The sequence below is a fragment of the Symphalangus syndactylus genome, chromosome 12 (genome assembly GCF_028878055.3).
Source record: "Symphalangus syndactylus isolate Jambi chromosome 12, NHGRI_mSymSyn1-v2.1_pri, whole genome shotgun sequence".
NCBI lineage: Eukaryota > Metazoa > Chordata > Mammalia > Primates > Hylobatidae > Symphalangus > Symphalangus syndactylus.
This window is the reverse complement of record NC_072441.2, coordinates 144,230,207-144,492,071: the sequence shown is the minus strand read 5'-3', so window position 1 is coordinate 144,492,071 and position 261,865 is coordinate 144,230,207. Positions and strand designations below refer to the sequence as shown.

The following is a 261,865-nucleotide window of genomic DNA, read 5'->3' as shown; positions in this document are numbered from 1 at the left end:
GAGACCATCCTGGTTAACACGGTGAAACCCCGTCTCTACTAAAAATACAAGAAGTTAGCCGGGCGCAGTGGTGGGTGCCTGTAGTCCCAGCTACTCGGAGAGGCTGAGGCAGGAGAATGGCGTGAACCCGGGAGGCGGAGCTTGCAGTGAGCCGAGATGGCGCCACTGCACTCCAGCCTAGGTGACAAAGTGAGACTCCATCTCAAAAAAAAAAAAAAAGACACAAAGTGTAAGATCTAGTCAATACACTTTGAAGTGTAATGAATCACAAGTCTTTTTTTTTTTTTTTGAGACAGAGCCGCACTCTGTCACCCAGGCTGGAGTGCAGTGGTGCAATCTCTGCTCACCGCAACCTCCGCCTCCTGGGTTCAAGAGATTCTCCTGCCTCAGCCTCCTGAATAGCTGGGATTACAGGCGCCCCTACCACCGCGCCCGGCTAACTTCTTGTATTTTCAGTAGAGATGGGGTTTCACCATGTTGGCCAGGCTGGTCTCAAATTCCTGACCTCCGGTGATCCGCCCGTCTCGGGCCTCCCAAAGTGCTGGGATTACAGGAGTGAGCCACCGTGTCCGGCCAATTCCTTTTAAAATTCATTTTCTCTTCTCCTTTCTTCCTGCTCCCACTTCTGATTTAATCCTCTAGAAATTCAAATTTCTTTGAATTTCTAAAGAAGAAATTTTACCAGCTTCTTCACCAGACACTCCCTTCAAGGCAAGTTCATCTAATTCTTGGAAAGTTAACAGAGCAAAGCATGCCCGCTAGGGAACTTTCACCTTGGAACTTCTACCCCCTGGGGGATTGCTTCGAACTCATACCCACCAAGAGGGAATGTGGAAAGCATGTCCACTTGGCCACTTTTATAACTGACTTCTGCCCAGGAAGGCACTAACTCAACTGCCCAGCAGATAAGCCACCAGAGCTAACGGAGACCCCCTCCGCCTGCTCACTTCCTCGCACCACCTTATAAAAGGCCCGCTTTCTGCTCCAAAAGGGAAGTGGCACATTTAAGGCAGGATGCTTTGTGCCCCTTCCCCAAGCTAGCTTCAAAATAAATTCATTTTTTTGTCCCAGATCTTGCTCTTTTTAACTGGACTCTGAATGTTGTGAGCAACTAACCTGCTTTTCAGTTGCAGAATGCTGATAGCCTCTGAAGTCAGAAAAGGCAAGGAAATGGGTTCTCCCCTAGAGCCCCCACAGGAACACGACCCTGAAGATATTTTGATTTTAGCCACATACGACCTATTTTGAACTTCTGACCTCCAAAACTTTAAGGTAATAAATTTCCATTGTTATAGACCACCAAGTTTGTGGTGATTGGAAACTAGCAGCCATAGGAAACTAGTACATATTCTTTGGATACAAGCAATAGAAACAGACTCTAGCTACATCAAGCAAAAACAAAACTCGCTGAGAGGATTCAGTTGTACAACCACAGGCCTTGGAAGTGATAGGAGCCAGGGCTGCGTTGGGTAATCTAGATATAAGGAATAAGTAGGCCAGGTGTGGTGGCTCATGCCTGTAACACTTTGGGAGGCCGAGGCGGGCGGATCACCTGAAGTCAGGAGTTCGAGATGAGCCTGGCCAACATGGCGAAACCCTGTCTCTACTAAAATACAAAACTTAGCTGGGCATGGTGGCACATGCCTGTAATCCCAGCTACTCAGGAGGCTGAGGCAGGAGAATTGCTTGAACCAGGACCTGGGAGGCGGAGGTTGTAGTGAGCCAAGATTGTGCCACTGCACTCCAGCCTGGGCTACAGAGCGAGACTCCGTATCAAAAAAAAAAAAGAAAGAAAGAAAGAAAGAAAATTCCACACTAACAGGTGGTGTGGTGGCTCTCACCTGTAATCCCAGCGCTTTGGGAGGCTGAGGTGGGAGAATTGCCTGAGGCCAGGAGTTTGAGACAAGCCTGGACAATCTAGTGAGACTTGGTCTCTACTACTAATAAAATTAGCCAGGCATGATGGTGCACTCCAGTAGTCCCAGCTACTTGGGAGGTTGAGGTGGAAAGATTGCTTGAGCCCAGGAGTTCGAGGCTGCAGCCAGCTATGATTGTGCCACTGTGGTTGAGGTGGAAGGATTGCATGAGTCCAGGAGTTCAAGGCTACAGCCAGGTATGACGGTGTCACTGCACTCCAGCCTGAGTGACAGAGCAACCTTGTCTCTGAAAGAAAAAAAAAGAAAAAAGACAAAAATCCACACCTGACCTCACGTGACAGGTCGCAGTCAAAACACAGACATACAACACAGTTTTTTCAGCATCTCCAGGTATTATTTTGATGATGCTACTATGCTGCTTATTTACACTGAACACATTATTTTTTCACTGTATTAATGGTCTTTTTTTTTTACTGATAAATATGAATAAATGTAAGAAAAATGATACAGCATATAAATTCAGAGTCATGAATGATGGTGACACCAAACAACCACAGATTTTCCAGATGGATGTCTAAGTGACACTTTTGTTTTCCCATGATTCAGTATACACAAACTTGGTTTTGTGCACAGAATTATTAAAAATATTGTATAAAATTACCTTCAGGTTATGTGTGTAAGGTCTATATAAAACATAAATGAATTTTTTTTTTTTTTTTTGAGACGGAGTCTCGCTCTGGCGCCCAGGCTGGAGTGCAGTGGCGCGATCTCGGCTCACTGCAAGCTCCACCTCCCGGGTTCACGCCATTCTCCTGCCTCAGCCTCTCCGAGTAGCTGGGACTACAGGCGCCCGCCACCACGCCCGGCTAATTTTTTGTATTTTTAGTAGAGACGGGGTTTCACCGTGGTCTCGATCTCCTGACCTCGTGATCTGCCCGCCTCGGACTCCCAAAGTGCTGGGATTACAAGTGTGAGCCACCGTGCCTGGCCAACATAAATGAATTTATATTTAGACTTGGGTCCCATCCCCAGGATATCTCATTAAGTATATGCAAATATTCCAAAATCTGAAAATGATCCAAAATCTGAAATACTGCTGGTCCCAAGCACTTTGGATTAGGGATACTCAACTTGTATCTCATTAGTGAGTATGGGGAGAATGAACTGAGCACAACTCAGCTCTTCCTCCTTTTTTCTCTTTCAAATGTGCCTGCCCTTAAGAAGCACGATTTTTTGCCCTCTTCCTCCATATTCTATTAATACATTTCCCATAGTCTAGCCCTCCCAGAGAGGGCTATGATTTGGTCAGGCACAGTGGCTCACGCCTGTAATCCCAGCACTTTGGGAGACTGAGGTGGGCAGATCATTTGAGGTCAGGAGTTCAAGACCAGCCTAGCCAACAAGGTGAAACCCCGTCTCTATTTAAAATACAAAAATTAGCTGGATGTGGTGGTGGACACCTGTAGTCTCAGCTTCTTGAGAAGCTGAGGCAGCAGAATCTCTTGAATCAGGGAGGTGGAGGTTACAATGAGCTGAGATTGTGCCACTTGCACTCCAGCCTGGGTGGCAGAGCGAGACTCCGTCTGAAAAAAAAGAAGAGGCCGGGCACGGTGGCTCACACCTATAATCCCAGCACTTTGGGAGGCTGAGGTGGGTGGTTCACCTAAGGTCAGGAGTTCGAGACCAGCCTGGCCAACATGGTGAATGCCCATCTCTACTAAAAATACAAAAAATTAGCTGGGCGTGGTGGCGGGCACCTGTAATCCCAGCTACTCGGGAGGCTGACGTAGGAGAATCATTTGAACTCAGGAGGCGGAGGTTGCAGTGAGCCGAGACTGTGCCATTGCACTCCAGCCTGGGCAACAAGAGTGAAATTCTGTCTCAAAAAAAAAAAAAAAAAAGAAAAGAAAAGAAAAAGAAAGGAGGGCTACGATGATTTTCTAGCACTGCCTGGGACCAGGTGGAAAAGTTTAACTTGGGGGTCCAGAATTCATAACCCCACTGTTCTCTCAGTAAATGCATATGTCAAGCAGCTTTATCAGTAAAAAGAGTGATATTCTGATCTCCCTCTGCCTTACTTCTGTGGTTATCCCCTCATTTGGGTTTAAATATGGGTGAGACCACCCCAAAACCCAACAGACAATTTCTTATGGATGCTATGATTTAAATGACTCAGTTCCAACCAATTTCTATATCTGTGTCATTCTGCTCAAGACTTTAATTTCTGGCTTGGCTTGGATCTCCTGTTCATCCCTTGGCAATGGTGTAGAGGATCTTAATTGACAGTTCCCTCCAGACTACAGAGAATGGAAGAAGTAGTTTCCCAGAAGCAAATTGTAGCGGTTTCCAAAATAAGAGGAAAGAGATACTGAGCAGGCAGAAACAACAGATGTCCTCTGCAGGGAACTATTACCAAGGCCCAGGAGAAAGAAAATGAGGGCCTAGACTTTGGAGGTAGAATTAATGGGACTTGCCACCAGACCAGATGGGGATAAGAATGACTGAGTTGGGGGGCCAAGTGACTGGGGGGGATGATGGTGCCATTAGTATTCATCTCATTCATTCATTAGCTGATTCATTCAACATACATTTAATGAGCATTTATTATGTGTCTAGTATTGTGCTAGATGCTAAGGATCCAATGGTGAATAATGAGGGCAGGGTTGGTCCAGGCACAGTGGCTCATGCCTGTAATCTCAACACTTTGGGAGGCCGAGGTGGGAGAATTGCTTGAGGCCAGGAGTTTGAGATCAGCCTGGGCAACATGGCCTGGGCTTGAGCAGTGGGATGTCCTGCCTGGGACTTTGACCCCTAAGGGACAGAAAGGAAGGGGCAGGGTCTGTTCTTGGTGGGCAGGTGAGAGTCCAGCAGCAGTGGGTGGACAATGACCAGTCATGTCTCTCCAAGTAGGCTTTTCCTGTGCCATGTCTTTGGCTGTGTTCTTAGCCTAATTGCTTTTGGTTTCTACTCATGTTTGAAATTTGTGAGAACCCCAGAAAAAATTTAAAAAATTAGCCTGGTGTGATGGTCTGCACCTTTGGTTCTAGCTGATAGAGCAGGAGTATCACCATCTTGGACAAGCACTGCCATTTTAAAATTCAGGGCCGGGCGCGGTGGCTCACGCCTGTAATCCCAGCACTTTGGGAGGCCGAGGTGGGCGGATCACGAGGTCAGGAGATCGAGACCATCCTGGCTAACACGGTGAAACCCCGTCTCTACTAAAAATACAAAAAATTAGCCGGGCGAGGTGGCAGGCGCCTGTAGTCCCAGCTACGCGGGAGGCTGAGGCAGGAGAATGGCGTGAACCCCGGGGGACGGAGCCTGCAGTGAGCCAAGATCGCGCCACTGCACTCCAGCCTGGGTGAAAGAGCGAGACTCCTTCTCAAAAAAATAAATAAATAAATAAAATAAAATAAAATAAAATTCAGCTTAGTCAAAAACTGCCTAAATCCAAAGGGCATCAGCCTAATGGCTTAGGTCAGCATGACCATAAACCACAAATAACATCTCCAACCAGAAACATTCCAAACTCCTCCTCAACCAGAGACATGCTAGCCCCGAAATAACCCCCCTCCAGCTGGGAAGATGCCATCCCTGAATATAACCCCACACCTGCTGAAAAGATGTCAGCCTCAAGATAACCTCCCCTCTACCCAGAACATTCCAATCCCGCCATAAACTTCTCCCCCACACATAAACATTGCAAGCTTGTAATAAGCCCCTCACCCTAAAACCAATATATACTCTTAATCTGTAAGAGAAAGTGCTCCTGACCGAAATTGGCCAGAAGCCCCTCTCAGGTTTTTTCTCTAAATAAGCTTGTCTTTAAGGGGTTAAGTCATGTTTCGTTTTTCCTTCCTCTTTCGTAACTCTTACTTGGGAGGCTGAAGTGTGGGAATCACTTGCGGCCAGGAGGGAGGTTGAGGCTCCCGTAAACTATAATTAACCCATTGTACTCCAGCCCAGGTGACAGAGCGAGACCCTGTCTCTAAAAACAAAACAAAAGCAAGGTTTCCACCTTTAGAAAACTCTCCACTTCAGGCTGGGCGCAGTGGCTCACGCCTGTAATCCCAGCACTTTGGGAGGCCGAGGCAGGTGGATCACCTGAGGTCAGGAGTTTGAGACCAGCGTGGCCAACATGGTGAAACCCTGTCTCTACTAAAAATACCAAAATTAGCCAGGTATGGTGGCACGTGCCTGTAATCCCAGCTACTCAGGAGGCTGAGGCAGGAGAATCACTTGAACCTAGGAGGCAGAGATTGTAGTGGGCTGAGATTGTGCCACTGCACTCTAGCCTGGGTGACAGAGCGAGACCCCATCTCAAAAAAAAAAAGAAAAGAAAAGAAAAGAAAACTCTCCACTTCTACAGAACTTGCAGTCAAGTGGGGGAAAAAAACAAAAAAAACAACAAATAAGACATTGATGGAGGCTGTGCTGGGAAAGGTACAGGCTTCAGTAATAGCACAATAGAGGAGCCCCTAGCTCAGATTTGAGGGGAAATGACGTGAAAGTGAGATGAAACCTTAAGAACAAGGAGGATTTGCTTAGAGAAGAGGGAGAAGAAGGGTATTCTAGACACAGAGAATGGCATGTGCAAAGGCCTGGGGTCAAGAAAGATTATGACAAGAGACTGGGCGTGGTGGCTCACGCCTGTAATCTCAACACTTTGGGAGGCCGAGGCAGGCAGATGACCTGAGGTCAGGAGTTCAGGACCAGCCTGGCCAACATGGTGAAACTCCATCTCTACTAAAAATACAAAAATTAGCCAGGTATGGTGGCGGGCATCTGTAATCCCAGCTACTCGGGAGGCTGAGGCATGAGAATCACTTGAACCTGGGAGGTGGAGGTTGCAGTGAGCCAAGACCGTGCCACTGCACTCCAACCTGAGGGAAAGACCCTGTCTCCAAAAAAAAAAAAAAAGAAAGATTATAGAAAATGGAGAGGAACCGTGATATTCAGCAGAGGAACACCCCTCTTGTGTTGTGGAAATCCTTCACTGTAAGGAACTTGGGGGAAAACAGAGCCACCCTGCAGAAGCTGAAAGGGCAGACTCTTGCCTGCCTTCTTGGCAACAGGGGAGTGAGCACGTGACCAGGCTTAGCCGGTGGGATGTCCTGCCTAGGACTTCGACTCTTGAGGGAGAGAGAGGAAGGGGCAGGGCCTGTTCTTGGTGGGGAGGTGAGAGTCCAGCCGCAGTGGGTGGACCGTGGCCAGTGGTGGCTGTCCAGGTAGGCTTTTCCTGTGCCATGTCTTTGGCTGTGTTCTTAGCCTAATTACTTTTGGTTCCTACTCATATTTGGAATTGGCGAAAACCTCACAGTATTCAATAAATTCCTTCACTGCTCAGGTTAGCCACCAAGACTTCTGTTTGGTACAGAGTTGAAAGAGGGTCAGTCTGGCTGGAATTACAACTTAAGAGGGTAAGGAAAGAAAAAAGGGGGAGAGGAGACAGGGTCCTATGGGAAATTCTCTCGGGGGATTTTGTGGGAGGCTTTGCTTTCCAGGAAAAAGAGATGCACAAGAAGAAAAACTCCATGCCTGCCTGCCTCAGGGATGATGCAGTGCTTGAAATGTAACAGCTATCTTGGTACCGGGAGGGGAGAGCTGCAAGACTCAGAGGAAAGCTGACCTAGGGTCTGACATCACTGAGCTGCTGAATTAAGCAACTCAGATGTCACCTTCTTCCACACTTCTTGTGATGACAGATAAACCCCTAATGTTCAAGCCGCATCTATGTCGGTATTCTGATACCCGCTGCCCAAAGCACCTTATGTGACACGGCAAGTAACTTAACCCTGCTGGGCCTCAATTTCTCTTTGCAAAATCAGGATGCAGATACCCACTTCACAGGATCACAGTGAGCATCAGATTAGATAACGGATGTAAAGTACTTAGCATGGTGCCCTACTCATGGTAAGCACTCAGTAAATGTTAACTATTACTACCTGCGTCAAAGACATAAAGGAGATGAGTTTGTTTTGTGGGAGGGTAGAGAGAAGAGGAGAATGACGACTAAAAGCTGGGAAGCCAACACTTGAGGGGAAAGGAGTCAGAGAATGACTAGAGACTAAAGAAAAAAACCAGAAATTTCATTCTACACACCACATCCTTCTTTTTTTTGAGACGGAATCTCACTGTTTTCCAGGCTGGGGTGCAGTGGTGTGACCTCGGTTCACTGCAACCTCTGCCTCCCGGGTTCAAGCAATTCTCCTGCCTCAGCCTCCTGAATAGCTGGGATTACAGGTGCCTGCTACCATGCCTGGCTAATTTTTGTATTTTTAGTAGAGGTGGGATTTCGCCATGTTGGCCAGGTTGATCTTGAACTCCTGACCTCAGATGATCCCTCACCTTAGCCTCCCAAAGTGCTGGGATTATAGGCGTGAGCCACCGTGCACGGCCACCACATTCTTTTTCTTTTTCTTTTCCCTTTTTTTTTTTTGAGACGGAGTTTCACTCTGTTGCCCAGGCTGGAGTGCAGTGGCTCGATCTCAGCTCACTGCAACCTCCGCCTCCTGGGTTCAAGCGATTCTCCTGCCTTAGTCTCCCAAGTAGTTAGGATTACAGGCGCCCACCAACAGACTCGGCTAATTTTTATGTTTTTAGTAGAGACAGGGTTTCACCATGTTGGCCAGGCTGGTCTTGAACTCCTGACTCAAGTGATCCACCCACCTTGGCCTCCCAAAGCGCTGGGATTACAAGCATGAGCCAATGCGCTCGGCCCATTCTATCAATTTTTAAATGCCCTGTAAGGCCTTTGTTGATCTTTCCTTCCTTCTCAAGCCTGGCCTTTGTCCCATCTCTTCACTTAACTGTGTTAAATGTGGGGTTCATGATATCAGCTTGACAATCCCAGATTCTTTCATTCAGGAATTCTCTGGACATGTATCAAATATATCTGTTGGAGACACCCTCATTTCCAGGAGTTCCCAGTTGATATGCAAATTAGGCCTCTATAGTTACTTCCAGACACTTGGAAACTGTGAGTAAAGCTTCTCCAGTCTGCCTCTCCAGTCTATACTATTAACCACTATGCTATGTTGTCTCTCATATGTAGTGGGACACTGATTAGTGTTTATTGATTGAAATGATGAAGAAGGAGTGTTACCAAAGCCAAATAAAAAGTTTCCGGGAGTGTATTAGTCAGCTTCAGCTAAGTTATATTGCAGTGACAAATAACCCCAAAATATCAGCTTACAGAAAGGGTTACATGTTAGCTGCAGGTCAGCTATGGCTCTGCTATACGCTGGGGATGCAGGCTGAAGGTTCTGTGCTTGGAAGAGAGGGAAAAGGTACACTGGTGTGCTGGTATAACTTGCATTAGAGAAAGCTGATAGTGTATATCTCTTCCCAACTTTGTGCTCAGTGATGTCACATTGGTAGCTTGAAATCAGTTATGGTGGAAGTACTTATAATACAGAATGTGGCAAATATTTTCCCCCTAGAAGAGCTGGTTGTTAAATGTTTACCAGCACAGGACTGGAAAAAAGGAAAATGATGGGATCTCTTGTTGGCCCTTAAACCTTCTGCCTAGAAATGGCACAGGCCATGGAAATGCTACAGGTCACATGCACTTACATTGTACTTGTCAAAGCAAGTCTCAGGGACAAGCTGCAGTCAGTGGGGCCAGGAATGTACTTCTTCCACTGAGAGGGACTCAGTAGGGGAGGCAGGGAATATTCATGAACAGTAGCACAATCTTCCTTCTTGGAGGAGTCAAAGGTGAGGACTGAGAAAAGTCTCTTGGAATTGGCCTCAAGGAGTTTGCCCGTGACCTTTAACATGAGAGCAGTTTCAGCTGAAGGAAGTGACGTTTATTTTACTCTTGCCTGTGGTGATCAGAGTTCTCCACAGATTAATTTTTAAAAGTTACCATTTATTGAGCAAGGATTGGTACCAAGCCCTGTGATCAGATCTCTACATACAATCTCACCGAGTCATCACAATACACTTGCTATGTCAAAACTACTTTTTTTTTTTTTTTTGAGATGGAGTCTTGCTCTGTATCCAGGCTGGAATGCAGTGGTGCGATCTTGGCTCACTGCCATCTCTGCCTCCCAGGTTCAAGTGATTCCCCTGCCTCAGCCTGCTGAGTAGGTGGGGCTACAGGCGCATGCCACCACACCTGGCTAATTTGTCAGAACTATTATATCCCTACTTGATGCATGGGGAAACTGAGGCTTAACTCAGCATGGTTAATTGGCTTGCTTGAAATCACACAGCTGGTGAAATCTCCCACCACCCAGCATTTTCTTTTGTGGCAGACTGTACTGTTAAATATTTGATGTCTCTCCCTGTGAAAGGATTATTTGTTTCTGTTCTGTTGAACTTGGGTGATGGCATATGACTTGCACTGGCCAGTGAAATGCGAACAGAAGTAGTGTGCATGACAATTCAAGGGAGAAGCTTTTGAGAGCCAGGGCAGGATTCACATGTTCTTTTGACCTCAGCAGTCATGGCAGACTGTGTTGAGATGGAACCTCCACTAGACTAGGTCCCTGAGAGACAAACAACCTGCATCAGAGCCCCCTAGTCAATTCAAATGAGCACGTAGTATGAGCAAGGGTTTTGTTTATTTTAATTTTTTATTTTTTTGAGATGGAGTCTCACTCTGTCGCCCAGGCTGGAGTGTAGTGGCACTATCTCAGCTCACTGCAACCTCCGCCTCCCGGGTTAAAGCAATTCTCCTGCCTCAGCCTCCCGAGTAGCTGGGACTGCAGGCACGCGCCACCATGCCTGGCTAATTTTTGTGTTTTTAGTAGAGACGAGGTTTTGCCATGTCGGCGAGGCTGGTCTCAAACTGCTGACCTCAGGTGATCCACCCACCTTGGCCTCCCAAAGTGCTAGGATTACAGGCATGAGCCACTGTGCCCAGGCTTATTTTGTTATTTTTAAGCTACAGAGGCCCAGTAGCTTAAGTTTTCCCCAATTGTTTCTTCTGCTGTAAAACTTCACCCATCCTAACTGTTCTATCCCTCATGAGAGCCAAAGAGGCTGGACAGGAAGCTCTTGCTGAGTATGCCAAGACCTACTTACCTTGGTCAGTAGAGATGTAGACTGAGTTCCAGGGGATTTTTGGACTTTAAGTTCCAGTTACCTACACAGACCAACTCCCCCACACCTGGCAGAGTGCATCTCTCCTGCGTCTTTTTTGGGCTTCACAAGCCCACTTAACCTAGGACCCCTTCCCAATCTCTGTAACATGCTTCCTGTTCCTTTGTCACCCAAACTACAGCCATGAGATATGGTTTTCTACAGAATTGGCTAAGTCCAAGAAACCTGAACAAGCAAAGCCTTTCTACTATTGTTTTGAGGTCACTGTGGCCAAATTCTGATTTCCATAAAAGTCGCCAGCTTCCAAGAAAAGGCGTATGATATTAACAGCAACAAAAACACCCTCAGCTGGGAAGTGCTACACGTTAGACACCGCCTGTGAGGAAATCCTTGTGGAGGGAATCAAAGTGCTGGGATTACAGGTGTGAGCCACCATGGCCGGCCTAACATTTAATTTATAAATTAGGGCCAGGCATAGTGGCTTGCACCTGTAATACCAGCACTTTGGGAGGTTGAGGAGGGAGGATCGCTTGAGGTCAAGAGTTTGAGACTAGCCTGGGCAACATGGTGAGACCACATCTCTACAAAAAACACAAAAATTAGCCAGGCATGGTGGTGTGGACCTGTAGTGCTGGCTATTCGGGAGGCTTAAGTGGCAGGATTGCTTGAGCCTAGGAGGTTGAGGCTGCAGTGAGCTGTGACTGTGCCACTGCCCTCCATCCTGGGCGACAGAGAGACCTTGCCTCAAAAAGAAAAAAAAATTATAAATTGGCACAGCAAGAGATTAATAACAATAACTAATAATAAAACAATTACAGCAATACACTATAATTATGTGAATGTAATCCCTTTCTCTCGCTCTGAAAATATCTTATCGTGCTCTGCTCACCCTTCTTGTGCTCTGCTCACCCGTCTTGTGATCTGTTGATCTGATAACTAGGACAGCTACTAAGCTACTAGCTGGTGGGTGGTGTAAACAGCATGGATACGCTGGACAAAGGGATGATTCACATCCTGGGTGAGATGGCTCCAGATTTCATCATGCTGCTCATAAAAGCATGCAATTTACAACTTATGAATTGTTTATTTCTGGGATTTTCCCATGTAATATTTTTGGATCACATTTGTCCTTGGGTAAGTGAAACTGCAGAAAGGGAAACTGGATAATAGGAAATTACTGTGGTTAGGAAACAGGCTCAGCTACTATAACAGACTCCAAAATAACAATGACTTAGACAAGATAGGCGCTTACTTCTTGCTTATGTCAAAACCCTGGCAGGCAAGGGAGAGTGGATATGGTGACTCTACCGTCAGGGAACCCTGGCTTTTTCTGTCTCCTTGGTTTAATGTCAACATGCGGCTTCCTTCCTGTGGTCCAAAAGGGCCGCTCCAGCTCCTACCATCACTTCTGCATTTCAGCCAGCAGGAAGGAGTAATGGGGCAGTGGGGGATGCCCCCCTTCCCTCTAAAGGCATAACCTGGAATTGCACCTGTTACTTTCACTCTCATTGCACTGGCCGGAACTTAGTTACAATGCCACAACTAGCGGCCGGGATACTGGGAATTGTAGCTTTTATTCTGGACAGACATGTACCTAGCCAACAGGTAGAGGCTCTATTACTAAAGGAAGAATAGATGCTGGGGAACAATTAGATGTGTGCAACAGAGTTTACCTTTTGGAAAGATCTCTTGGTGGAAGGGTGGAGAAAGGGCTGGATGGTAAGAGATCAGAGCCAAGGAAATAACCTGAACCAAGGCAGAGACATCCGGGATGGAGAGAAGTGGCAGAAGGCTTATGAGATATAGAAGTTGAATGGACAGGATGTGTGACTAATTGGCTATGCTTCTAATTAACTGTACTTATCATAGCCTGTATTTGTGCGATTAGCTATTTAATATCTCCGTTTCAGGCCGGGCTCACACCTGTAATCCCAGCACTTTGGGAGGCCGAGGCGGGCAGATCACGAGGTCAGGAGATAGAGACCATTCTGGCCAACATGGTGAAACCCCGTTTCCACTAAAAATACAAAAATTAGCTGGGTATGTTGGTGTGTGCCTGTAATCCCAGCTATTCGGGAGGCTGAGGCCCAAGAATCACTTGAACCCAGGAGGCGGAGGTTGCAGTGAGCCGAGATCATGCTACCATACTCCAGCCTGGCGATAGAGTGAGACTCCATCTCAAAAAAAAAAAAAAAAAAAAAAAAAAAAAAAAGGCCAGGCGCGGTGGCTCACGCCTGTAATCCCAACATTTTGGGAGGCCGAGACGGGCGGATCACAAGGTCAGGAGTTTGAAATCAGCCTGGCCACCATAGTGAAACCTCGTTTCTACTAAAAAAAATACAGAAATATTAGCTGGATGTGGTGGCGGGTGCCTTTAATCGCAGCTACTTGGGAGACTGAGGCAAGGAGAATCACTTGAACCTGGGAGGTGGAGGTTGCAGTGAGCCAAGATTGCACCACTGCACTCCAGCCCAAGCGACAGTGCAAGACTCTGTCTCAAAAAAAGAAAAAAACTCTCTCTCCAAGAGGATTATAAGCTCCGTGAAGACAGAGATTGAGTCTGTTTTGCTTATCACAGAATCCCAGGGCCGGTGCCAAGCACAGTACCTGGCATACAATAAGTGCTTATGTGTGAGCAAATGAATGAGGTAAAAGGAGCAGCCAAGGACAATAATAACAATAACTCTGGGGACAAGTTTGATTGAGAAAAATCAAAATCTTAAAGTAAACATCAAACAAAAAAAAATTTTTTTTTATTTGAGACAGGGTGTTACTCTGTTGATTGGGCTAGAGTGCAGTGGCGTGATCACAGCTCACTTCAGCCCCGACCTCTCCAAGTAGCTGGGACTATACTACAGGTGGGTGCCACCACCTCTAGCTGATTTTTATATTTTTCCTTTTCTTTTTTTTTGAGACGGAGTCTGGCTCTGTCACCAGGCTGGAGTGCAGTGGCGGGATCTCGGCTCACTGCAACCTCCGCCTCCTGGTTTCAAGCGATTCTCCTGCCTCAGCCTCCCGAGTAGCTGGATTACAGGTGCGTGCCACCACACCCAGCTAATTTTTGTATTTTTAGTAGAGATGGGGTTTTCCCATGTTGGCCAGGCTGGTCTTCAACTCCTGACCTCAGGTGATCCACCCACCTCAGCCTCCCAAAGTGTTGGGATTACAGGCATAAACCACAGCACCTGGCCTAACAGTTATTTTTAAAAATAATTTCTACCAACTGTAACCTGTCATCCTCTTTCCTGATGGACATTTGGCCCCCTTGATGACATCTCCAGCTGGTTCCAAAACTTTTCAGTAGTTTTTAGTTATTAATGCAGTCTCTTGTTTCAGCCATTAACTTGGTCTTTCCATTTTCGAAGGTCAGTCTCCTTTGGGACTCACAGTCCAGCAGGCAGGCCCTGTGGCATGGAGGGCAGATGGGTCTGCTCTCTCTTCTCTGCCCTCTGGTGGGGAGAAACAAGAAGGAAAAAAGGGACTTGTTTCCTTGGGTGTCCCCTGCTGGCCCTTGGCTGACCTGTTCTTCGCTTCTTTTTTTTTTTTTTTTTTTGAGACGGAGTCTCGCTCTGTCGCCCAGGCTGGAGTGCAGTGGCACCATCTCGGCTCACTGCAAGCTCCGCCTCCCGGGTTCACGCCATTCTCCTGCCTCAGCCTCTGTTCTTCGCTTCTTGTGAGGTGTCTGTGTTCCTGTCCTCTCGGACATCACAGCTGCTCAGCTCCTTATCTGTAGACACGGGATGATGGAGTAGCACGCTGCGAAAGGGCTTGGTGCCAAGTAGCTCTCCTCTGCTGGTGGCCTCTGGCTCACCTTTCACAGTGCACCTCTTTGCCCCCCGCAGGCCTGCTGCCCCATCACATCTACCCTCTGCAGCCCCAGCCTGGGGCCTGTGGACACAGGCCTGTCTCAGAAAAAATCTCAGAATCCATCTTTCGCCACTCCTTGCCACCTGATCACATCCTTGGCCTTCCCTCTCCATGCTCTTTCCCCTATTTCCATAGCACCAGGACAGGTTGGCAAGTGTAGTCGCTCAGCAAACGTCATCAGGGAAGGAGAAGTCAGACACCGTCTGGTGGCACCCCACACCTGCTGAATGATTCTTTTGGCTCTGTTCCAGTTAGCTACTGTCCTAGTTAGCTCTGTTCCAGTTAGCTTGTGTAACTGTAACGGATCAGCCTCTTCTTCGAGGTATAACACAATCACCATTTCATCATGGTCATGGGATCTGTGGGTCAGGAGTTTCACAAGGCACAGCAGGGATGACTGGTCTTTGCTTATGGTAGGTGGCCTCCAAGATGGCTCCCAAAGACCCCTCCCCCCGGTATTCACCCCGTTGTGTAGTCGCCTTCCACACCATATCAGGTTGGTCTGTGTGACCAATAGAATATGGCAGAAGTGATAGTATGTCGCTTTTGAAGCTAGGTTGTGGAAGATATTGTGAGACTGGGCGTGGTGTCTTATGCTTATAATCCCAGCACTTGGGGATGCCAACGTAGAAGAATCGCTTGAAGCCAGGAGTTTGAGACCAGCCTGGGCAACATAGGGAGACCCCGTCTCTACAAAAAATTTTTAAAAAATTAGCCGGTGCAGGCCGGGCGCGGTGGCTCACGCTTGTAATCCCAGCACTTTGGGAGGCCAAGGCGAGCGGATCACGAGGTCAGGAGATCGAGGCCACGGTGAAACCCCGTCTCTACTAAAAAAAATACAAAAAAATTAGCCGGGCGTGGTGGCGGGCGCCTGTAGTCCCAGCTACTCAGAGAGGCTGAGGCAGGAGAATGGCGTGAACCCAGGAGGCGGAGCTAGCAGTGAGCCGAGATCGCGCCACTGCACTCCAGCCTGGGTGACAGAGCAAGACTCCGTCTCAAAAAAAAAAAAAAAAAAAAAAAAAAAAAAAAAAAAAAAAAAATTAGCCGGTGCAGAACGAGACTCAAAAAAAAAAAATTAGCCAGTGCAATGACTCACACCTGTAGTCCCATCTAGTTGGGAGGCTGAGGCAGGAGGATTGCTTGAGCACAGGAGGTAGAGGCTGTAGTGATCTGTGATTGTGCCACTCTGCACTCTAGCCTGGGTGACAGAGCAAGACCCTGTCTCAGACAAAAAAAAAAAAAAGAAGATATTGTGGCTTCTGCCTCTCTGTCTCTTGGATCACTCCCTTGGGGAAGCCAGGTGCTGGGTTGTGAGGCCAGCTGCCTCTATGGAGAGGCCAGAGGCCCACCTGGAGAGGAACTGAGGCTTCCTGCCAATGGCCACATGAATGAGCTTGGAAATGGATCCTCTGGCCCCAGAGAAAGATGACTGCAGCCCTGGCCAACAGTTTAACTGCAATTTCATGAGAGACCTGGAATCAGAATCACCCAGATATGCTGCTTTTGGATTCCTGACTATCAGAAACTGTGTGAGATGATAAATATTTGTTGTTTTAAGCTGTTGCATTCTGGAGGTAACTTGCCGTGTAACAGTACATAACTAATACACTTGGCCATGATGTCTGGGACCTTAGCTGGGAAGACTCAAATGGCTGGGGGCTGGAATCACCTGGAGGTTGCTTCACTCACATGACCAGTGCCTGAGCTGGGACTGTCACCTGGAGAACCTAAACGTGGCCTCCCCATGTGGCTTGGCTTCTCACAGCATAACACCTGGGTACCAAAAAGAAGTGCCTGTAGACTGAGCTTTCTAAGAGACCAAGGAAGAAGTTACAAGGTTTCTTTTGGCCTAGCCTGAGAAATCTTTCATTGTAACTTCTGCTGCATTCTCTGGGTTAGCAGCAGTCACCAAGGCCAGCCCATATTCAAGAGGAGGAGAATTTGACTGGTCCCCTTGACAAAGTAATAAGGTCATATTGCAGAACCTGTCTTGGGGGAATTGCCTGCTCTACCCTGAGGGAGACAGGGACAGGTGGCTTCTTTTCACAAGCCCTGCATAGCTCCAGCACTGTACATAGTGCTAGTTCTGCTGAAATAGCACTTCCTATCAACCCTTGAGGGGAGCTTCTGAGCTTGGAAGATGGAGCATTTCTCAGCTTTTGTTCTCAGTTGCAGACTCTGGGGCTAATTCTTTTTTTTTTTTTTTTTTTGAAATGGAGTCTCGCTCTGTCACCCAGGCTAGAGTGCAGTGGCGGTGTGACCTTGGCTCACTGCAGCCCCCACTTCCCAGGTTCTAGCGATTCTCCTGCCTCAGCCTCCCAGGTAGCTGGGATTGCAGGCACGCATCACCATGCCCAGCTAATTTTTGTATTTTTAGTAGAGACGGGGCTTCGCCATGTTGGTCAGGGTGGTCTCGAACTCCTGACCTCAGGTGATCCGCCCCCCCTGGCCTCCCAAAGTGCTGGGATTCCAGGCATAAGCCACCGCGCCTGGCCCTCTGGTGCTAATTCTACCTTTCTGGAAAAATAGGGAAGGTCTCACAGGCTCCTCCCACCACGAAGTCACCCCATCCTTTCTCTGCCAGCCGCTGCACTTAGCCCTCTACTTCTGTCAGGTAAGTAGCCCTTTACCTACCCTGCTAGCTGGAATTATGGTCCCATTTTACAGAGGAGGAAGTAATCTGGCCAAGGCCACACAGCCAGAGGGTGGTAGAGCAGGAACTCAGTGCCAGCTTTGACCCCCAGGTCCATGCTTTAGGGCTTCTGGAATTCCAGAAAGCCTGTAGGTGTTGGAGCCTCGACCCTCATCTCCTCATAGCCCTGCTGAGCGTAGGGCCAGTGTGAGCAGCATGAGAGGGTGGGGCTGGAGGAGGCGGGGGCTTCAAACTCTGCCAGAGGGTTGGGTCTAGTTGTCAGGTGCACTCTCTGGGTGAAAGGGGAAGAGAAGCAAGTGAGAGAAAATCAATTTTTACTTTCTTTTCAGGCCCGTCCCCAGTTGGTGAGTTTTCCAGTGGCCGGAAGACTGAGCCCTAGAGTAACAGCTGTGGACTCACTGCCCACTCTGTGTTTACTGGGCTGGAAGCCCCTCTCCGCCCTGGAATTTCTCCTTGGAGAGCCCTCTGAGCTCATGGGGCCTGTGGATGGTGGGTCTTGGAGTGATTTCCAGCCCCAGTGATCAGGTCTCCTGTCAGTGCCCCTCAACTCCCTGCGGTCCCTTACTTCCCATCAAGCCAACTCCCGAGTTCCAGGATGTGACAGTTCCCAGGTCTACTGCCTTCCAGGCACTGAGCTCATGTTGGGGACCCAGAAATAAATGAGATACATACAACCTCTGTCCTTGAGTGGGTCACAGTCTAGTAGAAGTAGAAATGAAGAGTTAACTGCCAGATGTCACGTTACAGGACACATTTAATAAGGGTGAGAACCACACAAAGGTGGGAGTACCTAACTCAACAATCAAAAGAAATGAACCATTGATACACAACAACGTAGATGAATCTCAAATCATTATGCAGAACAAAAGAAGCTGGACACAAAAGAGTACATACTCTATGATTCCAACGTTATCACATTCTAGACCAGGCAAAACTGTGGATTATATAGAGATGGAAATAAGGTCAGTAGTTACTTGGGGTGAGGGGGGATTGACTGGGAAGGGGATGAGAGAACGTTCTGACATAATGAAAATGTTCATTTCATAACCTTGATAGGAGTGTGGGTTATATTAGAACATTCGATTGTTGGGCTGGGCGCGGTGGCTCATGCCTGTAATTTCAGCACTTTGGGAGGCTGAGGTGGGCAGATCACGAGGTCAAGAGTTTGAAACCAGCCTGGCCAACATGGTGAAACCCTGTCTCTACTAAGAATACAAAATTTAGCCAGATGAGGTGGCGCACTCCTGTAATCCCAGCTACTCAGGAGGCTGAGGCAGGAAAATTGCTTGAACCTGGGAGGGGGAGGTTGTAGTGAACCAAGATCAAGCCACTGCACTCCAGCCTGGTGACAGAGCAAGACTCCATCTCGAAAAAAACAAAAATTCAATTGTTAAAACTGATAAAACTATACGCCTAGGATCTGTGAATTTCATCATATGTGAATTATGTCCATGGCAGGTGGCATTCAAAAGATTCCCCGGGTGGGCATGGTGGTTCACACCTATAATCCCAGCACTTTGGGAGGCCAGCATGCGCAGATCACTTGAGGTCAGGAGTTTGAGACCAGCCTGGCCAACATAGTGAAACCCTGTCTCTACTAAAAATCCAAAAAAGTTAGCTGGGCATGATGGTGCGTGCCTGTAGTCCCAGCTACTCGGGAGGCTGAGGCAGGAGAATCACTTGAACCTGGAAGGTTGCAGTGAGCCGGCCGAGATCACATCAGTGCACTCTAGGCTGGGTGACAAAGTGAGACTCTGTCTCAAAACAAAGAAACAAAAAACCTCAAAGAGCCCCCAAAGACTCTTGCCTACTGCTGTGCATGCCCTTGTATTATCCCCTCCCACACTGTATCAGGTTGGTCTATTTGGCAGAAGTAATGGGGTGTCACTTCTGAGATTATTTATAAAAGACACTGCAGGCCAGGCGCGGTGGCTCACGCCTGTAATCACAGCACTTTGGGAGGCTGAGGAGGGTGGATCACCTGAGGTCAGGAGTTCAAGACCAGCCTGGCCAACATGGCGAAACCCCATCTCTACTAAACATACAAAAAAAATTAGCCAGGTGTAGTGGCAGGTGCCTGTAATCCCAGCTACTCAGGAGGCTGAGGCAGGAGAATTGCTTGAACCTAGGAGGTGGAGGTTGCCGTGAGCTGAGATGGCACCACTGCACTCTAGCCTGGGAGACAAGAGTGAAACTCCATTTAAAAAAAAAAAAAAAAAAAAAAAAAAAAAGACACTGCAGTTCTGTCTTGGTCTCAATCTCTCTTTCCCTCAGGTCACTTATTCTGGAGAACCCATGTGTTGGGCATCCCTATGAAAAAATCCAAGGGGCAAGAAACTAAAGCCTCCTGCCAACAGCTATATAAGTGAACTTGCAAGTGGATTCTTCAGCCACAGTTAAAGCCTTCAGATGTTGGCAGCCCTCGCTGTCTGCTTGACCACAAACTCATGGGAGACCCTGAGCCAGGCCACATGGCTAAGCTGCCTCCTGATTCCTGACCTTCAGAAACTGGGTGAGGTAATCAATGTTTGTCGTTTTAAGCTACTAAGTTTTGAGTTGTTATGCAGCAATAAATGATGAATATAATATTTCAATAAAAGAAACATGTAGGGAAAAATATTCTAAGTGCTCCTGGTCCAGATGGCTTTCCCAGGGACTTTCAAGTGCTTTCTGTGACTCAGACTTCTGGGCTCAGCCTCTATGCTGGGGAGATGATGGCCTTAGGGAACTCTGTCTAGACAATAGGAACTGGTGTCTCCAAAATAGCCACAGACACCGCCCACCAAACCAGCCCCACAGCAGCTGCACACAGGGCTCAGGCCCACACTTGCTATGCAGAGAGGACTCCAGAAGTGCTCGCTGACCATGTGGCCACAGCTGCAGCAGGAATCCACTCAGGGCTCAGATGCTGCCATGGTTTGAATGTTTGTCCCCTCCAAAACTCGTGTTGAAGGTTAATCCCCAGTGTGGCAGTATTGAGAGGTGGGACCTTTGACAGGTGATTGGGTCATGAGGCCTCTGCCCTAATGAATGGATTAATTCATTCATGGATTAATGGATTGATGGAGTAATGGGTTATCAGGAAATGGAACTGGTGGCTTCATAAGAAAAGGAAGAGAGTCGGCCGGGCGCGGTGGCTCACGCTTGTAATCCCAGCACTTTGGGAGGCCGAGGCGGGCGGATCACGAGGTCAGGAGATCGAGACCACGGTGAAACCCCGTCTCTACTAAAAATACAAAAAATTAGCCGGGCGTGGTGGTGGGCGCCTGTAGTCCCAGCTACTCCGAGAGGCTGAGGCAGGAGAATGGCGTGAACCCAGGAGGCGGAGCTTGCAGTGAGCCGAGATTGCGCCACTGCACTCCAGCCTGGGCGACAGAGTGAGACTCTGTCTCAAAAAAAAAAAAAAAAAAAAAGAAAAGGAAGAGAGACCTGAGCTGGCTTGCTCAGCCCCCTCCTCATGTGATGCCCTGTACCACATTGAGACCCGGCAGAGAGTCCCACCAGCAGAAAGGTCCTCATCAGATGCAGCTCCTCCACCTTGGACTTAACAGCCTCTATAACGCTAAGAAATAAATTCCTTTTCTTTATAAATTACCCAGGTTCAGGGATTCTGTTATAAGCAACAGAAAATGGATTAAGACAGGTGCTAATAACAGCTGCTATTTTTGGAAATTTCTGTGTCCCAGGTAATAGGCAACATGCTTTGCATGCGTCTTTTTATTTAGTCCTTCCAACAACTCTCTGGAGAAGATATTATTAAACCTATTTTACAGTGGAGAAAACTGAGACTCAGAAAGCTGAAGCAAGTTGGCAGGGTCATAGAACTACTAAGTGATGTGGCAGCTTTGGATAGAAATCCAGATTTGTCTAGTTCTCAAACCCAGAGGCAGGGAAGCAGTAACCATAGACTTGAAAACACTCTTTTCATCTATTCCCTGTGATGCTTTTCATGGGAGAATGAGCCACACATTCTGCTATCAGGGAAAAGTCCGCAAATCTCAACCCAGACTCCCTAGGTCAATGTATAAAGAGATTAGATTGGCAGATGCTATCAGCGTCACCAAGAGTCTCAGAGATCATGAGAATCTCAGAGTGGGGAACTGAGACCCAAAGAGGGAAGCGGGTCCTTTCTAAGAACTCCCTGCCCAGTGTCTTTGCACCACTTTGCCCTGCCCCTTGCCACATGAGATGGAAATAGTTGCCATGTGGGAGAAACATTAGGGTAAAGAGTGGTTTTGGAGTGGGGAAAGCAATGAAAAAGGGACATCAGGCTGGGAGCAGTGGCTCATGCCTGTAATCCCAGCACTTTGGGAGGCCGAGGCAGGCAGATCACAAGGTCAGGGGTTTAAGAGCAGCCTGGCCAAAGTGATGAAACCCCATCTCTACTAAAAAAATACAAAAATTATTAGCCAGGCGTGGTGGCATATGCCTGTAATCTCAGCTACTCGGGAGGCTGAGGTAGGAGAATAAGCAAATCCATTGGCATTTTTTTCCTGGCTAGAATTCATCCCCCCTTTTCATGTTACAACACCCCATTTTTCTACTGGAGAACCATACCTTCCCCACTCTCATTCCATATGGTAAGAATGGGGCTGATCTCATCTTGGGCAAGGGGCTCAAGCTCCAGGTCTGGCCAATCAGAGATGTGTACATCAAGGAACCTGGCCTAGGAGGCAGTGGCTGGGGTCCAGGGTGGAGTGGAGGATAAGGGTGTGTGTGGGGGGGTTGCTGAGAGCCACTTGAACCTGGGAGGCGGAGGTTTTGGTGAGCCAAGTTGCGCCATTGCACTCCAGCCTGGGCAACAAGAGCGAAACTCCGTCTCAAAAAAAAAAAAATACCCAAAAAACAAACATTAGCTGAGAATGGTGGCATGTGCCTGTAACCCCAGCTACTCAGGAGGGATATATCAGTAAACAAAAAGTTCAAAGATTTCTGTCCTTAGGGAGCTTAAATTACATACAGATTTTACCTGTAAATTTTAAAGTGTCCTAGAAAGTGAAAGGTATTGTTGAAGAAGAAAAAGTAGAAGGCCGGGCGCGGTGGCTCACGCTTGTAATCCCAGCACTTTGGGAGGCTGAGGCGGGCGGATCACGAGGTCAGGAGATCGAGACCACAGTGAAACCCTGTCTCTACTAAAAATACAAAAAATTGGCCGGGCGTGGTGGCGGGCGCCTGTAGTCCCAGCTACTTGGAGAGGCTGAGGCAGGAGAATTGCGTGAACCCGGGAGGCGGAGCTTGCAGTGAGCCGAGATCACGCCACTGCACTCCAGCCTGGGTGACAGAGCGAGACTCCGTCTCAAAAAAAAAAAAAAAAGAAAAAGAAAAAGTAGAGAGTGGTAAGAGGATTGAGAGTGACAACAGTGCACAGAAAGGCAGGCTTAAATTTTAAAGGGGTGATTGGGTAGGCCTCCTTGAGAGGGTGACATTGACATTTGAACAAAGACTTGCAGGAAGTAAGGGTGTGCTGTGTGCAGAGTGAACCATGGGAATATCTGCAGGAAACGTGAGGAAAAGAAAGAGAGATCAGACTGTTACTGTGTCTATGCGGAAAGAAGTAGACATAACAGACTCCATTTTGCTCTGTACTGAGAAAAATTCTTCTGCCTGGAGATGCTGTTAATCTGTAACCCTACCCCCAACCCTGTGCTCGCAAAGACCTGTGCTATGTTGACTCAAGGTTTAATGGATTTAGGGCTATGCAGGATGTGCTTTGTTAAACAAGTGCTTGAAGGCAGCATGCTTGTTCAAAGTCATCACCACTCTCTAATCTCAAGTACCCAAGGACACAATACACTGCAGAAGGCCGCAAGGACCTCTGCCTAGGAAAGCCAGGCGTTGTCCAAGGTTTCTCCCCATATGATAGTCTAAGATATGGCCTCGTAGGAAGGGAAAGACCCGACTGTCCCCCAGCCCGACACCCGTAAAAGGTCTGTGCTGAGGAGGATGAGTAAAAGAGGAAGGCCTCTTTGCAGTTGAGATAAGAGGAAGGCATCTGTCTCCTGCTCGTCCCTGGACAATGGAATGTCTCGGTGTAAAACCCGATTGTATGTTCCATCTCCTGAAACAGGAGAAAACCTCCTTAAGGCTGGATGGAGACATGCTGGCGGCAATACTGCTCTTTAATGCACCAGATATGTTTATGTATGTGCACATCAAAGCACAGCACCTTTTCTAACCTTGTTTCTGACATAGAGACATTTGTTCACATGTTTTCCTGCTGACCCTCTCCCCACTATTATCCTATTGTCCTGCCACACCCCCCTCTCCGAGATGGTAGAGATAATGATCAATAAATACTGAGGGAACCCAGAGACTGGTGCTGGCACGGGTCCTCCGTATGCTGAGCGCCAGTCCCCTGGGCCCACTTTTCTTTCTCTATGCTTTGTCTCTGTGTCTCTTTCTTTTCTAAGTCTCTCATCCCACCTGACGAGAAACACCCACAGGTGTGGAAGGGCAGGCCACCCCTTCAGAAACACATTCTAGACAAAATACACATGGACATATTTAGGTGGAAAGTGGCATTATGTCTGCAACTTACTCTCCAACAGTTTAGAAAAAATAAATAATTTATATCTCTATCTGTCTATCCATATCTGTCCATCCATGTATTCACACACACACAAATATATATATATATATATATATATGAATGGAAAGCAAAATTGTCAACATGTTAACATTTGAGGAATCTGGGTGAAAGATATGTACTATTTTTGGAAAGTTTCTGTATGAATTTCAAGATAAAACTGTTTTTAAAAAAAGGATTTATAGGCCGGGTGCAGTGGCTCATGCCTGTAATCCCAGCACTTTGGGAGACTGAGGCAGGCAGATCACTTGAGGTCAGGAGTTCAAGACCAGCCTGGACAACATGGTGAAACCCCATCTACTAAAAATACAAAAAACTAGCTGGGCATGGTGATGTGAACCTGTAATCCTAACTACTCAGGAGGCTGAGGCATGAGAATCACTTGAACCCGAAAGACAGTGAGCCGAGATCGTGCCACTGCATTCCAGCCTGGGCGACAGAGCGAGACTCCATCTCAACAACAACAAAAAAAAGCAAAAAGGATTTATATTATTATATTTTTAAAAAAGCATTTCAGGCAGAAGGGGTAGCCTGTGCAAAGATCCTAAGGCAAAAGAGTGTTCTGGGGCTGGGTGCAGCGGTAGGGGGATTACTTAAGCCTGGGAGTCCAAGACTAGCCTGGGTAACATAGGGAGACCCTCTTCTCTACAAAAAATTTTGAAAACTAGCTAGGCATGGTGATGCATGCCTGTAGTCCCAGCTACTCAAGAGGCTAAGGTGGGAGGATCATTAGAGCCTGGGAGATCGAGGGTGCAGTGAGCCGTGATTGTGTCACTGCACTTCGGCCTGGGGGACAGAGCAAGACCCTGTCTCAAACAAAAACGAAAAGAAAAAACAACCCCCAAACAACAACAACAACAACAAAATAAACAAACAATAATAAAAGACGAAAAGAGTGTCCCAGCACGTAAGGGCAACACTCAGGGTGCTGACAAACAGAATAAGCAAATCCATCGGCATTTTTTTCCTGGCTAGAATTCATCCCCCCCTTTCACGTTACAACACCCCATTTTTCTACTGGAGAACCATACCTTCCCCACTCTCATTCCATATGGTAAGACTGGGGCTGATCTCATCTTGGGCAAGGGGCTCAAGCCCCAGGTCTGGACAATCAGAGATGTGTACATCAAGGAACCTGGCCTAGGAGGCAGTGGCTGGGGTCCAGGGTGGAGTGGAGGATAAGGGGGTGTGTGTGGGGGGGTGCTGAGAGCCTGCCTGAGGTAGAAGCCCACTCCAAGGAAGGCAGCACTGAGACTTGAAGCAGAACAGATCCCCAATGACATTTTTGAGCTCTTGGATTTAGTCTTTGTGTCAACTTTTATCCCTCAGTGACTTTGTCACATAAGGCAATGAATGCTCTTTTTGCTTGAGACAGTTTGAGTTGGGTTTTCCCCTACTCAAAAGGAAGAAATGCGTTGAGTGATCCAAAGCATCAGGGGCAGCCTCTCTGAGGAAAGGACATTTCAGCCAAGACCTAAAGGATGAGCAGCAGTTGGTCAGGTGAAGAGGTGGAAAAAATGTCCCAGAGGAATAGCAAGTGCAGAGGTCCCAAGAAAGGAAGAAGCATGGCAGGTTCAATAAATTGGAAATGCTGGGTGCGGTGGCTCACGCCTGTAGTCCCAGCTACTTGGGAGGCTGAGAGGGGAGGATCACTGGAGCCCAGGAGTTCGAGACCATCCTGGGCAACATAGTTAGACCCTCATCACTAAAAAAAATTAGCCAGGCATGGTGGCACATGCCTGTAGTCCCAGCTACTTGGAGGCTGAGGTAGAAGGACCCTTGAGCCCAGGAGTCTGAGGCTGCAATGAGTTGTGATTGTTCCACTGCCCTCCAGCTTATGTGTAGGTGAGAGAGAGAGGCCTATCTCAAAGAAGAAGAAGGAGAAAGAAGAAGAAGAGAGGTAGCAGCAGCAAGAAGAAGAAGAGGAGGAAGAAGAGAAAGAAGAGGAGGAAGAAGAGGAAGAGGAGGAAGAAGAAGAGAAGGAGGAAGAAGAAGTGGAAGAACAAGAGGAAGAAGAAGAGGAAGAAGAAAGAAAAGAGGAAGAAGAAAGAAGGAGGAGGAAGAGGAAGAAGGAAGAGGAAGAAGAAAGAAGGAAGAGGAAGAGGAAGAAAAGGAAGAAAAGAAGAAGAAGCAGAAAGAAGAAAGAAGCAGCAGCAGCAGCAGAAGAAGAAGCAGCAGCAGCAGCAGCTGGAGGAAGGCTGGGAAAATGGTGGCCAGGAGAGTGTCCGGTAGAGGTGAGGCTGGGGCAGGGTCCCAGATGAAGGGCCTTGTAGGCTTTGTTAAAGATCTGAGACTTTGCCCCAAGAGCAAAGGGAGGTCATTGCAGGGTTTTTAATAGACAAAATCTTTACTTAATTTGCATTTTGATATCATCTTCATAAGAACACCCTGGCTGCAGTGTTTGGGCTAGATTTGTGGAAGGTTAAGAGCAGTACAGGGAGATTATTTAGAAAATTATTGCAGACACCCAGGCTAGGGATGATGACTTTGACAAGGTAGGGACAGTGGACACATAGATATTGGATGGATTTTATGGCAGCTAGTCTCCAAAAATGAACCACGCCTCCCAATATATGTGCCTTGTGTAGTCCCATCTCACATTGAATCTGGGACAACTCTCTGACCCACTTTAACCAGTAGAATGCAGAGAAAGTGATGCTGTGCCAGTTCTGAACCCGAGATTTTCAGGAGACCTGGCAAGCTCTGCCTTTGAGCTCTTAGGAGTCCTGTTCCACCAGGTAAGAGGTCCAGCTCCCCTGCTGTGAGACCAAGTGAAAACCCCATAGTGGGGCCCTGACATACACAAAGAGGGAGAAAGGCCCAGCTATCCCAGTGTCCCAGTTGAGCCTCTGGGTGACTCTAGTTCAGGCTGCCATCTGATTACAACCACATAAGAGTCCTGTCTTAGTCCATTTGTGCTGCTATAACAAAATGCCTGAGGCTGGGTCATTTATTTATTTGTTTGTTTGTTTATTTTTGAGACGGAGTCTTGCTCTGTCGCCCAGGCTGGAGTGCAGTGGCGCGATCTCGGCTCACTGCAAGCTCTGCCTCCCAGGTTCACGCCATTCTCCTGCCTCAGCCTCTCTGAGTAGCTGGGACTACAGGCGCCCACCACCACTCCCGGCTAATTTTTTTGTATTTTTAGTAGAGATGGGGTTTCACCGTGGTCTCGATCTCCTGACCTCGTGATCCAAGTCTGGGTCATTTATAAACAACAGAAATGTATTGCTCACGGCTCTGGAGGATGGGAAGTCCAAGATCAACATGCCAGGGGATTTTTTTTTTTTTTTTTTTTTGAGGCAGGGTCTCGCTCAGTTGCCCAGGCTGGAGTGCAGTGGCACAATCATGGCTCACTGCAGCCTTGACTTCTGGGCTCAGATGATCCTCCCACCTCAGCCTCCCAAGTAGCTGGGACTACAGGCACATGCCACCACCGCCAGCTTATTATTATTATTTTTTTTTTGTATTTTTTTGTAGAGACAGGGTTTTGCCATGTTGCCCAGGATGGTCTTGAACTCCTGGGCTCAAGTGATCCAACCTGCCTCTGCCTCCCAAAGTGCTGGGATTACAGGTGTGAGCCTCCATGCTCAGCCCGTGCCAGCAGATTTGATGTCTGGTGAGAACTCGCTCTCTACTTCAAAGATGACACTTTCTGCTGTATCCTCACATGGTGAAAGACTCAAGGGCCTCCCTTAATGATTTAATCACCTCTCAATGGCTCCACCCTTAATACTATCAAATTGGGTATTAGATTCCAACATATGAATTTTGGGAGGACACCAACATTCAAACTAGAGCACATGGTTACCTCTTTGCTTACCATATCAACCCTATGAAGTAGGCAGTTTTATGATCTCCATCCTACAGATGAGGACAATGAGGCACAGAGAGGCTACGTAACTTCTCCAGGGTCACACTATTGGATAAATGGTGGAGCCTGGGTTGAAGAGTAGGAAGCATGACTCCTTGTGTCCTTGTGGTTGAGGACTCTGCTGTGCTGCCTCTGTGAGGGAGGCTTGCTGAAAGGACTCAGAATCTCTCAGGGACACCAGGCATGGCTGGAAGCCTCAGAGACAGAGGCAAACTCTGGCTCTCTCTCAGGTGGACTCCACTGACCCCAGATCTCGCTCTATCACCCGGCTCCAGTCGCTGGGTCTCTGATTGGTCAGCTAACTGGAGGCATAGGGATGTGGTGCCCAATTATGAGTCCATCAGCAGTGGGGGAGGGGAGCAGAGCATCCTGAGGTGTAGATACGGCTGCCTGGGTCCGCTCTTTCTTGGCGTGAGTGAACAGCTTTCTGAGAGAACATGACTTCTACAGCAATTTAGAAAGAGGTTCAGCTTGGGTCGGGCTTGCATGACTCAATGCTCTGCACATCAGCCTCTGCCCCTGTGAAAACCCAAGGGGAAATGGAATTCTACCCCCGCCCCCCCATACTGTGCTGCCCCACTTCCCGAGCATCTGTTTCTCAGCTCACCTCCTAAACTATCGGGGGACCTGCCCCGATAATCACGTAGGTTCTTTTCTATTTTCCTAAGCGTCGGCTGGCTTGAGAAATAAAAGGACAGAGTACAAAGAGAGAGATTTTAAAGCTGGGCATCCGGGGGAGACATCACACATTGGTAGGATCCGTGATGCCCCACAAGCCACAAAAACCAGCAAGTTTTTATTAGGGATTTTCAAAAGGGGAGGGAGTGTGCGAATAGGTGTGGGTGACAGACATCAAGTACTTAACAGGGTAATAGAATATCACAAGGCAAGTGGAGGCAGTGCGAGATCACAGGACCACAGGACCGAGGCGAAATTAAAATTGCTAATGAAGTTTTGGGCACCACTCTCATTGATAACATCTTATCAAGAGACAGGGTTTTGAGACCAACCGGTCTGACCAAAATTTATTAGGTGGGAATTTCCTCTTCCTAATAAGCCTGGGAGCGCTATGGGAGACTGGAGTTTATTTCACCTCTGCAGTCTCGACCATAAGAGACAGGTACGCCCCAGGGAGGCCAGTTCAGAGACCTACCCCTAGGTGCGCATTCTCTTTCTCAGGGACATTCCATGCTGAGAAAAGGAATTCAGTGATATTTCTCCCATTTGCTTTTGAAAGAAGAGAAATATGGCTCTGTTCTGCCTGGCTCACCAGTGGTCAGAGTTTAAAGTTATCTCTCTTATTCCCTGAACAATTGCTGTTATCCTGTTGTTTTTTCAGGGTGCCCATATTTCATATTGCTCAAACACACATGCTGTACAATTTTGTAGATAACACAATTATTACAGGTCCTGGAACGATATACATCCTTCTCGGCTGACAGGATTAAGAGATTAAAGTAAAGACAGGCATAGGAAATCACAAGGGTATTGACTGGGGAAGTGGTAAGTGTCCATGAAATCTTTACAATTTATGTTTAGAGATTGCAGTAAAGACAGGCATAAGAAATTAGAAAAGTATTAATTTGGGGAACTAATAAATGTCCATAAAATCTTCACAATCCACGTTCTTCTGCCATGGCTTCAGCTGGTCCCTCCATTTGGGGGTCCCTGACTTCCCGCAAGACTAAACCTCCCTGTGGGGCTGCTGCTCTCATCCTGCCCCAGCTGTATCCTCTGAAACCATTCTGAATTTTCTTCTCTGGCCCCACGCACTCTGGCTTAGGCTAATAATGCAAATAGCTACTGTTTTGAATGCATTTGCTAGGAAGCCAAGGTGAGTGGATCACTTGAGGACACGAGTTTGAGACCAGCCTGGCCAACATGGCAAAACCCCATCTCTACTAAAAATACAAAAATTAGCCAGGTGTGGTGGTGCACCTGTAATCCTGGCTACTCGGGAGGCTAAGGCATGAGAATTGCTTGAACCTGGGAGGCAGAGGCTGCAGTGAGCCGAGATTGTGCCACTACACTCCAGCCTGGGTGACTGAGCCAGACTCTGTCTAAAAAAAAAAAAAAATGGAATGCATTTGTGAATGTATATGCCAGGCATTAGGCAGGAGATTTTACATGTTCACAGCCCTGGGAAGCAGGCAGTCTTATTATGCTCATTCTACAGATGAATAAAGTGATGCTCAGAGAAGCTAAGTAACTTTGCCAAGGTCACACAGTGAATGAGGGTTGCCCCAGGAGATGGATTCAAGCTTATATACCCCTGAAGTGTGTACTTCTATTTAAAACAATTTTTTTTGTTTTAAATCTCTGTGGGTACATAGTAGATGTGTATATTTATGGATGTGCTCCTATTGTCTAGAGATAGTATAGCCTTCCAGCCCAGGTTGGTTTTTGGCCCACCAGACCTCCTTGCCAGAGAAGAGTTGGGGCAAGGACTTGATGCTTTCTTTCAAAGGTACACAGCTTTGATCGCTTTGCCTGCTGTGCTTCAGGTCTGTTTAGGTTAGGGGCTCTCAAAATGTAGTTCCTGGACTGGTACTATCAGCTTCACCCGGGAACTCGTCAGAACTATATATTCTTGGCTAGGCGCAGTGGCTCACACCTGTAATCCCAGCACTTTGGGAGGCTGAGGCTGGTGGGTCACCTGAGGTCAGGAGTTCGAGACCAGCCTGGCCGAGATAGTGAAACCCCTGTCTCTACTAAAAATACAACAATTAGCTGGGCGTGGTGGCGGGTGCCTGTAATCCCCAGCTACTTGGGAGGCTGAGGCAGGAGAATCACTTGAACCCGGGAGGCGGAGGTTGCAGTGAACCGAGACCACACCATTGCACTCCAACCTGGGCAACAAGAACAAAAACTTCATCTCAAAAAAAAAAAGAAATACATATTCTCAGGGCCACCCCAAACCTATTGAATCAGAAACTCTAGAAAAGGGCCTGGCAATGTATGTTTTCACAAGCCCTCCAGGTGATTCTGACGCAGGTGGAAGCCTGAGAACCACCAGAGAATGTGGAACAGCGCTTAGTCAACAGCCTTGTTTATTCCCCTCCCAGGTGGCTCTGAAGACAGCAGCTGGAGAAAGTGAGAATTTTCAGCTGAGTATTGTTTTTTTAAATAGTTGTTGTTTTCTCATCACATTTGTTAGAAACGAGTCAGGTCTGGCTTCAGAGAAACCGTATGAATTCCTTAATTGTTACACACTATTATTATTTTTTCACATTTGTGTGTAGCCTAAAAGAGAATGAACATAAACACAAAGAAATCCAAATTACCACATTCGGCCTCTTAGCATCTTGTCTGTCTAGGGAAGAGTTGTGAGTATAATCCCCAATTCACTCAACACACTTGGGCTTTGTCTTCTGAGTGCTGGATCCTAGGCTGGGTTCCGAGGTACAGGCAGGGCCTCTGCCTGCCTGCTCCTGTATCAAGGGGACACAGACAGCTCTAACAATCAGAATTCAGAGTTTGAAGAGCTGGGGCCCCAGGGTTTGCTCTAACATGATGCTGGGCCTCTCCATTTCAAATTTCTCACTGGGGCACAGCCCTGAGTTTGAGTCCAGGCTCTGCCACTTACCTGCTGTGTGATCTTAGGCAAATCACTTGGCTTCCCTGGGCCTCAGATTCCTCCACTGTGGAATGAGATAATAGTTCCCACCTTGCAGGCTTGTTGTGAAGATGGGGAGAGTGGATATAGTGCAGAGGTACCCCTTATTTTCTGTGTGACCTTGAGCAAGTTAGTTAGCCTCTCTATGAGTGTTTCCTCCCTTGCAGCATAGGGTTACTAAACAGCACATACCTCTTAGGGTTATTGAGTTAAAAATTATATAAATCTTTCTTTCTTTTTTTTTTTTTTTTTGAGATGTATCACTCTGTCACCCAGTCTGGAGTGCAGTGGCACAATCGTAGCTCACTGCAGCCTCCGCTTCCAGGGTTCAAACAATTCTCCTGCCTCAGTCTCCCAAGTAGCTGGGATTACAGGCATGTGCCACAAAACCTAGCTAATTCTTTTTGTATTTTTAGTAGAGATGGGGTTTCACCACGTTGGCCAGGCTTGTCTTGAACTCCTGACCTCAAGTAGTCTGCCTGCCTCTGCCTCCCAAAGTGCTGGGATTACAGGCATGAGCCACTGCACCCAGTCAAAGTTATATATATATATATTTTTGAGATGGAGTCTCACTCTGTCACCAGGCTGGAGTGCAGTGGCTCAATCTCGGCTCACTGCAACCTCCACCTCCCAGGTTCAAGTGATTCCCCTGCCTCAGCCTCCCCAGTAGCTGGGATTACAGGCACCCACCATTTTTTTGTATTTTAGTAGAGACAGGGTTTCATCATGTTGGCCAGGATGGTCTCAGCCTCGTGACCTCAGGTGATCTGCCTGCCTCAGCCTCTCAAAGTGCTGGGATTACAAGCGTGAGCCACCACACCTGGCCCAGAGTTATATAAATCTTAATACAAGGCCGCATGATAGTAACCTCTCTAGGGTTCTTAGCTGTTAGTGCCTAGAGCATAGTAGATGCACAATAGATTGTGGCCACTGTTATGATTCATTTCCATCCTTAATTTGCAAGTAGCTCTGACCTTGCAAAGTCCCGAGGCTGCTTTTCTGTTTCTGGTTTCTAGTTACTTCAGGGTCTCCATTTCACTGATGCCTTCAAAGAGTTTGCAGCGGTGACTTTGGGTTGGTGCCCTTTCTGCCAATTTATCTGGTGTCTGAACCTGGGTTCCAGCCACTGCTCAGGTCTCCCACTGTTTGCTCTTGGCCTGGTGTTGGCATTCTTTGTTCTGAGCTTCATGCCTTATTCTCAGAGCCCATCTCACTGGCATAGTCAGACAGACCAGAGTGAAGTTTCCACTCTGATACTCACTAGCTGGGTAACCTTAGACAAAGGATTTAATCCCAATTTTCTCACCTGTAAAATGGGGCTAATAATGCCTGTCTTACAGGGTTATCTAAAGATTAAATGCAATCATGTGTTTGTAAACATTCAGTATGATGTCTGTCACACAATAGGTGCTCAAATGTTTGTTTACTTCTCTGTCTACTTCTCCCTATGGAATAAATTCCATAATCATTCTGAACTGGTGTCTTAGTCCATTTTGTGCTGCTGAAACAGAATACCTGAGTCTGCGTAAGTTATAATGAACAGAAAATTGGCTCATGGCTCTGGAGGCTGGGAAGTCCAAGACTGAGGGGCTGCATCTAGTGGAGGCCTTCTTGCTGCATAAGTTCATGGTGGAAGGTGGTGGAGAGGGCAAGAGAGAGCAAGAGGTTGAATTCACAGCCTTGAGCCCTTTTATAATTGGCATTAATCCATTTATGGTGGTGGAGCCCTCATGACTTAAACATTTCCCGTTAGGCCCTACCTCCCAACACTGTTGCATTGGGTATTAAATTACAACCCAAGGTTTTTGAGAGACACATTCAAACCATAGCAGCTGATATGCTGATCTTTATTTTTTTATTTTTATATTTTTCTAGAGATGGAGTCTTGCTCTGTTGCCCAGACTGGGGTGCAGTGGTGCAATCTTGGCTCACTGCAACCTCTGCCTCCTGGGTTCAAGCGATTCTGTCTCATTCTGTTGCCCAGACTGGAGTGCAGTGGTGCAATCTTGGCTCACTGCAACATCTGCCTCCTGGGTTCAAGCGATTCTGTCTCGTTCTGTTGCCCAGACTGGAGTGCAGTGGTGCAATCTTGGCTCACTGCAACATCTGCCTCCTGGGTTCAATTGATTCTCCCACCTCAGCTGCCCCAGTACCTGGGATTATAGGTGCTCACCACCATGCCCGGCTGCTTTTTTGTATTTTTAGTAAAGATGGAGTTTCACTATATTGGCCAGGCTGGTCTTGAACTCCTGACCTCAAGTGATCCACCTGCCTCAGCCTCCCAAAGTGCTGGGATTACAGGCATGAGCTGCTGCACCCAGTGGTATACTGATCTTTAAAAGGGAGAAATAATCTTCCCTACTAGTTACCACAAAATGTCTTCTTTCCTTGTCTTCATTAGTATTTTTATTTTATTGGGGGGTAGGAGGAACAGCAATATACCCAACTAAAGACTATGTCTTCCCACCTCCCTCACAACTAGGTGTCATCATGGATCTATATTTTGGTCAATTATGAAAAAAGAAGTGTTTGGTGGTGTTATGGGTTGAATTGTGTCCTTGTAAAAAGTTATTTTTAAGTCCTAACCTCCAGTGCCACAGAATGTGACCTTATTTGGAAACAGGACTTTGCAGAGGTAATCAAGTTTAAATGGGGTCATTAGGGTGGACCCTAATCCCATGTGATAAGCATCCTTATTAAAAGGGGAAATTTGGACCCAGAGACAAACCCATATAGAGGGAAGATCATATGAAGACACACAGGGAGAAGACGGCCATGTGACTGGAGTGATGCATTATGAGCCAAGGAACGCCAAGGATTGCCAGCTAACAGCACAGGCTAGAAGAAGCAAGGAAAGATTCTCTCCTAGAGCCATCAGAGAGAGCATGGCCCTGCCAACTCCTTGACTCCAGACTCCTAGCCTCCATAACTGGAGACAATACATTTCTGTTATTTTAAGCCACTGGTTTTTGGTACTTTGTTATGGCATCCCTAAGAAATTAATACTGGTGGAATTTTGGGAAGCCTGAATAAAATGATGAACAGGAAAGTATTTTTCAAACTCTCCAGTTCTATGTACTAATAAGGCATTTTTATTATTGCAACATTTGTGACTGTGATTACTCTTGGTTTATGAAGAATAGATTGACTTGGCTGACATGATTCTGACTAGAGATCAGAAGATTTTTATCCTGCTTCCACTCTACATTCTTGAGGGCTCAGCACAGCAATCATAGATGCTAAGACAGCAGTAGCATGAGAGACAAGCAGAAGAGAAGCTACCAGCTTTTGGGTTGGATGCTGGCAGGATGAGTGTGTAAATTTTGTTTAGCTGGGGCCAGAATTCTCAGCCACTGATTGGCAGTCAAGCATAAAGGTTAAAGGTCAGGATTGGCTTGTATTTAAATCCAGCCTTTACCTTTACTTGCTGTGTGATCCTGGGCAAGTTACTGAACTTTTCTGAGCTTTATATTTCTCATCTGTAAAATGAGAACAAATGTGGCTCCTGTGACATAGGGTTGTCATGGAGTTTCAATGACATCACATAACAAGCAAGGAAAAAGGGAAAAGTCACAGCCTATCTGTACTCAGTCCAGGGTGCAGATTTTTCTGCTCTGATTACTTACTCTTGATAGATTCCAAATGGACAGACTGGATTCTGGTTTGTTTCTTCTTCTTCTTTTTTTTTTTTTTTTGAGGCAGAGTCTCGCTCTGTGGCCCAGGATGGAGTGCAGTGGTGCAATCTTGGCTCACTGCAAACTCTGCCTCCTGGGTTCACGCCATTCTCCTGCCTCAGCCTCCCGAATAGCTGGGACTACAGGCGCCTGCCACCACGCCCGGCTATTTTTTTGTATTTTTAGTGGAGACAGGGTTTCACCGTGTTATCCAGGATGGTCTCTATCTCCTGACCTTGTAATCCGCCCGCCTTGGCCTCCCAAAGTGCTGGGATTACAGGCGTGAGCCACCGCACCTGGCCTGTTTCTTCTTACCTCTATTGATTCATTCAGTAAACATATTGAATGTACCTATTATGTGCCTACTAGGTGATGAAAAAAGCTGGTAGGGCAGACCCAGACCATGACATCCAAATGCAGACAGCTCAGAGAATGGTTTAACTAAAAGTAGAGCCAAAGTTATTTGGGTGCTCCTCTCCTCTCAGTCTAATTTTTTTTTTTTTTTTTTTGAGACAGAGTCTCGCTCTGTCACCCAGGCTGGAGTGTGGTGGCATGATCTCGGCTCACCGCAAGCTCCACATCCCAGGTTCACGCCATTCTCTTGCCCCAGCCTCCCGAGTAGCTGGGACTACAGGCACCCGCCACCGCGCCTGGCTAATTTTTTTTTTTGCATTTTTAGTAGAGATGGGGGTATCACCATGTTAGCCAGGATGGTCTCGATCTCCTGACCTCGTGATCCTCCCGCCTCGGCTGGGATTACAGGCGTGAGCCACCGCGCCCGGCCCTCTCAGTCTAATCTTTTAAGGTTTCTGCCATGGCCGTCCTAATCTGCCCTTCCTGATTGGTAGATACTTGTTCTCATACTATGTTGCAAATGACTACTAATCTCGAAGAAAGGGCCTGAAAATGACTGTCCTATAAAGCTGCCTCCTGAAATGCTACTTCTATGCATAGAAAACAAGACGGTTCCAGGCAGAAGGGCCCAGAGAAATCAGTCTGAAACCTTTCAGTTCACAGGGGGAAATCAAGCCAGGCAGAAGTGACCCAGATCCAGTTAGGATGACTCAGCCAAGGACACCCAGCAATTATATGTCCCAGCTGGGTAGGGTGCAGAAAATGGCTCTCTCTGCCTCTGGTCCCTGCCCTGCACCATCTGTGTACTGAGCATGTTCTAACTAGGTTGTGCAGTGTCCTAGGGAGATACTAAGGCAGGACAAGAAGTGCCTCTGATTTTAAAAAAAGTCTACAGCCCACTGGGCACAGTGGCTCACACCTGTAATCCCAGCACTTTGGGAGGCTGAGGCGGGCAGATTGCTTGAGCTCAGGAGTTTGAGACCAGCCTGGGCAACAGGGCGAAACCCTGTCTCTACAAAAAATGCAAAAATCAGCAAGGCATGGTGGCGTGCACCTGTAGTCCCAGCTACTTGGGAGGCCAAGGTTGGAGGATCACTCGAGCCTGGGAGGTGGAGATTGCAGTGAGCTGAGGTCATGTCACTGCACTTCAGCCTGGGTGACAGAGCAAGACCTTGTCTCAAAAGAGAAAAAAAAAAAAAAAAGCCCACAGCCTAGCAGGGGACATGAAGACATATGGTAGACCAAAAGCCCTTTGGCTTTATTGACTTGAAATGCTGCCTTCATTGTGTACCAATCTCCAATGTATATGGGACTGTGGTAGACTCTGTTCTGTTTTACCACTGTCTCTTCCTGCTCCAGCACCACACTGTTTTAAAGACTGTAGTTTTGGCCGGGCGCGGTGGCTCACGCCTATAATCCCAGCACTTTGGGAGGCCGAGGCGGGTAGATTACTGGAGGTCAGGAGTTCAAGACCACCCTGGCCAACATGGTGAAACCCCATCTCTACTGAAAATACAAAATTAGCTGTGCGTGGTGGCATGCACCTATAATCCCAGTTACTTGGGAGGCTGAGGCAGGAGAATCGCTTGAACCCAGGAGGCAGAGTTTGCAGTGAGCTGAGATCGCGCCATTGCACTCCAGCTTGGGCAAAAAGAGTGTCTTGACTGTTTTTGTACACTTACTTTTCCAGATGAACTTTTGAATCAGCTTTTGAGTAACACAGCCATTGAATCTTCTTCAGCATTCTTGTCTATGCTAGGCATCAGGCACTTGAGCAGGGTATTCAGTCCTTGCCCTTGGGAAATCACAAACTAGATGCAAAGTGTAACCAAACAAGAAGTGTAAAATAACAACAGGAATCTCACTCTATGGGTAACAAGAACCAAATGAATGAGGGGTCCAGACAGACTAAATGCTGTATTCCTCGGGGCCAGGCTAGTCATGGAAGGTTCAACAGAAGTGACACTATACAGGACTTTGATGGGTGAGCAGCAGCTTTCGGTATATAAGAAATGCTTTGAGTTGAGGAAGTCCGGGAAAGCTTCTTGGAGAAGGAGATACATTTCTCTTGAGAGGTGAGTAAGAGTTTGCCGGGTTCAGAGGATGGGATAAAGGGAGGGATTGCCCTGAACTGGGAAAGTCACAAAAGGTTCTCTGAAGACATTTTAGATGCGTTTTGAGTTGGAGTCGGGGAAGATGCCTGGAAGAAGCAATTAAATAAAAAGAATTTTATTACAAAAGCAATACAAGGACACGTCATTGGAACTGGGTTTCAAGAGATGAGTGAGCAGTTCCTGCGGCAGACAAGAGCGGGACCACGAAGTAAGTTGAGGCAGAGGCAGAGGCAGAAAAGGCTTCCCGGTCCTGCCCACTCTCTAAGACCTAAGATGCAGGGTCTAAGTGTCCCACCCGCGTGGCGGCGGCCCTGTAGTTCTGATTTCCCAGCGTGAGGTAGCCACCACCAGGCCTCCGGGGGAGAAGACTGCGGCACGGACGAGCAGAGCTGAGCGCTTTATGTCGGAATCGACCAATGGGATGGCGGCACCCGGTTGCCAGGGCTACGGCCAAGCGGAGGCAGGGCCTCGGCACTATGGGCGGGGCCTGGGCGGGGTTATATAAGGGAACGGCGGGCGGAAGGCGGGGCGTGGGGGGGGCGGGGTCAGTGGCTGCTGGGCGGGCGGGGCGCAGGCCGCGGGACCGAGCCCGGGGGAACGAGACAGCGGAGGCGCCGAGGATCCGATTCACTCGCTGGGGAGACCTATGGGCCGAAGCCGTGTAAATGCGTTTTAAGGCGAGTGCGGAAAGTGGCCTGGGGAGCCTCGGGGAGCGGACGCCCTCAGCCCTGGTGCTGACCTGCCCCCCTGCCCCTTCTGCCTCCTGTCAGCAGGGGCCTCGGCTCCGCAACTGCCACTCCTCCTCGGGGTGTTGCACAAGTTTCGAGGTCACCGGCGACCCCTCCTAGCAGCGCGCCTGGCTCTGGCCCCCGCGAAGGAAGACGGAGCTTGGTAAGGGGCCCTGGGGGATGGGGGGACCTCGGCCCTGCACTCGGTAGGAGTCACTCGGACAGAAAAAACCTCGGCCTTCCGTTCTCTCCCGGGAGCTTGAGGCCCCCACCCACCGCGTGGCGCCCCCAGGCACGCCTAGAATTCTAGCACGTCAGGATCAGTCCAGCCCCCATTTACAATTGGGGAAACTGCGGCTCCGAAAGGGTCAGAGGGTACCCGAGGTCAAGCAGTAGAGAGCGGACTCGAACTTAAGCTCTTGCTCTTAGGCTGAGACTCCTTGGCGTGGCCACCGGCTACCCTCTAGGTGGGCGTGGTCAAGACTGGGGGCGCCCTGGAAACTTCCCCACCCAAGTTTCTCAGATTTTCTGTTCCATCTCTCTCTCTTTCCTGAAATCCAGAATTTCAGAACTGGGAAGGCTCTCCAAAACAATTCATCCATTTTACAGATGGGGCAACTGACTCGGAGAGGCAGTGACATTTGGGCATACGGTGCCTTGTCTCCGTCTGAAATCCGGGATTCTTGACTTTCTCCACCCTTGCCTAGTGAACCCCGGGCTTGTGCTGGGGGCGGGTTGTGACGGGATTGGGATCCCTGGCCTCGGGAGGCGAGTGGGGCAGCGGAGCCGGCCCCCAGCGGTTCCCTTCGTCTCCCTCCGCCCTGCAGTGTGTTGCATACTTTCTAAGACGGCGGCTGCAGCAGCGGCTCCATCCAGCCCGTCAGCTCCTCCTGCAAGGCATGGCTGGCTACCTGAGTGAATCGGACTTTGTGATGGTGGAGGAGGGCTTCAGAACCCGAGACCTGCTGAAGGAACTCACTCTGGGGGCCTCACAGGCCACCACGGTGAGGGGCTGGGAATGGGGGTGGGTCCCCGGTCCCCTGTACAGATCAGCTGCCTCCTCAGGAAGGGTCCCTAGGGCCCTCATCTTATCCTTTCGCTTATTTGGTACGCAATCCTTGCTATTTGCAAGAGAGGGGCTCGATTTATCCCGAATTTCTTGGTCCTTGCCCCCAAACCTGCCCCTCCTATGTTGCCTTTCTACCCAGCCCTCCAAGGTCAGAAACGGGGGATTCCTCTCCTGCTGCCCCCTCTCCCTCACCGCCCACATCTAGGCATTACCAAGCTCTGTGAATTCTGACTCCTTAAATAACCCTCTAGTGTGCTTATGTGGAACCTCACTTTCTAGTTCAGTCTTCCTCTCTCCAAAGGCCCCCTGAGCTCCCTGTCTCATGCCACCCCCTCCAAAGGTATCATAGTCCTGTTCGAAATCAGAATTTGGCAATTCCCCACTGCCTACAGGATCAAGTCGGAGCTTCCCTGCCTCCATAGCCCCATTCCCAGCTTTCCCCACAGTATATATTGTGCTCCTTCGGAGCTAAGTGACTCAATTTGCATTTCCCAGTGATGCCGGGTGCCCTATTACCATGCCTTTGCCCAGGCTGTTCCTTCTGCCTGCAGCATCCTTCTCTCAGCCTCTCCCCTCTTTACCCCTTTCTAGTCATTCCTTGATTCTCATCAGTGTTGCCTTTTCCTGATCGCCCCAGGCAGATTTTGTATTTTCTTTCTCCATGCCCCCGCATTGCACCTTGTAGAAACTGCCATCTAACTTCTGCTGAATGGACTTGTAAGTACTTAAGGGGTTCCTGTTCTTCCAGACCCAAGCTCCTTCAGAGCAACAGTACTGTTTGGTCATCTCTGTCCCTTAGCATAACGTTTGGCACCAAGTGGGCATGAGTAAAAAAGTGTTGCATGAAAGGGAAACTGAGTCCCAGGGAAGGAACTCTGGAAGGGTCCCTTCCACATTTAAGTAATGTGGTCTCACCCATAGCCTCATACATGTTTGGCCTTTAGCACATCTGCAATGAACAGTTGTCCATAGGGATAGGTTGCAGTGTCAGTGAGACTAGCTTAAGGCTTCATCGAGCGCCTGTGTTTGGAAGGCAGTGAGCTGTAGGTCATAACTTCTGCCTTTAGGGAGTTTACCCTTTTTTTTTTTGGATGGAGTCTTGCTCTGTACCCCAGGCTGGAGTGCAGTGGCACAATCTCGGCTCACTGCAAGCTCTGCCTCCTGGGTTCACGCCATTCTCCTGCCTCAGCCTCCCGAGTAGCTGGGACTACAGGCGCCCGCCACCACGCCCGGCTCATTTTTTGTACTTTTAGTAGAAATGGGGTTTCACCGTGTTAGTCAGGATGGTCTCTATCTCCTGACCTCATGATCCGCCCGCCTCGGCCTCCGAAAGTGCTAGGATTACAGGCGTGAGCCACCGCGCCCGGCCTGGAGTTTACCCTTTTCTAGAATAGAGGGATGCATATGCAGTTCTGATACCTTGGAAGCAAATGCAAATGCAGTGGGAGCATTTAAAAGCTGAGTTGCCTTATTGGTTTGGGGAAGGTGGCATTTGAGTGAAACTTTAAGGATTTTGCCAGACACAGGAGTGGGGAGGGTATTCTGCAGGGCATGGTGGGAACAAAGGTTTGAAGGTGGGAAAATGATCCAGCCTACAGCTGGAGTTTTAGCCCCATTGAGGGGAGGGGTTGGGGCTAGATCAGAGCCTTGAATGCCAGGCTGAGGAGTTTGCCTTCTGTCCTGTAGGCTTGGGGAGGCCCAGAAAACTTAACAGCAGGGTAGCTCTGTGGCCAGAACTGAACCTGGGTCAGGTACTCGGAAGGATCATGGATGGCATGCACAGGGTGGGAGCTGGATGGGGTCTCACATTCATCCACTTCTTGTCATTCAGGACGAGGTAGCTGCCTTCTTCGTGGCTGACCTGGGTGCCATCGTGAGGAAGCACTTTTGCTTTCTGAAGTGCCTGCCACGAGTCCGGCCCTTTTACGCTGTCAAGTGCAACAGCAGCCCAGGTGTGCTGAAGGTTCTGGCCCAGCTGGGGCTGGGCTTTAGCTGTGCCAACAAGGTAAGCCCTGCCCCCATGGCGCACTGACCCTCCATGCCCACTGAACACACACATGGCCAGGCTAGTGCAGGTGGGCTCTGGGGAGCAAGAGGTACCTGCAGTTGGTCCTTGCCCTCTGGGAAGACCACCCACTCAGGAGGGGTCTCAAGGGATGAGGGAGGGAGAAACGGCATGGAATTTGTCAGCCTTGAAGTTTCAGATTGGAATCTTCTATGTCCCTGGTAGAAAGCTCATCTTTTTAATGGAGATTTGCAAATTTGTTTGGCACAGAGCTATACACGATGTTCTTCTAATTAAAACAAAACAAAAGCATCTCCATATTTTGTTGGTTTCTTTTCTTTTTTTTTTTTTTTTTTTTGAGACGGAGTCTCGCTCTGTTGCCCAGGCTGGAGTGCAGTGGCGCAATCTCGGCTCACTGCAAGCTCCGCCTCCCGAGTTCACGCCATTCTCCTGCCTCAGCCTCTCCGAGTAGCTGGGACTACAGGCGCCCGCCACCACGCCCGGCTAATTTTTTGTATTTTTAGTGGAGACGGGGTTTCCCCGTGGTCTCGATCTCCTGACCTCGTGATCCGTCCGCCTTGGCCTCCCAAAGTGCTGGGATTACAAGCGTGAGGCACCGCACCCGGCCGCCACCAATTCTTTCTGATTTGATTTCTGCTGTTGTCTTCATTCCCTCCTGCTCTCTTTAGATTTATTTATTTATTTTTTTTCATTTTTTGAGATGGTGTCTTGCTCTGTCACCCAGGCTGGAGTGCAGTGGTGCCATCTTGGCTCACTGCAACCTTTGCCTCCCGGGTTTAAGTGATTCTCCTGCCCTCAGCCTCCTGAGTAGATGGGATTACACGTGCACATCACCATACCCAGCTGATTTTTTTGTATTTTCAGTAGAGACAGGCTTTCAGCATGTTGGCCAGGCTGATCTCAAACTCGCGACCTCAGGTGATCCACCCACCTCAGCCTCCCAAAGTGCTGGGTTTACAGGCGTGAGCCACCTCGCCACTTTAGATTAACTTTGCTTATCTACTGTCATTCAGTATCTACTGAACTCCTACAATGCGGTAGTCACTGTGCTAGGCAGGGCTGGCAATACGGAATTGGTAGGTTTTCTGCTTCCTTGAGTTGAATGCTTAGTTTATTTCCATTCTGTCCTTGCTAGATAAAAGCATTTAAGCTATAAAGTTTCAATTAAGTCAAGCTTTGAAAGTATCTCATTTATTGATTCAGCAAATATTAATTGGGCATCTCTTCTGAGGCCAAGCGTTATTCTAGGTGGGGATTTGGCAGTGAACAAAAGAAAACAACAAAAGCCCTTCCTTCATGGAGCTTGTTTACAAAAAAAAAAACAGATGAAATAATGAAAATATTTAGTATTTTAGATGGAAAATGCTGTAGAGAGAAAGCAGGAAAGGGAACTAAGGAATGTTGGGAGAGAGGATTGTACTTTTATTTTTTTTTATTTTTATTTTTATTTTTATTTATTTATTTTTTTTGAGACGGAGTCTTGCTCTGTCCCCCAGGCTGGAGTGCAGTGGCGCAATCTCGGCTCACTGCAAGCTCTGCCTCTCAGGTTCACGCCATTCTCCTGCCTCAGCCTCCTGAGTAGCTGGGACTACAGGCGCCCGCCAACACGCCCGGCTAATTTTTTTTTTTTGTATTTTTAGTAGAGACGGGGTTTCACCGTGTTAGCCAGGATGGTCTCGATCTCCTGACCTCGTGATCCGCCCACCTCGGCCTCCCAAAGTGCTGGGATTACAGGCTTGAGCCACCGCGCCCGGCCGGATTGTACTTTTAGATAGTTTGGCCCGGGAATGGTACGCTAAGATTTGAATACAGACCCAAAAGAGCCAAGGGATCGAGCCAGGTGGATAACCAGGGAAAGGGCATTTCAGGCAGCAGGAACAGCAAGTGCAAAGGCCCTGAGGTGGGAGCAAGTCCAGTGGGCACTGCTTTGTGATATTGTCATTAGCACTAATTTCTTGGTGGTTAGTAATGGTTGCGTAATATGGCTGGATGTTACGAGGAGAGTTCTAGAAGGGACTCCTGGAGTCCTGGGCAGGATGACAGAGCTGGAGCGACTCCAGGCTGGGGAGAGGTGTGCACTTGACTGGGATGGTCAGAACGAACAGGTTAACCTGTAGCAGGGACCGAATGTTAACGCCTTTCATGGTAGATGAGGTGCTTCCTCTTGTCTTTGGGTTAGTTCATGCTTTGCACACCTCGTTTTGTGCATGTCTTCCATGAAGCTCTGTGAGGCACACGGGGGAGGGACTGCCATTCTACAGTTGGGGAAACCAGGGGGTCAGCCATCTGTGGGTAGCAGAGCCAGGACGTCCTCGTTTCCCACTTCTTCCTGCAGTGCCCTGGGCCTCCACGTGGGATGAGAAGGAGCAGGACCCTTTCAGTCCCTGAGGTCTAGGGTGAAGAACAGGAACAAACCCCACTGCCTAGAGTTTTCTGCTTCAGGAACCCCAAGGGGAGGCACTTGGTTCTCCAGAAGAAAGGGCAGAGTGGGTGTTAAGGCTGAGAGAGACCTTGATGACAGCGGGGACTGGAGAAGCATCTGCCCTTTGCCGAGTGCGTCTGTTGTGTCAGGCACTTTGCCAAGTGTTTTCTGTACATAATCTCATTTTATTCTCGCAACAGCCCTGTGAGGTAATTTTTTTTTTTTTTTTTATGGGGATTCTGACCGTAGCCTGGTGAGGACACATTTAACGTATAAGGAAATGAGAGATGGAGGTTCCGCACCAGGGTGGTGGCAGCTTGAGTCCTGTTGAGTTGCCTTGGACTCTGTTTTTTCCGAGGTTGCTGGGGAGAGGATAGCTGAGCTGGGATTCAGCCAGTGATGGATGTCCTCAGCCAACTGCAGGGGCGAGGAGAGACTTAAGCCCCCTCCCTGTGATGGGATCACGCAGACCCTTTGGTGCACTTCTGGAGAGGTGGCTGCGGACTTACAGCTTTTCTTGGAAGGCCAAGGCTGCCCTCTTCTGGTCGTCTGTAGTGGGTGGCCACGCTTAACGGCATTGTGCCTTAGTGGGTGGACACTGACCAAGAGCCTGGTGTGAGCTAGGGCTGGATGTGCAGACAGACACGCATTGGACAGGGGCCAGGGCCACGGCTTGCTCGGGGACTCTGTTCTACCCAGCCACCTGCCCGAGGGCCACTGTGTCATCTCTCCTGTCCCAATCGCTTGCTCTCTCTGTCTCCCTCAGCATCCTGCCATCTTAAAAAGCCTTTGCTGGGCACCACATCCTCTTCCAGCCCAATCCCTTGCTCCCTTTTCGTGACCAAACTCAGCTTAGTTGTCTGCATTCGCCTGTCCGCCCCCATTTTTTCTTTCCTGCAGCACTCCTTCCTTAAGCCATTGCTTCCCAGCCTCCACTTTCACTATTCCAAAGAATTTTCTCTTACCAACATCCCCAGTGATCTGCAGGGTCCAGTGAGCACTTTACTTTCAACATGGATTGTGAGCTAATAATACATGCAACTAAAACATTGATTCATTCACCCCAAAAGAAACTAGGACATCAGCTTTATGTCTCCATAGATGATCACCAGGATGGTTTTGGTGGATATATAGCATTTTTTTTTTTTTTTTTTTGAGACGGAGTTTTGCTCTTGTTGCCCCAGGCTGGAGTGCAGTGGCACAATCTCGGCTCACCGCAACCTCTGCCTCCCGGGTTCAAGTGATTCTCCTGCCTCAGCCTTCCGAGTAGCTGGTATTACAGGCATGCGCCACAATGCCCGGCTAATTTTGTATTTTTAGTAGAGATGGGGTTTCTCCATGTCGGTCAGGATGATCTCAAACTCTCGACCTCAGGTGATCCACCTGCCTCGGCCTCCCAAAATGCTGGGAATACAGGCATGAGCCACTGTGCCCAGCCATATATATGTATATTTTTTGAGACGGAGTCTTGCTCTGTTGCCCAGGCTGGAGTGCAGTGGCATGATCTCAGTTCACTGCAACCTCTGCCTCCCAGGTTCAAGCGATTCTCCTGCCTCAGCCTCCTGAGCAGCTGGGATTACAGGTGCCTACCACCATGCCTGGCTAATTTTTTGTTTCCTTAGTAGAGACAGGGTTTTACCATGTTGGCCAGGCTGGTCTTGAACTCCTGGCCTCATGATCCACCTGCGTCGGCCTCCCAAAGTGCTGGGACTACAGGCATGAGCCACCGCGCCCGGCCGGCAGTGCATTCTTTAAAAAAAAAAAAAAAAAGACTCAACAGTAACATATAGTCCTACTTCTAAAGGCTTCAGAAGCGCATAAGATGAAAGAGAACATCGCTTTGACTCCACCTCATCAGGTACTTCTTACAGCTGAGACAGCTCCTTCCCGTCCAGACACATGTCTCGCTGTGAGACGAGATTTGCCTTTACGGGAATAGGTTTCTAATCTGCATATTGTTCTCCATCCCCTGGAAACGTTCTCCATCCTCACCTCTGCAGGTCCCGGGTGCCGTCTCTCTCCATCTTCTGCCACTCTCCAAACGGTAGCATTCTTCTGAATTCCTAGGCCTCCCTGTCTTGTAAACCCTCCTTCTTCTCAGAAGGGTTATCTCCTCCCATGGCTTTAAATACCATCAATAAGCCACTGCTTCCTACATTTGAATCTCCAGCTCAGACCTATATATCCAGTTGACTTGATACGAGGAGATGCCTGGAACCCGGCATGTTCAAATGCGCTCCTGATGTCCCCCTTCCGCCTCATGAAGGGCCCCCTCAGTCTGCTGGGTGTGGGAGTTCCCTCTGACGTCCTCCTCCTCATCACCACACGCAATCTATCACCCAACTTGCCAGTCCCGCCTCCAGAACACATCTCCCCACTTTTCTGGAGCTGGCTCAGTCATCTCCCCCCCAGGGTGATGGTGATAGCCACTGACTACCACAGTCTATTCCCCCAGAATCCCCTTGAGCCCTCCCTCAGGTAGCCAGATAGGCATGTAGACCTTGTATTTAAAATGCAAATCTGACCATGTCATTTCCCTTCCTAACCGTTTAGACTCTTTCCCATCACATGCAGGGTAAAACATGTTTCCTCGGCAGCTCTGCCCCCCTCCCTCTGACCTCACTGGCCTCGCTGTCCTCACTGTCCTCACTTGCTCTCTTGAGCCACTCCAGCATTCTCTGTTCCTTGATCAGGCTGAAGTGCTCAGCACTGCTTGCCTCGGAACCTCTGCACAGACCACTTCCTCTACTGGAAACATTCTTCGATTCTTTCCTTCCCTCTTGGCCTGGCTGAGGCCTCCTGCAGGGCTCAGTTTAAATATCTGACCCTGAGGCTGTCCTTTGCCCCTCACACCCAGGTCTCTTGCAGCATGTACCTTCTTTCCAGCTCTTAACCACTTGTAATTCCGTCATTATTCAGCGCTCATTTGGGACTGCCCTGCCTGTCTTCCCCACCAACTCGAAAGCTCCATGGTCTCAGAGATCCTATGTGCTTTAGTCACCACTTGTTTTATTAACACCTATCACAGAGCCTGGCAACTCAATAGATGCTCAAAAATACCCGTCAGTGCAGCATTGAGGTTGCATTCCCCGTTACAGCAGTGAGGTTAAGAGCTGGTGTGCTAAGGTCTGACAGTTAGAATCCCATCTGTGCCACTTAGAAGCTGTGTGACTTTGGACAAATCACTTAGCCTCCCTGAGCCTCTGTTCCCTACCTTATAAGATTATTAGTAAGATTAAATGAGAATGTATATAAAATACTTAATGCAGTGACTGGCATAGGATATGCCTTCAATGAATGACAACACTTATTTAAATATTTATAATTAGGCTGAGTGCCATGGCTCACAGCTGTAATCCCAGCACTCTGGGAGGCCAAGGCAGGAGGACTGCTTAAGCCCAGGAGTTCGAAACCAGCCTGGGCAATGTAGTGAGACCCTGTCTCTATTTAAAAAAATAAAAAAATTATAATCAAAACTCAATCACAGGTCCCCAAAGTGCTAACACTGTTTCTTCCTCTCACCTCATGTGGTGAGGCAGGGAACAAAAACACAGGTCCACATCTACTCAGATTCAGGGTAGGCCACATCTGCCCCTGGGAAGCAAGCTGTGGTGGCAGCAAGCCCAGCTCTGGAGCTTGACCTTTGTGTCCCATTCTGCTACCGGTTGGCTGTGTCACCACAGACAAGTGGACCTCACTGAACTCAATTTTGTCCTCCATAAAATGTAGCCAGTAAATATTTCATAGCACAGTCATTGGGATTAAATGAAATAATGCTTATAAATATCTAGTGCTGAAAAGTTGCTAAATTAAAATCAGACTCATTACAAAATCAGGATGGCTAAAAATGACTCTTATGCCTCTCACCATGTTTCAAAACTGGCTCTCTCTTCTCTTGTTTATTTGTGGAGAGTCAGACTTGAGTTCGAAAGTTCGTTCTGCCACCTATTTGCTGCGTAGCCCTTCTGAGCATCAGTTTCCTTCTCTGTAGATTGGAGCTAATACCCATCTGAATGGGTTATTGGCAAGGACTGAATAAAAGGGTGAATCCAAAGTAGGGGTTGGCAAACTACGGACGGAAGGCCAAATCCAGCCCACCACCTAATTTTATGAAGTTTTATTGACCCACAGCCACATTCATTCAATTATGCTTTGGCTGTGGCTGTTCTGGTGCTACAAAGGCAGTTGAGAAGTTGTGACAGAGACTGTGTGGCTCGCAAAGCCTAAAATATTTACTGGTTCTTTATAGAAGAAAGTACGCTAACACCCAATGTAAACCATCTAATTCCGGGCCTGCCTGTGGCAGGTGCTGAATGAACACAGTTGCTGTCATCATCATCATGATCTATCATCATCATTTGTTCATATCATTAATGCAGCAATCAGGTGCCCACATGTTCTAGAGTAAAGGGGATGAGGAGGAGGCCCCAAGAGGAGCAGGGCTAAGCCAGCACAGCCAGCACACCCAGCACAGCCTGCACAGGGCCGTGCACAGGGTAGGCCTTTGGAGTGGGGTGATCTCTGTCCAAAAGACCTTTGGTCTGGTGGACTTTCTAATACACCAGCAGTATTTTTGTTATTTATTAAGTTGACAAAAATTGTATATATTTATGGTGTACAACATGATATTTTGATATAGGTATACGTTGTGGAATGGTTAACAAGCTAATTAGCCATTAACTCACATACTTACCTTTTTTTTGTGGTGAGAACCCCTAAGGTCTATTCTCTTAGCAATTTCCAAGTGTACCGTATATTGTTATTAACTATAGTCACCATGATTTATATTAGATCTCTTGAACTTAATTCTCCTGACTAAAATTTTGTAACCTTTGACCGACTTCTTTCCACTGCCCCCCTCGCCATTGGCCCCAGCCCTTGGCAACCACCATTCTATGCTGCTTCTCTGAGTTTGACATTTTTAGATTCCACATATAAGTGAGATCATGCATGTTTGTCTTTCTGTGCCTGGCTTATTTCACTTAACCTTCAGGCTCATCCATGTTGCTGTAAATGACAGGATTTCTTGCACTTTTAAGGTTGAATAATATTCCATTGTGTATGTGGACCACATTTTCTTTATCTGTTCATCTGTGATGGACACTTAGGTGGCTTGCATATCTTGGCGATTGTGGATAATGCACTGAACATGGGAGTGCAGCTATCTCTTCTACATATTGATTTCCTTTCCTTGGGATGTATACCCAGTATGGATTGCTGGATCATATGGTAGTTGGTAGTTCTATTTTTTTGAGATGGAGTGTGGCTCTGTCACCTAGGCTAGAGTGCAGTGGTGCGATCTCGGCTCACTCCAGCCTCCGCCTCCTGGGTTCAAGTGATTCTCCTGCCTCAGCCTCCTGAGTAGCTGGAACTACAGGCATGCACTACCAAGCCTGGCTAATTTTTGTATTTTTAGTAGAGATGGGGTTTTGCCATGTTTCCCAGGCTGATCTCAAGCTCCTGGCCTCAAGTGATCTGCCCACCTCAGCCTCCCAAAGTGTTGGGGTTACAGGCGTGAGCCACTGCGCCCTGTCCTATTTTTAGGTTTTTTTTGAAGAACCTCCATACTGTTTTCCAAGTAATATTTAAACATTTAAATTTGCCAGGAAAATGTGTCAGAAGCCTGTTGTCAGGGCTACCATGAGTCCATATAATGCCTTTGTGTATATTAGAAAATGTACCCTTTCCTTAAGACACTTAATTGTTATAATAAGTATACTGATTTTCTTAGAATGAGATGCTTTACTGCCAGGAAGTTGTAATAAATATACACATCTACTCTGTATTCATTCTGAATGGGAACTCCCCACCCCCCATGATTGTTCAGTGCACCACCTGCATGGCTGTACATGGCAGCCCTGCTTATCAAAAATGGTGAATCCATGTAAGTCCTGGTTTCTATGTATCTGTTGTCTTAGAGCAAGGCCCACTGTTATGGGCCTCCCTATGCATAGCTATGACTTTGCCCTCATCTGTGCTTCCTTGGGCTCCATGGGCCAGCAGGCCCTGGTGCCTCCTTACCACCACCTCTGGGGCCCTATAGGCAGAGATGGAGTTGGTCCAGCAAATTGGAGTCCCTGCCAGTAAGATCATCTGCGCCAACCCCTGTAAGCAAATTGCACAGATCAAATATGCTGCCAAGCACGGGATCCGGCTGCTGAGCTTTGACAATGAGATGGAGCTGGCAAAGGTGGTAAAGAGCCACCCCAGTGCCAAGTAAGCTGAGAACCACTCATGGGGAGGCTGGGCTGAGGGGAGGCTGGGCTGTGGGGAGGCTGGGCTGAGGGGAGGCTGGGCTGAGGGGAGGCTGGGCTGAGGGGAGGCTGGGCTGTGGGGAGGCTGGGCTGAGGGGAGGCTGGGCTGAGGGGAGGCTGGGCTGTGGGGAGGCTGGGCTGAGGGGAGGCTGGGCTGAGGGGAGGCTGGGCTGAGGGGAGGCTGGGTTGTGGGAGCCTGGCCTTCAGAGTGAAGGTGGGGGTGGGGTGAGGGGGTGGAGCTGGGGCAGGTCACCCTGTCCTGGACCCAGCCACGGTTGCAGGAGGCTGGGGCAGGTACTCCTAGACTGAACCCAGGATGCTAGGGTCTAGCTAGAACAAAGGCAGAAATAACTGGTTAAAACCCTAGACAGAGTGAGGCCCATGTGTTATGGAGGCCAAAGTCACAGGCTTGAGAGGGTCGAGAGAGTGGTCAGGGAGGCTCCACGGAGGAAGTGGCATTTGAAGCAGGCCTTGAGGAATGAATATGATTTGGAGAGGGCATAAATAGTGGACTGTGTAAGCAAATGCACTGAGGTTGGAAACAGCACGGGGCATTCAAGCGTGAGCAGAAACTTAGTGTGGCTGCCGCATGCTATGTGCAGGGGGTGAAGGAGATCCTGGTTGGGGGTGGGGACCCGGTGCAAATGGACTTTGGAAGGGGTCAGGGCTGGACGTTTTGCTCTGTCTGTGCCTTTTACACGATTGCTGGACACCTTGGACTTCCCAGGAGGGGCCTTGGGGTGAAGGGGGTGCCAGGCGATGGGTCTCTCTGCTCCATCCAAAGCAGCTTCCATCGTATTAATGGGTTCTCCTTAAGGCTTTGTTTAAAAATGGTTCCTCTCATACATGACAAGTTTGAAAGCTCTGACTGCTGTGGAGACTGATCTGGAGGGACTGGAGCTGCCCCAGGAGAGTCGGTGAGGTCTGGACCAGGGCAGGGGCTGCAGGAATGGGTCCAGGGACATTTAGGGAATGGATCGGACAGGACTTGAAGGTTGATTGGCTGTGTAGGGAGAGGGAGGGGTCAGGGAGCCTGTGGGGTTGGGTGGCTCTAAGCCATGTAGCTCACAGACCTTGATTGAGAGATGTGGCTGGGGTGGGGCGACAGGGTTTGTCCAGCAGAGGGGCACTGCGTGTCTCATCAGGATGGTTCTGTGCATTGCTACCGATGACTCCCACTCCCTGAGCCGCCTAAGCCTAAAGTTTGGAGTGCCACTGAAATCCTGCAGACACCTGCTTGAAAATGCGAAGAAGAGCCATGTGGAGGTGGTGGGTGTGAGGTGAGCACTGGGAACCCCTGCCATCCCCTCCCACACCAGGCTCCCTGCCTCTTTCCCAGGAATTAATTCTATATGAGACCTTCCCCAGGACCTCCCAGTAGGGCCTGTCCCTGGGCCTGGAATTCTGCCATTTGAGAATTTCCTCTGCTTGAAAAGCAAGTTTGGAAGGGCCCCTTCCCCAACCCCAGGGTCCCCAGAAGGTCTTGTCCCAGGAAGTTCCATCCAGGGACCGGGCTTTGAGGGAGTTTTACCAGCCTGTAGGACAAAGGTTTTGCAGCTACACTCTCGAGGGGACTCTTTTCTTTTCTTTCTTTCTTTCTTTTTTTTTTTTTTTTTTTTTTTTTGAGATAGGCTCTCACTCTGTCACCTAGGCTGGAGTGCAGTGGCATGATCATGGCTTTCTGCAGCCTGGAGCTCCCAGGCTCAAGCAATTCTCTCTCCCGCCTCAGCCTCCCAAGTAGCTGTAACCACAGGCGTGTGTTACCACACCTAATTTTTATTTGTTGTAGAGATGGGGTCTCACTTTATTTCTCAGGCTGATCTCAAACTCTTGGGCTCAAGCAATCCTTTTGCCTTGGCCTCCCAAAGTGCTAGGATTACAGGTGTGAGCCACTGCACCCAGCTGTGTGCCTCTTTTCTTACAGGGATATGGAAGGAGTAATAATGAACTACTTAATGAACAATGAACTGCCTAATATAGGGCTTCGTTTATTCTGTACTTAGGATGTGCCAGGTGCCGTGCTAAGTGCTTTGTGCACATTTTCTCAGCCTTGTGTGGTGTGGGTCTTGTCCCCGCATTATAGGTGGGGAAACTAAAACAAAGCTGAGTAAGCTGCCAAGGCCACCCTGCTGACTGGGAGGCACAGCCAGATCTGGTTGACTTGGGGGTCCTGGTTCTCATTCCAGAAGGAAGGATGGGAGGAGCACCAAGTGCCAGGAGACCTTGGATCACGCCTCCTTTGCCATATGGCCCTCGGCAACCCATTTAACATTTCAGGCCCTCAGTCGCTGCATCTGTAAAATGGGCACAGTGTCTCATGTGCCCACCCAACGTCACACTTGGCTGGGGCTCAGGTGGTGGCACTTGGAGCCCTGCATGTCAGCCGAGGCTCTTCCTCTCTTCCCAGTTTTCACATTGGCAGTGGCTGTCCTGACCCTCAGGCCTACGCTCAGTCCATCGCAGATGCCCGGCTCGTGTTTGAAATGGGCACTGAGCTGGGTCACAAGATGCACGTTCTGGACCTTGGTGGCGGCTTCCCTGGCACAAAAGGGGCCAAAGTGAGATTTGAAGAGGTAACCCCGGAGCTGGGAATGTCGTGCTGGGCTCTGCCGGGGGGAGGATAGGGAGGGATTAGATGATCGGAGGGAGACCACTCTGCGTGGGTCCTATGCACTGCATGCAGCGCTTGGTGCTTACCTGGGTGATCTCACTGCTTATTAACCCTGTACTACAGCTGAGCAAACCGAGGCTCACAGAGGTTACATCACTTCCTGAGCCCAAAGCAGAACCTTGTTCTGCCTGCCACGCACTTCACCAGCCAATTGGAGGCATAACCAGGACACATTTACATAAGTCATAAGGCTCATTAAGGGGCGGGATAGGCCTTTTCACCCTCAGGTGGGCTGATGAGAAATGGGTGGGAAGGCAGGGAAAGGAAAACCAACCTTTGGTCTGCTCCCTGTCCATTCTCCTCCTCCATTCCCTTTTCCTTGTAACACTGTGAGGTGAAGTCAAGAAAAATGTGTCCTAGCAGTTCCCACTCCAACCACTAGAGGTCGCCTCTTCTTGGAAGGCGCCTCCTTCGGGAATACTGCTGTCTAGGAATTGACCTTACAGAAATAATTTGGGATAGTCTCAAAGAATTTGCCTGAAAGATGACTGTTCTAGCTTTCTTCATAACAGAAGTCCAGTGGACTCCCCTGGTCCATCTAATACTCAGGATTGGTTAAATTATGGTACATTCTTTTGATGAAAACACTTACTTAATGGGGGGAGGTCATTCACAGTCTATTAAGTAAAACAGGTTCCAAAAACATATACAGAGACCTATCATGGTTATAATAAAAAATAGTGTTTTTTTATTATTATTAATAGTGTCTTAATTAAAGACACTACTCCAAAAGATTAACAATAATTAGATTCATCTAGGTGATAGAATTAGGAGTGACTTTTATCTTCTTTTTCCTTTTCTGTATTTTCTGAATTTTCTGTAATCAAATGTATTAGAGTTGACCCTTGAACAACGCAGGGCTCAGGAGTACCGACCCCCTACACACTCAAAAATCTGCATATAACTTTTGATTCCCCCAAAACGTAGCTACTATAGCCTACGGTTGACAAGAAGCCTTACTGATAACATAAACAGCCGATTAACAGGTATTTTATGTGTGATATGTATTATATACTGTATTCTTACAATAAAGTAAGCTAGAGGAAATAATTTTTTTATTTGAGACAGAGTCTCACTCTATCACCCAGGCGGGAGTGCAGTGGCACGATCTTGGCTCACTGCAACCTCCGCCTCCTGGGTTCAAGTGATTCTCACGTCTCAGCCTCCCAAGTAGCTAGGATTACAGGTGCAAGCCACCATGCTCAGCTGTTTTTTGTATTTTTAGTAGAGATGGGGTTTCACCATGTTGGCCAGGCTGGTCTCGAACTCCTGACCTCAAGTGATCTGCCCACCTCAGCCTCCCAAAGTTCTGGGATTACAGGCATGAGCCACCATGCCTGGCCAGAAATAAAATATTATTAAGAAAATTATAAGGAAGGGAAAATGTATTTACTATTCATTAAGTGGAAGTAGATCATCATAAAGGTCTTTGTCCTCATTGTCTTCAAGTTGAGAAAGCTGTGGAGGAGGAGGAGGAAGAGGAGGGCTTGGTCTTGCTGTCTCAGGGTGGCAGAGGCAGAAGAAAATCCATGCATAAGTGGACCCACACAGTTCAAACCTGTGTTGTTCAAGGGTCGACTGTATTTAACAAACTGGTTATTTATGAAAGAAAGATTCACATCGGGCTTCTGGAATCTGAGTACCAAGTGTGATATGAAGAGGACTTCCTTCCCATTGTGGGGCCATGGAGGAGGGTGATTTACACAAGCACGAGGCTCTCTACCCAGCTCTGTCCCCTCCTACCTTCTTGGCCAGCTGTCCACAGTTACCAGCTGGGGCCTTAGCAGCTGCCAAATCCTTCTTCCGGAAATCAAAGCAGCTTTCAAGAAATAGACTTGGAGCTGTAGCAAGTCTTCAGCATAAAGCCCACATTTCAAACACATAATTGTCTACCCATTCTCCTCCTACCAGATTGCTTCCGTGATCAACTCAGCCTTGGACCTGTACTTCCCAGAGGGCTGTGGCGTGGACATCTTTGCTGAGCTGGGGCGCTACTACGTGACCTCGGCCTTCACTGTGGCAGTCAGCATCATTGCCAAGAAGGAGGTTCTGCTGGACCAGCCTGGCAGGGAGGGTAGGTGCCAGGTGGGCAGCGGAGCCCTGTTCTCCCCTGAAGCTGGAGATAGTGGTTGGCTGAGCAGGATCTAGTTTTAGACCTAGTGGCAGAGGATGGGGGAATGTGGAGAATGAATGGGTTCTTGCTTTAGGGAAACTTTCAATCAAGTCGCCCCACCCCAAGACATTTATTTAGCATCTTTTTTCCTAGGCGTGTTCATATTTTGTGAATTGAGAGGAAAACAACCTTAGAGAGAATAGATACTCTGTTGACCCCATTTTACAGATGAGGAAACCGAGAGCCAAAGAGAATACAAGTGAACTGCTTAGTAGCTAGTAAGAGCCTGCATTTGACCCCATGTCTGTCTCCTCTCCAAAATGCAGGCTGCTACTCACCCTACTGCTTCTCATAATATAATGAAAATAATTAATGACAGCTTACACTTGTTTGAGTCCACTTTACAGATGACAACATAGACAGGGGGAGGCTGAGTCAGTAGCCCAAGGTCACATGGCTGATAAGGGGCAGTGCAGGGATTCAAGTTCAGGTTAGGCTGACTCAGAGCTTCTGGGCCCACATCACCAACATCAGTGCTCTTCCCTGTCCTTCCAGATAGGTCAGGGATAGCAGCCTGTGAGTGACAGGTGTCAGGGACTCTGATCTTGAGGCTTTGCCCTCTGCTCTGGGACCCTCATGCAGGGGAGCCTCAGGACTGTGCGCTCTTCCCCGGAGAGAATTCATGTGAAGGGTGGTGGGCTCCAGGTAGAATGTCCTGTGTTCGTGTGTGGCATTCTTCTGGCTTCCTTTATAGACCTGGGGGATTGTCCCATCTGATCCAATCAAGAGACCTGGCTTCTCATTCTGGCTCATCCACTGCCCTAACATGTGCCTCTGAGCAAGTGGTTTAACCTTTTGGGGTCTTGAGTTTGGGTGGGCTGCTCTTCTGCCTTTGCTGGGGCACCTAGGGGCTCAGATGCAAGCAGGGGAGTGCGTCCTGGGCAGGTTGCTTGGCTGCAAGAGTGAGTGTTCCCAACACGGCAGTGAACCCACGTCATTGGAAGGATGGCTGCTGATGGCTTTTGTTGTAGGCCTCGCCTCATGGTTGAGGAATGGGCAGCCATTTTGCTTCCTTGCTGAGCCCACTGTTGTGTCAGCCCCACTACCACTCCCTCACACTGCTACTTGTGCTGCCCCTGACCCCTTCCCTTCTGCAGAGGAAAATGGTTCCACCTCCAAGACCATCGTGTACCACCTTGATGAGGGCGTGTATGGGATCTTCAACTCAGTCCTGTTCGACAACATCTGCCCTACCCCCATCCTGCAGAAGGTGAGCTTACCCCACGTGGGCCTGTTTTCAATTGTGTGTGTGTATTTCACTAACATTTGTTGTGTTTTTATCTAATTTTTAAAAAGTCAAACATATTTATTGTCGATAATAGCCAACAAGGATGACGAAGGTTATCACCCACAATCCCACCACACAGAGAAAGACTCCGAGCATTACACATTTTAAAAAATGCCTTATACTTTTTTCATGATATTGGAATCATATTGTTTTGTAACCTGCTTTTTCCATTTACATGGGGTGTAGCTCTTTCCATGCCATTAACTGATCTTTGACAACATGCTTTTGTATTTTAACTAATCTAACTCTAGTGGTTGGCTATTTGGTTTCCTCTTTTTGAGCATTGTGAATGTATGTTGAGGTTACAGCTCTGTGGTAAGTTCCTGGAAGTAGAAACAGTTCATACACAGTGGGTTTTTCTGTAATAACAGGGGAACAGGGATACATAAAACGTTCCTCCTAGCCTGTGGAACCCAGCCCAGGGCCTCCAGCACTTTTAATGGGCATCTTTGAGAGGATAAAGAAAACTGGACGTCACTGTATCTTCCCCTCTCCATTGTGTGTTCCCATCTCTCTCTCTCTGTCTTTTTTTTTTTTTTTTTTTGAGATGGAGTCTTACTCTGTCACCCAGGCTGGAGTGCAGTGGTGCGATCTCGGCTCACTGCAACCTCCACCTCCTGGGTTCAAGTGATTCTCCTGCCTCAGCCTCCCAAGTAGGTGGGACTATAGGCACCCGCCACCATGGCTGGCTAATTTTTGTATTTTTAGTAGAGGCGGGGTTTCAACCATGTTGTCCAGGCTGGTCTCTAACTCTTGACCTCAAATCATCCACTCACCTTGGCCTCCCAAAGTGCTGGGATTACAGGCGTGAGCCACCACGTCCGGCCTCTTGCCATCTCTTGACCTTTGTGCAGCCCCTCTTCCTGGAAAGAAACTTTCCTTACATGCCTTGAAGTGTCTAACTAGCACTCATTATGTTTTTCTTTCCCTTCCCGTCCTATCCAGTTTTTCAAAAGTCAGTCAGAGGGGTCTTGAAAATCAACTCCACTTTGTGGCTCTTCCTGCCCCTTATCCCTGTGCCGGCCTAGGGAACCCCTCTCTCCCTCCCTCCCTCCTCCAGGTGCCCAGGCACCCTGGATGTGCTTGATGGAGCCTTACTGCATGGTTAAATGTGGTTACATCTGCTGGTCGGAGTAGGCCTCCCCAAGGTGCTGAGGAATGCTGAGCTCTCTACTCTGATGCACTAGCATTGCCTGCATTCCTGTGGTGGCCCACATCCTACTGCACTGAGAAGGGACCAGGCCGGCCAGGTTACAGAGCGGACAGCTGCTGAGTCCCCGTTACTCTGCCCCTCCAGTCCTCGTCCTCCTGTTGCGCGCTGGCTCTCAGCCACTCCACTCCCTTCGTCGGCTCCTCAGAAGAGGAGATGACGGTGCCAGCCCACGGCCACGTCCCCCACCGGGATCTCTGCTTCGGCTGATCTCTAGTTGGCATTCCTGACTTGGGCACTGGGATGTTTGACTCTCTTTGCGGTCTGTGCTGTTTCTCCTCTGGACGATGCTGCGGTTTCTTCCTTTAGGCTCTTAACTGCTTTCCAAGTCTGGCCACGTGAGGGCCTCCAGAGTGGGGCCCACAGCCTGGTAGTGGAATCAGACATTGCATAGATGACAATACACATAATAAGTTAACTCCTGTGGTGCTGGGAGTGTGTGTCAGAGGGATTCATCCTGGCTGGGGGTATCTGCACCTTCTTTCCCCCTTACAAGTATAATAGTTTTGGCACCTTTCTTTGCATACCTGCCCTTCCTTCCCAGGGACTTTGTGTTTAGACCTCAGTATACAAAGTTGTATGAGGCCGGGCGTGGTGGCTCAAGCCTGTAATCTCAGCACTTTGAGAGGCAGAGGCGGTTGGATGACCTGAGGTCAGGAGTTATGAGACCAGTCTAGCCAACACGGTGAAACTCTGCCTCTACTAAAAATACAAAAATTAGCTGGGCATGATGGCACATGCCTGTGATCCCAGCTACTTGGGAGGCTGAGGTAGGAGAGTAATCTGAGCCCGGGAGGCGGAGGTTGCAGTGAGCCGAGATTGCACCACTGCACTCCAGCCTGGGCGACAGAGTAAGACTCTGTCTCAAAAAAAAAAGTTGTATGAAACGTAATCCTTGGCTCAAGGTATACTTCTTATCATTGCACCGTGCTTGGCCCTTTTTTTTTTTTTTTTTTTGAGACGGAGTCTCGCTCTGTCGCCCAGGCTGGAGTGCAGTGGCGCAATCTCGGCTCACTGCAAGCTCCGCGTCCCGGGTTCACGCCATCCTCCTGCCTCAGCCTCCCGAGTAGCTGGGACTACAGGCGCCCGCCACCGCGCCCGGCTAATTTCTTGTATTTTTAGTAGAGACGGGGTTTCACCGTGGTCTCGATCTCTTGACCTCGTGATCCGCCCGCCTCGGCCTCCCAAAGTGCTGGGATTACAAGCATGAGCCACTGCGCCCGGCCTGCTTGGCCCTTTTTTGTGTGTTTCTTTTTGTTTTTTATTTTTATACATTCAGCAAATAATGCAGTACTCTCAAAGCAGTACTCTCAATATTCAAAGCACTGTGCTGAGGTCTGCAGAGGAATTGTCTGTGCTTTGGAAGTATAGTCCTGTTGGATAGAAACGTGTGCATGTGTGTGTGGGGGGGGTTAGTATACAAGCTACAACCATGTATGAGAAAAGTACAGAGCAAATATTGTTGGAGCTTTTAAAAAATATTTTAGTACTGTACGTTTCTAAAAGATAAGGAACTTAAAAAATCACAATTCCATTATTAAATTAAAAAATGAATAATTCCATAGTATCCCCCATCGTCAGTGTTGACTATCCCCAACTGTCTCGTAATGGTTTTTATATTGATTTGCTGAAATCAGGAGGCAAAGAAGTTCTGCATGGTGCATTTGGTTGCCATGTCTCTCTCTCCCCTTTTTTTTTTTTTGGAGACAGAGTCTCGCTCTTGTTGCCCAGGCTGGAGTTCAGTGGTGCGATCTCGGCTTACTACAACCTCTGACTCCTAGGTTCAAGCTTTTCTCCTGCCTCAGCCTCCCGAGTAGCTGGGATTACAGGTGCATGCCACCATGCCTGGCTAATTTTTGTATTTTTAGTAGAGATGGGGTTTTGCCATGTTGGCCAGGCTGGTCTCGAACTCCTGACCTCAAGTGATCCACCTGCCTCGGCCTCCCAAAGTGCTGGGATTACAGGTGTGAACCACTGTACCTGGCTCCCACCCTCTTTTTAAATCTGTTTTTTTTTTTTTTTTTGGTAATTTTAAACTGAGTTGTTTTTCCTGTGGAGTTTCCTGCATTCTTGATTTTACTGATTGGTGAATTTCCTGAATTTCCCTTTGGTGCTTTTGAACATGTTTCTCTGCCTGGTATTTTTTTTGAAATTAGGTAGATTTAGTGGTTTGAATAGTGTCTGAATCAGCTTTGGAATAAAAATGCTCCATGGGGGAACTTGTCTTTGTTCTCCTTTTAGAGTAATAAGCATCCTTATCATTTAACCCACGTTGCCTTCCAGGCAAAATCGTCACTATCTTAACTCATGCATTGTCATCCTCTGGCTTTCTTTTTCAGTATAGGTTTATCACATCTGAATCTATTCCTCGAGTGTATTTATAATTTATTGTATTTGTTTTTTTGCTTTATAAAAAGGTATTTTGATGCATGTAACCTGTTTGGGCTTTTTCTCCCTTCATATCACAGTCTAAGAACCACTCACCCTGCTGCATGTTTCTAGAGTCCATTCATTTCATTGCTGTGTAGTGCTCTTTTGGTGAGTATGCTGCAGTTTATTTGTCCATTCTCCTCTCAAGGCATTTGAACTGTCTTTGGGTTTTTGCTACTGTGAATACTGCCGCTGTGAATTCTTGTTCCCCTCTCTCTGATGAGTGAGCAAGGAGTGGAATGGCTGGGTATAGGGCATGTGAATGTTTGGCTTCATGCGACAATGCCAAACAATTTTCTGAAGTGTTGTACTGACAATCCCACCAGCAGTGTGTAAGGACTCGGTGGCTCTGCACTTTCCCCAGCACAGGGTATTGCCAGACTGAAAACATTTTTCCAGTGGAGTGGATGTAAAATGGTATCTCATTGTGTCTTGATTTGCATTTCCCTCATCACTAGCAAAGCTGGACGTCTCTGTATATTTACTGGCCAAACGTTGTTTCCAGGAACTTCTTCCAGAGACTTTGTAAGTTGGTGTTGCCCTTCATGTCTGAATTTCCACACCGAGTGATCTGTACCCACTGCCCCTGCTCACTCAGCTCCCTTAGCCCTTCCAGCCTCTCCAGTTGGGTACCTGTTCCATGATGCCACGGAAGATGCTCTTGAAAGTCTCTTCCACGCTGCTGGCTCTTCCATGTGGCTCTTCTGTCCCAGCAGCTGGTCCTCCTCTGTTTTCAGGCTCCCCTCTCCTGGCTTCTGTGGCAACATCCTGGGCCTTGGCTACTCTTCTGCTGTTCTCACCTTGTCTCCTTAGCACTTCTCCTGCTCACCCTTTAAGTGTTGACTGCCTTGGGCCTCAGTCCTTGATCTTCTCTGTCTATATGCACTTCCTAGGTACATGCTTCCAGACTGAGGCTCTTTGTATCTTCCATACTATCATCACTCCCAAATTTCTATCTCTATCCTGGATCACACCCCTGAGCTCCACACTTGCACATCCAACTACCCGCTTGACATTCCTACTGGGATTTCACAGACATCTCAAATTTAACTTGTTCAGAACTGAACTCTTGATTTCCAACTCCAAACTTCTCTTGGTAAATAGCACTGCCACTAGCCAACTGCTGAAGCTAAAAAAGTTGGCATTATTCTTGATTCTTGCTTTCCCTCTCCTTCCACATGCAGTCCACCTGCAATTCTTGAGTGTAGCTCCAAAATACATTTTGGTTTCAGTTAATTCTTTCTCTGTCGCCACCCTAATGCAAGCCACCATTGCCTCCTGCTTGAGCTACTGCAGTAACTGTTAACTGGTTTTCCACCCCATACTACTACCTGCTTACCACCCATTTTCCACGCTGCAGACAGAAGATTATGCCCCTCCTCTGCTTAACACCATCTGTGGCTTCCCATTGCTCTCAGAATAAAACCTAGACTCTTTACCACAAGCAGCAAGGCTCCTGCCATCTTCCCAGCCACCTCTGCCCTCACTCCTGTCCCTGTTTTCAGCTCCACTTACCTGCTCCAGCCCCATTCCCCTCCTTTCTGTTTTTGTAACACCTAAGTTGTTTCTGCTCTCAGGGCCTTTGCATTCGCTCTCCCAGAATGCTCTTCCACTCACCCCTGAGACAGCTGCTGTATTCTCTTTCTTATGTCTCAGCTCAGATGTCACCTCGTCAGGGAGGCCTTTCCTGACTGCCCTCTCTAAAGTAGGCTCACCTACCCTAGTCAGATAATTTTGATACCCTGCTTATTTTCTTCACAAGCCATCATAATCTGTTAATTATCTTGTTTTTGTTTACTTGCCTATAGTCTGTCTTTTCCATTAGCAGGTAGGCTCTATGAGGGCAGCCACGTTGTCCAATTAGTTTCCTCTGAGTTCCCAGCACCAGACACAGTGCCTGGCACATAGTAGGTGCTCACTAAATATCTGTTGAATGAAATGTGAATGGATAAATCAATCATTCAATAAACTGTGAGACCCTTGAGGGTCTCACATATGTTCATATTTGTTTCCCTAGCACAGAACTTGGCATACAGTAAGTTCAGTATATGTTGGAATTAAATAGATTTTTTTTTTTTTTTGAGATGGAGTCTCACTCTGTCACCCAGGCTGGAGTGCAGTGCTGCAGTCTTGGCTCACTGCAACCTCTGCCTCCCGGGTTCAAGTGATTCTGCTGCCTCAGCTTCCCAAGTAGCTGGGATTACAGGCGCCCGCCACTATGCCTGGCTAATTTCTGTATTTTTAGTAGAGACAGCATTTCACCATGTTGGTCAGGTTGGTCTTGAACTCCTGACCTCAAGTGATCCACCCGCCTCGGCCTCCCAAAGTGCTTTGATTACAGGCATGAGCCACTGTACCCGGCCATTGTTTCTTTCATTTCTATGTCTCTGACAAGGATAAAGCATTGTGTTTTTGTTTATTGTTTTATTTCTTTTGATGTCAATGTCTTTTTATATCCTCTGTTTACTTAATTTGGGAGGTCTTGAAGTTTTTTCTTGCACATAGAAATGAGCTTGCATATGCATGTGTGCATGTATTTAATATGATGTTTGATACAAATATTTTTTCACTCTAGTCGTTTATTTTTTTTTGTAATTCTTTGTTATTCTTTCATAGAAGTTTTGACACACTATTGTGTTTTAACTAAGTTTGTTGTAATTAATAGGAAGGAAATCTGTTACTTTCTTTTGTGCTCTGTTGTTATAGATTATCTTTATTATATATATATATAGTCTTATAGAAATAGAATGTTTATTAGAAAAAATTTAACACAAATAGTAAAATAAAATGATTCACTAATCCCACCATTCAGAGATGACTATTGTTAAACATACTTTGATTTCTACTTTTTTTGGGTTTAATGACTATTTTATTTTGTTTTATTTTATTTAAGACAGGGTCACACTCTGTCACCCTGGCCAGAGTGCAGTGGCACAATCATGCTCACTGTAGCCTCCACCTCCGAGGCTCAAGCCATCCTTCCCACTCCAGCTTCTGAATAGCTGGGACTACTGGCACATGCCACTATGCCTGGCTAATTTTTGTATTTCTTGTAGGGATGGGGTTTTGCCATGTTGCCCAGGCTGGTCTTGAGCTCCTTGTTTTGTTGAAGCAATCCTCCCACCTTGAGATTACAGACGTGAGTCACCACGCCTGACCTGATAATTTTGTTTTAAAAGGTTGTCTAGTCTTTTTTTTTTTTTTTTTTTTTTTTGAGACAGAGTCTCACTGTCACCCAGGCTGGAGTGCAGTGGCGCGATCTCGGCTCACTACAGGCTCCGCCCCCTGGGGTTCACGCCATTCTCCTACCTCAGCCTCCCGAGTAGCTGGGACTACAGGCACCCGCCACCTCACCCGGCTAATTTTTTGTATTTTTAGTAGAGATGGGGTTTCACTGTGTTAGCCAGGATGGTCTCGATCTCCTGACCTCGTGATCCGCCCGCCTCGGCCTCCCAAAGTGCTGGGATTACAGGCGTGAGCCACCGCGCCTGGCCTAAAGGTTGTCTAGTCTTGCTAAGAACAAGCAAGACTTTTTGTTTACTAATGTCACGATTTAACCACTTTTAGCTGCTCTGATATTAAAAGGTGTTTTCGTTAATATACTTCTAAAATATTGGAAATAATCAGAGCTGGGTGGGGGGGAGAGAACTAAGCCCAAAAGCTCTAATTTACAATGCTGTAACATTTTGAAAGACCAATCTTGTTTTTGATTTCTACTTTTTAAAAAAGTGCCATAGTGCACTTTGTTTTTCACTTTAAAATTTTATATATTGTGAGCATATGGTTTTCTTTAAATACTGATGTGTTAGGTGGACTTTTAAATATAGAAACATTTTAAATGTTCATTGAGTGCTCTAAAATGATACATATTTAGTGTGTGCATTAGTTTGTTCTCACACTGCCAAAAAGGAATACCCGAGAGTGGGTAATTTATAAAGGAAAGAGGTTTAATTGACACAGTTCTGCATGGCTAGGGAGGCCTCAGGAGACCTACAATCATAGCAGAAGGGGAAGCAGGCACATCTTACATGGCCACAGGAGAGAAAAGTGTGAAGGGGGAACTTCCAAACACTTTTAAAACCATCAGCTCTTGTGAGAACTCCCTCACTATCATAAGAACAGCATGGGAGGAACTGCCCCCCATGATCCAATCACCTCCCAACAGATCCCTCCCTCAATATCTGGGGATTACAATTCAAGATGAGATTTGGGTGGGGACACAAAGCCAAACCATATCAGTGTGTAAAGATGCAATTCAACAAATGTGTATGAGCACTTCACAATTGCAAGATACAATCTGGTATAGGGTGGAACTGAGAGGAGGCAAGTATCACGCGAGTTTTATGAGAATCTTGGTGGACAAAATTCAGGACGGTTACCCCAGTCCATGCAGAGAGATCCTCCTTTTATTGCCAAGATGGGGCTTTCTTACTTGCTGTTCCATTTTATTCTAGTTTGTTATGCTTTCAAAAGTGTGAATCTGTCTGGAATGTATTGCAATAGCACTTACCAAGTGTGTCCCTAGACTAAGAAGAGAGAAGACTCAAATAAAATTATAAATGAAAGAGGAGACATTACAAGATACCACAGAAATTCAAAGGATCATAAGAGACTACTACTAGCATGAATAATTATACACCAACAAATTGGATAACGTAGGCAAATGGATAAATTCCTAGACACATATTACCTACAAAGCCTCAATCATGAAGAAACAGAAAATCTGAATAGACCAAGAGTGAGTTAGGAGATTGAATCAGTAATCAAAAACCTTCCAATAAAGAAAAGCCCAGGACCTGATGGCTTTACTGGTGAATTCTACCAAACATGTAAAAAAGAATTAATACCAATACTTCTCAAACTCTTCCACAAAACTGAAGCAGAGGAAACACTTCCAAACTCATTTTACAAGACCACAATTACCTTAACATCAAAGCCAAATACACCATAAGAAAAGAAAATTACAAGCCATGTTCACATCGATGCAAAAATCCTCAACAAAATACTAGCAATCCAAATTAAATAGCACATTAAAAGGACCATACACCATGATCAAGTGGAATTTATCCCTGGGATGCAAAGATATTTTAACATATCTGAATTTATCAATGTGATATACAATAATATTACCACAATGAAGGGTAAAAATCATATGATCATCTCAGTACACGGGGAACAAGCATTTGACAAAATTCAGCATCGTTTCATGATAAAAACTTTCAACAAATTGGGTGTGGAAGGAATGTACCTCAACATGATAAGGGCCATATATGACAAGCTCACAGCTAATGTTATATTCAACAAGGATCCTAAGGTCAGGAGCAAGACTAAGATGCTCACTCTCACCACTTCTATTTAGTGTAGTACTAGAAGTCCTAGCCAGAGCAATTAGAGAACAGGAAGAAATAAAAGATATCCAAATGGGAAAGGGAGATGTAAAATTTTCTCTGTTTGCAGATGACATTATCTTATATATAGAAAACTCTAAGGCTGGGCGTGGTGGCTCATGCCTGTAATCCCAGCACTTTGGGAGGCCAAGGCTGGCGGATCACTTGAGGTCAGGAGTTCAAGACCACCCTGGCCAATGTGGTGAACCCCTGTCTCTATTAAAAATACAAAATTAGCCAGGCATAAAGGTGTGTGCCTGTAATCCTAGCTACTCAGGAGGCTGAGGCATGAGAATTGCTTGAACCTGGGAGGTGGAGGTTGCAGTGAGCTGAGATCATGCCACTACACTCCAGCCTGGGCAACAGAGTGAGACTCCATCTCACACACACACAAAAAGGCTGGCACAGTGGCTCACGCCTGTAATCCCAGCACTTTGGGAGGCCGAGGCAGGCAGATCACTTGAGGTCAGGAGTTTGAGACCAGCCTGGACAACATGGTGAAACCCTGTCTCTACTAAAAATGTAAAAATTAGCCGGGCATGGTGGTGGGTGCTTGTAATCTCAGCTACTCAGGAGGCTGAGGCACAAGAATCATTTGAGCCTGGGAGGTGGAGGCTGCAGTGAACCGAGATGGCGCCACTGCACTCCAGCCTGGTGACAGAGCCAGACTCCATCTCAAAAAAAAGAACAAAAAACTCTAAAGATTTCACCAAAAAACTATTAGACTTAATAAGTTCAGAAAAGTTAGAAGACACAAAATTAACATACAATGTTTCTATATGCTAACTATCTGAAAAAGAAATCAAGAAAACTATCCCATTTGCAATTCCATCAAAAAATTACTTAGGAAATGTAAGGAGGTAAGAGATCTGTACACTGAAAACTAGAAAACACTGATGAAGGAAATAAAAAAGGACATAAATAAATGGAAAGATATCCCATGTTTGTGAATTGGAAGAATTAATACTGTTAAAAGGTCCATACTACCCAAAGCGATCCATAGATTCAATGCAGTCCCTATCAAAATTCCAATGATCTTTTTCCCAGAAGTATAAAAAAATCCTCAGATTTGTATAAAACCACAAAAGATACTAAATAGCCAAAGTATCTTGGGCAAAAAGAAGAAAGCTGGAGGCATCACATTATCTGATTTCAAAATATATACTAGAAAGCTATAAAGTAAGCAAAACAGCATGGTACTGGCATAAAAACGAACATATAGACCAGTGGAATGGAATGGAGAGCCCAGAAATAAATCCATGCATTTACGGTCAATTGATCTTCAACAAACGTGCCAAGGACACACAATGGGAAAGGACAGTCTCTTCAATAAATGGTGTTAGGAAAACTAGATATCCACATATAGAAGAATAAAATCGGACGCTATCTCACACCATGTACAAAATGGATTAAAGACTTTCAGATTGACTTTTTTTTTTTTTTTTTTTGAGACAGAGTCTCACTCTGTTGCCCAGGCTGGAGTGCAGTGGTGTGATCTTGGCTCACTGCAGCCTCTGCCTCCTGGGTTCAAGTGATTCTGCTGCCTCAGCCTCCCGAGTAGCTGGGATTACAGACGTGCCACCATGCCCAGCTACTTTTTGTATTTTTAGTAGAGATGGGGTTTCACCATGTTGGCCAAGCTGGTCTCGAACACCTGAACTCAAGTGATTCGCCCACCTTGGCCTCCCAAAGTGCTGGGATTACAGGCGTGAACCACCGTGGCCCAGATTGACTTCTTTCACTTAGTAATATGCACTTAAGTTTCCTTCATGTCCTTTCATGGCTTGATAGCTCATTTCTTTTTAGCGTGGAATAATATTCCATTATCTGGGTGTACAGCAGTTTATCCATTCACCTACTGAAGGACATCTTGGTTGCTTCCAAGTTTTGGCAATTATGAATAAAGCTATTATAAACATCTATGTGTAAGTTTTTGTGTGACAAGCATTTTTAACTCCTTTGGGTAAATACCAAGGAGTACAATTGCTGGATCATATGGTAAGAATATGTTTAGTTTTTTTTTTTTTTTTGAGACGGAGTCTCGCGCTCTCACCCAGGCTGGAGTGCAGTGGCGCAATCTCGGCTCACTGCAAGCTCCGCCTCCCGGGTTCACGCCATTCTCCTGCCTCAGCCTCCTGAGTAGCTGGGACTACAGGCGCCCGCGCGGTGGCTCACGCTTGTAATCCCAGCACTTTGGGAGGCCGAGGCGGGCGGATCACGAGGTCAGGAAATCGAGACCACGGTGAAACCCCGTCTCTACTAAAAATACGAAGAATATGTTTAGTTTTGTAGAAAATTGCCAAACGGTATTTCAAAGCGGCTGTACCATTTTGCATTCCCACCAGCAATGAATGGGAGTTCTTGTTGCTCCACATCCACACCAGCATTTGGTGTTACCAGTGTTCTGAATTTTGGCCATTTGAGCAAGTGTGCAGTAGTATTTGTTGTTTTAATTTATATTTCCCTGATGACATATGTTTATTTGCCATCTGTATATATTCTTTGGCGAACTATCTGTTAAAGTCCTTTGACCATTATAAACAGAGTTTTAGTTGTTTTCTCATTTTTGAGTTTTAAGAGTTCTTCATATATTTTAGATAACAGCCCTTTATCAGATGTGTCTTTTGCAACTATTTTCTCCCAGTCTGTGGCTTGTCTTCTCTTAACATTTTCTTTCTTTCTTTCTTTCTTTCTTTCTTTCTTTCTTTCTTCTTTTTTTTTTTTTTTTTTTGTCTTGCTCTGTCACCCAGGCTGGAGTGCAGTGGTGAGATCTTGGCTCACTGCAACCTTCGCCTCCCAGGCTCAAGCGATTCTCCCGCCGCAGCCTCCTGAGTGGCTGGGATTACAGGTATGCACTACCAAGCCTGGCTGATTTTTGTATTTTTAGTAGAGACGGGGTTTCACCATGTTGTCCAGGCTGGTCTCGAACTCCTGGCCTCAAGTGATCCGCCTGCCTCGACCTCCCAAAGTGCTGGGGATTACAGGTGTGAGCCACCAGGCCTGGTGAATATTGTCTTTTGCAGTGCAGAAATTTTTAATTTTAATAAAGTCCAGTTTATCAATTCTTTCTTTTATGGATTGTGCCTTTGGTGTTGTGTGTTCTTTTTTTTTTTCTGTAGTTCTTATTACCTTCTAACATACTATATAATTTACTTGTTTGCCTTCGCCCTGCTAGACTGTAAACCCCATGAGGACAAGGACCTTTGTGTATTTTGTTTATTAGTGTGTCCCAAGCATACAAAACAGTGATTATCCAAATGTGTATTAAATGGCAACCTAATTCTGAAACTGGATTTTTGTTTTGGAGTGTGTGCTGAATCATGGTAGCATTGACCTTCAGTTTTGATATCTGTGTGGGTTCCTAGGGCCTAGTCAAGATGGAGAATCCAATAGGATGCCCTTACATAGAGCTGAGAACCCAAAAGAAGTATATCCTTAGTGTAAGAGTCAGCTAGAGAAAAAAGCCCATTCTACAGAGAAGGGCAGCAAGAAAACTTCCGTGTTTTGATCTTGGTAGTGATTGGAAGAGAGCAAAAGATTGAGATTTTTGTAACCACAAGCCAGCCTTCTTTTGGGCTTGTGGCCCAAATTCATATTAACTATGGTCAGAAAAGCCTTAAGTCTCAAAACAATTTCATCTGGTGGAAGCAAACAAATTCTCTCTGGAGGAGGAATCTTCAGTTTAGGCTTCTCACAGATAAGGTTTCAAAGTACATGAGCTCACAGTCAAAAATCACAACATACAAAGAAACAAGTCATTGTGAGGAAGAACCACGAAAGCAATAGATAGCAGATCAGACCGGCATTTACTTCATATATTGGAAGTATCAGGTGCTAACATTCTTTTACAATGTTTGAAGAAATAAGAAATTGAAAATATGACCAAAGAATAAGTGAATATAAAAATATGTTTTAGCAGATTTTGAAAAGGATTAAATAGAACTAGAAATGAAAAATATGAAAATTGAAATTATGGCCAAGGTAAGCAGCATATTAGAGACAACAGGAGAGAGAATGAGAAGATAGAGTTGAACAAAGTATCCAAATGTAGCACAGAGACAAAAAGATATAAAACAGGAAGGGCTAAGGAAATGGTGCATAGAGTGAGAAGGTGTAATGTCCAATCATAATTTCAGGAAGAGACCGTATCAGGATACAGATGCCACACTAGTAATTTGAACAGGGAAATTTTAACATAAAGAATCGTTAACTCTAAAGGTGGTTAATTACAATTACTAAAAGGGGTAAAATCAGCTACCACCCCTGGTCCTGAGGGAGAGTGAACAAGGGAGGAACTTAGAAACACAGAGGAGGGCTCCTCCCTCCAAGGCTGATATTGCAACCTTTGAGGAGAGGCTGCAGTGTCACAGAAACAGCAGTCTACCAGTGGCAAAATTGTCAGAGGGTGACTACTGCAACAATCCATGCAGCACAGAAGCAGCCTGCTGCTGAGTGGGGGAGAATCTTGCTGGAAGGTGCAGGCCAGGGCTGAGCTGTGAAGGCCACTAAGGTGAATGCTACCATGTACTTGCTGGGTAATCTTAGGCAAGTTACTTAATCTCTCTGAGTCTTATTTCTCTAGCTTCTCCAGTTGGAAAATGAGGGGACTGAACTTTAATTACCAATGTTGCTTCTTGTTTTGAAGTGAGGCCATTCCAGTGTATTTCCACGAAGTTAGAGTTGGTTCCTTGTTGAAATGGTCTGTCTTCATTGTGGAGTTTTGTTTTGATTTTTCTGTAGTTTTGGTCAAGAATAGATGGTACAGCTATTGAATGCCATGTTGAGATGTTAAAATGTAAATATCTAGAGTAACCACTATAAGAATAGAAATAAGATAATATAACTTCTAACAGAGGGTAATTAAAATAGTTTAGTTTTGATCCTAGCATAAGAAATAGACCAGCTGAGGCAAACTGGGAAGAATATTGAAACACATATATAATTGATAAGAGATTAGTAGACAAAATATATGAAGAATTCTTTTTTTTTTTTTTTCCTGAGACGGAGTCTTTTTCTGTCGCCCAGGCTAGAGTGCAGTGGCTCGGCTCACTGCAACCTCCACCTCCCAGGTCCAAGCAGTTCTCCCACCTCAGCCTCCCGAGTAGCTGGGATTACAGGCACAAGCCACTGTGCCCAGCTAATTTATATATATATATTTTTAGTAGAGATGGGGTTTCACCATGTTGGCCAGGCTGGTCTCGAACTCCTGATCTTGTGATCCTCCCGCCTCGGCCTCCCAAAGTGCTGAGATTACAGGCGTGAACCACCGCGCCTGGCCTGAAGAATTCTTAAGTAAGAAATAGAGACAAACAAGAATCTCAAGAAAATAAGGAACAAAGCAACCCAATAGAAATACAGGCAAGAGACTTTACTAGGCAATTCACAGAAGAGAAAATGAAAAGGTGCTCAGTGGTATCAAGGAAATGCAAATACAAGTGAAAATGAGATAACATTTCATACCAACTAGATTAGAAAAACATTAAAAGCATGATAATGCCAACTGGTGGTGAGGATATGGCGTAGCTGGGTCCTTAGGCACTGCTAGGTGGGAGTGGTGTATCACTACTTTGGGAAACAAGTAGGCATTATTCAGATAAATTTAAACATACGTATGTCCTACCTTACAGCAAGTTCCTAGGCCTATATTGTAAAGAAACTCTTGGCATGTGTGTTCGAGGAGATATATCAGAATGTATACATCTTTATAATATAAACCACTGGAAATGACCTTAATGTTTGTTGGCAGGGTAGCAGATACAGAAATTATGGTGTATTCTGTACAGTGAATTCTATGCAGTGTATTGTGAACTTGTAGAGATTACATACTCTATAATTTCATTTATATAAATTTCAAAAGTGTGCAGAACTAAACAATACATTGTTTAGGGTTAGGAAAACAAAGTAAGAAAATGATGAACACGAAAGTGAGGATGGTGATTACCTCTGAAGAGGTTAGGAAAGAGGGGACGTCATTGGAGTGGGCACATAGGGAGTTTCAAAGATATTGGAAATTTTATCTTTCTTCAGCTGGGTGGTAAGTACACAGATATTCATTTTATTGTCATTTGTTATGTCTTAGACATGATATAAAGGTTCTTCTGTATAAATTATTTAGCAAAAACTGAGTTTGTCATTTGCTTTATTATTATTCTTTGATAGGCTCACATTTATTCTTTTATCACATTCTAATGTTTAGAAAAACATCCTGGGGATTTCAATTAGTAATAGTTTATTTTTTTATTTATTTTTTATTTTTATTTTTTATTTTTGAGATGGAGTCTCACTCTGTTGCCCAGGCTGGAGTGCAGTGGCAGGATCTCGGCTCACTGCAAGCTCCACCTCCCGGGTTCACGCCATTCTCCTAACTCAGCCTCCCCAGTAGCTGGGAATACAGGCGCCGGCCGCTATGCCTGGCTAATTTTTTGTATATTTAGTAGAGACGGAGTTTCACCGTGTTAGCCAGGTTGGTCTCAATCTCCTGACCTCGTGATCCACCCTCCTCGGCCTCCCAAAGTGCTGGGATTACAGGCGTGAGCCATGGCGCCCGGCCAGTAATAGTTTATTTAATCTAGTTATTAAATTAGGGAGAATTCTTTTTTTTTTGCTTTACTAAGTTTTTCTAGCTAGGCCAGTGTAAACTTCGTATCTTTTATTTCTTCCATGAAGATTTTATTTATTTACTTTTTTGAGACGGAGTCTCGCTCTGTCACCTAGGCTGGAGTGCAGTGGTGCAATATTGGCTCACTGCAACCTCCACTTCCCGGGCTCAATCAATTCTCTTGGGAGCCCTCAGCCTCCCAAGTAGCTGGGACTGCAGGTGCACGCCACCACGCCCGGCTAATTTTTTGTATTTTTAGTAGAGATGGGGTTTCACCGTGTTAGCCAGGACAGTCTCGATCTCCTGACCTCGTGATCCACCTGCCTCGGCCTCCCAAAGTGTTGGGATTAAAGGCGTGAGCCACCGCGCCCGGCTGGTTTTATTATTTTATTTGAATAAGTATTACTGTGGCCCAAGTACATCCAAGAATGTAATAGCTTAATGCTTTCACTACTATTGTGAGCGAAAACTTTTCCCTGTGTTTTTGAGCTGAGATGATGGCTTGCATTCTAAAATTCATTGATTTCCTCTAGTAACCACACCCACCCCCTTAAGATTTCCTAGGTGGTCAAATGCATTATCTGCAGTGTAATATTTTACTTCTTCATCTTCTATGTATTATGCGTTTTTGTTTCTTTTTTTTGATAGCTATTGCTAGCATTTCTCATGATATATAAAATAGGAATGATGACAGAAAGCTTCAGACTTGGAATCAGAAGACATGGGTTCGAGACCTGGCTCTGCCATAGACCAGCTGAGTAACCTTAGGCAAAGCAAGCTACTTAATCTCTCTGAACCTTACTTCTCTAGTTTCTGCACTTGGAAAATGATGGGGCTGAACTTTAGTGTATCTCAATGAAGTCAGAGTTGGATCCTTATTTAAAATAGTCTCTCTTCATTGTGGGGTTTTGTTTTGTCTGTAGTTTTAATAAAGAATAGATGTTACAGGCTACTGAATGGTATGTTGACATGTATTGGGAAAATTAAACTTGAACCGTAGATCTATATTTTCCGTGTTCTGAGGCCAGTGATTGACTTCTCTCCTGTTGTCTGCACCTTTCATTTTAGAGGTAAATTATTTAACTGTTGAAGTTGATTCTTTGAATATGACTGTGAATTTGGTTAGCTAAGATTTCGTGTCAGGTTTTTGCCTGTATATTCATAAGTGAGATTTTGGCCATAGAGTTTTTTTTTCTTTTTATGTGTTGCCCTTGTTTATCTCATTTTTGTCTTTCAAAATATTTTTGTACGAATTATTGCTTTATTCTTTTTTTTTTTTTTTTTTGAGATGGAGTCCTGCTCTGTCACCCAGGCTGGAGTGCAGTGGTGCGATCTCAGCTCACTGCAACCTCCGCCTCCAGGTTCAAATGATTCGCCTGTCTCAGCCTCCCGAGTAGCTGAGATTACAGGCACCTGCTGCCATGCCCAGCTAGGTTTTTTGTATTTTTAGTAGAGATGTTGGCCAGGCTGGATGATTTTCTTTTCTTTTCTTTTTTTTTTCTTTTTCTTTTTTTTTATTTGAGAAAGAGTCTCACTCTGTCGCCAGGCTGGAGTGCAGTGGCGTGATCTCGGCTCACCACAAGCTCCGCCTCCCGGATTCACGCCATTCTCCTGCCTCAGCCTCCCGAGTAGCTGGGACTACAGGTGCCCACCACCACACCCAGCTAATTTTTGTATTTTTAGTAGAGACAGAGTTTCGCCATGTTGGCCAGGCTGGTCTCGAACTCCTGACCTCAAGTGATGCGCCCTCATCCACTTCCTAAAGTGCTGGGATTACAGGCGTGAGCCACCACGCCCAGCCTATTGATTTATTCTTTAAAAGTTGAAGAATTATTTAGGGATTCCATCAAGGCCATGCACCTTTTTCAATGTCTGACCTTGTTTTTTCTGTGGCTCTGTCAGACTTGTGCCTTTGAAGAGGGCAGCTAGGTGCAGCCAGGAGGCTCCTTGTCTGGGACTGCCCAGAGTTCTACTAACTCCCCCTAGAGCCTGGGGCAGGTCATCTGCCCTCTCTGAGTTTTCTCATCTGTAAAATGGGAATGCAATCATGCCACCTGCCTCCCAGATAAGGTATGAAGTGGTGGTGGTATGCTTTGTAAATGAGGAACCTCCTGCCCTCTCTCACAGAGGGGGCCTAGTGGCTGGCAGACTGGGCATCTTGGATTTTTGCAGATGCTTGTCCATTTCCACTCAATTATCAGACTTGTAAAAATAGCTGAGATTTACAAGCTTGTTGCCATGGCTTTTAGAATATTTATTTCACAGATTCCTTAAAAAAAAAAAAAGGGCTGGGCACGATGGCTCACACCTGCAGTCTCAGTACTTTGGGAGGCCAAGGTGGCAGATCACCTGAGGTCAGGAGTTTGAGACCAGCCTGGCCAACATGGCAAACTCCTGTATCTACTAAAGATATAAAAATTAGCTGGGCATGGTGGTGGGCACCTGTAATCTCAGCTACTCAGGAGGCTGAGACAGGAGAATCGCTTGAACCCAGGAGGCAGAGGTTGCAGTGGGCTGAGATCACACCACTGCACTCCAGCCTGGATGACAGAGTGAGACTCTGTCTCAAAAAAAAGTTAAATAGATACATAAATAGTAAAAGCGTAGCTTTGCATTACGTCATGTAAAGTTTTAAAATCTTTTTTTCACCTATTTTTTTTTTAAATTTACACCACTAATAACAAGTGAGGGAATGCTAACTTCTTATAATCCAGGGGTGCCTTTTCTCTTTACCACGGAAGAATCTTTAAAATTTATTTTCTCAAAGATCCTTGTAGATTCATTTATACAGCATCCCCTCCACTCATCTTTAAACATTACCTTAATGTTTTTCAATGAGTGGGGCTAAGGGAAATAATTCAGAGCACTTGAGGTTAATTTTATTCATCAACAAAAAGTTTATAAACAAGAATGTTCAGTTATATGAACAAGGATATACAGTATTCCTTTGTCTCCCCTTCTTAGAATGCGAGCTTCATGACCACAGGAATTTTATTTTGTGTGTGTGTTTACTGCTGCATCTCCAGCTCCTAGATTACAGCCTGGTGATTAGTAGGTGCTCAATAAGTACTTGTTGAATGAATGAATTCCTGAAGATTGGATAGCTATCATTCTTAACTTACATAATGTACATATTTTTCTTTATTAATGGGACTAATAGCTTATTAACTTTTTATCAAATATATGAGCATTATTTCTGCTTATGGAAACTGCGACTTTTCTTTCTCAATTTTACTCATTGTCTCAATTTTATGTCATTGGTAGTTGTGTCTTTGGGCAAGTCATTTAAGCTGTCAGATCCTCAGTTTTTCTGAAATGGGAGTAATTGTGTCTACTTTGTGGGGTCCTCTGTGACCTCTGCCAGGTCCCCCTGTGATTGTTGTTGGAAGTCCATCTTTCTCATTGGACTGAGGGCCTGAGGGAGGGTGAGTCTAGCCTGGTATACTGCTGGCTCCTGTTGCTGGGCCTGGCATGGAGTGAAGACATCTGGGAGTGCTTCATAGACGAGGGAGCCCCAGGGCTGGGCTCAGAAGACAGGCTAGATTTGAGGGTCGGGGAAGGCTGTGGAGGTGAGGCTAGATTTGAGGGTCGGGGAAGGCTGTGGAGGTGAGGCTAGATTTGAGGGTCGGGGAAGGCTGTGGAGGTGAGGCTAGATTTGAGGGTCGGGGAAGGCTGTGGAGGTGAGGCTAGATTTGAGGGTCGGGGAAGGCTGTGGAGGTGAGGCTAGATTTGAGGGTCGGGGAAGGCTGTGGACTTTCCGCGCACCCTCGCCGTGTGCCGGCCACTGTTCTACATGCTCTCCATGCACTAACTCATTGATCCCTGCAGCAACCTTACGAGGCAGGTACTGTTGTTATCTCCATTTTACAAATGAGCAAACTGAGACATGGAGAGATTAAGCATTTGGCCCAAGGTCACACAGCTAACAACTGCTGGAACCTGGATTTAAGACCAGGCATTCGTGACTTCAGAGTGTAAGAGGCAACGAATGCAGAGAAGTGGGAATAGCCTTAAATGCTAAGCTAGGAGGCCCATCTAGACTTGATCCTGTTGGCTGTGGGCGCCATAGAAGGCTTTGGAGGGAGGGAGTGGCAAGGCTGTTGTATGCCCAGGAGAGCTGGCATGGCCATCCCCTCTTCCTACAGAAACCATCCACGGAGCAGCCCGTGTACAGCAGCAGCCTGTGGGGCCCGGCGGTTGATGGCTGTGACTGCGTGGCTGAGGGCCTGTGGCTGCCGCAACTACACGTAGGGGACTGGCTGGTCTTTGACAACATGGGCGCCTACACTGTGGGCATGAGTTCCCCCTTTGGGGGGACCCAGGCCTGCCACATCACCTATGCCATGTCCCGGGTGGCCTGGTAAGAGGGCCCTGCTGGAAAATGGGGGTATGGGGAGGAACTGGGCAGAAACGAGGGAAATCTGAGATTTGAGATTCTGCTTCTGTGTAATCCAACTTGACAAGTAGCTGTTGGCTGCTGGTCCCACGTGAGGCTTGTGCTTGGCACCTGGCTGTGGCCGTAAGTGAGGCTGGGCTTTCCTAGAGGAGCTCACAGCCCTGAGGGAGGCACAGAGAAGCAGACAGGCGCTTGTGATAATACTGCGCCTGGTGGAAGTGCAGAGCCCTCCATGAGGTCTGGGCCTCCCTGAGGAAGTGGGAGGCAACTACAGGAGGGGGTGGTAGGACTCCCCAGAAGAAAGGAACGGAGAGCAAGTGTGGTGCACTCAAGGCTTTCATACAGAGTGGCTGTGACTGGAGAGGGAGGCAGGGCTAGATCTGGGAAGGGCTTGAAGGCCAAGTGACACGCTTTGAGAGCAGTGGGAGGCATGGACCAGTTTGAAGCAGGGGCATAACACGGTCTGATTTGCACTTTGGAAAGACCACCCTAGTTCCTGTGTAGACCGAGGACAAGGGCAGATGCAGGAAGAGCTGACCAGTTGGGTGGCTGCTGCGTGACACAGGAAAGACTTGGTCTGCCTGCTTGCTAAGCCTTGGTCTTTCCATCTAGAAAACAGGCGTGACAGTAGCCCTGCCTGCCCCACCAGCCTAGTGCTGGGATCCAGTGAGGCAAGAGGCATGCAAGATGGGGGAGTCACATCCAGTGAACCCTGACATCAGGCCTTATGTTAGGCGTTGTATGACTATTTCACCCACACAAAACTCTGTGGGGGTCAGCATTATCACAGAGAGGTCATTCTTCTGAGGTCACACAGCTAGTCAGTGGTGAAGGGTCCCTCTTTGGGGGTAGGGAGAGGGCTACAGAAAGCAGGAGCAGTTTGCCCAGGCACATTCAATTCCTCTGCTGTGTCCAGTCTCAGGACTGTCACCAAAGCTGAGACCTGAAGGCTAAGGAGGAATTAGGTGAGGGTTGATGATGCAGGCAGAGAGACAAGGATGGGTCCAGGCTGGGGAGAGGACATGTGTAAGCGCGGAGAAGATGGCCATAGTGGATGGCCCAGGTGTGTGGGCTGGTGTGGCCAGGAGTGTGGCGGAAGAGGCGGGCAGGGCCGGATCTTGCAGGGCCTGAGAGCAAAGGGAAACGGCTGGCAGCTCAAGGGCAGGGATTTGCTTTTTGGAAAGATGAACCTGGGCCCTGGCTGAGAACTGTCTGGAGAGGGCACGAGCAGATCAGGGAGACTGAAATGGTGTTACCCGTGGGGATGGAGACCACGGGGCACATGAGGATGTTCAGAAGCTGGGCTCAGCAGGGCTCGATTGGGTGTGGGAACAAGATTGCCAACTGTTTCCAACTCTGATGGTGGAGCCATTGATCAACATGGGTATGTAGGAGGAGAAGCAGTTTGTGGGATTGTTTGAGAAAATGGGATGTGATTTTGTTTGAAGTCCCAAGCCTGGGGTGGATGAATGTGGGCTTTGGAGTGAGAGCTGGGTTCAGTCCTAGTTCTACTTCCTACTAGGGATGTGAGCTTAGGTAGGTCACTTCTCTCTCTGGGGAACTGATTGATTACATCATCAATGCACTAGGGATGGTAATGCCTCCCTCATGGGGTTTTTGGGAAGACAAATAGATAAGTGTCTGGCATGTCTGACACGTAGTAAATGCTCGATACATGTGGCTTTCTTTCCCTTGTTGAGGGGTGGGGACTACACGGGAGTAGGAAGCAGTTGGGGAGGGGTCAGCACCTGTCCCTGCCCCTGCCCTCAGCTGAGCTTAGGCTGAGGTGAGAGCCCTCTGCCCAATGGGGCTGCGTCTCCAGGTACAGGGGCCTGCCAGCCCCATGCTGGCTACTTGCAGCACCCCTCTCTCACCCCTAGGGAAGCACTGCGAAGGCAGCTGATGGCTGCAGAACAGGAGGATGACGTGGAGGGTGTGTGCAAGCCTCTGTCCTGCGGCTGGGAGATCACAGACACCCTGTGTGGGGGCCCTGTCTTCACCCCGGCGAGCATCATGTGAGCAGGCCTCGTTCCCCCTGGAGAACCCCAGCGGGGCCTCAGAGATGCGTCTGGGAGAGGCGGGGAAGATGGCAGGCAAGGGTACCCTTGGCCAGGACTCTGGTGCCCACCCTGCCATCCCCGCGCTCCACCTGTAATGTTTCTGCCCTGTAAATAGGACCAGTCTTACACTCGCTGTAGTTCAAGTATGCAACATAAATCCTGTCCCTTCCAGCCGTGTCTGCCTCCTCTGCAGTGCAAGGGGCCTGGTCAGCCAGGTGTGGGGGCGTTCTTGGGGTCTCCTTTGGTCTCCTTCCCACCTTTGTAAATATAATGCAAATAAATAAATATTTAGGTTTTTTAAAACTGCAGCGGAATCTGGCAGTTCGATTCACAAAGCAGCCTGGGCTAGGCCTGGGACAGGATTTCCCCACCACGCACTGATGAGCCCACACCCTCTGCCTGGGTCCTGAGCCCTGGCTGCAGCGTGTGCCTCCCCCACTAGCACTCACCTTCTCTGACTCACGTCTTTCCTCCTCACGGGCCTCCAGGCCTGGTGCCATAAGGAAGGGGCTGCTGTCAGGGACTGAGATGGGCAGTTATGTAGCTCAGAACTGGTGAATGGCCTTTGTGTCAGCCCAACACCCAGCCTAAGGCCTGGCCCAGAGTAGGGGTAATGGAGTATTTAACACAGCTGTGGAAATTCATACCGAAGATACAGAGCCAAGAAATGGGTGTGCCGGAGGTTGTGAGTGGACCCTGACCCCTTGCTCTCCCTGCAGGTTGGCAAGGCAGTCAGAGTAAAGCAAACACCTGGGGGTCGCTTTCGCTTCTTTGGGCAGTGCCTGTTAGAACAGAGCTGGCCACGGAGTATTGCTGTGTCCAGTGCCGACAGCCCTGGCATCCCCCGAGACTGGCAGTGCTTATCAGGTCAAAGGCTCCTTCACACTGCCGGGTTCCCAAATTATGCCCCTGTGGTGTGTGAGCTGTTGAGCAAAGGAGTTCAGATTTTAGAGTCCCCCTCAGTGGCTGCAAGGGGGACTCTAAATATATTTCTGCTGCAGTTAAAAGATTTGAGATATAATTCATATGCAATCATCAAATTCACCCTTTTAAATGCAGAAGCCTGGGTGCGGTGGCTCACACCTGTAATTCCAGCACTTTGGGAGGCTGAGGCAGGTGATCACCTGAGGTCAGGAGCTCGAGACCAGCCTGGCCAACACGGCAAAACCCCATCTCTACTAAAAATACAAAAATTAGCCGGGTGTGGGGTGGTATGTGTCTGTAATTCCAGCTACTCAGGAGGCTGAGGCAGGAGAATCGCTTGAACAGGGAGGTGGAGGTTGCAGTGAGCCGAGGTTGCAGTGAGCTGAGATCACACCACTGCACTCCAGCCTGGGCGACTGAGCAAGACCCCGTCTCAAATAAAGAAATAAATAAATAAAGTGGAGAAGTTAGTGGTTTCTGGTGTGTTCAGAGTTGTGTAACCATCACCACTGTTAATTCTAGAACATATTTCTATGAAAGAAATCCCATACCCATTAGCAGTCACTCTCCATTTTCCCCATTCCCCAGTCCCTGATGACACAAATCTACCTTCCATCTCTATGGATTTGCTTATTCTGGACATTGTATTGTGATGGATTTTCTGTCTTCACTTGAGCTTCTCTCTGGGTAAGCCGGGCCATCCTGCTTCAGTATCTCAGCCTGTCCTGAGAACTGCATGTGGCTTTGAGGTCATCTCATGAGCCAATGTGGCATGGGTTTGGAGTGAACCAGGTGTTCTCAAGGGGTGTCTCCCTTTTCCAGGTGGGATCTAGTTTTTGGTATCTTGACAATAAACAGGCTGAAAGCTTGGGATATCAAGAGACTCAGGGCAATCAGAAAGGGTTACTCTACTATCCCGTGATCTACCAAAGCCACGATTTACAGGTATTAACATGCCTGTAATCATCTATCAGACTCTGAGACTGCTTCCATCTCAGATCTCCAAGCACTCACACTTCTTTTGGGGGGAGGGACGTAGGTTTTCTGCTGGAACCAGGCATCTGCTGTGAAAAGCGCAGGAATCCTGGGGAGAGCTCATGGCTGGCTGCAGTGAGACCCAGGTGGAGCTGATTCCCTCTTCTGAGCAGGTCCACTCAGGGGGCATTCTGTGGCTTTGGAAATGACAGTGGCCGTCATGGAGTTTGAACAGATTTCTCACTGGAGCCTTTCTAGTGCTTCATGTTCCATTTGCAGCAAGGATGTGAAATTTACTTTTCCAAGAAAGATATACACAGAACTTGATGTGGCTTACTTGAGGGTAATAGTTAATAGTCATTTTTTCCCAGTTATTTGTTTTTGTTTCTTATTTCAATCCTTTTCTAAAGAGAAGAAAAAAGCCTGAAATGTGGAGAATGGTGAGGGGCTTCAGCCTGTGCAGGCGAATCTAAGCAGGGGTCTCCCGGGCCCCTGGCTGCATGGGCACTGCCTCCTCCAAGCTCCCTGCTGAGTAACCCACCGGCAGTGGCTCCTCATGCCTCCTGGCCGCCTTGGAAGCCAGATGTTCCTGTTGGCCACTCACAGACCCATCCTTCCCTGGGGCATCACCTGAGGAACATCCTCTTCCCAATGCCTCCCTACAACCCACCTGTGCCTCCTGAAGCCCCTCCTGTGCGCACACTCTCTCTCATTCTCTCCCTCAAGGAGTTAACAGATCTGAGCTTCCGTCTTCTCATATTCAGGTCTGGCCCCTTCTTACCCTTTCCCCTCCACAGTCCATCCTCCACTCAGCAGCCAGATGCCGTACCTCCTGGGATTCCATTTCACCAAGAATGAAATTTAAAGTCCTTGGCCAGCTGGCCCTCTGACTCCCACACTTCCCTCTCACACACTGGGTCCTGGCCACACTGGCCTCCTCTCTGTTCCTCAAACACTCCACTACTGGGCATGCATTTACTGTCCCCTCTAGAATGATCTTCCTGGGTTATCTGTGGGCCTCACTCACTTCATTCAGGTTCTGTGCCAATGTTTTCTTTAGGTGAAGCCTTCTGGATCACCCTTTAGGAAATAGCATGTCCCAGTCTCTTTTCTCTTAACTAGTTTTCTTTTTCTTCATAGCACCTACCACCACTCAACATACTCTATAACGTAACTCCATAATGTGTTCCATTACACAAGGGCAATTGTCAGCCCTTTGAGAACATGAGCTCCAGTCTCTTGGAATAAACCTGATTTATTTTCACTGCTGTGTCCTTATCACCTAGAATGGAGTAGGTGTTCAAAAAGTATATGCTGGATGGGCAAATGAATAAACATGTCTGAATCCGTCTGAATAAACATGCCCTTAACCTGTCTGAACCTGTTTACTCATTTGTACAATGTGGCTGATAACTCTATTTCCCTCAGAGGGTTATTGTGAAGATTAAATAAGAAAATGGGTATAAGGCCGGGTGTGGTGGCTCATGCCTGTAATCCTAGCACTTTGGGAGGCCGAGGCTGGTGGATCACGAGGTCAGGAGTTTGAGACCACCCTGGCCAACATGGTGAAACCCCATCTCTACTAAAGATACAAGAAATTGGCCAGGAGCAGTGGCTCACGCCTGTAATTCTAGCACTTTGGGAGGCCAAGACGGGTGGATCACGAGGTCAGGAATTTGAGACCAGCCTGGCCAAAACAGTGAAACCCTGTCTCTACTAAAAATACAAAAAATTAGCTGAGTGTGGTGGTGGGCACCTGTAATCCTGGCTACTTGGGAGGCTGAAGCAGGAGAATCGCTTGAACTGGGAGGTGGAGGTTGTAGTGAGCTGAGATCACACCACTGCACTCCAGCCCAGATGACAGTGCGAGACTCCGTCTCAAAAAAAAAAAAAAAAAAAAGATACAAAAAATTAGCCGGGCATGGTGGCACACACCTGTAATCTCAGCTACTTGTGAGGCTGAGACAGGAGACTCGCTTGAACCTGGGAGGCGGAGGTTGCATTGAGCCGAGATCCTGCCACTGCACTCCGGCCTAGGCAACAAGGCAAGTCTCCATCTCAAAAAAAAAAAAAAAAAAAAAAAGAAAATGGGTATAAAGTACTTAGTCCAGGACTTACCATGTCATTAGGTGCTCAGTAAGTGAGATTGAAAGGTACTTCCTGAGCATTTAGTGAGCACTTACTGTGGCTAGAGCCCGTGGTAGATGTTGGTGATGCAGAGGTGAGTCCCTCTGATTCTCAGGGAGCTCACAGTGCAGCGTGGTCACAGAGGACCTTGAATTACAAAGCCAGGAGTCCGAACTTAATTCTGTAGGCAGCAGGGAGCCCTCTATGCTCCTGGAACAGAAGCACGTCAGGATCTTTGGGAAGATTAATTGAAAGTGTATTCAAAATAAAAAACAAAAGAAAAAAAGTATATTCAAAAGGGGTGGAGGGAGGAGACCTTCAGGGCTGGCAGTGGCGTGTGCTTCCTTCACCTCTGCCCACAGTCGGAAAGGCAGACCCAGCCAGGAAACTTTTTTTTAAATTTTATTTAAGTTCTAGGGTACATGTGCACAACGTGCAGGTTTGTTACATATGTATACATGTGCCATGTTGGTGTGCTGCACCCGTTAACTCATCATTTACATTAGGTATATCTCCTAATGCTGTCCCTCCCTCCTCCCCCCACCCCACGACAGGCCCTGGTGTGTGATGTTCCCCACCCCGTGTCCAAGTGTTCTCATTGTTCAATTCCCACCTATGAGTGAGAACACGAGGTGTTTGGTTTTCTGTTCTTGCGATAATTTGCTCAGAATGATGGTTTCCAGCTTCATCCATGTTCCTACAAAGGACATGAACTCATCCTTTTTTACGGCTGCATAGTATTCCATGGTGTATATGTGCCACATTTTCTTAATCCAGTCTATCACTGATGGACATTTGGGTTGGTTCCAAGTCTTGCTATTGTGAATAGTGCCACAATAAACATACGTGTGCAGGTATCTTTATAACAGCATGATTTATAATCCTTTGGGTATATACCCAGTAATGGGATCCAACCAGGAAACTTTGAGGAGGTCAGAGAGACACAAGTTGTCAACTCTGTTCACCCTGGCTCAGAGGGAGATGGTGGCTCTCTGGATGGGAGTCATCCCTCACCCAGGAAACCCACCTGCCCAAGCCATCTCATTCCAGCTGTAAGGGGAACAAAGGGGAGGCAAGAGGATGGGGGTTCCACTTATCCCTTTGCTCCATTTTAAACCCTCTTCCTGGCACCTTTGGGATAAAGAGCTAAGCCTGTGTAAATTCAACCAGTAAAATGATCTGATTGTCAGTCCTCTGCTGAAAGCCCTTCAGTTGATTCCCACTGCAATGCCAATAAAAGCTAAATTGCCCGAGACGCCTGCCCACCTCTCCCACCTCATCTCATGCCACTCTTTTCTCACATTTCAGTTTCTCACATTTACTGACTTCTTTCTTGTCTCCAAGTCTTCGCCTTTGCTGTCCCCTTAGCTACTCTCGCCTTGGCTCATTCTCATCTTAAAGGCCTCAGCTTGAATGTTGCCATCTCAAGAAGGCCTTTTCCAAACATCCTGTTCAAAGTAGCCCCCACCAACTTAAGTGGTCATATTTTACAGGGATTAGGTTCTAAAGACCATATTTAAGGTGAGAAACATATGGTCAAAATTATCATTGAAAATCCCTTAGAAAGCTATCATATTGGAATCTTGTTCATCACATCCCCTTTCCTTTCCTTTTCTGTAACATGCCAGACACACTTATAACCCCAAATCTCTGCATAGATCTCTCTCCCTCATCCCTTCAGGTCTTTGCTCAAATGTAATGTTCTAAGTGAGGCCTTACTGACTACCCACTTCAGGCTGGGAGTGACGGCTCATTCCTGTAATCCCAGCACTTTGGGAGTCTGAGGCAGGAGGATCACTTGAGCCCAGGAGTTTGAGGCCAGCCTGGGCAACATTGTGAGACCCCATCTGTAAATCAAACAAACAAAAAAACTGTAACATTTCCATTCCTGCCCCAGCATTCTATAATCCCCTTCAGAGCCTTACTTTTTCCTCCACAGATCACCCTCTAACATATTATACATTTCACTTAGAATTAAGTTCTGAGGGCAAAGATTTGTTTATTTTGTTCACTGCTGGGTCCACAGTGCCTAGAATACTGCCCTTCATGTAGATGTTCAAGAAATAATTACTGAATGAAGGAATGAATCTTTCAGGCCTCAGCCTGGGTGTCTCTTTCCTTTCTCTTACTTTCTATCCCTTGATCAGGGGTTCCATCGCTGGGCTTTCATGCATCCTGTATTTATCTCTATTAAAGAACTACTGATCACAACGTACTGTAGTTTTCCTCTCTACATACTTGTCTTCCTGAGTATCTAATCCTGTCGATTCCACAAAGACAGGGAGGGTTTCTCCTACTTGCTAGTGTCATCTGGAACCTAAGACTGTGCTTACCACAGATACTTAGTGTCTTTTGAATAAACTAGTCTGGGTGGTGGTGGTGTGGCACCCCTGAATGGGAGTGGAGGATGTGGCTCCTCGTCAGCTCCTGAATAGGTCTAGATCCTGCAGTAGGAAGACCATCGACTGGAACGAGCTGGGGGCCTTTAAAATAACCTCAGAATAACACTTGGGAATAAGCCAGCTCCATACACTGGTGAGCCCCAGGCAGGGAGGCATGTAGGACCCCCCAATAGCGCTTTCTGCTTCTCCACTCAATTAGGTGACCTTGGGGTAGGATCGCCAGATAAAATACAGGACATCCAGACAAATTTGAATTCAGAAAAGCAATAAGTAATTTTTTAGCATACGTGTCTCATTGCAATATTTGGGATAGTCTTATACTAAAGCATTACTCGTTGTGTACTTGAAATTCAACTTCGACCGGGCATCCTGCATTTTATTTGCTAAATCTAGTAACCCTACTCTGGCAAGTCCCTGTACGCTGCATTTCCCTCTCCGGGTTTCGCTTTCTCCATCTGTGGAATGGGCACAGTTCTGAGACTTGCCTCAGGGATTCCTCAGGCCGAGAGCAAATACCCTCAAGGATCGTCCCTTTGTCCTGGTGAGTCGTATGGGAAGCGCGCTTGTCTGAGGAGTTTTTCGCTGTGTAAATACGACAAGCTCCTTCCTCCCAAAGCCTCCGTTTTCTCATCTGAGCATATGAGACGCTCAGAAGTGGAAACGATTGCCTGGCGGAACCATGACTGCTCAGCTTCCAGCCACCGGAACCCCCGGCTCACGGCCCCCGTCCCTTGAGGCCACGGTCTTCCGGTTGCGTAAAGTCACTTCCGTATTCAAGAGCCCTCTAGGCTTCGAGCCACGCGATGTCGCGCCCTCTGGCGGCTGGGAGGAGGGACCGACTTTACCAAACGGAACAGGGAAGTCCATTGGTTGAAAGACGGAGAGGTGCAGCTCCGTCTTCCAACCTCCACCAGTGTTAAACCGAACCTTCGCCGAGGGCGGGGCTCTCACGGGAAAGGGGTCAACGCGGGACTGAGGCGGCGTGGGAAGAGGGCGACCTTGTCTCTGCTCAGCTGGAAAAAGGCCCGGGGTAACACCGGAAGTGGGCTCATTTGCTCATCAGCTACTTCCGCTTCTACTTAAAAAGGAGGATCTGGATAAAAGAACCGAAAGGCTGTACGAACCTAAGACTTGTCTCTGATGTCCTTCTCAACCATCCATTTCATATGCGAGGGAAAAGACCTGTTGGGTTCACGCAGAATGTAAAGGACTTTGAAATAATTCTTGATCTCTAGGCCAAGGAGTTTTACATTTTAAAATAATCAAGCGTGCCTACTGCTTGCCAGGCTCTGCTCTCGCCTTCACTCGCATTATTCAACTAATCGACCCAGGCCTGTGCAGTGCGTCTTATGACAAGGACTCCTACCCTTCACTGCCTGTGTTGGAATCCTGGTTCTGCCAGTTATTAGCTGGGTATCCTGGCCTAAGTTACTCTCTGCCACAGTTTCTGACTCTGTAAAATAGGATAATAGTATCTACCTTATACTGTTATTCTAAAGATAAATAAATTTAACATATTTAGGCTGGGCACGGTAGCTCACACCTGTAATCCCAGCACCTTGAGAAACCAAGGGTGGAAGGATTGTTTGAGCCCAGGAGTTGAAGACCAGCCTGGGTAAAATAGTGAAACTCCCCGCCTCTCCAAAAAAAAAAAAAAAAAAAAAAAAAAAAAAAAAAAAAAAAAAAAAAAAAAAAGAGCCAGGCGTGGTGGCAAGCACCTGCGGTCCCAGCTACTCCGGAGGCTGAGGTGGGAGGAGGATTGCTTGAGCCTGGGAGGTCGAGGCTTCAGTGAGCCGTGACTGTGGCACTGCACTCCAGTTTGGGCAACAGAGTGAGACCTCGTCTCCAAAAGAACAAAAAATTTAACATATTTAAAGCACTCAGAACAGCACCTGACACATGGTAACCACAGTAACCAGGTAAGTTATTTTCATTTACAAATTGAGAAATGAGGCTTACACATGAAGTAACTTGTCTAGAACAGCAACTAGTGGAGGCAGGTTGGGAAAGTCTCTGCCTAATCTGAATCTCAATCACTATACCTGCCCCACCCTCTTCCTGTGTCTACAGGAAGCCTGTGATGATCCTAATTGCCTTTAAAGCATCAGATGTATTTATTTGGTAGCATCCTATTACCAAGTGGCTGCTCTCTGGGCATTTTTGTAATTTTAATGAAGTTGATGAGGTTCTACAACTTGTCTCTCAAACCAGGGGCAAGGCTCCTGGGAGAAGTCAGAAAGGATGGCTTCAAGATCCACCTCCTACTAAATCCTACTTATGGAAAAATCAGTAGAAATGAACATCTGAACATGTTAAATTTGAGATCTTTTCAGATATCCAAGTGGAGATAATCGTGATTTGGTGTGGTTAAGTGCTGTGTTAGTGGAAAGCACAGGGCACCAAGGGAGGTCTAATTGGGGATAGATAAAGCTGCCGGCCAGGATTAGGACAGGCGTGGCAAAAGCAAAAGTCTTGGTCAATGAGTAGGAGTTGGCCAGGTAGAAAAGTCTGGGGAAGTTGAGGGGGAGCATTCCAGACCAGGGCACTGGCGTGTACAAGGGAATGGTAGTTTGATGATTCAGAGCCCTTTCTGGGAACTGGAGTATAGGATGGAAGGTAAGAATGGAATGGAGATTGGGGGCATATTACGAAGAAGTGATCTAAAAAGCCCCCTTATCAACTAAGACAGACCGTAAGATTAAGGAAACAAAAGTTAAAGTTACCTATGGGTTGGGGATTCATCATATCCCTCCTAACTCTGATTTACAACCCAAGACCACTACAACTCTGATTGGACAGAGGACCGGCCTTACAAACATTCTCTTCTGATAAGCAACTGCAGACCCTAAGCCAGTTTCACTAGCCGACAGAGGCAGTACACAAACTGTCTTTGGGTCCTGTGGTTCATCTTTTGATATAAAGAGTCAAATTCTACCTCATTTTAATGCTAAAATTCTGCCCCAAAGTGAGCATGGGATGAGTGTTACATATATGTTTACGCATTGTGCATGCACTCAGCTCCCCTCATAAGTATGTATAGTTTTCCCCCACAATCTGCTAAATATGTATGACTCTGTTGTGTAAATATGGACCTTGTGAGGCATAAAACCCAACCTGTTCCTTCCCTCCTCGAAGAGAAAACACATTTGGTCCACACTGGAGATTCTCTCTTCCTGGTTTGCAAACTAATATCACCGATAAAGCTCTGCTTTTCTACTATTTACCGATTCTGGCGATCTTTTGGACAATAAAGGGTGATGTTCTGAAGTATCAGCAAGTCATCAGAATTTCTGATCAGGGGAGAGAGGAGGTCAGCTTTGCACATTATTTATTTATTTATTTTGAGACGGAGCTTTGCTTTTGTTGCTCAGGCTGGAGTGCAGTGGGGCGATCTCGGCTTACTGCAGCCTCTGCCTCCCGGGTTCAAGCGATTCTCCTGTCTCAGCCTCCCGAATAGTTGGGATTACAGGCATAAGCCACCATGCCTGGCTAATTTTGTATTTTTAGTAGAGATGGGGTTTCACCATGTTGGTCAGGCTGGTCTCAAACTCCTGACCTCAGGTGATCCACCCGCCTTGGCCTCCCAAAGTGCTGGGATTATAGGTATGAACCACTGCACCTGGCTGTAGCTTTGCACTTTAGATGGTGCGCTAGGAGGCAAGGAAGAGGTTGTGGTAGGCAGTCTCTGAGTTGTCCTTAATGATTTCACATCCCAGTATTCACACCCTGGTGTGATTTCCTCCCCTTGCGTATGGATGGAATTTATTGATTCCATTCTAATGAATAGAATATGTTAGAAGTGACGGGTTGTCATTTCTGAGATTCAATTAGAAAAACTCTCTGTGGCTTCTGTTTTGAACATCTTCTCTTGCTCTCGTGCTCACTCGCTCTTAGGGAACACAGCAGCCGTCTTGTGAACTGCCCTGTGGATAGGTCTATGTGTCAAAGAACAGATGACTAATCAATGGCCAGCAAGGACTTGAGGCCTTTTAACAGCTGTGAGTGAGCTTGAAAGTAGATCCTCCCCCAAGCAAGCCTCAGAATGACTGCAGCCCCAGCCAACACCTGATTGCAGCCCTGTGAGTGGCCCTAAGCCAGAGGACCCAGTTAAGCCATACCCAGATTCTTGACCCTCAGAAAGGGAGATAAGTAATATTTGTGGTTTTAAGTTTTACCTAATTTTAAGGTAATTTGTTATGCAGCAATAGATAATGAATACAGAGGGATTAGAAGCAAGGACAGAAGTAGAGAAAGTAGGAGAGGGTGGTGGTTGTAGGCCATCTCTGTAATAATGAGAACCTGAATTGTGCAGTGGCTGTGCGGGTGAAGAGCAGAAGATGAATTTGAGATATGTCTGGAAAAAGAATAGAAGACATTTGGCAATGGCGTTGAATGTGGGAAGGAGGGAGAAGGCAGAGGAGAGAGCAGTGCCAGTGTTTGGTAATGTGGGGGATGGTATTTGCTAGAGCTGCCAGCATGCAGGTCACTGGGGATGAGTTTTAAAAGTGGCTCCTTGAGATTTCTGGCAACAACAAGATAGATCAACAAAGCAGACTCAAGGTTGGTCAAAGAAAACAGCCACTGTGGGCTGGGGAAGAAATAATGCAGGAAAATAGAATCAAGGAAGAGCTGGAGGGAATTCTCTTTCCTGAGTTTGATTTACTTGTCAAAGTGTATGGTATACCATCCTGCTCTTCATCTAGCCATTCTCTCCACAAATGTTTACTAAGTGCTTTCTCTGTGCTAGGCACTGGGGACAAACAAGTAAACACACAAGTCCCTGCCTTCATAGTGTTCATAACTTGGTTGCAGAGAGACAGTAAGATTGAGGCTAGGACTTTTTAGCCACTCCTGCAGGGCTCTGAGGGTCTAAATCTGTGCTGTCTGCTGTGTTAGCCACCGGCCTCCTGTGGCTATGAGACACTTGAAATGTGGCTAGTCCAAATTGAATGTGTTATAAGTGTAAAATACACCCTAGATTTCAAAGATGTAGTTCAAAAGAAAAGATTGTAAACCTTTTCAATAATTTTTAAATATTGAATATTGATTTTAGTATTATCACTGGATAACATTTTGTATGTTTAAAATAAATAAAATAATTAAATTAATTTCACACATTTCTTTTTAAATTAGTGAAATTAATTTAAATAATATATTTTACTTATTTTGGCTATCAGAAAATTTAACAGTGAAAATATGGCTATTAGAAAATTTAAAATTATATATTAAATATACCTCACATTATATTTATGTTGGACCTCACTGACTAAATCTGTATTCCCTACCAGCTTTATCTCTCTCAGTGACTTTTAGTTAATGAAAGTTTTTTTTTTTTTCATTGAAAGTAACAGAAACTTTGAGGGGAAATGAAAATTAAATGTTAGAGGAATTGATTGCAAGGGCCTTCTGAGTCAAAGGCATAGTTGACTGAGCAGTCTGGGCAAGCAGCAGGCTCGAGGGGGCCCCGCAGCAGAGCTTCACAGGCGTTAATGTGACTGGGCTCCATTTTTGAATTTGACATCCCACATTCCAATTTCTGAGAAGACAGACTGATCAGCTCGGTTTAAATCAGGTGTATCTACTCTGGATCCAGCTACTATGGCTACGGGAAGAACGCACAGTGAGCTGCCTACTACTTTTTTCCCACCCTTACCCTCCAAGCCACTATGTTCCCTAAAAGGCAGCATGAGCTCTCCAATCTCTAGGGGTCAGCAAACCTTTTCTGTCAAGGGCCAGATAGTCAATACTTCTTTTGCTTTGTAATTCTTAGTGTTTCTTTTGCAACTACTTCATTCTGCCCTGCAGAGCAAAAGCTGCCAGAGACAATACATAAGTGATTGGACATGGCTGTGTTTCAGTGAAACTTCATTTCCAAAACCGAGAGGTGGGCCATAGTTTGTTGACCCCTAAACTGTACTTGCTGTTCCCTCTGCCTGGACTATCCTTTCACTCCTTCCAGCAAGTGCCCAGTCATCCTTCTGGTCTCAGTTCAGATGCCACTTCTTGGAGGCTCCCCCAAACCTTCCTCTCCTGACTGGTTAGTTGCTCCTTCTCTATGCTCCCACAGACCCCTGTATCCCATCCAGGCACTTCTCATACTCTGTTGTCACTGTTCTTTTCTAACCACTGGCTTACTAGTTCTGGGTCTCATTTGTTATAAACTCACCACCTGGCACTCCTGGCACGTGGCACGCACTTGAGTGTCATTGGATGAGTGGAAGAAACCATGAACGTCGTGGTTGACACATAGTCAGACTAGATGTCCTGAGATCTTGGGTAGTGGTGAAAATTCTGGGCTTTTAAAATTAGCGGCATGAGAGGCAGCTCCTGTAACTCCAATACTTCAGGAAAGCATGGGGAAATGTTTTAAGATAGGAGAATTGGAAAATTCTAAGGGCTGCAAGCCCTGGATAATGTGATAAGCCACACCTCAGCTGGGGTGAAACCAGGAGTGCACTCCTTGGAGGAGGCTTTGTGCTCCTTGGTAAGGTTCCCCGTGGAGGCCCCATCAGGCCCACTGGGTCAGGAGAGAGACACTGTGGGGTCAAGGGCAGCCTTGGCCCATAGTCACTTACAGTTACAGTTACAGGGCAGCAGAATGGACCTTCCTTGACCCAAAGGCTTGGTGAGTAACATCAGACAGATCCTAGACAAGAGCAAGGGAGGCTGTGAGGCCAAAGACAGCGCTCATGGTGTCTGCGAGGCTTTATCCAGCTAAGCACATTGTCCCTGTTGCCTCAAGAGAGGAAGGAGAGTTTCTCCTTTTAATGTCACTCTTAAATGTCACACCTTGGGGCAATGCAGACCTGATAGGGCCTTACCTGGGTGTTTTGCACAACAAGACCAAGAGTAAAAGAGCAGTGGATCTTCCGTGTCATCGTGGACCTTGAATGGCTTACCTGGGCCCCTCATGGGGATGGTGGGCTGGGGCAGGTGACCCGGGACCACTGGCGGCACGTTTTCCATATGATACAGCTGATGACCAGCAGAGTGGATGAGGAGAGCAGGGCCGGGGTGATGATCACTGCAGCTTGCAAGCCACCCATGCCTGGCTGAAGGGATGGGGCATCAGGGCACTGCAGCTTGTAAGCCACCCACGTCTGGCCAAAGAGATGGGGTGTCAGGGCAGGGGCAGTGGACTGCTCCCCCAGGGCAGGCTGTGTTCCTGGCCCTCAGCAGCCTTGGCCCACACAACATTGGGCTCCCATGACATGGAGGAGGCATGGTGCAGAGCAAAGGCAGGCTGGGAGGCAAAGATTGAGTGACCTTGGGCAAGTGGCCAATTGTTCTTCCCCTAGTGTTTGGCACTTAGAAGGTGCTGGGTACCTGCTTGTGGACCCAAAGAGAGAGATGTGATCCTAATACCACCAGATGCTTTACATGCCTGATCTTACTCAACCTGGCGAGCTGCCTCTGCTGTTACCACTTACCAGCTTGTGAAGCTGTGATGCAGAGGCTGGCTTCTCTGAGGCCAAAACATTTATAAGGGGCAGAGGCAGGATTTGAACCCAGGTCCGCATGTTGCCAGGCCTTCATGCTATCCATGTGCTTCCCCACAAGCATGCTCTGAACACTTACCACGGGCCGGGCATGTGGCCCAGCCCCGTAAGACACCACCTGGCACGTGGCAGTCCCTCAATAAATTCTAGCTGTCATTAGGCATTACTATTATTTCGACTCATTTGGTCCTTACAGCAACCCAGCAAGGGTAGGTATTTTTGTTCCTATTTTCCAGATGGGAAATCTGAGGCTATTGCGGTGAAGTGTCTGGCCTAAGGTCACACAGCTGGTTAAGTGGCAGGGCCAAGAATTAAATGCAGGTGGACTCCTCTTTTCCCGTGTCAGCTAAGGCGCTTAGGTAGCAGAAGAATCCAATACTACTGCCTCTGTTTATTTAGTTGAAGAATGGGAAGGAGTCTTTGGAAAACGAGTAAGTGGAGGGCCTTTAAAGGACTATCCTGTGGAAAGGAGGGGGTCAGAAGATAGAGCTAGGACCACCATAGACACAAGGGGACCCATGGAAAGAAAGACCTCCTAATCCAGTAGTAGGATGGGCTGCTGCACAGAGAGTGAGCTCCCTGGCACCAGACATGCTTACCCAGGGAAGCTGTGGCATGGGAGACTGCAGGAATCAAACTCTAGTTTCTCTTGGTGCTAGGAGTACATGCGGGTCTCTGGGTTCTTGGCCCACAGCAGCTGCCAGCTTGCTGCGCCTGCCCTCTCTGGGGCTCTGCGAAATAGGGGAGTGAGGATGAGTTGTCAGCTCTGAAACAGCCCCGTGCTCCCAGGAGAAATCCCTGGCTCCTCATTTCTTCCATCTGCTTCCTCTTCCATCCCACCCCCGGCCTCAGCCTCCCCAGCCTTGCTGCTTTCTCGCTGAGCTCCCTCCCTGCCTCCAGCTGTGTTCACTCTACATAAATATGACCACCCTCCTTCCCTGCTTAAAACCCTTCATGGGTCTGGGCGCCGTGGCTCATGCCTGTAATCCCAGCACTTTGGGAGCCAGTGTGGGCGGATCACCTGAGTCAGGAGTTTAAGACCAGCCTGGCCAACGTGGTGAAACCCCGTCTCTACTAAAAATACAAAAAAAATTTAGCCGGGCATGGTGGCACGTGACTGTAATCCCAGCTACTTGGGAGGCTGAGACAGGAGAATCACTTGAACCTTGAAGCGAGGTTGCAGTAAGCTGAGATGGTGCCACTGCACTCCTGCCTGGGTGACAGAGTGAGACTCTGTCTCAAAAACAAACAAACAACAACAACAAAAAAACCAAACCGAAACAGCCCAGGTCCGCATGCTGCCAGGCCTTCACGCTATCCATGTTCTTCCCCACAAGCAGGCTCTGAACACTTACCATGAGCCAGACATATGGCCCACCCCAGTAAGAGACCACCGGGCACGTGGCAGTCCCTCAATAAATACTAGCTGTCCTTAGGCATTACTATTATTTCGACTCATTTCATTCTTCTCTATTGCCCTCCGGATGGCCCACGGCATGGCATGACTTGGTCCTGCTTTCCTCCCCATTGCTCTGCCCTTGGTCTCACATTGGACCCTCAGCCACACAGCCTCATTGCCAGCCTCCTGTCCCTCACACATGCTGTTCCTCCTTCCTGGACCACTTTGCCCAGCGCTTACTCCGCATGCAGGGCTCAGCTTCAGCAGAACCTCCTCCAGGAGGAACCTCTTCTCTGAGTTCCTGAGAGCCCCTCTTGTTCTCCTGAGTCCTCAACCTATGTGCTGTGTTTGCCTGGTCACCATCAGCTCTTTAATATAGACCTGGGATGCGGCTGTTGTTGCCTATCTCGGTGCCTAGCAAGCTGTAGGAATTGTTGGGTAAGCGATTGAATGAGGGAGTGAGGGAGTGAAGAGCACAGTGAGGGGTCCCCAGGCCCAGACCTCCCTCCCCACCCTGCAGGTAATGTATTTCTTTCTTTGGGACTTGCCCAAAGCCAATACTTGTCTAGACTGAGCTGGGGAAGGTGAACCCAAGCTTGGCTGAACAAACACGGCCTTCTCTTCCTGACTACCCCCATCCCTGTTCAGTTCTGGGTATTTGACTCCAGCCCAGGGGCCAGCGCTTGCTTCCTTCCTTCCTTCCTTCCTTCCTTCCTTCCTTCCTTCCTTCCTTCCTTCCTTCCTTCTCTCCCTCCCTCCATCCTCCCTTTCTCCCTTCCTTCCCTCCTTTCTTTCTCTTTCTTTTCCTTTCTCTCTCTCTTTCTTTCTCTCTCTTCCTTTCCTGTCTTTCTTTCTTTTTTCTTTCTTTCTTTCTTTTTCTTTCTTTCTTTCTTTCTTTTCTTTTCTTTTTCTTTCTTTCTTTCTTTTTCCTTCCTCCCTTCCTTCCTTCCTTCCTTCCTTCCTTCCTTCCTTCCTTCCTTCCTTCCTTCTTTCTCTCTCTCTCTCTGTCTTTCTTTCTTTCTTCCTTTCTTTCTTTTTAGTGCCTTGCTCCATCACCCGGGCTGGAGTGCAGTGGCACAATCTTGGCTCACTGCAATCTCTGCCTCCCAGGCTCAAGCAATTCTCATGCCTCAGCCTACCGAGTAGCTGGGACTATAGGTGCACACAACCACACCTAGCTAATTTTTTGTATTTTTAGTAGAGACAGGGTTTCGCCATGTTGGGCAGGCCGGTCTTGAACTCCTGGCCTCAAGTGATCCTCCTGCTTTGGCCTCCCAAAGTGCTGGGATTACAGGCCTGAGCCACTGCGCCTGGCCCCAGGGGCTGTTTCTGGTTCCCCAACAACTGTCTATGAAAATCAGCCAGGCTGGGCACAGTGGCTCACGCCTGTAATCCCAGCACTTTGGGAGGCCGAGGCAGGTGGATCAGAGGTCAGGAGTCCGAGACCAGCCTGGCCAATATGGTGAAACCCTGTCTCTACTAAAAATACAAAAATTAGCTGGGCGTGGTTGTGCGTGCTTGTAGTCCCAGCTGCTTGGGAGGCTGAGGCAGGATAATTGCTTGAACCCAGGAGGCAGAGGTTGCAGTGAGCCGAAATCGCATCACTGCACTCCAGCCTGGGTGACAGAGCAAGACTCAGTCTCCAAAAAAGAAAAAAAAAAAAAAGAAAGAAAATCAGCCAGTGCTCACTGGGAATGGGGGAGTGACGGTTGGCCGGGAGACACAGAGCCTGGATTCACCCAGCTGTGCCATGAACTTGCTATGTGACCCTGAGGAAAACATCTCCTCTGTCTGGCCTCAGTTTCCTTAACTGTAGCAAGGGAAGAATGATCCTTACACCCATCACAGGGTAGTATGGGGACACTGGAGGCTAATAAGGAACACAGGTTTGGGAGTCATGCAGCCCTGGGTTCAAATCCGTGCTCTGCCACATAAGCGGAAAGTCATCTTAACTCTCTGGACCTTGTGTTCTTATCAGTAAAAAGAGGATAAAAATGGTATCTCCTCTTACGATTGTTGTGAGGATTAAATGAGAGGACAGCCCATAATAATTATTATGTTAATGGTATTTCAAACCAGACCTGGTCTATAATTGGATTCAACTAATCATGAGGCATACAGGGACTTTGAGAGAAAACAGAGCATTTGAAAACATGGATTCCAGTTGGGTTTTAGAGTTTCAGAGCTGGGAAGGTGGCTTAGAAACCACCTGGCTATATTTCCCCTTGTATAATTGGTAAGAAGACTGAGATCCCCAGAGGGGGGATCTTGCCCAACATCACACTTAACCACACTATTTGGCTAGTAAATTCCTTGGGCAGAGTGTGGGCTTGGGCTGGGAAGCTGGGTATTTGCTTTGGGAACCAGAAAACTTTCAAGTGGCTCAGCACCCTCCTTGGCCCACCTCTGATATCTACCTGCCCCTGCCCTTCCTCAGTCTCATCATTCTGAGGGAAAGCTGGCCATGGTACAAGGGCAAGTGGCACTGTCCCTTGCCCAGCTTGAGTCCAGAGTCCTTCCCGTGCCTCACAGTCAGGGCCACCGAGGCCCCCACCTCCATCCTCCCCACTCTGGGTCTTGGGTTGGCAGCAGAGCTGAGGAGCCGAGGGTCCAGGGAGGTAACGGGAAAGGGGCGGGCTTCTACTTACTGCACCGGTAGGGGGCGCTGGAGAAGTTGCAGGGGGACTGCATAACCATCAGTGGGGTGCTGGGATTTCAGCTCAGGGGAGGTGGAGGAGGCAGGTGCTCAGGGACTTCTCAGGGCATTTTATTCCTGAAAGGGAGCCAGTACGCAGAGGTTACACCCTGGAGCAAGAGCGTTCTGGGCATCTGCTGCAGCGGGTTCCCTACTCAGAATGGGGGTCAGGAAAAGTAGGCTTCTAAGGGGGCCCTGAGGTCACACAGCATACTAAACTGATGCTGTAGACTAACATGGAATAACAATCTTTTATTAAGTGGAAAAAAACAGGTTATGGAACAATAGGTAAAGTGTTTTGATTTATGTAGAATACAATCACATAGAAAAAAGGCTGGGCTAAGTGCAGTGGTTCATGCCTGTAATCCCAACACTTTTTTTTTTTTTTGTTATTTATTTTTTTTTTTTAATTTTTTTTGCATACAAAAACAATAAACATTTTCTAAAAATACATCAAACAAAAAGATGCGTATCAAACACCCCCAAATGGGGGTGGGAGTTAAAATAAATGAGAGAGGGACTTTATATGGATCAGTGACAATAACTCAATCCTCTATTTGAAAAAGAAGAGGGAGAAGGAAGAGGAAGAAAAAGAAAGTGGGATAAAGGATCAGAAAGGGAGGAAAATAGAAAAAATTAGAGTATGACTCCAGGGTAGACCTGTTTTGTTGTCATTGAGTTGGTTGGTTGGTTTGTCTGTTGTATTCTTCATGTTTCGCCAAGTTGGCCAGACTGGTCTCGAACTCCTAGCCCAAAGTGATCAACCCGCCTCGCCCCCCAGAGTGCCGGGACCACAGGCGTGAGCCACCACGTCCAGCCCCCACATTGCTTCTGGCCTCCGTGGTAGACCTCCCAGACGGAGCGGCCAGGCAGAGGAGCTCCTCACTTCTACCCAGACACGGGGCGGCCGGGCAGAGGGGCTCCTCACTTCCCAGACGGGGCGGCCAGGCAGAGACGCTCCTCACTTCTTCCCAGACGATAGGTGGCCGGGCAGAGGCGCTCCTCACTTCCCAGACGATGGGTGGTCGGGCAGAGGCGCTCCCCACTTCCCAGACAATGGGTGGCCGGGCAGAGGCGCTCCTCACTTCCCAGACGATGGGCGGCCGGGCAGAGGCGCTCCTCTCCTCCCAGACGATGGGTGGCCGGGCAGAGGCACTCCTCACTTCCCAGATGGGGCAGCCGGGCAGAGGCGCTCCTCACTTTCCAGACGATGGGTGGCCGGGCAGAGGCGCTCCTCACCTCCCAGACGATGGGTGGCCGGGCAGAGGCGCTCCTCACCTCCCAGACGGGGCGGCCGGGCAGAGGCGCTCCTCACTTCTTCCCGGACGGGGCGGCCGGGCAGAGGAGCTCCTCACTTCTTCCCGGACGGGGCGGCCGGGCAGAGGCGCTCCTCACTTCTTCCCGGACGGGGCGGCCGGGCAGAGGCGCTCCTCACTTCTTCCCGGACGGGGCGGCCGGGCAGAGGCGCTCCTCACTTCCAAGACGGTGGGTGGCCAGGCAGAGGCGCTCCTCACTTCCCAGACGATGGGTGGCCGGGCAGAGGCGCTCCTCACTTCTTCCCGGATGGGGCGGCCGGGCAGAGGCGCTCCTCACTTCTTCTCGGACGGGGCGGCCGGGCAGAGGCGCTCCTCACTTCCTCCCGGACGGGGCGGCCGGGCAGAGGCGCTCCTCACTTCCTCCCGGACGGGGCGGCCGGGCAGAGGCGCTCCTCACCTCCCAGACGATGGGAGGCCGGGCAGAGGCGCTCCTCACTTCCCAGACGATGGGTGGCCGGGCAGAGGCGCTCCTCATTTCCCAGACGGGGCGGCCGGGTAGAGGCGCTCCTCACTTCCCAGACGATGGGTGGCCGGGCAGAGGCGCTCCTCACTTCCCAGACGGTGGGTGGCCGGGCAGAGGCGCTCCTCACTTCCCAGACGGTGGGTGGCCGGGCAGAGGCGCTCCTCACTTCCCAGACGGTGGGTGGCCGGGCAGAGGCGCTCCTCACTTCCCAGACGGTGGGTGGCCGGGCAGAGGCGCTCCTCACTTCCCAGACGGTGGGTGGCCGGGCAGAGGCGCTCCTCACTTCCCAGACGGTGGGTGGCCAGGCAGAGGCGCTCCTCACTTCCCAGATGGGGCGGCCGGGCAGAGGCGCTCCTCACTTCCCAGACGGTGGGTGGCCGGGCAGAGGCGCTCCTCACTTCCCAGACAATGGGTGGCTGGGCAGAGGCGCTCCTCACTTCTTCCCGGATGGGGCGGCCGGGCAGAGGCACTCCTCACTTCTTCCCGGGTGGATCCCAACACTTTTAAGAAGCCGAGTGGGGAGGTCGCTTGAGACCGGGAGTTCAAGATGAGCCTAGGCAACATAGGAAGACCCTGTCTCTGCAAAATTTCTTTTTAAATTAGCACGTCCAATAATAGTCCTAGCTACTTGGGAGGCTGAGGCACTGTGATCATGCCACTACACTCCTCCAGTCTGGGTGACAGAGCAAGATCCTGTCTCAAAAAAAAAAAAAAAAAAGAAAAGGAAAGAAAGACTGTAAACCTTATCATCAAAATCATCAAAATGCTAGCAGCAGTTGTCTGTGGACAGTGGCTGATGGATGATTTTTTACTTTGTGTCTTGACTGTATTTTCCAAATTTTCCATAATGAGCATGTTACAAGAAAATAAAATGACCCAGGGAAGCAACACATTTTAAATGTGAAAATCTTTTGACCAATAATTTCGTTTGTAGGAGCCTGAGGAGCCCGGGATCCAGGGAGGTGGCAGGGGAAAGGGGTGGGCTTCTCCTTACACCACAGAACACATAGAAAGATGGACAGTATGTGAAGGATGATCATATTTTTGTAAAAGAAAATGACATTTGTTTATGTGTAAGCAAAAATGCCTGCAGGACTCGCACTGACTGTTAATAGCTGCTGACTTCTGGGACTGAGGAAGAAGGAGAATGAGAATTTCTACTTTCTACTCTGTTTAATTTTTTAAAATGAGCACAAGTTATGTTATAATTCGTTGAAAAAGCAAACAAATAACTTTCCTAGTCTCTGCCTCTTTTCCCTGGCCCTCCCTGCACAAAATCTAGATGTTGGGGGGTGGTCAGTGAGGGTCGCTCTGGGGGCTCAGCATCATCAGGGAGGGGTTATCTCTGGTCTGTAAGTTCCCTCCCATCTCGGAGATGGGGTAGTTTCACAATTACAGCTTGACATTAGCCAGTTGCAGCCAGAAAACATTTTCTGACATTCTCCCTGTACCCAGCATGCCAAACCATAGGACAGGATCCCCAACTTGAGATGCTCATGCCTAGTGGCAGTGGGACACCCAGAGTCCTTCTTGGAAAGCCCAGGATCAGTGAATCTCCTGGACCTGGATGACTGACACAGCCTACCTTGAGTGGGACATGAAGGAGGAGTAGGATTTCAACAGTAAGGAAAAGGAGGGCATCAGGTAGGGGGAAGAGTATTCCAAAAGCAGATTCATTAAAGCCAAAAATATGCTTATCATTCTCCACTTGGGATCATAAAGGTCCACATGTCTGATTCTAACATTATATGCATAGATTGTTTTCCCCCTGCAGAGGAAGCCGCTGCAAACAGAAAGGCTGTGGTGCGTGGCCATTAGCCTGTACTGGGCTGCTGGTGGGGAGGGCTGAGTGCTGAGGATGGGGGCAAGAGTGGGACAGATCAGCTGGAAAGACAGGAGTCACCAGCAGCTGCTGTAGTGCTGCCATATGGTGTCACAAGAAGTCCCCTATCTCTTTCTGTCCACCCCATAATCTTTCCCCTGCCTCCTGTCAGGGTTTCTGATATCCCACCATCAGCTCCTCTTCTGGGAGTGATTCCTATTATGAATGCGCATAGGTTGTGGACAGGGAGACATCTTAAACAGTAAGCCAGTTACCCTAAGGAACACACGAGGGTACATTTTGATGGAGGAATGAAAGAAGTGGGGAAGGACTTTCCAGGAGTGTGGCAGAGAGGGGTCCCTAAGAGGAAAGGGGGGTGAGAGGGGTACCATTGGACAAACTCCAGGAAGCTGCCCCAGGCTAGAACCTTTGCCTGTCCCTCTAGAACCTTTGCCTGTCCCTCTTGTTCAGCCGATGAAGAACAGGGATGCTTACGGTGGCGATGAAGGAGCTGTCCAGAGTCATTGGTGAGTCAGAGACGGAGCTGGGGTTTACCCAGGTCTCGACCCACGGCCCCACCCTGGTGAGAGGCACAAACCTCCAGCCTGTCTGCTTTTTTTGATGACCTCTCGGGTCCCATATCTGCTTCTCCCTTCTCCCAGTGGCAAGAACAGTGCTGCTGGGCCTCAGGACCTTGCTTCTGATTGGTAGATCTGGCAGCTTGGTCAGGGAGGGCCTTTGGCCTGGGGTATGCGGTGAGCAGAGGAAGCAGGCACAGGGGCTCAGCCTGCAGGGAGTGAGGGGGCAAGAGCCCCTTTTCTGGGGAAAAAGACTTCAAAACATTCAAACCACCTGATATCCCAGGGCTTTCTCTAGCGCCATGAAATCAGGGAACCCCCTTGGGCCATCAGTCCCAGTGCTTTCACTTACATGGGACTCCCTGCAGCTCCAGCAGCTGCCTGGGCTGGGCTTTGTCCTTGCCGTGGCTGGTGCTAGCTCTGAACTCTGTTGCCAGCAACGGAGGACCAGGTGTGGGCAGGTATGAAGTGGCTCTGCCCTGGAGGTCCAGGCCAGCTCTCTCTTATCCTTGGAGAGGGCGACAGAGGAAGGCACCCTGCTCCTGGTGCCTGGGGTTATTGGAACCCTCCTCTCTCCCCTTCTCCTTCTGCTCAGGCTCCAGGTTCCCAGGGGGTAGGAGGAGGCACCAGAATCCACAAGAGGGAGACTGAAGTTTGCATAAAAAGAGCCTGATGGCAGGGAGTCAGGAGACTTGGATCTGGCCCTGACTGTGCCCTGCAGGCTGCTGTCTTTACACCTATGTCTCAGTTTTCTTCTATGTAAATGGCAGGGCTGAGATCAGGGGTCTCTCATCAGCCATGTTGGGGCCTGTGATGCTGACTGGCTGCTCACCCCAGGGAGGACTTCCTGATTTGATCACCCTTTTGCCTCCTCCTTCTCCTCTCGGAGGAGCTGCAGTCCCCAACTCTGATAGGCACTCTTGTACCCTCGCAGACCTTCTTAGATGTGGGACCCTTCTCCTCTGAGCACCTCCCTCCTAAGCTCTGGCCCTTCCAGCCTGGCCTCTGTTCCCTTTCTTTGCCTGGGCTGGGGCCCTCTCAGTTGGTCAATCTCCTTCCCCTATGTGCTGACTGGGAACCAGGACACTTGAGTTCTGATCTCAGCTCTCCCATATGCTGTGTGATGTGGAGCTAGAAACTAACCCTGTCTGGGCTTCAGGTTAGACTGGAGGATCACTCAGACCCTTCCAGCATTCAGATTTGATCACATCTAGTCCCACAGTTTTGGGAAGCTCACCAGGACCTGAAGCTTTGTGCCTCCGATGCCAGCTTCCTGAAAGCCCTTCCCCAGCCCTTGTCATGACATCAGGGCAGGAAGTCCCTGGGTCTCTGGTCCACAGTGTCAACCCTTCCCCCTCTTCATCTAATTTCAAGGGAGGGGGGAGCATTTTGTAATAGAAATGTGATAGAACTGTCGAAATTTTGAAAGCAGATAGAAAACTGTTCTGATAGGTTGATAGGTGCAGCAAACCAGCGTAGCACACATTTACCTATGTAACAAACCTGCACGTCCTGCACATGTATCCTGGAACTTAAAAAAAATAGAAAACTGGGCTATTTTGTATTTAGGGTTAAAAATACATTCTTTTCAACAAGATAGAAAATAAAACAAAGGAAAATGAACACATTTCAAAATAAAAGTACTTCCCCCCTCCCCTCTCCTACATTTTTTTGGAGGCTGTGCCTCCTTTTTGTGGTTCAGGATTATAGGAAGATTGTGTAGAATCTTTGGTGTCCCAGAGTAAGGGGAAATAACCATGTCCTGATGGGCAGTGATAATTCAGCACCTTGGTTAGTACTCTACCCTCCTCTCCCACCTCCCACCTCCCTCCTAGCCCTCTATATTTAAGACTGTGATACCGGGGCCTTTGCAACTGACCTTGTGGTGCTGTGCTTTGGGGTGGTGAACAGAGCTGGGACCCAGGCAGGAGGGGAGGACACAAAGAGTGCTGCCCAGGTGTGAGCAGTCAGCCTCTCGAGATGGCCTCCCTGGCAGGAGGGAAGGCCCTATCCCCAGAGCCCTTGAACCAAGTTCTGTGCTGCCAAGAGAACTTATCTGTGTTGTTTTCTGTCCCTGCTGCCACCCCAGAGAGAAGGAGCCAGAGCTAATGGCCTTATTAGGTGCTGAGCAGGGCAAGCCGTGGGACCTAACGTCAGACTTACAGAATCCTGGACCATCAGAGCTCAGGCCCTGGCAATTAACCAACTAGAATAGATACCCAACCCTTCCCCAACAGAGATGGAGAAACTGAGGACCAGGGAAGGAGAGAGACTTGCTCAGGGTCACACGAGGCCTTTCTAACTCCACCTCTGACCCTGGGGGAAGCTTGGCTCACAATTGAGACTTGACTTACAATTGCACAATTCCGCAGTGGCGTGGAGCCTGGTTTAACCTCCCACTTGAAATCCCAGGGGGATCACAGTCCTGGTGGCTGCTGCCCGTCACTGGAGCCATCATCAAAGTTGAGAAGCATTTCCAGAGAGGTCCAGTAAAGAGACCTCTGGCTTTAGCTTCGGATGGACCTGGTTTGATTTCCAGCTCTGCCGAGTACTGGCTGTGGGTCCTCTGGGAAGTGACGTTTCCCTGCTCAAACACTGAGATAATGATACCAGCCTCAGGGGCGTGTCTCGATGGTTAGATAAGGTGTAAAAAGGACCAGTACTTTGCTCGCTGACTACAAATGGGGGCTCCAAATGGGGTTACTGCCATTCTATCGTTTTCATCTGTCCTGGGTAAGGCCTTTGTTGATCCCTCCTTCCTTCCCAAGCCTGGCCTTTGTCCCCTCTCTTCACTTAATGTGTTAAATGTGGGGTTCATGATATCAGCCTGACAACCCCAGATTCTTTCCTTCAGGAATTCTCTGGATGTGTATCAAATATATCTCTTGGAGACACCCCCATTTCCAGGAGTCCCCAGTTGATAATGCAAATTCGGCCTCTATAGTTACTTCCACACACTTGGAAACTGGGAGTAAAGCCTGGGAAGTGGCCAGCATTTCTAGGAGCTGCTGCTGAGGCTGAGTGGGGAGAAGGTGGAACGCGCCATGGAGGGGGTGCGCCGACCCCAGAGGGAGAAGGCTGAGCAAAGACAGATCCACTGAGCCAAAATGAGAGGGCGTGGTTTTAGAGCAGTCACAGGGATCTGAGAGGATGGGGGAGGGCTTAGGATACTCCAGTCTAAGAATCACCCCAGTCACTTCCCTGTGAACTGGGCTGCTCTCCATCAGCCAATCAGAGACCCCTCCACCCACCCCTGCCAACAGCCCCTCCCCCATCCTGGTTCTCATTCTTCTTCCTAGAAACCCAGGCAAGTCAGTGACTGGGGTGGTTCCCTCTCCCCAGCTCCAGGCTGTAGATGAAGATCCACCTGTGGCCTGCAGCCTAACCTCCTTCATTCTGCGGGTGAGGAGGCCGAGGATGGCTTAGGTGAAAATGACTTAACAGAAAGCCAGCACCAGCCCAGCGCTCCCAGGGCTGCTGTACTCCCTTCCCTGCACACTGCAGAGAGCACCCAGTGGCCTGGGAGACACAGTAGCAAACGGAAGAAGCTGCTTCCCTCATTTCTGCTTGCCAGCATAATTTCACAAGCCTCTGACTCTGTGACCAGTGCGGCTCTCTGGAGGGATACTTTGGAGACAAGACAGAATAGTGGGCATGGCCCCCCATGTCTCTTGCCTGAGTCACTATATTCCTTAAAAGATAGATAAACCTAGTCCTTGCCTTTTCCTGTACAGAAGATAGCATCTGATGGCATTCATGATTATGCCTCTGTAATCTATAGCCCAGACACATTCTTACATGCAAATGTTGATATGATTCCGCTTTAATGTTAACTTCTTTTTTTTTTTTTTTTTTTGAGACGGAGTTTTGCTCTTGTTGCCCAGGCTGGAGTGCAATGGCACGATCTCTGGCTCACTGCAACCTCTGCCTCCCAGGTTCAAGCAATTCTCCTACCTCAGCCTCTCGAGCAGCTGGGATTACAGGCATGTGCCACCACACCCGGCTAATTTTGTATTTTTAGTAGAGACGGGGTTTCTCCATGTTGGTCAGGGTGGTCTCAAACTCCCAACCTCAGGTGATCCACCCACCTTGGCCTCCCAAAGTGTTGGGATTACAGGGGTGAGCCACCGCGCGCGGCCGCTTTCATGTTACTTCTGAGCAAGTGTGATGTGATTTTGTGTGTACTAACCCTCCGCCACCTGTATCTAAGCAGTGGGCTAAAATACTGTCCTGGGCCCGACTGATAGAACCTCTCTAAAGGGCCGCTGCTGGGCTCTAGGCCTGTCTATAGTACTCAGTAAGACTTCCAAGTAAAGTGAACTTTAATTCTTTAAAAGCTTGATATTTCTTCTTTAGTCGGCAGTCTTTTCCACTTAAGTGTGCACAGCCTGTGTGTCCACATGCAGAGCCGGTCCTAACTCCCAGCCAGGATGCTTCCTCATCAGTCAGAGGTGGGATGGACCTCAGGATGGTCCTGGTCTAGGTGGTCGCATACCCGTCACAGGCCATAAGGAGAAAGAGAGACTTCTTGGGTCAGAGCCAGCCCAGAGGTTCAGGAAGCCCATACAGCTCCAGGCACTGACTCTGGGAGGCAGCTGGGGGGATAGGGTAGGGCTTCCTTAAGTGCACTGCACTTTACAGCTTACCAATAAATCATGTGAAATTGGTGTTATTATCCTCATCTTCCATGTGGGAAAACTGAGTCCCAGAGAGGGTGGTCATTTTTCTAAAGTCACACAGTGATGGAGCCTGGATTTTAGCTGAGGTCTGTGTGGTTCCCGAGACCAGGCTCTTGCCACTGCCCCATGGGCTGCCTGCTGCCCGCTCCCAAGACTACCACCACCTCTCCTCCAGGTAAGGACTGACAGCCTTCCCTGGCTGGTAAGTTTTTGGACAGGTTTGTGGTGTGGCACTTGCCAGCGTGGAATATGAGACTCCAGATAAGTCTTGGCTTCTCTCTGAACCTCATTTTTCCTCCTCCGTAAAATGAGCATAATACCATTTACCCAGCCGGGCTGCTTTGTGGATTAGCTATGCTCATGTGTGTGCACTGCCTGGGACAGAGCTGGGTGGGCCTGTGTGTTTGTCAAAATGAATGGAACTGGCTACTGACATCTGTAACTTTAATTTAATACAAATTGATCATAACTCATAAAATGGGCAACATTTTAAATAAAAATACTGCTGGGGTGGCCCAGATTCTGGTAGTTGAAGGGTTGGGGTAGGGCTGACAATTCCTTTTGCCCAAGGGAGGCCCGGGTGGGGGGGCAGCCATTGTAAGAACCTCCTATGTTTAGCTCTTCTGGCTTCTTTGGGATGGTGTGTTGTGTCAGAGACCCCAAGTGCAGAATCTAGGCCCCAGGACTAGAAAGAAAAGTCAAGGCTGGGGAGATATTTCGGCTCAGTCTTGCAGCCCACTCCTCCAGTTCCCACCTCTGGACAGGAATAGAGCCAAGGGGCAGGACAACCCTAGATGTGGACTCCACCCTCTCCCGAGTTCTTCACGATTGGATGCTGTGGCAAAAAAACGCAGGTGGGGCTTGCTCCACCCACCCTAACTTCCTTCTGGTGAGCCTTCTTGTATGACTAAAGTTGGAAAGAGGAAAACGACATTTCCTAAAGTTGGAAAGAGGAAAACGACATTTCCCAGACTCCCTTGCACCCAAAGTTCTGGATCTGACTTAAGTTCCCCCAAACAGAATCTCTTGTAAAAATTTAGATTTGGGAACTGAGTGAAGTGGGAGAGGGGCAGGCCTCAGGACATCTATTGGCTGGCACGGACCGTGGCAGAGGGAGCCTAGTTCTGCAGTCAGCAGCTTTCTGGCGCAGTGGCTTCCTGCAGATGGGGGCAGCTTTCCTGGTCACAACAGACATGATGAATCTAGCGCTGGGAGTTGTTCCTGGAAATTCAGCAGAGTCTGCTTCTCCAGCTCTTCCAACAATTTTGCAAACCACCAGGGGCCAGGTAGTAAATCCTTGTCTAATTAAACCAGCTACAAGTGGCTCTTGTTTTCTGCAGCAGGATCCTAACTGAGATAGATGCCAAGTCTGACAAGGGGTCCAGCCAACAGCCCCTCCCAGTGCTTGGGTCCTAATTACAACACCTGCTTCTGGAAGCCTCCTGCACCCTAGCAGGTCACAGAGGCCTGGCTGAAGAGGGTTGGCTGGACTCTTGTTCAGAGCTCCTGGGGACCTCGATCATCCAGGGAGGCTTGTCCTGCAGTTGCTTTTAGGCTAATGGGCTCTGCATCAGCTTTGGCTATACCCTGACCCTGTCCCTGGGCCTGTGGGCAGGAAGGTGGTGGCACATGACTATAACGCGTGGACTCAACTAGCAGGTGCCTTCCACAGGCCACAGCATCATCACTGACCAGCAGATCAGTGGGAAAAGCAGGAACCATATAGTTCTTGGTGTGGGGGTGGCAGGAGAGGTTGGCTCTCAGGCAACCCTAGGACCAGGTACTACCTGTGTCCACTGTGGACTGGGGTGAAGGGTAAATGGCCCATCACTAGCTTGGTCAGGGGCAAGTCTTAGGCCATGGGACATAAGAGGGTGCTGTGTGTCTTTCGGGCTGCCAACTACTGGCCATGCTCTGACACTTCCTGAGGCCAGGGCTGGGCTGGAGGGAGACACTAGTAGGTAGTCCCCTGCCCCTGAGAGAATGGGGATGAGGGTTGGGCAGGGGTTGCCCTGAGGAGAAGCCATGTCACATCCTTGGATCAAAGCTGTATCCCCATCAAGGTCAGAGCTACAGAACATTGATGCTGGAAGAGGGTTTAGGAAGTAGGGAATGCAACCTCCATTTTACAGACTGGAGGCTGGAGGGTAAACAACTGGCCTGAGGTCTCCAGTGGCCACGGTGGGCCGGAGTCCAGGTCGTCTATCTCCTGGGCAGGGCTCTTGCAGGTGGCAGTGGTCCCAGGAGGCTGTGGTCTCCTTCGGCCTGGACTAGATGCGGACGGTGTTGATCCGCAGCGGCTGAACGTTCTTGCCATTGGCGTGGCTCTGGCCAGGGCTGAAGTAAGAGCAGAGCTTGCCAGGGAACTTCTCGCGGAAGGTGTAAAGCCAGGACATGTCATCAGCATTGTAGAAGATGAGCAAGCCTTGGTCGTAGTCCAGGAAGACGCCCACCTTGTCAAGCTTGTCCCGGACGTTGAGCCGTGTCCAGGGCTCCGTGCAGGCGCTGTACTGGTTGCCATCGTGCATCACGATGCAGTAGAAGCCGCGGCTGGGCTGGATCTGGATGCTGCCCTTGCGGCTTGCGGCTTCGTGCGCCAGCCCGATCACCCACTGGGTCTTCTCCGCCACCACCACCTCCCAGTAGTGGACGCCGCTACTGAAGGCTTCAGAACCCAGCACCGACACCTCCACATCGAAGCGCTTTGGCGAGTCCTGCAGCGGCTGTGGGTGCAAGTTGCCGTAAGCCACAATGGTGCAGTCGTCCGATAGGATCAGGCGCTGGTGGGCTGTGCCCGGGTCCAGGGTTAGGGCGGCTGGCACTGTGGGGGTTGGAGGAGGGAGAGAAGATGAGTGGGGAGAAGGCTGTGGACCCACCATGCAGTGCTTTTCTGAGGGCAGAGTTCTGGTTTGTACGCAGGAGGCCTCTGACCTGCTGTGTGACCTTGAATACAAGTCTGCCCTCTCTGGGCCTCATCTTCCTCCTCTGTAAAATGGAAGGGTGGTGGTTAAGGTCCTTCCAGATATTGCCTGCAGGGGAGCAGGGGCTACAGCTGCTTGTTCACTGCCTGATGCCCAGGGCGAAGCACGTAGTGGGCACTGGCAAATGTTTGTTGAATTAACCAGAATGAGGCCTAGAATTGGGGAATTTTAGAGCTGGAAGGGAGCTTCCAGATGATCCAGTTGCTACTGCCCCCTAGGGGGAATGGGGAAATTGGTGAGTGTGTTCAGGTTGTCTTAACAACAGCTGGGATCCAGGGATGCTAAAGACCACGAAACGGACAGGACAGTTCTGCAAAGGGAAGTTCTGCCCCACACCTTCCCCCACTCCCAGTGATTTTCACGTGTCCCAGCAGACATTCACGTGGATGAAAAATCTTTTGTATACGGATCAGAAACTATAACCTAACTCCATTTCACATATAAACATGAAATAATTTTTTGCAGTTTTAATATACGCTGAATATTTCAGAATGCAACCACCGTGTAAATGAAGGGAAGGCTGCATTTGTTTTGTTTGGAACTTCCCTAAGAACTGTTTGTTTTGTTGGAAAATACATCCCTAAGGGCAACACCACTGACTGAGACAACCTACCTGTATAGGCACTTGAGGCAGGATGGTGTTTTACCTATGACAAGAGGACCTGGCCGCTTTGCTAGGTTTTCTATTGTGATTGTGGGTGAGCGTCTACATGTTGACATACGAAATATTTTATTATTAATAGTTTCCTTCTATTTTCCTTTATATTAATAGTCAGAGTATGTATCTATTTACATACATATACACACAGCACACTTGAAATCATGAAAAGGTTACACATTATCTTTGAGATATTACACATGATTTGTTATGAAAAGTAGACAATGGGTCTGAAAAGATTGAAAACCATGAATTCTAGGCCAACTCTTCCATTTGACAGATGAGGAAACTGAGACCCAGAGGGGAGACATGACAAACTTAGGTCATCCTGCAAATATTGGCAGAGCCAGGACTAACCAAGGCTGTCTGCAATCTAGCTCCAGTCCTTTCTCCCAGCCAACCTCTCACTTCTGCCCCCTACCCCACTCAGGTCCAAAGCCTCTGCTTACACACTTCCCTCCACCTCCTCCTCTCTGCTTGTTGCAACCACCCCCAGAGGCTCAATTCAGAAGGTCCTCCCTCTGGGAAGCCTTCCTGGTTGCCCAGCAGATGTGCTCATTCTGTCCTCTGAAATTCCTTTTGCTTCTTCTTTTTCTTATTTATTTATTTATTTATTGGAGACAGAGTCTTGCTCTATCCCCCAGGCAGGAATGCAGTGGCATGATCTTGGCCCACTGCAACCTCCACCTCCCAGGTTCAAGTGATTCTCATGCCTCAGCCTCTCGAGTAGTTGGGATTACAGGCACACGCCACCACACCTGGCTAATTTTTTGTATTTTTTGTAGAGACAGGGTTTCGTCATGTTGGCCAGGCTGGTCTTGAACTCCTGACCTCAGGTGATCTGCCCACCTCAGCCTCCCAAAGTTCTGGGATTACAGGCATGAGCCACTGGGCTGGCTGCTTCTTTTTTTAAAAAAAAATAGAGACAGGGTCTCACTCTGCCACCCAGGCTGGAGTGCAGTATTGTCATCATAGCTCACTGGAGCCTCCAACTCCTGGGCTTAAGTGATCCTCTTGCTTCAGCCTCTTGAGTAGCTGAGACTATAGACATGCATCACTATGCTCAGCTAATTTTTAAATTTTTCGTAGAGATGAGGTTTTGCTATGTTGGCCAGGCTGGTCTCGAACTCCTGGCCTCAAGTGATCCTGCTGCCTCAGCCTCTCGCAGTGCTGGGATTATAGGTGTGAGCCACCACACCTGGCCTGAAATTCTTTAGCTTTATTTGTGCCCTGCTACCGGCGTGGGGTATTATCTTCTGTGATCACATTTTGCCCTATTTCCCCATTTGCACCAAGAGGGCAAGGACCGTGCACTTTCTAATGGGGCTCTCCCTTGTGTGTCCAGAGCCCAGCCCGGGGCCTGGCATGTGGCACGTTTCCCGAAAGACTCACCAAATTAAACCGGCCATGTTTGTGCTGAGCGGGTGGCATGGGCTGGCCACACTGGCTTAGCAGGTCTGACTAAAAATTTCATGAACCCTTGTTAAGACCTCTGTTTACTCTCTGCTCCCTGAGGGAGCTGATAACTGGCCAGAGGAGAAGGAGGAAACTGGGATTGGCTTTCCTTAGCCTGAATGACCATTTCCAGGCAACAGCAAGACAGAGGTGAGGAAAAGTGGGGAAAAGGAATCGCCTCCGTTCCTTGGGGTCTTGGACATCCAGCTCTCTGGCTCTTTCCTTTACTGGCGAAGTGGGGACATGGTTATGCTTGGCTGGAACATTCCCCCTACTTCAGTTGCCTCTGTTGGCTGCATTCTTGCACAGAAATAAGATGCCTCAATGATGGGGACTGTCCCCAACAGGGAGCCACAGCCAGTCCCTGAACTGTGCCTCTGTTCATATACCCACTGGACCGCTGACCTATATCAAGTTCCTTTCATGATCTTTGCCAGGAGTAAGTTTAGTTTTGCATTTTACCCTCTTTGTTTCTGTCCTTTGGACTTAGAGGGCTGTATGGAAGTAATTAGCCCTGCGAATAGAAGGGTCAATGGAAACACAGTCCTCTGTCCAGGGACATAGAAGACGGGGAGCCAAGAGAAGACGGACACTGAGTTGGTGGCTGGATGTTTCACCCTGTGGTCTGACTGGCCACAGGCAGCTTGTCAGAACCAGGGGGCCCCTGCCTGGTGGAATGTGGGGAATTCCCACAGTGGGGTCGGGAGGTGGGAGTGGGAGGGAGCTGTAGGAGGAGTGTGTGGTAGGGGGAAGAGCTAGATTGAGAAGAGGAAACTAATCAGACATAGGTGGGCCACCCCTATGACAGTGGCATGTGGATCACACTCAGGTGTGACAGTGGAGGGGCAGAAGAGCGATGCACAGTGCCCAGGCATGAACAGCAGCAGTTCAGAGTGCTGGGGGAACTTAGGCATGGTAGCTAAGGCGCCTGGGTGATTTCAGACCAGCAACAGAGGCTCAGGGCAGAAGGACCGGTGCGGGGTGGGGGTATCCTTGAGCAGGCATGAGGGCTCAGCCTCAGACTTGTAGCTTATGTAGGACAATGTGAGCCACTTGTGGTGCCACTGATGAGTGCGACGGCACCCTAGGAGGGAGACAAGGGGGCTCTCAGTGGGTCTGAGACCAGTAGACAAAGATAAGCCTGCAGATGGGAGGAAATCCTGATCCGCCGAATGCCAGCCCTGGCGAGTGGACCTGCACTGCTTGAAGCCCAGGGGACAGGATGGGTACAGGGCCTGCCACTCACTGGGCCGGCCTAGGGGCAGGGCCTGCCACTCTCTTAGGCAGGGGGTGTGGTCTGACTCTTAGGAGGTTTCTATACCCCAAGGGGTGAGGCTGGGGCAGGGCCTGGCACCCTGGCTGGAGCCACCTCCAAGGCCTTGCACGCATCATTAACACAGGGTCTTGGCTCCTGGGGCTCCCTCCCCGAGGCCAGGGCTAACAGAAGTAACAACCTTCAGACCAGAGAGCGACCTGGAAGGGGCATGGCAACACCCCTTCCCCCTCTGAGAAGTCAGTCCCTCCATCTGTCCCTCATCTCCAGGAGGTGACAGGCCCAGCAAAACAAGCGCAGTCCCCGGGGGCTCACCATTCTACAGGTCAGAGCTCATTTCTAAGTCCCGGGACCCAAGATTTATAAAAACAAAAAGCCAGACACTGAGGCAGCCCGTCTGGTCTCCAGGTGTGTTCTCCATTTAAGCCTCTCTGAGACCTTGAGGTCAAAGGCATTCAGGAAGGATCATGGACTCTGGAGGTCCCAGGAGATGTTTCCTGGCCACCACTGAGCAATCACATTCTGCCCAAGCAGTGGAGAAAGCCCTCCCGGGGCATAGCCCAGCACAGCTGCTTGGCAGTGAGTGGATTGTATTTCTTTGTTCTCAAGAACAGAGGCTTCGAGCATGCAGGGGCCTGACAGAACATGAAAGGCTGGCTGTCAGCGTTTTCCTCTGGCCAGGCCTTTAAAAAACCTGGTTCCTCAATCCCTCAGATGTACAGGGCAGGCATGTGCAAAAACATTCTCACACTCACTAGCTCATGGGAGCACCACGACAGACCCAGGGGCACGAATTGTTCTAGCCATTTTTCAGAAGAGGAGACTGAGGCTACAAGGAGACGACGCTGAGGTAAGTGGCTTGCTCAAGCTGCCACCTGGGGAGGAAGCAGAGTTGGAACTTCAGCTGAGGTCTTTTCACATCATGTTCTTCCCAGCATGTGGCCCCAGAAAGCCTGTTCAGCAAGACTGGGGAGGCCGGGCTCAGTGGCTCACACCTGTAATCCCAGCACTTTGGGAGGCCGAGGCAGGCGGATCACCTGAGGTCGGGAGTTCGAGATCAGCCTGACCAACATGTAGAAACCCCGTCTCTACTAAAAATACAAAAAATTAGCGGGGCATGGTGGCACATGCCTGTAATCTCAGCTACTCGGGAGGCTGAGGCAAGAGAATCGCTTGAATCCGGGAGGCGGAGGTTGCAGTGAGCCGAGATCCCGCCATTGCACTCCAGCCTGGGCAACAAGAGTGAAACTCCGTCTCAAAAAGAAAAAGAAAAACAAAAAAAGACTGGGGAACCATCTGTCGATTCATGATGATAGTAACAATAAACAGACAGGAATAAAGTACTTACTAAGTGTTACAGGATCATTATTACAAACAAATAATTTAATTTAATCTGCATAGCTACTCCGGGAGAGAAATGCAACTATCCTTGTTTTACAGATGAGGAAACTGGGGCTCAGAGAGGGGAGTGCATTGCTCTGGGTCACACAGCTAGGCAGGGAATGTGCTGGGACTCAAAATGACTGGATTCAGATTAGCAGGGGGTGGGGAGAGAGCAGCCCAGGATGGGGAGGAGGCAGGAGCCAGGCAGGCTGCTCCTGGTGTCCTTGGGACAATGGGCTGCCTGGCCTGGCTGGGAGGCAGTTTGTGCCTGGGAGTTGGAGGACTTAGACCAGGTAGGTAGGAAGGTCACAGTTGGAGGAGAGCTTCCTAATGTTAGGCTGGGGGTGGGACAGAGGGGTGGCAGGTAGAGGAGAGTGAAAGTGCCAGAGCAGGGGAGTGACAGGTGCTGGATGGGATTCTCAGGTGACCCAATAGGAAGCCTGAGCCGGAGGGGAGGGCAGGCAGGAAGCTGCTAGAATCCATGGGCTAGGTCCCTGGGGGCACCCCTCCCATCTGGACATAAAGGGCTTTGGTGCTGGCAGAGGAGCCAGAGTGACTTCACAGGCCCCGTAGACAAAGGAAGGGGCCCAGCCAACCAGGCTGCTGCTCTCTGAACTCCCCAGGGGCCTCTGCTCTGGGCAGGATGTTGGAGCACAGGCTGTTCCTCCCTCAGCCCCTCTCTGGCAGGCAGCTTTCTCTGGAGCAGTGGTTCTCAACTGGGCCAATTTTGCTTCCCAGGGACATCTGGCAAAGTCCGGAGACATTTTTGGTTGTTACAACTGAGTGGGGTGGCTACTGGCTACTGGCATCTAGTGGATAGAGGCCAGGGATGCCACTAAACATCCTGCAGAGCACAGAGCGGGGCCCTGCAACAAGGAATGGTCCAGCCTCCAGTGTCAATGGGGCTGCGGTTGAGAAACCCTGCACTGGGGTGATGGCAAGTTCCACATCCCTTTGCTCACTTGTGAGGGAGTTGAGAAGGGAACACTAGCATCCCTATTTCAGAGGAAGAAACTGAAGTTCAGAGGAGGCAGTGACTTGTTCAAGGCTGTGCAGCAAGTTTCTTCAGTCAACAAAGACTTACTAAGCACCTATTTTATATGAGGCACTATTCTAGAAACAGAACTGAGACTAGGATCCATTCTTTTTTTATGCATTCATCGAAAAACATTTGCTGTGCTGGCTGCTGGGATTGAATCAGACCTGGCCCCTGACCCTCAGAGTTCACAGTCTAGTGAGTGAGACAGCCACACAGAAAATGACAAAACAGTGAGACCATGTAAGCCCAGGTTGCCTTGAGAAATCCAGGAAGGCTTCTCAGAGGAAGGGTTTATAAACTAAGATGCCAAGGAGAGTAACAGTTGGCCATCAAAGACTAAGGATTGTGTAGAGGGCTCCAGCCAAAGGGAACGGCATGTGCAAACGTGTAGATGAGGGAGAATACAAAACGTGTAGATGAGGGAGAATATGGCTCATTTAAGATCTAAAGATGGGCCGGGTGTGGTGGCCCACGCCTGTAATCCCAGCACTTTGGGAGGCCAAGACGGGCAGAACACAAGGTCAGGAGATCGAGACCATCCTGGCTAACACGGTGAAACCCCGTCTCTACTAAAAATACAAAAAATTAGCCAGGCAAAGATCTCACTCTGTCGCCCAGGCTGGAGTGCAGTGGCGTGATCTCGGCTCACTGCAGCCTCCACCGCCTGGGTTCACGCCATTCTCCCACCTCAGCCTCCCGAGTAATTGGGATTACAGGCGCATACCACCATGCCTGGCTAATTTTTGTATTTTTAGTAGAGACAGGGTTTCACCATGTTGGCCAGGCTGGTCTTGAACTCCTGACCTCAAGTGATCCGCCTGCCTTGGCCTCCCAAAGTGCTGGGATTACAGGCATGTGCCACCACGCCTGGCCTCCCATGACTCTTGAACGTGCCTTGAGGGACTTTTGATGTTTGTGGAACAGAAGAATGAATCCAGCCAGATGGAAGGAACTCTGACCCCTGTGTGACCTGAGGGAGTCAGTGAGCCTCCCTGAGCCTTGGTCTCCCCAGCCTCCTTCCTGGTGTGTGTGAGGTTGGAGAACGGCCAGTGAGCTTAGTAGGTAAGGAAGGGCACAGGCTCTGGGGCCTGATGTTGGGGTTTAAGTCCTGGCTGTAGCATTTCCAAATCGTGACCATGGACAAGTTCCTAACAGCTCTGTGCCTCCATTTCTTATTCTGAAAAAATGAGGATAATAACAGTTCCCACTTCTTAGGGAGAATTCACTTCTCTATTCAGGTCTCTTCTCTAAAGGACATCGTGCCTGACTCAGGGACACACAGGGTTCTCTGCTGCCAGTCAGTTTGAATCTGCCCTTGGGGGGGGATCTGTGATTTTGGGAAGGCACTGATTTCCCAGTCCCAACACCTGATAAGTCTACTAGAAACCTGTTTCAGACCTTCTCCTCTCTCCGCAAACCTCTCATCCCCTGCTCCCATCTCCGCTGATGATCTTGCTTCCTGCTTCACTGAGAAAGGTGAAGCCATCAAAAGAGAATCCCCCAAGTGCCCACCAGTGCCCCACTGGCTTTGGTGCCTACTTACTCTACTTTCTCTGGGCTCCTGGAGATGAACTGTCTGGGCTCCTAGCAGAAGCTGGCTCTCAGCCATGCAGCAGATCGCAGTCAAGGCTGGGCGGCAGTCAAGGCTGTCACTCCTGCAACTTCCTCTCCTGCATCCTTAATTCTGTCCCCTCTACTGGATCTTTCCAATCATCTCACAGATATGCTGTATTTCTTCACTCTCTCTCCTTCGCTTGAGTAAAACTTTAAAGCATTGCCTCCACCTCTCTTGGACCAGCTCCAACCAGGCTTTGGCCCCTACTGCTCCATCCAATCAGCTCTCATCAAGGCCACCAATGACTTCCCTGTTGCTAAATCTGGAGAATAGTCTCTTCTGGGTTCTCCCATGCTTGGCTCAGCAGCCTTTGTCACCGTTAGCCACTCTCTCCTGGAAACGCTTCCTCCCGGCTTCCAGGACATACCTGGCTTGCCCTCCTATCCCTCTGACTGCTCCTTCTCGGTCTCCTTGGCTGGGTCTCCCTCTTGTCCCTGACTTCTCGGAGTGTCCCGGGGCTCCTGATGTTAGGGCAGCTCTCTGCCTTTTCTATCCACCCCCACTTCCTAGGTGATCTTGTCCGGGCTCATTAAATGCTGTCCATATGCTAATGATGCCAGTGCTGACCTTCCTCTTGTATTGCTGGCTTGTCATCCCTGCTGCCTTTTCGACATCAGTGCTGAGATATCTAATTGGCATCACAAACTTTACAGGCTTACAACTTCATCCTTTTAGTCACTTTGGCCGAAATAATTGCTATCTCCCTCGTCGTCTTTCTTTCACGCCTGGATTTGCTAATCCACTAGCAGATCCTGTTGGCTGCCCTTACAAAATATGTCCTAAATCCCACCCCTTCCCACCCCCTCCACTACCACCACCCTGCTTCACACCCACATCACCTCTTGCCTGGATTATGCAATGGTTTCCTAACCCATTTCCCAGCCCCCATCCTTCACCCCCTTCAGTCTATTCTCAACCCACCAGCCAGAAGGATCCTTAAAAAACTTAAACCAGCTCACGTCACTTCATGGCTCCAAGCCCTCCACTGGCTCTCACCTCACTCAGCATAAAATCCAAAGTTCTCACAATGGCCTACAGACCCTCATGGTCTGGCCACTGCTACCTTCTCAATCTCTTCACCTTGACCCTCCTTCTCACTCATCTCCCCAGCCACGTTAACCTCCTTGCTCTTCCTGCCTGGGAACCAGAGGGAGACTGGTGAGAGTGAGATGTGCTCCTGCCTCAGGGCCTTTGCACTTGCTGTTCCCATGCTGGGAACACTCTTCCTCCAGATACCTACGTGGCTCACTCTCCTTCAGCCCTCGACTCTAATGCTTCCTTCTCAGTGCGGGCTGGTTCCTGGACCACCTGTCTAAAATCTCCATCCTGTGTCACCTTTCCCAGCCCCCTTCCTTATTCTTTGTCAGGATCTAATATGCTCTGTATTTTTCTGATTTACTTTTGTCTACTTTCTCTCTCACACCCTGGGATGTAAGATGCGTGAGGGCAGGGATTTTTGCCTGTTTTGCTCACTGTGGTATCTCTAGCACCTAGAACAGTTCCTAATGTGAACTGTTATATACCCCGTTGTAGAGAAGGAGTCTATGAAGTGTCCAGGCCTCAGTCATTTCTTCTGGAGAATGGGTTTGCTAATGGAACCTATCTCATGTTTTTTTTTTTTTTTTTTTTCTTTTTTCCGAGATGGAGTCTTGCTCTGTTGCCCAGGCTGGAGTGCAGTGGCTCCGTCTCGGCTCACTGCAACCTCTGCCTCCTGGGTTCAAGCAATTCTCCTGCCTCAGCCTCTCGAGTAGCTGGGATTACAGGTGCGTGCCACCGTGCCCAACTAATTTTTGTATTTTTAATAGAGACAGGGTTTCACCATGTTAACCAGGCTGGTCTCGAACTCCTGACCTCATGATCTACCCACTTCAGCCTCCCAAAGTGCTGGGATTACAGGTATGAGCCACCACGCCCAGCCATCTCATGGGGTTTTATGAAGGTTCACTGAGCTGAGTGATTGTGTAGCTGCCCAGGACAGGTCCTGGAACATACTAGGTGCTCAGCAAGGCACTCTGCTCATTCACCCCAACTGCCCCATGCTGTGTTTAGGACAGGGGGCTGGGCTGTGCTGGGACATGCCCCACCTAGCTCTGGACCATGATAACCCACGCCTTACCTGGGTGGATGTCCTGGAACAGGGACTTCCAGATGGTGTACTGCAGGGGGCCTGTGTACTTGGAAGTCGGGAAGTCTTCATATGTGAGGTTAGTCTCGTGGATTTTTCCCTTGAGCCTGGAAGGAGAGCAGGAAAGGGGGCTGCAGCAGGGACTGGATTCCTGCCCCAATGCCAGGGGCCCCACAGCTACCTTCAGGGCAGCTGGCACAGGACGTGGTCATGAGTGAGAAGTTTGTGGGACTCAGATTCAAGTGCCTGCTCGTGCTGCTTCTGGCCTCTCTAACCATCCCCTCCGTCTTCTCATCTTTAAAATGGGTGTTATGCTAGCATCAGCCTTCTAGGCTTTTTGTGAGAATTACATGGCATAACATATACAGATGCTCAGCACAGTGCTCGGCTCATGGTCAACGCCAAATTCATGATCTTAGCAATCAGTATTGATCACCAACAAACCAATGACTAAGTGTTATTACTACTAAGGGAAGATTTGGGGTCACAGAGAACTAGGCTTGAATCCTGGCTTACCAGTTACCAGGTGGGGAGCCTTGGCCAACTGATGTAGCTTTTCGGAGCCTCAGTTTTTTTCTTTTTTTCTTTTTTTGAGATGGAGTTTCACTCTTGTTGCCCAGGCTGAAGTGCAATGGCGCGATCTTGGCTCACTGCAACCTCTGCCTCCTGGGTTCAAGCAATTCTCCTGCCTCAGCCTCCCGAGTAGCTGGGACTAAAGGCGCCTGCCACCACGCCGGCTAATTTTTGTATTTTTTTTTTTTTTTAGTAGAGATGGGGTTTCACCACGTTGGTCAGGCTGGTCCTGAACTCCTGACCTCAGGTAATCGACCCGCCTCGGCCTCCCAAAGTGCTGGAATTACAGGCGTGAGCCACCAGGCCCAGCAGGAACCTCAGTTTCTACATGCAGGAAATGATGATGACAGTGGTAACTACTTTCAAAGGGACTGAGAGGGTGACAGTAATATAAGGCCTTTATATAATAACACGTAATGCCAACACTATCATAAATAAAATAATATGTAATATAATATATGATTGTAAACACTATTAAATGTTACCTACTATCTATAATGTATACAGAATATATTACATATATAATGAGGTAAATACATGAAGTCTTTACTCCCAGATCCGTTCTCTCCTGCACCCCTAGAGCCAACACAGCAGGGCCGAAGTGGCTGCCTTCTAGATGGTTTTCAAACTGTGTTCCTCACCACTGCTGCTGCTTCTCTAGTTCAAGCCTCGTTGGCTTCATACTCAAGGCTTCACGGTCCTACCCATAGCACGTGTCCCATAAACGTTTGATGAAGATTTGAATGAAAGAATTCTCTGCTAAGGATCCCATCTGCCTCCACTCCCACTGCCCAGCATGGGTCGAGGAGGGGATGGTCAGCTGGGGAGGGCCCCTGGCAGGTGGCACTTACCGCTCGGACAGTGAGGCCACCCCAGCCAGGAAGGTGTGCCTGTCGGTTTCGGCCAGGCGCTCCTGCAGGATCTGGGTTCCCTCCTGCACCTTACGCAGCTGCTGGCTGTAGCGCTGGACTTTCTGCTCGATGTCGGTCAGCGTGCGGGCCGTGTCCGCCTCCAGCTCCTCTAGCATGGCCTTCTGGCGCTCGCGCAGCAGCCGGTGCAGCCGCTCGAAGGCCTCGCCGATAGTGGTCCGCAGGCTCTTGGTGGAAGACTGTGGGGGACAGTCGTCAGGGGTTATGGCTGGGGGAGCAGATGGGGTGATCTCTGGGTGAGAGGAGGAAATCGAGAGCCTTGACACACAGAGAGGAAAGGGTGGGAAAGGTCATGCTTGGTGGGGGGATGTCACATGCAAAGGCATGGTGGGAGGAAAGGATGGGCTTGTTCTATGTGGTCCATTAGATAGCTAATGAAATGGCCCAGGTGAGAAAATGAGGCCTGAACTAGAGGAGCAGCAGCAATGGTGAGGAACACAGTTTGAGAAACATCTAGAGGGCAGCCTCTTTGACCCTGCTGTGTTGGCTAGAGGGGTACAGAAGAGAAAGGAGCTGGGGATAATGCCCAGGTTTCTGGCTTGGGGGTAGGAGGGATGAGGGAGCTGGAGTGAGGGCTAGGGGACAGGGTGAAGATGTTCTCTCAGGGACAGAGTGAGTCTTTATTTTTTTTTTTTTTACTTTTATTATTATTTTTTTTTGAGATGGAGTTTTGCTCCTGTCACCCAGGCTGGAGTGTAATGGCATGATCTCGGCTCACCGCAACCTCTGCCTCCTGGGTTCAGGCGATTCTCCAGCCTCAGCCTCCCTAGTAGCTGGGATTACAGGAGCCCGCCACTATGCCCGGATAATTTTTGTATTTTTCGTAGAGATGGGGTTTCACCATGTTGGCCAGGCTGGTCTCAAACACCTGACCTTAGGTGATCTGCCCACCCTGGCCTCCCAAAGTGCTGGGATTACGGGCGTGAGCCATCGTGCCCGGCTGAAGTCTTTATTTTAAAAAAATCATTCATGGGGCTCATTCAGGGGGCTCAAGGAAAGATGACAAGGTCACAGACATCAAAGAGCTTTGTAAATTGCAACATGCTGAGAAAACCTTGGTGGTTACTCGCTGTGTCCTGTTACCTCAAGGACCCTCTGGCTAAGGAACAAGAACTGGTGTTTATGGACAGGATCAGGGAGGTAAGCATGAACTTTCATGGTTTTCTCTGCCCCCAAGGGCACTGTGAAGCTCAGGAAGGGTGAAGTAGTGAAGGGCACAGGTTTGGTACCCGACAGCCTGCGTAAGGATTCTAGCTCTGGGTCTCTAGCTATGGCAACGTCAGCTGCCTAAGAGCTGTGAACCTTAGTTTTCTTATCTGTGAAAGGGGTAACAAAAACTGCATTGTAGGATTGTGGTGAAGATGAAATGAGGGGGTGTTGTTGTGCACACTCCAAGGCGCAGAGAAAAAGCCTGCTTATTGAAGACTGCAATTCTAATAAGCGTTTCCTGGAAGTCTTCATTGACAGACAGGTTCTGAGCCGGGGCCTGAGGGATGGGCAGGATGTCAGTTGGGGGTGTCGGGGGAACAGGCAGAGGGAGCCGCATGAGGAAGGGCTTAACGTCAGGATGACACAGGCTACAGAAGTGGGGCCAGGCTGCAGCAGCATGTGGGGCCTGCCTCTGCAATTTTACTTTGTGGGATTCTGGCTGGGAGTTCATGGAGTCAGAAACCCCACTGTGTTCAGCGCTCAGGGCTCTGTGGGAGGCTCTACAAAGGCTCAATTAGGGCCTGTTCCCTCCCCGACGCGCGGCTGCTGGCCTGCAGGAAGAACCGCTGGCAGCGGGCCAGCCTTGCTGCGCATGCCCACCCAGAACACCAGGCAGACAAAGGGGGGCGGACGAGAGGCTGGGGATGCACAGCCAGGCTGCCGTGGCCTTCCTGAGCCCCCTCACCCGGGGAGGGTGGAGGCCTCTGCAGCGGCATGTTGCTGATGGGGAAGATGGGGTCCGTCATCCCTGCACCACCTGGAGCTGCCCTCCACAGGTGCCCACACGCCACAGCTGCTCCTCTGGCTCCTCCTAGACCACTCTGCAGCACTTAGCCCACTGGCCACCCTCTCCTAGTTGAGAGTTCTGCTTTGCCTCCCATCTCTGTGACTGCTGCCGCTCTGCCTCCCATGTTCCTCGGGGCTCATCCAGGTCAGCGCCTTCCATCCTCACCCTCTACACCTGCCCCCATTTTCAACTCAAACTGCTCTAAGGATGGTTCCCAAGTCCGTATGGATGGCCTTGCCTGTCTCCTGAGTGCCACACCCATTTTTCCAACAGTCTCCCCAACACATCCCCCTGGGGTCCCACAGGTCTTTCCAACTCACTTGGTCTACAAGTCAACTCTTGTCTTTGCCAGCAAACTCACTGTCAGAGTGATCCTTCTAAAGTGCCAACTGAATCACAGACGATCCTGAGTTTAGGAAACCTCTTTAGCTTCTTGACACGTAGTAAAATGCCGAACTCTTTAGTCTGGCATTCAAGGACCTTCTCAATTTAACCCTAGCTGACCTCCCTAGTGCCACTGCATTGCAACTCCACCTGCCTAGAATGACCCTACCAAAACCCTGTATTCAACTGGCAAACTCCTACTCATCCTGCAAGACCTAGCTTGAAAGTGACCTCTTCAGAGATAACTTTCCTCTCTTTCAGGCGGATGGATGTTCCCAGAGCCTTTTGTCAACAGTCTCAATACATTGTCCCACATTTTCTGTCTCCCTGGCTAGTAAGTGAGCCCCTGCTGGGTAGGAATAACATCTCCTTTGGCTCTGCACCCCTGTGCCCATCCCAGGGCCTGGTACAAGGCTGGCAATCAGGAGTAGCTTGAGGGGTGAAGGAGGGAAGAGTCTTGTCCGAAATTGCTCTGCAGAGCTGGGTGCAGGCTCCAACTTCTTTCCAGGCTGGGGTTTCAATGTCACAAGGATGAGAGAGGATGGGAGGGGAAGGGGGGAAGGCAGGGACAGGGCAGCCAGCAGTGGAACATCAGAGTGACAGCCACCCCTGGAGCCCCAAGTACACTCCCGATAAGTCCTACTGACCTACCTGGCTTGCTGACTACAAAGCCATAGCTCTTCCAGGACACCCCAGGAGACATCCCAGCTGGAATATGCACTGGGCTCTGACAGGACTGGATGGTAAGCTCCCAAGTTGCCATTTTCTAGCTGTGGGACTTCAGGGTGGTCCCTCAACCTCTCTGTGCCTCAGTTTCCTCACTGATAAAATTGAGATAACAACAGTTCCTACCTGGGACGATTTTTTTCTTTCCTGTTTTTTTGTTTTTGGTTTTGGTTTTTGTTGTTTTTTATTTTTTTGAGATGGAGTTTCACTCTTGTTGCCCAGGCTGGAGTGCAGTGGCTCGATACTGGCTCACTGCAACCTCCACCTCCTGGGTTCAAGCAATTCTCCTGCCTCAGCCTCTCAAGTAGGTGGGATTACAGGCACCCACCACCACGTCCAGCTAGTTTTTGTATTTTTAGTAGAGACGGGGTTTCACCATATCGGCCAGGCTGGTCTTAAACTCCTGACCTCAGGTGATCCTCCCGCCTCAGCCTCTGAAAGTGCTAGGATTACAGGCGTGAGCCACTGTGCCCGGCCGATTTTTTTTTCTTTTCAGTCACTTTTTTTATAACTACTTATTGTGTGCCGGACACTGTGCTAGGTTTTAGGGAATCCTGCTCTCGTGGAGGTGACATTCTGTGAGGTTGGCAGGATAATGAAGGGGAACACGATTCTCAGCACAGAGAAAAGTTCTGCTAAACTGGTGCACCCCATTTATTCTAGTTCTTTCTAGGGCAGGGTCACCCTTTCCCCAACCCCCTCCCTTCAGCTCTGTGGCTGGGGAAACAGCCCCCACCCCAACCCACCACATCCCTTGGAACACCCTGGGGCCTGGAGGCGCTGGGGCCCTTTCAGAAAAACACCCTGCCAAGAATGCATCACCCCGCCAGGGCGCCGACCAAGGAAAACAGAGGGCCTGAGGAGGGAGATCAGACAGGCCCTCAGGCTGGGCCATTGGAGGGGCAGGCGCAGCAGGATAGCCGAGTCAGGCACCAGGTGAAATATGACCTCCAAAGCATCCATAGGCATTTCTTGTATAAACACCCCAGTCCAGACAGGAAGTGGGGCTGGGGGAACTCGAGGGGGATGTGGCCCCACAGGACCCCCCAGAGGCAGACAGATGGACAGGAAAGCGGGGGAGGAAGAGGTCAGTGGAGAAAAACAAAGAGGGTGTGGGACGTGGAGAGGAGAGAAGAGAGTGCTGCTGGGGAGAAGGAACAGCCCATAATACTCCGCTCTCATCCAGAGAGAGGCTTCCATTTGCTTCTCATCATCCAAGAGGTACAGAATCACCAGACAGATGGGGAAACTGAGGCTGTGAGAAGCAATGAGGCCAGCATCCTGTGACTGTTTATCATCTGTTGCCCCCTGAGGGTCCTGCCCAGAGGCACTCTGGAATGTTCTGTGAAGAATTGTTTGTCATGACCTTCCTGAGACCCCATAGTGGGTTGGTGGCCAAGCTGGGGCATAGATCTGGGTTTCCAATGGTGTCTCCAGGCCCCAGGATGACCTCCAGAGGCCCAGCGCATTCCTAAGGCTCTGCTGCAGCTCCTGCTGACAGAGCCGGACAGCCTGAAATCACCCCAGGCCTCACGACACAGAGTCACTCTGTACAGTGGGGACTCCACCCAGCACCTTCCAGTCCCAGAGTGCTGGACTGAGCCTGGCAGTCCCCACTGGACAGATGGGAAGGCTGGGGGCCCAGAAAAGCATGCAATTTACCCAAAGTCACACAGTGAGTTAGTGGTGGGATCAGAACCCATGTCCTTCTCAGGTCAGTGGAAAGGTTTGTTTGTTTGTTTGTTTCCCAAACCACAGTAGCCAGAGACTGCAGAGTTTGGCCCTACCTTTCAGAGTCCATATCCCATGGCCTGAGCTTACGGGGAGATGATACCAGGGCTGGGCCACCTCTGGAGGGCTTCGAGGGGACATGCTGAGGATTGACTCCTAGGCAATGGGCTTATTCATTCATTCATTCATTCATTTTAGAGATAGGGTATCACTCTGTCTACACAGGCTGGAGTGCAGTGGCATGATCATGGCCTATTGCAGCCTCAAACTTCTGGGCTCAGGCGATCTTCCCATCTGTCTCAGTCTCCAGAGTAGCTGGGACTACAGGCATGTGCCACCACGCCTGGTTATATTCAATTTTTTTTTTTTTTTTTTGTAGAGAAGGCATCTCGCTATATTGGCCAGGCTGGTCTCAAACTCCTGGGCTCAAGCCATCATCTCGCCTCAGCCTCCGAAGAGACTGGGATTACAAGTGTGTGTCACAACACCAGGGTTGGGCGTTTTTAATAAGGGGAGAGGAAAAAGAGACTGAGCACATTCCCCGGCCCTTCAGGAGGCAGGGGGTTTCTCGAGGGTCCCTGGACCCGCCTCAACTTCCACCCAAAGTGGGAAGGGAGAAATGGCCCCATCCTTAACCAGGGGACCAGCCCACATCCTTGCAGCCTGTCATGATGGGGTGGGTCCCCCCCCATTTAACTTCATGGACGCCCTACCCTCTTCCCCACCTTGCCCTTCTCACTCCAGGTTTGGCTCCTTGAAGCCAGGTTTCCACCGCACACCCGAGGTCCCGCCCCTCTTCCTCAGTTGGCCCCGCCCCCCGAAGCCCTGCCCTCATCTCTGCCGGCCCCACCCCCGCGCCCCGGCCAGGCTCACCTTGGTCTCCGCCAGTTGTCGCTTGAGCAGCTGCAGCGCTTCAGTGTGCTCCCGCTCGCTGTCTTGAAGGGCCTGAAGTTGCTCCTTCAGCTCCCTCTGAAACACACACAGGGCCGGGATGGGGGTGGGGGCCACGCCTGGCCCAGGCATTCAGCCCTGACCGCTGCCAGGCGCTGGGGGTTAGCCTGGCCTCTGTCCCCAACCTCCAACACTTTCCTCCCATCACAGTTCAACCACCAGCAAGTCCTGTAGAGTCTGTCTCCTAAATACCTCCAGAATCCATCCGTATCTTTCACCAGCATCTTTGCAACAGCCTCCTCCTCTTTGGCCACCCTAGAGGCTTCTGTGACAATCAACCTCCACATACACACTCTCCGGCTCCCCACACTTGGCCGTGGATCCCCACTTAGAATTAAGGCAGGGGTCTCCAACCCCCAGGCCACAGATGGGTATTAGTCCCTAGCTTGTTAGGAACCTGGCCGCACAGCAGGAGATGAACGGTGGTAGGGAGGGGCAAACCATCTGTATTTACAGCCACTCCTCATCGCTGGCATTACCACCTGACTCCACCTCCTGCTGGATCAGTGGTGGCATTAGATTCTCACAGGAGCGTGAACTGCACATGGGAGGGATCTAGGTTGCCTGCTCCTCATGAGAATCTAATGCCTGATGATCACTCACTGTCTTCCGTCACCCCCAGATGGGACTGTCTAGCTGCGGAAAAACAAGCTCAGGGCTGCCACTGATTCTACATCATGTTGAGTTGTGTAATTATTTCATTATATATTACAATGAAATAATAATAGAAATAAAGTGCACAATAAATGTAATGCTCTTGAATCATCCTGAAACCATCACCCCACCCCCACCCCCCACGGTTTGTGGAAAAATTGTCTTCCACGAAGCTGGTCCCTGGTGCTAAAAAGGTTGGGGACTGCTGCTCTAAGGAACCAAAGCTGTACCAGTCCAATGCTACAGACTAGCTGCCAACGTTCTCCGAGGGCTACAGTGGGCTGGGCACTGTTCTGAGCTCTTTGCTTGTATTCAATCACTTGGGCCTATCAGTAACCCTAAGGGAGGCACAATTATTATCTCCATCTTCTGATGGAGAAAGAGATACAGAGAGGTCAAGAAACTGGCCCCACAGCATACAGATAAGCATATAACAGTAAAGAAGGAATTGGAACCCAGACAGCCTGGTTGTGGAGACCATGATCTTGATGCCAGGTGACACGTTTCCTACCATGATGACTCCCATGATGAATAACAATAAATCCACGACACAAAAGATATCAAAATTTTACATAAAAACATGATGAGCATCACTGATTTTTCCTTTGTCTCAGGTTCCAGTGTGGCTCAGCAGAGCGTTGTTAGTGATCCTAGCCTTGTTTGAAATGTTGAATTTTGTTCATCATGGGTTTTTTGCATTAATTTTGATTTAAGAAATATTGCATTAAATATTATTCATCTTGATTGCTGAGTTTGGGGCACCCTCTGATCCCACCTCTGTCTCCAACACCCTCCCCCATCACTCCCATCCAGCCAGTGGCCTTCTTCCTGTGCCTCCACCATCTTGAGCTCGTTCCAACCTTCAGACTATGCCCTGGCTATTTCCTCTGGCTGGTGGCCTCCACTCTCAGAGTTTCTCATGGTGACTCCTTTGTACCATTAACTTAACTCAGATGCCACCTCCTTGAAGAGTCTTGCCTGACCACCCCACGCACAGTGGCACCTCCTCATACCCTGTCACGCATCTGGATTCACGGTCTTCCTTGCACCTTCTGCTGTCTGAATATATTTGACTGTGTGTTTATTGCTTGTGTCCTCACTAGAATGTGCATTTCATGAGAGTAGTAGGAATCTTGTCTGGCTTGTTCCCTGCCTTATGCTCAGGGACTCAGTGCTTATTTGTCAAGTGATAAATGGGGTATGGAGGTGAGGACTCCCTAGCACAGGGTCCAGCTGTCTGCAGGCATTGGGAATCTAGCCCGTTGTATTATTGCCAGTTGTTCTCCTGTCTGTCTCTCCGTTGTCCCCGTATTGGCCCATGAGTCCTCCAGGGTGGCTCCTACTGCACCCTCTCCGCATACCTCACACCCAGCAACAGCCTGGCACTGAGACGGGACTCAATGACGCTTGCTGCATGAATGAAGTTCCTGGAAATGGCCTCTGAGTTCCCCAGTCAGCCTGGGCTGTGAGCAGTGCCAGGAAGGCTGACTTACCTGTTCACATCCACCTCCCTCCCACTCATTCAGCTTGTCAGACCAGGGAGGGCCTCAGTAAATGTCTAGTTCAATTAATTTTACAGACTAGGCAGCAACATGGGAAAACGTTCATGATGACATGCTGATGGAAGAATGCAGGAAACAGAATTCTCTTTGATTACCATCAATTATTCATTTAACAAGTATTTCTTGGGCAACTATTATGTACCAGGCACGGTTGAGGCACTGGGATTACGGTGAACGACAAGACAGACACAGTCCCTGACCATAGGGACTAGTCTGGTGGGGAAGACAGACAACAAACAAGGAAAATAATAAAGGAGTGAGGTTACCAATATGGTGTGTCCTGCAGAGAAAATAAAGCAGTGTGAGATGGAGGGGACTTTAGGTAGGGTGGCCAGGGAAGGCTTCTCTGAGGAGGTGACAGCAGAAGGATGAGGAGGAGCCAGCCATGAAAATGGGGGTAAGATAGAAAAATACAAGCTGCTTGTTTTGAGAGCCCATGCTGATGCAATGGTTGGAACTCTGGCAGCCATCTCAGGCCATGAGGCAACTGTAAAGACCAAAGTCACAAGCTGAAACCAGAAGAGTAGAAGGAAGAAGGAGCCCAAGTCCCTAATGACTGTGGGGCTGCCACACCATCGGTTTACTCAGTGACATGCTAGGAAGCTGGCTGTCTGAGAAAAACTTTTTTTTTTTTTTTTTTTTTTTTGAGACGGAGTCTCGCTCTGTCACCCAGGCTGGAGTGCAATGGCGCGATCTCAGCTCACTGCAAGCTCCGCCTCCCGGGTTCACGCCATTCTCCTGCCTCAGCCTCTCCGAGTAGCTGGGAGTACGGGCGCCCGCCACCACGCCCGGCTAATTTTTTGTGTTTTTAGTAGAGACGGGGTTTCACCGTGGTCTCGATCTCCTGACCTCGTGATCCGCCCGCCTCGGCCTCCCAAAGTGCTGGGATTACAAGCGTGAGCCACCGCGCCCGGCCTAACTTTTTTTTTTTTTTTTAAAGCCCCAACAGTGCCAATTTCCATGGCGTAAATGTTTCCGCTCAGTGGATTTCAAGCTATCCATGTGAAGTAGTAGTTGACTTGGCACTGGGATGAGATGCGCACAATCAGCTCTCAGGAGCCAGTGCGACCTGCTGCAGCACACCCCACCTGGAGTCCTTTCCTAGAGCCTTGTCTCACATGAGAGAGAAACGCACCCCATCTGACTGCAGCTACTTCAGCCAGGGCTCTGTTACTAAGAGCTGAAAGTCATTCCTAGCATTCGTGTGCAGCTTGAGCGGACACAGTCCTCAGGGCAGAGGAATCTCGTTTGCCTAAGAGAGTAGAAAGACCGCTCCTCAGGTGCCTCTGCCAGCCTTGGGCTATCCGACCTGGGACACAGTGGCTGAGAGGCAGATGTTGAGGAGATGGGCTGAGTGCTACAGTTCTCCCCCTGGTGGTCCCCATGGGTCCACAGAAGACCCAGCACCCAGGCAGCTCTTTGGGATTTCTGAGAAATTGCCTTGGAGTCTGTGCTCCTCACATTGCCCAGGGCGCTCGAGAAACCTGGACGTTTCCTCCCTGATTCTGGAGTCAGGGAATAAGGACGGCGGGTTGCTCCTTCCTCCTGGATCCTGGGAGAATCGGAACACTCATTTGCCCATTCCACAAACGTGTGGTGAGACCTTGGGCCTCACATGGTGCTGGTCAGGGATGGGGAGAGATGAGGGGTGAGTCCTCAACATGATGCCACGAGGTGTGCATGTGTTGGGGTGACAGTCAGGGACACAGACACTTACAGGGAATGCTGTGATCGTGTTCGGAGATCCCCAACTTGCTCCTCTCCCCATATTCCCCATCTCAGTGAAGGGCACCCCTCCCCCAACTCCATCCCAGCCAGAAACCTCGGAGTGAGAGTCATCCTTGATTCCTACTGCCTCCAAACCAATCTAGTCCCAGGTTTGGTCTGGAATTTGTTCTCTCCTCTCTATGCGTGCTGCCTCTGGTTCGGTTTTCATCACTTCTTTTCTGGGCTGTGGCCCCAGGCTCCTCCCTGCCTCTAGCTCTCCTGCTGCTCCAAGTGCCCTGCACAGCAGCTGCAGTGATTGTTCTAAAGGGCAGATCTATAAATGCTTCCCCTTCTCACTCTCCCCATTGTGCCAGTCCGCAGATTTCCACATTGTCTGAGAAGAAAGGCACAAAGCCTTAGGGTAACATTCAAGGCTCTTCACTGCTGGCCCCAACCTTTTTGTCTCCAGTCCTAGCTCTTGGTCCAGACGTGTGCTGTTCAATACGACACACGTGGCTATTTAAATTGCAATTAATTAAAATGAAATAAAATGGAAAATTCAGCTCCTTGGTTGCACTGGCCACATTTTGAGTGCTTGCCAGCCACCTGGGCTGCTGTATCAGACAGTGCGGACACAGAACTGCCTGTTCTCCCAGAGAGTTCTAGTGGACAGTAGTGCTCCAGGCACACTGAGCAGCTCACAGAGCTCTCCAGGCCTTTACACATCTCTCAAGACTCAGATCAAATGTCACCTCCCCTGGGAGTCCATGTCTCAAACTCTGCATGCACAGTGTCCCACACTTGTACCCAGATGGCACACACTGCATTTTAATTGCAAGGTTACCTGTCAATCTCCCCTACTAGGCCGGGCGCAGTGGCTCACACCTGTAATCCAAACCCTTTGGGAGGCTGAGGCAGGTGCATCACCTGAGGTCAGAAGTTCAAAACCAGCCTGGCCAACATGGCAAAACCCCATCTCTACTAAAAATACAAAAATTAGCTGGGCATGGTGGCGGGTGCCTGTAATCCTAGCTACTTGGGAGGCTGAGGCGCGAGAATTGCTTTAACCCAGGAGGTTGCAGTGAGCCAAGATCGTGTCACTGCACTCCAGCCTGGGTGACACAGTCCAGTCTCTTTAAAAAAAAAATCTTCCCTACTAGATTGTACATTCCAGCTTGGGTGACAGAGCGAGACCCCATCTTTAAAAAAAAAAAAAAAACTCCCCTACTAGATTGTGGATCTTGAGGGCAAGGACTGTGGAAAGGGGAGATTTTCACAATCTCAGTACCCGGGACAGGGTCACACACCCTGGCCTTGCTGAGTCTTCAGGATGTCCCTGCCCAGGGATGAGGCTAGGCTGGGTCAGAGTTCACCTCTGAAAGGGTGGGAGGGGAGAGAAGGCCCCCAGCAGGCAGAGTTCCCTGGGTGGGCTTGGTGCAGAGCCCAAAGGAACAGCTAACTTAGGAAAACCAAACCCTAGAGTCCAGAAGGTAGGACTTAGAAGGCTGCCTGAGCTGTGTCACCCCTCCCCGTCCAACATGTTGGAGATTAGTTAGAAGACTGGCTCTACCTTGGTTAGAAGACTGGCTCTACCGGCCGGGCGCGGTGGCTCACGCTTGTAATCCCAGCACTTTGGGAGGCCGAGGCGGGCGGATCACGAGGTCAGGAGATCGAGACCACGGTGAAACCCCGTCTCTACTAAAAATACAAAAAATTAGCCGGGCGTGGTGGCGGGCGCCTGTAGTCCCAGCTACTTGGAGAGGCTGAGGCAGGAGAATGGCGTGAACCCGGGAGGCGGAGCTTGCAGTGAGCCGAGATCGCGCCACCGCACTCCAGCCTGGGCGACAGAGCGAGACTCCGTCTCAAAAAAAAAAAAAAGAAGACTGGCTCTACCACCCATCGGGCTGTGTGACCCTAGGATGTCACCTAACCTCTCTGTGCCCCAGTGCCTTGTCTGAAAAATGGGGATAATCATATCTCCTAGGGTTGGGAGGGTAAAATGAGACAATGGTAAGAAGTGTTCGGCCTCACAGGGCACAGAGCCTGGCACACCCTGGGTGCTCAGGAGACAAAGTGGTCACTGTGTCCCGTATGCGGCTTCCCAGTCACTTCTTTGTGTCTTCATCCCTCACTGTGTCCAGGTGGCCCCTCCTTCCGTTCTCAGATGGCCAGAGCAGGAAGAGGCTGCAGGGACCATCTGGTCCAACCCCTTGGATTGCCAGGACAGGAAACACAGGCCCAAGGGAAGGGACCGACTGGCCCACGGCCACACAGCTTGACAGAGGAGAACAAACTGGAAATTTTACTCCAGCAGAGAGGTCACACAGGAAACTGGAGCCTGATAAACTCCCAAGTGATACAGCTTAACCCTGAGGAAGGACACGTAAAGGCAGAGACCCAGAACCAGAGGGGCTGGAGGCGGGTGTGGTTTGGGTTTGAATTTCACAGGCATCTTGTCACCTAATTCTCACAACAATCCACAAGGCTAGTGGTGTCTTTATGGCGTCCATCTCACAGAGGGGGAAACTGAGGCTGAGGTTAGGCAGCCTGCTGACAGCTAGTAAGAGGCAGAGGGGAGGGTCTCAGTGGCTCCGAAAATCCATGTTCAGAATCTCTTGGCCTCCCTACCTCCCATGCAAATCAATACAGCAAAGATTTCTGAGTACCCAGTGAGTGTCAGGCTTTGTGCTGGCCGCTCCAGGGGTGGGCCTATACATGGTCCTTGAAGAATCTGCAGTTAGTCGAGGAGGAAGAAACTTGAATAGGTAAAATACAAAGAAGAACAGGATAAACATGGAGGGCCTGCTAGGATCCAGTACAGCTGACAACACCTGGCTGTGCTCACAGCGCCCTCCCTTTGGAAACCTTGGTTTCCAAATCTGTAAAGTAAGGTCTTATTTTTATTTTTATTTTTTTTGAGACAGAATCTCGCTCTGTAACCCAGGCTGGGGTGTAGTGGTGCGATCTTGGCTCACTACAACCTCTGCCTCCCAGGTTCAAGTGATTCTCCTGCCTCAGCATCCCGAGTAGCTGGGATTATAGGCGCCCGCCACCACGCCTGGCTAATTTTTGTATTTTTAGTAGAGATGGGGTTTCACCATGTTGGCCAGGCTGGTCTTGAACTCCTGACCTCAAGTGATCCGCCTACCTTGGCCTCCCAAAGTGCTGGGATCACAGGCATCAGCCATGGCGCCGGCCTCAAATCTACTAACTAAGGCCTAAGAGCACCTGCTCCATAGGCTTTGCTCTGGGAATGAAATGACTTAATTCGTGACCTGACGTGACGCACAGGGTGAGCTCAATCAATCTGGGTTGTCATTATCATCATAGTAACTATATGTAAAGTTGGGACTCAGAACTGGGGGAGCTTCAAGGAAGGCGTTTGTTTCTGATGGAAGGACAAAGGAAGATGGATGGCCAGGGTTCCTTCAAGTCTCCAGGATGGGCCAGGGCATTGCAGGTGGGGAGAACAGGTTGGGTAGGGGCCCACCCTCACGTGTGCAGGAAGTAGGGGTGGTTGGGGATGGCTGTAGCCAGGCATGTGACAGGTGGGTGGAGTCCCAAGCTGGAAAGGCCAGTTGGAGCTAGCTAGGGTAGGGGTGGGCACTGGAGGAGGCCTTGAATGTCAGCTTGGGAGAGTTGGATTCCACAGGGCCCCATCGGAGTGGGGGTGGGCAGGGCAGGATGAGGTGAGTGGGGAGGAGACACCTCAGCGGGTGGGGCTGTGGAGTCTGCACAGCCCTGAGCACACAGTTATACAAATAGGCCAGCTTTCAGGCTCTGGGGTTCTTTATTGGTATGAGGAAGCCAGGACTAGGGCAGCAGAGGAATTGGGGGACACAGAGAGGCAGGGCTCAAATGTCCCCAAGGCCAGATCTCTCTTGCTGTGAGGCCATCCCTCCTTCTGGCCGGGGGGACAAAGCAGCTGTGGAAAGCCATCTCAGCTCTGGCTTCAGGGACTCTTCATCAGAAAAGCCTGTGTTCAAATCCTGACCGTATGACCTGCGCTCAGGGCTGACCTCCACAAGCTTTCACAGTGTTGTGATGAAGGCTAAGTGAGATGGCACCGATGACATGGCCCAGCACGGTGCTGCACACAGTAGGTGCTCAAGCCTCTCCTCTTCTCCATGCCTGGATACTGCTGTCTCTTTCCCTCTCTGACCCGAGGATGCCAGAAACCTGACCGTGACAAACTTGAACTCGCCTCTCCCTTTCCTCCCCCAGCCCCAATCCTTCATCTACACCTAGAACCGGATGCTCCTGGTCCTCCCAACAGACCAGAGTTCTTCTATATCTTCGAGCCCCAACCCTCCTTGTGCACTTCCGAACCACACAATCTCTGGCAACATCTGGCCACTCCCTGCTTCTAGGGTCTCCCACCAGCTCCCCTGGCACACTGCTCCAGAGCGCTTGGTCCATCATGCAGACCTGGCCGGGCTACACTTGCCCGCTCACATCTGTTTCTGGCTTCCTAGCATGTTAAGGATCAAGCTCAGTGGGTGCATGCATGTGTGTGTGTGTGTTTGTATGTGCATGCATGTGTATGTGTGTACATGTGTGTGTGCATGTGTGTGCACATTCAAGCATTCAAAGCCCTTCCTGAGCTGGTCAAGCCTTGCTTTTCCATTCTTACCTCCTCCTGCCACACCGTCCCCTCCAGCCACAACGAACCACCTGAATGTGTGCTCACCTCCATGCCTGTCCCTGGTCACACTCAGATAACCTGAGTTCAAGTTTCAGCTTCAGAGACACATAGTGGTTTTCTGACCTTAAGCACAGTTTCTTTCTTTTCTTTCTTCCCCTAATTAAAAAAAATTTTTTTAGAGACAAGGGCTGACTCTGTCACCTAGGCTGAAGTGCAGTGGTGCAATCATAGCTCACTATAGCCTCAAACTCCTGGGGCTCAAGTAATCCTCCTGCCTCAACCTCCCAAGTATCTAGCACTACAGGCATGCACCATGCCTGGATAATTTTTAAAAATTTATTGTAGAGATGGGGTCCCTCTGTGTTGCCCAGGATGGTCTCGAACTCCTAGCTTCTGGCCTCAAATGATCCTCCTGCCTTGGCCTCCCAAGAGCTGGGATTAGAAGCGTAAGCCGCTGTGCTCAGCCTCTTTTTTAAAAAAAATTTATTGAGGTAAAATATACGTATATAACTTATCATCTTTACCATTTTTAAGTGTACAATTCAGAGGTAGTAAATACATTTATATTCTTTTCCCCCCTTTCTTCCTCCCCCTTCTTCTCCCTTCTCCCTTTCCAGGCCCTTAGGCACAGTTTCTGTTTTTCCTTTTTGGTTTTTTGAGACAGGGTCTCACTCTGTTGCCCGGGCTGGCTGGAGTGCAGTGGCACCATCACAGCCCACTGCAGTTTCAACCTCCTGGGCTCAAGTGATCCTTCCACCTCAGCCTCCCAAATAGCTGGGACTACAGGTGCATGAAACCATGCCTGGCTAATTTTTTTGTATTTTTTGTAGAGATAGGGTTTTGCCATGTTGCCCAGACTGGTCTCGAACTTCTGGGCTCAAGCAGTCCTCCTGCCTTGACCTCTCAAAGTACTGGAATTACAGGTGTGAGCTACTGTGCCCAGCCAGGCACAGTTTCTGAGCCTCAGTTTCTCCACTTATAAAATGGGGCAATGAGATCCATCTCATAGGGTTACTGTTAGAATTAAATGAGAGGCAGGCTGGGGGAGAGAGAGAGAAGGAGAGCGTGCCTGCCTGTCAAAGCCTTGAACCCGGTCCTTGGAACAATCTGCACCAGGCTATGCATGTTTTTATTCCCTCTCTCCATAACATCTTTCTTTCTGCTCCCAGGCCTGAAGCACTCAGCATATCTTTTAGGATTCAGCTCAACAGAGCAAGCTTCAGTTACAGCAACCTACCAGTTTATGGGCCTATCTCTCGGGACCACACAGGGCCAGGTCTTGTGTAGTTCTCTCCTGGGCCCAACACAGGGCTGGCCCTCTGTAGCCATGGCACAGATACTGACTAAAGGAATTATGTGTTTGTGTACATATATATATGTACACACACTATATATATATGTACATATATATGTACACACACTATATATGTACACACACACGTATATGTGTATGTATATGATGTATATGTATATGTATATGTATTTTTTTTAAGATGGAGTCTTGCTCTGTCACCCAGGCTGGAGTGTAGTGGAATGATCTCGGCTCACTGCAACCTCTGCCTCCCGGGTTCAAGCGATTCTCATGCCTCAGCCTCCCGAGTAGCTGGGATTACAGGCGCGTGCCACGAATGGCCAGCTAATTTTTTTTTTGTATTTTTAGTAGAGACGGGGGTTTCATCATGTTGGCCAGGCTGATCTCAAACTCAGGTGATCCGCCTGCCTTGGCCTCCTGAAGTGCTGGGATTACAGGCGTGGGCCACTGTGCCCAGCCCAGAAATTATTAAATGAATCCCTGAATCCAAGACAGCACTCACCTCCAAATCCTTGTCATCCACTCTGAGTGTTCAAGCAGAGATGGGGGTCAGGAAGGTAAATGGTACTGGGAAAACAACACTGGACTGAGAGTCGGGAGAACTGAGCTCTGATCTCACCCTGGGCAAGGAGGTCTCCCCATCTGCGAAGTGGGGAGCCTGTCAACTAGATGGTTTCTCAGGTTCCTCCCCATCTGGGTGCTCCCTGGAACAGTTGGCGTGTTGGGAAGGAGGGTGAATTCTGAGTCAGAAAGACCAGTTTGAATCTCAGCTCTTCCTCCTACTTGAAGTGCGATCTTGGGAAGGTTACTGAGTCCCTCAGCCTCATTTTCTTCATCTGTGACATGGTACTGATCTCAGTCCCACTCAGGGAGTAGGGAACGAAAAAATCCTAGTGAGGATCAAATGCCCATAACACAGCACCTGGCACACAGTAAGTACCCCATAACTTAGTGTCCCCAAAACTTGGGCTATAACTTTTTAGAGTCGTTGTTTCATCATTGTTAGTCCCTACCAGGTCTCTTTTCTTTCTATAAAATAAACATCTTGGGGTCCCCAATGTCGGCCTTAAGTTTCTACACTGTGGCCCGTGCTCAGCCAGGGTATCCTGGCTGCCCAGACACCTGTGCAGAGGGATGTGGAGATGCCAGCGGCCAGCTCTGAGTTTGACCCACAGCCAGCTTTGCCCTCACAGAGGCTGCTGTTGGCATAGAAATCCTGCCCTCTCCTTGGAAAAGTAACAGCAGAGCCACTTCCCCACAACACAGACAACCCAGCTGCGTTCCTGTCTATGCTACAAAATAAAGTGCCTCTGAATCTCTCATTTCTTTGGATATTTAGCAACTCATTCTCTCTCTTTATACATAAAGCAGGAGGGCTAGTTTTTACTTCCATTTCTCAGATTGGGTAAGAGGGTGTCACCCCCTCTCCTGGAAGAAACCAGAGCTGGGATTTGAACCTAGCCCCCAGCCCCGCTCCCTCCTTGGGTGGCTGCCTTGGTGTCACTGGATCACCATACCCCGGCTGCCAGGGCTTGTGTCCGAGGCCGATCCACTGCTGTCTTCTCTGGCATGAAGGAAGCCTTGGGAAGGGCTCCAATGGTCACATGAGGCCTGGAGGGGGCGGCTGAGACTGAATCGGATCCCTTCTCTGGGGGTTAGGAACCTGAGATGGCCAGAGAGCCGGATGCCACGCCTGCTCTGACCAAGATGACGTCCCAACCACCTGCCCTCGGGGCGTCAGCTGGCACAGATGGCCTAGCCCTGTCAATACAGGACAGGCAGGGTGGCTGGGAGACAATTACCCAGCCCTCAGAGGTAGCTCAGGGACGATATGTGGCCTAGTCAGACTGGCTTCAAATGCTAGGCCTGCCATTTACCAGCTGGGTGACCAAAGGAGTCACTTAATTCCTCTGAGTCTGTTTCTTCATCAGTAAAAGAAATAGATAACAGTATCATCCCACAGGGTGCTATGAAGATTAAATGAGGTAATGCAAGAAAAGCTCTCAGTGCAGTCCCAGGCATTCAGACTGGGCTCAGTGAGTATTGGCTGAGAAGCCCTGAACTCTGGGAATGGGCTCCGTCCCTCCACTTTGCTCAGTGGTCCAGGTGCTCAGCAGTGGAGGTGGGGAGGAAGACACCAACACACATACACATGCACACACACACACACGCACACACATGCACACACACATGCACACACACATGTACGCGCACACACACACACGCACACACATGCACACACACGTACGCACACACACACATGCACATGCACATCCACAGTTACATAAAAATCCTTAGAACTATATAGTAGCTTCTGCCATGTTTCATGGGGTATGATTATGGGGGGGACTTTAACTTTTACATTATACAGCTCTGCTTCTTATGTTAATTTTATAATCAGAATAAAGATATTTAAAAAGAGTTTTGGGTGCCCACTGTGCCAGGCACAGTACTAGGCACTTCTGATAAAGGATCCCTAACCCTCACAACATCCTTCCCTGGAATGTCATATCCTCATGTTATAGATGAACCTTAGAGAAGGAGCCTTAGAGAAGCAAAGTGATGTGACCAAGGACACACAGCATGTCAGGATCTGACCCCTGTGATGGAATCTGGAGTACAAAGCAATTGTGCTTAATAGGTCAGGGAAGGCTTCACAGAGGAGGTGATATTTGACCTGAAGTTTTAAAGTTGAGTAGGACTTCTCTAGGTCAGGTTTCTCAACTAGAGGTGATTTTGACTCTAGGAGACATGTGTTAATGCTTGGAGATGGTTTTGATTGTCACAACTTGGGGGGTGGGTGGAGTTTGCTACTGGCATCTAGTGGGTAGAGGCCAGGGATGCTGCCAGACTTCCTGTAACACACAAGATGGCCCAGCACAACAGTTATCTAGCCCCAAATGTCAATAGTGCTGAGCAGGATGTAACCTACTATAGCTGTCATTCATTGAGTGCAGTTAGGTGCCGAGTGCAGTACTAAGTTTTTATAAACATCATCTTGTTTAATCCTAATATAATTACTTCCATGCTGTCCATGAAGGACCCGAGGCTCAGAGATGGTAACTAATCTTCCCGAAGTCACACAGTAAATGGTAGAGCCAGGATTGAGATTACCTGAGTACAAAGCAGGGCTCTTAATTTCTCTGCTCTGATGCCTCAAGGATTTATAATAAATGTAAAAGCTCCAGGCCAACTGCTAGGTAGGGTGTTGGGAGACTCCAGGTGAGTATAGGCCCAGCGTCCTCTGGCTTTGAGGCCTTGGGCACATCCCCTTCCTCCTTCTCCCTCTCCTGTTTCCCTATCTGTCAAGTGGATGTGGCACCAGATGATCTGCATGGCTCTGAGTCTGTAATTCTGCAGGAGAAGGGCCCCAGCTCCATCAGCTGCTGGGAGAGAAGGGGATATGAGGGTGGGTTCAGCCTTATTTCTGCTGCATAAATAGCCAATAAGCCTTGCCTTCCCCATGTGGAGGGAGAGGCAGGTGGGGTGAAGGGTGCCTTGAATCTCGCCCAGCAGCGCATCCTCTCTGGATGGGAGGCAGATTTCTCTGCCACCAAATTGCCAGGCCCAGAGGACATACTATAAAGCAAGGCCTCCTTCTCGGGCCAGAGAGGAGAGTCTGGGCATTCACTCAGCTGGGCACATGAGCTCTCACAGGCAGAAACAGAAAAGGTGGGCTGTATGTTATTCCAGCCCGTACTGTGTGCCTTCGAACCTCAAATAGCAGGTTAATCCCAGGTCAGTCTCACAAAAGTCCTGGTAGGAAGGAAGCATCCCGACCCCATTGTACAGACAGGGCATCAACGTTTACATGAAGTGACTCACCAAGGTGCACACAGTGCCCACAGCAGGTTGAGAACCCAAGTGTGTCCAACCCCAGGACAGTGCACTAGAGGGTAAGCAAGTGGCAATCCTGTTTTACTTTTCACCCAATAATGAAGCATTTCAATAATATTTGTAGGTAATACATGTTCAATTTCTCCTGCGTCCCCCAGGTCGTGGGATAAAGTACAGAAGCCCAACATACAGTAATTTGGATTTCCTGGTTTGCAGACAGGAGAACCAAGGCTCTGACGCAGAGGCTAGAAGGTCAGACAAGGAGGGGAGAGATCAGAGAAGAGGGATCTGGGTCAGGCTGTGCCCTATAGCCCTGGCTCTCTCACTGTCTGGAAGTGTGGCCTTGGGCAAGTCACATCACTTCTCCAGGCCTCACTTTCCACCCCTACATGATGAAGAGGTTGGACAGATGGTTTCAGACAGAGTCCCTTCAAACCCTTCCTGCTTATGTGACTCCATAGACGGGGAGATGGACAGCAGCATCACCTAGCACGACGGCTCTGGGGGTGGAGGGCCAAGCCTTGTGCAGGCTCCCAGAGGCCCAGGCCCTTGCTCACCCTCTGATGGGGTCTTCATCCTCAGACAGCTAGACTGGAAGGGAATCAGTTGTAGTTTCGAGATAAAAGGGACAGGGAAGGGGCGATGGTGAACAGGGGCCATTTCTCCTGAGGCCCATGGGCATCTGCTGGGTGCAGGCCTACTCAAAGACTAGTGTGTGGAGGGGTTGGGAGCCCCTACAATACAGGGGAAAGTAGTTATTTAGTTTCTGTTTGAGTATCTCGAGGCCAGAGAGCTCATTACCTCCCAAGTTAGCCCACTCCATTTTCATAAAATGTTTGAGGCAAAGACCTTCTGCTTCCAAACACTCCACAGTCTGGTCCAGCTTAGGCCAGGGTTGGTCATTCATTCATTCATTCAGCCTTATACTGGTGTGTACTGTGGGCCAGGCCTTGCACCAGGCCTTGGGGCCATAGATAGGAGAAATAAGATTCTGTCTCTGGCCTTAGAGAACTACGTGCTTGACTAGTATCCCAAAGCCAGGAACATGGGACTGCTGGATTTAAGTGACTTAGCTTGAAAAAAGGATTCCAGGCCCAAATAAGCTTGGGAACCATTTTATTAAACACAGTAAAATAGATTTATTTGCAACAAGATTTCTCTAAGCTTTTAATATGCAAATGCACACTGAAAATTCTCCAAGGGGGTGGGTATAAAAAATATATTACATGTCCCATACTTATTAATAGACAGCATTTGGGGAAATGCAGTTCTAGTGCTTTTTTTTTTTTTTTTTTTTTTTTGACCAGTGGAGCTTGGAGAAGGCTTCATAGAGAGGACATTTGAGCAAGGCCTTAAAAGTTGAGTAGGAGTTTGTCAGTGAAGACAGGAAGTCTTAAGGGAGACCGATTAGAGTTCTGTGCCAACTATACTCAGGTCACTCTGCATGTACCGTTTCACTTAGTCTTCAAAAGTCCTGATGTGGGGGACAGAGCCGAAGAAGTCATCAAAAACCCCTAGAGACTCCTAGAGGTCTAGCCCCTCCCTTCTTGAATCACCTTACATCTGGGCCTTATTCTCCAAATCTTTACCTTTAAGTCCTGGCCCCACTCAACCTGGCCTCTACTCTGGCTTAAACCTAAACTTGTTGTAGAATATCTGGACCTGATCTCAGTCTTAACCCCTCATACACCTTGGCCTAACCCTCGGCACTCAAACCTGCCCTCTCAGCAGTTTGGCACCCTAACTTATACCCCTCTATTAGGTTTCACCCTTACCTGTCCAGCACATTCGGCCCCCGTACTCCCCTTAGTCCTGATGCACATCTGATCCAGTCTCCGCCCCCACAGAACCCACAGCCTGCCAGAGCTCAGCTACCCGGTTTAATACAGACCCATCCTGGCGGCCTCGCCCTCAGTCTGACAGTGGCCCTGCCTTTGCCCAACTCTGATTCCGCTTCGTCCACAACCCTGCCCCAGCCCAGTATCTGGTCCAGTTCTGATCTCACTTGTTTCCGCCGTCCCAACCGCATCCCCGACTTCTCCCTAACCGCGGACCAGCCCGTACTCCAGGTCTGTCTGAGATCCCTCCGGGTCCGGACTGCCCAAGGTCCCGCCCCCAAGGCCCCGCCCCGCGGCGGCCCCGCCCTTCCCTGCCCCGCGTTACTCCTGATAGGGCCCTGACCCTGCCGGCGGCCCCGCCCCGGGACCATTCTGACTGGGTCCGGCCCGCGGTCCAGCCCTGACCCCACCCCCGGCCCGGCCCCACCTCCAGCCCGGCCCCGCCCCTGCCCCAGGCCGGCCCGGCAGCGCACCTGCAGCTCCTCGAAGGCGTCGTCGATGCCAGTGACCTGATGCTGCTCGTGCAGCGCAGGCTCGTCGCAGAAGAAGCAGAGCAGCGCGCGGTCCGTGAGGCAGAAGAGCTTGACCTTGTCGTGCGCCTGGCAGGGTCGCGCGGCGCGGCGCGCGTTGAGGATGGCGTCCAGCGGGAAGGCGCTGTAGCGCTCCACGATGTTGGCCAGCTTGAGGCTGGGCGCCAGCGCGGGCTCGGCGAACGTGCGCCGGCACTCCGGGCAGTCGCGGGCGCCCTGCGCCTCCTGCCGCACCCAGTGCTCGGTGATGCAGCGGCGGCAGAAGTAGTGCTCGCAACCCAGGCTCACCGGGTCCTGGTAGATGCTCAGGCAGATGGAGCACAGCAGCTCGTCCTTGAGGCTGCACGCCATGGCGCCGGGGGCAGCAGAGAGGGGGGCCCGAGGGGCAGGGGGGCGGCTGAGAGAGCGCGGCGCTGTCGGAGGCAGCACCGAGGGCTGGGCGCGGGGACGAGGCCCGCACAGGCAGGGGTAGGAGCTACCGGAGAAGGGAGGGGGTGGTGTCCGGAAGGAGGGTAACGCGAGGAAGGGGTGCGCGGCTGAGACTCCCTGGGACGCCAGCCCGGGAGGGCGGTCTAGAGGTAGTGGGAAGCTCAAGGCGATGGGCGCTGGGAGGAGGCTGTGAGCGGCTGAGGGACCGAGATCCTGGCGGGGAGGTTCTAGGGGGCGGGGCAGTCCTAAGGGATAGGAGCTGGGAGAAGGGGATCCCGGAGCGGGGTGGAGCCCTTGAGGGGGTCGAAATCCCGGAGTGGGGGCGGTGCGGGGAGGGCGAGAAGCTGGGGATGGGGAATCCTGAGGGAGGGGGCAGCCAGGCCGAGCCGTACATTGGCTGTGACCGGCACAGAAGAGGAGGGGTGCCGGCCCGCTCAGCTGCCGGATCCTGGCCCCAAACCCTGGCCCAGCGCGACCCCTTACCCCTGCGGGCTTATCAGCCACCGCTTCGGTCCAGCGCAGCCTCTCAACCCGGAACCAGCCGAATCGGAGCTGCCGGTGGCCGCGGCTGCCTCCCCGCCCCCGTGGGCGGGACCCAAGCAACTCCGCCCCCGCAGCGGGCGGGGGAGGGGCGGGGCCACCAGCCGGTTGACCCCCCCCCGCCCCGCCCCGCCCCCACCATCCTCCAGCTCCCGGGGAAGCGAAGCCCAGCTGTTCCTTCGGGGTGTGTACTTGGAACTGCATCCAGGTCTCGCTTAGGGTCCCCGCGGCGAGGCGGAGCTGCTAATTTGAGAGCACAACAGAGAAGCAAGGAGCATCCTTCTGGATCATCGATTTGAAGATGTAGAAAAAATCATATTTTGTATTAAAACGAACAAGAGTATGTTTGGAATACAACTTCTGCATAAAATATAAAGATAAAACTCTTGAAATGCCCTGCTTGCTTAGAGCAAGTTCAAGGCCCTCACACTCCTAAGCCCTGGGGTCCCATTTCCTCTTCACTTTCTTAAGGAGTGCTTGGGGAGAAGTTTGGAAAGCCCTGGCTAACATCTGGCCCGGGAGGCTGCCTCCATTGGCAAACAGTTCTGGAGTGTTGTATTTGTGTGTGTGTGTGTGTGTGTGTGTGTGTGTGTGTTTAAGGGGGTGAGGGGTGGAGCAGGAGAGAGGGAGAAAAAGTAATGGGAGAACTTGTCTTGTGTGCCAGATGGAGAGGGGATAAGGGATTTCTAGGCAGAGGAGACAGCCTGTCCAAAAGCACAGAGGCGTGAAAGGGGAGGGCGCAGTGAAGGAAGTGCTAGTAATTCTGTACTGTTGGGGGTGGGGTGGAGAAGGAGCCTGGGTGGGCTGGAGGGCATTGTGGGTCATGGTAAAGAATTTCTTGAAGGCATGGGGCTTTCAGGCAAGGGAATGACCTGGTCCGATTGGGTTTCAGGAAGTCTCGGAGATAATCATTTTATCATCTGCAAGGTGAAGAAGACAGGGAACTTTTCCAATGTGTCTGCGCATGCAGAGCACTCAGCACACAGTAAAGGTGTGTAGCTGAATAACCGCATCAACGCCATGGGTTGCAGGAGGAAGGAAAGACTGGGCACCTCTAAGGTGCTCTTGTCATAGTGCCTGCAGGAGGCGAGACCCAAACTGGGGCCCCAGCAGTGGGTAAGGAGAGAAGACTAGGGTATTGCAAGTACAGACACGGTGACATTTGGTGATGGTTGGATACGGGGGTGTGGGAAATGAGCCATAGAGGGTGGCTACCAGTTTCTGCCTCCTCCAGAAATATATTCATTGGTGTTAAACTTCATTGAGGTACAGTTTATGAAAAAGCTCTCAGTTTAGTTCTCTATTGTTAACACTTTCTCTATCACACCCTCATCTGGCCCAGAATCTCCATCATTGCCAGAAAAATAGTTCGTTGCTCATGCAACAGCAATTTCTTGACTTTTTCTTATGGGCAGAGCCCTGATTTTGTTCAGGTGGCCCCCTTCCCCAAGTGACCCAAGGAAGGCTGACCCCAGCCCATTTCCAGGAGTGAGTCTTGTTTGGTCCAAGTCCGTTATGGTGGTCTCATTCCTCTTGCCCGTGATGGTTTGGGCAGGTCCAGCCTGAAAAACTAAAGGGGAAGCCTATGGCAGACAGGCGAATTCAGGAAATGGTCTCTTTACTTTTCAAAACAGTCTGCCCCCTTTGCTGGGATATGTTTGGTGGCAATGCTTGGAATTGCAGCAGCCATCTTGCTCCCAGTCTGAGGATGCAGCAAATACAGAAGGGAGGGCAAGGCCAAGAGAGTGCTAGGGAAGAGAAGCTTTTATTCTGATGCAGAGTCTGGACTTCAGGATATGTGAGATGGTCCATCTTATTGCATAAGCCAGTTTAATAGTAGTGCATTGTCACTTTGCAACCCAGAGAATCCCAACTGATAATACTGACGTGCACCACTAATGAGGGGGTGGGGAAGGTGAACAGGGCAGAGTCTAAATTATTGAAGCATTTGAAATGAAATGAAAAAAAAAAAGGCTTGATGATGGATGAAACAGTGACTTCATTATTCGACATGTATTTACTGATGCTGACTCCAAGCAGGTCTTTGTGAGGAGGTGGAATAAACTATGCTCCTTGCTCCCAAGGAGCTGGCAGTCTAGAGGGCAAAATCAATGAGAAATTCTTATCAGGCACAGTAGGGCTTGCTAAGCGTTCTCACATATATTATTGGATTTGAGTCCCAAAGCAGCCTTAACTAGTTTATATTATTATCCCCGTTTTATAGAGGAAGATACCAAGGCTCAAATAAAGGAGATGTGATGGAAATTGCTAGCTGTCCACTATACTTCATCCTCCTGTTCTTCTATGTAATAGGGTAGCAGTCAAAGGAATGGCTGGTCCACTAGAGATCATACATCCCAGCTGTTCTTGCAGCCGAGTGAGACTTGGTGACTAAGATCTCTCTAATAGAACATTACTAGAAATAGACCTTAAGGCATGAGGCTTTTGCCCTTCCATGCTCCATTTTCTCTTCTCTTGAGTGGGGACACAGATGTGCCGGGGACACAGATGTGCCAGGGACACAGCTTCAATAATGCTTCAAAAGGGGGCTGATGGAGCAAAGATATGGGAGGATCCTGGGTTCCTGAATGACTGCTTGAAGTACAGCCACCCTGACATGGACTAGAGAGTGAGAAGTAAACTTGTTTTCTAAGAGCCGTTGTATTTTGGGTCTTTTGTTGCAGCAGCCCAGCTTTCTCCATACTATTTTGTAGCTGTTTTTATTATTTATTTATTTGAGATAGAGTCTCACTCTGTCACCCTGGCTGGAGCACAGTGGCGTGATCTTGGCTCACTGCAACCTCTGCCTCCCAGGTCCAAGTGATTCTCCTGTCTCAGCCTCCCTAGTAGCTGGGACTACAGGCACACACCACCATGCCTGGCTAATTTCTGTATTTTTAGTAGAGACAGGGTTTCACCATATTGGTCAGGCTGGTCTCAAACTCCTGACCTCAGGTCATCCAACTGCCTCTGCCTCCCAAAGTGCTGAGATTACAGGCATGAGCCACTGCGCCCAGCCAATTTTGCAGCTGTTTTTAGAAGAGACTCTGGTACTATTTTACTCTATTGTCTAAATCCTTTCAGCAGATAGTCTTAATATGTAGGTCTAATCTCCTCCAAAGGACACAGAATGTGGTTTTCTCTGGCTGAAAGTCACAGTCTCTTTTTTTTTTTTTTTTTTTTTTTTTACTTTTTAGATGGAGTCTTGCTCTGTTGCCCAGGCTGGAGTGAAGTGGTACAATCTTGGCTCACTGCAACCTCCACCTCCCAGCCTCAAGCAATTCTCGTGCTTCAGCCTCCCAAGTAGCTGAGATTACAGGTGCCTGCCACCACGCCCAGCTAATTTTTGTATTTTTAGTAGAGAGGGGGTTTCACTGTGTTGGCCAGGCTGGTCTCAAACTCCTGACCTCAAGTGATCTGCCCACCTTGGCCTCCCAGAGTGCTGGGATTATAGGTGTGAGCCACTGCGCCCGACCCAGTCTCTTATCTTTCACTTTACTTTCCAGTGTTCAGTACTTTTATCCTCTGAGCAGTTCTTCTCTTGACCTTTTTCCATCTCCATTAAGATGCAGAACACTAAAACTGTTGATTATCTTTACATCTGGCAAGTCATTGCTCTCTCCACATCTGATGTGGTTGAGTGGTCTGAACTAAGACTTAGAGATCCCGACTGCAGTGTATGCCATCTGCTTCCATTCATACTCCAAAAATTAACATCAGGAATTTTTTTTTTCTGGAAAGCTATCCAAGAGTTATTGTTGAGTGAGAAAAAGAAAAGAAAGACCCAAATACACATAGACACATAGACACTCACAGACTTAGACAAAATCACAGGCATTATTTGCATAACAAAAATTCTATAGAACTACATTCTAATTGTGTTCATCTGTGGGCTGGGATTATGGGGGGACTTTAACTTTTACATTAGATAGCTCTGTTTATTTTACATATTTTTATAATCAGAAAAAATAAAGATAAAATTGATCCTCATTGTTTATGGATTCCACATTTGCAAAATCACCTACTTCTAAAATTTATTTGTAATCCTCAAATCAATACTTGAGGCACAATTGTTATTATTTGTGGACATACTTATGTGCAGAGGTGAAAATCTTGACTTACCCACACATATGTTCACAGCTGAAGTTGAACAAAGGGACACCCTGCCTTCTTGTCTCAGCTGTTGTAGTGTAAACAAATATTCTTTTTGTGACTTATTTGGTGTGAATTGTTCTCATTTTTCGTGCTTTTTGTTGGTGATTTTGCTATTTAAAATGGCCCCAAGCATTGTGCTGAAGTGCTCTCTGGTGTTCTCAAGCACAAGAAGGCTGTGATGTGCCTTAGGGGTAAAATACGTGTGCTTGATAAGCTTTGTTCAGACACGAGTTACAGTAGTGTTGGCTGTGAGTTCAATGCTAATGAATCAACAATTTATATATTATGTAAGGTGTCTTTAAGCAGAAACACACATAAAACAAAGTTGTGGCTGGGCCCGGTGGCTCACTCCTGTAATCCCAGCACTTTGGGAAGCTGAGGCAGGAGGATCACCTGAGGTCAGGAGTTTGAGACCAGCCTGGCCAACATGGTGAAACCCCATCTCTACTAAAAAACAAAAATTAGCTGGGCGTGGTGGCGGGTGCCTGTAATTCCAGCTACTTGGGAGGTTGAGGCATGAGAATCACCTGAACCCAGGAGGCGGAGGTTGCAGTGAGCTGAGATTGCACCACTGCACTGCAGCCTGGGTGATAGAGTAAAACTCTATCTCTAAATAAATAAATAAAACAAAGCTGTATATTGACGTGAAACTCTATCTCTAAATAAATAAATAAAACAAAGTTGTATATTGACTGGTTGCTGAAAATGTGGCCAGAGACTCACAGAAGCCTGATGCTGTAGCTCCTTTAAGGGCTACAGAGAGTAATGAGAGTCGGCTGTATTTAAAATTGTTGCATGTAACAGCATCCACCAATACAAGATACAACATCCACATCCCTTCCTATCCAGGTTACATTTGCTCAAGCCCACTTGAAGGCAGAGGAGCAAAAGAAGGAACATTGAACAACTTCCGAGTGCCAGGCACTGTGCTAGGTGCTTCATGTGTATTATTTGATTTGATCCTCGCAATAGGATCAAATCTCCAGATTTGACTTGTTTCTCCCCATTGGCAGATGAGGAAACTGTGGCTCGTAGTGGGGAAGCGACTTATCTAAAACCAGAACAAGTAATCGGCCTGGGCTCCTCCTGTGATTCTTGCCTGAGGCCCAAGCAGCTGGAGATGACTCTACATTGTGCAGCCTGGCTTTATAAATGGACAAGCTGGGCTCTGTTGCTCAGTGCCTCCTCCCTATTCCAAACCTTTGCCTGGCTCCTGTAACCCCACAGAGACACCCCTGCTTCCTCTCAGTGGGGGACCTTGCCTCCTGCTCCATGGAGGAAGTGGAGCCCCCTCCGTGGGGATGTCTCAACTTCCAGTCCCTCCACCCTATCAACTTATCTATAGAAACACCTCAAGTCCTCTGTGAAACGAAGGAGAGAGTTGAACAAAAAAGTGACTGAAATAAATGCATTTCTAATGTTATTCATCTTCACCCCCTTTCCCTGGTCCCAAAGGATGAAGCTCACCTTCTGTTGAGAACGGATTCCTCCCCTAAGGCCCCTCGAATCCCCTCAGGCCTCTTCTGGGACCTGACTCCTTCAATGAGTCCACTTTTGCCTCTGTATTTTTGTCTTCTTCCTTGTCATCGGCTGCTTTTCCTCAGCCTAGAAACAGGCTCAAGTTCCTCTTAAAATGATACTCTTTACAGTTGCCCCACCTTGAGCTACCACCTCATTTCTTGCCTGTCTCTAGCCCAGCACCTTGAGAGAATTGTCTGTACATCCTCCTGCACCACCATCAGCCCATTGCAGCCTGCACATCCTCCTGGGCCAGGACCAGCCCACTGCAGCCTGCACATCCTCCTGGGCCAGGACCAGCCCACTGCAGCCTGCACATCCTCCTGGGCCAGGACCAGCCCACTGCAGCCTGCACATCCTCCCAGACCAGCACCGGCCCACTGCAGCCTGCACATCCTCCTGGGCCAGGACCAGCCCACTGCAGCCTGCACATCCTCTTGTGCTAGCATCAGCCCCCTGTGGCCTGTGCATCCTCTTGGGCCAGCATCAGCCCACTGCAGCCTGGCTGTGCTCCTGACCACTCCACTCATCATCTCCTAATTGCCAATTAAAAATACTTTTGGAGACATAGTTGCTGCTGTAGGAAAACAAAAGAGAGGAAAACTAAGAAGCCACCATTCAGAAAGAACTATTGTTAATACTTGGATCATATCCTCAGATCTTTTTCACATATTCTATATATGTGTGCACATGTGTGCACACACACACTCGGGTGTAGGAGGAAGGAGAAGGGGAGTCAGGAGAGAGAGGGAGAAAGAGAGACATTTTAAAAAAATAGAAATGAGTTCACTCTCTAGATCAGTGCTTCTCAATGCATAGTCCTTGAGCCACATGTGTCTTAGCATGGGTTCTTCCAAGAACTGAGCTTAAGATAAGGACTAAAGTGAAAATAGTTTATTTGGGGAGCACAAGTAACACTAATAGGGAAGTGGGAAGGTGATACAGGGAAGGGAAGGCAGCCCCATAAGGGTGCACTATTATCACAAAGGGGAACTGAAGATTTATCCTGCAGGGAAACTCTGGGAAATGGTAGAAAACCTCAGAATGATCGATTCCTCAGAAGCATCCCACCCAAAGGGTGAGGGAGCTGGGGTATTTATACACCGTGTTTGAGTGTTGAGGCTGCTCCTTGGTGGTGTTTAATTCCTTGGCCCTTGTGAACTGTGATGCGTACAGTCAGCTCTCTGTAGTTCTGGGAAAATGATCCCTTAGCTACCATGCGGATGCTGGTGGTCGGAAGTCTTGTGAATACATTGGCAGGTTTGAGGGACAATGGCAGGGCATTGACAGTATGTGTCACAGTTCACCCTTGCACCTGCTCAGATAAACTTGCATTCACATTAAGTTTCACATTCTGTCACTGCTTCTTTGGGTGGTGGAAAGTCACGATTTGTTACAAGAAGAGAGGAGAAGAAGGAGGAGGAAGAGGTAGAAAGGATAACAGATAAGAGGAGGGACAAGCTCCAGACCCCACTGCTTAGTTGTGATAAAGTCTTGGCTAACACAAAGGGGGACTATAGAACAAATATTCTATATGTATATACTGTTGTCACCTCTGCACTGGGTGACCCTCACCAGTTTCTTTACAGATTAAGAAACTGATGTGAGGTTTCTACTGCCTGCTGAGTTTATTAATCCCAATTAAGTATTCAGGGATGGGGAAAATGGTCACAGGGGGGTGCGAAGACCCACTGGACTCACTGTAAAATGGGCTTTGGCAAAGACTCCATTTATCATCTTGCCTCCATATCTCCTTACTTCAACAGGAGGGCTATAGTGGCAATTTGGATCCCCTGGAATCAGTGTCAGTCCGGACCCTGAATTCCCCAACTATAGAAATATCTGGATATTTTTGTTCTCCTGTGTACAGTTACTGTGGTACTGCGTCTGAGGACTAGCTTAAGCATGAAAAATGGGCGAGGGATAGTGATTTTCCACTGTGATGGCTCACCTCAGTCTTCACATTACATGCTCTTGTTTTTATTATATTGGGCAGCAATACCCTTGTTAGTCACCCACTGATCTCGCCCTTAGGAACTTCAGGGTAGATTAGCAATTCCACAGATCTCTGTGGGTAAGGGCCCCTTGGTTGACTTTCTGACTTTGCTGCCCACTATGGTAATTCCATACACTATGTGTCTGATGGTTAAGTGCTGCTACCTGGCCTCTGCTGTTCTGGAATCCTATTGTCACCGTTAACAAACAGTAGGAACTCCAGTTCCCTAGTAGCTACAACATAACATAGAAGGGACAGCCAGTGCCCCTTCAGGAGCTCATTCTTTATTGCTCCAGTGAAGGTGTACTGGAAACATACTAAGCTACTAAGCTGGTGGTCTTTCGGTTTTAGGCAATACATTTCTCCTCTGAACTTTTGACTGATTTCTCCAGTTACGTCATTTCATGCATTTCTACCTTGTTTATTGTAACTCTTGTCAGTTGTTAAGCTGTCGCCTCTTAGCACCACAACTACCCTTCTGTATCAACTTGTGTAGTGCTGGGGCTGGGGTTCAGGAATTCACACTCCAGCATTGCCAGTTGCTGCCTGTTATGCCTGCCAGTGAGGAGGGCAGGACGGAATTGATGCCGCAGCTGCAGGAAGGAGGGACTTGCTTCTTCCTATTGACTTCCTGTCAGCTTCCTGTTCCTGTGAGCATCACCCTAGCAACGCTTCTTCACCCTGGCATCAGCAGCATCTTTCCTTAGCAGCAGCTGAATCCAGTTTGAGTTTCCCAACACTTCCTAGCACCAGTTTCCAACACTTTGGTGTTCCTCCTCAGAGATCCGCGTTTTGGTTTCTTGGAACTTCTCTTGTAAGCTTCTAAATTTTGATAATTCCACTTCTTATTTTGTTTCACCAGCCGTAGGCATGGTATCTGCTTTTGTCATTGCTACCTTTGTGACAGCTTAGCATTCTCTTTTTACCTTTGCAGTTACCTACTTAATAATTTTATACCTACTTAACAATACATTACATTAGATCTCTATTTAAAGTAGTGGTGTAGTTTCTATCTCCTGATTGGACGCTGATCCTCTTGTCCTCAGAACCATCCCAGCTCCAAGTGTTCTTGCCAGGGTGGTAAATGCAGAGGCTCAGGAGACTTCCTCCATATGAGCAACTCTTCTCTTCGCCATCCCTGTGTTCCATTCCCCTTCTTGACTCAGCAGCCTCAACATCCATTCCCAGGCACATCTTCCAGCTTTTTATTGGTACCTATTAGGCAGGTCCTGAAGTTCTTTTAGTAAAAATCCTGTTTTTTTTTTTTTTGAGACGGAGTCTCGCTCTGTCCCCCAGGCAGGCTGGAGTGCAATGGCACGATCTTGGTTCACTGCAAGCACTGCCTCCCAGCTTCAAGTGAGTCTCCTGTCTCAGCCTCCCAAGTAGCTGGGACTACAGGTGTGCACCACCACACCCGGCTAATTTTTGTATTTTTAGAAGAGATGAGGTTTCACCATATTGGCCAGGCTGGTCCTGAACTCCTGACCTCAGGTGATTCACCCGCCTCAACCTCCCAAAGTGCTGGGATTACAGGCATAAGCCATTGTGCCTGGCCCAAATCCTGTTTCTTTAAGCAGAGATAGTACTTCCTCAATGGTTGAGTGATGAGATTTAACCCTAGTGATTGACCTAGAAGATGCAAGAGAATGTAGAAGCAGATCTTGAAGAGGGCAAGTATCATCTTTGCAAGGCATCTGCCTTAGGGGAGGCTTCTGCACAGTTTCCAGGCTAGAGGAGGAAGCCTATTATCCTGTAGCAAATGGGAGTGGGACACTTCTACTACTTTCATCATTAGGTTCTGGACATGATTTTCAGACCTATCTGCCCTCCAGCTGTAGGAAATTAGGGGATTTTTAAAATGCTATTATAGTGGCTTTCTAGGTTTCATACCATCCCCTAGGCTGGTAATTGACCAATTTGACCCTGTCATTTTCCTCCTTTAGTACTTCAGTGGTACTTAACAACAACCAACAAACTCCACCAGTTCTTTAACTACCATTGCCTCCACATCTCTCAGATTCTAGAGAGACTTCATAAATGGTTGTATCCCCTTGTATCTGTATGTTGTCCCCCAATTCATCCTAGGCCTCTACAACATGTTAAAGACCATCAATAATGGGATCTTATTGCCATTGGCCAACAAATTTTACAATCCTAGATTCCATCCTTGGGATCTAAGACCACTTCTGGTCTCAGCTTAGAAGACCAGATACAGACTGCCACACAAAGATTGGAGTTAAATTCGCTTATTTGGAAAGTGACTATTTGGGTAGAGAATTGGGAAGTGATAAAGCAAAGGAAGGCAGACAGTAAGAGTGCTACCACAGTGGGTTACTACGGGTTAATTTAGCAAGGAGACTCTGGGAAATGGTGCAAAACATGCCTCAGAAATAACGCATATGAAGGGTAAGGGAACTAGGGTGTTTATATACCAATGCTGAGAGTCATTGGTTAAGAGTGGATGCTAACAGTTGGTAGGAAAGGTCCAAGGGATATGCATGGGGAACTGATAGCATCTCGACAACCTGCACCTACATCTGAGTCCTCTGATTACCTGCTAAATGCAGATTCCTGAGTACATTCCCTGAATGAAGGGAACCGAGTGAAGTGTACTCGGGAGTCTTCTGCAGCTTCCTACGAATGTATAATTATTTCAAAATAAAAGGTTAAAAAATAGATAGTATGACCAAGTGACCAAGAATATAAATTATATAGAAATATGTATGTATTATATAGAATACATATATGTATATATATGTCTCTCTCTCTCTCTTTCTCTCTCTCTCTCATATATATATATATACAGGTTCCAGGGTTTACTTTCATTGACTATGGGGTACTGTAGAAGGAAAAGAAGTTCCTTTTATCTCTTACGCTAAATAAATAGAAATGCTAGGTAAAATATAAAAAATACATTAAAAATATATAGCTGCACTCAAAAGCTCAGGTGGAGCTAGAAAAGGTAGAAAAGCTCTAGGAAAGAGTCAGCTGGAAGCAATTGTAATCACAATCTGCATTAGTATGGGTGTGAGAATTAAGTTCACAAGTTTGCATTAACTGTGTGATGGTGGCAGTGATGTTTGGGGGAACCCTAGCTAAGAAATTGACATGAAGTTTGTCTTGGAACTGGTTAAACTAATGGATCTTCCTGTGAAACTACCTGTGGTTCTCCTCCACAATGCAGAGCACACAGGACTTCTACAGGAAACAACTCCCACTGAAGATAATCTCACGGTAAAAAACATTACAAAGTATGAGAGGAAAAGGATTGCTAGGAAAGAAAGTCAGAAGATGAAATAACCTGGAAAATTCACATGCTGTTTTAGTTGGGTCCTCCAGAAAGTAAATGCAGAGACGGGATTAGGAGTGCAAGGGGTTTATTGAGGGGTAATGCCTGTAAAAGACAAAATGGGGTGAATCAAGATTGGGCAGAGAGAGCCTTAGATGGGACGCAAATGTGATAAAGTGTTGGCTAACACAAAGGGGGACTATAGAACAAATAACCCTGTTAGAGAAAGTCCCTTGTTGAGCAGAAATAGCGAGATTATAGTGCACCTGCCATGTTCATAAAGTTATTGCTTAGGGACTGCCGAAGAAGAGCATCGCCTTAACTAAAAAACGGAGGCAGATCTTGAAGGCACTAATGGTACTAACAGCTTGAGGTAGTCAGCCAACTGCACTCGTGTGGCTGAAGAGCAAGTTCTTTCTTGAAGGGAGATCTTCGTGGTGCATGTGCCAAAAATTAGGATTATAGAACAACCTGAGACACTTTAATGTAAGTATGTTTAAACGAGATAAAATTAGGAATCGAAGACATAAGGCAAGAAGAAGAGCTTATGAAAAAAGAAGCAAATAGAAACAGCAAAAATGAACTATTAAAAATGCAATAGATGTTTTGAAGAGTAGATTAGACACAGACGGAGAGAGAGAGTTAGTACACTCAAATTGATCTGAAGAAATTACCCAGAAGGCAGCACAGAAAGCAGCACAAAGAGATGAAATTATAATAGTGTAGAATATTAGTGCAGTGGGCTGGGCATGGTGGCTCACACCTGTAATCCCAGCAATTTGGGAGGCTGAGGCGGGTGGATTGCTTGAGCCCAGGAGTTGGAGACCAGCCTGGGCAAAATGGCAAAACCTCATCTCTACTAAAAATACAAAAAATTAGCCGGGCATAGTGGCACATACCTGTAGTTCCAGCTACTTGGGAGGCTGAGGTGGGAGGATCACCTGAGCTTGGGAAGTCGTGGCTGCAAAGAGATTGCATCACTGCACTCCAGCCTGGGTGATGAGTGTGTGAGCCTGTCTCAAAAAAAAAAAAAAAAAAAAAAAATACATGGGCTCTGAAGCCACACAACTGATATTAAATCTCTGATACTATTAATAGCAATAGAGATTCAGGTATGGTTTTAAACCTTTTTGTGTATCAATTTTCTCATCTATAAAATGGAGATATACTATCCTATAATGTTATACTACCTACCTCATGGTGTTGCTGTGAGGATTAAATGAGTTTATAGTTCTCGGCACATAGTGAGTGCTCAGTATTATAGAGTAATGGGAAATATGAAAGATAAAAATCATAGAGGAGAAAATGAGAAGTTCCAAAATTTAGATTAGATTAGTAGTTCTACAAGGAGAAAATAGGGGAGAAGAAGCACCATTTGAAGAAATAATGATGAAGGATTTTCAACAAGTGAAGAAAAATGAGCCTCTAGAATGAAAAGGCACAGTGAGTTCTGAGTAGAATAAAAAATTTCATTTCTAGATATATTGAAGAGACTGAAAAACAATAAAAATAAAGAAAAAAACCTGAAAAGCCAGCAGAAATGAAACATCCACAAATGAATGATGTTCTGCCTGAAGTCAATTTCTCATCAGCAACAATAGATGCCAGTGGACCAATACCTTCAAAGTGATCAGAAAAACAATTAAATTCTACATTCAATTAACCAGCATTTAAGGATGAATGCAAAATAAAGACATTTTCAGATGTATACAGACTGAGGTTTTACTAATCTCAGACTTTTGCTCAAAGAATTTATGAAGGGTGGACTTTAGCAAGAAAAAAATTAAGCTCAGAGGGAAAGAATCTTCCAATCAAAATGGAGAAGAAGAACCAGATTTACCCTTTCACCTGGAACAACAAATAAAACTGGACAAAACAGTTATTATTGATAATTATTTAATGATGAGGATGTATTCTGAGAAATGCACCTTTAGGTGTTTTTTGTCGTTACGGAAACATCATAGAGGATACTTACACCGACCTAGATGTCATAGCCTACTACACACCTGGGCTACATGGTACAACCTGTTGCTCCTAGGCTCCTGTACAGAATGTTACTGTATTGAATACTGTTGGCAATTGTAACACAATGGTAAGTATTTGTGTTTAAACATATCTGAACATAGAAAAGGCAGACTAAAAATATGGCATAAAAGATTAAAATATGTTCTACTTCTATAGGGCACATACCACGAGTGAAGCTTGCAGGACTGGAAGTTGCTCTGGGTGAGTCACTGAGTGGGTGGTGAGTGAATGTGAAGTTGTAGGACATTATGTATACTTCTGTAGACGTCATAAACACTGTACACTAAGGCAACACTAAATTTATAAAAAAAAGTTCTTTTTTCAATAATAAATTAACCTTAGCTTTCTGTAACTTTTTTACTTTATAAACTTTTAAACTTTTAAAAACTTTTGGGCTCTTCTGTAATAACACTTAGCTTAAAACACATATCCTTATTCTATAAGCCTTTTGGTATTTTTTAAATTATTATTCTTAGGTTTTACTTTTTAAACTTCTTTGTTAAAACCAAAGACACGGGCTGGGCGCAGTGGCTCACGCCTGTAATCCCAACACTTTGGGAGGCCGAGTCAGGTGGATTGCTTGAGGTCAGGAGTTTGAGAACAGCCTGGCCAACATGGTGAAACCCTGTCTCTACTAAAAATACAAAAATTAGCTGGGCATGGTGGCGGGCATCTGTAATCCCAGCTACTTGGGAGGCTGAGACAGGAGAATTGCTTGAACCCGGGAGACAGGTTGCAGTGAGCCAAGATCGCTCCATTGCACTCCAGCCTGGGTGACAGAGCAAGGCTCCATCTCAAAAACAAACAAATAAAAAAAAAGACACAAACATATACATTAGCCTAGGCCCACACAGGGTCACGATCATTGATATCACTGTCTTCCACCTCCACATGTCACCCCACTGGGAGGTTATCGGGGTAATAACATGCACGGAGCTGTCATGTCCTATGCTAACGATGTCTTCTTCTGGAATACCTCCTAAACGACCTGTCAGAGGTTGTTTTGCAGTTAACTTTTTTTTTTAATAAGTAGAAGGAGTACACTTTAAAATAATGATAAAAAGTATGGCATAGTAGACATAAACCAGTAACAGCTGTTTATTATAATTATCAAGTATTATGTACTGTACATAATTGTATGTGCTAGACTTTTATATGACTGGCAGTGCAGTAGGCTGTTTACACCAGCATCACTACAAACATGTGAGTAATTTATTGCACCATGACATTTTGATGGTTAATATTAGGTGTCAATTTGATTGGATTGAAGGATGCCTAGATGGCTGGCAAAGCGCTGTTTCTGGGTGTGCCTGTGAGGATGTTGCCAGAGATTTACATTTGAGTTGGTGGACTGGGAGAGGAAGACCCAGCCTCAATGTGGGTGGGCACCATCCAATGGGCTGCCAGCGCGGCTAGAACAAAGCAGGTGAAAGAACGTGGGATAACCTTGCTTGCTGAGTCTTCTGGCTTCCTTCTTTTTTCTGTGCTGGATGCTTTCTTCTGCTCCTCCTGCCATTGGACATCAGAGTCCAGGTTCTTTGGCCTTTGGACTCTGGGTCTTGCATCAGTGGCTTGCTGGGGGATCTTGGGCCTTCAGCCATTGAGTGAAGGTGGCACTGTTGGCTTCCTTGGTTTTGAGGCTGTCAGACTCAGGCTGAGCCACTACTGGCTTCTCACTTCCCCAGCTTGCAGACAGCCTGCTGTGGGACTTTGCCTTGTAATCGTGTGAGCCAATCCTCCCTAATAAACTCCCTTTCATATATACCTATATCCTGTTAGTTCTGTCTCTCTGGAGAACCCTGACTAATACAGATGGCTATGGCATCACTAGGGGATAGGAATTTTTCAGCTCCATTGTAATCTTTTGGGACCAGTGTCACATATGCGTCCATCATTGACCAAAAGTCGTTATGCAGTGCATAACTATATAAGAAATGATGGTTCTCAAGGCATTGGACATCAGGCAAAAAGGGAGCAATCTCTGGGAAACAAGCAAGGTGAGCTAAACAGTTTCCAGCCTTACTGCCTAGAGTTTCCAGGCCACAGAATGGGGGTGGTGGGGGAACCCAGGCTAACCCTGGAGGTCTTTCTGAGAGGAGGAGACAGAGCTGAGAGGCCAAGGAAGCCAAGGAAGCTAGAGTTTGCAGGGCAGAGTCCCAGAGAGCAGAGCACTTCATAGTACTGAGTCCTGATCATGTGCATGTGAGGAAATGACCCAAGCCTGGGGAAAGAACTTCACAAAAAGAGTAGAGAAAAACATTCTCAGAGTTCACATATAGTTAGGAATAGTGATCTCTCCACCAGCCACAGTAGAAAAATCTTGTAACTCTTGAGGCATTGGGTAGAGCACTCAGAAGGGTTTTGCCTCAGTAATAAGGGAATTTAACTCTTGACTAAATGCTACTGGAGTTCTGCCAAGAATGTTAAAAGTAAGAACTGAAAGGATCAAATTATGTCACAGTAACTTAACTACATTAAGAACAAAGCTAAAGAATATTTATAGGAATATAAAAATTATCCAGGGCCCCCCAAAAGGTAAAATTTACAATGTCTAGCATCCAATAAAAAATTACCAGGCAAGTGAAAGTGCAGAAAAATCCTATGTATAAAGAATAGAAAAGTCGGCCAAGTGTGGTGGCTCATGCCTATAAATCCTAGCACTTTGGGAGACCAAGGTGTTTGAGCCCAGTAGTTCAAGACCAACCTGGGCAACATAGCGAGATGCTATCTCTATTAAATTTAAAAAATAAAAATAAAAAAGAAGAGAAAAGTCAAGGCCGGGCATGGTGGCTCATGCCTGTAATCCCAGCACTTTGTAAGGCCAAGGTGGGCAGATTTTTTGAGCTCAGGAGTTTGAGACCAGCCTGGACAACATGGCAAAACCCCATCTCTGCAAAAAATACCAAAATTAGCTGGGTATGGTGGTGCACGCCTCTAGTTTCAGCTACTTCGGAGGCTGAGGTGGGAGGATCACTTGAGTCTGGGAGGTTGAGGCTGATGTGAACCATGATCATGCCACTATACTCCAGCCTGGGCAACAGAGCAAGATCCTGTATCAAAAATTTAAAAAGAGAAAAGTCAATCAGTCAATCAATCAAAACTGACCCAGAAGTGACACATGATAGAATTAGGAGGCAAAGACTTTAAAACACCAATTGTAACTGAATTCCATATGTTCAAAAAGCCAGAAGAAAGATTAAACATGTTAAACAGAATAATAGAAGATATTTAAAAAATACTCAAATCAAACATCCAAACATGAAAATCATAATGTTTGAAGTGAAAAATATACTGCATGAGATTAATGGCAGTTTCGACACTGCAGAAGAACAGATTTGTAAACTTGAAGATATAGCAATAGAAGCTATCCAAAATAAAACACAGAAAGAAAAAAGCCAGAAACAAATAAAAAGAGCATCAGTGAGTCATGGGATAATTTAAAGCAGCCTAACGTATGTATATTTGGAGTCCCTTAAGGAGAGAAGGGAAGAAAAGAAAAAAAATTGAAGAAACATCTGAAAAATTTCCAAATTTGACAAAAACTATGAACTCACATAACCATGAAACTCAACAAACCCAAACACAAGAAACATAAAGAAAAAATACACCAAGGCACATCACAATCAAATTGCTCAAAACAAGTGATAATGAGAAAATCTTAAAAACCGCTGAAGGAAGAGGAAACATTACACGGAGGAACAGAGAATGACAGTAGATTTTTTTTATTATAAACAATGTGAGCTAAGAGATTGTGGAACAACATCTTTAAAGTACTGAAAGAAAAAATCTGTCACGCTAGAATTCTACACCCATTGAAAACATATTTCAAAAATGAAGGTGAAATAAATACTTTCTTGGAAATACAAAAACTGAAAGAATTTATCACCAGCAGACCTGTACTTACAAGAAATATTAAAGGAAGTTATTCAAGCAGAAAGAAAATGTTACAAGATGGAAATCTGGATCTACGTAAAGAAATGAAAAGTACTGGAAATGGCAATTATGTGGGTGAAAAATAATGCCTTTTTAAAATTATTTAAATCCCTTTAAAGATAATCAACCATTTAGAGCAAAAGCAGTAACAATGCATTGTTACTGTGGGGTCATAAGTAAAAGTAAAATATCTAGGCCAGACATGATGGCTCACGCCTGTAATCCCAGCACTCTGGGAGGCTGAGGTGGGTGGATCATGTGAGGTTGGGAGTTTGAGACCATCCTGGCCAACATGGTGAAACCCTGTCTCTACTAAAAATACAAAAATTAGCCAGGTGTGATAGCAGGTGCCTGTAATTCCAACTACTCGGGAGGCTGAGGCAGGAGAATTGCTTGAACCCAGGAGGCAGACGTTGCGTTGAGATAAGATGGTGCCATTGCACTCCAGCCTGGGCAACAGAGCAAAACTCCGTCTCAAAAACAAACAAACAAACAAACAAACAAAAAACAGTAAAATATCCGAGAACAATAGCACAAAGTCCAGGAGGGGCTAAGTGGAAGTGTACTGTTTGTACTGTTATAAGGGTCATATTCTCTATGTGAGGTGGTGTACTATCACTTGAAGGTAGGCTGTTGTCTTAGTCTATTCCTGCTGCTGTGACAAAATACCTTAGACAAGAAGCTAAGGTGGAAGGATGCATTGTAATGTTACATTATAATGAGTTAGCAGTTACATTATAATGAGCTATGATTGTGCCACTGCACTCCAGCCCAGGTGACAGAGTGAAACCCTGTCTCTTAAAAAAGAGAAGAAAAGAAAATACTCAATCCAAAAAAGGCAGAAAAAGAGAAAAAAATGGAAGAAAAAAACCAAATGGGACAAGTAGAAATCAAATAGCCAGGATTCAGACTCAATCATATCAAGAATTACATTAATGTAAAAGATTTAAATACTCCAATTAAAAAGTATAGATTTTCAGACTGAATAAAAAAGCAGGGAACAGCTGTATGCTACTTATAAGAAATCCACTTTAAATATAAGATACAAACAGGTTAAAATGATGGAAAAATATATATCGCATCATAGCCAATCAAAATAAAGTAGATTTCAGAGTAAAGATTGTTATTAGAGATAAAGTGAGTTATTTCACAATGAAAAGGGGGTCAATTAATCGGGAGAACATAGAAATCCTAAACAACTAATAAGAGAGCTTTGAATTACATTGTTATGGGCTAAATTGTGTACCCTTTCCAAAATCATATTATAAAGTCCTAACCTCCAATGTGACTATATCTGGAGATAGGATATTTAAAGAGATAATTATGTTAAATTAGGGTGGGCCCTAATCTACTATGACTGGTGTTGTTGTAAGAAGAGAGAATTTGGACACAGACAAGGTACAGAGGGAATATCATGTGAAGACACAGGGAGAAGACAGCCATCTACAAGACAAGGAGAGAAGCCTCAGAAGGCATCAACCCTGCTGAAACCTTGATCTTGGATTTCTGGCCGCCATATCTGTGAGGAAATCATTTTTTTTTTGTTTAAGCCGCATTGTTTATAGTACTGTATTATGGCAGCCCTAGCAAACTAACACATGCATGAAGCAAAAACTGATAGAACGAACTGCAAGGAAAAAGAGACAAATCCACAATGATAGTAGGAGATCCCAATACCCTTCTATTAGAAGTTGATAGAAAGAGTAGGCATAAGTCAGTAAAGATCTAAGAGTTGAACAATACTATCAGCCAACTTGATCTAATAGACATTTGTAGAACACTCTATCCAACATCAGCGGAGTACACATTAATTTCAGCTAACACGGAATATTTACTAAGACAGACCATATTCTGGGGCATGAAACAAGGATTCATAAATTTAAATGGACTCGAGTCATATAAAGTATATTTCCTGACAACAATGAAATAAAATTAAAAGTCAATAATGGAAAGATCTCTGGAAAATCTGCAAATATTTAGAAACTAAATAACATACTTCTAAACAATCCTTGGGCTAAAGAAGAAATCAAAAGACAAATTAAAATACTTTGAATGGAATTAAAATGGTAATACACATATTAAAATTTGTAGGATGCTGCTACCTAGTATATAGAAGGAAAGTTGTAGCACTAAATGCTCTATATTAATCAAGGGCCTTAACTTTCACCTTAAGAAACAACAAAAAGAGAAAATTAAATGTAAAGTAAGCAGAAGAAATAAATAATAAAGATGAAAGCAAAATTAAATGAAACAGAAAACAAAAGTGATACAGAAAATCAATGACAACAAAAGCTGGTTCATAGAGCCGACCAATAAAATTGACGAATCTCTATCCGGACTGATTTGGGAAAAAAGAGAAAGAAAATATAAATTATTTCAATACCAAAAATGAAAGGGTGACATCACCACAGATTCTAAATATGTCAAAAGGATAATAAGGGAGTACTATGAGCACCTTTGTGCCAATAAGTTTGATAACTTAGATGAAATGGACAAATTCCTCAAAAGACAAAAACAACCAAAGTTCACTCAAGAAGAAATAAATAACCTGAATAGCCCTCAAATATTACATAAATTGAATTCGTATTTAAAAGCCTTTCCACAAATAAAACTCCAGGTCCAGACAGCTTCACTGAGGAATTCTTCCAAACATATAAGAAGGAAATAATACAAATTCTAAATAAAATCTTCCATAAAATTGAAGAGGAGGGAATATTTTCCAATTCATTCTATAAGACCAGCAGATTGAATTTAAAAATATATAAAGAAAACACTATATCAGGCCGGGCGTGGTGGCTCACACCTGTAATCCCAGCACCTTGGGAGGCTAGGGCGGGTGGATCACAAGGTCAGGAGATCGAGACCATCCTGGCTAACACGGTGAAACCCTGTCTCTACTAAAAATACAAAAAAAATTAGCCCGGCGTGGTAGTGGGCACCTGTAGTCCCAGCTACTCGGAAGGCTGAGGCAGGAGAATGGCATGAACCTGGGAGGCGGAGCTTGCAGTGAGCCGAGATTGCGCCACTGCACTCCAGCCTGGGTGACAGAGACAGACTCCATCTAAAAAAAAAAAAAAAAGACACTATAACATGACCAAAAGGATACTATGCCTCAGGAATATAAGATTGGTTTAAGCATCCCAAATTAATCACCATAATTTATCATGTTAACAGGCTGAGAAAGAAAAGCTTTATAATTATCTTAATTGATGCAGAAAAAAACATTTATAAAAGCCGACACTCAATCTTGATTAAAACACTCAATGTGCTGGGAACAATAGTGGAGTTCCTCAGCCCAATGAAGATCATTTTTTTATTTAAGATTTTTTATTGTATATATTGAAGGTATATAATATGTTTGGTATACACACATTTGGTGAAATTGTTACTGTAGTCAAGCAAATTAACATATCCATCATCTCAAATAGTTACTCCTTTCCTTTTGTGGGAATAGCACCTAAAATCCATTCTTTTAACAAAAATCTCAAATATAATACAATATTATTAGTGATAGTCCTTATGTGTTACATTAGATCTCCAGATTTGTTCATCCTACATAGCTACAACACTGTATCCTTGAATGTACATCTCCTTATTTACTCCTTCCCATCTACCATTTTATTCTCTATCTTTCTGACTTTTTTTATGATTCCACATATAAGTGAGATAATGCAATATTTTCCTTTCTATGTTTGGCTTATTTCATTTAGCATAATGTCTTCCAAGTTCATCCATGTTGTGGTAGACGGCAGGATCTCCTTTTTTTAAGGATGAATGATATTCCATTATATATGTGCACCATGGTTTCTTTACCCATTCATCAATCGATGGATATTTTAGTTTGTTTTCATATCATGGCTATTGTGAATAATGGTGCAATGAACATGGGAGTACAGACATTTCTATGAGATGACGATTTTATTTCATTTGGGTATATACCCACAAGAAGGATTGCTGGGTCATATAGTACTTCTATTTTTAATTTCTTTGGAAACTTCCATGCTGTTTTCCGCAATGGCTGTACTGATCTACATTCCCACCAACAGTGTACAAGGGTTCCCTTTCCTCCACACTCTCAACATGTGTTACCTCTCGTCTTTTTGATAATAACCATCTTAACAGGTGTGAGGTGATACCTCCTTGTAGTTTTGATTTGCATTTCCCTGATGATTAGTGATGTTGAACACCTTTTCATACACGTGTTGACCATTTTAATGTCTTCTTTGAAGAAATGTCTTTTCCGTCCTTTGCACATTTTTTAATTGGGTTGTTTTCTTGCTGTTGAATTGTTTGAGGTTCTTATATATTTTGGATAACAGATGTATGGTTTGCAAATATTTTCTCCCATTTTGTATGCTGCCTTTTCCTTTTATTGACTGTTTCCTCTGCTGTGAAGAAGCTCTTTGGTTTGATGTAGTCCTATTTATTTATTTTTGCTTTTATAGCCTGAGCTTTTTGTGTGATATCCACAAAATTATTACCAAGGCCAAAGTCAAGGAGCTTTTCGTCTGTGTTTTCTTTTAGAAATTTTATGGTTTTGGTTCTTATATTTAGGTCCTTTGTCCATTTTGAGTTGATTTTTTTCTGTATAATGTAAGATAAGAGTCCAGTTTCCACATTTTTTGGCATGTGGAAATCTAGTTTTTTCAGCACCATCTATTGAAGAGGCTGTCTTTTCCCCATTATGTCTTCTTGGTACCCTTGTCAAAAATTAGTTGGCCATATATGACTGAGTTTATTTCTGGGCTCTCTATTCTGTTCCATTTGTCTATGTGTCTGTCTTTTATGTTAGTGCTATGCTGTTTTGATTACCATACCTTTATAATATAATTAAAAATCAGGAAATGTGATGCCTTCAACTTTGTTTTTCTTTCTCTAAATTGCTTTGGCTATTTGTGGTCTTTTGTGGTTCCATACAAATTTTAGAATTGCTTTTCCTATTTCCATAAAGAATGCCATTGAAACTTTCATAGGGATTGGATTGAACCTGCATATGGAATTCAGTAGTATGAACATTTTAACAATATTAATTCTAATCCATGAACATAAGATGTCTTTCCATTTAGTTGTGTCTTCTTCAATTTCAAGTGGCATTTATGAAAGACCTACAGTTTACAGCATACTTCATGGTGAAAGACTGAATGCTTTCCTCTAAGATCAGAATCAAATCAAGGATGTCTGCACTCATCTCTTTTATTCATCGTTACTGTCCTAGAGGTTCTTGCCAGTCCCACTGGAATAAGAAGTGAGTTTGGTAAGGCTTCAGAATACAAAATTAATATGTAAGAATCTATTGTATTTCTATATATTAGCAACAAACAATCAGAAATTAAAATTTAAGAACATCTTTTATAATAGCCTTAAAATATAAGAAATACTTAGGGATGAATCTACAAGATATGTGGAAGACCCATATATTGAACACTACAAAACATTGCTGAGAGAAATTAAAGACTCAAATAAATGGGAAGATAAACCATGTTCTTAGATTAGAAGACTCAATACTGCTAAGATGTCAACTATCTCAAAATTAATCTATATATTTAAGAGAATCCTAATGCAAATCCTAGCAGGCTGTGTGTTTGTGTGTGTTTGTGTGTGTGTGTGTGTGTGTGTGTATTTACAAATGGATGAGCTAATTTTAAAATTGTAAAAAAAGCAGAGAATGGCTGGGCACAGTGGCTCACAACTATAATCCCAGCACTTTGGGAGGCTGAGGCAAGAGGATCACTTGAGCTCAGAAGTTCAAGACCAGCCTGGGCAACATAGTGAGACCTCATCTCTACTAAAAATAAAAAAAAGTTAGCCAGGCATGGTGGTGCACACCTGTGGTCCCAGCTACTTGGGAGGCTGAGGTGGGAGGATCACGTGAGCCCAGGTGATGGAGGTTGCAGTGAGCTATGATTGCAGCACTGCACTTCAGCCTGGGCAACAAATAAAGACCCTGTCTCAAAAAAATAAAAAATGCAAAGGATCTAAAATAGCAAAAATAACTTTGAAAAAAGAGAAGAAAGTTGAAGGACTTATTTGACTTTATGACATTATAAAGCTACAGTAATCAAGATATTTTGGTATTGGTATCAAGATAGACAAATAGGGCCAGGCGTGGTATCTCACACTTGTAATCCCAGCACTTTGGGAGGCTGAGGTGAGTGGATCACCTGAGGTCAGGAATTTGAGACCAGCTTGGCCAACATCATGAAACCCTGTCTCTACTAAAAATACAAAAAAATTAGCCAGACGTGGTGGTGGGTGCCTGTAATCCCAGGTACTTTGGAAGCTGAAGCAGGAGAATCACTTGAACCTGGGAGGCAGAGGAGGCAGTGAGCCAAGATCACACCACTGCACTCCATACTGGGCGACAGAGCAACACTCTGTCTCAAAAAAAAAAAAAAAAGATAGACAAGTAAATCAATAGAACAGAGTAGAGATTCCAAATATAGACCCATGTTTATATAGTCAACTGATTTTTGACAAAGATGTGAAGGCCATTCATTTGAAAAAAGATAATCTTTTAAAACAAATAGTATTGGAAAAATTATATATTCATGTGCAAAAGCAAAAACAAAACAAAAATAAAACTTAAGCCATAACTTCAAATCTATCATAGAAAATTAGCATATAAAAAAATATTTGACATCATTAATCATTAAGGAGATGCAAATTAAAACTACAACAAGATACTACTACGAACCTGTTGATTTTAGATCTTTCCTGCTTAAGTGTACAACATAAACATATAAAACTTCTAGAAGAAAACATATAAGATAATTTTATGCACCTTGAGTTGCACAAAGATTTATTGGATATAATACCAAAATAAAAAAATGACTACAACAAACAAAAAAAAATTGATAAACTGGATTTCATCAAAGTTAAGAAAATTTGTAATTCAAAAGAATCTATCATAGCTAAGCATGGTGATATGAGCCTGTAGTCTCAGTTACTCATGAAGCTGAGATGGGAGGATCACTTGAGCCCAGGAATTTGAGGCTATAGTGTGCTATGATTGCACCTGTGAATAACCACTGTACTCTAGCCTGGCCAACACAGTGAGACCCCATCTCTAAAAAAAGAAAAAAAATACTATTATAAAAACGAAAAGACAAGCCACAGACTGGGGAAAAATAATTGCACATCACATATCTGATAAAGGACTTGTAACTAGATTGTATAAAGAACGCTGAAAACTCAATAATAATAAAACACACATCTGTCCCAAAATGGGCAAAAAACTTTCAGACACTTAAATAATATATGCAGATGGAAAATTAGCATATAAAATATGTTTGACATCATTAATCATTAAGGAGATAAAAATTAAAACTACAATAAGATACTACTATGCACCTGTTGTAATGTCTAAGATCATACCATCTGTTGGGGAGGATATGGAGAAACTTGACAATTCCTTTTTTTTAAATTATACTTTAAGTTCTAGGGTACATGTGTACAACGTGCAGGTTTGTTACATAGATATACATGTGCCATGTTGGTTTGCTGCACCCATCAACTCATCATTTACATTAGGTATTTCTCCTAACACTATCCCTCCCCCAGCCCCCCACCCCCCAACAGGCCCTGGTGTGTGATGCTCCCCTCCCTGTGTCCATGTGTTCTCATTGTTCGACTCCCACTTATGAGTGAGAACATGCGGTGTTTGGTTTTCTGTCCTTGTGATATTTTGCTGATAATGATGGTTTCCAGCTTCATCCATGTCCCTGCAAAGGACATGAACTCATACTTTTTTATAGCTGCATAGTATTCCATGGTGTATATGTGCCACATTTTCTTTATCCAGTCTATTATTGTTGGACATTTGGGTTGGTTCCAAGTCTTTGCTATTGTGAATAGTGCCACAATAAACATACATGTGCATGTGTCTTTATAGCAGCATGATTTATAATCCTTTGGGTATATACCCAGTAACGGGATTGCTGGGTCAAATGGTATTTCTAGTTCTAGATCCTTGAAGAATCACCACACTGTCTTCTGCAATGGTTGAACTAATTTACACTCCCATCAACGGTGTAAAAACCTTCCTATTTTTCCACATCCTTTCCAGCATCTGTTGTTTCCTGACTTTTCAATGATCACCATTCTAACCGGCGTGAGATGGTATCTCATTGTGGTTTTGATTTGCATTTCTCTGATGACCAGTGATGATGAGCATTTTTTCACGTCTGTTGGCTGCATAAATGTCTTCTTTTAAGAAGTGTCTGTTCATATCCTTTGCCCACTTTTTGATGGGGTTGTTTGTTTTTTTCTTGTAAATTTGTTTAAGTTCTTTGTAGATTCTGGATATTAGCCCTTTGTCAGATGGATAGATTGCAAAATTTTTCTCCCATTCTGTAGATTGCCTGTTCACTCTGATGATAGTTTCTTTTGCTGTGCAGAAGCTCTTTAGTTTAATTAGTCCACATTTGTCTATTTTGGCTTTTGTTGCCATTGCTTTTGGTGTTTTAGTCATGAAGTCTTTGCCCATGCCTATGTCTTGAATGGTATTGCCTAGGTTTTCTTCTAGGGTTTTTATGGTTTTAGGTCTTTAATCCATCTTGAGTTAATTTTTGTATAAGGTGTAAGGAAGGGATCCAGTTTCAGCTTTCTATATATGACTAGCCAGTTTTCCCAGCACCATTTATTAAATAGGGAATCCTTTCTCCATTGTTTGTTTTTGCAGGGTTTGTCAAAGATCAGATGGTTGTAGACATGTTATTTCTGAGGGCTCTGTTCTGTTCCATTGATCTATATATCTGTTTTGGTACCAGTACTATGCTGTTTTGGTTACTGTAGCCTTATAGTTTAGTTTGAAGTCAGGTAGCATGATGCCTCCAGCTTTGTTCTTTTTGCTTAGAATCGTCTTGGCTCTGTGAGCTCTTTTTTTTTGTTCCATATGAAATTTAAAGTAGTTTTTTTCCAATTCTGTGAAGAAAGTCAGTGGTAGCTTGATGGGGATAGCATTGAAACTATAAATTACCTTGGGCAGTATGGCCATTTTCACGATATTGATTCTTCCTATCCATGAGCATGGAATGTTCTTCCATTTGTTTGTGTCCTCTTTTATTTTGCTGAGCAGTGGTTTGTAGTTCTCCTTGAAGAGGTTCTTCACATCCCTTGTAATTTGGATTCCTAGGTATTTTATTCTCTTTGTAGTAGTTGTGAATAGGAGTTCACTCATGATTTGGCTCTCTGTTTGTCTGTGATTGGTATATAGGAATGCTTGTGATTTTTGCACATTGATTTTGTATTCTGAGACTTTGCTGAATTTGCTTATCAGCTTAAGGAGATTTTGGGCTGAGACGATGGGGTTTTCTAAATATACAATCATGCCATTTGGAAACAGAGACAATTTGATTTCGTTTTTTCCTAATTGAATATCCTTTATTTCTTTCTCTTGCCTGATTGCCCTGGCCAGAACTTCCAATACTACGTTGAATAGGAGTGGTGAGAGAGGGCATCCCTGTCTTGTGCCTGTTTTCAAAGGGAATGCTTCCAGTTTTTGCCCATTCAGTATATTGGCTGTGGGTTTGTCATAAATAGCTCTTATTATTTTGAGATATGTTCCATCAATACCTAGTTTATTGAGAGTTTTTAGCATGAAAGGCTGTTGAATTTTGTCAAAGGCCTTTTCTGCATCTATTGAGATAATCATGTGGTTTTTGTCATTGGTTCTGTTTATGTGATGGATTACACTTATTGATTTGTGTATGTTGAACCAGACTTGCATCCCAGGGATGAAGCTGACTTGATCATGATGGATAAGCTTTTAGATGTGCTGCTGGATTCGGTTTGCCAGTATTTTATTGAGGATTTTTGCATTGATGTTCATCAGGGATATTGACCTAAAATTCTCTCTCTTTTTTTTTTTTTTTTTTGTTGTGTCTCTGCCAGGCTTTGGTATCAGGATGATGCTGGCCTCATAAAATGAGTTGGGGAGGATTGTCTCTTTTTCTATTGATTGGAATAGTTTCAGAAGGAATGGTACCAGCTCCTCTTTGTACCTCCGGTAGACTTCAGCTGTGACTCCATCCGGTCCTGGACGTTTTTTGGTTGGTAGGCTATTAATTATTGCCTCAATTTCAGAGCCTGTTATTGTTCTATTCGGAGATTCAACTTCTTCCTGGTTTAGTCTTTAGAGGGTGTATGTGTCCAGGAATTTATCCATTTCTTCTAGGTTTTCTAGTTTATTTGCATAGAGGTGTTTATAATATTCCCTGATGGTAGTTTGTATTTCTGTGGGATCGGTGGTGATATCCCCTTTATCATTTTTTATTGCGTCTATTTGATTCTTCTCTCTTTTCTTCTTTATTAGTCTTGCTAGCAGTCTATGAATTTTGTTGATCTTTTCAAAAAACGAGCTCCTGGATTCATTGATTTTTTTTTGAAGGATTTGTTGTGTCTCTATGTCCTTCAATTCTGTTCTGATCTTAGTTATTTCTTGCCTTCTGCTAGCTTTTGAATTTGTTTGCTCTTCCTTCTCTAGTTGTTTTAATTGTTATGTTAGGGTGTTGATTTTAGATTTTTCCTGCTTTCTCTTGTTGGCATTTAGTGCTATAAAGTTCCCTCTACACACTGCTTTAAATGTGCCCCAGAGATTCTGGTATGTTGTGTCTTTGTTCTCATTGGTTTCAAAGAACATCTTTATTTCTGCCTTCATTTCATTATTTACCCAGTAGTCATTCAGGAACAGATTGTTAAGTTTCCATGTAGTTGTGTGGTTTTGAGTGAGTTTCTTTTTTTTTTTTTTTATTAATTTTTTTGCATACAAAAACAATAAAGATTTTCTAAAAATACATACAAAAAAAAGATGCATATCAAACATATTAGGAAGGTTGCACATGGGAAGTCGGGGAATAGAAATGGGGGTGGGAGTTAAAATAAATGAGAGAGGGACTTTATATGGATCAGTGATAATAACTCAATCCTCTATTTGACAAAGAAGAGGGAGAAGGAAGAGGAAGAAAAAGAAAGTGGGATAAAGGATCAGAAAGGGAGGAAAATAGAAAAAATTAGAGTATGACTCCAGGGTAGACCTGTTTTGTTGTCATTGAGTTGGTTGGTTGGTTTGTCTGTTGTATACTTCATGTTTCGCCAAGTTGGCCAGACTGGTCTCGAACTCCTAGCCCGAAGTGATCAACCCGCCTCGCCCCCCAGAGTGCCGGGACCACAGGCGTGAGCCACCACGTCCAGCCCCCACATTGCTTCTGGCCTCCGTGGTAGACCTCCCTGACGGAGCGGCCAGGCAGAGGAGCTCCTCACTTCTACCCAGACACGGGGCGGCCGGGCAGAGGGGCTCCTCACTTCCCAGACGGGGCGGCCAGGCAGAGACGCTCCTCACTTCTTCCCAGACGATAGGTGGCCGGGCAGAGGCGCTCCTCACTTCCCAGACGATGGGTGGTCGGGCAGAGGTGCTCCCCACTTCCCAGACGATGGGTGGCCGGGCAGAGGCGCTCCCCACTTCCCAGACGATGGGTGGCCGGGCAGAGGCGCTCCTCACTTCCCAGACGGTGGGTGGCCGGGCAGAGGCGCTCCTCACCTCCCAGACGATGGGTGGCCGGGCAGAGGCGCTCCTCACTTCCCAGATGGGGCGTGGCCGGGCAGAGGCGCTCCTCACTTCCCAGACGGTGGGTGGCCGGGCAGAGGCGCTCCTCACTTCCCAGACGGTGGGTGGCCGGGCAGAGGCGCTCCTCACTTCCCAGACGGTGGGTGGCCGGGCAGAGGCGCTCCTCACTTCCCAGACGGGGCGGCCAGGCAGAGGTGCTCCTCACCTCCCAGACGGGGCGGCCGGGCAGAGGCGCTCCCCACCTTCCAGATGGGGCGGCGGCCGGGCAGGGGCTGCAATCCCAGCACCCTGGCAGGCCAAGGCAGGCGGCCGGGGGGTAGAGGCTGCCGCGAGGCCAGACCACGCCACTGCACTCCAGCCCGGGCAACACCGAGCACTGGGTGAGCGAGACTCCGTCTGTAGTCGCAGTACCTCGGGAGGCTGAGGCGGGCAGAGCACTCGGCGTCAGGAGCTGGCGACCAGCGTGGCCAAGATGGCGAACGTGTGCCTGCATCCAAAGGAGAAAAGGCAGGCAGCTGTGGCGCGCGCCGGCAGTCCCAGGCAGTTTGCGGCGCGGGCAGCAGAGTAGGTTGTAGCCTGGGCGAGAGAGGGAAAGAAAGAAAGAAAAGAAGGAAGGAAGGAAGGAAGGAAGGAAGGAAGGAAGGAAGGAAGGAAGGAAGGTTGAGTGAGTTTCTTAATCTTGAGTTCTAATTTGATTGTGCTGTGGTCTGAGAGACAGTTTGTTGTGATTTCTGTTCTTTTACATTTGCTGAGGAGTGTTTTACTTCCAATTATGTGGTCAATTTTAGAATAAGTGCGATGTGGTGCTGAGAAGAATGTATATTCTGTTGATTTTGGGTGAAGAGTTCTGTAGATGTCTATTAGGTCTGCTTGGTCCAGAGATGAGTTCAAGTCCTGGATATCTTTGTTAATTTTCTGTCTCATTGATCTGTCTAATATTGACAATGGGGTATTAAAGTCTCCCATTATTATTGTCTGGGAGTCTAAGTCTCTTTGTGGGTCTCTAAGAACTTGCTTTATGACTCTTGGTGCTCCTGTATTGGGTGCATATATATTTAGGATAGTTAGCTCTTCTTGGTGAATTGATCCCTTTACCATTATGTAATGGCCTTCTTCATCTCTTTTGATCTTTGTTGGTTTAAAGTCTGTTTTATCAGAGACCCAGGATTGCAACCCCTACTTTTTTTTCTTTCCACTTGCTTGGTAGACCTTCCTCCATCCCTTTATTTTGAGCCTATGTGTGTCTTTGCATGTGAGATGTGTCTCCTGAATACAGCACACCGATGGGTCTTGACCCTTTATCCAATTTGCCAGTCTGTGTCTTTTAATTGGGGCATTTAGCCCATTTACATTTAAGGTTAATTTTTTTTTTTTTGAGACAGAGTCTCGCTCTGTCACCCAGGCTGGAGTGCAGTGGCACAATTTTGGCTCACTGCAAGCTCCGCCTCCTAGGTTCACGCCATTCTCTTGCCTCAGCCTCCCGAGTAACTGGGACTACAGGTGCCCGCCACCACGCCTGGCTAATTTTTTGTATTTTTAGTAGAGATGGGGTTTCACCATGTTAGCCAGGTTGGTCTTGATCTCCTGACCTTGTGATCCGCCCACCCTAGCCTCCCAAAGTGTTGGGATTACAGGCATGAGCCACTGTGCCCAGCCTACATTTAAGGTTAATATTGTTATGTGTGAATTTGATCCCGACATTATGATGCTAGCTGGTTATTTCACCCGTTTATTGATGCAGTTTCTTCATAGCGTTGATGGCCTTCACAATTTGGCATGTTTTTGCAGTGGCTGGTACAGTTTGTTCCTTTCCATGTTTAGTGCTTCCTTCAGGAGCTCTTGTAAGGCAGGCCTGGTGGTGACAAAATCTCTCAGCATTTGGTTGACTGTAAAGGATTTTATTTCTCCTTCACTTATGAAGCTTAGTTTGGCTGGATATGAAATTCTGGGTTGAAAATTCTTTTTCAACCCCATTCTCTTCTGGTTTGTAGGGTTTCTGCAGAGAGATCTGCTAGTCTGATGAGCTTCCCTTTGTGGGTAACCCGCCCTTTCCCTCTGGCTGCCCTTAGCATTTTTTCCTTCATTTCAACCTTGGTGAATCTGACATTTATGTGTCTTGGGGTTGCTCTTCTCAAGGAGTGTCTTTGTGGTGTTCTCTGTATTTCCTGAATTTGGATGTTGGCCTGCCTTGCTAGGTTGGGGAAGTTCTCCTGGATAATATCCTGAAGAATGTTTTCTAACTTGGTTCCATTCTCCCCATCACTTTCAGGTACACCAATCCAAAGTAGATTTGGTCTGGATAATTCTTATATTGCTGGTGGGAGTATCAAACGTACATCTGAGATGGTTTGCATCTGTGTCCCCACCCAAATCTCACATTCAATTGTAATCCCTAGTGTTGGAGGTGGGATCTGGTGGGAAGTGACTGGATCACAGAGGCTGTTTCTCATGGTTAACATCATCTCCCTTGGAGCTGTCATTATGATAGTGAATTCTCATGAGATCTGGTTATTAAAAAGTGTGTAGCACTGCCCCCTTCTCTCTGTTCCTCCTGCTCCAGCCATGTAAGACATGCCTGCTTCCCCTTCACCTTCCACTATGAGTCAAAGCTCCCTGAGGCCTCCCCAGAAGCAGATCCAGCCAAACTTCCTATAAAGCTTGCAGTACTGTGAGCCACTTAAACCTCTTTTCTTTATAAATTACCCAGTCCCAGGTATTTCTTCATAGCAGTGTGAGAATGACTAGTATGACAGCCATTTTGGAAAACAGTTTGGCAGTTTCTTAATAATTTACCTAGGTATCTCTAACATATATTGAGCCATTCCACTTCTAGGTACCTCCATTAGGCTATTCGTGCATTGCTGTAAAGAAGTACCCAAGACTGGATAATTTATAAAGAAAAGTGGTTTAATTGAGTCACAGTACTGCAGGCTGTACAGGAAGCAAGGCGCTAGGCATTGGCTTGGCTTCTGGTGAGGCCTCAGGAAACTTACAATCATGGCAGAAGCTGGCCTATCACATGGCGAGAGTGGGAGTAAGACAGAGAGGTGGTGGGGTGCAATGGGGAGGTGCCACACACTTTTAAACAACCAGATCTTGTGTGAACTCATTCATCACCAAGGGAATGGCACTAAGCCATTCATGAGGGTTACTCCCCCATGATTCAAACATCTCTGACCTTCAGGCCTCACCTCCAACACTGGGGATTACATTTTAACATGAGATTTGGAGAAGACAGCCGAACTATATGAGAAATGAAAGCATATGTGCATGCAAAGATTTGTATACAAATGTTTATTGCTGCCTTATTTATAATAATCACAATTTATTTAGAAGTAACCCTAATGTCCCAAATCCATGGATGAACGAATAAACTAAATGCGGCACATCCATACGATGGAAATGCTCCTTGGCAATAAAAAGGATAAATTTTATATGTGCAATAGCATGGCCGAATCTCAAAATAATTGTGCTGAGTGAAAGAAGATGGACAAAAAAGAGTATGTGTGTATTATACTATTCATACAAATTTTTAGAATGTTGTTTTGTTTTGTTTTAGATGGAGTCTCACTCTGTTGCCCAGGCTGGAGTGCAGTGGTGCGATCTTGGCTTCTGACCTCAGGTGACCCACCCACCTCCGCCTCCTAAAGTACTGAGATTACAGGCATGAGCCACTACGCCCAGCCTGAAGTTCATTTTCTTAATCACGGTGATGATTTCACAGATTCATACATATATAACAACCTCTCAAAATTGTTCACTCTAAGTATGGGCAGTTTATTGTTTGTCAATTGTATTTCAATAAATCAGTTAGAAAAAAATCCCAGAAGAAGGGTGGGCAGCAGTAAAGTGAACAAAGAAGCTGGTAAATGTGTTGGTGAATTTAAATAAGTATTGATTACTATAGTAATAATAATAGTAATTACTATTTTGGGGGTTTTAAAACAAGATTGAGGCCAGGTGTGGTGGCTCATGCCTATAATCCAAGTACTTTGGGAGGCCGAGGTGTGTGGATCCTGATGTCAAGAGATCGAGACCATCCTGGCCAACATGGTGAAACCCCATCTCTACTAAAAATACAAAAATTAACTGGGCGTGGTGGCACGCGCCTGTAGTCCCAGCTACTCGGGAGGCTGAGGCAGGAGAATCGCTTGAACCCAGGAGGCAAAGGTTGCAGTGAACCGAGATCACACCACTGCACTCCAGCCTGGCAACAGACAGAAACTCTGTCTCAAAAAACCAAAACAAACCAAACCAAAACAAACAAAACAACAACAACAAAAAACAAGATTGAACAAAAACACCTGATTTTGTATTGGTTGGGAAAAGTCTAGGGATTTTACTGAGTTCTAGATTTTAAGACTGCATGATGTGTACTTAACTTCATGCTAGCTGAGGGGAAAAAAGCATAGAATTAAAAAGAAATCAATCCAATTAAAATGTGAAATAAGAAAAAAGAAGTAAATAAAAAGCATGTAAATTGAAAGACACAAAATAAGATAGCAGTTGAAGCCATGGGAAAACATACAGGAATAGCCGAATGCACACCCCTAAAATTTCCTATGGGACATCTACAGTGAACTCATTTTTGACAAAGGTGCCAAGAACATTCACTGGGGAAAGGAAAGGCTCTTCAATATTTGGTGCTAGGAAAACAGGATTTCCATATGCAGAAGAATGAAAGTAGACCCCTATCTCTTGCCATATGCAATAATCAAGTAAGAATGGATTAAAGACTTAAATTAAGACCCCAAACTATGAAACTGCTAAAAGAAAACATTGGGGAAACTCTCTAGGACACTGGTCTGGGCAAAGATTTCTTGAATAATACCTCAAAGGCACAGACAACCAGAGCAAAAACGGACAAATGAGATCACATCCAGCTAAAAATCTTCTGCACAGCAAAGGAAACAAACAGCAAAGTAAAGAGACAACTCACACAATGAAAGACAATATTTGCAAACTACCCATCTGAAAGGCGTGAATCACCAGAATATATAAGGAGCTCAGACAACTCGATCAGAAAAAATGAAGTAATTGGATTAAAAAGTGGGCAAAAGATCCAGATAGATATTTCTCCAAAGAAGACATACAAATGATTGACAGGTGTTTGAAAAAATGCTTGACATTATTAATCATCAGAGAAACGCAAATCAAAAGTACAATGAGGTATCATCTCACCCCAGTTAAAATGGCTTTCACTCAAAAGACAGGTAGTAACAAATGCTGGTGAGGATATGGTGAAAGGGGAACCCTCGTACACTGTTGGGAGTGTAAATTAGTATAGTCACTATGGAGAGTAGTTCGGAGGTTCCTCAAAAAACTAAAGATAGAACTACCATATGATCCAGCAATTCCACTAGTAGGTATACATCCAAATAAAGGAAATTAGTATACTGATTAGATAGCTGCACTCCCATGTTTATTGCAGCGCTGTGCACAATAGCCAAGATTTGGAATCAATCTAAGTGTCCCCAAATAGATGAACAAAGAAAATGTTTTACATGTACACAGTGGAATATTATTCATCCATAAAAATAATTCAATTCTGTCATTTGCAACAATGTGGATGGAACTGGAAGACATTACGTAAGTGAAATAAGCCAGGCACAGAAAGACAAATTTATCGTGCTCTCACTTACGTGTGGGAGCTAAAAGTTAAAACAATTGAACTCATGAAGATAGAGAGTAGAATGATGGTTACCAAAGGCTGAGAAGGAAGCTGGGGATAGGGTGGGGTAGGGGAGAGTGGTTAGTGGGCACAAAAATATACTTATATACCATGAATAATATCCTAGTATTTTAGCATTTGATAGCACAACAGAGTGACTACGGTCCACAGTAATTTCTTGTATATTTAAAAATAACTAAAAGGGTGATATTGGAATGTTCCTAACACAAAGAAATGATAAATGCTTGAGGCAATGGATACCCTGATTACCCTGATGTGATTATTACACATTGAGTGCCTGGATCAGTACATTGCCCTGTGTACTCCATGAATATGGAGTATTCATAGTCATTAACATTTTTTAAAAATTTAAAAATCAATATAAAAATTCTGTACCCTGGTAGTGTTGCAAAAATGAAGTTCACGGTCACATTCAGAGTGATATTTTCTAATAAATCCTCAAATAAATTTTGAAATTGAGCACACATATATAGGAATATGCTGACGCTTGTAATGTTTTCTTAATGTCACAAATTTTTTGAAAGAGGCTTTCTGCCATAAACCAGGGCCCTATATATGCTTATTATGTATAACAAACATGGTTTGAAGCAATGTTTCTCATGATTATAGAAGTAAATACAGTCAAGGTGTTGCCAACTAAACCTTGGGCTAATAATTTTATCTTATTATATACCAGTATCTCCAATCTGTGATATATTTATAAAAACAAACATTTTCCATAATACTTTAAGACCAGTGCTGTACTTATACTGAAAGTGAAATGTAGGACCTCCTATATTCTTCTCCTCTGAAAAAGTTTAGAAAGTTTTTCCATCCCTTGCATTCTAAAGTAAAAGGGGTGGGAGAGGAGGGGAAAATGAGACAGTTTAATTAAATGCAGTTGACTCTTCATTTGACCAGCATCTCTTGTCTGCTCACTGTATGCTAAGCACAGGGCTAGCCACAGATGGTACAAAGATGAATAAAGCATGCTCTTAAGAAACAGAAAAAAGGGCCGGGCGCGATGGCTCACTCCTGTAATCCCAGCACTTTAGGAGACTGAAGCGGGCGGATCACGAGGTCAGGAGCTCGAGACCAGCCTGACCAACACGGTGAAACCCCATCTCTACTAAAAATACAAAAATTAGCCGGGTGTGGTGGCGGGCGCCTGTAATCCCAGCTACTCAGGAGGCTGAGACAGGAGAATCCCTTGAACCTGGGAGGCAGAGGTTGCAGTGAGCCGAGATCGTGCCATTGCACTCCAGCGTGGGCCACAGAGCAAGACTCGATCTCAAAAAAAAAAAAAAAAAAGAAAAGAAACAAAAAAATAATTCCTCTGGGAGTCAAAGAAGGCTTCCTGGAGGAAAGAGCATTTATTTAGGATGATTTTAAAGAAGGATCAAAAGCTTCGCACTTACAGAAGGCAGGAATATAATAATAAATAGAAGGGGTTGCATGAGCCAAGGTACAGGAAAGTAAAAACACTTGGTAGAGTCAGCACATAGGATGGGACCCCAGTGCAGGCGGCTTGAGGGGCTGGGCAAGGGCTGCAAGTGGAGGGTGGGTTCACATCACTGAAGGCCTTGAATAAGGGCGGTGGGGAACCCCAGAGAGCTTTTCCAAGCAGGGGCGACGCGTGGGAGTGGAGTTTTCAAGGAATCCCCCTAGGGTGGTGTAGAGAATGAATTGCTGAAGCGGTCCTGGAGGCAGGAAGACTGGGGATGGAGAGAGGCCACCATCCATCCCTTACAACCCAGCTTCCAGCTCAGCATCAGGAACAGGCGCATGGCACAAAGGTGTTCCCAGGGAGCAATGACTTCCTGGGTCAGTGCTAAGGAGGCTAAACTAGAGGTAATCGTTCTCCCAGCAAATCAGTAACAGCGGAAACCTGCTGTCTAACCTGATCTAACTTCTGACCTTCAGATCCACCTTACGAAGTGAGCGCAGTGAGGAAGGAGCCCTGGCCTAGGGTCTGAAGGCCTGGGTTTTGGTGCCCAATTCAGCACTAGCTCACGGTGTAACCTTGGCCAATTCCTTTGCCCAATCTGAGCCATGTGATCTGTCACTCCTGCCTCACACGGCGGGTGTTAGGCCAGCAGGCCTTTTCCTCTCTGACCATCTAGGACTCATTCCAGGCAACTTTACACTGGGTCAGATGCAGCTGCAGATCTCTGCACCCCACCTTAATGTCCCAACCACCAGCTTGCTCTCCTAGCAGGGCCACCCCATCCTACCACTGGGCTCCCCCACCTGGGGAAGCAAGACCTTCTGACTGTTTTTTTTCTTCAAAATGAAAACAGCTTTATTGTTTTCATTATTAAAATAATATGGGCTCATTAAAAAGAAATTTAAACCATAAGAGAAGTATACAGGAGAAAGTAAAATTCAAGTGAAATCTTATTATACAAAGGTAGCCACCATTAAGATTTTGGTAACAGTCTTCCGAGATAACTCCTTATGTACACACACACACACACACACACTTTATGTAAACTGGATCATAGTATTTTAACTATGATGCAATCTCAGTTTTTCACTCCATAATATGTCATGGATAGCTATGTAAAAAGTATATTTATCTTATTACTGTCAAAGTTTTACTTTGATTACATACTCACATACAAATATGCAATTTACATAAATGTATAAACGTGATCAGCATGAACATGAGCAGAATCCAGTTACCTCTTTATTTTTAGTGGTTCCCTATTTCTCTATAGTCCATAGATGGACCATAAACACTGTAGCAGTAAACACCTTTAAACATACATTCTTTTGCATTTTTAGGATAAATTTCTAGATGCAGAACAGTTAGGTAGAAAAATGTAGGAGCTGGGCATGGCAGCTCACGCCTGTAATCCAGCACTTTGGAAGGCCAAGGTGGGAGGATCACTCGAGTTCAGGAGTTCAAGACCAGCCTGGGCAACATAGGGAGACACTGCCTCTACAGAAAATTTAAAAATTAGCTGGGCATGCTGGTGTATGCCTATGGTCCATGCTACTTGAGAAACAGGCAGGAGGATGACTTGAGCCCTGGAGGTCGAGGCTGCAGTGCACTGTGATTACACACACCACCGCACTCCAGCCTGGACCCTGTCTCAAAAAAAAATGTGAATATTAAAATTTTTGATATTGCCCTCCAAAAAGCTGGTACCAGTCTCACTGCTACTGACAATACATGAATGCCTGTTTCTCTGCACTCTTTCTAAAAGAAGGCATTGCCAATTTGTAATCTAACAGGTGAACTTGTCATTATTGTTTTTATTATCATTTATTTGGTTATTAGTGAAACTGATCATCTGCTTATTGGCTATTTGGATGTTTTCTTTTGTGAAATGGCCTGTTTATGTCCTTTGTCTATTTTTTTTTTGTTGGATTGCATTTGTTTGTTTCTTATTGCTTTTGAAGAACTCTTTGTATATTAGGGATTTAACCTTAACCCATCTGGTTTCTCAGGGTCCGTGGAGTTGGGCAATGTAGTCCCCTGTGAAGTCAGATTCCCGGGAGATTGGAACAGTTCTGCCTCTGGTCAGTGGAGGGCAGCAGTGGCAGCAACATTCACTTTCAGGCTGGGTGCACAGGTCTGCCCAGGAGCTGGACACATACACACACACACACACACACACACACACACACACACACACACACACATATACATACACCACCCCCCACCCCCCGCAAGAGACTTCCTTTCTCAGGAAGCCACTTGATTCACTGACCCTTAAGGGCCCCAAACACAAATTATTTCCCCTTAGTCTCTAGAGATACCTCTAAACATTGAAGAGAATCAGGCTCTGAAGTCAGACTGGAGTTCAAAATCCAACTCTGTCATCTCCTGGCTGGGGGTTGGGTGTGACATTCATGGCCTCCCTACCCTCAATTTCCCCATCTGTGAAATGGGTCCAGTGGTACCCACCTTCACTGGGTATGATGAAGGTAAAGTGTACGGTTGGTGCTCAGTGAGTGTGAGCCCACAGTGGGCCTGCCCAGCCCACTCCCCAACCTCTGCCCGCCATTCATTCATCGGTGGAACAGAGACAAGTTGGCTCCTGCTGTGTCAAGCCTGCCCACATGTTTGATTAATTCTGTGTCTAAGAAAGATTCACTGGGTAGTATGGAGGGAGATTGCAGGGGAGGAGCCCAGCGAGGAAGGGGAGGACTCGTGAAGATCTAACCAGGTAGCATGGGCAGCAGGGCCCAACGGGACGATATGGTGTTCCCAGGCAGAAAAGGCCAGCGCATGGCCATGGGTGAGATGTGCTGGCCAGGGGAGGGGTGAGATGGGGCATGCCCAGGTTTCCTACCTGAGGGACTGTGTGGACGGCCAAGGAGTAGGGGCAGTTTTGACATGGGGTAAGTTCTACTTGAATTCTGCTGAGTTTGAGGTGCTGGAGGGACTTCCAGGATCCTTTCAGCAGTAGCAAATCACGCTCTAGCCTGACCTCTCCCCACCTCTCACACCTGAAAAACCTGGGTCTATCCCTGCCCGGGGATCAGAGCTGCTCTAGATGAATTCGAGTCAGGGTAGGAAATTGTTTCTGTCCGTACTTCCTTTCCCATCTTCCTCCTTGCTACCCCAACTCCCCCTAGATACTCTTTTTCCAGCTTAGGCCCCCTACTCCTCCCTTACACTGGGAACAAGGCATGGCCGAAGAGGCCCCTGGCTCAGAAGGGGAAACTGGAAAAATGGGTTTCTGATGGGCATGACTACGGCCTGGGGGGGTGGATGAATCATCAGAGCCAGCAGAGGGAGAGGGCAGTGGAGCAGGAGAAGGTGAGGGCTGGGCCCAGGCCTGGAGGCTGTGGGCTTTGTGGGGAAGGAAAGGTGGGTGGGGAAGGGGTTGTAAGATCACAGAATTCTGCAGTGGGGGGTTTGGGGGCCTGTCCTGAGTTTCCTTCAATCTCCAATCTGGTGCCATGGCTAAGGCAGGATTATAGACTTTTATTCCATTGTTTTTATTAATAATGATGGCAATAACAGCTGTTTGTAGATTGCTTACCTTATGCTGGGCCTCCTGCTAAACTCTTTACAAGCGTTACTTCCTCTAACCCTCAGTTACCTTGTGATTGATCTCCACTTTAAGATGTGGACACAGAAGCTCAGAGAGGTTAAGTCACTTGTCCTAGGCCACACTGAGGAGTCAGGGAGTCAGGGCAGAACCATCTGTTTGCCCCCGGTTCCTTCAAACCCATCCCCCAACAGTCATGCTGGACTATGTCATGCACCCACCAGAAGGTGCCTCTGTGCGTGTGGAGGCGCCATCTGCGGCTGATTTGTCCTGAGGGCAGAGGCCTCGGGAGTCTGTCTGGCTTGCAGCATTGCAGGCCTGGGTTCTACCTCTGCCCAGTCAGGCCTGACTGTGACTTGGGCGACTTCCTTTTGCTCTCTGGTCCTCAGTTTCCCCGTCTGTCCAACAGTGGTTTCCAACATGGGGTCCCAGGAACCCAGAGTCTTTGGAGCTATAATCTGGGTGAAGCAACCCAGCGGATGTGGGTACATTCAGCCACCGTTAGGTCACCCTATAGCCATGGTTCTCCTCATGCCACGAATTCTGGGCAAGTTCTTTTAATTTGTGGGTTTCGTGAGGAGGAAAGGAATGAAACTGGTTGGTGCTCTGTGGGGAATGTGGAAGGGTGTGGCCCATCAGATTGACAGGGCAAGTGTCACCAGAAAGAGGGTGGCAGGCCTTCTTGGAGTTCCTTAAAGTTGTGCTGTTCTGGGAAGAAGATACAGGGCCATGTGTGTATGTGAATGGTGGCGCTGGGGGGCGGGGTGCCGACCATCAGCCCGTGGCGTGGAGGGCAAGACCCAGTGTTTCTCTCCTAACCCTGGGGTTGGCAGTGGGTGGTGGGTGTGGCTTCCGGAATCTTATCAATCCCTCTGGAATGTAAGAGGCTTAAGCAAACCCCAGCTGCAGGCAGAGGAGTGAGGTACGGGCCAGGACCTGTCCTGACTGTGGGTGCGGATCCTGGGAAGGGCCCCCACCAGGCAGGCTTGGGCTGAGGCCAGGTTTGGGGTGGGCCTGCCCAAGGAAACTGCACAGTGAGTTTTAGGTACCCCTGTCCCAAACTGGCTTTTCCTCCCTGCTGCCAGGAACCGGTCCAGCCTCACTCATCCACGCCCACATCGCCAAGATTATACCCACAGGGTTGCTGCCGTCTTTGTATATCCATAGCTATCAAAACATAGAGTGCCCAAACTACACCAGGCATTTCTCATCAAGATCTTATTTAACCCTCACAGCTTGCCCAAGTATATATTTGTAATCACTAGTTTATACATGAGGAAAGTAAGTCTCAGAGAGGTTAAGTGAGTTGTCCAAGGCCAAGCAACTACTAAATGTCAGAGCCAGGTACTGGCTCATTCCAAAGACAATTCATTTTTCATTTCACTAAGCTGGTGTTTCAGAGGAAGCGACAACTGGTCCTTAACGTTAAGGTGTGTCCGGTCTGTTCCTAGAGGGTTAAACAGATGGCTAATCTCACCCAGCATGAACGATGGGGCAGTAGGGTGCAGTGGATTGGCTGTGGGAAGGCTGCCTTTCTTCCTACTGTGGACAGTTTCCTCCATGGGTGGGGTGTGGCTGCACCCACTCCAAGATTAAATCATCCCAGCAAAGAAGGTAGAGGGAAAAAGGAGAAGCAGGTGGAGGAGGAAGAGGTGGACAAGGAGACAGAAAGAAAGAGTGAGGTACTATGTGTGTTCTGGGGACAGTTATAGTGCCCAGTATAGGCTCATGAGCTGTCCATGAGCCTGTGTTTCCCAAGAGTACCAGCCTACAATTTCTCATGTTTGCTTGAGCCAGTTTGACACTTGCAACCAAAAGACGCCAAATTAATGCTGTTTGTATACCATGGAAATGGCATCAGAATAGAATGCTTGACCTTTATCTCCAAAACTATACCTTCCCCATACTTCCCCACCTCCATCCGTCAAATTGCTCAAGTCCTTTTGGCCCCCCACCCACCCTATTGATTTTTTTTTTCTTTTGAGATGGAGTCTTTCTCTGTCCCCCAGGCTGGAGTGCAGTGGCACGATCTCGGCTCACTGCAAGCTCTGCCTCCCGGGTTCACGCCATTCTCCTGCCTCAGCCTCCCGAGTAGCTGGGACTACAGGTGCCTGCCAACACGCCCGGCTAATTTTTTGTATTTTTAGTAGAGACGGGGTTTCACTGTGTTAGCCAGGATGGTCTTGATCTCCTGACCTCGTGATCCGCCTGCCTCGGCCTCACAAAGTGCTGGGATTACAGCCTTGAGCCACTGCGCCCGGCCACCAACCCTATTTCTAACCTAGAAACAAGCCTTGTAAATCCCACTTCCAAAATATATCTCAAATCCATCTATTTCTCTTCATTTGCAGTGCACCCTAGTCCAGGCTGCCACCATCTCTCATCTACATTACTGCAAATAGTCACATCACTGACCTCCTTGCTTCAAGTTTTGTTTGCTATGAATATTTCTCCACATTCACAGCCAGAGTGATCTTTTAAAAACATGAATCCCATCATGCCACTGCTTGTGTAAAATTTTCCAGTAATTTCCTACTGTGCCTGAAATCTACACTCTTTGCCAGGACTTCTAATAGCTAGCTCTTATCTACCTTGTAGTGTCATCCTGCCTTCTTTCTATTGCACAAAGCTGCCAAGCTCTTTTCAGCCTCAGGGCACTTGCATTTGCGTGTAATCTGTCTGGAAGAACCTACTTCTTCACATGGCTGTTTCCTTCTCATCATTCAGTTTGGCAGTCAAGTGTTACCTCTCATAGAGGCCTTCTTTGAGTACCCTAGTGATGTGGTTTGGCTGTGTCCCCACCCAAATCTCATTCCCAAGTGTTGTGAGAGGGACCTGGTGGGAGGTAATTGAATCATGGGGGCAGGTCTTTTCTGTGCTGTTCTCTTGATAGTGAATAAGTCTCATGAGATCTGATGGTTTTAAAAACAGGAGTTTCCCAGCTGGGCGCGGTGGCTCACACCTGTAATCCCAGCACTTTGGGAGGCCAAGGTGGGTGGATCACGAGGTCAGGAGATCGAGACCATCCTGGACAACATGGTGAAACCCTGTCTCGACTAAAAATACAAAAATTAGCTGGGTGTTGTGGCATGTGCCTGTAGTCCCAGCTACTCAGGAAGCTGAGGCAGGAGAATCACTTGAAACCAGGAAGCAGAGCTTACAGTGAGCCAAGATTGAACCACTGCACTCCAACCTGGTGATAGAGCAAGACTCTGTCTCAAAAAAACAAAAAACAAAAAAATACAGGAGTTTCCCTGCACAAGCTCTCTTCTCTTGTCTGCTGCCCTGTGAGATGGGCCTTTTACCTTCTGCCATGATTGTGAGGCCTCCCCACCCATGTGGAACTGTAAGTCCGATAAACCTCTTTCTTTTGTAAATTGCCCAGTCTCAGGTATGTCTTTATCAGCAGCATGAAAGTGGACTAATACACTTAGCTAAAGCTGCATATACTTCTCTCTCCCATCCCAAATTACTCTCTGTTCTATTACCATTTTCCTCCTTCATAGCAGTTTTCACAGTTTGTAATTTTGGGTGAATTAGAAGTAGATTAGCCATCATAAAGACTGAAGACCAGGCTGGGCATGGTGGCTCACGCCTGTAATCGCAGCACTTTGGGAGGCCAAGGCGGGTGAGTCATCTGAGGTCAGGAGTTCAAGATCAGCCTAGCCAACATGGTGAAACCCTGTCTCTACTAAAAATACAAAAATTAGCTGGACGTCGTGGCATGCATCTGGAGTTCCAGCTACTTGAGAGGTTGAGGCGGGAGAATCACTTGAACCTGGGAGATGGAGGCTGCAGTGAGCCAAGATCACATCACTACACTCCAGCCTGGGCAAAAAGAGTGAAACTCCGTCTCAGGAAAAAAAAAAAAAAAAAAAAAAAGAGACTGAAGACCAGCTTTGGATCAGCTTAGTCCCTGACTGCATTAAGGTGATCTGTCTCTACTACCTGTCACAAGTAAAAGTGTATCTTCTCTTGAGAAAAAGAACATGATCCAGAGTTTCAAATTATCTCTACATTTTTCATACACAATGTTAAAATTTATCAAAAGTTACTGAACATGCAAAGAGACATGAATTTAGCAAAATATCAAGAGAAAAAAAATCATAGAAAGAGACCCATAGGAGTCCAGATATTGGCACTATCAGACTTTAAAGTAACAGTGATAAACAAATTAAATGGAAAGATGGGAAATTTCAGCAGAGAATTGGAAACTATAGAAATTATTAAAAATGAACTCTAGAACTAAAAAGTATAGCAATTGAAATAAAAAAAACTCAATAGATGGGTTTGGCAACAGATCAGACACAACTGAAGAGAGAATTAGTGAACTGGAAATAGACCAAGAGAAAATTTCCAGACCTAAGTAAGGAGAGTGTAAAGGATGCAAAAATACAAATAACATTGTGTCTCTTACACTGTTATGTATAAGAGATACATAATTTAAATGTATCCTCTGTGTTTTATGTGTCTCTTACATAATTGGAAGGATCTATAATTGCAAGAGATCTAAAGGAGATAACAATGTAAGAGACACATGAAACACAGTGGACATGTCTAAATTATGTATAATTGGAAGAGACCTATAATTGTAAGACATCTTTAAGAGACAACAATGTAAGAGACACATGAAACACATGGACATGTCTAAATTATGTATAATTGGAATCTCAAAGTGAAAGGAAAGAGAAAATAGGGCAGATACAATATTTGAAGAGATGATGGTTGAGAATTTCCAAAACTGAAGAAAGATATCAAGTCATAAGATGCATTAAGAATTATGAACTCTAGACAGAATGAATACAAAGAAAACCACATTCAGGCACACAATAGTCAAACTTCTGAAAACCAAATAGAAAAATCTTAAAAGAGGCCAGAGAGAAAAAGATATATATTCAAAGAATCTACAATAAGACTGACAGTGGACTTCTCCGCAGAAACCACAAGAGCCAGAAGACAACTACTGCCCATCTAGATTTCCATATCCATTACAACTATGAACTGATCTTCTACTCTTCCCTTCACTCATTTAATTCTAGTCATACTGGCTTTTTTGTTCCTTGTACATCCCAGACACTTTCACACTATAGACTCTTCACACTGGCTGTTTCCTCTACTTTATTATTCTTCTCTCTCAGACATTTATATAACTATTGCCCTCATCATCTTTAAGTCCTTTCTCAAATGTCACCATTCCAATGAGGCCTACCTTAGCCACCCCTTTGAAATGGTAACACACTTATTCCACCTGCTACTCCTCATCCTTCTTCCTGAAATTATTTTTCTTTATGCATTATTACCTTCTGACATATTATATATTTTACTTACTTATACTTTTTGTATTGTTGCTCTCCTTTTACTTAAATGTAAGCTGATTCATGTAACTGATTTATTTAAAAAATATATATATTTAAAATAACTATAGCTCTTTTAATCAGAAGGGTCATTCAGGGTATTTGGTATGCCATGATGCCAGAAGCATGAATTCCCATCGTTGCTTGTTTACCCTTGTACTGATTTCTCCCTGTGTCTTTTATTGTAAGGTAGGACTAATCCTCTCTGAAAGTAAATGGGGTAGATGGACAGACAGACAGATACTGAGATGTGTTTAAGTATGGATGTTTTCCATTGCAAGTTATAGGAAACCCAACTACAAGTGACTTAAGGAATAAAAACATTTATTACCTCACATAAGTCATCCAGAGGCAAGACTTCTCCAGGGTTAGCTCAATGCTGACATCAACTTGCTGTCAATCTTCAGATTTTATCACACTCAGCAAGCTGATTACTATGCAGTTTCACAAGCAGACCTGAAGATGTCTTGCTAAAAAGGGATGGTTTTTTCTTTTGCATGTTTTTTAGGTCTAAGATACCCATTTACTGCAGTGTTCCCCAGCAGACCCCCCTCTGTCTCATTAACCAGTAATGCATCACTAGGTCATTCCAAAACCATAAATAGGCAAAGACAATGGATTATTGTGATTGGTTTAGACTGATCGTGATTTGTCTACCGTGGTGGGAGGGTGGGTGTCAAGCCCCCAGGAGGCAGATACCTGACCAAAATCAGGGTTCTTTTACCAAGAAAGGGAGTACTGTTGGGATGGCAACATGTAGATCTCTTACAAAGCTTTTCAGTTTAGGATTTAAAAAATCACTTCACAGTCTTGAGCTCATTAATCCTCACCTGTCCAGGAATATTTTGTTATCCCATTTTGCAGATGAGCTCAGAAATGTTGAATGATTTTTCTGAAGGGCACAGGGCTAAGACATGTAAAAATCTTGTCTGGGGTCCACCAGCCCTGGAGCTCCTGCCTGTGAGTCAGTGATGGTTTTTAAAAATTGGCCACAAAACTTTCACATGAATATTCATAGCAGCATTATTCATAATAGCCTAAAAAGAGAAACAATTCCAATCTCCATCAGCTGATGAATGGATAAACAAAATGTGGTGTATTCATATAATGAAATATCATTTGGCCATAAAAAGTAATGAAGTGTTGATTCCTGCTACAATATGGATGGACCTTGAAAACGTTATGCTAAGCGAGGCTGGGCGCAGTGGCTCACGCCTGTAGTCCCAGCATTTTGGGAGGCTGAGGTGGGCAGATCACCTGAGGTCAGGAGTTTAAGACCAGCCTGGCCAACGTGGTGAAATCCCATTGCTACTAAAAATACAAATATTAGCTGGGCATGGTGGTGCATGCCTGTAATCCCAGCTACTTGGGAGGCTGTGACATGAGAACTGCTTGAACCTGGGAGGCAGAGGTTGCAGTGAGCCTGGGTTGTGCCACTGCACTCCAGCCTGGGCCGTAGACTGAGACTCTGTCTCAAAAACAAAAAACAAAGCAAAACAAGACACCCATTATGCTAAGTGAAATAAGCCAATCACAAAAACCACATACTATGTGGTTTCATTTATATGAAATGTCCAGAAACGGCAAATCCCTGAAGATATAAAGTAGATTACTGGTTGCCAGGGGCTGAGGGAAGGGATGAGAATATTGGGGACAGTGATAGCTATAGGGTACAAGGTTTCTTTTTTGGGGTGATAAGAATGTTCTAAAATTGGTTGTGGTGATGGATGGCACAATTCTGTAAATATACTAAAAATCATTGAACTATATACTTTAAATGAGTGAATCGTATGGTACGTGAATTATATCTCAATAAAACTGTTACTAAGAAAATTGGCTACAAATCCTTTGAAGCTCCTCCTGTTAAGAAGTGAGGTCGATGCCCCATCCCCTTGAATTGAGTGGGCTTGTGTCAGCTTTGACCAATAGAGTATGGTGGAAATGACACTGTGTGACTTCTGAGGCTAGGCCTTTGGGCATCTTCCACCTGGCTCTCTCTCGACACTGACTCTTTAGACGTTCCTGCTCAGAACCCAACTGCCATGCTATGAGAAGCCCAAGCCATGTATAGGCCATGAAGGAGACATTCCCAGCTAAGCCCAGCCCTTCAGCCATCCAAGGCCAGGAGCCAGACATGTGAGTGAAGGAACCCCCAGATGACTCCAGTCCCCAGCCACTGGAGCCTTCTCAGTTAATGCCTTAGACATCAAGAGGCAGAGATAAACCATTCCTACAGTGCTCTGTCCAAATTCCTGACTGCCAGATCCATGAGCCTAATAAAAATGTTGCTTTGTACTGCCAAGCTGGGGGTATTTGCTGTGTAGCAACAGATTATAGAGGCCACCAGTCCTACTCCTGGCTCTACAATTCCTGTTTCTATCCCATTGGATCCCTTTCCAGTCTCTCAAGAGTCCCTCATTCAGGTGCCCTAGAGAAGCCAGATGGTGCTCAGAAATGGAGGGGGAAGGGGTCTTTTGTTTCTTCCACTCAGTTCTTTCCTGAGCGTGTTTCCTCAGAAAAGGTTGAAATTTACCTGTGAGTTCAAATTCCTGTTAATCCCTAGAACACCTGCATTGACACCTGTTTGCCCTGACTCGGAATTGTGAAAAGGGCTCAGGTTTATGGAGATTTGCATTTCTTTTACATAAATTTGTTGGGACCTCATTTGCCCCCTGGCTCTGGCTTTTGCCCAGCCCTCTCTTCTGAGCTCATGACCTCTACATCCGACTAGAGCCAGGCTACTCCCTTCCCCTCTGTGATGTCCTCCAGGACCCCAACTCTGTGTGTCCACAAGTAGGCACATCATCTTCCCCTCCACACCTGCTCCTGCTCCTGTGCCCTCCATCTCTGAAGAAGGAAAATTATCCTTCCAGTTGCCCAAGCCTGAAACCCGGAAGTCATCCTTCCCTTGCTATACTCACTCCTAGACCTTCCTATCTGGTACTCTGGCTTTCAATATCATCTATACTTTGAGGCCTCCTAAATTTTTGTCCCCAGTCCTGACTTTTCCTCTGAACTTCTTTCCAGTCCATCCACTTGTCTAGCTGACCTCTCCACACAGACATCTAAAAGGTATCTCAAACTCAACATATCCAACACCAAACTCTGGTTTGCCTTCCACAGATCTGGTTCTCAGGCAGTCTTTCCCTTCTTAGGAAATGTTTATTGCATTCCTCCAGTTGCATGGGCCACAAATTTGGGACTCACCCTTGACTCCTCTTCTGCACCACAATCCAAGAAGTCAGGAAATGCCGTCAGCTCTATTCAAAGATTCAGAATCCAGTCACTCCTCAGTGTGACTCTGCCACTCTGGAAGCCATCACCATCTCTCTCCAAGATTATTGCAAAGACCTCCTAACAGACCTCCCTGCTTCCAACTTTGCCTTGTCTATTTCCCATGCAGCAGCCTCAGTGACCATTTTAAAATGCAGGTCAAGCCTGTCATTCCTCTCCTGGAAACCTCCGCCATTTCCCACATCCCTCAGAATAAGAGTCTAAGTCCTGGCTATGGCTAATGAACTTCATCTCCGACTGCCTGTTCGGTCCCTCCCTCTCTGCAGCCGCCCCAGCCTTCCTTGCTCTTCCCTGAAGATGCTCTTGCTGCAAAGCCTTTGCGATTGCCATTTCCTCTGCAAGGAGTGGTTTTCTTCCAGGTATCTGTAGGGCTTGTTCTCACATTTCCTTCCGCCTCTGTTCAAATGTTTCTAAGGGTGATGTAGGGGTTGGGAAGGTTGGGGGTGGGGGTGGGGTTCCCTGACTGCTCTCCACCCCACCCCGGACTCTCTAGCTCCTCTCTTTCCTTTTCTCCACAACCCTTAACATCTGACCCAACACGCACTGACATCTTTTCCCAGTTTTAAATGGAAGCTCCATGAGCTCTGGGATTTATCTGTCTTATGCAGCCCTGGCTCCTGGAACAGTGCCTAGAATTCTAGAAAGACCTTATTAGCCATCTGTGGAATGAATGAATGGATCCCAGGCAGCTCCTTCACTTATGTCCAGTCAGTCAAAAAGTCATTTCTATTCTGCCTTCCTTTTTTTTTTTTTTTTTGAGACAGAGTCTTGCTTTGTTGCCCAGGCTGGAGTGGAGTGCAGTGGCATGATCTCAGCTCACTGTAACCTCCACCTCCCGGGTTCAAGTGATCCTCCTGCCTCAGCCTCCCGAGTAGCTGGGATCACAGGTGCCCACCACCACACCCGGCTAGTTTTTTGTATTTTTAGTGTAGATGGAGTTTCACCATGTTGGCCAGGCTGGTCTCGAACTCCTGACCTCGTGATCTGCCTGCCTTGGCCTCCCAAAGCACTGGGATTACAGGCATGAACCACCACTCCTGACCCTATTTGGCCTTCTTAAAATCACCTGCATCCACACTCTCCTCCCCTCAGCCCCCAGTCAACAGCTGGTTCAGACCCCACCTTCTTCCCCGTTAGCGATTACAATTGTCTAGTAACCCGCGTCCCTCCCTCTCCTCTCTGTCTATCTAGGCTTTTGCCACATATATTTAAAAAAAATTTTTTTTTTTTTTGAGACGGAGTCTCGCTCTGTCGCCCAGGCTAGAGTGCAGTGGCGCAATCTCGGCTCACTGCAAGCTCCGCCTCCCGGGTTCACGCCGTTCTCCTGCCTCAGCCTCTCCGAGTAGCTGGGACTACAGGCGCCCGCCACCACGCCCGGCTAATTTTTTTGTATTTTTAGTAGAGACGGGGTTTCACCGTGGTCTCGATCTCCTGACCTCGTGATCCGCCCGCCTCGGCCTCCCAAAGTGCTGGGATTACAAGCGTGAGCCACCGCGCCCGGCCACATTTAAAAATTATTATTTTTCACCTATAAAAAAGTAATACATGTTGCTAATGGAAAACTTTGAAGACACAGATAGATGAAAAAAGGGGGGATCCCTACCCACGTGCATACAATTTAGAGATAAGCACTATTTACATCTTGAAGCATTCTTCTATGCAAAAGCTGGGTTTTTTTGTTTGTTTTTTAACATATAGCCTTGCTTCTACTGACTCTTCAGATTAATGCTCTATTTTGAAAAAAACCTATAACCATAGCAGCTGATGTTTGTGTTTACTGTGTAGCTTTAAGCATGTTATTTAACATTCCAATGTCTCAGCTTCCTCACCTGTAAACTGGGAATGGTGTTAATACCTACCTCATTGGTGGGTGGCGAGGATTAAATCTGGAAAGTAAGCCTGAAAAGTTCTCAGTGAGTATTAGCTATTATGGTTGTTACCGAGTGCTTATGCTGTACAGGAACCATTCTAAATATATCCACGCACCAACTCATGGAATCCTCATACCCACCCTATGAAGCAGGTGTAGTAATAACATGATAACCTAAAGAGGCTACAGTCATTTTACCAAGGAAAGGAAAAGCAAAACCAGTCATGGCTCTCTCCAGCTTGTAAGAGTCTGATGCTCCCACCATCTGTAGGATACATAATACTGATAACAATAGCTGATGTTCACGGAACACTTCACCTGTGTCGGGCCCAGTGCTAAGTGTTCGCACGTGCAGACATTCCTCCCACAGTGCCAGTTTTCATAACCTGATCTGTGCATACCTTGATGGATCAATTAGGGAACATGATTTGCATCCTGCGGCTTGTGATTGGTTATACAGCAGCGCAAGCTGGAAGCAGCCTGGAAGCTGCGGCTGGGCTGCCGTGAGGCTGCTGGCTGGGTTTTGCTTTGTTTATCCAAACAATGGCCGCTTCTTAAGGTGTGTTACTGACGGTGCTGGTGGTGCTAGAAATAGGAAGGCCAGCACTCTGAAAGAGAATCTAGATGTAATCAAAGCTCAGGGATGCTCACAGATATAAAACTTTCATAACCATACACATATTGCCAGGGCAAACACTGTTATTGTTAAGGTATCAACAAGAAAAATGACTTTGCAGTTGCTAGACTGAAAATCTCTAACCCAACCACATTTTCACATTCGTTTTTATGATTAATTTCAAAAGAACCACAACAATAATAATAACCTTCACTAAGGCTTATTGAACTTACTATGTGATGGCTTCGTGCTAAGAGATTTGCATAATGATCTATTTCAGTTTCATGCAATGCTGTTTGTTATTGGCTCCATTTTACAGATGGGGAAACCAAGGCACAGAGAGATGAGACGATTGCTCAGTGTCAAACAGTTAGAAGGAAGCGGAGCTGGGCCTCACACACATACAGTCTAGCTTGAGCCAGAGCCACAGCCATTGTGCTATCCTACTGGATTGTTGATTGCATGAGGTTTCTTAGAACTGCAGTTATCGCACGATGGCCACATCATCTCATTTGTTTTTTCTACTAATCCTAAGAGACAGTTCCTCCTGCTTTACCTATTTCCCAATGAAGACCAAGGCACGGAGATGTCAAACAAATTATCATTGCAAAGTTGCACAGCCAGTAAGTGGCTGACCCTGGGCTCCAAAAGATACCTGTGGAATCCACAGTCCCCGATCTCCCTGCTGGGGTCAAGTTCCCTGATATTTCCTCCCATAGCACCACTTACCTGTCAGTCCACAACTGCCACAGTTGTCATTTTACACGTGCCTGTGTAGTTATTTTGTTGTCTACCCAACTAGAGAGTGAGGTCAGTAAGGGCAGGGTCCATGCTGGGTTTTGATTATCATTGTGTCCCCACTACAAAATAGATGTCCAATTAATATTTGTGGACTGAATGAGTGAATGATGGATCCCTCCGGAGGCACTGAGCTAGACCAAGGGGGTACAGGGGACACACCTCAGCTCCCTCAGCCCTACTAAGGCAGCTTCTAAGGCTCAGGATGTTTTCTCATCCTGTCCTGACCTCAGGGGCTATAGAAGGTTGCTAGAGCCTAAGCCCATTAGTAGGTGGGAACTGAAATTACTGTTATTGCCCAGAGCCTGGACTTGGTTCTTGGAGTCACAGATGATGTTGATGACCTATGTAAATCCATCCCTCCTTCTTCCTGGCTGGAAAGGCCTGTTTTGCTTGGGTCCTTTTCCCTTGAGGCCAAGCACCCAGAGGGCAGGGCACTCCTCAGTATTGGGGCATGAGTCATGATTGGTCTAAGCCAATCATAATGATTATATTCCCCTTGCCAGACATTGGTTTGGCAAAAGGCATGCAAGCCAATACTGGTCAATGGGACCTACGGGGAAGTCTGATGAAGGGGTCTACAGGAAAGGTTTTCTTCCTTTAAAGATGCCTAAGTGGAAATGTATTTTTTTTTTTTTTTCTGAGACACAGTCTCACTCTGTTACCCAGGCTGGAGTGCAGTGGTGTGATCTCAGTTCACTGCAACCTCCACCTCCTGGGTTCAAGCGATTCTCCTGCCTCAGCCACCCAAGTAACTACAGGCTCACGCCACCATGCCAGGCTAATTTTGTTTGCATTTTTTAGCAAGAGATGAGACTTCACCATGTGGGCAAGGCTGGTCTCAAACTCCTGACAAGTAATCTGCCTGCCTCAGCCTCCCAAAGTGCTGGGATTACAGGCGTGAGCCACCGCACCCGGCTGGAAATGCATTTTTCACTGGACATTGTCATGTCTGTGGATGGTGGCCGACACTGCTGCATTCATCTAGTTAGCATGAGGCAAGGCATTGACAGTATGGGAAGGAAGCTGACACCACTTGAAGACATCATTAAGCCACCAAATTTCCAAATCCCAGAACTTATATACTCTTGTTATTATGTGAGAAAATGACCTCCTTATGGCTTAAGCCGTATTTAGTTGGGGTTTGGGGTTTCTGTTCCTTGCTTGAAGCCTCCTGATAGGCACACGGCACCACTCCTGTGACACTTGTCTGCTTCTTCAACTGCATCTCTGTTCTTCATTTCAGTGGTGGAGAGGTGGAGGCTGGAGACTAACATTTGTAAGGTTCTTACTACAAATGCATCATCTCATTTCTTCCACTGAATAACTACAAGTATGCAAAATAGGTTCTCTTAGTCCCAATTTACTAAGAAGAAAACTGAAATGCATGAGGTTATGTGGCTTGTCCAGGGTCACGCACTGAGACTCAGTTGCCCATAGGATAAAAATCAAACTTCTTAACGTGGCATTCAGTACTCTTCAGGCTCTCTGCTCCTTTCCATCCTCCTCAGCTTCAGAGCTCCCCATTCCGTACTCCCATTCTCACTCTAAGCCCTAGCCGGACCAAAATCCTTCAGTTCCCCTGATTGCTCCTTCTGCCTGAGATAGTCTCTTTCCTTTCTGCCTGACCAACTACGATTCACTCTTTAGGCATTGATTGCATTGTCACATGCTCTCAGAGGCCTTTCCTGACCACCCATTCTGGCTTTTGCCTGCCTTTTCTCTGCATGCCTGCAATGCCCTGCATTTCCCTCACCCATCCCTTCTCCCACTTTTTTTGTTTTTGAAACAGAGTCTCGCTCTGTCGCCCAGGCTGGAGTGCAGTGGTGCAATCTCGGCTCACTGCAACGTCCGCCTCCCGGGTTCAAGCAATCCTCCTGCCTCAGCCTCCTGAGTAGCTAGGATTACATGTCCATGCCACCATGCCCAGCTAATTTTTGTATTTTTAGTAGAGATGGGGTTTCACCATGTTGGCCAGGCTGGTCTTGAACTCCTGACCTGAAATTATCAGCCTGCCTCGGCCTCCCAAAGTGTTGGGATTACAGGCATGAGCCACCGAGACCAGCCCCTTTTTACACTTTCTTGTAGTTACCTGGAGTCATGTCTGCCTTCCCCCGAGACTTTGTGCCTCTGGAGCTCTGGCAGGGTAGTGCAGTGCCGTGGTCCAGAGAGTGAACTCTGGCACACAAGAGTTTGACTTCCAGCTCCATCACTTCTTAAATATGGAACTGGGATGCCTCCTCTCAACTCTGTGTGCCTCACTTTCACTCTTAAGATGGGGATATTTAATAGTTTCCACCTTATATGACTGTTGCAGGAATTAAATGAGTTTCTGCATGTAAACACTTAGGATGAATGGGGCCTGACACATAGGAAGTACTCAATAAATCTCATCTATTTTTATGATTATTCCTATACTTGAAGCACTTGCTGCCTACCAGACATTCACCAAGTGTTTGTTGAAAGAATGAATGGGGCAGTGGAACTCGGATTACCCAGAATACAACCCCTAGGGTACTGATGTGGCCTAAAGTCAAATACTGCTCCTCAGTCAGAGAAACTTGGGCTCCAATCCTAGCTGTGTGACCCTACACAAGTTACTTCACCTCCCTCCATCTCCATTTCCTCAACTTTGAAATGAGTAAACTAACACCTGCCATGAAAGATTGTTATATTCACATGGCACAGAGCCCAGCATACAGTAGGAGCTCAAATACCTTAAGTTTCCTTCCCTCCCCACCCACGCCGTGTCATCATTTTTGCCAAGGGCTACATCAGAAGAAGGAATGCTAGGAAATTGGCTTCTTTCCACTTAAAAAAATCTCAAAGGAGAAAGTAGTCTTTGTGATTTAAAGACCCCCCGCCCCATCTTGTACTGTCCAGATCCCCCGACCATCCAGGGGCCTTTGAACTCATCCAGCTTTGGCAGGAAATGGACCCTTCGCATCAGAGAGATCGGAAGGAGCAGGCCCTCCCCGCTGCCTTCCCGTTGAGCGAGAGGAAGCAGGAGGAACAGGGAGGTCCAGGACCAGCACGGCGGCCGGGATGCTGGTCCTGACTTGTCCACTGGCTCCCTGTGCAGCCTTGACCAAAGCCTGCACCTTTCAGGGCAGCATTGCCCCCATCTGTCCAATGGGGTTGGGTCCACGATCTCTGAGGTCCCTTCCAGAGCAGGCATTCTATGCTGCAGGAAGTGGGACCCCTCTGCTGCCAGGGAGATCAAAGAGTGGCTTCCCAGAGGAGGCCTCACAGCTGCCTGCCCTCTGAGCAGCTCCTGGCTTCCTGCTCTGTATGGAGCCTGCTGTTCAGCCCTGGGAATGGCTGAGGCCTCAGCTGAGGTCGAACATTGGGCTTCCTCACTCCCCCTGCAGTCCCGGGTTATAGGTTTGAGATGCTTGACCCTCCTCTGTTAGCCACCTGTGATGGAGGCACCATGTTGCTAAAGCACAGTAAGACAGACTTTACTCAGGACCGTCACTATAGGTATAGGGACCACTGCAATAGGATTTTGTAGTGGAGGAGTGAGATTGGGCTCAATGCTGAATATGGAATGGGCAAGTGGGAATTTATAGCCCAGAAGCAGGGTGAGGGTCAGTGCATGGAAAATTACTAAGAGGAAACATCAGAGATAAGGGGAATTCTGGCTAAACTGACCTAACAGGATTCTTGCTGAAGACAGGCCAGGGTGGGCATATGGGTGGACCTAGGAGAAAGTTTAAAAGCCTGACTAGAGTTTGGTCAAGCAGCAGACCTTTGTCAGTCCTGTCAATGTTGTTCCTCCCTCCTTCTATTGGTCAGGACTCTTGGGTTTGCACAGCACAGAAATCCAACTTAAAGATGCTTAAGCTGAAAGAGAAGTTACTGATTTATTGGAAGGGTGTTAGGGTAGACCTTAGAGGGAAATTCAGGAGCCAGACTGTGGGGGTGCAAGTGCTGACTGTTGCCCCTTCTAACTGTGCAGCCCACAGCAAGTGAGGTCACGTCTCAGGGCTTCACCTTCCCTATCTATAGGATGGGCTCATAGTAATACCTCCTTCACTAGGTGAAGCCTGGATTAGTGCAATGAATTAGTGCAGTGACTGCAGCCCACAGTGAGAAACATACTTTATATCATCACCCAGCACACACATAAATCGAAGACAAACGCTCATAAAATAGGCCGGTTGCAGTGGCTAATGCCTGCAGTCCCAGTGCTTTGGGAGGCTTTGGGAGGATCAGTTGAGGCCAGGAGTTTGAGACCAGCCAGGGCAACATAGTGAGATCCCGTCTCTACAAAAAATGAAAAAAAATTAGCCAGGTGTGGTGGTGTGCACCTGCAGTCCTAGCTAGCTAGCTACTCAAGAGGCTGAGGCAGGAGACTTGCTTGAACCCAGGAGTTCAAGATACTGTGGCCTCCAGCCTGGGTGACAGAACAAGACTCTGTCTCTAAAAAAAAAAAAAATTATATATATATATACACACACACACACACAATATTTGCCCTTACTACTAAATGTGATATACTCTGATAATTTATGTTATAGTTTAGTCTAGTCTAGTGCAGTCTATTTTGTTTATTCTTAAAAATGCTGGCACTCAATGTTTTCACCACAAAAATATGATAAGTAGATGAGGTGATGGATTTGTTAATTAGCTTTATTTAATCGTTGTACTATGTAAACATATATCAAAATATCACATTTTGGCCAAGCACAGTGGCTCACACCTGTAATCCCAGCACTGAGGTGGGCAGACCCCTTGAGATTAGGAGTTCAAGACCAGCCTGACCAACATGATGAAACCCCGTCTCTACTAAAAATACAAAAATTAGCTGGGTGTGGTGGTACATGCCTGTAATCCCAGCTACTTGGGAGGCTGAGGCAGGAGAATCACTTGAACCTGTGAGGTGGAGGTTGCAGTGAGCTGAGATCACACCATTGCACTCCAACCTGGGTGACAGAGTGAGATTCTGTCTCCAAAAAAACTCCACAGAACAAAACCACACATCACATCGTACCTCATAAATATATACAATTATTTTTTGATTAAAAATAAAATTTAAAAATTTTTGTTAAATGCTGGTATCAACTCCTTAAAATGATTTAATGACTCCTCCCCCTGCCATGGGTTGCGGTTTGAATTAGAAAAATATTATCTGTTAAGAGCTTAATGAAGCATCTGGCACATAACACAGTTTAATAGATGTCGGGTACTGTTACTGTTGTTGTTAAGAGCAGACTGACCAAGGCTGCAGAAGGACAGGCTTGATTGCAACAAACACTTCTGTGCAGTCAGGACTATCTCACTGGTCTCTTTCTGTGTGTCAGCATCTCTTCCCTACGCTGACCTTCTCCTCACAGTTGCAACCATGGCTGCAGGCTGCTCCAAGATGACATGGATATGGCTCTACCACCAGAAAGGAAAAGAGTGCTTTCTCTTTCCCCCTGAAGCTTCAGTAATAATCGTAGCTAACATTTATTGCATGCTTATGTGGGCCAGACGCTGTCCTAAGTCTTTACAGTATTCTTCCCCTCAGTCCTCATGATGGTCTGTGGTGGAGTCGTTGGCAGAGGATGGCTGGATGTACATCAGACCCATTTCTTCTTCCTGGGCCCACAAGTAAACTGCATTTCCCAGGCCCCTTGTAGCCAGGTGGAGCCATGTGACTAGTTCTGGCCAATGGTATGTGAGTAGAGGTTTCTCTTTCTTTACTCCGTCCGCTGCTGAGGACAGAGAAACCTTGAAGGCTGTGTTAAAGACGCTGCAACCACATGCTAATAAAAATGAGCATCTATGAACTCTAGGAATCACTTCATAGAGCTCTTACCTCCAAGGGCAGAGTTTAACACAGGATTGATAGTTGTCACAGAGACCATATACTCCTTCCCTCCCAAAGCTGAAAATATTTACTATCTAGCCTTTTATTTAAAAAGAACTGTGGCTGGGTGTGGTGGCTCACGCCTGTAATCCCACACCTTTCGGAGGCCAAGGCGGGTGGATCAGAGGTCAGGCGTTGGAGACCAGCCTGGCCAACATAGTGAAACCCCGTCTCTACTAAAAATACAAAAAAATTAGCCAGGCGTGGTGGCGGGCGCCTGTAGTCCCAGCTACTCAGGAGGCTGAGGCAGGAGAATCACTTGAACCCGGGAGGCAGAGGTTGCAGTGAGCTGAGATCGTGCCCCACTGCACGCCAGCCTGGGTGACAGTGTGAGGCTGTGTCTCAAAATAAAATAAAATAAATATAAAATAAAATAAAATAAAATAAAAAAATAAAAAATAAATTGAGATCTCTGCTTCAAACTGAAAAATAAAATCCTTTGGAATGCCCATTTTGGGTCATGTGACCTTGGCTGAACCAATCACAATAGCTGAGGAAAGTGAGGTGCTGTGATTGGCCAAGCCTAGGTCAGGTGCTTGCACCTCAGCCAATCAATGCAGCTAGAAAGAAACGGTCATGTAGCCAGAGTGAAGGGAGTTGTTAGGGACTGAATTGTGTCTCCCCAGACTTCATATGTTAAAGCGCTAACCCCCAGTGTGACTGGATTTGGAGACAGGGCCTTTAAAGGAGGTAATTAAGGTTAAATGAGGTCATAAGGGTGGGGTCCTAATCCGATAGGACTGGGGTCCTTATAAGAGGAGGAAGAGACACCCCCTGAGCGTTCTCTCTCTCTCTCCCTCTCTCCCTCTCGATGTGTGCACACAGAGAAAAGGCCATGTGGAGACACCATGAAAAGCCCCCTCTGCAAGCTGAGGAGAGAGGCCTCACCAGAACTGGACCATGTAGGCGGCCTCGATCCTGGACTTCCAGCCTCCAGAACTGTGAGAAAATGAATTTCTGTTGTTTAATCCATCCAGCTTATGGCATTTTGTTATGGCAGCCCCAGCAGGAGTGGTTTGCCAGAAGGTGCTGGCTGAGGGCATGGAGACTACCAACATGGTGAATTAGTTCTGGGAGTACCGCTGTGAGCCAGATAACACCTACTGCATCCCCCAGTTTGTGCTTGTGGCACTATTATCAAATACCACTAATAATAGATTATTATATGACAGAGTATTTATACTGGACAGAACAGTGGCAGCACACTCACTCTGGTGGGGAGTTGCAGACAAAGCTAAAGGTAGATCTCAGATTTGCTCTCTCCTGTTCCAATGTTGTTGGCAAGACCCCACACGTGGGCCCTAATGGGGGCCCCAAATGTTCCCTCTGGGGTCCCCTAGATCATTTCCTGGTACTCATATACTTATTGGTACATATACTCACATGGGTTTTTAATAATACATAGTGGTACACATCAGAAAGTAGGGAAGTGCTCAAAAGAATGATAGTGTATTAGTCCGTTCTCACACTGCTATGAAGAAATACCCAAGACTGACTAATTTATAAAAGAAAGAAGTTTAATTGACTCACAGCTCTGCATGGCTGGGGAGGCTTCAGGAAACTTACAATCATGGCGGAAGGCAAAGGAGAAGCAGGCGCCTGCTTCACGGAGGGGCAGGACAGAGTAAGTGCAAGCAGGGGAAATGCTAGATTCATAAAACCATCAGATCTCATGAGACTCACTATCACGAGAACAGCATGGGGGAAACCGCCCCCATGATCCAATTACCTCCACCTTGTCCTGCCCTTGACACGTGGAGATTACAGGAATTACAATTCAAGGTGAGATTTGGGTGGAGACACAGAACAAAATCATATCAGATGGGAACATGTCAGAAGGACATAGGAACCAACCTGAAAACGCTCCCACTGGCCAAATCAGGGATAATTTGAAAACCAAAATAAATAATGATAGTAACAGACTATCACCCATTGAAAAAATATGAATCTCTGTATCCATACTGACATAAATAAGGAAATAAAGTAGGGAGAAGGGAATGCTTTTTCTTACAGTAGAATGCAACGACTAAATATAGAAATGAGAGTTGGAAAATCATCAGAGGGTGGTAGAACTCCTGGGTGAAAGCCTGATGAGGAACAGGATATTAGGGTGGCCTTAGAGTATCTCCTCATGTTACTTATTAGTGACAAAGGGAAACATGTAACTTTACAGGGGACTCCACCTTCATCACGTGATCAAAGTTAACACAGCCTATATTGGAACAAACTGACAATCACCTGCTTCCTGATATGAAGCACTGAATCAGTGACATAGCAAGGGTAGGAATTATCTGGTCTGGGTGCAGGCAGTGAGTGGTGTTTTTAAGAATTTAAAAGTAGTAAAACAGACTAAAATTGAGGTGCTTTTTATTATCACCATGTGCCAACAATTCAGTGATAAAACAGTCCTCCCTTAAAACCTGTGAGTAATTGCTCCCATTGCTTTTAGATATAATTATATATTCAGGCCGGGCGCGGTGGCTCATGCCTGTAATCCCAGTACTTTGGGAGGCTGAGGTGGGCGGATCACGAGGTCAGGAGATCGAGACCATCCTGGCTAACACGGTGAAACCCCGTCTCTACTAAAAATACAAAAAAAAAATTAGCCAGGCGAGGTGGCGGGCGCCTGTAGTCCCAGCTACGCGGGAGGCTGAGGCAGGAGAATGGCGTGAACCCTGGGGGGCGGAGCCTGCAGTGAGCCAAGATCGCGCCGCTGCACTCCAGCCTGGGTGAAAGGGCGAGACTCCTTCTCAAAAAAAAAAAAAAAAAAAAAAAAGATATAATTATATATTCAGTATACATATACATATATACATAAACACACATACATAGACACATATATATGTATAGTTCAAATTAGCAAATTCGTACTACTTATCTTTTCATAAATGTTAGGTTCAAAGTGGAAGTTTATTTGGAGAATTCCCAGGTAGACATTTTGCCCTGGTATATGTAAACTCTGCAAAATGTATTTGCTTGTTTACAGAGTACATTCATTTTGGTTCTTCCTGTTCAAGCTAACTTTGGTGCAGTTTGCACCTCCAACCTGTCATATCCCATATCCCTGTGTTTAAATAGTAGACTCAAAACAAGCAATGATAGCAGAGTGATCGCAAAGAAACTGAACCTAAGTACAATTCTGACATTCTATGTGATTACCTGGCGTTTTCCCCCCATGCGTGACACTTTACAGAACTTTGGAAAAAATGTGCTCATGCTTTTCAACCTCACTTTGCTGGTGGCAGATGCTGCAGAATAAGGGTGTGACAGTGGAAAGACTTTCCCACGCAAAATGATTGCACCACACAAAGCTGTGCATGCAGTAGAGACGGTACTTGAAGAGTGAACCCCAACATTTGAAGTGCTGGGTAATCCAAAGGGAGAATCTGTTGAGATTTTGTTTTCTGCCGAATATGACAATTCCCCCCCTACTCCAAGTTGTCCTTTTCAAGTGTGAAGTTTTAGGTAAGGTGAATCTGACACAAAAATACTTGGAATCAGCCAGAATCAGCCCTGATCACTGGAGAGTAAAATATCAAGCTTTAAAAAATTATGTATGGATCGGGTGCAGTGGCTCACGCCTGTAATCCTAGCACTTTGGGAGGCTGAGGTGAGTGGACCACCTGAGATCAGGAGTTCGAAACCAGCCTAGCCAACATGGCAAAACCCCATCTCTATTAACAATACAAAAATTAGCTGGGCTTGGGGGCGGGTGCCTGTAATCCTAGTTACTGGGGAGGCCGAGGCAGGAGAATGGCTTCAACCTGGGAGGTGGAGGTTGCAGTGAGTCAAGATCATGCCATTTAACTCCAGCCTGGGCCAAAGAGCTAAACTCCATCACAAAAATAAAAATAAAAAAAAGATGTACGAATAAAATTTTTTGCAAAGTTATGTTTACACTAAAATAAATAAGTAAATAAACAAATAAATATTTCTCCTTGAAGACTGATGTACAGAAATCATGGAAAAGTCCGCTAACTATGCAATAACAAATCATAAAGGAATGAGTATTCATACAGAAAAAACGGTCAAATCTCAAAGAACAGAGCTGAGAGAAACAACAGAAGATGCTGGTCTTACGCTGCCAGAAGAAATAAAAGGGAAATATTAGAACATCTTGCTGTGTTGCCAAGACTGGTCTTGAGGTCCTGGCCTGGAGCCATCTTCCTGCCTTGACCTCCCAAAGTACCTGGATTACAGGTGTGAGCCACCATGCCTGGCCCTGAAATTATTTCACAATGAAAATGTACCAACCCCCAACCCCCACCAGCAAAACTAAGCAAGTTAAGCTGGACTCAGTGGTATGTGGGGTAAAGGGGAGAGACAGCTAAAGATGACACTGAGCCAACCCTTGTGGGTGAATGGAAGAGGATGAGAGATCATCAGTCCAGCAAGAAGAACGAATTCCGGGAAAGGTGATGAGAAGGCTGTGGACATGTGGAATCTCAGATTCCTGAGGGATGAGCAGGGGGAGGTGTGCAGCAAGCCACTGAGTATGTGGTCCTGAGGCTGCAGGGATGGATCAGGGAGGGAGAATTAACCTTGTGTAAGTCATGGAGGGGATGGAAGAGAGAGTGAGAATGAACCCTAGGGAAAGATGGCCGAGGAAGAGGAACCAGCAAAATGAACAGAAAAGGACAGATCAGAAGGCAAAGGGACAGTGCAGTGACCGTGGTGTCACAGAAATCAAGGGAGGTGAGCATTTTGAGCAGGAGGAAGTGGTCGCTGGGGAGACATGCCATGAGAAGTCAAATAGGATAAGGATGAACTTTTACAGTGGGTTTCTCATTCCACACTCTGCACATAACATCACTTTATACCCCATAAATATACAAAATTATAATTTGTCAATACGTAAAGTGGATCCTAGCAAGCAGTTAGTGATACACCCACTAACATACCTGTGAAGACCCAGAAAAAGACAAAAACTCTCTAAGAAAGACACTGAAAACCAGCATTGAAAATCAACCCATGGCCAGAATCAAGACTTCCCACAGATTAGGAAGTGATGGAGGTGGGTTGAGAAGTGGAATTAAACCCCCTGTTGCACTTGATAAGAAAGTGCAAGGTGTAAATATCTCATTTTCCCCTCACTTTCTGCTCCTGGTTCAGAAACTGAAGATACGTTGCAACCAGAAAAATGGGCAGTTGTTGCGTTTCTAAGTCATAAATCCTGTTTTGGACAAGACGAAGTGTTGCTTCCTCTCTTCCCTTCCCCATATATGTCCTTAAAAAACATTCATACCAAAACCACAAGTCCCAGAAAACAGTAGGAGGTGGAGGGAGGAACCTGGATTGTGTCTGAGATTGGGGGATTCTGTTTAATATTTATGTTTTCTTTCTGTTCTATTTTTTCCCAATGACAATGTATTATAATGAGAGATATTCAAAATAATTATATATGCTTTTATATTACCAAATCACCACAACTATTGTTATGTTATGTTATGTTATGTTGTTATGTTATGTTATGTTATGTTATGTTATGTTATGTTATTTTGAGATGGAGTCTTGCTCTGTTGCCCAGGCTGGAGTGCAGTGGCCCTACCTTGGCTCACTGAAACCCTCCGCCTCCTGGGTTCAAGTGATTCTCCTGCCTCAGCCTCCAAAGTAGCCGGGACCACAGGCGCACCCGCCACCCCACCTGGCTAATTTTTGTATTTATTTATTTATTTATTTTTTTTTTTTAGCGGAGATGGGGGTTTCACCATGTTGGCCAGGCTGGTCTTGAAATCCTGACCTCAGGTGATCCGCCTGCCTTGGCCTCCCAAAGTGCTGGAATTACACGTATGAGCCACCACGCCTGGCCCCAAATCACCACAACTTTTAAAAGTGTTTGGAGGGAATACATAAAAATCTTAGTTATTATTAAGTGATGGACCTGAAGGAGATTTTTCCTGTTTTCCTTCGACTTTTATGTATTTTCTTTTCTTTTTTTTTTTTTAGATGGAGTCTCGCTCTGTCGCCCAGGCTGGAGTGCAGTGGTGCGATCTCGGCTCACTGCAAGCTCTGCCTCCCAGGTTGACGCCATTCTCTTGCCTCAGCCTCCCGAATAGCTGGGACTACAGGTGCCCACCACCACAACTGGCTAATTTTTTATTTTTTGTATTTTTAGTAGAGACAGGGTTTCACTGTGTTAGCCAGATGGTGTCGATCTCCTGACCTCATGATCCGCCCGCCTCGGCCTCCCAAAGTGCTGGGATTACAGGCGTGAGCCACCGCGCCCGGCCAACTTTTATGTATTTTCTATCATGAGCATGCATCATTTTTAGAATGGAAAAAAATATGTGTAATTTACAAAAAAAGGAAAAGTGCCCATGGATTTGGAGACTGATGAAAGAATTGTCAGTGGAGGGATGGGATGGGGGAAGCAGGATCGAGGTTCCCCTGTGTAATTACTATAATGTCTACAGTACTTTCTGTTTTTCAAGTGCCTTTACAAAGCAGAGAGCTTTGTTTTTGGTTTTTGCTTCCCCTCTGATTCTCCTTCCCCTTCCCGTCATTCCCAGAGGGGCAGGGCCAGGAGATGTATGTTCTAGTATCAGGGATGAACTGTTTCCTTATATATCACGTGCTTTCCTAGCTCTTTGGTCTTCTGTCTGGGCCTAGGGTTTTGACACTTTAAAGGCCAGACGAGGATCCCTTTGTTGTCTGTGTTATCACGTCATCTCTTCCCTGAGGCACTAACCACCGGAATGCCCTCACTAACTGAATTCATTCATTCAACAAATGTTTATTGAGTACAGAGTATGTGCCAGGCACTCTTTTAATCACTGGGCATACTACTGTGAACAAGACAAAGTCCATGGAGGAATGACCAAGGGGACAAGGACATTTTGTGAGCGAAAGCCCTTCAGTTTATATTTCAGAATCCTATCTCACCGTGGTGCTAATTGCTCTGATGCCACCCTTTGTTGGGAGGAGAGACTAGGAAGGCACTTATGGCTGAGGTGACAGTTACGGAGTTGCCTCAGGCTCCACAATTTACTCTGCTGTGTGGCCTTAGATCACTGGCTTCGTCTCTCTGAGCCTCAACAACTGTGAAACGGGGATCATGAAAGCTGCCTCATAGGATTGTGGTGAGGATTAAAAGGGAGTGGGGGCAAGGGCCTGAGTGTGGGCCTGGCTTGCAGGAGGTACACAATAAGGAACAGCTATTAATATTGTGTTGGGTTTTTTGGGTTTAATCTCTGGGATTTTCTTCATGGGACTGCCAACCTCATTTTATCAGCCTTCGGATTCCTGTCATTCTACAAGGCTGACAGACTTAGCCAGAGGCTCCAGCCCTCAGCGCTGCAGAAGCAGAAATTTGTTTCTTTTCAGGTGCACAGGGTCTAGTCTGGGTGAACTCAGGCTGCCAGGACTCCTGGGAATTTGATGAATGAACCAGGTGTCAGGTGGCTCATTTGTAAGCAGGGCTGCTCCTTCACAGTGGCCTGAGTGCTCAGGTCCACCGTCAAGGCTGGGAAAAAGCTCTGATGTTTAAAGTGTGAGGCTGGGCCTGACCGATGACCCTTCATTTAATCCACTCAACCACCATTTAGATGATATTTGCCCCATTTTTACAGGTGGAAAACAAAACCTGGGGCTCAGAGATGGATCACATTCTCAGAAAGGATTGGAGTTAGTTATTAAAATGTTGCTTCAAAGTTCAGGACCAGAGCACAGTGAGGAGGACTGATCCATGCCTAATCCTGGGCATATACGAGGGATTTTTTTTTTTTTTTGGTTACAAATGACATAGGCTTGGTATAGTGGGTTAAATGGTGCCCCCCCCCACAAAAAAAAAGATATGCCATGTCCTACCTCCCAGAACTTGTAAACGTGACCTCATTTGGTAAAAGCATTTTGCATATATAATTAAGGATCATGAGATGAGATCTGAAGATCATTCTGGATTACTACCTGGGTAGGCATTCAACTGTGAACAAAAATCCAACAGCAAGTGTCCCTATAAGAGATGGAAGGAAGCCAGATGCGGTGGCTCATGCCTGTAATCTCAGTGTTTTGGGAGGCCCAAACAGGAAGATTGCTTGACGTCAGGAGTTTGAGACCACCCTGGGCAACATAGCGAGAACTTGTCTCAACAAAAAATTTTTAAAAATTAGCTGGGTGTGGTGGCATGTGCCTGTAGTCCTAGCTGTTCAGGAGGCTGAGGTAGGAGACTCACTTGAGCCCGAGAGATCAAGGCTACAGTGAGCCATGATTGCACCACTGCACTCCAGACTGGGTGATAGAACAAGACCCTATCTCAAAGAGAGAGAGAGAGAGAAAGAGAGAGAGAGAGAGAGACAGCTGTGGGAAGACAAAGACAAAGATTAGAGTTATGCACCCACCAGAAACTGGCAGTGACAAGACAGGATTAGAGCCTTAGGAGCCTTAGGAGGAGGGAGCATGGTCCTGCTGATGTCTTCTCTTTGGACTTTGGCCTCCAGAGAATAAATTCGTGTTGTCTTAAGCCACTGAGTTTGTGGTAGTTTATTATAACAGTCCCAGGAAGTGAATACACCTACTCAAAGAGGGATTTGATTGACTCAATATAGCCAAACCAAGGGAAGGGCTTGCAGTTAGGTCCAACTCTGGGGTGGCTGGGACCAGGCAGGGGGATGCTGCACTCTTGTCATGGGATGTCTGTTCTCTTGGATGGGGCCGTGGCTTTGGGTGTCTCTAAAGGAAAGACCGGGAGAAGGATTCTGATTGGCCTTGCTTGGGTTATGTGACCAGCTGGTCCCCACCAGAAACACCCGCAAAGAAGGGGCCTGGCAGGCAGCACCAATCGATGTTCACTCAGGCCATGGAAAAGCCTGGGAATTACTTTTTTCCAGGTCGGTGTAGTGATCAAAGGGGATGCTCACATAGGACTGGGGCCCCAGCTCAGAGGGCTGGGCTCTGAAGTCAAGCCCACCCGAGATGGTACAGCTCTCCCCTTCCCCTCCAAGGGGAGCCTCTGGTATTTCTCTGTTCCTGGTGATTTATGCCATTGCTTTGATTTTACAGCAACTTTCCCTTCACTGTTTTGCAGGCCACGTGCAGGAATTTTGTTTTAGTGGATGACTATTATGTTGCCTGCCTAGTGGCTCCTACTAACTCTGTGACTGGCCCCTTCTCTTACTCCATCCCTGAAGTTGCTATAGGCCATTATAGACCCTGCCTTACTGGATGCAGTTATTAGTTCAAGGGTGGCTGCCTGGCTCAAGCCAGACCAGTGAAGGTAGATGCCTGTAGGTGGCTGACAGTCTGAACTGCAGGTTGGAGTAGCTGTTGGTACTCCGTGTTCCTCACTCTCTGAAGAAAGGTGGAGAAAGAATAAAGCTGATGTTCAAGAGGTGCAGAGAGGAAGGAGGCCTTGAGATGTCCTGGTCTCTGGTTTAATTGTTCCTGAGCCCTCTGCTTTTTTCACACACAAAATGCAGATGTCTCAGGACCTCCGGCTGTTCAACCCTTTCTAGAATTAGTAGACTGGCAACCCATTTTTTTCTGTTTATTTGCTGGTCTATGGTGGATTTCTATTTCTAGCAACCCAAAGTTTGCAAAAAGAATTTCTCATTACTACGTATGAACAAAGTAAAGTCTAGAACCATACGCTCAGGGCAGGTCAAGTATTGACTCCATCTCATTTTACATATGGAGTAACTGAGGCACAAAGAGGGGAGTGAACCACCCAAATCACACAGTGTGTGAGTGGTTTGAGCCGGCACCCAAAATGCAGGGCTGCGGCTATCTGCCACTTGGAGTTGTTTCTTTAAGGACCTTGCCCTAATGCTGGCATTCTGATTTCTGTGTGACTTAAGAATGGCTAGCCTTATCCCCCATCTGCCTCAATTTCCCCATCTTGTCCCTATGGGCATTCAATTCCTGGCAAAAGGCAGAACCAGATGTTATGATGTGGGCTGCTTTGAATTCTCGGGCCAACAAAAGGCTATTATTATTTAATTACTGCAAATGGTAATTAAGAGGGAAGGTAATTGTCAGCCCTTTCATTATAGCACTACTGCCCTTTTCCTCTGGCAGCCCCCGGGCCAGTCATGAAAGGGAGCTGGGTCCAGATGTGCTGCGAGGGTCCAGCACGGGAAGATTGTCAGCCCAGCTGGGGGAAAGGCTGTAAGTAGTTACTGTCATCAGCCTCGCTTTCCGAAGACAATTTATGGATGATAGAGCCCTTCCACACCCATGAGTTCCTTAGGCTCGGTAGGAAAAAGGGGGTGAACAGTCACTGACCACTGGTTGTCTTTTGGGCACTGTGCTAGGCACTCTCCCTTCTCTGGGTGAGGTCAAGTCCCCAAAAGTCCAGCAAGGTGCCTTGCTTATAGCAAATGCTTGCTAATTGTTGGTGTGTACTACTTCTAATCCTGGCACACTGACCTGTGAAGTTTTATAAATGAGAAGACTGAGATCTTCCTAGGTCCTAAAGCTAGTGGGAACCAAGATTTGAACCCTGTATATCTGACCTCAAAGCACTAATGCTCTTGCCTTATAACTTGCCGCAGGTACTACTGGCCCATTTCAAAGCTGAAGAAATTGAAGCCCAGATATGCAACATGGCTTGCCCAAGCTCACTCCAGGATTTAACATTGTCAGGACCTGGTGCCCCATGTCCCGCCCTGCCTGGTCAAGGCTCTGCCCTCCTGCCCATTTCACTGCCATCTCCCTCCATCCCATAATCCCCAGCTCACTGCTGATGGTGACTGGTGGTGAAAGATGACTAAGACATAGTCTTCACCCTCTGGCTAAGAGAACGCTAAGCTCAACTGCAGATCTATGTAACCAGTTGTCACTGCCCATGACAGACATTGCTAATCAGTCACAGCATTCTTCCTGCTGAGAACCCAGATTACTAGTCCTTTGAGATTTAGATAAAAATGGACTGGAATTTCCTATCTCACATCTTGAAGAAATCCAGTGATGGCCCCAAGATTTCTTCAAATTCCAGTGACTTGCAAAGTTGTGCTCACTTTCAGCCCCAGTTTTCTCCTCCCAGCACACCTTTCGTCTCTCCTCTGCTCACCTTTCCTCTGCCCAGTGCCAAGCCAGGCAACCCTGTGCCAACCTCACGTTCAGTATGCGGGTTATTTTACTGAGGTTGAAGGAGACGGGTTGTATCATAGCAATGCAAAGGGGAGCAAGTTGAATAATGGCTAGCCCTGCTCTTCAGAGTCCTTCAGCCACCAGTGCTGGCCCCTGCTCATCTCAGGCTCTCCCATTTTATGGATCACCCCCACACTTCAAGATAATGCTCAAATATTTCAACCTGTTCACTTTCTGAGCCCCTTCACCTTCAAAAATTCAATCTCCATCACTTTTTATTGCATGAAGGAAGAAATATGTATTGAGCTTACAATCTGATGTCAAAGCAAACAGTTAGAAATCAGAATGAATAATTACAACTGAGATAAGTTGCAAAAAAGGAAAGGTAGGTCCATGGAGCTACCAGAGTATCCTGAAGGTGGCAGAAGGTCACCCTCAGGATGTGGCTGTGAGCCACGACATGTTGGGTGAGGAGGAGCTTGCTAGGTGACAGGGTAGAGATGGTTGGGGGGCACATTCTGAGAGGAGTGCCTGTGCAAAGTCCCTGTAGCAAGAGGAATCAGCATGCCTTCTGTGAACTCCAGGGGGCTTGGGTGGCTGGAGCACCGAGGCCAAGGGGGAAAACAGTTCTAGTTGGGGATGAAAGAGTTGGCAGCGACCATGCCATGTAGAGACTTATAGGCCATTATCCCCATCAGCTTATCATGTAGAGCCAGTTAGATCTCCATCTCCTGCTCAGCTCATGGACAGTTTTGGTTTACCCAAAGCTCCATTCATATCTCTGCTTAACAGAAGGCCAAATGATACTCAGAGTCTCCCCAGAGAAAGTGGTAGAAGTTTTCCCCTTCCTGCCCCACTTCCCCAAGAAAGTGGAAAGGAGAGTACAGAGAGATTGAGTTTCACATCGATGTGAATTATGCCACTGCCCTGGGAAGGCAGAGCATCTAGTTTGCGGTTTAAATGACACTTTTCATCTGGGTCATAACCTGGGAGGTACAGATGAGAAGGGCTTGAGAGGTTCTTATTGGGTGTGGGTAAGTGCAGGCTGGTGTTCTCAGGGAAGATTTTCCAAGGGAGGCAAGGTGGGAAAGGTCCCTGAAGAACAGGCAGCCAACATTACTCTGGCCTAACCCACACGTTCTCTTTTAATACCTGCTCTATAAAGTAGGTATTTGCATCCTTAATTTGCAGAGAGAGGAAGAAACTTGCCTAAAGTCACTATCTTTAAATGACAAAGCTAGGGTTCAAACAGCTCTCTGGGACTCTTAAACCTAATCTATTAATTAGCTCAATCTACAGCCTCTTTGAGGGAAACAAAATGAACAAAGGTAAAGAAGTGAATGGGCAGACAGTCATGTGCTCATCCATTCATTCATTCATTTATTCTCTTGGCAAATGCCATACAGCACCCACTATGCACCAGGCACTGCAGTAAAAGAAACTCTCAACCAGGAATTAGAGGACCTTAGCTAGAGGCCTGGCCCCAAGATGTAGCCAACCACTTCCCTTCTCTGGCCTCAGTTTTTTCCACTGTGAAACGGGGATAATGTTCCTACCAGCCTCCCTCTCAAGACTACTGTAGGGGGTCCAAGTAGAAAGTGCATGTGTTCAGTAGCAAAGACATGGAATCAACCAAAATGCCCATTAATGATAGACGGGATAATCAAAATGTGCTACATATACACCATGGAATATTATGCAGCCATAAAAAGGAGCGAGACCATGTCCTTTGTATGGACATGGATGGAGCTGGAAGCCGTTATCCTCAGCAAACTAATGCAGGAACAGAAAACCAAACACTGAATGTTCTCACTTATAAGTGGGAGCTGAACAATGAGAATACATGGACACATAGTGAGGGAGCAACACATACTGGGGCCTATTTGGGGAGCAGGGGGAGGGAGAGCATCAGGAAGAATAGCTAATGGATGCTGGGCTTAATACCTAGGTGATGGGTTGATGTGTGCAGCAAACCACCATGGCACACATTTACCTATGTAACAAATCTGCACATCCTGCACATGTACCCTGGAACAAAGATAGAAGAAGAAGAAAAGAAGAAAGAAGAAGAGAAAGGAGAAGGGGAAGAAGAAGAAGAAGAAGAATGGTTGATGCTTGAGAGCGTTTTTAGTTCTGATGGGAGGTACAGCCCTCCTCCTGCAGAACGAGGAGGTGGTTAGCTAGCTTGATGACAGAGGGACATTTAAGCCGACACCAGAGAGGAGCTGAGAGAAGTATTTCCAAAAGAGAGAATGGAGTGTGAAGGCTATGAGGCAAGGAGGAGCTTGCCACACTGAAGGGACAGAAAGAACAGGGAATCTGGAGTGGAATGAGGTGGGATTGCAAAATGACACTGAGGGCTAGATGTCCCAGATGAGTCCAAGGTCAAGGTCTCATGGTGAACATGCTGGGGATACAATGTAATGGAGCCAGCCTTGTGCTGGGCCCTGTGAGGGCTGCAAAACCTGTGAGTCACCTGGACACCTCCTGCTTTCTTAGTCCCCGCATCTATCAGTCACCAAGTCCTGGTAGGGCTGATTCCTTAATAAATCCCATGTTTGTCCACTTCTCTCCACCTTTGCCAATGCCAAGGTCCAAGCCATTGCCACCTTTCACCTGGAGGACTCTCAAAGTTTCCTCACTGCCCCCAGCACCCCACCGCTTCCCTACTGTGCCCCATTCTAGTCCATTCTCTCCTCAGCAACCACATGGACCTTTTGGAGAAAACTCTGCCCATATCACATCTTTGCTTAACACCTCCCTGGGACTTCCTTTACCCTTAAGCTAAAATCCTAAACCCTTACCTATCTGGGCCTGCCTGGGACATCTAGCCCTGAGTGTCACTTCTCAACTCCCCTCTCTTTTCTGGCCCTTCAGTGTGTCAAACTCCTCCTTGCCCCAGAACCTTCATGTACTGTTCTCTCTGTTGGAAACACTCTTCCCTGGTGTCAGCTTAAATGTCCCTTACTCTGGGAATCCCTCCCTGATCTTCTCTCAGACACTCTCCAGACACTTCCAGCCTTGTCTTTGTAGCACTTATGAGACCTAATTCAAGCATTACTTCAGTAATTATTTGCTAAATTCTTTCTCCTGGGACAGACAGTGGGAGAGCTCACCCATGTCCAGTCTATTCTCCTTCCAGAGGAGCACTGTATTTCCCAGCCTCCCTTGCAGTAGGCAGGACCATGTGACTAGTCTTGGCCAGTGGATGGTGAGAAGGGGTGTGTGTGGCACCTCCAGGCAGAAGCAGTGAAAAATCCATGCCTGAAAAAAATCATCCATTCTCAGCTGGGCGTGGTGGCTCATGCCTGTAATCCCAGCACTTTGTGAGGCTGAGGCGGGCAGATCATCTGAGGTCGGGAGTTTGAGACCAGCCTGACCAACATGGAGAAATACGTCTTTACTAAAAATACAAAATTAGCCGGGCGTAGTGGCGTGTGCCTGTAATTCCCAGCTACTTGGGAGGCTGAGGCAGGAGAATCACTTGAACCTGGGAGGCGGAGGTTGCGGTGAGCCGAGATCGCGTCATTGCACTCCAGCCTGGGCAACAAGAGTGAAACTCCATCTCAAAACAACAACAACAGCAACCAGAAAAACCATTCATTCTCTTTTCTCCCACCATGGTAACTGAGAAGGTCACAAATTCCAGTGGGTGCAGCTCCAAAATGGAAGAGACTCCTCAGCCTAGGTCTCTGAGTGACTAAAGCACAGAAACCATGATGGGCATGTGGCACAAGTGGGCAATAAATGACTCTTGTGTTATGTCACTGGGATTTTGGAGTTCTTTGTTAGTGTGGCATAGTCTGGTTAAGGCAGTGCTCTATTTGTGCAGAGCTGGGGTCTTCTTCACTGCTGCTTCTCCAGAGCCTGGGACCCTAACTGAAACATTGGAGTAGATGCTTTGTAAATACTTGAATGAGTGAAAAAACAGAAAGTGTGAGACATGGTTCCTTCCTTAAATAATGTACTCTAATCCAAGAGATTGATTCTTACACACACAATAGTTAGAATACAATTAGGGGCTAACTGCTAAGAAGAAAGGGAGAGGGGTTAATGGGCTGGAGCCGCCATAGAGGGCCTCCCAGAGGAAAGCTCTGCAGAATTGGAGAGGATGACAGTGGGCTTGCTGTCCATCCATTCAGCAAACATTTCTTCCGATGCAGCGTGACGAGAGTGTTGCCAGCAGTGTGGCAGAAGGACCATGGACACCTTGGGAACCAGAGGAAAGTGCCCTTTCTATGTGAAGGATCTAGAATGGCTTCACACAGGAGGTGATATTTGAGCTAAGACTTGATACGTACGTGTTCACTACAGAGATGAGATGAGGAGAAAAGGACTAAGAATACCAGACAGAGGGAACAGCATGAGCAGAGGCCAGGCATCATGAAGGTGGATGGTGTGTTCAGAGACAGGGCAGAATCTAGTATGGCTGGATTTGGGGGGAAAGGTGGATGGGTGCCAGTGGCAAAGAGCTGAGCTCAGTCTCTCCATCCCTAGCTTCCTGCACCTCACTCCAACTGCCTCCAACCAAATCATATTAATAGCATCTTGGAAGGTTCTGGAAGGCTTTTAAGAAAATATCTAAGCTAAGACCTGAAGGATAAATTGAAGGTGGTCAGAAAAGGTGAGGCGAAAGGGCAAGGGAGGGTGTTCCAGGCAGAGGGAACATTATATGCAAAGTCCTCAGAAGTGAGATAGCAAGGCCGTGGATGGCAGCTCACTTTGGCTGGCTGGAGCACAGCTTTCCAGGTGGTTAGGGAGGAGACTGGTAGGGCAAAGGTGGGCCAGCATGTACCCTTCCCCCATAAATCCCTTCCAAAGGCCCCAGCTCAGCACTCAAGGATCCTGAACTCAGCACTTCAGGATCCTGTCTCCCATCTGCCTCTCCATTCTAAACTTCTGTGCCTTTGCATGTGCTGTTGTTCTAAGTGCCTAGAATGATAATGATACTGATGATATTGATAACATAACTTTTTTGAGCGCTTAGAATGTGTTAGGTGCTGTGACGGGCATTATTTCATTGAACCGCTCAGCAATGCCATGATTAATACCCTTTAAAATTAATTAATTAATTAATGCCTTAATTAATTAAAGGTATTAATTTTAAAATTTACAGAATTTGTTTTAGAACATTTTTAGATTTATAGAAAAATTGAGACGATATTACAGAGTTCCCATATATACCTCCTCTAATTTTCCCATGAGTAATACCTTATGTTACTATTTGTTATGATTTGTTACAATTCTTGGTAGATACTTTCCTTGACACATTATTGTTATTAATAACTAAATTCCATAGTTTATTTAGACTGTTTTTACCTAATGTCTTTTACATTTAGTAGTTATGTGTCTTTCGTCTGTTTTTTTTTTTTTTTTTTTTTTTTGAGACAGTTTCACTCTTGTTGCCCAGGCTGGAGTGCAGTGGCCCAATCTCGGCTCACTGCAGCTTCCACCTCCGGAATTCAAGCGATTCTTCTGCCTCAGCCTCCTGAGTAGCTGGGACTACAGGCACGTGCCACACCTGGCTAATTTTTGTTTTTTCAGTAGAGATGGGGTTTCACCATATTGGTCAGGCTGGTCTTAAAGTCTGACATGGTGATCCTCTCACCTCGGCCTCCCAAAGTGCTGGAATGACAGGCGTGAGCCGCTGCACCCGGCCGCGTCTTTAGGCTCCTCTGGCTGTGACGGTTTATCGGACCTTCCTTGATTTGGATGAGCTTGATAGTTTTGAGGGGTGCTGGTCAGCTAGCAATTTTGTTGGATGGCCCACTGTTGGAGTCTGTCTGTTTTTCTCACATGGCTGGGCTTATGGGTTATTGGGAGGAAGACCACAAAGGTAAAGTGTCATTTTCATCACACAGTATCAAGCACATATCAACATGATTTGTGGCTGTCGATCTTGGCCTTGATCACTTGTCTGAGTAGCTGTCATCAGGTCTCTCCCTGTAAAGTTACTCCTTTCCCCTCCCTTTCCATTACTGTGCGCTTGGGGAGGACGTCACTATCTGCAGCTTACTCCTAAGGAATAGGGAGTGATGCTCCCCCTCCCTGAGTGTCTACATAAATTATTTGGAATTCTGCACAGGCAATTTGTCTCTTCTTCCCCGTTTATTAATTGATTATCTCATTGCATTTCTCAACAATGGGTTGGTCCTCTGATTATCGTCATTTCTGGAAACTGGAAGGCCTTCCTTTCTTCCCCACCTCGCTCACCCCAGAGCCAATTTCTGAAGCCCTCTCCACCTCTCCAGGAAAAAGAGTGGCCTCCTCTGTGCTCTCCTGCCATGCTTTAAACTTCCAACTAATTCATGCCACACAGATTTCTTGTGCCCCTGCTCTGTGCCAGGCACTGTGCTTGGGGCTTGAGAACAAGCAGCCCCTATGGGCCCTGTCTTCGAGTTGCTCACAGTGTTTGCCATCCTGTGCTAGACGAGAATCTTCGTGAGGGCAGGGGCATTATCCAGCTTTTTAATAGCTGTGCTCCCAGCCAACCGGCACAGTGGCTGATGTTTAGTAGGTCCTCTGTGAATATTTACTGAATTTGGAAATGCTTCCTGGAGGACAAACACCGGCAGATGATTGTTTATCTGTGTGCCCTTCCCGGGGGGACTGTGCGCTCCCTGAGGGCAGGGTCAGCCCTGATCCTCCTGGCCCAGCGGTCGGGTGGTGGTGGATGCCATAGAAATCTAAGCCGGTGAAGGGATCCGGGAACCGGCTGCCTCCTCAGATAGAAGTGTAAGTTTGGAAGCTGACACAGCTCGGGAGGCTGAATCAGGAGGACTTGGTGACTGATTGGCTGGGGAGGGTGAGGCGGGAGGAGGAGTCACACAGATGGCTCTGAGGTCTGGAGCCGGGGGACAGCCGGTGCCACCTCTGATAGACTCTGCGAGAAGAGCCGCTGCCAGCGTCAGGCCGCCCCATCCGTCGGGGATCCGGCCTAGGGCCAGGGAGGGGTGGCTGGGCCTGTGCAAACTTCTACTCCCCACCCCTATGTCCTCGTCTTAAAAAAAAAAAATCGGCCTGGATTTTGAGCAGGTCGTTTGTTATCAGGGGTGAGGGTCCATTCTGGGGGTCCCCTCCAGGCGGCCGTCTTCGAGGGAGACCCCCAGGGGCAGCCTGACACCGCGCGGGCTCGGCCTGGTCAGGGCTGTGGCCCGCCAGGCCCAAGTCCCCAGCCTGCCATCACCCGGGAGTGGGGTGTCAAGGCGGCCGCCGGGCTTGGGCGGGACAATGGCCGCAGCCGCCGGGGCCCCGGGAGCCCCCGCGCTGGGGAAGGGGCTGTCCTAGGGCCGGGCGCCGGTGCCCTCCCCGCGCGGCTCAGGCGGGCGGAGGGGGGCGAGGAGTTCCTTTGTGGCTCTGCCTCCGGCGCGGCGCGGGCGGGGGGCGCAGCGCAACTTTGCCAGGCGGTGGCGGCGAGCGCGAGACGAGGCCCCGGGGCCCGAGTGGGGCCCCCAGCGCGCGGCCCGCCCCCGCCCCCCGCCCGGCCCCCTCCCCTCGCGCGCAGTCGCCAGCGCCCGGCGCTGCCCACTCGCGGGAGCCCCCGGGGCCGGACGGGCTGCGCAGCCGGAGAGGCGGGGGCCAGACGCGGCCCCCCCCGGAGCCGGGCGCCTGGCGCGGGGGCTCGCCGAGCGCACTGGGGGCCGCGCGGCGCTGCAGACCCAGCCTCCCGCCGCCGCCGCCGCCGCCGCCGCCGCCGCCGCCTCGGCGCTTGCAGAACCCAGAAGTGAACAGCAGGCGACCCGGAAGGTTTGCGCGCGGCTCCGCAGCGAGCCGGAGCCGGAGCCCGAGCCCGGAGCCTGTGCCGGAGCCCCAGCCCGGCCCTGCTCGGGCCGCCGGGCGCGGGGCTGCGGCCGCGTCCCGGAGGCGCCGCCAGCACAGCCAGGTCCGTGCGGGCCCGGGGCGCGCGGGGAGCGGGCCCAGCGGCGGCGGGCGCCTGCCCGCGGGAAAGTTGCGCCGAGTTGCGGGCGGGGGCCGGGCCGGGGCGCGGGCGCTGTCAGCGCGGGCCGGGGCGCTCCGAGGGCCCGGGGCCGCCTGCGCCTCGGGCCCGGCCCGGAGCGGCAGCGACGGCGGCGGCGGCGGCGGGGCGCGCGGGGTAGGAAGTGTCTCCCGCGGCGTGTCTGGGGCTGGTCTCCGAGTGTGTGTGCGTGTGTGTGTGTGCGCGCGCGTGTGTGTGTGTTTTCTTAAGCCGGGCTATTCAAACCCTGCTGCAATTCTCCGGTAAACAATGATTCATGGGGCTTAATGCAAATAAACGGATTGCAAACGGCGCGGTTCGCGCACTTTGCAGCCGGCCCGGTGGAGCGGCCAGTGCCGGATTTCTCCCTTTTTTTTGCAGATCTGCAGAATATGGCGTCCCTGTCCTGTTTTAAAAATAAGCCAGGCTGCCATTTTTGTTTTTCTTTTGTCTGAAAATTTTAATAAAACTGTCTGAGAATGTGGGAGAGGCGGCTGGAAGCAGAGGGGGCACCCGAAGGGTTGGCTTTTTTCCTTTTCTTTGGCGAGAGCCGCGAGCCTTTCGGGGAGGTGAGACACAATGCAATTGCACTTTAAAGAAAAAAAAAAGGGAAGCTGCCGGGCGATTTGGAGGGGGGGAGGGCTGGGAATTTGAAGTTAACTCCGAAAGTTTGCTTTGCTTTGCTTCTCTGTCTTTTCTTTTCTTTTCTTTTTTTTTTTTTTTTTGGAAGGCAGTGAAATGCCGCGAAAGGATCTCGAGGCCCATTTCTCCCCCAGCCAGCTGCCTTTGCAGGATTTTTGGGAAAAGTTAACTGCCGGCTTCCTCAGAGCTGCGCGGGATGGGGGTTGGGGGGGGGCGGATGTGGAGGGTTGGGGATGGGAGTTTTGGGGGAACTGGGAAACATTTTTTGGAAGGGGCTCTATAAACATGGCATTGTAAGGAGCAGGATCCTCGGATCTGGGGGAGAGGGCCGGCAAGAGGGGCTCAGAGTGGGCCCAGGATTTCCAGCAAAGACCCCAGGCATGAGGAAATAATCCTGCTGTCCCACCACCCTGCCCTTGAGCAGCGTGGAACGTTCGGGAGCTGTGTATGTGGCAGTGGGCCTGTCTCCTTCATGGGTGGCCAGGACCCCCGTGTAGGCTGGAATCCCGCCCAGGCCCTGGGGTGACCCTTGGACCCTCAGGCAAGTGAGCTTGGCCCTTTGCAGTTGGAGAGCCCCCTCCCCAACCTGGTTGTCCTCCTGCCCCCAGAGGTGGCAGCTGGTGGTAATGTCTTCCCCGACCCCACCCTATGATGAACTTTTGGTTGGGTGCAGGCCTGCAGCCCAGCGGGTCCCGTCTGAGGGGAGGGACAGGAAAGGTAGTCTGGTTTGCTAGTCCCCCTCGGTGTGAGCCTCAGCCCTGTGGTATGCTCTTATTCCTTTCTGCCACTCCTGCCCTGTGCCCTGGAGGTAGAAGCACTTTGGACTTCGGTTAAGTTCCTAAAGTATCTTGCTGGACAGGTCAGGGCCTGTTGGCTCCGCAGGCTGCCGAGGGGGATCTGAAGGCCAGGCCCGCAAGGTCTGGGGTGACTGGCGCTGTCCAAGGCACTGGGGCAGTGTTGGGCCTGGCCTCTCATCTGTCCCCTACCCCAGCATTTCTTGGAGGGGAGACCCTTCTAGTCTCACTCCTGGTTTGTGTCCTGGCTCCACTAGACAGAGTGAGCTCCCAGAAGACAGAGTCGGGGGAGTTGAAAGCTGGGGTTAGGGGTTCAGGGCTGTGGAACTTGGCATGCCTTGGCCAGAGGGTACCAAGCCAGGTGGTTTTTAGGTGGAGGAACTGAGGTCCAGAGAGGAAGTGACTTGCCTGAAGTCATGCTACCAGGTGGAAGGAGACTGAGCCCGGGACCTGGGTGTTCAGGCTCCCACTGCTGGGCTCCCTCCACTGTTCTCCATGGGGGGCCTGGACCCCTGGAAGATCCGTTTTGAACAGAACTGGACTAGAATGGGACAGCATGATCCCTTCACCCCCTCCTACCCCCTGCCATCATAATTCTTCCTGAGAGAATTGAACTTTACAGTTTGCACAGTATGGTGTGGTGGTTATCACATCAGGTTCTCCCAGAAACTCAGTTGGGGTTAAATTGTCCTAGTGGGGATTATGAACCTCATTATAAGGAAACCAAGACTCAAGAGAGGTTGAACAGTGGCAGAGGAGGCTTAAACTCAGGCCTGCAGGCTCCTCGCTGGCCTTTTCCCAGGTGGACTTTGGTGCTGTGGGAGGGACTCTTCTAGGTTTTGGGCTCTCTAATTCTTCTGCTGAACCCAGTGACTGTGTAAAAATCCAGAGGCCCACCCCACCCAAAGAATGTCAGAGCTGAAAAGGCTCAGATGTCAGGATGTCACTTGGCCTCAGAGAGGGGAAGCTACTGGCTGGAAGTCAGTGATTTGGGTCTCAGAACCAGACCCTAATCTCCTGCCTCCCTTCCTCCGTGACACTCAGAGGGACAATCAGCCTCTCTACCCATTGCCAGGCTGCACAGGCCCCAGGATGGCAGGAATTACTAGGGGATGGTGATGCTGGCGATGGTGTTATGGAATAATGGCCAGCGCTCCATGGAAACATGAACTTGTCCCAGAGACTGGGGAATAGGCTATCTGCCGTCTTGGGGGATAGAGGCAAGCTGGTCCCACATGGAAAGGAGGAAGCAGGTGTAAGGGCGAGGTGGGGACCAGATCTGAAGCCAGGCTGGCCCTAGCCCTTCCCTGGGCAGACACTTCCCTGTCTTGTCTCTCTGTAAAATGAGGAGCCATTCGTTCCTTCTTCTGCCATGGGCTATTTTATTCATTCATTTGTTGCCAGATCATTCCTTTATTCTTTCATTATCCATTAATTAGTTTATTGGTTAGTCATCTCAGTAATCTACCCATCTGTCCTTCTATGCAATCCTTAGCTCACCCAGCCCACATTGGACGGACGTGAGATACAAGTGTAATCCTCCAGGGCTCTAAAGCTAACAAGGAAGAAGAGGTGAGACTGCAGGTGCATGAAACACTAGCCAGGGCAGTATTCGCTGAGCGCCTCCATGAGTCCCCAGGGGAGTCTCTCAGAGAAGGGAAGGCTTGAAGACACCGAAGGAGTTCCATAAACCATCACAGTGGTAGACCTGGGTCCTGAGATTAGGTCCCATTGTGTCACATGGCTTCTGTGACTTTCAGCACATTCTTTCCCTTTCTGAGCCTCAGTTTCCTCAACTAAAATGGGGTACTTTCTGTGAATCTCTCATGGGTTGTTGGGAGTGATATCAAGACAGTGTATGACATGTCTCCCCGCCCTGGCCAGGCATGTGGTAGGAGCTCAGTACGTACCCACTGAGTTATAAGGATTGCTGATGACTGTCCTAGGCCCTGCCATGATTTTGAGAACCGTGATGGTGGTTTCAGAATGAGGCAAATGATCGGGGCACTCTGCAAGTCCTGGTCTGCTTTGTCATTCCCCTGCTGAAACTTTTCTAATGTTTCCTAGGCATTTATAAGAAAAAATATCCGAAGTACTTTCTGGGCCTTACAAGGCCCTTAATAGTCCAGGCTCTGCCCACCTCTCAACCTTGGCTCCCTGCATCCCATCGCCACCTCCAGCCACACACCGGTTTCGTTCTGCACCTTGAATTCACAAAGCCTGGTGACACGGCCTTTGCACATTCCCCCACCAGGAGAGCTTTTCCCTGAGTGTTTACATGGCTGGCACCTTCTCGTTTCACAGGTTTCTACTTGAATGTTACCTCCCCAGAGGGTCTGCTTGGACCACCTGCTCTAAAATAGCTTCCTGCTCTCACTCTCTCACATCAGCTGCTCTTTCTTTTCTCTTGTGGCTCTCATCAGTATCTGAAACCCTCTCATTTATTTATTCGCACTTCTTGCCTGCCTACACCACTAGAACATGCTGAAGCGCCATGCGTGTGAGTGAGCAAGTGGTTCTGGTGTGGTGTGGCTGGGGCTTTTGTAGAGGCGAGGAAATGCTAGGGAGTCCAGGTGTGGCAGCGCATTGCCTGGGAGATAAAGTTACACCGAGGGCTGTCTTCTCCTTCCACCCCCTGGGAGACTCAGGGCTGCTGTTAGGAAATAATGAGATGATTAAATCATGGAATCTAAGAATCCCAGTCTCTTCCAATCTCAGAGCTTTAGCATCTGAGAAGCTTTCCAGCTCAGAACCTTTGACACTTGGAATCTTACCATGATGGGATGATCCAGTCTTAGGTTTAGAATCTTACAAAGTGGACTCTCACTGCCTTATTTAGCATCACAGAGGGCTCGCTTTGTGCCACACCATGTTCTAAAAGCCTTTATAAATATTAACATATTTACAGGTGAGGAAGCTGAGGCACAGAGATATTTAGGTATCATGGAGCAGTTGCTGGGATTTGAACCTAGCACCCTGGGACTCCTCAGAATCCCTCAACTGTTGAGGGGAAGCCCAACCTCACCTGACCCTTGCATAGAGCAGGAATCCCCTTCCCACACCTTTGTCAAAAGGGCCTCTGATCTCTGCCAAAAAACCTCCAGTGAACTCCCTCCTAACCAGGTCACCTAGCTTCCTGCTGTCAGAAAGTTCTCATTGCTAGTAAGATTTTCTTCTTTACAGCGTGTAAAGTGCTGCACCTCCCTTGTGAATAACGCCTGGGAAGTGATGTTAGTGTCATGGTTTCCCAGTGCCTTTGACCTTGTGGATTCCTGGTTTCAGTAGCCTCTTTCTTCCCACTGGGTTGTGGGAAGAAAGGCAGACAGCCTTGAGGCAGACAGCCACAGTGCATTGTTGAATGTAAGAATGAATGAATTGGTGTACAAAGACCGCATGAACCCTCAGGATTTCTGAGTTCCTCTCTCTCTAGCCTGGTGCTCGGCACTCATCTAGGGTAATTGGTCAGGCTTCGTGTACTCAGGAAAAGGAGACACTGTTGTCTCTCCGATAAAGTCTGTATCTGATGACATTTATATATGCAATTCTTGGAGAATCATGTGAGATCTAAAATCATGCACTATTAGGAGCGAGGTGGATATCCCAGATCATCTAGCCAAACTTCATTCTACCCGTTGGGGAAACTGAAGTGGGAAGGGAGAGGAGCAGGCCTTATCCAAGGCCACGTGTATCTCTCTCTGCTCCCCAGAGGCCAACAGGCTGCCACAGTATCTGCCTTGGGGATCAAAGGCAGGGGAAAGTGCTCAATGGGACAGTTGCTTGTTCTCTAGCGGAGAAGCTACCCCTGTACAATGGGGCAACATTTTTGGATGCACAGGGTGCGCCTGGCACTTGGGGGGAGATTGAGGAAGCCAGCTGCATTGGGAGTTGGTTGGGGCCATGGTGATGGGGATGGCTTTCTAGAAGCTGGGGCTGGAACTGGGCTTTGGAGGCTGGGTGGAATTTGGGGGAGGTGGCTGAATGGTGTCTTTAGTGGGTAAGGTGTGTAGAGAAGGCTGAAGGATTTGGCTCTGGGGCCTAAGGGGTCCTGCCTTGTTCCCTGCCTCATCCATGTGGCCACAAGGATATCCTTGGTGGGGTCTCCACCTTCTGGGTCCTTTTCTGAACTTTGGGCAAAGGCTTCAGGATTCTTTTTTTTTTTTTTTTGAGATGGAGTCTCGCTCTGTCCCCCCGGCTGGAGTGCAGTAGCGCGATCACCCCTCACTGTAAGCTCTGCCTCCTGGGTTCACACCATTCTCCTGCCTCAGCCTCCCGAGTAGCTGGGACTACAGGCACCCGCCACCACACCCCGCTAATTTTTTTTGTATTTTTAGTAGAGACGGGGTTTCACCATGTTAGCCAGGATGGTCTCGATCTCCTGACCTCGTGATCCGCCTGCCTCGGCCCCCCGAAGTGCTGGGATTACAGGCGTGAGCCACTGTGCATGGCCAGCTTTAGGATTCTTGAGGGGACAGTCTACGCAGCCATTCCAGGTTCTGGGGCTCTGTGGGGGGACACCTGCCTGAGAGGGGGCACAACCCTTCAACACACTCAAATACATTCATACGTATTCACACCATTAGCTTTTCCATTACCACCCCTGACCCTACCTCCTGCACCATCCTTGCCCATGTGGAGCACTCCTCTGCTATTTCAGAAATACCACCACAGATGTCCTAAACTGGATCCCTAGGAGCCAGGAGTTCAGGAAGCATGTCTGCTGCAGTGTGCATGCACACACGGTACACACATCACACAGGAGCACGTGCATGCGCTCTTGCCACTGGGAGGACCACATACCCAAGCGTACACCGTGCACTCTCCTGGGAAGCAGCACGCAGCCACATGCCTGATCATCTGCACATTCTCCCACACGCATGGTATTCATCTGTACACAGCTCTGTTCGCTCAGGCCTCCTTGTGCACACGTGTGTTTTTACATGTAGCTGAGTCTTGCATGCACACACTCATTTACACTTGAGATAACATAGCCTCAAATTCTAGCCCTTGTGCAGTGTGTCTCATACACACCCTTGCATTCACACCTGCACCGACACCTGGCCTAGACCTCCTGGAAATGGTGGAGCCGGCAGCTCGTTTCCATCTCCTGCCTTCATTCACTAGTATTTCTTGAGCATTTACTATATCCAGGCTTTGTGCTGGATGCTGGGGATAGATGGGAGGAAAACTGATGTATATAGGTCCCTGCCCTAGTGGAGGTAGACAGGCACTATATAAAAGATCACACAAATGATGATGATTTTATTTTTTGAGATGGAGTCTCGCTCTATCACCCAGGCTAGAGTGCAGTGGCACAATCTTGGCTCACTGCAACCTCCACCTTCCAGGCTTAAGCAATTCTCCTGCCTCAGCCTCCAGAGTAGCTGGGATTATGGGCATGTGCCACCATACCTGGCTAATTTTTGTGTTTTTAGTAGAGATGGGGTTTTGCCATGTTGGTCAGGCTGGTCTTTAACTCCTGACCTCAGGTGATCCACCCACTGTGGCCTCCCAAAGGGCTGGGATTACAGGTGTGAGCCACCGTGCCCGGCCACATGATGATTAAGATTAGAGATTTTGGTCACTATGTTGACTGATGATGGGGGAGGGGCAGAGGGAACAGCCTGGGCAGAGACCTCGAGGCGAGAAATTCAAGGACAAGGAGAAGGTGGTGGCACTGGGACCTAGGGAAGGTGCAGGAGATGAGGCAGCAGGTGAGGGTGAGTCTGGTGGGGCCTGTAGCCTGTCTTCCCTGGCCTGTTCCCCGCGAGCCATTTGTCCACCCCACACCCTCCCCACTCCTTTCTCTGCCCAGCGCAGCCCTCCCTTTGCTGCTGTGGCCTGCTTGGGGCCTGCTCTGTCTGCTGGCCTGCACCCCAGGCTGGAGGCCTGTTAGGCCTGCCCCACAGGCTGCCTGCCCTGGAGGTCCTGGGATATAGCAGGGAAGCAGGCTTCACTGCCTGCCAGGGGTTCCCTGTCCAGGACCCCTGAGACCTGTCTAGAAAGCTCCTGGGGGCCGGGCCAGAGCCAGGGTCCAGCAGTTGGCTTTCCTGTTTTCAGTTAATCTCAGACCTGGATCTTTGCCAGTCAGAAGAATGGTCCCTGTGGGTCCTGCAGGCTGCCCAGAGCTACTGCCACCCCCCACCCCCCAGATGGCATCACTGGCTGGTCAGATTTCCACGTGGGTCTTTGGAATGTTGGGAAAGGCTCCCTTAGGCCTTAGAGAACCTAGCAACAGCAACGGCAGCTGACTGTTCAGGAGTCCTCACTGTGTGTCAGGCAGTGTTCGAAAGATTTTACCCATATTAGCTCTCTTAGTCCTCAGTACAACCCATGGAGATACCATGACCATCCCTAGTTTACAGATGAGAAAGTTGAGGCTTGGAGATGTAGGTAACAATCCCAAAGGCCTGAGCTGGAGCTGTCTGCCTCCAGAATCCATACTTTTAACCCTCGAGCTGTCACATTTCCCCTTTAAGGGTCCAGGAGCCCAGGCTATGATTTGGTTGAACCCCTTCACCTTATAGAGGCAGGAAAGGAGGCCCGGAGAGAAAACGGACTTGCCAGAGTGTCCTGGTTACCTCTGCCTGCACCAGATGCATGGCCTTGGGCAGGTTAGTTACCTCTCTGAGCCTCATTGCTGACCCCAAACGAAGAAGCGATGACCATAGAAGCTTGGGGTACACATGGGGACTGACATTGAGAAAAGACCCAGGGTGAGGGCTTCTTAGGTCTCCTGATACGTGCTTTGTAAGTCAGTAAGCTGTCCGTTCATGTTCTAAGCATCTTTCTGAATATACGTTGTATTTCTTTTTTTTTTTTCTTTTTATTATTATTATTATCATACTTTAAGTTCTAGGGTACATGTGCACAATGTGCAGGTTTGTTACATATGTATCCATGTGCCATGTTGGTGTGCTGCACCCATTAACTCGTCATTTAGCATTAGGTATATCTCCTAATGCTGTCCCTCCCCCCTCCCCCCACCCCACAACAGTCTCCGGAGTGTGACGTTCCCCTTCCTGTGTCCATGTGTTCTCGTTCAATTCCCACCTATGAGTGAGAACATATATTTCAAAACACTCACAGCATCTACCTCATGCGGTCGTTAGGAGCCAGAGTGAGAAATGCTTGTAAAGTGTCTTAAGGTGCCTGGTGTGGAGGAAGCAACTATTATTATTATTACCATCATCATTTCATACCAGCAGAAGGAGTTCCCTGTGGGGATAGGAGCTGGGGGTCCCCAGGAGAAATAGAAGTAGGAAGGGGGATGTGTTCCAAGCCTGTAGAACGTTCTCTCAGAACTGAGAGGGTGTCATGGCCCCTTCCGTAGATGATGGCACTGAGGCTCCCAGAGAGGGTCAACTGCCCTGGGTGTCTCTGGGTAGCTGGAGGTGGGATGGGGGGCCCAGAGGGTGAGGGTGTTGGGGAGGGGGAGGGACAGTGAGGGGAAGGGGCAGGCTCCCAGCTCCCACTGACCTGGGCACAGACAGCACCCCCTCCCGCTCCGATCAGCTCTGCCATCACAATGAAAACAGCCCTTCCCAGCCCCACGGGGCTGCGGAAACCCGGCCTAATTGGATCCAGGACCCCGGGAGCCTCTTTCTTTCCGGGGAAGGAAGTTCCCAGGAGTGTGTTTCTGGGGCTGGCCAGGCCTGGCCAAGGTCCTGAGAGTGGGGTGGGGTGCAGCGGCTGGGGCTCAGGGTTCTAGCTGCTTGGAGTGGCAGAGGGCAGAGGGGCTGTGGGAGGCAAACTTTGAGCATGTCTCAGGAGCCTGAAAGATGGGAAGCCTCAGTTTCCCCCTCCTAGACTATCTGCTTATTCCCTCCAGGCCATCCTTCTGGCTCCATAACAGCTTGTCCATTGAAAACCTTGGCCATGGCCCTCCCTTGCTCAGGGACCTCCCATGTCCCCCCTCTCCCAGTGTTCTTTCACCGGAGCACCTTAGCCTGGAACTCTGGTCCTTTGTGAACGGCTCCAGCCACCCCACCCTTCTTCCCTTGTGAATTCCTGCACTATACCCCTGACCCACGTGATGCCGTATGCTTTCCTGCCTCAGGGCCTTTGCACATGCAGTTCTTTCCACCTGCCATGCTCTCCTCTGGCATCTCCCTCTTGCAATTTCCCTTTCCCCCATCAGTAAGTCCCACCTTCCTGAAGTCTGTTCTTCCCACAGTGAAATGAGTTCACCCTCCTGAGAATGCTGCCACTGCCCTCCCTTCCCTCCCAGGCTGACTGCAGCAGTAGCTGTTGCCCCTCTCTGGGGGCAGAGATTATGTTTGAGAAACCCTTGCTCTCCCAGGGAGTTAACAGTTTTCCAGCCTCTGCACACACTGCCCTTCTGCGCAATGACTGTCCTGGCAAACTCCTCCATCTTCACGGCTCACATGGAAAGACCACCTCCTCATCAGTTCCCTCAGTGAACATCTGTTGAGTAGCCAGTGTATACTAGGCACTTGAGGCCCTACTGCATGGCTGGCGCTGGGCTCTGGGGCTGCAGCAGTGACGGCTGGTGGGGAGACAGGCCTAAAGCATATTTAGAGGCATGGTATTCATACAAAGGTGGGGTAGGGAGGAGGCAGGGGACCATGGGAGTGTATAACACGGTAGCCCCATTCTTATGTGGGAAACGTCAAAAGTGACCTTTAAGTTGAGACAGGAAGGGAGACCTGGGTGAGCTGTGGGGCTATGTTGGGGTAGGGATTGTAACTAAGAACCAGACAAAGCCCTGCTTTTGGGGAGCCCACAGCCTACTTGGGGGACTGGACAAATAACCAGATAACCAGACAGTTCCTCAAGGTAGTGCCAGCTGAGCAGAGTTTTGAGGGCAGGGTTCCAGCTGGGTGGTATGGCCCCTAGATGGAGGGGCTCGGCCTGTGCAAAGGCATGGCTCATCAGATCACCTTGTTCTGGGGGCCCTGATGCTGGAGGGATGGTGCCAAGGGGCACACCTGGTAAGATGAGTATGGCCAGGGGACCTTCTTGGCAAAAACCCCAGCATCAGATTATGGAGTTTGAACTATACCCCAGAAGTGATTGGAATCCCAGAAGGATTTTAAGCGGTAGACTTAGTGCCCTGGGCAGGCTCTCCTTCGGCTTGGTCCTCCCTGCTGGGGCCCCTGGATGGGACCAGGAGTCCCTTCCTGACTGCTCTCCTGGCTGGGGTCATGGGTGGGGCTGGAGGCTTTTGCTGTGGGACTTTGAGCAGGCCCCTGTCCCTCCCTGAGCCCCACTCTCCTGGGTAAACTTGCAGGGCCGTAGGCTGGGGTTTGGGGTGTCTTGCTTTGTCAAAGCTTGCTTAACTTTTGGTTTTATTAAAAATATTCCCTTAAAAAGTCACATAACAATACTCTTCCAGGCCTATCGCCCCATCAGCCGTGACATGGAGAAAAATTAGAAAACAGGGATATGAAATAAGTAAAAAGCCACCTCATCTCTGCCCCTGCTCCAAGCCGGAAACATCACCACTGTTAGTGTTTTGGTGTTTTCTTCTCCTCTTTTCTCTCAACACCCAGTTTTTATATAGATGTCCTTGCTCTATCTATACATGCACTTTTTAAAAATCTTCCCATTTCCCTCCTGACTGTTGTATGACAAGTATTTTTTAAATGACTGCAGAGTGGTTTCAATCCTTCCTTTTAATGGATCCAGTGTCAGGGTGGAGAGTATGGGCTTTAGGGCCTGATTATCTGGATTCAAATCCTACACTTAACTGCTTGACTTTGGGCAAATTTCCTGATCTCTCTGTGCCTTCAGTTCCTGACAGGCCAATGTAACTGTTAAATGAGTCATTACAAGGCCAGTAACATTAGCTGTTATTAATGACCATAGACTGTGTCACCAAGTAACATGACTTAAACAGAACCTGTTTAAAATTTCGGCTGTTCCAGGTTTTTGCTGCTGTAAAAAACCACTGACGCAAACAGCTTTGTACATATAACTTTTTCTATATTTTTCTAGGGATGGATGACCAAGAATGGGATCACTAGGCCAGGAAGTTTGGACATTTTTAGAGCTCTTGACAAATTCATGCCAGATTTATTTCAGAAATGATTGTTACAGTTTACACTCCCGCCAATAATACATGAGTGTGCCAATTTCGCCATACCCTCACCAGTATTGGGTGTTAGCATTTTCTTATTTCTTGTTGCTACGTTGACAGGTTAAACTCATTGAATTTTCACTGCTATGGAAGCAGAACTATTTTCTGTGTTTATTAGCTGTTAACATCCTTTTTGGGTTGGCTAGTCTTTAGAGAACACACGTAGCCCCTTCTTGGGTCAATTAGGAAGACAGGACTTAGATACAGGAAATAGTGAACAGTGTAACACAGAGGACAGCACAGTGCCAGAGTGGGTGGAGGGGACTTGGAGAAGGGGGAGGGGGCTTCCTTCTATTCAGGCCACAGCCCTTTCAGTTCCCCCCACCTGATTATTAAGTAATTAATTAATCCAAACCTTTATCAGATACTGTGCAGGGCTTAAAAGATAAATGATTCAGCCATGATCCCTCCCCAACAGAGCACATGTCTGGCAGCAGAGATGGATGAGCAAACAGACAGAACATGGGGTGAGAGGGGTTCTGATGATGGAAATGCAGGGTACAAAGGGAGCAGAGAGGAGAGCACGCAGTGCAGCCCAGGCATGGAGGCAGAGCAGTCCCCTATTGCTTCCAGGAAGAGGTGGCCTGTAAGCTGGGGCCTGAGGGATGCATTGGAATTCACTAGTGAAATGGGGAGGGCAGAGAGCACCAGGGAGAGGATGCAGCCTGTGGAAGGTGAGAAGGGAAGCAGAGCCCTGGGGGAACTGGGAGATGCTCAGTCTGGTTGGGCAGTGCAAAGTAGAACAGCCAGAGAGATTGGCAGGGGCCGCACATGTAAGGCTTAAGCAATCCAGAAATTGTCTGGAGGGAAGTAGGGAGCTATGGAGGGTCCTAGGAAGGGCAGAGTTGTGACCCTTTATTTTGTTAAAATCACAGTAAGTGCAGTAATGGAGTGGAGGATGGGGGTGGAGTAGGGGAACCTGTGGGGAGGCTCTTACAACAGCTGAGGCCAGAGCTGAAGGGGGCCTGGATCAGGGCAAGGGAGGTGGTGCAGACCCTCTTCTCTCCCCACCCTGTAGGATCCTAATCAGCTTGTGGTGCAGATTGAATGCCACCTCTTCCAGGTGGCCCTTCCTGACACCCACCCTCCAAGTCGTGCGTGCTTTGAGGCTGGGGCTGCGCAGGGCCTGGCATGCAACAGTCAACTGCCTGCCCACCAGCAGCTGACCCTGACCTCCCCCTGCCCCATGCCTCTGGACCCTCCATCTGTTCCCCGCACTGGGCCACCAACTACTTTCTTTCATTTTTTAAGAATCAATTTATTGTTTTCATTAAGCAACTGAACAGCATTACAGAGAATTTGGAAATCAGAGAAACAAAGACAAAGACCGAGATTGGCCCCAGCTGCCTCCTGCCTTGCTCCCAGCCTCCGTCTGGGTGTGGCTCCCTGGAGCGTGCTTTTTCTGACGCAGGTTTTTATTTTTGCCTCCTTTGTAATCAAAGCGTCCGGATGGTTTTGGGTCCTGCTCTCTCGCATTTGTTTGTGAGGAGCTAGTTCCCATGTGGCCGTGGGGTCTGGGCAAGTGTCTTCTTTTTAAAGACAGGTTCTCACTCTGTCACCCAGGCTGGAGTGTAGTGGTGTGATCATGGCTCACTGCAGCCTCAAACTCCTGGGCTCAAGCAGTTCTCCTGCTTCAGCCTCTCAAAGTGCTGGGATTACAGGCATGAACCGTGCCCAGCCCAGCCAAATCTCACTTTTTAACATCTGTGGGTTGGGCTGGGGTGGGGGGTCGGGGGTCGGGGGTGGCCATAAGTTGCTTTACTGCATCCCTCTGCCTTGCAGTGGGTAAGTCTTGTGACATTCCTCCCTGGGCTGCCTGTCCTCTTTGTGTCCATTTGTCTAGGTCTGAAAGTCTCCAGGTGGCAGGGCCTGGCACCTGATGTACCCCTTCCTCAGTACCCCCTCCCTCAGTTCCCCTCTGTGGAGCTTGCTGGGCTGGCCTGAGAGACACCCTTCTGGGACAGGGTGATAAACAGACCCGGTTTCAAGTTCAGACTCAGCTCTGTGACCTAAGGCAACTTGCTTAACCTCTCTGGACCTCAGTTTCCTCATCTGTACAATAGGTCTATCGTGAAAGTAAAATAATGGCTGTAAATATCCTGACACAGTTCCCAGTCCATTGGAAGTGGCCACCTTGGGCTAGAGGCTGGCAGAAATGAATGAGCACCAACCCTACTTGTGAAGAGTTTGAAGTCTGGTGGGGAGGACACCCGGGAAAATATAACTGCCCTGGAGTGCAGTTGGCCCTGTAGTGCTGGGCCAGTGCTGGGCGTCCTAACTCCATCACTTACTAGCTGTGTGATCTGGGGCAAGTTGGTCAATCTCTCTGTGCTGCACTTTCTTCTGTTAATTGTGCATCTCAGAGTCATTGGGAAGATTCAGTGACGTGAATCATGGCATATTCAACACATAGCTGTTGAAATCAATGGTAGCTGGCACTTATTATTATTGTTATTATTGTTATTGTTATTCCCATATACAAGGTGCTGTTGGGAACACAGAGGAAGTGACTGGCTGGGGGTTCAGGGAAAGCTCCGTAGAAGAGGGAACACTTGAGCTGGGTCTTGAAGGATGAGTAGAAGTTCACCAAGTGGGAAAGGACACTCTAGGTAAGGAGCCTGTGATTCCAGGTTGCACTCTGTCAATGAGGGTTTGTTCTTTGGGGGATTAAAGCATTGTGTTCGTCCCACCTTCCCTGAGTGCCCCCGCTGCTACCCTCTGGGTCTGCCCTGGGGGAGGTGTGTGCTTACCCTCCTGTATCGGCCTCCTGTGTCATGGTGGCTGTGGGTTCGTCCTCACGGCAGCTGCTGGGTCCCCATCAGTCCACGTTTGGGGCCACAGGTCTGTATCTGTCATGTGTGTCTGGGTTTGGTTCTGTCTGTCCGCATGTGCCTGTGGCTGTGTTTGTCAGCACTGGTATACAGTGGGCCTCCTGGGCTCCACTGTAGGGGGCACCTTGCATGCTTCCTTGGCCTCCAGCTTCAGGCCTCTTTGACCGCTCTCCTCCCTGGCCCAGGCGCAGCCCCTGCCTCTCTGCTCTGCTCCCCAGGGGCCTCCCACTGCCTCTTCTCCTGTCCTTTCTAGTCCCCTCTACGCTGGGCACTCAGAGGGCCTTTCTCAACCACAGATTCTGTCCCATCACCCAGTGCTTCAAGTCTAGCCTTCAGGCCTAGGAGTCAGGGAGCAGCCTTTTAGGTCTGGCTCCAGCTGCCGGCTCCAGCCTCATCTCCCATCTGCCAGGCAACACCGAACGCTCGTGGCTCCCCTCACGCTGTTGGGCTCCTTGCCTGGGGGGCCTTTGCTCAAGCTGTTGCTTCTGCTGGGAATGCTCCCACTTCTTCTCTGCGTGGCTAACTCCCACTCATCCTTTAAGACCCAAGGCAGGCATCACCTCCCCTGGGAAGTCCTCCCTGATCCTCTCCAGGCTGGGTCAGGTCCCTGGCTCTGGGCTGCTAATCCCTTACCTGGGGGGCAGGAGCAAGTGCCTTGCCCAAGATCACACAGCTGGTGAGTTGGAGTCAAGATTGGAACCCGGGTCTGTTGGGCTGCAAAACAGAGCGGGCTGTTCCACAGTCCTGGTGAGGCGACAGTGGCTGGGACTGTTGGAGAAGAGTGGGTGGGCTTGAGAGAGATTTTGGAACTGGAATCCTGAGGACATGGCTGAGATGGGTCTGAGGTGGGTGGGGAGGGAGGGCGAGTGTGGTAGATCACTGTGTGTCTGCAGGAGCATCTGGGCAGATGGGGATGTCCCGCTGTGAGCTGGGGGTGACCAGACCAGGTGCATGGCATAGGGGAAGACCAAGTCCAGCTCAGGCCTGCAGAGTCTGAGCAGCCCAGGAGTCGGCCAAAGGGACTGTCAGGGAGAGGCCTGGCTGGAGGTGGGGACTTCGGGCTTGGCTGGTATTTAGATTCTAAAGTGGTTGGGCCACCCAAGAACTGAGGCTGGTGGGAGAGAGGGGGCTCCCGCTCTATCCTGAGGAGCTGAATTGGTGGGGAAGAGAGGCTAGGGACTGTAAAAGAGGCTGAGAGCGTGAGGAGCCAGGTGTCATGGTACACAGGCCTTCTCCAAGGGGCCAGGTGGCAGGGAGGCCATGGAGGACAGGACTGGAAGGCGGCCCATAAGCTTTGACCTCAGGGAGGCCATGGTGGTGTGTGGTTGGCCTCATAGGTGGGAGTTCTTTGCAGAAGCTTGTGGCACGCTTGTCTGCTTCCTCCACTTAGCTTGGGGCTCTGGGAGGGCAGAGTTCTTTCCAGTTGGCTCAGGTTCCCCAGCACTGGTCCCAGTTTGGCCCAGAGGATTTGTCCAGTGTGAATGGATGGACAGATTGATAGATGGGCCAGCTGCCATCAGCAGGCCGTTTTCTGGAAGGGGTGTTTCATTCATCCGCCCATCCGCTGTTTTTCACCTTTTAGAATAAGAGAAACAAAATGACATTTGCTCCCCTGCAAGGATCAGCCCTGTGTCTTGGGGCTCACAGTAGAGTCTTGGCTTTTGTCGTGCCTGAGGCCTGGCCACCAGCGTGTTTCCTCTGCCCATTCCGACTTGCACACTCAACCCCCGGGTGGCTGCTCTGTCTCCACCCCCAGCCGTCACCAGGTCCTCAGATAGTCGCCTCTGCTTCACTGCTCCCCTGGCCCAGCATGCTTCCTGCCGCCTTCTCACCACCAGCATTCCAACCCAACATCTTAGCGTGGCATTCAGTGCCCTGCGTCTCCCCACCTCCCTGCTCTGCAGCTCTCTCTGGTGCCTGTGGGTGCTGTTCACTGTCCCAGGCCTGCCTTGCGCTTTCACATCTCCATGCCTTTGCTGAAGCTGTGCCCTCTTCCAGGAATGTCCTTCTGCCTTGTCCCTCTGTCCTGAACACACTTCTGACCATGTCTCTTTCTGGCTTCAAGCCCCTCCCTTAGACAAGGTCTGAGTGGCTTGGCCTGGCCCTGGCTGCCTTCCCCCCTCACCTCTCGCCAGGGCCCACCCTCTTGTACAGGTCCCAGGGCTGCACAGGGGATGCCCACCTCAAAGGCATGTTGGGAGTCTCACATGAGATGCTGTTGATGAGCACCTAGCAGTGTGTCCGACATGCAGGAAGAGCTCAGGAAATGTTTGGCCCCTGCCCTGCCTTCCCTGTGCCTGTCACACAGTAGGTAGACACCAGGACTAGGGTCACTGACCGAATCATTAAATTACTTAGAACCAGCCAGAAAATGATGCAGAGAAATCAGGCAAAGGTGGTGTGGATCAGATTAAGTGATCCGGGACCCAACTAGGGTGAGGGGTGGCCCCTGCCTGACCAGGGGTCTGATAAGTGGCAGAGAGGATGTGCTATCCCAGCTGTGGTACCCTGGGCAAGGCCCCCTCTTCCCATAGCCTCCTGACCAGGGTAGTGGCTCTGAACTTGGCATTGAACTGAACTGAAGAGGAGGAAAAGACAGATCTCCCAGAACTGTCTGAGAAGCAGCGCAGTACAGTGGGCAGAGTCCTGGGCCATGGCAGGAGTGAGGCAGGGTAGCCTGTTTTCACCCCATTTTACAGAGGAGGAAACCTGAGGCTTAGAGAGCTAGCACCTAGCATCACATCACAGTGCCGCTTCCTGTTTCTCATGCATGTGGCCTGAGCAAGGTGCCTCCCTACTGGTGCCCTCGTTTCTTCCTTCGTAAAATGGGGGTGAAAATTCTTCCTTGCTTGCCATCCTTCCGAGGTTCCGATGGGAATGCCAGTGGGCACAGAAGAGCTTTGTGAACTGTGAGCAGTGCTAGATAATTGTATGGGATTGTCTTTAAAATCATTCTGATTATTATTCGTTTATTCATTCCATTATGCAACTCACATTATTGATAACCTCTGGGCCTGGGTGCTGGGGATACCCGGATGAACGTGGCAGGTGTATCTGATTCCCAAGCTCCCTGCCCCTCGCCGTGGAGCCTCCTTACCCTGGCTTTACATCTCAGTGCCCTCCACATTTCCCCCTGTGGACAACAGCAGGGTTGGGACAGGTCCTGAGACTGCTGTGTGAGCGGGTGCTCACCTTTGGGGTCACAGCCGTGTCATCCTAAGGTAGGGCTTATTAACAAGCCTGTGATCAGGATGCTTTGTCGTTCCCCTGAATAGGTAAGGGACTGATGAGCTGGACTTCGGAGTCAGGCAGATTAGAGTGGGAATCTCAGCTCTCTGCTTACTTGCTGTGTGACCTTGAACAAGTCACTCCACCTCTCTGAATTCAGTTTCCTGAGCTGTAAAATGGGAATGATAAGAGTACCTACCTGCCTTTCAGTGTCATTGTGCCTGGCACAAGAGAGGCACTTGGTAACTTGCAGCCTCCTCACCATAATTATTTTGAGTTTGTTCCGGGAAAGGAGACGTCCCAGGGGTCTGGAGCATTCAGGGAGAACTCCAGGCAGGAAGTACTTCTTGTGTTGGGCTGTAAGGGATGGGTGGGCAGAGGGAAGAGCATCTTGGTGCCTGTGGATGGAGGAGCAGGAGGGCTGATAGAGGGCAGGAGCTGCCCCAGCCACCTGAGGAGGGTGCTCTGACCCAAACTGGCCCTCAGGCTGGGAGTGAGGGGTAAGGACATTTGCATGTAGATATTGAGCCATTTGCATATGGGCATTTGCTCTGCCAAAGACTAGGGTTTGCAAAGCAAATTCCCCAGAGGAACCAGCTTGAGCAAATCTGATTTCTAGTTTTGACTGTGGCACCTTCGCCTTGCGGCCTTGGACAGGTCTCCTTCCCGTCTCTCTGAGCCTCAGTTTCTTCACTGATAAAATGGTATAATAATATCTCTTGTGCCTACTTTCAAGGAAGGATCACAAGAGATAATTCATCTAAAATTTCTTTCTTAAAATACTGAGATTAGATCGTGTCCTTATTGAGGGTTTTCTCCCGAAGCCCTATAGCTACCATTCCAACAGGGGCTTCTGAAGCTCATAGGATCAGGGAAGGAGGTTGAAAGCACTTCATTTTGGTCTTTCCTGTCAAAATAAACAATTTCATTTAAGCAATAATACCAGTTAGGCAAGTGATTTCTGTAAGAGAGAGAGAAGAGAAACTTGACAGGGAGCAAGACTTAATGGAAACCCTCTGTGAGGCATGGTCCCTGTAAGTCACTTCTTGACTTACTCTAGGGTCGCAGGAAGACAAACCTTCTGGAAGACTGAGATAGCCCTGAAGGCCCATCCTTCATACTGCCCTGGTTGAAAAGGCCTTCTAACTGCACAGGCCTGCCATGGAACTTGCCAGAGGTGAGGGCCACCAGACAGTTTGTCACACACTTTTACCAAAGAGCCGCAGACTGCCCTAGCTTCAGCCTCTTCAGCCCGCTCTGTAACTACAGCATTCTCATCCACGTCGCTGTAGGTCAGATGTTGCATGTGACATTGAACAACCACATGTGGCCTGTTTCTTGAAGATAACTTTCCAGAAGTACAATTTCTCGAGTCAAAGGGCAGTAATCATTTGGGTCACTGTAAATTGTCCTGCCAAACTGCCCCTCAGAAAGGCTATATCTGGTGACCCCATGTTGCCCCCTGATTTTGAGAAGGGTGTCCATACTCAAGGGGTCAGGGGGCAGAAGGGCAGGGACCAGGGATGGGCATTTACAGATTTGCTCCAGTCCTCCCCAGTTTGTCTCTGGACTTGAGGGGCCTTCTGTGTGGAACCCACGGGGTTGGCACAGCAGCCTGGGGCCCTCCTGGGGGATGGAGATTGGTTGGCCAGCATTGGAGTGATAGGGGTGGGAGCTGGTTGAGAGTACTCTGGTCTGGATGTGACCTTTGCCCTGTGGGGCCCACTAAGCGGGGGTGGTAGGGGTGTCACTGAATTCCAGGTTTTTCAGCCTGGAGATGTGGCTCCCTGGCCTGGTGGGAGGCCTGCTGTGCTGTGAGGCTGGGGGTCCCATGGGGACATGGATCGCAGACACTGACCCCGACTTGAGTGGGCGCAGCTGAGGGGTGCTCGCCCCAGGCCTTGGGGAGGGCTCTCTTCCCGGTGACAGTCGCTCTCTTCCCGCAGGATGGCCGAGCCTCGATTTAACAACCCCTACTTCTGGCCCCCTCCTCCCACCATGCCCAGCCAGGTAAGACTGACGTCGCCCCTCCGGCTGCCCTACCCTCCTTGGAGCTGCTTCGCTTCCCCTGGGTTTTGGCTGTGGCCTGCGGGGCGGGGGGTGAGGAGCGAGGGGCTCGCGGGTGGACCAGGGGGCCTGGGGAAGGGGCGGGACGCGGTCCAGACCTCCTCAGCCCGTCCTCTTCCGCCCGCAGCTGGACAACCTGGTCCTGATTAACAAGATCAAGGAGCAGCTGATGGCCGAGAAGATCAGGCCGCCTCACCTGCCGCCCACGTCGGCCTCGTCGCAGCAGCCGCTGCTAGTGCCGCCGGCGCCCGCCGAGAGCAGCCAAGCCGTCATGTCGCTGCCCAAGCTGCAGCAGGTGCCCGGGCTGCATCCGCAGGCGGTGCCGCAGCCCGACGTGGCGCTGCATGCGCGGCCGGCCACCAGCACCGTCACAGGTAGGCGGCGCGGGCGGGGCCGGCGAGGACTGGGCGGGGCCGGCGAGGACTGGGCGGGCGTAGCGGGGGACTTGGCGAGGATGGGACCCGGCTAGGTGAGAGCAGGGCGGGCAGGGCCTGGGGGTAGGGCACAAAGCTTGGGGTGGCGGGGTTGGCCCCGACGAGCCACAGCACCGGACTTCCAACGACCCAGTACTGGAAGGACCCTTCTCCCCTCAGTGGACACGACAGGAGCCGGTCACTGCTCCATGGGGCTCACCAGGAAAGTTAGGTTCACATAGAGAACTTTGGAAATCCCGAGATTCTTTGGGAATCCAGAGAACGACCCTGACCAGATTTAGGGGGTAAGAGAAGACTTCCTTGGAGGAGCCAAAAGGCAAGGAAAGGTTGGCAGCAAACCAGGGAAATGGGACAGGAAGAGGGAACCGCACATGCGGAGGGAGTATGTGTGTAGGAAGCAAGAGAAGGACAGACCGTCTGGGGTGGGGAGGCCCGGAAGATGGTGATGATGACGGTGATGATGGCAGCTGGCTCCAGTCGAGCGCCTGTGTCTGTTCACCAGTGTTCGTTGTACTCTCAGCAGCCTGTGAGGTGTGTGCTGTTGGTACTAGGTGGAAGACTGGACCGTTTTGACTTAGAAAAACAGCAGTTTCATGCAGTTCACCTTAATGTCTCTATTCAACAGATGAGGAAACTGAGGCAGAAAAAGGTAAAGCCACGTGCAACCACGGTTTACAGCTAGTAAGAGGCAGAGGCCGGCAGTGTGGCTCCAGAGCCCGTGTCTTCACTCTGTTTCGATGCGCAGTTCTGCTGAGGCTTCGAGGAAGCAGGGACCAGATTAAGAAGGGCCCTGTAGGCCACAGAGTGGTTTGGACTTGACCCTCGGGCAGTGGGGAACCCCTGAAGGTCTTTAAGTGGGGGAGGAAACACTCAGATACGGGTTGAGAAAACCGAGTCTGGCCGCTAGGTGGAGACCAGATTGTCAGGGGTAAGCACGGAAGCAGGGAGACCTTCAGGAGTGTGGTGGCCTGGGCAACGCCGTGGTGGTGGGAATGGAGAGAAGTGGACAGATCTGAGATGCATTGTGGGAGAAGAGAGGACAGGATGTAGGAGTGTGAGGGGAGGGAGGAGGTGAGGGAGACTCCCAGGGCACCGCCCTCGTGATGGAATCCCCGGAGAAGGAACAGGGTTGGGGAAAGATGTGAGCTCAGTCTTGGATAGGTTGAGGCTGGGGTGCCAGGCGGACATCCTGGGATAATGTCAAGGGGCTGGAGCCACCGGAGTCCTCCTTGGAGCCTGGTGGATAGGCTTTCTTCAGAGACCACAGTGGCTGGGCCTTTGTTCCTCCCCTGTCGCCCCTGCTGCCAGGCAGGTGCTTCTGCCTCTCTCCTTCTCTCCTGCCTTTTCCCAGAGTCACCCAAGAATTACAGGGCCTGGTAAACCTCTCCAGGCCCCAGCCGCACTCTGCATATCGCCGGTTATTATGATTTTATTAAATTTATTTTTTCCATTATAAAAGTAATATTAAAAAAGTAATACAAGCATATTAAGGGAAATTTGGAAAAAGAGAAACTAGCAACAGAAAAATCATTCATAATCCCCAGCTCCCAACTGCACAGCTCAGAGAGGCTCTTGGTCCGTTTCCTTCCTTTGCCATATTTTTTGCTTTTCAATATTCATGTGTGTTTTGCTGAGCTTGTGGTAGGGCTGTACCCATGATTTTAACTTGCTTTTCCTACTCACCATTCTGTCATAAACATATATATTCCACTTTTTATTATAAAGGTAATACATAGTCATTTTAGAAAATTTGGAAATTGCCGATAAGCTGAAAGGAGAAAAAATAGCCTTAATCCTACTATTGTTAGAATTTTCATATGTTTATAATTTATTTTATTTTGTCCTTTAATCACAGATGTTAAAAATGGATAAATTCACCAGGTAAAAGATTCAAATAATATAGAATCAGATAGACAAAGTGTGAAAATCTCCTTTTACCAAAAAATTCTTCTCTTTCCCTAGAGAGAAACACAATTAGCAGTGTGATGTGTCTCCTCTCAGATCTATTCCTGTGCGTTTACGTGCACATATATCTTGTCCAAACTACGTATGTAGTTTGAGTGTGTGTTCTTTAAAATAGCTGGCCTCGTATGTCTGTGATTTGCTTTTTTCACCTGACAGCACATTTCGACCTTCTCTCTGTGTCACCGTATCACATCGATCTTGTTTTAGTGGCTGTGCAGTTCTCCCTAATGAGAGTGGACCACAGCTCTTTACAAAGCTCACGCTGAGGACAAACAGGTTGTGTCCAATTTTGTCTGATCACAATTTTGTATGGACAGGTACACACATCTTTGTGCTCATGTGGGAATATTTCTTTATTGTAAATTTCTAGAAGTAGAATTGCTTGGCCCAAAGTTAGGTACATTAAAATTTGTTTAAATTAATTATTTTTTTAAGAGATAGGGTCTTGTTCTGTTACCCAGGCTGGAGTGCAGTGGTGTGATCATGGCTCACTGAAGCCTTGACCTCCAGGGCTCAAGTGATCCTCCCACCCCAGCCTCCCCAGTAGCTGGGACTACAGGCACACGCCACCACACCCAGCTAATTTTTGTAATTTTTGTAGAGACAGGGTTTTGCCACGTTGCCCAGGCTGGTCTTCAGCTTCTGGGCTCAAGTGATACTCCTACCTCAGCCTCCTAAAGTGCTGGGTTTACAAGCGTGAGCCACTGTGCTCGGCCATGTTTAAATTTTAATGGCTGTTACCAGACTTAGGCTTCACGAATGTACACTCCCACCACCAGTGTATGATACAAAACATTCTCCTTCCGATTTGACATTATCTTTTTCAATGCACAAATTTTTAGTTTAAAAGAAAACAGAACCACACAATAGATACCATTTTCATGTTTTTGTCTGCTTCAGTTGATATAATAAATGTTTCTAGTCCTATCATTTTTAAAAGAATAACTTTTATTACAGAAGTTTTTAAAACGCTCAAAGAATCAAGCACAGTTAGGCCTCTTTTTTTTTTATTACTCCTAATCTACCATCCATATCACATTTTGGCACATTCTTTCCTACTTATTTTTTTCTGTGCGTACATATGTAGTTTGCTTAAACAAACTTAACCTCCTTTTCAGTAGAGGCAATTAATCGCTGTTTACCGAATCCTTTCCTAATGTTGCATATTTCAGTTGCCTCTAAAATTTTGCTGTTACAAATAAGACAGCAGTGAACTTTTTTGTGCCTCAGTATTTTTCTATAGTTTGAATTTTTCCAAAGTGCCTCTGTTATCTAACTCAATTTAATCTTAAGGTGTCTACGGCATCTTACACATGCACAAGGTCTCATTTAGTTACCCCTGGGTAATAACTTATGAACGTTAAGGGGATGCTCGCCTGCCAAAATCACATAGCTGGGTGGGCAGCTGAGCTGGCCTCTGCAGCTCCCCTCACCCCTGCCCCCACCCACCTGTCTTCGCAGGTCTGGGGCTGTCCACCCGGACCCCGTCTGTGAGCACTTCTGAGTCAAGCGCGGGCACGGGCACGGGCACGGGTACCAGCACCCCGTCCACACCCACCACCACCAGCCAGAGCCGCCTCATCGCCTCGTCCCCCACCCTCATCTCAGGGATCACCAGCCCCCCTCTCCTGGACTCCATCAAGACAATCCAGGGCCACGGCCTGCTTGGCCCCCCCAAGTCCGAACGCGGCCGCAAAAAGATCAAGGCGGAGAACCCGGGGGGTCCGCCTGTCCTTGTAGTCCCCTACCCCATCCTGGCCTCGGGCGAGACTGCCAAGGAGGGCAAGACGTACAGGTGGGGGTCTCGGCGGGATGGGGTCCGAGTGGGCTTGGGGCTGGGGCTTGAGCCAGGGCTGCCCCAGGAGCCCAGCAGCGGGGCTGAAACAGGACCCTTTGGGCCGAGGGGGCAGGGCTAGGGTCCAGAGGGGCGGGGCCTTCTGGAGAGCCCCACCCACATCCCAAGTCCCGATTCGGGGAGGGCTGCTGGGGAGGGGAATAGAGCCTTGGAGCCTTAGGTGTGGTCTGTGGCTGGCAGCCACCCCCACAGCCTGGGGTTGTGAGAGTCGGTGTCCTCCTTCCTTTAAGCAGTGTTCTCAACCCTGGCCACCTTAGAATCACCTGAAGAGGCCGTGCACAGTAGTGGCTCATCCCTGTAATCCCAGCACTTTGGGAGGCCAAGGCGGGTGGATCACCTGTGGTCAGGAGTTTCAGACCAGCCTGGCCAGCATAGTGAAACCTCGTCTCTACAAAAAATACAAAAGTTAGCCGGGCGTGGTGGCGCGCCTCTGTCATCCCAGCTACTCAGGAGGCTGAGGCAAGAGAATAACTTGAACTCGGGAGGCAGAGGCTGCAGTGAGCCTAGATGGGGCCACTGCACTCCAACCCAAACAACAACAACGACAAAAAAAATTTTTAAAGAATCACCTGAAGAGCTTTCAGAAAATGCGGATGCCAGGGCTGCATCTCCAGGAATTCTGAGTTAATTTTTTGAGGGTGGAGGGTATGGAGGGTGGGGCAGGCGTTGGTATTTCTTAGACGCCCCCCAGATGATTCTGATGAGCAGCCTGGTTGAGAACTACTTCACGTGGTAGAGCCTCCTCCCTGGAACCCTGGGATATAGCCACGGGCAAACCCTCACCAGGATCAGGCCTGTCTTCCCTGTGAGGTGTGACCCTATGCTCCAGGCTCTGTAATGTTCCCCCAGGCAAGAGCTTCGTCCTCCAGATTTAAGGGTGCCTAGGCTGGGAGACTGTCCCCTGTCTTTCCCAGGTGGGCCTGTGCTTCTTGGGCTCCTCACAGGAAAAACCTGTCCCAGGTGCAAGGCCTCTGATGTGGAAGGCCTCCCCTGAGGTGGACAGGCTGGGGGATCTTCCCAGGTGAGCCTGTGTGTTGCTCCGCAGGTGTAAGGTGTGCCCACTGACCTTTTTCACCAAGTCGGAGATGCAGATCCACTCCAAGTCGCACACAGAAGCCAAGCCCCACAAGTGCCCGCACTGCTCCAAGTCCTTCGCCAACGCCTCCTACCTGGCCCAGCACCTGCGCATCCACCTGGGCGTCAAGCCCTACCACTGCTCCTACTGTGATAAGTCCTTCCGGCAGCTCTCCCACCTCCAGCAGCACACCAGGTGAGTGGCCTGCCTGCTGCCCTGCTGCAGCCCAACTCAGCTCAGCACCTGTGGCATAGCACATGGAGCCAGTGCAAGGAAGGGCAAGGACCTTCTCCAGGTGCCCACTGCCCTCTGGGTCACGGCCCTTGCGGACCTCACTGGCCTCAGCTGTTGTTACTGCACCCCGTCCCCACCGTTTCTCATCTCTAGGTCTTTGCACATGCTATGTCCTTTACCAGAGACACCTTCCTCCCGCTTTTCCCTGTTTCTCTGGCCATCCCCTTGTCCTCTCTCAGTCTAGCTTCCTCCAGGAAGCCCTCCCTGATTGCTGTAGCTGGGTAAGGGACCCAACCTCTGTGTCCCCACAGGGCTCTGTGCATGTCCATCATAGCAGTGGTAGGCTGTCACGCCCATGTCTGTTTATCTGCCCACCTCACGCAATCTACTGGAAGTTCTTGAAGGCAAGAGCTCAGTCTCCTCTATTTCTACATCCCCAGTTTGTGGCACAAAATAAGCAATTATTAAATATTTTGGAATAAATATAACTGGTTTTTACAGAGCATATGATTCATCCATTTAACAAATACTTGCAGAAACTTTTACTCTATGCCAGACACTATTCTAGATGTTGAGGATACAGCAAGGAACAAAACAGACGAAAATCTCTGCCTTCGTGGGGCATACAGTCTAGTTGAGTGTGTGAAAGGGAGAATCAAAGCTATAAATGCCTTAAGAAAAGTCTGTGGCCGGGCGCGGTGGCTCACGCCTGTAATCCCAGCACTTTAGGAGGCCGGGGTGGGTGGATCACCTGAGGTCAGGAGTTCGTGACCAGCCTGGCCAACGTGGCAAAACCCCGTCTCTACTAAAAATACAAAAATTAGCTGGGTGTGGTGGTGGGCGCCTGTAATCCCAGCTACTTGAGAGGCTTAGTGGGGAGACTTGCTTGAACCCAGGAGGTGGAGGCTGCAGTGAGCCGAGATTGTGCCATTGCACTCCAGCCTGGATGACAAGAGTGAAACTCTGTCTCAACAAAAAAAAAAAAAAAAAAAGAAAAGTTTGTGCAGGGGGGTATAGATATCAGAAAGACTGGCTCACCAAATAAAAATACCATTGGCATTTTTAAAAGCAAGCCAAAGATTACCAAGATTACAGTCCCTCTGTTCAGAGGGGAAGCAGCACTGTTTTTTCACATGACGACGATTATCTGTGTTAACATTGTCACGTGTTTGGCAATATCAGCATTGTAAAAGTCAGGGATAAAACTGGTTTTTGTTGTGGAGTTTGTGGAGTTTGTAATTTACAGAAAGAATTCAAGGTTTTTTCTGTTTTGAGGACTAATACTATACAGAAGGGCTCTGTTTTTTTTGAGACGGTCTCACTTTATTGCCCAGGCTGGAATGCAGTGTCGTGATCTCCTATCACTGCAACCTCTGCCTCCTCAGCTTCCCAAGTAGCTGGGATTACAGGCCTGTGCCACCATGAGAAGGGCTCTATGTTTTATTTGCTTTTTTGTTTTTGTCATCTATTCGTTTATCTCCATTTTCTTTGAATCCTTTATCCCTGGGTGCAAGATGTTTTACCTTGTCTATTTCTCTGACTTTGGGACATGATGTGTGGGTATGATAGTAAGAATCAAATGGCAGGCTGGACTCAGTGGCTCATGCCTGTAATTCTAGCACTTTGGGAGGCTGAGATGGGTTGATCACTTGAGCTCAGGAGTTTGAGACCAGCAACATGGCAAAACCCCATCGCTACAGAAAAATACAAAATTGGCTGGGAGTAATGGTGCATGCCTGTCGTCCCGGCTACTTGGGAGGCTGAGGTGGGAGGATTGATTGCTTGAACCCAGCAGGTCGAGCCTTCAGTGAGCTGATGTCGCACCACTACACTCCAGCCTGGGGGACAGAGTGAGACCCTGTCTCAAAAGAAAAAAAAAATAAAAGAATAAAATGGTACAATGGCAGCAGGGCCAGGTGTCAGTCTGTTTCTCGTTACCTTGCCTCCCAAGGCACAAATCTGACCACATAAGTTTGTTTCAGCAATTTTCTGATTTTGTTGTTACTTTGATTTTTAAAAAATTTGGCCAGGTTTATGTACAGAGATGTATGTAACAAGGTGTTGATTGATAAAATCCTCCCAGTTGTATGGTTCTTAAAATTAGAGCATTTGATGGAAAAGCTTGAGAGTTAACTCTGTTAGGGGACTTTGTAAGGCCTCCAGGCCAGAATTGTGTATGTGTGTGTGTGTATGTGAGAAAATTTTATATTATTAGAGATCAGGAACGTAGAACCATCCAATTCACCTCTGCCAGATTGCGCCTATACAACGTGTAACGTGGTAGGTACCCTCTTTTTGGAGAATCTTCGTTTGTCAGTGTTTCTGGACAAGCAGAGATTGATGTCTTTTCATAACCTTAAAGGCTGAAATTCCACAAGCCATAGAGCAGTTCCAGTCCAGTTTCCTGGAGGCCCGGGGAGGCCTCCTTCCCGTTTTTGAAGTGCAGTCCGTGTTTCTTACTCTCAGGCTTGTCATGCCTAATTCAGTGAAATTTGTCTTTAAATGTGACATTTCTGGCACAGCCATGGTTACAAATTTGATTTACCCAATTATATCCTGTCAGGAAGGAGGACAGATTCTTACAGATCCTGTTTACAGAACTGATGATCGTAAAAGAAAAGGGTCTCAGAAAGGTACTTTGAAGAGTTTTTAGCAATTATTCCTGGTAGTTTTGTAGATAAGGCCAATTACATTTGTTGTTTTCAATAGAATGATTATTTGAACATTTCCTTGATGATTTATTATTTCATATCTATGTTAGGTTTTTATAGTCCCCCTCTCACCCTCACCCCCAGAATTCTGAAGAGTTAGTTGGAAGAAGGAAGAAAGCACCATTTTAGGAATATTTTATTCCAGTTTATGGAATACAGCCTCCTAAATTGAGGATTAGCGACAGTAATAAAGAAAAAAAAAAGACCTTTAGAAAATTAGAACATTAAGGGTGAAATCAGTTTCATCCAGTCCTGGGGAATAATTCCTGTTCAGAGGAACAGGTTAGTTAGCCCGCTTTCAAACTAACTAACTAACTAACTAACTAACTAACTAACCCTGGGTTAGTTAGCCCGCTTTCAAAGTTATCTACTTCTGGACCAAGGACCCTTGGAGCCCACCTTGGCCTCTGGCAGTGTCTGGTCAAGAAGAGGATGTCAATGTGGCAGCCTGTATGCATTTGTCTTTTCTAGCTCAAAGCAGAGGCCTTTAAGCAAGTGTGAGGGTAAAAATCAGACCTGTTGACTAGACCAAATGATTCTGGTTACTTAATTGTAATAATCAACAATGTCACAAGGGAGGACAATGGAGTCCTCTATTAAGGTATAAGGTATGATCAATTTTTCAGATTAAAAACATGGTACGCTGGCACGGTGGCTCACGCCTGCAATCCCAACACTTTGGGAGGCCAAGACAGGTGAATCATTTGAGGTCAAGAGTTCGACCAGCCTGGCCCACATGGTCAAACTCCGTCTCTACTAAAAGTACAAAAATTAGCCGAGTGTGGTGGTGTATGCCTGTAGTCCCATCTACTCGGGAGGCTGAGACAGGAGAATCACTTGAACCCGGGAGGCAGAGGTTGTGGTGTGCCAAGATCGTGCCACTGCACTCCAGCCTGGGTGACAGAGCAAGACACCATCTCACCAACAAAAAAAACATGTTATTGGCAGCAAGCACATTGGCCCATCTTCAGGGTCTTTTAATCCCATAAAGCGTTATCACTAATTGTTAAGGGCATTTTAAATCTAGAGACAAAATCTTTTTAAAGAAATGTCTTTGTTGATGCTTATTATGCCAGCCTCTGTGCATTAGATTAGATTTTTTTTTGGTCCATCTTAAGTGCACAAGAACATATTATATATTATACATATTATATGTTTATGTATGTATAAAATTAACCCAGGGAGGTTGAGTTTCTCTTTTTATTTGCCAACTTTCTTATGTTACAAACTTTGTAGGGCAGCTATCACTCTAGTGTTTGGCTAATTAAAAATATGGAGAATACATAGGCCGGGTGCCATGGCTCATGCCTGTAATCCCAGCACTTTGGGAGGCCAAGGTGGGTGGATCACTTGAGGTCAGGAGTTTGAGACCAGCCTGGTCAATATGGTGAAACCCTGTCTCTACTAAAAATACAAAAATTAGCCAGGTGTGGTGGCGGTGTCTCTAATTCCAGCTACTTAGGAGGCCAAGGCAGGAAATCATTTGAACCTGGGAGGCAGAGTTTGCAGTGAGCTGAGATCTCACCACTGCACTCCAGCCTGGGTGACAGAGCCAGACCCTGTCTCAAAAAACAAACAAAAAACAACAAAAAAAGAAGAATAAAAAACCCAATCATTGTAAGCATCCCTCCTTTTGTAAAGCAGGGGAGCAGATCTTTGGTGTTGCCCAGCAGCCATCTGGAAATGCCAAGAGCAATTGCATTTGCATTTGCACCTTGACAATTTTATCTTTCTGAATGGGGACCTGGATCTGAGAAAGGCGACAGCACAAAGTTGACGGAACAGGCAAGCTAATAAACACAAGAGCAAGTGATAATAATGATGAAGAATTCTGTTTTTTTTTTTTCAAGAAGTAGACTTTGTTTAAAAATATTATTTAAGAACATGACCAAAAAAAAGCAACAAAAAATTAACAGGCCTTTGAAGGAGAGGAGAGTATTTTGCCAGAATGTTCTTTGACTCAGGGATTATTCTCCATTCCTGAGGGCACAATATTTTTTTTTCCCTCTCTCTCTTTTGGACTAATTTGAGTTCATAACGGCAGGAAACCAAACAAACAACAAAAGAGGATTCTATCAACATTTGGAAGACAGTTTATAAGTCACTAGGTGCTGGCACATATAATTAAACTGATATGTCCTAACTCAGTGGCAAAGAGGCGAGTGTCCCACATGCCCAGAACTCCCAGGATTCTTTAGACAAACAAACAAACAAAGCCAAAGCTGAAGAAACAACCAGATTCCAGATTCCTTGTCCTCTGCTGTTTGACCGAGGCCCTTTCCTACTTATTTGTCCCTTGGCAGAGAACCAGGCATCAGATCATATAATTAAATCCATCTTCCCAATGTTACAGCCACTAACGAAGGGCATAAAAGAAGGTCACGTCCAAAACAGAGCCAGCCCCTGTCAAGCAATAGAGGTAGAGTTAGCAAGAGGGCAAGCAAGATCCGCCTTGGGAGTTGAGAAGGTTGTGCCTGGAAGCATGGTCGGAGTGAGGCGGTTGAGTGGCGTTGGGGCATCTTAATCGGCCCGCAGCGTGAAAGGAAGGTACAAGCAAAGCGAGGGACTTCCAAAATGTTGCACAAGTCCAGGCTTCAGAAGGATCAGCCCTCTACATAATAAACACCCCATGGATTTATAGAGAAAATAGAACATTTTCTGTTCTTGTTAGTCTGTTCATGGTAGAAAACCAGCATTGTCTCGTGCGGTTAGCGTATGTGTAAGGGTCGTCTGTACCTGCAGGTATCACAGTGTGGGAGTCAGGGGTAACATTGCTTTGGGCTTGAGGCCAGGAGTCTGAGACTGGCCTGGGCAACATGTTGAGATCCCTGTCTCTACAAAAAATTAAAAAGTTAGCTGAGTGTGGTAGCATGTGTTGTAGCTCCAGCTACTCAGGAGACTGAGGTGGGAGGATTGGTTGAACCCAGGAGGTAGAGGCTGCAGTGAGCCGAGATCTCGCCACTGCACTGCAGCCTGGGTGACAGAGATCCTATCTAAACAAACAAACAAACAACAACCAAACCATTGTTTTGGGAGGAAGTAAGTTATAGGAAATGGCTGAAAGTTTTATCTATTTGTGGAACTAGAGCTAGACAGAATGACTCTGGATTTGTCTGTTTATTCAGGGTGCAAAGTGGTTTTGTTTTTGTTTTTCTTTTCCTGGCAGGGTGATGTTATGTATATGCCTAATGATCATTGCAGCAGGGGGAAGTGTCATTTTAGTTTTTTCAAGTCTGATAATAATGCTAATAACAACAATGACAACTATTCCTTGTTAAAGAACTTCTGTGTGCCAGGTCCTGCTTAAGGTGTTTTAATATGCAAGGTGTCTATAAAATCCCTGTACAGTGTGAATTTGTTATTTCTTCATAAGAGATAATGAATTTGAAAAATGCCACAGAGGGGGAATCCTCTCAAGGAATGTTTAACTTTCATATATCTATGACCATTGTTTTAGTTAAAAAACACGACATGCCAAAAGCCATCTCACGGCTGAGAAATAAAAGCGATAATTCCTGAATCCTTAATAATTTTATTGACACATTGAATACATTTCCTCTTTGTTTTCATAAGTTGCTTAACTTAAATAGAAATTAATGTATTAAAAACTAACACTGCAAAAATATTTTACGAACACCCTTTAAATTCTTACAGTCTTTATTATCCCCATTTTAGAGAGGGGGAAACTGAGGCTGAGGGAGGCAGAGTCACCTGCCTCAGGTCACGCAGCTAAGAAGTGGCAGAAGCAAGATTCGAGTGGAGTGTACCAAGGAGCAGCCCAGTTCAGAAAGAAGGAAAGGGCTGAGGCATCAGGCTGCAGAAGAAGCACATGGGGGTGGCAGTGCCAGGCAAGAGGGCAGAGCCAGTCTTTGGAGCCCCTGGGTGGGACTGAAACAGTGGGGATGAAGGGGGGTAGTCCAGGGCCACTAGCTTCAGCTCAGCTTCCTTATGCTGCCTAAAGAGGAGTGACCACCAGCCGGGCGCGGTGGCTCATTCCTGTAATCCCAGCACTTTGGGAGGCTGAGGTGAGTGGATTACTTGAGGTCAGGAGTTCGAGACTAGCCTGGCCTTGAACCATGATGGTCTACTAAAAATACAAAGAAATTAGCTGAGCACAGTGGCATGGGCCTGTAGTCTCAGCTACTTGGGAGGCTGAGGCAGGATAATCACTGAACTGGGGAGGCGGAGGTTGCAGTGAGCTGAGATTGTGCCACTGCACTCCAGCCCCGGCGATAGAGCGAGACTCCGTCTCAAAAAAAAAAAAAAAAAAAAAGAAGAGTGACCACCTAGAGTCAGGGGTGGACTTCCCATCGCCACAGATGTAGGAGCTGGGGCCAGGTGCTCCCCTAGTGAGAAGATGCCCTACAAAGAGAGGATTCTGATGTTAGAATTGAGGGCTTAGGCTTGACTTGAAGTTCAGGGACTGAAGACGAGCTTTGTGGCTAAAAGAACAGGTAGCCTGGTCCTTCCTTATCCAACAGTTGCTCCCTGAAGCTTTTTCTGCGCCAGCCCCATGCTGGGTTCCATGCACAGGGACACAGGAGCGGGCAGAGGCAGGCCCCTGCCACTGTGACCTAGGAGGATGGCAGATGTGAAACTTCCTGGAGAGAGGGAAGTAGGAGGTGCAGGTTGGGGGGGATCATCTGGGTTGAGTACAGAGGGGTCCACAGCCCTCCCCAGTCGGAGGAAGAACGACATGAGCAAAGGCTCGAGGCCCGCTGTGGGGCTGCATCTGCGTGTGTGCTGGGGGAGGTTGGTAAGATGCTCCTCTCGGGAGGAGCACAGTGGCAGAGGAGGAGGCCTTAGAAACCAAGGCCAGAATGTGAAGGGTCTTGCAAGCTGGGGAAGGGGATATGGACTCCGTCCTGGAAAAAGAGGGAGACCGTGGAGGTTGCCAGACGGGGCTGTGACCGGGTCAGAGCCCTGCAGCTTCAGCCGTGCCGAGGCCTGGCGGGGAGAGGCTGAGGCTGAGAGTCAAGGGGGAGGCCGGGCAGTTGTTGCACTTGCATGGGAGGAGGCCAGAGGGGCGACTTGCTGGTCAAGAGGGCTTGGCTGGTTCCTGAGGAAGGAGCTGAATCCACTGGAGGACTGTCGGTCAGTCAGTCAGCAAACCCTCATGAAATACACCCAGGGCATGGAAGTCGCTGATAATGTGGAACCTATTTCTCTTGTCGATGATTGACTTCAGGGAGAAAGAACTTGATTTCCTTCATTCAGTCTGTGTCTATTTATGGAATCCCCTCTGTGCTGAGCCCATGCCAGGCGCTGGGGTGATGGTGGGGAATGAGCCCAAGGGAGTTCCTCTGAAGGAACACAGTGACCAGACATGGAGAAAATAAGTACCCGTGCAGAGACTTCTGGGAAGCCGATGTCTTTGTTGCCTGCGAGGCGGGCCGCAGGGAGCCTGACCTGGTCTAGGGGATCAGGGAAGGCTGCCCTGATGAAGGGACTTTTATGCTGAGATCAGGAGTTGGGGTTTTAGCCAGGTGTTAGCTGAGGAACAGGTGTTCCTGGTAGAGGGAACAGCTTGGATAAAGGATTGGAGGTGGGAAAGGGCTCAGTGCTGGAGGAGCTAGTGCAAGGCCACTGTGGCTGGGTTTCGAGGCAAGGGGAGAAGGGGTTGTGGTGGTGTTGTTTTTTTTTAATTAAAGTTCTAGGGTACATGTGCACAACGTGCAGGTTTGTTACATATGTATACATGTGCCATGGTGGTGTGCTGCACCCATTAACTCGTCATTTACATTAGGTATATCTCCTAATGCTATCCCTCCCGCACCCCCCACCCCACAACAGGCCCCGGTATGTGATGTTCCCCTTCCTGCGTCCAAGTGTTCTCGTTGTTCAAGTCCCACCTATGAGTGAGAACATGCGGTGTTTGGTTTTTTGTCCTTGCGATAGTTTACTGAGAATGATGGTTTCCAGCTTCATCCATGTCCCTACAAAGGACATGAACTCATCATTTTTTATGGCTGCATAGTATTCCATGGTGTATATGTGCCACATTTTCTTAATCCAATCTATCATTGTTGGACATTTGGGTTGGTTCCAAGTCTTTGCTATTGTGAATAGTGCCACAATAAACATACGTGTGCATGTGTCTTTATAGCAGCATGATTTATAATCCTTTGGGTATATACCCAGTAATGGGAAGGCTGGCTCAAATGGTATTTCTAGTTCTAGATCCCTGAGGAATCGCCACACTGACTTCCACAATGGTTGAACTAGTTTACAGTCCCACCAACAGTGTAAAAGTGTTCCTATTTCTCCACATCCTCTCCAGCACCTGTTGTTTCCTGACTTTTTAATGATCGCCATTCTAACTGGTGTGAGATGGTATCTCATTGTGGTTTTGATTTGCATTTCTCTGATGGCCAGTGATGATGAGCATTTTTTCATGTGTCTTTTGGCTGCATAGATGTCTTCTTTTGAGAAGTGTCTGTTCATATCCTTTGCCCACTTGTTGATGGGGTTGTTTTTTTTTTTCTTGTAAATTTATTTGAGTTCATGGTAGATTCTGGATATTAGCCCTTTGTCAGATGAGCAGATTGCAAAAATTTTCTCCCATTCTGTAGGTTGCCTGTTCACTCTGATGGTAGTTTCTTTAGCTGTGCAGAAGCTCTTTAGTTTAATTGGATCCCATTTGTCAATTTTGGCTTTTGTTGCCATTGCTTTTGGTGTTTTAGACATGAAGTCCTTGCCCATGCCTATGTCCTGAATGGTATTGCCTAGGTTTTCTTCTAGGGTTTTTATGGTTTTAGGTCTAACATTTAAGTCTTTAATCCATCTTGAATTAATTTTTGTATAAGGTGTAAGGAAGGGATCCAGTTTTGGCTTTCTACGTATGGCTACCCAGTTTTCCCAGCACCATTTGTTAAATAGGGAATCCTTTCCCCATTTCTTGTTTTTGTCAGGTTTGTCAAAGATCAGATAGTTGTAGATGTGTGGCATCATTTCTGAGGGCTCTGTTCTGTTCCATTGGTCTATATCTCTGTTTTGGTACCAGTACCATGCTGTTTTGGTTACTGTAGCCTTGTAGTATAGTTTGAAGTCAGGTAGCGTGATGCCTCCAGCTTCGTTCTTTTGGCTTAGGATTGACTTGGCAATGCGGGCTCTTTTTTGGTTCCATATAAACTTTAAAGTAGTTTTTTCCAGTTCTGTGAAGAAAGTCATTGGTAGCTTGATGGGGATGGCATTGAATCTGTAAATTACCTTGGGCAGTATGACGATTTTCACGATATTGATTCTTCTTATCCATGAGCATGGAATGTTCTTCCATTTGTTTGTATCCTCTTTTATTTATTTATTTATTATTGAGCAGTGGTTTGTAGTTCTCCTTGAAGAGGTTCTTCACATCCCTTGTAAGTTGGATTCCTAGGTATTTTATTCTCTTTGAAGCAATTGTGAATGGGAGTTCACTCATGATTTGGCTCTCTGTTTGTCTGTTATTGGTGTATAAGAATGCTTGTGATTTTTGCACATTGATTTTGTATCCTGAGACTTTGCTGAAGTTGCTTATCAGCTTAAGGAGACTTTGGGCTGAGACGATGGTGTTTTCTAGATACACAATCATGTCATCTGCAAACAGGGACAATTTGACTTCCTCTTTTCCTAATTGAATACCCTTTATTTCCTTCTCCTGCCTGATTGCCCTGGCGAGAACTTCCAACACTTATGTTGAATAGGAGTGGTGAGAGAGGGCACCCCTGTCTTGTGCCAGTTTTCAAAGGGAATGCTTCCAGTTTTTGCCCATTCAGTATGATATTGGCTGTGGGTTTGTCATAAATAGCTCTTATTATTTTGAGATACGTCCCATCAATACCTAATTTATTGAGAGTTTTTAGCAACAAGGGCTGTTGAATTTTGTCAAAGGCCTTTTCTGCATCTATTGAGATAATCATGTGGTTTTTGTCATTGGTTCTGTTTATATGCTGGATTACATATATTGATTTGCATATGTTGAACCAGCCTTGCCTCTGAGGGATGAAGCCCACTTGATCATGGTGGATAAGCTTTTTGATGTGTTGCTGGATTCAGTCTGCCAGTATTTTATTGAGGATTTTTGCATTGATGTTCACCAAGGATATTGGTCTGAAATTCTCTTTTTTTGTTGTGTCTCTGCCAGGCTTTGGTATCAGGACGATGCTGGCCTCATAAAATGAATTAGGGAGGATTCCCTCTTTTTCTATTGATTGGAATAGTTTCAGAAGGAATGGTACCAGCTCCTCCTTGTACCTCTGGTAGAATTCAGCTGTGAGTCTGTCTGGTCCTGGACTTGGTTGTGGGGTTTAAAACAAAGGCAATGTGAGTCCTGGGGACTCTTAAGGGTTAGGTGACGGGGAGCCTAAGTAAACGAATTCCCCAGCCCTAGAGGGAATGAGGATGGGATGAAGTGAAGATGATGCTGGCCTCAGGTGGAGTTGGTCCAGATGACCCTTAAGGTCCTTCCATTGTAGAGACAGGGTGCAGCAGCCTGGGATGGGATCCTGAAACATGTGACACCCACAAATGTGCAGGGGTGCTCAGAACTGGGTCAGCCCAGCTTCTCGCTTCTCTTGGCACAGCTATTGTGGAAGGCCAGACCCCAGGCCTTGATCCTGAGACTGGGGCCCGTCCCTGCCCTCGGGATTCCCTATCTAGCAGGGGAGGGAAGTGTGGGCGGCCTCGAGAGTCCAGTGGGGTTGGCTCTGTGGTGAGGAGTGTGCTCTGGAAGCCTGTGGGGTGAGCAGTTCGCTCAGGGGAGATTCCGCAGAGCCCCACTCGCCAACGAATCTGGAAGGATGAGCTGACATTTACTGGGCCAAAGAGCTGGGGAGGTCCCAGTGCTGAGGATGCAGACATAGCAGAGGTGTGGGGAGACTTATCAGACACGGCTGGCAGGGAAGAATCATGATCTGACCAGGACATAGGGTGCGTACGAGCAGGGAGGGGATGCTGGACCACCTGGTGAAAGCTTGAATGACATATAAGGAGTTTGGACTTTGTCAATGTTTATAATGGCAGCCAGTGGGCTTATTGGTAGCAGGGAGTGTTTCTTACTCAACCCTGTGTCCCTAAGTCTAACACCGGGCCTGGCCAGAGGGGCTTTAGTTTCTTTGATGAGTTTGTTGATGGGCTGATGGCAAACCCAGTCAGTGAGAGGGGCTGGGGCCTTGGAAGGAAGGAGTGGACACCCTTTTGATAAAATCTGGATATTCCCCTCCACTTTTGTTCCTCAACAAATTAGGCAAACAAGGTTCAGGCCCAGCTGGCATTTCATTGCCCACCTGCTTGGTACAGTGGATTTGCCCAAACAGATGCTTGAAGACACGCCCAGGGAGTTGGTGCAAAGGCATGAGTGTGGAAAGCAGGGAAGGCCACTACTAGTGCATGCCAGGCTGCTGAGCTCCATTTGTGGACATCATCGCCCAGTCCACAGCTCCATCCTCAGCTGGGCTGTTGGGCAGGTACAAGGTCATCAGCCCCCAAGTCACTGCCCCAATGTCACCTTCCCCATGAGGCCCTTATCCCCGTTTAAAACTGTACCCCTCCTTCCCGTCACTCATGGTCTCCCCATCTTGTTGTTTTTCCCACAGAACATACTGCCTTCTACATGTGATTTACTTGTTTATTTCACGCTTGTTGCTTATTTCCTCCAGGCAGTAGCTTTTGTCTGTTTTGTTCATGATATATTCCAAATACCTAGCACAGCGCCTGGGGCATGGGCACCCACTGTAATGAGTGTGAATGAATGAGTAACGATAACTGGCAAACGTCGAGTGCTTACTTTGTACCAACACCAGGCTAAGCCCTTTACATGCATTATCTGATGTTATCTTCACAAAGGCTGATGAGGTAGGGGCTGTCATTTTATACCCATTTTGCAGATGAGGAAACTGATGCTCAGTGGTTTGTCCAAGGTCACCCAGCTGGTAAATAGCCAGGATGAGAAGCCAGGAGTGGCAGGGACAGAAGGAGCTCTCAGGAAGGACACAGAGGGGCTGAGCTTCAGGGCCATGCTGTCCCACATTCTCCCATTTACTGCGGTGACCATGTAGCTGTCAAGGACATGTGCCTGACATGGGGTAGCGACAGGAAATAAGTGTCCGGGGCCAATTAGAGGCAGATGTCTCCTTCTTCTTAGGGAAGGAGGCTGGGTGGGCAGGGAAGGTCCTGACAAAGCTGTGCATCTGTGTTCTTTGCAATGTGTGGTCTGTAGTGTGGGGTTTTTGAAAGAGAGGGGCAGCCAAATCAGGCCCCCTCCGAGGCCTGCACTGGGTTGCTGCAAGGGCTCTGGTGGTGGGCTGGGGACAGCAGGGACCTGTGGGAAGTGGGAGGCTCTGGTCAGACTGGCAGTGGAGGCCAAAGGAGGAAGCAAGAGCCATGGCCGTGGAAGTCCCCAGCTCTCGCCTGGGCTCACTCTTGGTCCTTGGGGAGCATGGGCAGGGTAGGGACCGAGAGGCTTAGGGGCCAGAGTAAGGACTTGGGGACTGGAGCAGTCTTGGGGTGTGTGTCAGGGACTTCGACCTTACTGGGCTGCCCATTACAGAATCCACACAGGCGACAGACCCTACAAGTGCCCACATCCTGGCTGCGAGAAGGCTTTCACTCAGCTCTCCAACCTCCAGGTGAGTGCCTGCCTGCCTCCCGCCCACCAGCTGCTCTGGTGCCCCCCCACCAACCTCTACAAGGGAGCATAGGAAAGGGGTGGGGCGAGGGAGCCCTGTTCCTCTCCTGACCCCCTGCTGTGCCCCCACAGTCTCACCAGCGCCAGCACAACAAGGACAAGCCCTACAAGTGTCCCAACTGCTACCGGGCCTATTCGGACTCCGCTTCCTTGCAGATCCACCTCTCGGCCCACGCCATCAAGCACGCCAAGGCCTACTGCTGCAGCATGTGTGGGCGGGCCTACACCTCGGTGAGTGCCGGTTGGCCTGCGCCCTGCCCCGGGAGAGCTACTTCCTCTTCCAGGCCTCAGCTGCTTCCCCATCTTCAGATCTGTGTCGACTCTTCCCATTTTCCAGACAAAGAAATTGAGACCTAGAGAAGGGAAGTGACACCCTGAGATCACAGGGAAGGGTAGAACCAGGGCTTTTGCTTCCACTTCTGGTTTCAGCTACCCCAGGCCAAGCCCCTAGCCTCCTGCTCACCTTTAGCCTGAGACTCCGAGGCCCTGGAGTACTCACAGCAGTGGCAGGAGGCTTTTCACCTGCTCTGCAGAGCTACAGAGAGAAGGGCCTTCTTGTCACCCAGGAAGCTGCAACCCCCATCATGGCCACAAGGTGGCGCAGTGACGTGGCCCATAGCCACCTTCATCTCAGGAAAGGCCTGAGCAGCCCGGAAAGCTCAGAGCATTCAGCTCCTGTCCCTGGATGGGAATTTCCCCAAACGACGGCCTTTTGGCACCCAGAAATACCATTCACCCCCAGGCGAATCGCTTGAGTGTGTGCTTCTGGTTGATCTAATATTCTAGTTAACCAGACCCCATATCCCCAACATAGAGGTCACTGAGTCTCAGTTTCCTCGTCTGTCAAATGGATGAACTCGCAGGGCTGTTGGCTGGCAGAATGGTGCCAAATCAACCTGAGCTAGTACCATTATTTATTCACTCAGTCTTTACTCAACACTTCTGCCTGGTGTTCGGGCATTGGGATGAGCCAGACAGATCTATTTTTTGCCCCTAGGGAAGTTAAGAACTGTTGAAGACAAGTATTAAACAAGTACACACGTAACTGTTTGATGGGAAATTGTGTAGCTGCTGTAAAGCAGAGACTCGCGGCCCTAGTCCAGATGGACATTTGGGCCGGACCTTTCCACTGTGGGTGCTGGCCTGCGCGTGGCAGGGCTCTGAGCAGCATTCCAGGCCTCCACCCACTAGATGCCAGTAGCAACCCCTCCCCAAGTGGTGACAGCCAAAAAATGTCTTCAGGGAGGACACAGAGGGGCTGAGCTGCAGGACCATGCTGTCCTGCATTCTGGAGTCCTGCATCCTGGGGGACAGCATGGCCCTGAAGCTCTGCCCCTCTCTGTGTCCTCCCTGGGAGCTCCTTCTGTCCCTGCCACTCCTGGGTTCTCATCCTGGCTCTTTGTCAGAGGACAGAATCTGCAGGGAAAAGGGCTTCAAAGGGGTGAGCAGGGGCCCCCGCTTGGCCAGCTGATCTCGAGTCAGTCCCTGCCTCTCTCCAAGGCTCAAGTTTTCCATAACCTACACCATCAACCAATCCTGCCTCATCCATACTCCTATTTTTTGAAGTACAATCCAGACATCATACTATTTCTAAAAATTTCACTTTATCTCTCTAACGATAAAGACTCCTTTTTTGAGCATATCCACAATACCTTTGGAATACCAAAAAGTAACCAAAGTCCTTATCAACATCAAATACTCAAATACTCATTCAGCACTGACATTTTCATTTGTGTCATGAATGCCATGATTTGGTGTATTTACATTATTCCTTTTTTTTTGTTTTTTGAAATGGAGTCTTGCTCTGTCACCCAGGCTGGAGTGCAGTGGTGCAGTCTCAGCTCACTGCAACATCCGCCTCCTAGATTCAAGCGATTCTCCTGCCTCAGCCTCCCGAGTAGCTGGGAATACAGGCATGTGCCACCACGCCTGGCTAATGTTTTTGTATTTTTAGTAGAGACGGGGTTTCACCATGTTGGCCAGGCTGGTCTCGAACTCCTGACCTCAGGTGATCCGCCTGCCTCGGTCTCCCAAAATGCTGGGATTATAGGCATGAGCCACTGTGCCCAGCCTACATTATTCTTTTTAGATCAAGATCCAAATAAGATTCCTACATCGTAGTGGCTCAGTATATCTTTTAATCTCTAGGTCCCCTTACCCCCTTTTTTTCTTTGTTATTTATTCACTGAAGAATAGTTTCCTAGCTAGGAATTTGCATGTTGCTTCCCTCTGGTATTGGATAGCATGCTGCTGCCACCTTTGAGGGCTTCCTTTGCTGGATTCTGAGCATATTGAGGTCTGAAGTCAAGGAGTGGCAGGTGGGCGTACCGCTTCTGCTTCTGGCAAAGGCAGTTGGAGGGATGTGGCTTAGTGTGAGGGCTTCTGGGCCTGCAGTGAGCCCTAGGTCACAACCTCACCTACCCAGTCCTGGTGCCTCAGGTCAGATCCGGCAGAGCCAGTGGAGGACATGATAGTACCCACCTGTAGTCCCAGCTACTTGGAGGGCTGAGGTGGGAGAATTGCTTGAGCCCAGGAGGTTGAGGCTGCAGTGAGCTGTGATTGTGCCACAGCATTCCAGCCTGGGCGACACAGTGAGACCTTAAGAAAAGGAAGGAAAGGAAATGTAGAGACTAGGGCAGGAGGGGACCCTTCAACCCTTACTCCATGCTAAGGGCTTGATCTTTGTCACCATAGCAACCTGTTGAGGTTGTTCCTCCCCTGTGCCTGCTTACAGAGGAGGAAACTGAGGCTCAGAGAGACAAGATGACTTGTCCAAGTTCTCACCACTAAGAAACGGCAGAGCTAGGCTCAGACCTGGTGCTGCTGCCTCACTGTCACTGGGATCACCAGCCAGATGCAGGCACAGTGCTTCACCTGACAGACAGGGTTGAGGTTCAGCCAGTATACCCAGCTACACCCAGGTGGCAAGGGGCTGGGGGCCTGGCCCTGGGGGGGCCACAGGTGGGCACTGCTGAGGGGTGAGCTCTCCAGCCAGCACCCATACTGGTAGCAGTGCAGTGTCTCTAGAACCAATGGCTGACGCCCATCTGACCCTGCGAAGCGGTGGCTGTCCTCCACCCTCTGAACCGCCTACCAAGAGCCCTCCGGTGGCTGCTGGTGGGAACTGCAGGCTCTTCTCCCTCCCTTGCTGGTGGTTCCCGGTTCTGAATCTCAGCCCTGCCCACAGGAGACCTACCTGATGAAGCACATGTCCAAACACACGGTGGTGGAGCACCTGGTGAGCCATCACTCGCCCCAGAGGACGGAGTCCCCCGGCATCCCGGTGCGAATCTCTCTCATCTGAGCCCACTGGAGGCGCCACCCCACCCGGCCCACTGGCAGACACAGACCCAGGCAGCACCAGGCCCCAGCTCCCTCCGGGGGCCCTCCAGGAACCACCAAGCTCTCTCACGACCTTCCCAATCTTCCAGAAGGCTTGGTCCGCAGAAGCCCTGCCTGGTCCAGTCGGGGGCGGCCAGGCCAACTGCAAGATTCTGGACTGTTTTGGTGGCATCCAAAGACGATCTCAGAGCACTTTGAACCTCTCTGTTGAGTTTTCTTTTTGTTCCCCACCCTTCACTTGCTTCACTGTTTTTTTTTTTTTTTTCGTTTTTTTAAGTTTGTTTTGGAAATAACAGAAAAGATATTTATTGGCCAGGAAGTTGGTGCTGCTAAGACCGAGAAATTTAAAGAATCGGACAGATGGACGCAGAGAACCAGAGGGCAATGTGGGACCTTCTCTTGCCATGGCCTCAGGTCTTGAGGGAAGGCTCGGGCCTGGGTTTCTGGACTGCAAAAGGGACCTCCAGGTGGGAGGGACAGGAAGCAGCCGGAGTGAGCCCTTCGCCCCTGAGTGCCTGGCTCGCGCCTCTCGAGCTGTGCCCCGGGCATCACTGAGCAGAGGGGTGCGGTAGCTTCAGGAGGCGGAAACAAGAGGGGCAGGAGATCCACAGGACCAAAGGGTGCAGTGATGGGCTGGGTGGTGGGCCCAGGGAAATGGGGTGGGGATGGGCTGGGTAAGACCTGGCCCTCCCCTGCTGCCCTGAAGACCACCCCAGTCTACCTCGGTGCTGGCCAGGAAACCTTTCGGCTACCTCTCCCACCATCCCAGACTGTGGGCAGGGGGATGGGGAGGGAGTGGGCCTGGGGCTGGGACCTCCCTCCAGAATTTCCTCCAGATGGGGGCAGTGCCCAGGGAGGGGTTATTTGTCTTCCCTGCCATGGAATGGGAATCCCCAGCCGAGGCCCTAGGCCCCTCAGCAGGGAAGGGATCCTCGGGGAGGCAGGTCCCAGGAGCAGACCCTGCCCCCAGCCCCCACAGACACACCCCAATCTGAAAGCCATGCGTGTCGGTGTATATAGGAACCATGTACAGAGCCCGGAGAAGCCCCCTACATCCCCCCGGGAAAAAAAAGAAAACTAGACAGAAACTCATCTATATATTCTGTATCTGGAGTTCCGTTTTGAATATTAACTGTGTTATTTTTATACACTTTTTAAGCCTTAACTCGCCATTGATTTACCAGTTTAACGTTTCCTGGGGTTTCTTTTCCTGTGGGGTTCTCTGCCCCCACCCCCGGCCCTTTGTTTGACTTGCGTCGTCTGATACTCAGTATTGTAGCTTTTTGTCCGCATGTTACTCCCTGTAAATACGCTGTTATACATACTGTTAACACCCCTTTGCTTTTTCTATGGGACCTCCAGGCCACCATATTTAGAACTAGTTACCTTATTAAAAAAGAAAAAACAGTCTGTTGGCTTCTCAGTCTGCATCTTGGAGGCAGGGAGGTGAGGGCAGGTGCCCCTCAGACACTTCAGGAAGGTAGTTTGCATTCTATTTAAAAAAGGGGGTGGGGAGCAAATGAAAATCAAATGTGGGGGGAAGACACTAAAGGGGGCAAGAAACAAAGGAATTACAAACTCTCTGCTCTTTGTATTTCTCTGTTGTGAAGAATAAACTGTACCTGCACCCGGGTGGCGGTGGTGTTTGCTGTGCTCTGTGCGAGGGCAGGGCTGGGGGGCACCTATCCATTGCTCCTCTCCCCTTCCCTGCCCCCCAGACTTGGAGAAGGAAGAAAGTGGCCTCTCACTGTGGGCTGGCCTCACTCCAGGTGCTGAACTGAGTGCTTTATGTTGATTGCCTCACAGCTTCCTAAGTGGGCAGTAAACCAAGGGAGGCTCTTTGCTAAGGATCATGCTGCAGTATAGTGGCA

General features: G+C 48.0%; 3 protein-coding genes, 1 long non-coding RNA gene and 1 pseudogene across 20 annotated transcripts; 3 read left to right on the top strand and 2 right to left on the bottom strand.

The window, feature by feature from the left end:
• Positions 1 to 38,191: 38,191 nt before the first annotated feature.
• AZIN2 (antizyme inhibitor 2) lies at positions 38,192 to 78,683 on the top strand. 11 transcript variants are annotated; one of them, XM_063627972.1, is made up of 12 exons: positions 38,220 to 38,340; positions 38,434 to 38,554; positions 39,219 to 39,395; positions 41,292 to 41,465; positions 49,952 to 50,124; positions 51,308 to 51,442; positions 52,570 to 52,735; positions 54,283 to 54,368; positions 54,747 to 54,907; positions 56,104 to 56,216; positions 59,973 to 60,042; positions 68,072 to 68,405. In XM_063627972.1, exons 3-11 carry the CDS (start codon positions 39,291 to 39,293, stop codon positions 60,030 to 60,032), a joined length of 1,173 nt encoding a protein of 390 aa, XP_063484042.1. In that variant the 5' UTR covers positions 38,220 to 38,340; positions 38,434 to 38,554; positions 39,219 to 39,290; the 3' UTR covers positions 60,033 to 60,042; positions 68,072 to 68,405. The 11 variants fall into 11 exon arrangements, with proteins under 11 accessions (XP_055111519.1, XP_055111518.1, XP_055111520.1 ...); XM_055255551.2 differs by lacking the exon at positions 68,072 to 68,405 and adding an exon at positions 60,393 to 63,324; XM_055255548.2 differs by lacking the exons at positions 59,973 to 60,042; positions 68,072 to 68,405 and adding exons at positions 76,065 to 76,279; positions 78,196 to 78,683 and having other exon boundaries at positions 38,227 to 38,340; positions 38,437 to 38,554.
• A 6,971-nt stretch (positions 78,684 to 85,654) lies between these two features.
• ZNF362 (zinc finger protein 362) lies at positions 85,655 to 261,404 on the top strand. 7 transcript variants are annotated; one of them, XM_063627980.1, is made up of 10 exons: positions 85,655 to 86,722; positions 199,901 to 200,016; positions 232,073 to 232,198; positions 237,595 to 237,658; positions 237,843 to 238,089; positions 241,576 to 241,909; positions 243,015 to 243,239; positions 256,515 to 256,593; positions 256,725 to 256,883; positions 259,840 to 261,404. In XM_063627980.1, exons 3-10 carry the CDS (start codon positions 232,161 to 232,163, stop codon positions 259,954 to 259,956), a joined length of 1,263 nt encoding a protein of 420 aa, XP_063484050.1. In that variant the 5' UTR covers positions 85,655 to 86,722; positions 199,901 to 200,016; positions 232,073 to 232,160; the 3' UTR covers positions 259,957 to 261,404. The 7 variants fall into 7 exon arrangements, with proteins under 7 accessions (XP_063484050.1, XP_063484049.1, XP_055110893.1 ...); XM_063627979.1 differs by lacking the exon at positions 85,655 to 86,722 and adding an exon at positions 199,636 to 199,765; XM_055254918.2 differs by lacking the exons at positions 85,655 to 86,722; positions 232,073 to 232,198 and adding an exon at positions 199,637 to 199,765.
• TRIM62 (tripartite motif containing 62) lies at positions 105,682 to 142,237 on the bottom strand. The gene is made up of 5 exons (XM_055254915.2): positions 141,102 to 142,237; positions 124,996 to 125,091; positions 119,208 to 119,464; positions 117,775 to 117,890; positions 105,682 to 108,075 (listed from the first exon to the last, which is right to left on the bottom strand). The coding sequence occupies exons 1-5, from the start codon at positions 141,507 to 141,509 to the stop codon at positions 107,525 to 107,527; spliced, it is 1,428 nt and encodes a 475-aa protein (XP_055110890.1). The 5' UTR covers positions 141,510 to 142,237; the 3' UTR covers positions 105,682 to 107,524.
• Positions 232,006 to 233,232, bottom strand: LOC129468926 (uncharacterized). The gene is made up of 2 exons (XR_008652868.1): positions 232,340 to 233,232; positions 232,006 to 232,227 (listed from the first exon to the last, which is right to left on the bottom strand). It is a non-coding gene; the product is annotated as an uncharacterized lncRNA (long non-coding RNA).
• On the top strand, positions 260,623 to 261,404 carry LOC129468922 (uncharacterized; annotated as a pseudogene).
• Positions 261,405 to 261,865: the final 461 nt, after the last annotated feature.

What these genes read in the sequence shown, in the direction of transcription:
- ZNF362 (XM_063627980.1), top strand. Translation starts at nt 232,161, where the DNA reads ATGAGTAGAAGTTCACCAAGTGGGAAAGGACACTCTAG. An exon ending in CTCCCACCATGCCCAGCCAG is followed by an intron (nt 237,659 to 237,842) that starts GTAAGACTGACG and finishes TTCCGCCCGCAG; the next exon opens with CTGGACAACCTGGTCCTGAT. An exon ending in GTGGGCGGGCCTACACCTCG is followed by an intron (nt 256,884 to 259,839) that starts GTGAGTGCCGGT and finishes CCCTGCCCACAG; the next exon opens with GAGACCTACCTGATGAAGCA.
- AZIN2 (XM_055255548.2), top strand. Translation starts at nt 39,291, where the DNA reads ATGGCTGGCTACCTGAGTGAATCGGACTTTGTGATGGTGGAGGAGGGC. An exon ending in GGACCAGCCTGGCAGGGAGG is followed by an intron (nt 54,908 to 56,103) that starts GTAGGTGCCAGG and finishes TCCCTTCTGCAG; the next exon opens with AGGAAAATGGTTCCACCTCC. An exon ending in CTACCCCCATCCTGCAGAAG is followed by an intron (nt 56,217 to 76,064) that starts GTGAGCTTACCC and finishes CTCTTCCTACAG; the next exon opens with AAACCATCCACGGAGCAGCC.
- TRIM62 (XM_055254915.2), bottom strand. Translation starts at nt 141,509, where the DNA reads ATGGCGTGCAGCCTCAAGGACGAGCTGCTGTGCTCCATCTGCCTGAGC. An exon ending in ACGCCTTCGAGGAGCTGCAG is followed by an intron (nt 125,092 to 141,101) that starts GTGCGCTGCCGG and finishes TGTGTGTTTCAG; the next exon opens with AGGGAGCTGAAGGAGCAACT. An exon ending in GACAACTGGCGGAGACCAAG is followed by an intron (nt 119,465 to 124,995) that starts GTGAGCCTGGCC and finishes TGTCCCCCACAG; the next exon opens with TCTTCCACCAAGAGCCTGCG.